Raw genomic sequence first — 288358 nt, 5'->3', positions numbered from 1 at the left:
AATTATATGACCAGCACCTGTATATATAAGGATGAGTATATCATAGATTCTTGGCACCAAAGAGCAGCACTAACAATGTGTTACCATTCGCTCAGGATTTCTTACAATTCACAACATTTTACCATCATGGTTGCATGGTTTTTGCCGTTTTAATATGGAAAAGCACATTAGACTGGAGCTATGATGGACAGCAATATATTCAGTAAATGACTACATGAATCACTTTATGGTGCTTTTTGGAGTTTTTTCTTTTTTGACTGGAGCTATGTGGATTACTTGTGATTATTACAATGTTTGACAGCACCCATTTGCTGCAGAGGATCCATTGGTGAGCAAATGATGTAATAAATTTCTCAAAAATCAGTCATGATGGAGGAAACTCATCTTCATCTTGAATGGCCCGACAGGACCTTTTTTTTTTTTTTTAAAGCAAATTATCAATTTTTGGCAAACTATTCCTTTAACAGCACCACCCACTCTGTCTTTGCTATCATATTTTTCTCTAAATCTGAATGATGACACAGACTTTGCTTAAAGTTTACGAACAAATGTTATTTATTTCAGATCAAAAACACAAGAGACAACATGTAGAAAACAGTATCCTGGCAAGTTTCTCAGGACTAATTTCTTTGAGGAAAAAAAAAAAAAAAAAACCCTGCAATACAAGCTTTCATTAAAATAAAAGATATAAAAAATAAAAAAAAGTGTACACATATGAATACATGCATGTATTCCGTTGAGGCAAAGTTTACTCTCGGCATCATATTGTTCCTGTGAGAGTCAATTAAAAGGCTGGAAAACTCCTCCTTCCTGAAAGCATCAGTGAAATCAGTCAACAAAACAGGAAAATGCAGGTAAAGCTTTCAAAATGTTATCATCATCCATCCAAAATATTCATAATGCTAAAAACAGAATCAGATAATCTTATGATAAGAAACAGGAGTCGTTTAAATATAATGTGTCCCGTTCATTCTGGTGAAGAACCCCTCTTCCTCATTTATGAACACTCCCATATTCAGACTGGCCATCAATTACCTGGAAAAAAAACAAGACACCATAGTAAGTCCCATCGTTCTGCAAGACTCTTACCGGCAGCTCTATATTTTCTGGAGCTGGGTTTGAAAGCCAGAGCCAGGTCCATTTTTAGCACACGTCAGTCATTCAGGAAGCCATATGCAGTACATTGTATGGTTGTACACTGAATATACACTTCATAATCAGTGATGGAAGAAGTTACACATTTTGTTGAGGTGTCATTAGATCGAGTCATTTCAAGAAGTAATTTTCAAAACACTCGTGCCATGACTGCTGGAATTAGTCAAAGTTTACGTCAAAAACTATAAAATGTACAATGCACACAAAAACATGCTTAGAGGAAGGAAGATGTCCATTAATTAAACAAGAGACTATTATGAGTGTCAGACATCATTTACATTACAAACTACACAAACATAACTCATCCCTGACCCAGACATACCTTGCCCTTGCGACAATGACTGGAAGACGCATATACGTTCTTTTCATCGTTACGTTTCCGGTCAGTCAACAAAAGATAAACTACATTACTGTCCCAAATGCTCACTGGCTGCCTTTATTTAATCAAAAATACAGTAAAAACACAAATATTGTGAAATACTGTATTACAATTTAAAATATCTTTTTTATTTTTTATTTACTTTGGCAATGCTGAATTTTCAGTCACATGATCCCTCAGAAATTATTCTAATATGCTGATTTGCTGCTCAAAAAACATTTATTATTATTATCAATGTTGAAAACATTTTGTGGAAACCAAAATTCTTTGTTGAATTGAAAGTTCAGCATAAATTTTGGAATAAAGTTTGGAATGGTAGTGTATGTTTCAGCCCAATAAGCTGTCAACAAGTTGGTTGACAATGCAAAGCAAGGGCTTTCAATGTAATTTGGCAATTACTCCCTGTAATTATTGAGAAACAAAAATGTTGACCCACTCATTAATATTAATATTTCAGTGAGGTCTATCAGTTTACTCACTGTGTGTGTTCATGGGCAGCTCTCGTCTCCTGGAGCAGTTGGGATCCAGACCTGGTTTGGAGCGCTTAGCTTTCTGAAATACAGCCAAGGCGAAAAGAGACACTGATGCAGGAGGGCAGGGGTCAAAGCTCGAATGAGATTTAGATAAAAAGGAGGTTCTTTGAGGTTCTGGATTAGAGCTGCAGATGTTTTCAGCACTAGAGACGTTTGGATCAGTTTGGGTAGAGTGGGATTTCGGTTTGGAGTAGTGAAGATAAGATGCATATTTGGGCTTTGAGTCTAAGTTTGCGTATTGGTCAAGGTCTTCATCATAAATCGGAATTTCCTGCTTACTCCAGTTTTCTTCGTCCTGTTTATTTTCACCATTATTGTCATCACAGTAGACAGGTGGTGGCGGTGATGGGAAGTCCATTTCTTGCATTGTTCTCTCTTCTTGATTGTTTGTAAATTCTCTTTGAATCCTTCCCCAAACATCAAATTTTTTCAAACCACCATTATCACCAACTAGAAACTTCCTTCTCCTCTCTTTGTATTCTTCTACCCAATCCTTCTCTTCTCCAGTTTCCACCAAAGCATGTTCTTCCATCTCCTCTTGCTCCACAGGACCTGACTTTGGATCGATTGTTGACCTGTCAGCAAGTTTATCAACTGGTTGTGAAGGATAAACCCAATTGCCTTTTAGTTCTAGATTATTCATCGTACTGCCTAAATGTTCTAGATTACCAAGGCCTCTCAGGGGTGATTCTGAACTCTCTAGCTCCATGTCTTCTGGATAAATATATTGGTCCTCTTCATTTTCAAGTTCCAAATTCTCACTCTCTACATCGGTCCAAATTTGATTCTCTTGCTCCACAGGCTGTAGACGTAGAACCTCTGGTAAGTGCTTGCTTTTATCTGATCCCTTGCACCCATTTATAAAAGGTTCAGTTGGAACTGCTTCCAAAAGCTCTGTGGTGGGGATCTCAAGTGCATCTGGGTCTCCAGGGCACAGCTCTTGGTCGGCTTTAGCAGTGTCGGGTGTCTGTAAGGTTAGTGGCACCTCAAAACATTGCCTGCTCTGCTGACATCTCTGGGGAACCACGGTGAAGGTGGTCAAACCTTCTCTCTCAGAGGGGTTTCTCAGCAGCTGACAGCCAGAAAGTGCCTTAAGCTCAGCCTCAGGGGTGTGATGCTCAGAAAACAAATCTGTAGAAGAATCTTCTGCTAGCTGATGCTGGGATATAGAAGAACTACAGAGAAAATGAGAAGAAGAAATCAGTTATCAGGTACTTCAAGAACAAAAGCAGTGAACAGTGAAAAACCACATATCTAAAAGGTAAATTTCTATATTTCTAAGGAAGTTCAAGTCAAGAAATGAATTCAGCAAAATGAACATACTTTGCAGAAGATAGCGTTCTCCGTTGTCGTGCCTGCAGAGATTCTGCAAGTTCACTCATAACTTTAGCGATTGCAGGGCAGTGGTCAGCAATTCGAGCTCTGTATTTGTCTGAACTCTTGTCATCCCCTTGAGCATCCTCAACTGAAGCGAAACACAGTGTTATGACAAAGATGCTGTAGTGTTTTTAAGAGTGTGTCTCGTGTATAAAACCCATCTCATCTGCAACCTCTCAGTAATATAGCACCTTGGCAAAACAAACAGCACAGTGTACAGTATGTATTTTCATTTAATTTATTCAAATATAAATCAACATTAGTAAACTTCATTTCAAAAGTTAATTTGGCAAAAAAAAAAAAGTTCAATTAATGAAATACATTAAATAACAATTAATGAAATTCTGTCTGAAGAAAAAGATCACAAAAGACAAGCACACAGAATGTTAATACAAATTTAAAATTGAAATGGTTCTAACTATAAGCAAAATTATAAAACTAAACAGGTTTAATTAAAAATGTTGGATGTGGCTGATTAATTCATTTGGAATTTCTGAAGTTTTAATAATTTTAGACAAATTCTTAAAAGCATCTCTTATGACTCTGACATATTATTAAAAAAAAGTCATTGACATTTAATAAAGCTGAACTGTAATTATGTAGACTGATTTCCACCATCTTTGGAGCTGTGGCTCATTAAGGCACAAATATTGTGATAAAGTGCTACAGATTTGCCTGACAAACACTTTACAATAAATAAAAAAACTAAAACATACAAACACTACAATGAAACCCATTTGTCTAAGGCATAAATTGACTCTGTTATTGACCTGAGTATGTTACTTCATCCTCTAGAATACTACATTATGTTTATACAAGGTGATTTAACAAGGTGAAAGTGACATCACGCTACAGTGTAAAGCAACAGTGACATTAAACAAGGAAGCCAATTAAATAACAGAACAAGACACAGAGTTCAGTGCAATGTGCATAAGACATGAAGGCTATGTAAAGACACAGAGGACAAATAGCCCGTCACCGATGAAAGCAGGAACAGAGAAGCATGCATGGAGGAGAAGAGGAGGAAAGGAGACTGCGCTGCCTGTTAGGCTCCCCCTCCTGGTAGTACAGTGTAAAACAAGAGCAAATAATTAATCCAACACAGACAGACAGTATTCATTCTCACATTCGTTCAAGCTTGATTCTATGCTGAATTTGCAAGTACTTGGCATCTAGGAAACCAGCATTAGCATGCAAACAAGTATTCACAAATGCTTAAACATAGAAAACTAAAAGAACACTTATGAACAAAAATAAATGCGTACCTTTGTTATCTGAATCGGACGGGGTATGGCCATCACACGGAGGGGGCGGAGCTCTCCGTTTAGTCCTTTTAAGGGAGGACTCGGTGGAAGAGATACGACTGAGCTGACCCTGAGCAAGGCACAAAGAGGTTATGTTTGGTATAAAATACTAACATACTGCTTAATGCATATTGCACAGTAAATACTTGAAGTGAAACAGTATGCATTATGCAATTTTAAACAATAATATGCTGTAGTTGTCGCATAACCTCATTACATCGCTTATTAAATTCAGCAAATTGTCATAGTTGTTTAATTTATCGTTAAGAAAATTAAATTCTGTTTGAAAATGTATTAACTTTTGGCAAATCAAATAATGAGTAAAATATAAGATGTTAAAAATTGCAGCTATTATTACAAGCTCATTCGTCACAGTGGACATCGAGGGTCAAACTGAGCGCATTCCACTGTGGAATACAGTAAATCATCCTGTTTTTTTCTTCTATACTATATTGTTTTGCAAATGAAGTAGGTATATATAGAATTCCAAGCACAAAATTTGAATATTATGGACAATATATATACACTGCAGAAAAATAGCATGCCATTCAAAACATGCCTCAGAACCGTACACGAAAAAATAAAATTAAAGCTAAATAGGAATATTTAAAAAAAAAAAAAATGGGAAATATAAAAGGCTAATTCAAAATATCAATAAATACTATAATGGTATACAAATAATACTAAAACAACACTGATGCATGCTAATATGAATATTGGATAGCCAAGGGTACAGGTGTGTTTGGACTGGTATGGAGATGTCCACAGCAATCCCACCTGTTTTCTAGCAGAGTCACGCTCTAATAGGTCATAAAAGTCTCTGGTGTGATGCCCACAGGCGACACTTAGGGACGCCATCATAGGAGGCCGTGGAGCTCGTCTCTTCTTTGGCATGTCGGCAGGGACCATGGGTAAGGTTGAGTGACCGTTAACACCATTCACCCTGTCCGCACATTGGCCGTTCCGTTCTGGAGAGTTTGGAGCACTGCCAATCACAGCCTGTAGAAGAAGAGGAAAAAAAAAATAAAAATCACTGAATATGTTTAAAGGAGTCAAACATTACAGAAAAGGACTATTTTTTCAATATGCAAACTGCATTAATGTGCATAAACATGAGGCAAGATAAACAGATGCAAAGGAAAGCCAAAAGATAAACAGATGCAGAGACAGATGGGTGGACCGGCACAAGTGTTTTACAATGTTACAGTTCGGTTATGATATTTCCCCTCATCATTTCCTAAATATGACAACCAGGAGGTTGCACAGATTGCAAAACCAGACAGACTGACAGGTGTACAAACCTGCTCAGGTGTTTTCTTGTTCTTCTTGAATAAACCAAAGAAACCTTTGTTTCCCTTCTCTCTGTGGTTTTTTTCTTTAACTGAGGATTTCCGTTCTTCCTCACCACCTGGTCAAACACAAAAGAGCCTCTTAGATCAAATATAAACTTTTGTGGACAAACCTTAGTGGTGCGGAAATTGCTGGTGCAGTACATATAAGAATTGTTTGTTACAAAATGTGGAGTTTGGTACCTTGGGTTAATACAGGATCAGCAGGATTGTTTGGTACCACTTAAAAAAAAAAAAAAAAAAAACAACTTCAAAAGATAAATATTACTCCATTTGATTAAATATAGGTCAGACAGATGCCTCGTTCAAAAATCAAACAGGTCTCATTCACTAACCGTGTGAATTGTTATGAATGTGTGTGTGAAATCTACATATGAACATTTTCATAAATCGATAACTTTTATACAGTTAATTACAATTAAAAATAAAACAACAACAAAATAGCAACTGCATGGTTTCTCTGCACAAAAACCTAAAAGTTTGTGTAGTAAGCAGAATATGGAGATGGTTTGGTTGTGTTTTATGCAAATGAGAATTGCAGTCACTCATTTATGATATTCCAAATTCATTAACATAATGAGGTTAAAAAATTCACATGCCTATGCACATGAAAATGTGCAAATTAGGTGTAAATTTATCACAGATTGTGAATTTATTGAATAATTCATGCAATTATTAGTGAATGAGACCTATATTGTGTACAAAACACATAGTATGCACTGCACATTGTATCCTGCTTTTAAATGAATTTGATACAACATGCAACATTGCTACAATGTCACTACAGTGACTTTATTTATTTATTTATTTAATATCCTAACCTTTAATTTCTTTGGCATAAAGCTCCCTGATTCCATAGTCGTTGAGTGTTTTGGTGAGATCCAGAGGTTCCTCTGATTGATATGTCCTTAGTAAGATAGTGGCATCAGGGTCGAACTCACACTTCTCACACACTGTGGGCATCAGCTCAGCCAGCGGCACTGTAGGATTGACCCGTGCTACTGCTTTATGAGACTTCTTGTAGTTTACCAGAAGACGAACTGTTGCCTGGGAAATTCAATTTTTAGAGTGTTCAATCTTTTAATGACAGATTTAAAGTGACTTTAGACAGACCTTGTGTCCAACACCTGGGTGACCTACTATAAAAGTATGACAATTCAGACTCAGCAATATACACTTGTTTTATGCACGAAAAGGATCCAAATCCCAAAATGAACTGCTTGATATTTGACAAAAATACATTTTTTTGTGGGTTTAAGTTGATATGGTAATCAAGGTAAAATTATAAGATATGGATATAATCAAGCTTTCAATTAGACTTACCACAGGAACATGAGGTTTTTTCTTGTTATCACATCCTTTAGTTTGCAGGACAACTCTTTCAAACTCAAGAGAGCCAATCATGGAGTTGGGTTTGAAATTGACGTGGTTTTGATTTGTGGAAATAAGCTTAATGGCATGATCCGATGGAATAAGATGGTGTTGAGCACACAGTGTAACCAAAACATCCATAACTGGTTTACTGCAAGTGCACAGACATAAGTCATTTAAAATATGACTGGACGGTCATTTCAGTGCAAAAATTAGTGAAAATGTGCAGTATCACTGTTATTTTTTCCCTCTCGCTCACCTGCCATGCACTGTGGCTGTGGCCTCCTGTCCTCCTGGGAGCAGTACAGTCAGAGTGATGTCCCTGTCTATGAGATCTTCTTGGGGATCCATAGGTGCCTGCTATAGGTAGTATGAAGGACAGATGAGACTGTAGATTTGGGCTATCCTATTGATGAAGCAGAAAAATAAATTGAGGGGTCATTCAAAGAACACCCTATATGTAATTCATCCAAGTAGGAATGATATGAGAACCCATCCAGATACAGTCACTCATGGATTTGCTTTTCTGGATGTACTGTAGCTCTTCGGAACAGAGGCAATTATGGCATCCACTGTTAAGCACTCATGGCAGAATGCTTCGTGATGAATCACATCACCAACCTGTGTGAAAATCCTCTCTGTGTCTCAGCTATGGCTGTGCAGGGGAAATTTCCAGATTATGTTCCATTGACTGAACTTTCTGCTCTGGGTCCTGTTAGACATGGAATCACATTTTACATTTGCTTTATTTTTTAAGTAGTAAAAAGCACAAATCCCATATTCTTTGGAGCAATAACTCTGTGATGTCTTGGCTTAGTATCAGCTTAAACAAACTTGGTTAGTGTAATGTTAATCTTCAACAAATCGATTGCCTCTAAGCTCCCCTCCAAACGACAGTTAATTGTAGAAATTAAAATAATTATTTTTGTTTTTGATTTTATTCAAATGCATTTAACTCTGTCCCACAATTTTCTCACAACTTCCAACAGAGCAGACAAGTAAATAATTCCTTATTTATACATTACCACTCAAACGTTTGGGGATTTTTCAGTAATCAATTTACTGAAATTAAAACTTTTATTTAGCAAGGATGCGTTAAATCAAACTGAAGTAATATTAAAGACTGGCCGCAAAAAAAAAATAATAATAATAAGCTTTTCCATCACAAGAAGTTACATTTTAAAAATATATTAAAATAGAAATCTTATTTTAAATTTTAATATTTCATAATTAATATTTTACATCAAATAAATGCAGCCTTAAAACATTAAAAATTGTGGTGTAATTGTAGTGTATATTTTCAAGTGTTTAACAAGAAAAGGGAACAATTATTATTTATTTTTTTTTCCCTACAAACCAATATTTGGTGCCAAACTAGCTTGCCCCGTTTGAAATGTGAAACCTTGTTATTAATCCTGGAGTTTTTTTTTTTAATCCAAATTTTATATTAATTTTACATTAATATTAGCCTAATATAGGTTTAATTGATGCTAAAAACGCAATTACACAAATCAAGGTTTTAAAGTGCATGCAGGCATGTTCTAAATTTTGATAACAGTGTTGATAAGGCCCTGTTTTACACTGTTCGTTGATACATACCCAAACAAAATCACGTCCAAAAACTTTGAACTCCAAATTTGAGTAAAACAAAATGACTGAAAATGGACTGCAAATAATAAAAAGCTATTCTGAAAGTGCCGAAAATTAAAAAATAAAGTTGGGGAGCCAACGCCTTTGGGTGTGTATGGCGCTCGTTTGCTGGAGCGTCACGTTTATCATATCTGTGCGTGAGCTTTACTTCACGCCTCCCCGCCGCTGATCATCGGTGCAAATCGGAGAAATACATATCAACCCACTCGTATTTCCCACGAGAATGAACTTGACAAACGCCTAATAAAACGCCAAACGCACGTGCACTTGGTGCGCATTTAGCGACCATGGCCATCCAATGCTCAGTAACACGGGCACTCAGAAATCCACATTTGGTTCTTATATACACAGACATTTAACCCACATGCTAGTTTAACTCTTCGCTCGTTCACAAATTGTAATTTTAAGACTTACAATACATTCACAACAACCTTAAAAGGTCTGTTACATCGCAGCAGGATTAACTTAAGTACTATCAGTAGCTCACCGGTGCGCACGTAAAGTTTTGGACACAATTACGCAATGTGTGGCACCTGTATCTTATTCAAATCCTTAGCTTACCTATCTTCAGTCCTCCATAAGGGGGTTCTTCCAACAACTGCAGTTTAAAAACAAAGGAAGGACTAAACGAGCAAAGAAACAAGTGGATGCAAAGACAAGCTTTGGTAATCCTCTAGTGTTGTCAGTAGCCTACCTTATGGACATGCCCAGTGCTGTGACATCGACAAATCTGTTTCCTGTGTGTGTGTTTGCGCGCGCGCGTGTGTGAGAAAATAAGCGAGACAGCTATATAACATTGTTTTAAGGCTAATGAGTTGACATGATTTAGATTTTACTCAAAACTACGTTTAAAAAATAATGATTTTTTTTGTTGAGGAGAAATATATGAAAGATACATTTTGTTTGTTAATAAGTGAATGCGGTTAGTGATGTTTGTCAGTAAATAATGTTTGAGGGAAGCTGTGTGAGAGAAAGATGGTGTGTGGGCATGAATGAATCAAGCTACTTGTGTTTAATACATTAGCAGTCTTCAAGAACTGGTGGCCAATCACATGACGGATGAGTAATCAGCTTATTGTGCTTGTCTGTTGTCTCAGAGTGTGAGAAAGCTGCGGTCGTTGATTCATTTCAACACATTTTGCTTGCTCAGTAGGGCCACACAGAAGTGCAGTAATTCATCACTTTCATACAAGTGGAAAACTTTTTGTTATTTCTGTAAGCACTAGAGAGGTTTCTATTCTCCACAGCCCTGAAGAACGCGGTCAAGGACTCATCACAGTAATTATGTAACATGTATGCTACAAAAATGCTTCAGTCATTTAAAGGACTGTGAGTTCATTGTATCAAAGGAGCACACACACACATACACAAAGAAAGATGCGCAAATATAGCCTTGTGTGTACATGTGTTTACATTTGAGGTTGATAACATGACCTCATTCCCCTCGCGGCGGGTCACAATGCCATCTCTCAGTAGACTGTTTATTTCACACATCCTCTGACCAGCGGCCAGCTCCACAAAGAAAAGCCAGACCTTGAATCTTTTCTCATGTGTTTGTTTGCGTTTCTGGTCATGTGCTTATTCTGGCATCTGAAGAGATATTCATGAACTTATGTGTGTTTAGTGTCAGTGGAAGAGTAGAGATATTCAGCAGAGCCATTCTAATGAAGGCATGTACTGCCACACTTTAGTGCTAATGTAACTGTGCTGTGTGTGCGCTTTAGGACTAGGCTATTTCTATTTTAGGGTATTTTATGTATTAGCAAATATAGCCCATTTTATTCTAATGAAAAAGTATGACGCTGTATTTTTCTTTGAAGAAAATACGAATTTGAAGAATCTCAAGTCAATTTGCACTTACAGCACTGCATTTTAGGTCATTTAAGGGGTGATTCTTTAACGTAGAGCAATTTTACATCCCAGTACTGTAAAAAAAAAAAGGTTAATTTACTGTAAAAACATGGCACCTGTGGTTGCCAGAAATTCACTATAAAAATACTGTGGCGAAATTCCCAGTATGCCTGTATATTTATCTTATATCTTATTATAACATTATCTTAAAATATACAGACAGCCACCATAATAAAGGCTAAATAGTAAGTCCCATTATAATTCAGTTCATTGTAATTGGACTGTCCATAAAATATGACCAATACTTGTGTACAGTGCACAGGACCACAGAGACAAAATGCTATCAGGGCAACACACATGACAATGATGAAATAGACATTAACTAAATAACAAAATGTAACACAAACACCCTAATGTACATTACAGATAACAAAAACAAGAAGAAAACTAAATTATTTATTAAAAATATGTCCTTTTACAGTTTTTACACTACAAAACATCTGGTAATTCATAGTTATTACTTGTAAAAACATTTTAAAATTACGTTTTAATGGGATGTTCAACCATTTACAGTTTTTCATGATATATGGTACGGTAGCTTACAGAGAAGGGTTGATGTTTATTAAATTAGATGTTTTTCTGTATGAAGGTGACATTACAGTGATATGATTTTTCATTTTCAAGAACATTACATATTGTACACAACTTTTTTGGGTTAAAAATGATCCAAAATCAATATTTGAGCAAGTACATAACCAGCCAATGTTCAAAACGATCGCCTTACTTTAGCCCGATTCACAACGGTTTGCTTATAATAATGTTTTCTAATTTGAGTGGAACAGGTAGGTTTTCGCGGGAAATTCGAGCATGGCACTGCGTCATTACGTCACGTCTGTAAACATAAAGAAGTTATCCTGGCTACTAGGTTTGGCATGTGAGGATCCTGCAGGTGGTGGATCGTTTATAGCCTTTTCTCACAGCAGCTAGAATAATTAAATGTAACATTTTGATGGCGGATTGTAATCCAGAAAGGATTATGTGTTTATGAAACACATGTGAATGAAATTAAATTATATTCCAGTTTTAAATGTGCTTCTGATTACAGATTGCACAGGATTTGTATTTTAAAGACAACCAGTTCGAAGGGAGCATAGTTTGCTTTTTGGGTTAAAAGAATTTCTTAATATGAAATTAGAATGGCTGTGAATTAGATGTGATATGAGCTAACTGATCGTTAGATTTAATTACCATTGGTAGCGCCATTTATTGTAATGCTTTCTTCCTCAGTTGGTCAGAACAAACGTGGCAGACCTGTCACTTACTTGTTCAGATGGCAATATACTGTGAAAATTCTTATTTGGGTCATAATTCCAAGATGTAGGCTAGAATCTGTGATTCCTACAGTCTCCACACCAGTGCAGTGACTTACAGACTGCCACACATACTCCTCAAAACATTAGATTCATCTGAGCTGGAGCCGTGCCGGAGCACAACCCCACGCACGGAAGATAATTCCGCACAGAGCTGCAATTCCAGGTTTTCAAACAGAGATGGCGACAAAGAGGCAAAACTTACGGACCGCAGCTTTAAATATTATAATACAAAATAATATATATCATATAATTAACATCAAAAGTGACTACAGTTCTAAATTACTGTATGTTTAAAACTATGATGATTTAAACAAAGGGTGAAAATAAGTTGCTTTGGAAAAAAAGTATCCCCTAAATGAATAAAAGTAAATGTAAAAACAAATTATTACAGTTCCTGAAGAGTTGTGTCCTTTCCATCCTGACCACAACAATTAATATGTTTTTTTCAAAGGCTAGTGTACTTGTTTACCAAGCCTGATTGGTAGAGCATACTTGAGAAGAAACAGGAAGCGCGTGGTGTGACACTGGAAAATACAAGGCAAATAGAGCCTATCACTAAAAATATAGGTCATTTCTAATTAAGCTAGTTGCTAATTTATGCAAATGTGTGAACATATTACCTACTTAACTATGTTTATTTTGAGTAAATAGCCTACTATATAGCCTATAGGCTAGGCCTACTACAAAATGTGCTGTATAAGCCCTAGTATTACAAAAAAAAAGAACCCCCCCCCCATCACATTATTTTTTTCAAACACATCACAATTTCAAATTTCTAAATGCGTTCATCGTTTGTCCAGGCGACAGTGTCTGAGGCACGCAGGACCCTTTCACTGAACGTCTTTATCGGGTTATTCATCCGTTCTGCAGGGTAAACACTTCTGTCATGGCCAGCTGCTCCATTGAGAGAGTTTACCCGTATTCTGTCCGCTCGGCGGGCTGGTGATCCTTCAGTACGCCCTATGCCTCGATGACAACCCGCGGGCGAGAGCGCTTAATGAGGGAAGCTCAGTGAATGTCAAAACCAGCGCGATGCGTCATGCATCACCACGAGCCCTGCGGAGGCGCGACGCGCTGGCACACTACAGCCGCTGTAACGCAGTAAATCACTGATCTTTTCTGAGTGTGTATTTTTAAGACTGAGACAAATTTACAAGTGCATTCATCCATTCTAAACATGTAATTAACAACCGAAGTGAACGTGCGAAGTTTCTTAGCAATTAACGAAGTCAGCTCTATGTGATAGTGAAGGTGTCGTGAGGAACGCCACCATCTCTCCTTGTCACCAGCAGAGGGCGCGCGCGCATTGTTTGGAGCAGCGCGCCTCTCCCATGCCTCAGGTGCAGTGTTAGCCAGCAGCCTCTCAAGCATGGATAAGGATTATTCATTTTGACCGTGTCTGGGTAATTTAGGGATTTGAGAACCTAACGGCCTCAATCCCTGTACAATATAGCACAATAGTATTTACTGAACCTGTACAGTAGATGTTTGAAAGTAAAATACAGTACTGGGTAGGCAAAGAAATCATTTTAATCTCACTTAGTCTTATTTGAAACTTTTTGTCCCCAGAGAGAACATAAATAGACTTTCCTTCTGTGGTCCATACAAATGTGGTACATTTTTAAATAGTATATTTAGGGTAATTTATTCTATAGTTTATTCTTCCCAGTTCTTCCCTTTATTAAAAATGCATGAAAACATTGGGCATGATATTATTCTGAGTGTGTAGGCCTACTTACGAAATAAAGTGTAAACAACTTTAGATATAGAAGGTAAATGTAAATGTTAAATAATCTATATCTGCATATAAAATTTACACTATTTATTAGTTATCATTGTGTTGGTTTCCAAAGGTATGTGTTATCAGCACGATTTTAATATCAACAACAGCATTTTAACTTAGCGATTCAAACAAAATGTCTAAAAAAATAACATCTGAAAATATTTAGATATTTTTAAAAAGAAGTACTGTAAATTAAAGTATATTGGACATTTCTGTTGACATTTCAATCAAAGAAACACAGGACAGACCAGAGCTAGTTATCACACTTTTAATGCAGAAAATACTTCCCAGGGAATACTTATCAATGTTTAAGTCAATTTTAAGTAAGTCCATTTTTGCATAGGCACATTAAAGGCTACAAAAACCTATTGAACATATCCACTCAACGCACCTTAATCCTTTGTGACAACATGCCCCACCTTGCAATTTAAATGCCCTATTATACCCTTTTAAAATGTAAATAGTAAAACAAATGTGAAACATAAAGTAATTCCTGGAGCAACGATAATGTCAATATGTAAAAATGCTATATACATTTTTAACGTTTAAAACATTTTCGTTGTGAGCAAAAACTATTTTCTAGAAAGTTTTGAACTTTTTAACATAAAATAATAATTGTCAGAGTAATAGCCTAATTCTTCTAATTAGAAATAATTTTTCTCAATAAAAAGTGTGAATTAACCATTGATGCCACAAATACTAGCCTACCTGTGAAATGCCTATGACGTAACCAATGATAAACAATAATAAAAGAAGCTTGACATAGCTAGACATTTCTTCTCTGTGCAACTGGCTCTGTGTTTTCGTAACGGTGGTCGGCTGGGGCCTCACGTGCGGGTCTGGAGTCGAGTCGTGAGGCTCGCGCACGCGTCACTCCCACCACCCAAGCCACCGATAACCGGAAGCGACTATCATCCGAGATATTTGGGGAGACGAACGACAGCTGAGAGCGCCTTTCAATGGATAAAAACATCGCCGCGTCCTCTCGATCTGTTTGACAACAGCAGCGTTTTAGAGGGAGAAAAACACAATAGACGGAAGTAACGGGAAAAACGAAGTTATTGGAAATCACCGTCATCCAGGTTCAAACCTGACAGGCATTGCTATGGTGAGTAAAAGATCAATTCAGAAACGTCTAGAAAGGCCTGGAAAAAGAAAATCATGTTTTGGCTTATAACCCATAGTATCCAATTACGACCGCAAAGATCGTGAAAATAATGCTGTAAAACTGATATAAATAGGCTTATATATTTATCTCAAAATAGATATTTGTTTTTCAATAGACAGTTGGATGATTAGGACTTAGTGTCCTTTAGGCAAATGAAGAATATGATGATGCATTCATTTAAAGGTCATTCTCTGACTGCTCAACATCTGACAGAATGGGATTATGATCAATTGACGTAAAACAAAATAATTAATCGTATCCATATAAAGATCACGGAGTCTGAGGCTTATGTTTGCGTAGTAATTCGGATCATCCAGCCATTTATAACGAGATTTGGATCGCTGGCATTATGGCTTTTAGCCGTACCAGGGATTTTACGAAGGATTTGTGAATGTAAAAAACTGGACAGATGTTTGGGTTTCTGTCCGCTGGTTGCCTATGGAGATGATGATGGTGGTGCTGAATTTGGCTGATCTATCAAAATTAGGGAGATGCTGTTTGAACGAAGGACTGCGGTCGACTGTTTTAAGCTTAATAGAACGACAACTCTTGTTTTGAGAACTTCCCAAGATTTCCACATAGCACGTTAATTATACTGATAATGATTGTCATTGAAAAGAGGAGCAATCGCGACCCCCTTCCTCACATTTCCACACCCACCCACCGTCGCACACTGGCGGTACACGAGAAGGGGCTGAAAAACACAATCCGAGGACGCCCAAAACGTGCCAATTTGCGGTGTTAATGCGAACCTTTATGCCTCTAAAACTCGTTGGAGACATTTTTGGTCAGTAGTGAAAAAAAGGCACGCCCAGAGACGTTTTCTCTGTCGCCTAGACACCGTTTAACCCTTTGGGTGGGTTTCTCGTTACGTGGAATTACATCAATCTCGGTTCTTTAGTCGGTGTCGTCAGGGGTGGAAATGCAGAGCTGTTATAGCCCCGGGGTGTGTTTTTTGACGTAAAGCTGTAGAAATGGCCGTGTAAATGGTGTCATGTACGGAGTTGGTTGCGGTTTGGGTGGACCTCGAGCCTGCGGAATGGAAATAACCGGAGACGTCAACATGGCGACAGCTGCTTCGCCCCTGCGCTCGAGATGAATCCTCATCTATAAAGGTAGGGCCTTCAAGCTCACCTTGGGCTTCTGTCGCCACTCAGTGCCTAAAATAACAATCGTGCTAAACATCATCCGTCGACTGGAACCTTGTATTTGTTGAATGTGGATCTTGAGAGGTCCCCAAACGTTTGACCTGTTGAAACAGTACTTATAAGAAAGCGCCAAAATGAACATTAGTCCATTTTCAACGTTGTCTTGGGCAGTTGTTTACAATTTGCACTCTTTAGAAAGGTTGTTGTTATTATAAATAATAATAATATAAATCAATAAGTGAAATCCTAAGGAACAACCTGTACCGACTTAAAACTCATTTTGTGAATTATGAATTTCTGTTTATATAGCCTTTTAAATTGCTGTTATTTAATTCGCTGAATCAGTCGTGCTAAACACGTCAGCGTCAGTGTGTGTGAATAACTGGCTTTGAGAATAACGCGCGAATGTGACGCGCTGAAGGAAGCGCGTGGCGGATGACCTGAGCTGAGCCCAGGCGCACCTGTGTTTCAGCACCATGGAGAGCAGCTGCTTGCGAATCCCTATTATCCACGACGGAGCAGAACGATTCTAACGCACAGTTGAGGAAAATGTGTAAATTCTTGATTAGAAAACAGCAACGGCTTTGTTAGGAAATGTCAAGTGATGAGTTTAGATGCTGTGTGAGTGTGAAGGGTCACTTCCTCCACATCTGTCAGAAATAATCTTTGAAATCAATATGTATGCATGACTGTTTGACATTTGACGGAAAGGTTTGATGGTAAATTCTGACACATTTCGGATGCCTAGAGTTGGCTTGGAATATTTTAATCCACCATACTGTCAGGATCTTTCAATATCTTAGTAACATGAAGTAGCATGCAGGATCCACTAAGGTGACATGTTTTATATTGACAGTCTATGCTAGTTTAGAATTTTTTTATCAAGTCTGAACGATACACTTTTTTTTTTCATGGTAATGGCAGTATAATCTGAATTTAACAAGTTTTATCATGGTACCGGAGGAGCTTGCAGAATTTATCAGTGTTTGTCTGATTTTTGACAGCTCATCAAAATGATGAGTAGTAGCACCCTTGATTTTACCCAGGAGTATCTACTGTATATTTAAATTGTGCCAATGCCCACACCTCCTCTCTGAGGTTTGGTTTGACCCTGGAGACAGGTGTGCATTAGGGCAGGGCTGGGAGTAATGACACCCTAGAGGGTTGGCTCATTTTTGGAGGGGGGTTGAATAAGTGGATCATTGGATGAATGCGTGGATGGGTGGATGCATGGATGAGGGAGTTGTTTTTTTACCTCTGTCCTCAGAGGGAACAGGCTGAACTGGCTGGGTGATGGCAGGGAGAGAGAGAGAGAGACAGCTCACAGTGCTCACTCACAGACCCACAGGCACACAAACAATTGCTTGCCGAATATTAGTCACAGTTGCACACTGAAATCTAGCCCAGAGCAGACCAGGGCACCCAGGAAGATTTTGTCTAGAAGACATTGTTAGCAGGAGTTCTGCATAGAAAAACTGCACTTTACAGTTTAATGCAACTCAAACCTGGTCATTGCACCCTGAGTCTTAAAGGAATACTGTAGTTCACCTGAAAACAAAAGTAAAAAAAAAAAAAATTGACTCACTCTCAGGCCATCTAAGGTTTATTTGAGTTTGTTTCTTCATCAGAATAAATTTGGATGAAACTTAGCATTGCATCACTTGTTCACCAGTGGATCCTCTGCAGTGAGTGGGTGCCGTCAGAATGAGAGTCCGAACAGCTGATAAAAACATAACAGTAGTAAACAAGTAAAATCCACATGACTCCAGACCATCAGTTTACTTCTTGTGACTTGAAAAGCTTTGAGTTTATAATAAAAAAAATCTATCATAGAGTCCTCAAGCCGTAATATTGCTTTCTTCAGTGAAAAAGTCATTATGTCTGAATCAGGAGAGAATCATCAAGCAGTAAAAACAGTTCTAAAGAAATATGTCAGTGATGTGAGAAGACAACAGGTGATGGAACTTTTTTTAACAAACACACAGATTTTCACTTTACAAGATGTTAATTGATGGACTGAAGTCATGGTGAGATTATTTGTGAATCATTGTGATGTTTTTATCTGTTGTTTGGACTCTCATTCTGACGGCACCCATTCACTGCAGATGATCTAATAGTAAATAAGTGATGCTAAATTTCTCCAAATCTGTTCTGATTAAGAAACAAATTCATCTATATCTCAGGCTGGACTGAGGTTAAGCACATTTTCAGCAAGCTTTTGAGTGAATAGCTCCTTTAAAATATCTTTCAAATTATTATATCAATATATCTTATAAATATAAAGTGCTGATTTATTTGAGGTATGATTCATACTTTGGGCATGTAATTTTCATTCAGATTTGTATAAGGATGTTAGTAAAACAAGCTTTCCAAAATCTGCAACAGTTTTTTCACCTCTGCTTTTCAGTGTGGTAATTATTTGTGGAAAAGGAAAGAGTGAATATCAGATTTTATTTTGTCACAGACTCAAAGTTTTGCAAATGTTTTCATCTTCATTCATTAAAGGCAGACATGATCTATGCAGGATCCAGTGAGTTGAAAGGATACTGCTGATTACAGTGAGTTAAAAAAGAGACTACTGATTTTTCAGTTTGCTTGGTGAAATGTTTATTGCAACTACTACTATGCCTTTCCAGTTGGATGAGGACTGAGGTTTTGCATCGTGGGTGGTTTGGAGCAGTGTCAACAAGAAATCCTAGTTCTAGAAAATTCTAGAAACATTTTTTTTTATTTTCACAGCTGTCAACCGTATTGATTCAGTTTGATTCAGGTCAATTTTATTTGAACTTTAAAAAAAGTATTATCTAAAAAGGTAGCATGGTGCCTGAGCATTTGGATTTGGAGAGGCGTAAGTTAGCTGGAGATGGGTTGTAATTATACCATCTTTAGCATGGTTTAGAAAACAAGAATGAGGGCTTTTTTTTCTTTTCTTTTTTTTGTCTTGAATCCACCAGTTTGAATTGCAAGATTGTTTTGTTTAAGATGTATGAATCTGCGTGTTTTGGGGGGATGGGGGGATTGAATTTCAAAATCCATTTTTAGACAGCCAGATGCATGCTCAGGTGCCACTTATGTATGTAATCATGAATGTAATCATCTACCAAACCTGGGTTTTGGATTCAAGTGTGAGTTCTGTGACACAGAGTGTGTGTTACACAGCAAATAAATAAATGGACATAAAATATTGATTTGACTTAAAATTATGTGAGAGAAAAAAACAAAGCAATGTAGGAAATTAGTCAGTTATACAGTTAGACTGAGGAATTCTGTGATTGACCAATCACAATTAAGTACTACAAATTGTCATGTAATAAAATACACTACTGGAGTGGTTTGGCGTTGGTGAGATTTTTTAACCTTAAAAGAGGCAACGTATCCTGGGGGATACAAACATTTGAGAAGCTGTGGGGAGAAGCAGTGAAAGTGTAGATCTTATTTCTTGGTTTCATTTTGAAAGGGTGTTTGTTGTGAATATTTAGATGGGGTATTTGTTCTTTCTACATTCTTTGTTTAGCTCACAGGAAGCATTTAAAACTGCACTGCCGCCTGTAGTGGGAAATCTACTCACCCTCCAATAAAAGCTGATCTAGTTCACATATTTACACATGTTGGAGGGGATTTACCCGTTTAAAAAGCTGTTATTCAGCGTTAGCTTATTAGGTTTACATTGATATTTTATGAATTAAATGCTTACATTTTTTGTAATCAGTCTCTAAATGTTTGTATCTCAGGGGATATTGTATCTCTTTTAGGGGTATAAATCAAGATATAAAAACATATGCATAGATTCTGTGATTTTGTGGCTTGTGTTTTAGAAGATCAGATCTTTTTGTAATCTTGACAAAACACATATCGTTGGAAAGAACTGACAGCCAAGGTTCCATATTTGGTAACTGTTTTGTATTGGAAGTGATATTGTGACAGAAAATGATTGTTTTGTGACAGAAAACTGCATCAAAACAATCAATAGAGTTTAGGTGTAACCCAGTGGTTATTTTTGGTATAGTGCCCAAACAAAATCTCACAGGAGCCACTATTGTTGTGATATCAAATTTGGAACACAACTTTATTAGACATATGCCTTTGAATTCATAGAAATTTTAGAGTTCAACATATTTTATAAATACTTATTTTTAGGGCTGGGCAAGTTAACGCGTTTTTATCGCGTTAACGCATTAATTAATTAACGCCGACAATTAGTTTATCGCGCGTTAACGTACTTTTTATTTTGAAAGTCTGTTGCTCACTGCGTTTGAATACACATAGATAGACTGTAATAATACAACCGAATACAACACAAACCATGGGTCACAGGAGGGGTGGGATGTTTATCAGTAGGCTACTGGCTGCTTGGGATGAGCGTCATCACGCGTCTCAACCAATGAAAGCATTTGTTGTGTGCCTAAGAGAGCTACAGCGCGAAACAGAAAATATCTGGTGCGGACAGAAAAATGGAAAAAGGTACCGAAATCTTAAATGGACATTTTTATTTTAAACCTCTTCCACACGGTGGAGTTGATAGAACTAAAGCTATTTGTAACCACTGCAAAGCTGAATTGTCTTATCATCGGAGTACTTCGAGTCTGAAGTATCACTTAAATGCAAAAAAAAATGTTAACTGCTACTAACTTTTAACTGCTGTAAAAAAGCACTTTATTTGTTTAAAGTTTTGACAAACCAAATGTTATTGCACTTTTGTTCATACAGCAGTACTTTGAAAGAATAAAATTATGCAATACACTTCTTTTGATTTCATTATTGAATTTTGCGCATGCTGCGATTAATTGCGATTAATCGCAGAAAAATCATGTGATTAATCGCAATTAAAATATTTAATCGTTGCCCAGCACTACTTATTTTATATAAAATAAAATAAAAATAGTATACTACATTGTCTTTATTGTAAACGTAAACTTCTATAACTTTTTTATACTTTTGTTTTTTGAAATGCTTTCACTTCAGCAATAATCTGCTATGTGTCTTCATTAAAAAGAGACCAACCTTAGGTCTGTATTCCAAAGTGTTCAGGAATTACAGCCATGCTGTAGCAAGCATTGATAATCAAGTGTTCTGTTTTCAGTGAATTTATTCCCCCAAAGGAGCGACGTATCCTAGGGGATACAAACGTTCAAATCAAAAATAAGAGTCAAGTTTTGAAAAAAATCATGAAATTGTATTATTTAAGTTTCAATAAAAAATTATTTTCTGATGTCTCTTTATGATTTTGCCCTTTTTAGGGTTAATATGTTTGAAAGTAAAAACAGTGATATTATGAAATATTATTACGATTTAAAATACTTTTTATTAATATATTCCTGTGATGGCAAAGCTGACTTTAAGCAGCCAATATTCCAGTCTTCAGTGTCACATGATCCTTCAGATATCAGTCTAATATGCAGATTTTGTGCCATATAACCTTATTATCAGCATTGAAAACAGTTGTGCTGCCCAATAAATTGATACATTTTTGAACAACATTTATTTGAATTGATTTTTTGTAACAGTTTCAAAGATATTACAGTAATTTTTACTGTCATACTTGCTGAATAAAATTAATTTCTTTAAAAAAAAAAGATATATATATATATATATATATATATATAGATAGATAGATAGATAGATAGATATAGATATAGATATGGACCCAAACTACAAAGTATGAGCATTTCAATATTCACACTCATCTCTTTCCCTCCCTCATGCTTTCTTCATCTCTATATCTCTTTCTTCTTTTCCCCTCATGTCTTATATATACATCTGTTCTTTAAGACTCTGAATTTTGAAGGAGATGGGGAGTTCATAGGGGTCATGGAGCCCCTGGGAATGTAACTGATTCGCTCTGAGTACACGCCCAGTTTGGTGCTCACAGCTCTGGCCACAGCACTCAGGGCAGCACGCCAGACTGGCTATTTATGCCTGGTGACCCGCAGGCATTGCTGCTCTACTGTAACATACAGAGCTGGTACAACCATCCGGTTCTGTAAACACACACACACACACATGTTTGTTTCTGTGAATTGTGGGGACTTTCCATAGACTTCTAGTACTTTTATACTGACCAAACAATATTTTCTATCCCCTAACCCAACCCTAACCCTAAACCTACCCCTTACAGAAAACCTGTTTGCATTCTTACACTTTCATATAGACATTATTTACTATTTTAAATATTTTTTCCCCCCTTGTGGGGCTCCCCACAATGCCAAAAATTTCAGGTTTTACTATCCTTGTGGAGACATTTGGTCCCCACAATGTAGCATAAACAAGTAAACACGCACACAAGCTGCATCTAATGGCACTGCATGAATATTAACATCCTCTTTATTGGTAATTTTCTCAGGAATCTTCTCCCAAGTCTCCAGTGTGATGCTGATCATCGTTTAAATAAATTGACAGTGGTTATTTCATGTTTTAAATTGCCACAGATTGACTCAATTCATAAAAATGGACAACTTCCACTTTAATGATCAATCTCCTCTTGCAGCCACTGTGCACTGAACGTGTGATTTCCTTCCTTCAGCTCCCAGAGTGACCGGAGATTAGCTGGTGCAGCTACCAGAGCAGGATGTCAATATGGCTGCTCAGCTGCTCGTTCCACCCGGACCTGACAGCTTCCGGCCCTTCTTGCCTGAGTCTCTCGCTGCTATCGAGTGCCGCATCGCAGAGGAGGCGGCCCAACGGCCCAAAGGCGAGAGACGGCCTGATGATGATGACGAAAATGGGCCCAAACCCAACAGCGATTTGGAGGCGGGAAAATCCCTGCCCTTTATCTACGGAGACCTTCCGCCCAAATTTGTGTCCGTCCCACTGGAGGACCTGGACACCTACTACAGCAACCAAAAAGTATGTGTGATAAGATTTTAAAATGGAAGCTTGTTATTTGCGTTTAGACGGCCAGCAGGACTTCAGTCTGGTGTTATAACGTGTTTCATTCTCTGTAGTTACATAACACCTTGTGAAACAGATTTGAAAAGAGACTGTCGCAGATTGTGTGCACTGTAACCACAATCGTTTTTTCTCTGCTTCAGACCTTTATAGTATTGAATCGTGGGAAGGCTATATTCCGCTTTAATGCTACGCCGGCTTTGTATATTTTGAGCCCCTTCAATCCATTGAGGAGAATCTCCATCAAGGTATTGGTGCATTCATATCCTTTTTCAGCTGAATGGATGTACAGTATGTAAGCATTTAAACAAGGTATACATTAGTCTCCAGACTTTTCACTTGCAGCATACATTCTTGTCTCATTTTGATAGAACACTTAGACAAGGAACCAACATCTGACAATCTGACCAACATACACACTGTATAACATTCAAAAGTTTGGACTTTGGAATGCTGATGAAAGACTGCATTTATGTGATCAAAAATACAGTGAAATAGTAGTATTGTAAAAAGCCATTATGATTTAAAATAACTGTTTCTGTTTTAGTTATGGAATTTATTCCTGTGATGGCAAAGCTGAATTTTCAGACGTCGTTACTCCAGTAACGTGACATAATCTTTCAGAAATCATTCTAATATGCTGATTTGGTGCTCGAGAAATATTTCTTCTTATTATTGATGTTGAATACAGTTGTGCTTCTTAATATTTTTTTTTCTGGATTCCTTAATGAATAGAAAGTTCAAAAGAACAGCATTTGTATGAACTGTCACTTTACTGTTACTTTGACCGATTCCGCTTCTGTAAGTTTAACTGTTTGCTACCAAGCGCCTCAAAAATAACTTTTAATATCTTTCAAATATTTGAAGCTACAAACCTGGGAAATGTTTGGCAAATCCATAAATTATTTCTTCCTCATAAGCATTGATAATATCAAGACAGTTACCCTAGGTGTGCTGTCTGAGGCTGCGCTTGACATTAGGTGCAGTTGGGTGAGTATACATGCAATATTTGTGTGTGTCTGTGTCTTCCTTGTGTATATTCCTTGACTGCTGATCACAATGTTCAGTTTTGTGATCATGTGCACAATCTTGACCAACTGCGCCTTCATGACCCTCAGCAATCCCCCGGACTGGGCCAAGAATGTGGAGTAAGTCACATCATTAACACAGTTCTGCATAGGAATTTTACAGTTCAATCTTTTGACAAAATTGTCAGTCTTTCTCTTCTGGGACAATGAACTAAACATACTGATGATATTGTAAATACTTGTATGGACATAATTTTGTCCAAAAAAGTCATCTGTACTGTGTCCTCTCCCACTTATTTCTATACTGTATTTATATAACAGCTGTTACTGTTTTTTTGGGACTTTTAAAATTTGAAAATTATAAATTATAAAATAATTCTAAAATAATTTATCCTAAAATGAAAATTCTTCCACTTTTTATTCTGTGGAACAAAAATGGATTGTTTTTATTTTATAGTGACCAATCATGTCTGTTCATTTCATAAAAAGCATCATAAATTTAGTTTATACTATACAGTTCATTCTTGTGCACTATATTCTATGTTTTTTAAAGCCATACAGTAATTTTGTGTGAGGAAATGCCTGAATTTATGTTATTATTCAATGATAACCTTCCCCTCTAGTGAGCTGTTAACTCAAGAACTGCTGTGAGTACATTGAGTCAGTGAGTTTACCTTGTTGAGCAAATTGGAATGATTCGTTCGTGAATCATTTGGTTCCTTTTAGTGAACTGGATCAATTGGATTGTCAAAAGAACATTTTTTCACTGATTTCATTTTTGAGTCATTCAAGTCTATTCTTGCACATACTGTAGTATCATGGTATAGAATACAAGTTGTATGGTGTTTTTTGTTTCGTTTTGTGCAGCTTAACATATATATCTTGTCTCCTCCTTTTTTGTTTCATAGAAATAAACTTTTGAGAATAAGTACATCCTTTTAAACTTCAGCCCATCAGCATTCCTTCCCCCGACTTTTTTTTTCCAATAGGAAGTTTGTCAGCATAGCAAAATAATAGCATCATTACATGGGGTCTTTAACACTCGATTGTTTCAATTTAATTCAACTTAATTGTTCTTAGTGAAGTTTTGTTTGTGTGCATTCAGGTACACGTTCACAGGGATCTACACCTTTGAGTCCCTGATTAAGATCCTGGCACGGGGCTTCTGCGTGGGGAAGTTCACTTTCCTGCGAGACCCCTGGAACTGGCTGGACTTCAGTGTCATTCTGATGGCGTGAGTATATCTGAAGACAGATGCTTCTCATGCTTATTACTCTGTATTAAAAACCTAAGACAAATGAGGCTTTACACTGTTTTTCCTGAACTGTTAATGAGAGTTTGCTCAGATAGTTTTGGACACATTGATGAAGGAAAGCTGGTGAATTCATGTCAGTTGCGGTTGTGTGCGTTTGAGCGAGTGTGTGCGTGCGCATGTGGTAACTCTCTATTTGATTCTACAGGTATGTAACTGAGTTTGTAAACCTAGGCAATGTGTCAGCTCTCCGCACTTTCAGAGTGCTCAGAGCTTTGAAAACTATCTCAGTCATCCCAGGTAAGGGATGTGTGTGCGCGCGTGTGTGTATAGACGTGCGCATGCGTGTGCGCGTAAACACAGGTGTCAGTCAGGTGTGTGTCTCTGTGTGACGTTTCCCTCTGCTACCCTGTCCTGTCCTAACATGCGTGCGTGTGTGTGTTTGTGTGTGTGTGTGTGTGTGTGTGTGTGTGTGTGTGACCCCTCCCCCCTCCCCCCTCCCTACAGATATGTAACAGAATTTGTGGATCTGGGCAATGTCTCAGCACTGAGAACCTTCAGGGTTTTACGAGCACTCAAAACTATATCAGTGATTCCAGGTGAGGGCTAGCTCACAGGCTGCCTCTCTCTCCATCTGAGCTCTCGCTCACTCCATCCCTTCCTCCGCTGGCCTTTCTCTCTCATTCTGTCGCTCCCAGCGGTCAGAGAAAGCAGGAATCCGCTCGGGCGTAAAAAACGGGATTCCAGGCTTTTAAAAACACATTCTGTAGTTTCCCTTCTGCCGGGCTCTGCTCTGTTATTTCCCAAAGACCATCACGCCTTGGGAAAGGTCTCCCATCATGCCTTGGGAAATAGACAACTGGGCATTTTTGAGTTGTGTTGTTTTTTTTGCATGAGACATTGCTGAAGCCTATAGCCTGAGATAGAGAACTTGAGACCCTCTACTCTTCTCTTCTCCTCTGTCTGCTGTTTGAGTTCTATGTGCATGCGCACCGTCGGCCGTACCCGTTGTATGCCTGCTGCGTGTGTGTGTGTCTGTGTGTGAAGCGCACACACACACACGCACACAGGCAACACTCGCACTCATTGTATTACACTGCATGCTTTAATGTTGTTTATACGCAATTTCACAAACATTTATTCAACTAACATGTGTACTAATATTTAAAACCATGTTTTAATCACCAGAAGCTTCTGATTGCTTTCTTTTTACTAATTTACTATATCTAAAGCAGAATGTTTTCTAAATTTGTAGTGTTATTCTAGATTAAAAAAAGAAAGAAAAAAGATTGAAGTAACTATATTGTTAAAATTATAATTAGGGTAATGTTGTCAGATTTTATGGAATATTTCAGCCAAAAATGAACATTCTGCCATTTTTTTTCCCCCTTATTCATCCTCATTATTCCAAACTAAACCTGTATGCTGTATTTCTAAGATAGCTTTGTGTAAAGAACAGATCAGAAATTGTGTCTTAATTTAAATATACACTACAGAAAATTTTCAAGGAGAAAATCCAAATCTAATTTCATTTTCTTTTTCTGTCATCACACAAAGCTGTCATCTGACCTCCGAAGGTTTGAAATGTAGCACACCAGTTGTATAGGACACTTTTATGGTGCTTTCAGGGTGTTTTTATTTATTTATTTATTTATTTTGGAGCTTGACAGCTGTGCTTGCTATGAACTGTCACTGTGTAGAATAGAGCTGTGTCAATTTCCTTTTTGTATTTAACAGAAACAAATAACAACATACAGGTTTGGAATGACATGAGGGTGAATAAATAATGAGTTTCTTGGTGAACCATTCCTGCAATTGAAAAAAATCATCAGGATGACAGAAAAAGTAACACTTTAATAATAAGGTGCAATTAGCTTACATTAGTGCATTAGGTATTATGAACTAACAATGAACAATAATTTACAGTATTTAGGATCTTGGTAATGTATAAATGCATTGTTGTTCAATGTTATTCATGTTTGTGATAATGTTATTTTACACAAAATATAACTTTATCAGTAAACTTACGAATTTATATTAACCTAAATGTTGTAAAAGTTAATATAGCTATCATTCCACGTAATGTTAACGTATTAGACCTTATTCTAAAGTGTTACTATAAAAGCCTGTCCATATCTATGTAGCTTTAATGGCCATTCTCACATTGTGTTTGAGTTGTTGTGTGTACCGGGAGTGTTTTTGACCACTGATGCATGTTCCTCAGGGCTGAAGACTATCGTTGGCGCTCTGATACAGTCGGTGAAGAAGTTGTCAGACGTGATGATCCTGACTGTGTTCTGTCTGAGTGTGTTTGCTCTGATCGGACTGCAGCTCTTTATGGGAAACCTGCGGCAGAAGTGTGTGAAGATGCCGGAGGTCAATGTCACTGAAAACCTGACCGCCACTCTGAATTATAACACCAGTTTAGAGCTGCACAGGTCCTTTAACTGGACAGAGTACATTAATGATGACCGTAAGTGAAGAATGTGTGTGCTTCTCTCTCTATGTGTGTGTGTGTGTTATTGAGATGCTCGTTGACACTACATGTCCTTGAGGATGTGAGGAATGCTCCACTGGCCCAAGAAAAATGAGTCATCTAGTGCTCAAAGCATACTTATGGTTGTGTGTGTTGATGTGTGTTGCCTCACAGTGAGTGTGGTTTAAAGGCTAGCGCTTTTTAGACCATTTAGACAAATGCACTTCCTTCAAGCTATAGGATTCAGGGCTAGAAACATATGCTGTACATCATTGTGTGTATATATTCAGCTTCTTATCTTTATATTGTTTATTGACATTTATCTTATGCCTTTCTCCTTTTTAGGCAATTATTATTTCCTCCCAGGCCGCAGAGATCCTTTGCTATGTGGAAATTCAAGCGATGCAGGGTGAATATGTTCTTTTAGATTTCACATGCTAGTGAACAGAATATAGAGAATATAGATAGATTAGATGTTGAGTACCACTGACATGATGTCCCTTGTTGGGCTAAATTGCTTAATTTTTTTCACTGAATATACTGAAAATATTTTTTCATATTCCTTGGAATAACAGGCAGTGTCCAGAGGGCTTCACGTGTATAAAAGCAGGTCGTAATCCTGACTACGGCTACACAAGCTTTGACACATTCAGCTGGGCCTTCCTCTCACTCTTCCGACTCATGACACAAGACTTCTGGGAGAACCTCTACCAGCAGGTACAGCCCTGACATCAGCTTACCATCCATCTGGTCTCAATATCCTCCTGTAGACATGAAAAGACACCCTATATCCTTCTACAATGTCTAGGCCATGGCTATTTCTTTCTTTTAAACATTATACCACACCATTGTTTCTTGAAGCTCCAACGCAATAGCAAAACAAATTTAATTTTGTCTGAGTTGTGAGCTAGTTGAATGCAATGAGATACCATCTGATGTTCATTCATGTTTATTTTGTGCAACAACTAGTTAAGAGGAAAAGATGATTGCTTCATATGACGCTTGAACTGAGGCGCTCTGTCATGACACATTAAAGAGCCACAAAATGTTATTTATTGTTAGAATTTCTTTAAAAATTAAAAAATTTATTCATACCAAAAATAACCTGCTCTTTTTTTGTCTGTCGATGTGTTGTCAGTGTCCTCTTTGCTCCGCAAGAACATGATGTGTAGCGTGAGAGCGCTATGGCCTGTCAGATGTAGCAACAGTACCTAAGCGGGCGGGTCTTTGCGAAGGGTCATTTGTGATGTTTGTTTTAATAAATTGTTCACAAAAACTTGCACATTTACGAGTTACGACAATTATTACTATTTATGATTACTTTCTCAGAATGAAGTAAGTTTGGTACACTTAATTCAGTTTCTTTACTGACTGGACCAACCAAAGCTGCATCTGATATCTCATACTGTCAGAGTAGGTACAATGTTTGATGAAGAACTTTTTGTGACCATGAAAAAGGAATGTTCTTTATGTAGTATGAAAAGTGTGTAGTTTGAATGAAATGTTGGCGGTGTCATTTGACCTGCAATGCAAGTTGCGTTGGTTCACAGCAATTCACAACTCCGTGGCCTTATGGGATATTAAAATGTCCAACTGACAGATCAAACGGGTACTTTGCACCTGTGGATTTATGAATACTATGAATTTGCATATACTCTTACCACATAATGTTTTCGCCTACTATATAGTTAACTAAGTGTATTCTGACACAGAGCAATTTTTAAAATGATAGGTGATATTTTAAAAATAAAGAAAACATGAATTTTAGCCCATTCTCCTGTATGCATTAGAAAACATCAGCATCTCTCCATTTACTAATCAATATCCTTTCACTTGTTTTTTCATTCTCTTTTTTCCAAAAAAGCATTTTTGTAACATTTTGTTTGTGTATGTGTGCTCTGTCTCTCACAGACCCTGCGTGCAGCTGGAAAGCCCTATATGGTCTTCTTTGTTCTTGTGATCTTCCTGGGCTCCTTCTATCTGGTGAATCTCATCCTGGCTGTGGTGGCCATGGCATATGATGAGCAGAACCAGGCCACCATAGAAGAGGCTCAACAGAAAGAGGAAGAGTTTCAAGCCATGCTAGAACAGCTAAAGAGACAGCAGGAAGAGGCACAGGTAGCAAACACACACACACACGCTCATAGCATGTCAGAATACACAAACAGAGCTGGGTAGTAACTGATTACATAAAATCTCGATTACGTAATCAGATTCCAAATATGAAGTACTTGTAATTAGTTTAAATTGCATTTAAACCACTTGTAATCAGGTTACAGTTACTTTTTTATTGATGATTACATGATAATATATTTTTCACACAATAGCAATAATTTATTCATATTTGTGACCTGTGTTAGCAAAATGAGTCGGAGTGCGCACAGGCTTATTTTGAGCTACATGCAAAAAAGTGAAAAATGTCGATTTTAGTCAAATTTGAGGTTTTCACAAAAATGAGTTCATTAAGTCCTCGTCTAGCAATCCCAATGCTCCAGATAGTAATTAAACATCTAAAATTATCTTTATTTGTATGTTATATGAGAGGAGTACTTTTTCCCTTTCTCGCTTCTCGTGCTGACTCTCATCCGAAGCGCACACACAGGGCCATCAGACAGGGGGTAATAGTGGAGCTGAGTAACAGGGGCCCTTGGCGAGGGAGTGGGGGCATAATGATTTACTGATTATTATTATTAATATGATTGATGAGGTGTTGTGTGACAAGGCCCACCCCCTTGGTTATGTGACCTAGGCCCAACATTTGGTGCTACGCCCCTGCTTCCGCCAGCACGCGATCCTGATAAATATACACATATACACAGAATTACAAGTATTCATGCAAACATAATCTGTTATGTCTTAAGTAAACGTTTGGGGAACTTTTGGGGAAAACATCTGATGTGTAACATAACAGTAGGTCTTAATATATAGGCCGTCTGTCTCATTAATGTTAATCTAGCAATAAAAGAAAAGAGGGAATCACTTGCTGCTCTTGATTGAACTGCTTTTGTAGTTTTAATAATCAATTTATTTCTAATGAACACACTAAAGGGATTTTTACATTTGATTATTTGTTTTTCTTACTTGAATGCTTTTGTTTAGATGTAAGATGTATGTTTTTGGCATCTGTTCTTATTCATAATAACAAAGATAAAATAAAAATAGCTATATTGTGATTACGCTCTCTCTCTTCCTTCGGCTTGCTCCCTTTTATCAGGGGTCGCCACAGCGGAGTGATGCACCTATATTGTGATTACTAATATAGTCATTTTTTACATTCAGAAAGTCTTCAGAAAGACATTCAAACAGAGATCAGTCATTAGTCAGATAGCTACACAGCATTTGACCACAAGATTATCCTATTTAAATCAATGTGATAAACGAGTTAGGGCAAAAGTAATCAAAAAGTCTAAAATATGTAATGGATTACATTACTAACTACAATTTTTGTAATGTAATTTGGAACCAGTAACAAACTACAATTTGTAAGTAATCTACACAGCTCTGTACACAAACTTACAGTATGTTCACTTGCACAGACAGTTTTTACTTTTTTTTTTACTTTGATTTACAGTTATGTGTTCTCATTATTTTTGTTTTGATCATTATATTGTTCTCGTTTCCTGATCTTTGATCTCTTCCTCTGCCTTCGTCATCCCTGAAGTTTCTCAGCTTTACACTTGCTGCGATAACACTGCCCTGTCGCCATGGAAACTGACAGATAATGAGAGCGAGTGAGGGAGTGTCCTTTCTCCTAGTAAACATGAAAAAGAGAGAAACAAGAGGAAGACAGAAAGCGAGAGAATCAGAGAAAAAGATGAAAAGAGCAAGATGTAGATTAACTCCAAGATGGCAACTATGCATTTTGAATGGTGGCAGATAGATAGATAGATAGATAGATAGATAGATAGATAGATAGATAGATAGATAGATAGATAGATAGATAGAGCTGTTTACTAGTAATTCGGCTTATTACATGTGATTCCAAAAGTTAGACAAAAAGACATTATGAGAAAAAAGAAAGTTATTAGTGAAATAAAGTTGCGAAGGTCAGCAATGCGATCAATACCTGTAATTTAGTCTGATCACATAAAGCGATTGTCCCTCCTTCGTTGCTCACTGTTTATCCGTCTCTTGTCTCTGCTTTCGGTATGCAAGCTTGAACTAAGTCTACCCCTGGTTGCCCCTGACAACGGAGCTTGTGGTGTGATTGGTTGGCAGGTTGCGGCAGCAGCAGCAACAGAGAGTGGGGAGTACAGCGGGAGGGGAGGCTTGTCAGAGGAAAGCTCCTCCGGGGGGTCCAGACTCAGCTCCAAGAGTGCTAAAGAGCGAAGGAACAGGAGGAAGAAAAGAAAACAAAGGGAAGAAGAAGAGAAAGCCGATCAGGAAAAGTTCCATAAGTCCGCCTCAGAGGACAGCATCAGACGGCCTGGATTTCGATTCTCCATCGATGCCAACCGACTCTCGTATGAAAAGAAGTGTTCCACTCCCAATCAGGTGACCACTTCCTTTTTGTGGAATTATGGGAAATGTAGTTTGATTAGCCTTTCTGTGTTCATCAGATAATTCTTAGCTTCTCAACTATATTGTTACTGAGGTTAGGTGGGCAGAGTGCTAATCGACTCAAGAAGTGTGATAAGGAGACAGAAAATATTAGCTCATTAAAATGTTCAGTTATGCACTTTTACACAGGAGGATTACAGTGCTAAAGGTGGCACAGATGCATTACACAGTTGCCTCAGATGTAATCCAAATATAAATGCGGTTGAGATGTGGTTTCATTTAATTCTAACAAATCTGAATTCACTATAAATATATTATGGCGTGTGGGTTACGGCATTAAGAGTTATGGCATGTGGATGCACATTAATCTCCAACAGCATTATTCACAATATAGACCCAATCGCATATGCAGAAATATGACAATATGAGCACATGACATAACAAACGTAAACTAGAGAAACAAAATGAATTCATTTTTACACATTTTTGCACCAGCATGCACAATTCAAAACTAAGGGCAGGCATTTTGATGTCATGACAAACACAAACAAATTTAGTTATTACAAATCTAATTAGTACAAAGATAGTAGTTCTTAGAGAAACTTAGAAGACCATGTGACATTTTTGTTCATGTGTTGTTGCATTTTAGAGTTTGGGGTTGGACGTATTGAAGGGCTTTTTAAATTGCTAATAGCCTTTATTTTATATCACAGCCATGAACCATAATTTGCTACTTGCTACTTTTACTAGCCAGAGGCAGTCTTTTTAGAAGGTTTTGGTCCACTTCAAATGATGACTAGTATATGTATATATGTATATATATATATATATATATATACAGTATATAAATGGGTAGTTCACAAATAGGCAGTAAAAAATGCTTTTTTTGTAAAATACCTTTTTTGAAAAAGAAATGCATATATTTATGTAGTGTGAAGTCTGATCTTTGAGAAAATATAAAGGGTCACTAACTTCGTCAAATCTTTCACTGCTTTTTTTAAACATTTTTACTGAACTGTACCATAAATTTGTCCTATGGTATGACAAATGCAAAAAGTAAAAAAAAACAAAAAAACATATATTTATATATATATATATATATATATACACACTGAACAAAATTATAAACGCAACACTTTTTTTTGCCTCCATTTTTCATGAGCTGAGCTCAAAGATCTAAGACGTTTTCTATGTACACAAAAGGCCTATTTCTCTCAAATATTGTTCACAAATCTGTCTAAATCTGTGTTAGTGAGCACTTCTCCTTTGCCGAGATAATCCATCCACCTCACAGGTGTGGCATATCAAGATGCTGATTAGACAACATGATTATTGCACAGGTGTGCCTTAGGCTGGCCACAGTAAAAGGCCACTCTAAAATGCGCAGTTTTATCACACAGCACAATGCCACAGATGTCGTAAGTTTTGAGGGAGCATGCAATTGGCTAGCTGACTGCAGGAATGTCCACCAGAGCTGTTGCCCGTGAATTTAATGTTCATTTCTCTACCATAAGCCGTCTCCAAAGGCATTTCAGAGAATTTGGCAGTATATCCGACCGGCCTCACAACCGCAGACCACGTGTAACCACACCAGACCAGGACCTCCACATCCAGCATCTTCACCTCCAAGATCGTATGAGACCAGCCACCTGGACAGCTGCTGCAACAATCGGTTTGCATAACCAAAGAATTTCTGCACAAACTGTCAGAAATTGTCTCAGGGAAGCTCATCTGCATGCTCGTCGTCTTCATCGGGGTCTTGACCTGACTGCAGTTCGTCGTCGTAACCAACTTGAGTGGGCAAATTCTCACATTCGATGGCGTCTGGCACTTTGGAGAGGTGTTCTCTTCACGGATGAATCCCGGTTTTCACTGTACAGGGCAGATGGCAGACAGCGTGTATGGCGTCGTGTGGGTGTGCGGTTTGCTGATGTCAACGTTGTGGATCGAGTGGCCCATGGTGGTGGTGGGGTTATGGTATGGGCAGGCGTATGTTACGGACAACGAACACAGGTGCATTTTATTGATGGCATTTTGAATGCACAGAGATAACGTGACGAGATCCTGAGGCCCATTGCTGTGCCATTCATCCACGACCATCACCTCATGTTGCAGCATGATAATGCACGGCCCCATGTTGTAAAGATCTGTACACAATTCCTGAAAGCTGAAAACATCCCAGTTCTTGCATGGCCAGCATACTCACCGGACATGTCACCCATTGAGCATGTTTGGGATGCTCTGGATCAGCGTATACGACAGCGTGTTCCAGTTCCTGCCAATATCCAGCAACTTCGCACAGCCATTGAAGAGGAGTGGACCAACATACCACAGGCCACAATCAACAACCTGATCAACTCTATGCGAAGGAGATGTGTTTGCACTGTGTGAGGCAAATGGTGGTCACAGCAGATACTGACTGGTTTTCAGACCCCCCCCAATGCACATTTTAGAGTGGCTTTTTATTGTGGCCAGCCTAATGCACACCTGTGCAATAATCATGCTGTCTAAACAGCATCTTGATATGCCACACCTGTGAGGTGTGTAGGAGCCTAAATGCAGTTAATAAATAATTTTAATTTATGCGTTAAATAGTAATTTACATGATTCATTTATGTGGAGGATATTGAAGGGAATATTTTCAGTATCTACAAGTTGATGCAGTTAATATTTACAGTTTTCAAGGAGTTAACTGTGTTATCTAAAATGTGTGTGGATAATTCAAAGTGCATTTATATTACATTTATGATAGTTTGGGATTATAGGACTGCTATCGCATTTTTACCTTTACTGCATGCACCTTTAATTGCGGGGATAGACACTCATGAGAGGGTGAGCGTGGGGAACAGTGAGGCAAGCATAGAGTGGAGCCACACAGTTTTTGACCTTTTTCTCTCTTCTTTTTGGTTTTGTCGTTAATTAATCGTTTTCATTTTTTCTGTAATATTCTTTGGATTGTGTTTGTTGCTGCCAACCTAGTAAACGAATACAGTTTTGCACAAGTGGTTCTGTGGATTTATTGATGTGGATTCAGACGAAAAGAGTGGACAAAGCATCAAACTAAGGCTTCATTCAGTGGAAATCTACAAGGTGGATGGAGTATCTCGGCAAAGGAGAAGTGCTCACTAACACAGATTTAGACAGATTTGTGAACAATACTTGAAAGAAATAGGCCTTTTGTGTACATAGAAAAGTCTTAGATCTATGAGTTCAGCTCATGAAAAATGGGGGCAAAAACAAAAGTGTTGCGTTTATAATTTTGTTCAGTGTATATACATACATACATTAGATTTAAATTAGATTCATATATGGCTATATAAATGTCCCTTGCATAGATTATTCAACTTTTCAGTGTAGTACTAATGCCGTAAAGCAAGTTATTCACCTTCAGAGTTTAATGATAAATGATTTAATTATTAATCCAGGAATATTAGGACCGGAATAACAAATACAAATTTGTCCTGTGTACTGGTTATCGGACACTTAAATAGTCAATCAGTATTGTACTTTACGTTTTCTCTTAGTTTTTTTGTTTTTATCTCTTTTTCAGTCTCTTCTCAGCATTCGTGGATCTCTCTTCTCCCCAAGGAGGAACAGTCGTGCGAGTCTGTTCAGTTTTCGCGGTAGAGCGCGAGACTTTGGCTCAGAGAATGATTTTGCGGACGATGAGCACAGCACGTTTGAGGATAGCGACAGTCGCCGCGGATCGCTCTTTGTACCTGGTTGTATTGAGAGACGAAGTTCCACTGTCAGTCACTGCAGCCTTGCTCCCAGAATTATGCTCCCAGCCAATGGGAAAATGCACTGCACAGTTGATTGCAATGGAGTGGTCTCCCTGGTGGGCGGGACATCTGTGCCAACATCACCAATCGGACGTTTGTTACCTGAGGTAGAGTAATTGAAATGCATTAGGAAATTACACCTTATTATGTTAACAATAATATGCTCAATCTTCAAGATGTGTTGTTTTTCTTTCTAGGGCACGACCACTGAGTCTGAGGCACGTAAAAAACGTTCAGGATCACACCAGCCTTCTGATTATCTGGATGAGACAGTAGCCAGAAAAAGAGCTCTCAGTGTGGCCAGCATTCTGACAAATACCATGGAAGGTCTGAAACACACTGACCTCACACATGTGTGTTAAAATCACATACAATAACACTTTTTGACAATTTTCCATAATGGTTTCATTCTGCTCTCTGTGACTTCTAAGAGACTAAAGAAAATAAAGTAATATTCTTTCATTTTTAGCCCCATTTGAATTTCATTTATAAATAAATGTTGCTTTCTCTGGCAAAGTTTCTGTTATTTACTGATAAAAGTAAATTATCAGTAATTTGTTCAACTGTGTCTTGAGTATTAAATCAGTTACATATATGTAAAAGGGTTTGTTTTAGATGCTGTCAGTATGTTCATATTATATATTCCATTGTAGATCTAATCATTCAAAAACGTACAATTTCCATATGATTAGCTATGAAAATGAAGATCACCCTGACACACACTTTCACACTCATCTACTGACCTTTAAACACTGACATTAAGTCACATAGTTGCTGACGCTACTGACATGCCAGTGCAATTAATTATTTCTAAATGCCTCACATGCACTCTCAACTTAATTTTCAGTCATGACAAACACACAATCTTCCATCAGAAAATACAGACATGTGGACTTTTTTGCAATTCAACCTTCATTTGAAAGCTATTTGAACATTTAATGGATCTAAACTGCAAATGTTTTCTGTTCACAGAACTTGAGGAATCGCGGCAGAAGTGTCCTCCATGTTGGTACAAGTTTGCCAACAGCTTCCTGATCTGGGACTGCTGTCCAGCCTGGCTGAAGGTGAAGGAGATTGTGAACATGGTGGTGATGGATCCATTTGTAGACCTGGCCATAACCATCTGCATTGTTCTCAACACCCTCTTCATGGCTATGGAGCACTACCCTATGACAGAAAGGTTCAACCATGTGCTGTTAGTTGGAAACCTGGTGAGCTTTCAATGCCAGATTCTCATTATTGTAATACAATATTTTTAGATTGATTTGATTCATTTAAATCAGCATAAAAACAGTACAACAAATACAAAATTGTTAGTTAGTAGTAGTAAGTATACTACTAAGTTCAAGCAAACTCTTATGATGCATTAAAATTCTTTGTTTAAACATTGAGAATGCAGGTTTGACACGTTTTAGTGCACCGTGTAATTTTCAGTTTTGTGTTGAGATTTTTAGTTCCGTTGGTAGTTGTAGGATTGTTTAGGTGCTGATTTGTTCCTGTTGCGCTCTGTGCAGGTATTCACAGGAATCTTCACAGCAGAGATGTGTCTGAAGGTAATTGCTCTAGACCCATATTACTACTTCCAAGAAGGCTGGAATATCTTTGACGGCATAATCGTGAGCCTGAGTCTCATGGAACTGGGCCTGGCCAATGTTGAGGGACTTTCTGTGTTGCGGTCTTTTAGATTGGTGAGCAAATCTCTTCTCTTGTACAGTGGGGTTCGAAGGTTTAAGACCACTAGTGAAAATTTTCATTATAAATTGTCATGAATATAACAAGTTGAGTAAAATACATGACAACAACACTTAAGCTTAATGTACTCTACATGCTTGTGCAAGTTTTGAACTGAATGGCTGATACAATTTCAGAAACCCAAATTTCCATACATCAAAGCATCTCTTTTCTAACATTTCCTGTCTCATTCTCTCTCTTAGTTAAGAGTCTTTAAGCTGGCAAAGTCTTGGCCCACCCTGAACATGCTGATAAAGATCATTGGTAACTCAGTTGGTGCTTTGGGAAATCTAACCCTCGTCCTTGCCATCATCGTCTTCATCTTCGCTGTGGTGGGAATGCAGTTGTTTGGAAGGAGCTACCGTGAGTGTGTCTGCAAGATCGCAGATGACTGTGAGTTGCCGCGGTGGCACATGGACGATTTCTTCCACTCCTTCCTGATTGTGTTCCGAGTGCTTTGCGGCGAATGGATCGAAACCATGTGGGACTGCATGGAAGTGGCGGGGCAGACAATGTGTCTCATCGTCTTCATGATGGTCATGGTCATTGGGAATCTGGTGGTAAGATCAATCATGCCACACGGAGACACCTGGAAGCTTTCTCTCTTTCCCGTTCTTCTTCCTGTTTTCTTTTTTATTCCTCTCATGTACATTTACTTTTGCAATTTTTTGCAATTTTGATGGGATTCTGCCAAGTAGGACGTGCTACTGGATTAACATCTTTGTTGGTCCTGCAACAACATTCATATACTGTGAACTGATCAGATTTTGAGTGTAAAGTAAGGGTAATGCTTTGAGTTCAGCAACGTCCTGTCCATCTGATTTTAGGTATGTAATGGTTAAGGTTTGGGGTTAGGACTATGTTTGTTTGACAGGATGTTGATCCAGGAACACTTTCCTACTTTGCAACTTCAGTCATTTGATATACTTGTTTAGAGAGTTTAGACACTTTAGATATTTCAGACAATTATGGAATAAATTAACCATTTTCACTAGTGAACATGTCAATGTGGTGTTCCACAGTGGCATCGGTAAGCAAAAATATTTGCTTTTGCATGATATTGCGTGCATGCTCTTCAGCATAAAGCCCAAAGCCACTATTGTAGCATGAATTAGAGTCAGAAAAGCAATTTTTAATTGTTCAGTCGAATCAAAACGGAACTGATTCACCCTGTTGTAAGAGTGAATCTCATAGACATTTCCTATTTTCTTCCAACAAAGAAAAATATTCTAAATTATAATTTGGATAAAGTAAATAAAGCCTATTTTAGAACCTAAAACTAAATTTTTAACAGCCTTTGCTCCAGTCTTCAGTGTCACATGATCCTTCAGAAATCATTCTAATATGCTGATTTGATGTGCAAGTGACATTTCTTATTATTATCAATGTTGAAAATAGTTAAAATAGCAGCATGTATTTGAAATATAATTTGTTTTTGTTACAATGTAAAAGTTTTTACTGTCGCTGTTGATCAATGTAATGCAAGCTGGTTAAATTAAAATATGTATTTCTTAAAAAAAAGTCTTCCTAAGCCAAAACCTTTGACCCAGACCCTTAACAGGTTTCAAGAGATTTACCCATGCACATCATGATCATTTCTGAGTCGAATCTGTTCGTCTTATTTCCATTTGATCTCGCTGATTCTGAAAGTGTGTGTCATTGTGTGGCAGGTATTGAACCTGTTCCTGGCCTTGCTGCTGAGCTCTTTCAGTGCCGATAACCTGGCCGCCACGGATGATGACAGCGAAATGAACAACCTGCAGATCGCCGTGGGCAGAATACAGAAAGGCATCGCTCTGGTCAAGTCCACTTTACGCCAGTTCCTCCAAAGCCTCTGCCTGGCCGGCTCCAAACCTCGCTCTCTTGACGAAGAGAAACCTCTTGACGACCTCCACAGCGACGGCAAGGAGAACTGCTTGTCCAATCACGCTCCGGTGGCTGTCGACCTCACTAAAGACTATCTGAAGGAGGGCTGCGTCTCCCCTGGTAATGGGGTGGAAGGTCACGTAAAGTATGGAATTGAGGAAGGCGACTACATGTCGTTCATACACAATCCCAGCCTCACTGTTACAGTACCGATTGCGGTGGGAGAGTCGGACTTTGAAAATCTGAACACGGAAGATTTCAGTAGTGACTCGTCTGACGTCGAGGGCAGTAAAGAGGTAAGCCGGATTTCTATGGCTAAACAGAAATTTCACTTTTAATATGCATGAAACACAGCTCTGAATTTTTGTGTTTCAGTGTCGGAGAGAGTTGCTATGTAACATAATGTAAAAAAAGTCATTTTTAATGCTTTCATTTATTGTTTTAGGTTTGTTTGTAATTCATCAGGAGTCAATGTCTCTTTCCCTGTAGGGGACAAACAGTTGTGTTGAGTCATATTACCATTGCATCATTCTCTGCTCAGAGCCGCAGTCCATTGTGTGTGTGTGTGTGTGTGGTTTTACTGTTCCATGGGCTTCAGGGCAGTTTGACCCTGTTCATCTGCAGCTAGTTAAGACAAACCTCTGGGCACTGTAGCAGGTAGACTTACTGAGTATACTCGTTTATATCAGTACAATATTCTCATAAACACGCACAGCCTTGCACACACACAACCTCTCACACACTCTAATGTGTATTATTTACGACCAACTGAGCAGGCATGGCATCATGCATCCCAGATTATGAATGAGGCTGTTGAGGAAATTGCTAAATTCAGCATCCTTGCCCAGGGTGAAATTGAGTATGCTTAACTGTGTGTGTGTGTGTGTGTGTGTGTTTGTATGTGTTTTTGTCTGGCTGTGCGTGCGTGCGTGTGTGTATTCCAGCACATTTCCATGCTTTTCCAGCAGTACTGTCACTGTGCTTAATCTTTTCTCTCTCCCCTCTTCTAACTATTTCTATATCTAATTTAAGTGGTTCAGTGTTGAAGTTGCAGACGTTATTATCCATGTTATGTGAAGTGTGTATCTCCTCTCTGTGTGTGACCTGTTATTGCAGCGTTATGACAGACGAACCCCAGGTTTTCTCTGAGAGAGCCCTGTAAGAGACTCACCTTCCTCCTCACCCACACTAACCATGGAGACTGCCTTTGTCATCTAAATCAGACCAAACTCTCGTCTCTCTCTCATTTTATCTCTCTTTTTGGATCGGATTGCCCTTTTGTTTTTCGTTTCTCAATGCCTGTGCCCTTCCCTCCCTCTTAAACAACCCTATTTTGCACCGAAGAGAGACAGCTGTCAGCCTTTTTGTTTTGGTTTGTTGTTTTCTACATGACTTTGTGTTTCTGTTGTAGCACTGGGCTTCTTTGCAGTACCTTCAGTCATATGGAATGAGCAAGATCATCATTTTACATCAATAGCCCATCGAACATCTTTCTGTTACATTAGCTTGTATGTTTCGTTTTTTTGTACGACCTATCAGTGAGCATTCAGAGCTAAATTACCTGAAAACAGGAAGCAGTTGAGTGTGCATGTGTGTGTGTGTGTGTATGTGTGTGAGGAGAGGTGAGCTTTGAAAAACAGGAAACATGAATTACTGCAGTCAATTTAGAATTAGTCCATCTCTAAATGGCCCAGAAAGTTAGTCGATTCAGCTACAAGCTTGGTATACATAGGGTTTTATGATAAACAACTGCTTTTGAGTTGCAAATCATTCTTTTTGAATATTCATATTTTTGCGTTTATAAATCTGCAAATATTCAGTCATACAGTATATTGCACTGTAAACTGCTGCAATAGTGGGAATCTGTCTTCATAGCAGTCGGCCATAAGAAGGCATTTCTCAATCTGCTGAGGTGTGTAATTGCATTTATGACACTTGTTTGTGCATATGCAATCAGGAGGCTCTGCTCTGGTTGGAACCGAGCCAACGGTTAATTTAAAAAGATGTTTCATGACTTTACAACTTCTGTGCCTCGTGCCACCTCATATTTCTCTGCCAATGAGATATGTTCCTAATCAGATTTGAAGATATGAACTGGAAGTTAGGGAGTACCAGATAGTAACAGGGGATTAGGAAGCAAATCAGAACGTTTTAATCTTTATAGACTTTAATCCATCCATTAGACTTGATTTGAATTCAACATCAAAAATTATTTCAGATTAATGAGAGGCTTATTTAAAGCTTAGAGACTCTCCAGTGAATCCATTCAGTCTGGGTCAGGGCAGCTTGTTCAGGTTTGCTCAGCCTCTTATATTCCTACTGTGATTAAAATGTTAGAGACATTGTGGAAGATTCTGAAATTGCACACAGCATGCTTACATCATTCCCCGTGCCGCATTAGCTGGGTGCCACGGCAACCAGCGCTCCAGCTCAGTTTTAGACAGCATCCTCCTCTTATGTATTTTTTAGCCTCTAACTGACCATTTTATCAATTCAGTGGCAGCAAACCCGTCAGAAGGGTCAGTAGCTTTAAGAAATACACTGTGGTCAGGAAATGAGTTCTTACCCAGTACTTTAGATCTACAATAACATCAGACAATATAATTAGAGTCCTGCATCAACAAATTTATTTCTGCGAGAAGCTTTTGTATGCTACAGTTCCACACAATAGTCTTTAACCACTGACGAACAAGCGTCCCAAGGGTTAATAACATTAGAAAATGATGCCATCCAATATAAAATCTCATAGACGAGTTTATATGTATTCCTAAGAGCTTGCTATTTGCGTTTTAAGATCCAGTCAAAGTCGTTTTCCCCCAATCAAAGCTAATGAAATGCTGTCTCAGACTTAGCGTGTGGCTCTGGTGTTAGTTAACGCTAATGCGGCTCCCCTCCTCTTCAAACTGACTGGCGGACCGAAGCTTGACCACTGCTTAACGGAATGGACTTCCAGCCTGTGTTTTCATGTCAATCAAGGGATTGCACTCAATGGGGTGGGGTCATGTGATAATCTGAATCATGCCAATCCAAATGTATTGGGATTATCCAATAGAAACCATTTGTTTTTGGAAGGGGCGGGGAAAGGTAAGGGGTTGACATTTGCACTGGACATGAAAATACTCAAAGCACTCAACATCTGATGACAAGATCACAAGCTTGGATGAGAAAAAATGCACCTTGAGAAACAAAAAAAACATGCATGAGGAAGGAATGAAGGCACATCAAATGTACCCACAGCTGACTGTGAGATTATATGGTGAAGCCAGAGACGCTTGTCTACACGCCTGGCTGCTAATTAGAAAATTAATTAAATGAATCAAATCAATCTCTAAATCCACGGGCTTGTAGGTACTTTTGAATGATCTGAAACTGCATGAGACTGAGAATAACTGCAAAAGTAATCTGGACGAGATGGTGTGCTTCAATCAAGCCTAATCTTGTGCCTGTATATGTGTGTGTCTGCTTTTTTGTGGCTGGCTGTGTGGCTGCATGGATGCCTGGGTAGAAGCTGCCTGTTGATGCGGTTCTCAGTTCCTCAGAAGGGAGCACAGTGGATATCCGACCCCCTGGAGAGGGGGCGGAGTCTGTGGAGCTGGAGCCGGAAGAGTCCCTGGACCCAGAGGCCTGCTTCACTGAAGGTGTGTGTGTGTGTGTGTTTACCTGGCATTCCCTATGCTATGGGGACCAAATGTCCCCACAAGGATAGTAATACCAGTAAATTTTGACCTCATGGGGACTTTTTTTTGATCCCCGTGAGGAAAACAGTTTATACATCATACATCTAAAAATACAGACAGTTTTGTGTGAGGGTTAGGGTTAGGGTAAAAAGATAGAAATACAGTTGGTACAGTATAAAAACCATTACATCTATGAACTCTCCCCATAAATCATGGAAACCAAGGTGTGTGTGCATTTGTGTACAAACAGGAAATCAAAATGTATCTTAGTTACCTTATTAATCCACATTCCTGGGTTTATTCACCAGTGCATGTTATTTCAAAAATGATAACTTGATCCGCCTTTGAAATAATTTTTCTCCAGCTGACAATGGGCTGTGCCAGATACTGGTTAATGTTAACCTACAACCAGTATTTGTTAATGTTAATCATTAGCCTAAAAGCTATTTAGGCTTTATTGTAGGCTATTGTTGTAGGTAATACAGTCTTTCTAAATTATTGCCCTTAGTTAACGCACCCATTCCATGCCAGTTAATGTTAATTAGAGAAAACAGCAATAATAGCAGTAGATTTGAGCATTACTGTTGTCATATGTCATGATGGTCTCGTGGGTGAATTGGGGTCAAGAGGGCACTAATGCTCCACAATCAGCTGAAAACTCTTCTCGACTCCATTATGATTATGGAATGGCCGTTTATTGGGATCAATTTCTAATTAGTCCCAGCTAATTTTTTTCTCTTTGAATATCCTGTTTCACCCTCAAATACAATATTACAGAAGCTAAATGAGTTGTGAATACTGCATTGAACTTTAAGGGGAGCACAGCTTGGGAAACCAGATTTATTTGATATTCTTCTGAAAAAGATTTAAATGTACTATGGTATGTAAAGTCTAATATACTCAAAAACTAATATACTTATTTGAAATAAGTTGACTACGTTTTAAATAAGAAATTAGATATTTTATTCATCAAAGATGCATTAAATTGATCAAAAGTGACAGTAAAGATGGTTAAATTGTTACAAAAATGTCTATTTCAAATAAATGCTGTTCTTTTGAACTTTATATTTATCAAAGAATCCCAATAATAAATAATGAAATAAAATATATATATTATGCAGCATGACTGTTAAATAAAAAATGTTTTTTTGGGGCACCAGATTTTGTGACAATCTGTTCATTTTGTGTAAAAATTACACTGTAAACATTATAAAAATGATATATTAAACAACAGAAAACAATATTCTAAAATGTAATAATATCTCTGTTTTTACTGTATATTTGATCAAATAAATGTAGCTTTAGTGAGCATAGGAAACAGTTTAAAAGAAACTGACCGGCCTTTTTAACAATAGACTAAGAAGACAATCAAGTTCACATATCGCCTTTTAGTATTCAACAAAATTAAAAGTCTTAAAGGGTACATAAAATACAGTAATAAAACAGCCTGTTTTGGAAAAAAAAAATGCTACAGCTAAAGCTAGTTTGACCCCTTTATGTCATATATAGTCCCAAAGCAAGACTTTTAGTATTGAATTTTTGGGACGTTTTAGGAGTGTTGACTTTTTCACTGAGCTCTGCTGTCTTGTTCTGCTGTCCACTCACATTGTTACTTTTCCCTGTGTCTTTTGCTCAGGCTGTGTGATGAGGTTTCAGTGCTGTCAGGTCGATGTGGAGAAGGGAAAAGGGAAGAATTGGTGGATTCTCAGGAAAACCTGCTTCATCATTGTAGAGCACAACTGGTTTGAGTCCTTTATCATCTTTATGATATTACTCAGCAGTGGAGCATTGGTGAGCACCCACACACAAACACAATGTACTCACCCACTCAATCATTTTTTATTAGACAAACATTCAACAAGTAAATTTGTTGATGTGTATGTGTGTTCAGGCTTTTGAGGACATTTACATCGAGCAACGCAAGACGATAAAGACAGTGTTGGAATTTGCCGATAAAGTCTTCACATACATCTTTATTTTGGAGATGCTTCTGAAGTGGGTTGCTTATGGCTTCGTCAAATACTTCACCAACGCCTGGTGTTGGCTTGACTTCCTGATTGTTGATGTATGTATGGACCTTATACACTGCTTTGCAACTACAGTGTGTGTGTGTAAGTGGATAGTGTGTATTCTCTGAGTCTAAACACAGTCCCTTCATGATTGGCTGCATGTTTTTATTTTACAGGTGTCATTAGTGAGTCTGGTAGCAAATGCTCTTGGTTACTCTGAACTAACCGCCATTAAGTCCCTGAGAACACTACGTGCTCTTAGACCTTTGAGAGCATTGTCACGCTTTGAGGGAATGAGGGTAAGACATACATACACACACACACACACACACACACACACGTGTGGCGTGATTTAACCAATTAGGACCTGTTTCCTGGATGCCTAACCTTATTTTTAACCAAACCTAAACATTACAGAGTAACGACTGGCTGGTAAGATTAGTGATGTAACAATTGACATTACAGTTATGCTTCAGTGGTTGCAAATCCATATGTGAATGGTAAAAAATGAAATTTTGTTAAGATTTACTCATTCTGGGGCCATCCAAGATGTAGATGTGTTTGTTTTTTCTTTGCAACCAAATTGGAGAAATGTAGCATTACATCACCTGCTCACCAGTGGATCCTCTGCAGTGAATGGGTGCCATCAGAATGAGAGTCTAAACAGCTGATTAAAACATCACAATAATCCACAAGTAATTCACATAGATACAGTCCATCAATTAAGTGTTATTAAGTGTCAGTCTTGTGAAGCAAAAAAGGTGCATGTTTGTAATAAACAAATTCATCAACACATTTTTAACTTCAAACCATTCCTTCCAGCTAAAATACTAGTCTTCTATCTATTATGCTTTTTTCAGTGAAAAAGTAATCTCTCATCTGAATCAAGAGAGGAATATGCACAGATCAAGCACCATTTACAAGCGAAAACAGTCCAAAACAGTTCTAAACAAATATTTCTGTGGATTTTGATGTAAGAGAACAACAGGGGATGAATTTTTTCATTGGAGGAAGCGTTATTATAGATTATCGTTACATTGAGCAAAAGCAAGGTTTAAGGTTTAAATGCCTTTTTGTTTATTACAAACATGCAGCTTTTTACTTCACAAGATGTTAATTGGTGGACTGGAGGTGTGTGGATTTCTTGTGGATTATTGTGATGTTTTTATCAGCTGTTTAGACTCTCATTCTGACGGCACCCATTCACTGCAGAGGATCCATTGATGAGCAAGTTATGTAATGCTAAATTTCTGATCTTATCTACTCATCTACATCTTGGATGGCCTGGGGGTGAATACATTTTAAGCTAATTTTTATTTTTGGGTGAACTATTTCTTTAACATCAGCCCTAACCCTAAAATCTGATCAGTTTATCCCCAGTGCTGTCTCGGAACCAAGGAAGATGATCCTAGGACATGTCCTACTTGAGAAAAACAGCACACTCTCACACAAAAATACTGTTTCATTTTTTAAATGTTGAGAAGCTGTAGTCCTCTTGCATGCTGTTGGTGAATATTAATGAGAACATCCTAATCACATGAATAAATGAATATTGTATGTAGACTGTTGTATTTTTAGACCTTTCTCTTTAGTGTGCATGCCTCTCTGCATGTGCTGTGGTGAGAGCTCTCTGATCTATTCTGATGATTCTGTGGTGGTTTTTGTGGTGTTTGTGACTTGACCTTACATTTCTTTCTCTGTTATGTGTCTCTTTTCATTTGCAGTAAACAAATGTTGTGACGTCATCGTGTCTCCACAAGGTTTTTTTCTGTTTTCATTTTTTGTTTTTTCCACATTTTGGTAGCTCAAAGATATGTGTGATATGTCCCTGCAAGATGTTTATATGTTAAAGTCCTATATTCTATGAACAAAATTGCAGTCGGTTAATAATTAAAGATATTTAGCTATTAATTATAGAGTAAATTAGGCAAATTGACACATTAGCCATGCTTCAAATAGGTCTACTCCTTTTTTAGCTAATCAGTCTTAATGAAGGATAAAATAGACTTAGCTTTGCTATTCTTAAAACCCTGTTAACCTTCTTAAAATCATCTTGTCTTAAATCTATGGAAAGGATTTAGTTTTTACCAGCAAGTAAGCCATCCACTGTAGAAGCTCAGGAAGTTCATTGCAGTTTCGCAGCTCTTGTGTCCATAGCAAGAGTGTGAAGTGAATATATATGAATGTATTTGTGTGTGACATGATGTATTTCTTTTCTTCTAGGTTGTAGTAAATGCTCTGCTGGGAGCCATACCTTCCATCATGAATGTGCTACTAGTGTGTTTGATCTTCTGGCTGATCTTCAGCATCATGGGGGTGAACCTTTTTGCGGGGAAATACTACCATTGTGTGAATATCACCAACGATGAGATGATTCCTATCAGTGTGGTCAATAACAAGTCTGATTGCTTTGCCTTGATTGCAAACAATGTCTCGGCGCGCTGGAAAAATGTGAAGATTAATTTCGACAATGTGGGAGCTGGATACTTGGCGCTACTGCAAGTGGTGAGAGAGCTGAACGCATAGCTCGACTATGATTTGTTTTGCTTAGTAAGAGGTTTTGTATTTGTAGCATATTCACACGATATATTTATTATTGAAATTGATTTTGTTCTTTTTCACAAGGCCACATTTAAAGGATGGATGGACATCATGTACGCAGCTGTGGATTCTCGTGATGTAAGTGTTTCTCTTCAGTGTAGTTAACAGATCTTTTTTTTTAACCATTCAGACTGCATTGTTACATTCAAACCACCTTTGACCCTTTTCCATAATTCTCTGTTACTGTCTGCTTAATATATTATTGTATTTTTTTTTTTATTTATGACTACACAATTTAATAATGGCATTTAAGGATTAGCATCATGAACTATTAGACTATCTACCTTTATTCGAGGAGATCCAGAAATGAAAAAATATTTAAACTAAGGATAATTTTATTTAGGTTATTTAGATTTACAGTATATTTGTTGTGGTTTACTCCAACTGAAAATACACCATACAAAGGGTATATCTGTTCATTGGGCATTTCAGTGTTTTTAATTTAGTTTTACTGTGACTGTTTACAAAACTATTATATAACTTTCACATTAGAATTGTTTAATAAATATATTAATTATATAATTTTATGCCATGGTCTGTCTGAATACTCGATTCTGATTGGCTGGCAGGTGTTGATTAAATTCGTTGAACTGCACAGGTAGTTGCAGGTCAGTTTAATCACGTTCTATATTAATGTGCTTCCTATAAACATTGGTAACCATAGTAACATACAGTTACAGTTAAATAGTAATACAGATGAAAATAACTGTCATTTTTATTATTCCGGTCAAATATTGCAGCGCAAATATTATTAACATCTTTAATATGTGAATGCCGGCAAATGACCATGGCATAATTTGCGGAGGCGAATGATTATCCCTTACATATAAATCAATACTATGCGTAATTATATGACTTAATGAACATTATAGTTGTATATTTTAAATCATTTACTAATAATTATAGATACACAAAAAGGACGTATTCTTCTTTTGAAGTAAACAAATTAATAATTAATCAATTTAATAATTGTGTTTTAATAATTGAATTTAAATGAAATGTAAATAATTGAATAATAACTGTGATTTAAATTAATCAAATGGCTAAAAATAACTTTGCGTTGAAAATCTCACATATCCTCTGGTATTGCTGCATACATGGACAATGTAATACATAGACAATTGTGAGCAGTTTTTTATGTTTAAGCAGGAGTGTGCTTATGATGAGTAAGTTGTGATGCACATTAGGAATGCAAATGTGTAATAACACACAACATTTTCTTGTACCACAGTTGGAGCAACAGCCTGACTATGAATCAAACCTTTACATGTACCTGTACTTCGTCATCTTCATTATCTTCGGCTCCTTCTTTACTCTTAACCTCTTCATTGGTGTCATCATTGATAACTTCAATCAGCAGAAGAAAAAGATAAGTATTTAAACTGAGGAAGGTGAATTTAGTGATAAGGAATATTGTGCATATTACAGTGTGCAGTCTCAATGTGTTTGTTCAGTTTACTTTCAAAGAGATGTAATGTGATATGTACACAGTCTGTGGCTTTGTTTAGTGAGCACACAATGGTAACTTATTGAACTGGTTTTGTTTGAAAAGCGCACACAGTGGTAATGTATTGAGAGATAAATAGGACCTGGTTTGGACTGGACTGTCTCTTTGACATTTCCTGAAGTTCAGAGGTGAAAAACAGAGGCCTGGTTGCATTATGTTTGTGTTGTGACATATAATGAAACCGTGGTTGTAACCAGCCTTCTGCATTTGCTCTTTACCTAGGAGGTCAGGATATCTTCATGACAGAAGAACAAAAGAAATATTACAATGCCATGAAGAAACTGGGATCTAAGAAGCCTCAGAAGCCAATTCCCAGGCCTTCGGTATGACACACAGCTCGCTCCCCCTAACCGCTAAGAAGTTCCATTATATTTAATACAACATGCCAAATGCCAATTTCTCTGTACTTCGCTCTAGAACAAGTTTCAAGGCCTCATCTTTGACTTTATCACCAAACAAGCCTTCGACATTGTGATTATGATCCTGATCTGCTTGAACATGGTGACTATGATGGTGGAAACCGACGACCAGACAAATGAGATGGATGATATTCTGTACTGGATAAACCTGGTTTTCATCATCCTCTTCACTGGAGAATGTGTGCTCAAGATGATCTCCCTGCGGCACTACTACTTCACCATTGGCTGGAATGTGTTTGACTTTGTAGTGGTGATTCTCTCAATTGTTGGTAAGAAAGTCTTGGAGGTTCTACAGACTATTACTATCATTAAACTACCGTATTGACTCAAATATAAGACGACTCTGATTATACGACGACCCCCCTTTTCAAGATGTACCTTTTGGAAAAAGGCTTTTTGAAAACCAAATCTTGTGTTTTTTCTTAAATTATTTTCATATTGCATATTTTTCCTATTTAAATTTTTGTTTTGAAAGTATGGTAAATATTGGTAAAATGTACCACCAATCACAGTTTTAAATATACACTTTTTGATAAACCATAAAAATAACAAGTAGCCCATCTGAATTATATAACAATTAGGCTATCCATCTCATAGTAGCCTAGCAAAATGTCATTAACAGAAGTGAAATCTTATTGTAGTCTTCAAATCTGCGTACTGTCTTACGTTTTAAAATCACTTACAGAGGAAGTTTGGTCCCATCAAGCTAACATGACAGTCACGATTCGTGCCATTATAAACTTTTCTTTTTCTTTTGTTTTCACTTGTGATGTTCTAACATTACAACACACATACAGTACATACGTATTTCTTGGCACACTCGTTTTACACGTATTTAGCGCCACCTATTGTTGTGGGTGTATTATTGACATGTCAAAGTCTAGACCCTGAATATAAGACGACCACGTTTTTTTCAGATGCATTTCCAAGAAAAAAACATTGTCTTATATTCTGGTCAATACGGTATAATAACATTTTGAAGATTTAGGCCAGAAACATACTTTATAAACATTCCGTACTTGTTCCTTCTTGACGGAAAAGGTGCGATCACATTTAATGTTGTTCTGTGAATCTTCACTGACAAAATCCAGTCATTTCTGTTGGAATCTATGCGATCTGGAATTGAAAGATTTCCCTATACAGGTTTCACAACGGAGTCAAGTTGGTCACACAGATTTGCCGTGTTAAACAACAGAAAGCTGCATGGTTTGAAAGTGACGTCTGTGTGAGCTGCACTTCAAACATTGCTACACTATTGGCAATAGACAATGGATTTTTTGTCCACAGAATTTCACCAATGTGACCGCACCTTAACTTGATCTGAAAGACAAAAGTGTCCAAAGAAGACAGTTTAGGCTAATGTCTGCTATAGTGATCCTTTGCTGTAATGCTGGGAATGCTATACTATATTTGAGTCGAGTATGCTTTGACCATAAATCACATTTAAAGGATAGTTCACCCAAAAATGAAAATTACCCAATGATTTACTCACCCTCAATCCATTCTAGATGAATATGACTTTCTTCTTTCAGACGAATACAATTGGAGTTATATAAAAAAATGTCCTGGCTCTTCCAAGCTTTATACTGGCAGTGAATGGTGGTCAAGATTTTGAAGCCCAAAAAACTGCATCCATACATTATAAAAAGTGCTCCACATGGCTCCGGGGGGTTAAATAAAGGCCTTCAGAATTGAGTCGATGCATTTGTGTAAGAAAAATATCCTTATTTAAAGCTTTCTATACTGTAATCTCTAGCTTCCGCTGTCGTACGCGGGTTCACGAGAGAGTGGCGTTCCAGCGGATGACATAGGCGTAGCGTAAGCTTTGGTGAGAATATGCTAGTCTAGCAAGTTTTGTTTACAGCAAAGGAAAACCAGTCTCCTCTTGGCTTTGATCGAAATCCTCCAACATTTGTCTTTACAAATCCTTGTCTTATACATCTAATTCATGATTATTCATTTTGTTTTGTTTTGCTCTCTCCACTGCAATTCCGCAATCGTCACTTCCACATTCGTCATCACGTTCGCCTACATCATCCGCTAAAACGCCACTCTCTCATGAACACACGTACAACAGTTAGCGGAAACTAGAGATTACCGTTTATAAAGTTTTAAATATGGATATTTTTTTAAATATAGATATTATTCTTACACAAACACATCACTTCATAAGGCCTTTATTAACCCCACGGGAGCAGTGTGGAGCACTTTTAATGATGAATAGATGCACTTTTTTGGGTTTCAAAATCTCGACTCCCATTCACTGCCATTATAAAGCTTGGAAGAACCAGGACATTTTTTTAAAATAACTATTTGTATTCATCTGAAAGAAGAAAGTCATATACATCTAGGGTGGCTTGAGAGTGAGTAAATTATGGGGTAATTTAGATTTTTGGGTGAACTATCCCTTTAAGCAAGAATAGTGTGGAAAATTCATGGATTTCTGAGATCACTTATTTGACTTGTGTTTTGTTTTTCATCAGGTATGTTCCTCTCTGAGATGATTGAGAAATATTTTGTATCGCCAACGTTATTTCGAGTCATCCGACTTGCCAGAATCGGCCGCATTCTTCGTCTCATCAAAGGAGCCAAAGGCATTCGTACACTCCTGTTTGCCTTGATGATGTCACTTCCTGCCTTGTTCAATATTGGCCTCCTCCTGTTCCTGGTCATGTTTATCTATGCCATCTTCGGAATGTCCAACTTTGCCTACGTGAAGCGGGAGGCGGGGATCGATGACATGTTTAACTTTGAGACATTCGGGAACTCGATGCTTTGCTTGTTCCAGATTACGACTTCAGCAGGATGGGACGGTCTCCTGGCACCCATCCTGAACAAACACGATCCAGATTGCGACAGCGAATTGGAGCACCCGGGCAGCATGTACCGCAGCGATTGCGGAAACCCCTCGGTTGGCATCTTCTTCTTCGTGAGCTACATCATCATCTGCTTCCTGATTGTGGTGAACATGTACATCGCCGTGATCTTGGAGAACTTCAGCGTAGCCACAGAGGAGAGCGCCGAACCGCTGAGCGAGGACGACTTTGAAATGTTCTATGAAGTCTGGGAGCGATTCGATCCCAACGCCACGCAGTTTGTGGAGTACGACAAGCTTTCTGACTTTGCGGATGCTCTGGACCCTCCATTACGCATCGCCAAGCCAAACAAGATCCAGCTCATAGCCATGGACCTGCCCATGGTCAGTGGCGACCGCATCCACTGCCTGGACATCCTGTTCGCCTTTACCCTGAGGGTACTGGGAGAGGAGGGCGAGATGGATGCCCTGAGGGGACAGATGGAGGATCGTTTCATGGCCTCCAATCCCTCCAAAGTCTCCTACGAGCCAATCACGACAACCCTCCGGAGGAAACAAGAGGAAATGTCGGCCGTCATCATCCAGAGGACCTTCCGACGGTACCGTATGAGGCAAACGGTAAAGAAGGCCTCCAAAGCCTACCGACAGCAGCTGCAAGACGGGAATGTGCGCATCCCGGAGAAAGAGGTGCTCGTCATTGGAAAGTTTCAAGAGAACTCTGCATCGGACAAAACGGATATGACTCCCTCCTCTGCATCTCCGCCGTCTTATAACAGCGTGGCCAAGTCAGAGAAAGACAAATACGAAAAGGAGAGGAGAGAAAAAGAGGACAAAGCAAAAGATGCAAGAGACAGAAAAAAATGAACGAGGGACTAAAACAGAGACTGTTCTTTTCAACTGCGACACTGTTTACAGAGCGGAGCGCGAGAACCGGGGTGCAATTCACCTCAAGCGGTTTTGGAACTAATGCCAAACTGAGTGTGTGTGAGGCGGAGTGTGTGTATGTGCGTGTGTCTAGACTATTGTGTGCGTGCGCACCAAGCTAGCCTTAGGGTGCATTTATGGTGTTGACGGAAAGCGTTGATTCGAGGACAGTGCCAGTGTCGACACGACGAACACACACGCACACACACACACACACGCTTGAGTATGACTGTTGAATCCCTAAGGACGCTGGTGTGAAACAAAATGGCAAGTATAGAGTGGTGTGTGAGTTTGTCCTTTAGTTTTCAGTGTTGTTACACAATCCCGAGGACTGAAAGAAACTGTTATAGTCATCAGTAGCTAGTGCTAACACTACCGCTGGTGTCTTTCTTATTGAATGGCGTATTATATACCTGCACATTTTTGTTAGCTCATTTTTTTATTCATGTTGAACTTTTCTACTCATGGGTTTGATTGTCTGAACTACTTCATTTAAGGGCACGTCTGTGGAAGGGGCTGGGGAATGTCGATCATATCCGGTAGTGAATTATCTGAACGGGACCTCATTTACTTTAGCGTTAGCGAATACCGAACAAACCACACACACACACACACACACACAGGTTCTAAGTGCTACAAAATCAATCGCTCAGTAAGCTGAGAGCAGAATGCTACTGTACTAATCAGGACTTTCACACATAGAATGTTTTTTATTATTTATGGATGAAGATGTAGACCATGTCTGCACTGCCTTACTGAACACAAACACGAAAATGGATTAATTGAACACACTCTTTCACAGTTGATAGCAGAATGAGCCAAACTCAGTCAGTGTACTTCGACTCAAACCCGTTGATGAATGTTTTGGGTTCAATCTATGGTCACCTCAATTGACAACATTTTTGTGATGCTATAAGGCACTTATAAAGGAAGTAAAAGAGGCCAAGCAATTAATCATTAAATGTAACACTGTTTACAGCCACGTGTATAGTAGAACCACAAAACTTTAACATTATATGATATATTATAGATTATACATGTGTTAACATGAGAATAGTGTGTTATAATCACTTGTCTAATCTTGTCTTTTATCTTTCAAATCTGTTGTCATGACAACGCCTGTTAAAGCCTGTAAACCCAATAACTTTCGCACAATATCTGCACAAAGACACCAAAAAGAGAGGTGATGCAATTTCCTTGGGCGTTGTACCACATGACTAGTGTATTTATTTATTTATATATTAAAGGAGCCACATCCTATATTTTGAGGGTTTTTTTCCTTCACGCTAGGTCTACGTCTAAAACTGATTGATTGTAGATAAATTTCTACTTATGATCATTATATTAACAGACATAAGTGGTCTAATCAGAAGTTAGAAGATGTCTATGTTTTTACCTGACACAAGGTGCATAACAACAGGGTTCTGGAATGGCAACAACCACAGGAATAATATCGAAAACATAGTGCAATTTCCTTTAACAGCAGATTAAATGTTTGTGTTTTATCAAAAAACATAAGCTATACATCTTGGCCTGTAAACCCTCCAAATGCCGGCACAGTTTACTTCGTTTGTAAGTGCCTCATTCGAACCTTGATTTTAGCTTATTTAAGGAGCAAATTGCAATTATTTCCAGTGGTAATCAATATTATGCAACAAAAGTTGTTCGTTGAACCCTAAACGTTCTACACCACATGAGGCACATACGCGACGAGACAGATGTCCACCCCTCCGTGAAACTACTGTAACATTAACAGACTTCGGGAAGCCTGAATGTACACTCACTGGTGAACGTGATAGGAAACGGCAATGTTACCCTACTGAATGTCTCTGTACCAGACAGCCACATGTCTCACCTCCTTGTTTTATTTTGAACAAAAGAAAGAAAGGAAAAAAAACATGCGTAAATATATATATATATATATATATATATATATATATATATATATATATATATATATATATATATATATATATATATATATCTTCCAAATCTAAACCATTCCGTGCATAGGTGCAGGTCAACCTGTCAGTGGATCTCTACTGAAAAACAATTTTCCGTTTTGAAGTTCAATGTCTGTCGCCGAGTAACGGCAACACCCTGAGTTCGGCTGAATAATGCGATTATGACATGAGCTCTTCTGTTGAACTAGTGGTGGTGATTTTGTATGTATATAATGGCACGCTGTATCTCACCTCTGTACTCAACTCTGTAGAGGAGCACTTTTACACGCCACTTAAACTGTCATTTGGATGCATGTGTGAGAGGTGCGGGTGTGAAAGAGAAAAAGAATATGAGAGCTTATTTATGTGTGAGAGATCTATATGTGTGTGTTTTGACTGTATGTACTGGGGCCACCATCGATGTGCTTTATTCTCATTATCTTTATTGTTTATATTGTAAATAGTAGTTTCAAGCTCATGTCATTGGTTTTGTTTTGTTTTTTTATTTTGAATTAACTTATTTTGTTTACATTTCTTTTTGCACAGTGCTACATGTGAAGGCCAGGTCCTGGTTTTAAATGTACATAAAAATTTATGAAGCAATCAGTGGTCGTCATATTTCATTCGTAGTGTGGTAGTAAACTGCATGCACTATATTAACCAACTACATGGTGACGTTATTTTAAAAGCCAAAAGAATAAAGATCATATTTTTTGTACCAAAGTTAAACTTATTATATTCGTTATAACACACATCGCAAATATAGTTTCGAGAGAGAATCGCAGCAGAGAAATGCATACTTTTTTTTTGTTTGGTTACTTGAAAATGTTTATGATTTGCAAACGTGTACTACCTTTTGTTTTGGATGTGCAATATGAATTGATTTCTTCTGAAGCAGAGCAGAGTTTGCAGACATCCACTGTAGTTTTCCAAAATAAGATTTTGGGAAGCCAGTAACTGAAAAGCCTAAGACATTTATTTTGGAAATGTTTTTTGTCAAATATGCAGCATTTGCCTTCAGTCTGTATTGGTATATCTGTGCCATTCAATAATTAATAAATAATACAAATATATAACAAATAGAGATCCGTCAATATAACCTTAATCTTCTGAACATTTACGCCTCTGGACATCACAAACAGATCTCTGCTTGAAAAAGGAGAAGAAAAGTGGAAGGAGGTGTAGAGAGGTAAGAACTGCCCAAACAGGAGAAGGCCTAAATTTAGTCTCTTCGGTGAGATTAAGTGCTGCAATCATCCTTCTAGTACTGCTGCTAGACTCTCCTTTCAACAGACCCAAGACTGTGTGTGTGTGTGTGTGTGTGTGTGCCTGAGAAGCACTGTAATCAGGAGTGACCCTGCTGGAGTGCTTTTCTTCCTGTTGCCTGGCAACCTGACATCACCATACACCCTTCAGTGATTGATCACACAGCATCTACCCATAGTGCTCTGGGGTTTTCAGCAGGCTTTCCCCAACCAACACCCCTCATTTTCTGCATCTCTCATCCCCTCTCTCCCACACTCATTCATTCATGCTTTCTGTTCAGTCATAGAGAGATACAGGCCCGCGTTTGTTCCTGTGGGATTCCCTTTTGAGAGGAGCTGTTTGTTTTACTGTCTTTTATGGCGAGGTCTGGTACTGGAGATAAATGTGCCTGTTTATGTATGAACTGATAAGGTTAAGAATAACGCGTCAACATCATTTTTGGCTAAATCAAATTATTCAGAAAAACAGCAAAATAAAAAATGATACCCTCACATATGCACAGATTAAAATCTCGACCAATTCAAACTGAGAAAACACAGGGTGGGGCTGGTGAGTGATGCTGGTACCAGAGCCATTTCAATAAATTCTAAATAGTTCAAGGCGCCCTCTTACGGTTGAAGGAGGAGTACACATGTGTTGTATGATGGACGTTCGCCCTTCACCAGCAGCGGGCGTTACACCACATGACCAGGAACAGAGATTTTAATTATTTCTTCTTAAAGGAACCGTAGCCTTCCCTTTTACCATTTTGTGTTTACTAAAGTAACTAATAGAATTCTGTTTCTTGTCTTTTCCAGCAAATGGTCAGTGAAAGAAGGTGTTGACCTCAGTCAACCTCTGATGAGTTACAGTATTTGAGTTTCACCATTCTATTATTTTTTTTTTGTTACAGGGGAAAACATGGGCTGCAAACTAAATATAGGACACTGCTAAGCATTATGTTTTAGGTAGTTCACTTTGTCACAAAGATGATTTTTTACTACATTGAATTGGATTTTTTATTGTTCAATACAGTATAAAAGGTTGAAAACTGTGGTGGGTCACATTCACATTTTTGTCAGGATTGATGTGTTTAAAACAAATATTCTTGCTATGTAATTATATGTTAGATAATGTCTAGTATCTTTAATATTAAATCTTTTGGCTTTAAATCTTTTGGGTTTGTTTTATTTTATTAAAATAAATGTATTTATTTTAACCAAAAGCTTTAAATAATTAACAAAGAAGCTATTGTATTCTACACACATTTCTAAATCTTAGCTTTTAAGTGCATTAACAGTTCAAATTAAGACTTTATTTATTAGAACTTCAGTCACTGTATATAATATAATATTACGTTCATGTTATGGTGTACATCACAAAATGGCAACATGACTGTTATGTAACATGATACTTTAGATTATGCAACATATTAACAGAATTTTCCCTCAATAAACTTGCTTATTGATAGTAAGGTAGTTGTTTATGTTTAGGTTTTGGGTAGGGTTAATGGATCTAGAATATGATCATGCACCATAAGGCATTAATATGTGCTCTATAAATCCTAATTAACAGCCACTATCCTAGTAATATGTATGTTAATAAGTAACTAGTTAATAGTGTTCCTTGTGTGTACGTGTGTTTGTGCACATGTGTTTCTGTGTGTGTGTGTGTGTGTGTGTGGTGCTTTAAATACTGTGAGTAACTGCTTCTGAATGTGACCAGCTCACTTTTTCCACTAAAGTAAAATGTGGGAAAATAAAAAGCATGATGATGTTAAAAAAAAAACAGTGGGAAAAACCATCTCACCATCTGCATTTGTGTTAAAAGGAAAGCACAGGCATTTTACCAAGCTCAACAAACTGCAACAGAGTGTAGAAATTTTCCTCTTTGTAACACATAGATAAATGTGCTCCTAAAAGTTCAAGCCCACTGTTTAGCAAGTCCCTTGAGAGAGAAAGAGAGAGAGAGAGAGAGAGAGAAATACACGTGTGGCATGGTATTGCATTAAAAGAACCATGCATTTAACACACACATTGCCAGAAGTACAGGCTAAGTAGGTCAAGTGAGGAGAGAGAGAGAAACGAGAGAGAGAAACAGAGAAAGACAACCTAATTCCACAAACACTGCTCTTTACCAGTGAGGAGCAATCTCATCTCGGCTCTGGAAATGCCTAGACTGTGAAGAACTGAGATGACATAGATTCAACGCATTGTTGAATATGCAATATTTTACACTACTATATTAATAAATAGGAACAATTACAGAGTCAGTATATTGCATGACAATGTCTGACACCAGTATATATTTTCATGAAATTGGAAATGGTTCCAAACACAAGAGTACAGTACAATTGAGTATGATTTAAAGAGTCTAAAGAATGCGCATTACAAGAACCAAGAACATATAAATTCTTTTTTTTAGAGGGTTGAGTTTTCCCCCATCGTAAACAAAAACTTCACAGGGCCTTCCAGGCCATGAGAAGACTACTTTGAGAATTTTATGCACATTCAGTCTCTTGTTAGTTGTCACGTGTTGATGATAATTCATCAAATTCATTAAACTGAATCATAATTTGTAATGGTAATTCATGGTGTACCTCAAGGATATGTGTAAGGCCCTCTGTTGTTTCATTTTTATTAGCTGCTAATTAGCTAATAAAATTAATTAGATTGCTAATAGTCATGGGGGCAGTCATGGCCTAATGGTTAAAGAGTGTCAAATTTGAAACCCAAGGGTCGCGGGTTCAAGTCTAGGCACCGACGGATTGTTGATGGGGGGAGTGAATGTATTGCGCTGTCTTTCACCTTCAGTATCTTACAATCTTAAACAGTTGGAAAAAATGTTATTATTTTTTTATTTTAATTACAGGGACTGTTGAATAACTCTATCATAATTTATTCACCCTCATGTCATTCTAAACTTTATTTATTCTGTGGCACTAAAAAGAAGACATTTTGAAGACTGTAAGGAGGATGTAAGGAGAATGTAAGGAGGTAACCAAGCTGATTTTTGACTTTCATTATATGGAACAATTATATGGAACACAGACATTTCTCAAAATATCTTCTTTTACTGTAGGTTCCACAGAAGAAAGAAAGTCATACAGGTTTGGAATGACATTAAGGTGAGTGAATGATTTTGGGTGAACTATAACTTTAAGTTTATGCATGTAAATGACTGCTTCACTGAGTATTGTAGACTACTTTCAGAGACAAAACACATTATGTGAGGTTTTCTCAAAAAAAAAAAAGATGTGTAGAATTTTAATGTCATCAGTTTGTGTGCCATTAAAGCATGAATGGGTAACCTTTAGCTGGATGTTTCTGTCTCTGTATTTTGGTGTGTGTGTAGTATGTAAGATGAGTGGACAGGCCTGTAAGTGAGCTGTGTTTCTGTGGGTTGAATAATGCATTTCTGTGACTTCTCATCCTCTCTCTCCTTACAGCTGCGTCTTAATTCTCTTCACATTAGTTTGCATTAATTTGACCCCATCATTCCCCCTCTTCCATTATCTCTCCAGTGACCTTCTGTCTTTTTGCTTCACTAACCTTTCCTACAGTCTTCTCTGTGAACTACAAGCATCCACTGTAGCAGAATGTAAGAGCGTGTGAATCTAGGTCATATGTTTTCACCTGTCTCTGATCCATGACTCAACCGTCTGAATGTGTCCTGCCTGGAATTCATTTACTTAAGTAATGCTGGTCACAGAATCCTCCGCCCAGTTTATATATATAACGGTTTCCTCCATTCACCCGTCCGTCTACGGCCATTTCCTGTTAGATTATTCAGTCATGCACAAATACAAATGAGTTTACAGTGCAGCAGCAGGCTATTTTGCTGCTTACAAGTTAAACTCTATCAGCAGCATCTATGGTATGCTGTTGATTGCCACAGGAAATTATTTCAACTGCTTGTAAAAACAAACTGAAATATGCATGACAGTAACAGGCGCAACATGATATAATGTCAAGAGATAAAAGCTCTCTCTTCCATGTAAAAACTCAGCTTTTGTTATATCTAGCTGTGACCATGACAGGACACTTTGACCTTTATCCATTTGTCCATGTATGTTATGTAGTGCTGCCCACTGTGAAGTCTAATTAGTTTAAAATCCAGCTTATCATTAATATAATTACAATTTAACTGTTTTCTTTTTAAATATATTTTAAATGCAATTTATTCCTGTGTTGGCAAAGCTGAATTTTCAGCAGCCATTACTCTTGTCTTCAGCATCACATGATCCTTCAGAAATCATTCTAATATGCAGTTTCTTAATAATAATAAAAAACTGTACTGAAAACAGTTGTGCAGCTTAATAGTTTTGTGGAAACAGATTTGTTTTTTTTTCAGAATTCTTTGATTCTTTGATCTATTTCAGTTATTTGAAATAGAAATATTTTCTAACATTATAAATGTCACATTTGATAAATTAATGTCCTTGTTAAATAAAAACACTAATTTCTTAAAAAAACGGACCCAAAGCCTTTTAATTGAAGTAACCATAGTATAAAAATTATTGTAGCTGAAAATTACAGTTTTTCTTTTCAACTGCTTACACACATTTTCAAAACTTTCAAAACCTCTTTTTTCCAAACTTTAGACACAAATCCAAGAATTGCACACGCAAAATGCAAAATGCCTCACATCTCTGCATTCAAAATATCACAAACACATCTCAAAAGCAAACATTTGCAAACACCTTTGCTATAATATTAATTCCTGTTAGATTTTTGTGTGTTACATAGAGCATTGTGTGTTTATGAAATTGAAAACTGAGTCAAAGGCCAAGAAGTGTCAGGTTTCAGAAATTGTGTGACGAGTAAAGATTTTGTATGTAAGCAGTTGAAAAAACCCTGTAAATTACAATCATAATGATAACTAACAGTGTCTATTAACAGTGTCTGTCCACAAATTGTTACAAAAATAAAATTTTATAAAAATTAAAATAAATAAATAAAATAATTGATGTCTAGAGGCAACCATTGTAGTGTGTTATGATCAATTATGACACAAGTTTCTCATCATATGCAAACAGGATACTGCAGAACTACACCTCAATTTTCTAAGCTGCTAAATGAGTTGCATAATAGAAAGTTTGAAGTAAATGTGTAATTTGGAGATATAAAGTTGTAATTCTAAGATAAAATCTGTTAATTATGGCTTTGTAAGTTGCAATTGTGAAATGTAATGTGTCAGTCACGATATACAATACTATCTTATTTTTTGGCAAAAAACATGTTTCCCCTAGATTCCCCGTGGCCTCATAGGACCTTAATCTGTGCTTGTTTAAGTATATGGCTTTTTTTGGAGGTATTTGGAAATTTATGGATACAGGATACAGTCTCAGGGTGAGTTTTCTTTTTGGGAAATGTGTTTGTTGAAAGGAAAGGGTGTTGGTGTCAAAGCCGTGAGGAGGGCTGTGGTCAAGCTTCCATGATTTGTTCAGGAGTGATGTTCATTTCCTGTTGGCAGGAGTGTGTGTGATTAGGTTTTACTCAACTGCAGCGCTTTTGAAACCCTTAACTTTGGCATTCGGAGTGTGCATGTGACGATTGTGTTTACTGGAAGGAAATTCATAGCATGAGTTCACAGAGACCTTTTTTTCTTTTCTTTCTTTTTCTCCTCCTTCAAGGCCGTCCTCGGTTTGTCCGTCTGGTTCGGCCTCCTAGACACCACAACTGTGCCACGCACTTCTTCCTCCACATCCCTCTCTCGCTCTCTTTTCCTCTCTCTCACCGTGTCTCTCTTCCTCTGTCCGGTCTCTCAGTAGTGGTCCTCTCTGCTCTCGTGGGGGAGGCTGGAATATCTGGTTTCCCGAACAATGGAAATTCAATCAGGAAATGGACCCGAGGTGTCTAAAGAAGGAGAGTACGCTTGTTCGTCTCCTCTCGCCCTGCGGCCTGCAGACGCTAAAGAGGACCTAGAGGTGAACAGGCGCATTGAGAAGTTTGACATCCCACTCAGCAGCCTGAAGCAAATGTTTGAGAAACCGCCGGCGCAACATGTGGTGAGTCTTAGAGCGAAAGATAAAGAATGAGAGAATGAGAATGGAAAATACAAATTGAGCTCTTGAGTCTGTTTGTTGATGCAGAGAGATAATGTGTGCATTAAGATGTCATTTTTCTAATATTTTGTTGGTGGCTGCAAAATGACTAAAGAAAGAGAGCAGATGGAGAAAGAGGAGAGAAAAGAAGAGAAAAAAACTATAAAAACAGCTGTTGCTGCATGTTTAAAAAGAGTCAGTCATCTATTCCCAAGACATATACATCTGATTTTCCAAGCATTCCAAATATAATTTGAAGATTCATATCACTGATATTTGTTGAGGGTCTGTTTGTTTCCCATTATCATTCTTTGGAATTTTAAATTCTGTTTTTATTTGTTTTTGTTTTTTTTGTTTTAAGTGCCCACATGCAGTAACAGATAGGCAGATGACTTATGGATGTTATACAATAAACTCAAGACTGTGAGTTCTTTGAAGCATCAGGTTAGAGAGCTACATTACTGTTAAAATATTTGGGGCCAGCAAGATTTATTTACACTTTTGAGAAAAAGTCTCTCTTTTTTCACTAAGGCTGCATTTATTTGATCACAAATAAAGTGAAAACAGTAATATTGTGAAATGTTATGTTTTAATATATTTAAAAAGTTGAATTTTCAGCACATTATTGCAGCCTCCAGTGTCACATGATCCTTCAGAAATCATTCTAATATGCTGATTTGGTGTTGAAATCAGATTTCTTTCTTACTAGCAATGTTAAAAACAATTGCACTTCTTATTATCTTTGTGGAAACTGTGATAACCTTCTCAAACTTTTAAACGGTAGTGTAATTCCATGAATTTCCAACAATCTGGCATCCTGTCCAGTCTGACAAATGTCTGCAGAAGAAATCTGGAGATCATATCAATGACTTTTGTGAGCTTCAGTTTGTTTCCCTCATCAGTCTTTGGTATATACAGTAACTGTACTATGCATTAATTTAAAGCATTGCTGCTTTCTAGTTTTCAGATATACAGTATATGTGAGGTCCTTTTTGAAAGTGAAGTGCTAACGTGCTAATATAAGAGATTATGAATAAAAAGGAAAAGTAAAGTGGCCCCGGATCCTGTTCTTTCTCTAACTTGGGTAGCTGGACAGGGTTTGGTTCAACTTGCAATAAACTTGGGATTTTGTTTTTCGAAGCATACTTACACATTAGTCAGCTATGTTATCAGAGCAGCATATCCAATTTCTCAAACCTGATCAGTGGCAGGGTAGCTTGCTCAGAAGACCAGCTTAAGCTTCCATGCTGGAGAAGATCAGTTTAAGTGATGTGTTTCATAGTTTTCATAGTAAAACTGCTCTGTGCTGGAAAGCTTTTGTTTTGCTGGCCTTTTACATAGGAACATTTAATCCATTAAATTAAATTGTTGTGAGCTCACAGAGAGAAAGAGACAGCGAGAAAGGTCACAATCTGGAAATGCAGTGAACGTGCATCAGCGCGGACACACACACACACACACGCGCACACACACACACACACATACACACACAACAAAGCTACAGACACCCACAACAGAAGCAGCTACTGGCAATAAACTTGTGGGAAGCAGAGCAACTGTGTGCTGACATGCTCACACACACACACACACACACACACACGCGCGTTTCACTATGTTATTTAAAACTTATTTTTGGGGTTCTTTCCGCAACACTGGCTTTTGTATAAATAACCCTATAATTTGCATGTGGGTAATGTGTGTGTGGGGGCAGAGAAAAGCCAACAGAAGAAAGTGAGAGAGATATAGAGATAGACATATAAAGAAAGAAGAGTGAACTAATTAGTTCAGCATGGTTTGGTTTTACTCATACTTGCAAGAACACACAGACACACACACATAAACAAACAAAAGCTTTGACTAAAAAAAAAGAGGGTGAATGTCACATTAAGTTGTGGTGATGATCATCTTATTCTTTGGAAACTATGTTTTGTTGCATTGTTGTAAAGTCTCACTGTGTATTATCTGTAATGAGCAGAGTCACATGGAATATGCAGTGGTAGAACTGCAATGCCTATCATTCACAAAGTTCTACTCTTCCCCTTGCCATTGCTTGTTTATTTATTACATATTTTGCCTATTTAAACATGCTAGTTTGATATCAGCTACCACTAGAAGTGTACTCCAAGTTTAGAGTTTAAACACATCCCACCCTGTGTAGTTCCATCCTGTTAAACATAAAGGTCCAAAAGAGGTTTTCAAGGTGATGCCACAGAGAAACCATTGATGAAGAACCTTTCAGTGAACAGTTCTTAAAAGAAACTTCGTTGAGTGAAAAACACTAATAATCCAACTATAAAGAAACTTCTGTGCATTGGAAAGCTTCCATTAGTGTTAAAGGATCTTCATGGAGCCATGGATGCCGATGAAGAATCTTTATTAAGAGTGCATTCTGCGAAATTCCATGGATTAATGCGTGTAGTCATTTGTAAGAAATTGTAAGAAAATGAAATGTGTTGATTAATCATTTACAGTATCTGCAGTATCTGTTTCCATTGTAACATGCATTTAGAAAATAGATAGGTTAGTTTTTGGAACACAGTGGGCTAATGTACGGTGGCCGTGAGAGCTGCAAATGAAAAAAACACATGCAAATTAAGAAATCATGAAACAAAGATGAAATGTCATGTAAGCTGGCTAACTTACTTTTACAACTTCCCCTACAAAAATTAACCATAGCCTATGGTTTTACTATCAAAATTAATTCATTGATAAATACATTTATTATATATAAATGGTTAAACTGATGGTTATAGTTAAACCGTGCACAAATTAACCATGCATTTACCACACTAACCATAGTTTGGTATTTGTACAGCTGTGGTTGCAAATGGTTAATATTGTATTTATTACAAATCAACAAATTTTGTTGGGGTAATTTTGTTGTGGTCTGTGCTGCTGCACATTTGATTGTGTTGTAAGTATTTGCAGCGTGTTTCTTTATTTGTTTGTGTTGTGAGCATTTGCAGTGCATGTGCTGTCAAACTGATGATGTTTTCTTAATTTGCTGGTGCTTTTTCTATATGCATGTGTTTTCTGAAGTTGCAGCGTTTTGATCTCTCTCAGCCACCATACTAATGAGCTACTGAGCAGCAGATCATGTTCAAAGCTTAAGCTAAGGTATATTGTCCAGCAGGACTGAAATATAAATACAAATTTACATACTTACTCTGTGCACTAAAGTATGTATTGTAGATGATGGCTTTGGGTTTTTGTTACATATTGTTTGCATTTGCAAATTCATAAAACCTTAAAAAATTCATAAAACCTTACTTTTTTTCAAATCACTGCAGTGGTTTGGTCTGGCATTTCAACTTTCAACAAGTCAAAAAGCAGTAGTCACCAGGGTTATTATCATTAACTAATTATTTATGATTAAAACTTTTCGTCATTAAAAGCTGAAATACAACTAAATAAAAATGACAATATAAACGTTCAACTTACAAAAAACATACATATAGTATATATTATTTTATACTATGAACATATTGGATAGATAGATAGATAGATAGATAGATAGATAGATAGATAGATAGATAGATAGATAGATAGATAGATAGATAGATAGATAGATAGATAGATAGATAGATAGATAGACATTACAGAAGTCATTTCTGGGAACCAATAACTACGGTATTTTGACGTTGTACATTTTGTGATAGTCCCTGCATGAAGCTTGTGCTTGACAGAAAACAGAAGTAATTTAGAATACTTGGTATGTGAGAAAGTTGTAGATTTCTTCATCTTGGTTGTGAAACACAGGCCTGGCCATCTGATCAGATGCTTGAGTCTTGATTCGGAGGGGGTTTTTTTGGACAAGAGCGGAATGAGTGACTGGTGTTCCTGATTGAGTGGCTAATTGTCGGCTAGATAAACACAGGAAGAGGAGAGAGATTGCTAGAGATCCATATCGTTTCTATCTGAAACATGACCTCTCCACCCCACGGGGGTTATTAATATTTCATGATCCCTTTGCAAAGACACTCACACACACACACACATACACATACACACTCTTTCTCTCTGTCTCTCTCATTCATTATTACTCATACAGAGAGACTGCCATGATTAAAGGCTGTCAGAAAGAGACTGAGAAACTTTCATTTCAGACATGAAATCCTCCTGCTGTTATTCATCAGCCACTTTAGAACAGAAAGAAATACAAATCCTCACATCCTGTTTAAAGTCTAGTTGGATTTTAATTTAGGTTCATCCAAGGTTTACATAACAAGCACTTTTAAACTCTTCAGCAGGCCGAGAACTGTTGTTGCGCATTCTGTCCAAGAGATGTCACTATAAGCAAATGCAAAAGAATATGTCTCTCATAATGAACTGATACCTAATCAATATTTTCCCACAGTCTAATTATTCTCTTAGAATTCCATTAATCTACCTAAAACCTCAGCGAGGCAAAGAATGCTTCTTGCACAACAGAGCAAAGAAAATCATTGTTTGACTAAGTTTGGATATATGGTCTCTGTATAAACAATTTTTTTTTTTTTTAACAATGTTTGAGATCTTATTTCACTGTTTGTTTCTTTCAAACAAATATGTTCAGTATCCAAGAAATAGTATGAAGCACTTCATACACTGTAAGAAGTGTTCTTACAAGGGCAGTCTGTGGCCATTTCACCAGGATAATGTCACAAGAAAACCCTTAAAAAGTGCACTTAATTGTATTGAACATGCACATGTAGTGTTCTTCAAACCTTAAAAGTATGTTAATGAATAAATAAATAACAACAACAAAAAACTGCTTTATCACTTACGTGTACTTAAAGAGAGTATACTTTCATGACTTTATTAAACACAATTAAACTTTTACTTTTTAAAGTGCATTAAAAGTTTTACTTTGAAGTACATTTTAAAGAATTGTTTCAAGAATTTTTGTCATACTTTAAAAAAGTACACTTATTTTGATGCACAGTACTCTATTGACTAACATACAGTGCATGACAATAATTTTAAGTGTTATTCAGTATCACATTTAAAGTTATTATTAATTTATATGTAATTACAAATATATTTAAATACATGTCATGACAAGTTTCAACAGAAATTAAATTATATTTTAGTTTTCTATTAATGCCAGTCAATACATTATGCAGTACATTTTAAACATGTCAAAATAGCAGTCTAAAGTTCAGCTAATTCCATTTATTATGAATTCAAACTAAAATACATGTTCATTTAATTGCAATTTACATGCAGTAAGTATATTATGTATGTATATGCTAAAGTGTACTTCCTTTTCACAAGGATATAGCCATTTCAACATTATAGATGCTAACATGATATTAATGTGATAAAACTGCTTACTGACCTTGTCTATGCAAAGTTATATCCAATTTGTCCTGTCATGGCCATTTAAAGATGGTACATGCAACTATCGCATGATACGTACACCATGTAGTGACTAAATAACAATAAGAAAAATCCTTCCACGGGAATTGGTTGGTAAAACGCAATTACACGTTCATTGGCCTAAAATAGCAGTCCCACCACTAAAAGAATGATTCATTACTTACTACTTTCCAATGTAAATTACTGCAGTTTTGTTTGTTTTTATAAACCAAGCTCTGAGTCAGAATGATTTTCTGTAGAAATCAACTGCATTGACAAACCTCAAAACAGCTTAACTTGTTTTGAACCCACAGAATTCATTCATTTAGTTTTAAATAGCGATGAACTCATGCTAAAGGCTAAAGCTAGCTGACAGTTAATCACTGCCCTGCTACTGCTAAATATACCCTACAAACACAGTAACTATACTGCTAAAAGTGTAGAAAGTATTAGGTGCTGTCATCTCACTCTTTTATAGTCATCCCTGTGCTATGTGTAGCGCTCAGGCTAAAAGCAGCTCCTTGTGACTGTTTCTGGCTGCATTTAGTGTTAAAAAAAAATAAAACAGAACTGTCGGTCAAGGCCTGGGGACAATAACTCAGATATTTAGATGTTTGGATGTTCACGCACTGTCACGGGATGTTCAGTATGTGTTTTTGTGTCATCTCATGTGTGCATGGTAATCATACCATGTCTTCACGTTATGTAGATTAACCTGCGGCCTTGTTCAAACTACAAAACCCTCCATCATCCTTTCTTTCCTCCTGTTTGTGCATAAAATTGTTGGTGGAAATACTGTTTATGTTAGCAAGAAGATGGCTATATATCTGTTTATTTATGTGTGTAAGAGAGCAGCCCCACTGGCTTGTTTTTCTAACTCCAGGTCAGTGACTCATGTTTAAATATGTCCACTTATCACAGAGACAGGAGAGTAATGGGAGACTCTCTGTGGTGCTTACAAAAACAGGAAATCCCCTTACGCACACAAACACACGAGGGTGAACAGATTTCTGAAATGAAAACCATGGACATTTCAGGTTTAGCGGTTCAGCACATTGAATTTTTATGTCGTACCGTCATGTTGTATGATGAGCTACAGTAGCTTGTCATACTACTAAAAATTACATTTAGTCACACTTAAAGACTGTTATCTGTTCATAGTAACTTACAACCATTTTATTTTAGTGTTATTTATACTATTATAGATTTTTAAAACCAAATTTTTATGAATTTTGTTATGTGCTAACTATGGTTAGAGTAAAAAAACTAAGGTTCATTTGTAGTTACCATGGTTTAACTATAGTAAACATGTTTTTTGGTTTTAATTGTAGTAAAACCATGGTTAATTTTCATAAGAGATGATAATAACCCTGTTTGTGACATCTTTGTTTCTCTCCAACTGAGGTTCATTGACTTCTGTTAAATAATTTTCTTACTGTATGTTCAATAAGCTTATTAGACATTATTTCACTTTGCAGGCCACCAAAAATGGTAACATCTAGTTACCCAAAAGCACACAAGTTAATACCATGATGTTGCCGTTTTGGACAATTTAGTATTATCAGGTTTTTTGAACACTACCAAGATGGTGGTACCATGGTATTCTCTAACGTGCTTTGAAATATCATGGTATGTGAATTTGGTATTGTTTAGGTTTGTACCATTATATATATATATACATATATATATATATATATATATATATATATCCAAATATCATGGTATGGTCATCTGGCACTTTTTGTAAGGACAAACATATAAACACAATATTTTCAAGATTTAATTTGTAAACCCCTTTGGTTTTTGTAAGCTTTGAATGATTGAGATGTTCCTCATGCTCCAGACTCATACTATTTTATGAAATAAATGGCTAGATCTTATCTCTTTATCTCTTCATTATCTGATGTTTGTTCAGGTGAATTAACTCACAGCTCTTTTAATCTTTATCCAGGTAAAATTTTAACAGCTTTAAAGATTTAACAGGATCAGCTTTTAATTAAAGTAAATTCTGCCAAAATATCAGTGCATTTGAAAGCATCAGCAGTGTTTGACAGCACTTTGACAGTAATGACAACATGAGAAACCAACACGGCTGTTTATTAGAATTCATTTACAGTAGTTAGCCTTTAATTTACTTGCAGTGTAACTGATAAAGTGAAACTCAGCCTTTCAGTGTGTGTAAATGAAACCACCTGTTCTCTCTGTCCAGGGTGAACTTTGACCTCCTGGCTCAGTGTTGCACAGGCTCTGCGTGTGTGTCTTACGCCAGATGAGCTGAATAGTGAAATATGACTCCACAGGACACAATCAATGTGCGTGTGTGTGTGTGTGTGTGTGTGTGTGTGTGCGCATTAGCATGTGTGGGATAGTGTTGATTTTCCCTTCCTGATGTTTTGAACTGTCTTTCACAGCTGCATGAGTACTTTATGGAACATCCGATAGGGGAAGATTTGATTTGCAAATTGTTTTGTGAAGCAAAACAGACAGAGGGGTTAAGAGGTAGAGAGTGCTTGAGGGTGAATATTGCATGTACTGATGTGTTCCTGCTCCCCATCCATTTGAATAAAAGCAGTATGAATAAAAGCAGCTCAGACATTCTGCTAAACTTCTCCTTTTGTGTTCATACAGGTTTGGAACAACATGAGGGTTAGTAAATAATTACAGAATTTTTATTCTATGGTGAACTAACCTTTTAAAATATTGCAGTCTTATTTCCTCAAAAAGTTAAAAAACTCGGATATCAAAACATTACCTGACATCACTCAACAAGTGAGCTCATCCTATCCAAAAAAATCCCTTTTTATTTTCTTGAAGTTCCAGGTTTATATCTCTATGTTTTCTTCTCTGATTTGCAAGTTTAAATTTCGCAGTTCGGTGACACAATTTCCTTTTTTATGAACCAGTTAGGACTCTTATTTATGTCAAAGTTGGACACCTTTACAATTTTTTTAAAATAATTATCTGTCATGATTTTTCAAAAGCATAGCCAATGATTATTAGACATGCTGAGCTCTTTTTGCATGCACAGACTATGCAAATTTAGCAGCTTTTAACTGTTAAGATACTTGCAACAAAAACAAAACATTCAAATAATGTATTCTTCCATTCTTTCAAGATTTTTTTCCACAGGTGTTTTACCCATTTGTTGAACTATGCATTGAATTGTGTTGTGTTTCAGGTTAACTTAAAGGTAAACTTACCAGAAAATGTACTGTTAATTTTCTGCCAGGACATTATCTGTTTATCTATGTATTTTTTTTTCTTACAGTGTAACTCTTCAAATCTTAAACATAATTAGAATCATATGCACTAATGTTGACTGTATTTATAACGCTCTGTGACTCAAACTCAGTTATTAGTTTACACCTGTGTTATGGCAGAATATATGTTTTCTTTCGTTACGTATCATGACAGTGCTATTCAAAGTACACACTGAAAATACATTTAAACAAATTTTATAAATACATTTCCTTTTGTTTATATGTAAATATGTTTCAAAGTTGGCGGTTTATTTTTTTCTGTTCTCAGCCTCCTTCCCCATTTATGTTCCTGTTTCAAGGGCATTACTATTGACTTGGTGACAGCTTTCAAGCTTCAGGTGAACTCTAGCTTATATAACACAAAACTGAGTCTTGTTGATATACTGTTAATAATAAATAGACAAAACAAACACACACGTGCTTCATGTAACACGGTTTCTCTGTTCCTAACTGTCTTCCGAAGGTCTTTGTCATTGTTGGAGGTCTCGTGGAACTGCCGAACGCAAATGAAACACGGACTAGAAAGTGTTTTCTAACCACACCTGCCTCTCTCTCTCTCTCTCTCTCTCTCTCTAGGAAGTGAGTGGTTCATATTCGTCTAGTGGGAGAGTAGCAGACAAATATAGTGGTGTAGGAGAAAAAATGTCGAATCAGGACTCAAACTTTGGTGGATGTGAGTACCTTTTGGCTTTTATAATACAGTAATTCAGTTTCTTTTAAATTGAACATTTGAATTTTTTAATTCACCCTAAAGATGTCTACATTTGGCTATTTAAAGGCTGATTCAGGAAATTTTTAACTGTACTATTTGCAGCCTCTACATTGTTTTATGTGATTTACATGTTTGTGGAAATTCAGTTTGTGTTTGTGTGTGTGTGTGAAGGCGACATGATTAAAGACTTCACACATTGCTGTCTAGCATGATGACAACTGTGATGACAGACTTCAGCTTTAGTGCTCATGCATGTATGTGTATGTACATATGTACATGTGTTTGGATTTCTGCTGCAATCTTGTTCTTAAGGCACTTATTTCGGTTACTTTGAGTTTTCATACAGTTTTAAAAGTACCCCATATCATACCCAAACTTTACTTTACAATGATTGAGTGTACATTTTTTAAGTATATGCAGTGACAATAGTATGCTAGTGGGAGGCCTGTGTAATTTAATAGGTTTGTTTGACAGGTGAGTTGATTTGTGTTTGGTCAGTGTCTGCATGTGTCTGTCTTTGGTTATCCCTCTTTCATTCTTTAAATCAGCTCGTCTTTTAATAAATAGACAGCATTGTTTACGACTGGTCCACACACGTACACAGACATTCACACATGCATATCCTCCTGCATATCCTGATGTATTGTCCATCACTCAAGTGTGCCGCATTCTCTTGAGTGTTGGTGTCTGACATCATGTGATGCATGGCTTTAATGCTGTCCAGGAGAATCAGCTGAAATTTTAATTTGTGTGATTGTATTTTTGTGATTTTGTATTCTCCGCAGTTTTTTAAGGGCCAAAGTTGGCTACCTAGATTTTTCAATTTTATGAGAGAATTTTTTTTTTTTCTCACACACATACAAAATGAATTTCCACCAAAAAAAAAAAAAAAAAAAAACTAACACTGGCTTCTCTAATCTTTTTGTATTCTATCTGTTTTCTTTTTCTTTTTTATATAATTTAAAAAAAAACTTGCTAATAATTGTTATAATATTTTTTCATATCATTGCTCTTTAGTTGATTTTGATTGCTTTCATTGTCCTCATTTGTAAGTCTCTTTGGATAAAAGCGTCTGCTAAATGACTAAATGTAAATGTAAAGGTTAATGTAACATAAAAAGCACACAGCATCCATAAATGTCCAATCAACACAATTTCTAAACAATTATGGCTGTTCACATTAAAGTGACATCAAATCAGGTTTATTATAGTTTACTAAAACTAAAAATTATACTATAAAAAATCTAATTATACAATAAAAAACAAATAAAAACAAAACGAAACGATAAACATGTTGTTGCTTATAATAATGTTAATTTTGTTACTTTAAAAAAATTTACATATAAATTTAATTAAATATAAAACATTTAGTTTAACTTGATGTACTAAATAACTAAAACTAATTAATAAAACTGCCATTTTCAGTGACCGAAGTCCTGACTTTATGCCAACACATACAAACAAATGTAAGACCTTTCTGGAAGTGCTTTATAATAATAATGCTTTGTAGTAGCTGTCATCTCCTCTTTAAATGGAGAAAGTTCTGTTGAAAATTGTGTTTATCCTTATTTATTCACCCTCACATTGTTCCAGTTTTGTATGTTGTTTTTTCCATGGAACACAAAAGGAAACATTTTTGAAGAATTTTCCAGACAAGTTTCCATGTCTGTTAAGTTCCAAAAACATAATAGGCACCACAGAGGTAGACCATATGACGTGTGCACTACAAGCCATACCATAGCTTTCTAAGGAACAGATTTATATTATTTATTTATAAATCATTATCAGTCAATATAGAGCTGTTCTTTACACAAAGCTCAGAAGGTTTGGAATATAGCTAACTTGTTGTATGGACTACACCAAACGTGTTTGGTAAACTATCCTTTTAATTGTTATATAAATTTAAAGATGTGAAATGGGCTGTTAGTGCATTTTATTAAAGCCAAGGATGAATGACCCTAAAATCTCTCAGACAGTAGGGTGCCTCTCCCCCTCAGTGTGTCTGTCTATCTGTCTCTCTGTGACTTCAGGTTAAGGGCATGTTGAGTAGCTTATCTAAAAAAAGGCCTAGCAGACTGGCAATCTTTTAAAGAGGAGGAGGGTAATGGTAGGGGCCTCTGAAATACAGCCAGCTGTCCCTGCGCTCCATCACTCTGAGGTGAACCGGACAGTAGACTGGAGCTGGTCTCCAACCATACACTCACACTTTCACACACGGACGCTGGGTGTCTATAGGGGTCTCCAGGTGGGATCTGGATTGTCCAGGTGACACTATTGTAACGTTGAGGAACATAGAGGCGACATCAGGTGAGTGTGATTCAACGGAAGTGATTGCTGATATCGATGTCTGAGAGGACTAGAGAGAAAGTTTCATTTGGAAGATGCATGATTTATAACTTAAACAATTTTTGATGAAATAATCAGTGCTAATGATTAATTCATAATATGACACTAATCTCATAAAAGTATTGATTTTGAGCCTTTTTTTAAATGAAAAAGGTAAAATTGGTTGAGTTGAAATTAATAAGTACATATTTCCAGGTTTAAAGCACATAAGGCCAATGGCGCACGCGCACGTGTTCGAGAGCGCTCATTAAGATTGCATGAAGAGGACACATGGCATATTGTTACATCATAATGGAGTTGAGCATTGAATTGATAAGTATTTTTTATATAAACATAAAGTAACAAAAGGGTTCTTTTGCTAACCAAAGACTTTCAGATCTCAGCAAGACAAGAACTTTAAGGTTTTAGCAATTCAAAACCCATTATGCTTTTCATTTAACAATAACAGTTCACTGAGTAGCGGCAGTTGGCTTCAAAAATTAAAAGTTATATGAACAATTATATGGACAATGTGAAGAAAAGTGTAAAATGAGATGAGTGATACATGTCTTTTTTCTAATGTGCATTGTAGCTGCTGTGTGGCAGTGAGTGTCAGTTATATATGTCACTTCACTCCATGAGTGTCTTAGAATAGAGTCCCAAAGACCGGGCTTTCTGAATTTAGCCCGTAAGCTACTGCTGCATTCCATAGACTAGAGTCTAGAATATTACAGGCCTGCTGATATACTGCTTACACAGTTTAATCACACATTTAGCAGATGTCAAATACTGCTAGTTCTGACACAAAAAAAAAAAAACGTGAACCAAAACCAGAGAAGTAATTTATCAAAATAACCAAAAAGCAATCATTCTACACTACTTCCTATTTCTGTTAATCATAAAAAGTCAGAACTGTGGCAGATAATCATGTTAGAGAAGTAGAAATATTAATGATAGACAAGTGACCGATATAAAGATTGCTATGGCTTTGCATTTTAGGAAGTTACTCTTCCTGGGCACCTCACAATCTCTCTCTCTCTCTCTCTCTCTGAAACATGAGACTAACGGGCCTTGGTTTAAAATAAGTCTTCTTTAATTGCTCTCGGTATTGTGGATACTTCACGTCATGGTAAAGCCGCCAACCCCTGCGGTTCTAGATACTTGGAGGTGTTCTGGAATGTTCATCGTACATCTTCTCCGCTGATGTATTTCTCTATCATGACAAACGTGTGTGTGATCCCTCTGTCTCCACATCCCCTCGTCTCTGTGTTTGAAAAGTGTCAGATACCCTCAGGTGTAGAGTTTCTGTTCAACAGCTACTAAAGCTTGCTTATTCTGGATCTGAATCATCTCTATCCCTCTGCTGGGCTAGTTTTACACTGGCATGCTCTGAATAACTGCTCTGCTAAAATTAACGGTTCAGGGAACATGTCTTGGTCACATGGTGATACGGTCATGCTTTACTGATGCAAGAAAAGCAGTGTGGGTGTATGACAGCACAAAGATCTGGCTTGAAATTGTCAGCGAATAGCATTGCAGGACATCCTCCATGGGCTCTTATCTTTAGCGGTGATGGATAGAATTCAAATATTCAATCAATGAAGAATTTAAAATGTGCAGCTATTCAAAAAGCTAGCATGCGACTGCCAATAATGTTTTGATATTTAATTCGTAAATCATCTTAAACTTAATCATACAGGTTTTCACAGTAATGTCTTATGTGCTTTATGTAACTTAAGATTATTTTTTAAAGCTATTTTACTAATTTTAATATGGTATATATTGTATGGAAGCTTGTTTTAAAAAAGAAGGTGAGCTTTCTCACGATCGACTTTTTCTCGCAATTGTGAGTTTATATCTCACAATATATCTCACAAACATTTACAGAGTTTACAATTCTGTTTTTGTTTCCGCCACTGAATGATAAATAGAAAAGGTAACTGTGACTTTTTTCTCACAGTTCTGACTTTTTTCTCGCAATTGCAAGTTTATATCTTTTTTCTCAGAAATGCAAATTTACGTCTCACAATTTTGAATTTATATCTTGTAATTCTGAATTGTGAGATAAACTCAGAACTGCTAAAAGTCAGAATTGTGAGAAAAAGATTAAAAAATGTAAATATTACCTTTTTGTTCCATGATGGAAATACATTTCCATACTATAGTATTACGATAGATAATTACTACAGTATTAAGGGTATTCAATGTTCATTATAAAGCAACCTTGTACATCAACCGCTACATTTCTGGCTAATACGGATAAGCCAATAATTATTTCCATGTCATGGCTGATAATCCACTAATGGCCAATAAGAGAATTCTATACCATGATGTTAAAAAAATTAAATGCTTCTTGTAAATATTTAAGTTTTAATTTCTGCTATAATTATATTTAACAATGTTATTATTAAATTCTTGGTATTATAAAAAAGTACTTTAAAAGAGTGCTAGTTGACAGATAAATTTATCATTATTGATAATACCAATACATTAAAAAAGAAACTCTTATATTGTTACTGACAGATATGGTAAAATTATATTGTGCATCCTCATAACCTGCCATGTTACCTCATATGTGTACAACTCTAACCAGAGCTGGTAGTGGTGATGGCTTTGGTGATCCACCTTTGAAATCTGTGATTGATGAGAACGACGTGCATGCTTTATGACATCATTTCTCATCTTGTCATTGGAGCCATCTATAGACTGGGAGACAGAGAGAGAGAGTCAGTATTAGCTGTCACAATACATCCCTGTTGTCAGTTTGACTTTGTCTGGCTAAATTTACTCTTGAAAATATGACTGATGATGTGATCTCTGAGTCAGGGTGAAGAAATGCATTTATTTATGTTCCAGGTTCAGGTTTAATAGCGAATGATGCACACACTGCAACCTGAGTGTGTCTCTGTGTGTATTTCAGCTGCGGGCAGCGCGGGTGTTTCACCATCAAGAGAGGGACACGCCGACGGTGAGGCTGATACTGTGCCTCTCAAGCAGAGACTGGCCTTATACCAAGCTGCTGCTACCAAGGAGGAGAGAAGCCCATCTGTGGTATTTACCAGCATGAACACACACACAAATACTCATGAACATATGCTGGCTCACACACTCATATCATATCACCTGTAGTGAAGGAAAATTAAGCACAGATTTCCTACTTCTTGTCTAAGGCCTTCCACTTCCTATTTAATATTTACAATTCAGAAAAAAAATCCTTTCGGCCCATTTAAGCATGCTGTACTTAATGGCTGTGTAATGCATAATAGATGCATAAAATACAGATTAAATGGATTTGCACTTTATTGATCCCATGTGGGAATTTGGGTTGCATTAAATAAAGTGAGATGCCAGTTACTGGATGAGGTGGAGTATTATTATACAGTGTCCTAAACAATTTGTGTTCGTATCCTAACCAGCTACAACCATGAACATATATTTTGTTGGTTGTTTGGTTTTTACAGAGCCTTTTCGTTGATATACTATTACAGATATATTATTGTTATTTTTATATTTTCTTTTTTAATTTTCATTTTAAAGTTTTAGAAATTTATTGTGTTTTTGTAATTATTATTATTTTTAAACGTCTTCTTTTTTATTAAGCTTGTTTTATTTAGCTTTAGTTATTTTAGTACTTCAGTATATTTGAAAAAAATATATATTTAAAAAATTAAAATATTGCCTTGGCAAGTGAAATAAAATAAGGTTTTTTTATATTTTATTTTATTTCAAGTAATGAAAATATTGTTTTATATTTTTGTTTATAGTTTATTAACTAATGATAATAATCCTTCTGAAAGTACAGAATTATTTTCTAATGGGTAATTTAACATTTAGAATACATTATGCTTAGAACTGTGTTTATTTCTGGTGTGCTGCCCATTGTGAAATCCCATTGGTTCAAAATCCTGATCGCCATTGCTTTATATTAAAAATCAAACATGTTCTGATTGTTTGTCATTTTGTTGCATTCTGCATAATTTTTACTGTCTGTGTGGAGAGAAAAAATTCTTGTCACTAGAATTCTGGTTAGCTCTGTTGGTAAACTAACTCTCTGTCTTTAAGATCTGTACAATAATAAATAGTTTAATATTAAAGCATTAACAACAACGAAAACTGATGCAACTTGTCAATGTATAAAGTAGTATGTTTGTATAATGTGTGTTTCCTTCTAAGTAAAAGAGGAAATTAAAAACTTTGTTTTCAACCTTGTAGCTCCCCCTAGAGGAGAATCATATGTCTCAAATCTATTCTATGTATATTCTGTATGTAAGCTCATACTGTATGTATTTATGAATGTGTCTTACCATTTTATTTTGTGTTTCAAGGTCATGGACAGCTCTGAGCCGTGCTCTCTGCCAGGCGGACTGGCCAGCGTCAAGAAACAGTTTGAAAGCCAAGAGTTCAGTTCCTCTTCTGCATCCCAAAGCACTGTTACACAATACCACTACCAAGAGAAACAGGTAATGCAGATAAATACACAAGGGATCCACAACACTAATTCAATTCCACCAAAAAAGACTAAAACAAGACTTGATGAAAAAGTACAGTTTGCATTGCAATGCTACTGAATCCCCTATTTGGCAGTTGTTCATGCAATAAACATGACTTATTTTCATATCACAAGGCATGAGCAGCACAACGCTGCTGATTATATCACACTAACAGCAGTGAGTTGCATATTGTGTATGTTTGTTTAACAACAGCCAGGTGTTCTCTGTCTTTTGATAGCAGGTGGTGAGCTCATCAGAGGTGACGGTACGAAGCAGTGTTAAAGAAAGCAGCACCTCAAATGCTCAGGTATGCCCACACAAGATGAAAATCCCATTTATATGATAGGAGCAATGCCTAATAAAAAAAATTCTGCTATGATTTACTCACTCTCATACTGTTCCAAACTCAATACAGTTTATTAGGAAACCTATATTTTGTTGCCAGACATTCTTTTTTTGAGGTATCATTTAGGTGCTCTGCTCACTGTTTTCATGTTAGGTTTCCCTGGACCAGAATGTTCATCAGAGTGTGGCTTCAACTTTTGGGGATCATTATGATGAGAAAGGTAGTGTTCAAATATAGTTTAATAACAAATTGTAAGTTACCTCATAACTTTTTTTAATTTCCTCTTTCTCATTTAATTTTTTAACCTGTTAAAGTGATGGTAATTGGAGGAGAGAATTTGCCAAAAATTTCTACTCAAGCCCTGAAACAGCAGCATGAAAAAAGTATTGAGGAGTCCACTCCACCCAAACATATCAAGGTAAAAATGACGTATACCGATAAAGACAGTAAATTATTGTACCTGCAGTGGTTAAAGAAATCATCACTTAAAATATATGGGTGTTTCTTTAAATGTAGGCACTTTTTTGTTCTAGGGTTGATTTCCCCATTTCTTTTATGTATGTCACACAACTGTCTTTTACATAGAGTACAGATCTTACTTGTTTATCTTTGTCAGAAATCCAGGAGCTTTGAAAATTAATATAAGAAATATAAATATGAATATATTTCATATCAATCATAATGTGGGAAATTAAGCTAAAATCATGTAAAAAAGAAAAAAAGAAAAAAGGAAGACATGAAATATGCTTTAGCAAAGCCATTTTTCCCAAAAATGTTTAAAATGTAATTTACAGAATTATGTTAAACACAATAAATAATTTGAGATGTGGTGGAATTGACAGTTTGGTGTAAAAAAATATATAAAAAATAACAGAATTCTTCTGTGATGCATATCTCCACAAATGAATAAAAAAACTAGTAAGAGTGTAAAATGTGTTTTAAGTCCACAGGGCCAAAAGTGCCCATATTTAAAGGAACACCCATATGTTTTTTGTACATAAATCAACATAAATCTACAATGACTATTCTATTCAAGCATATTTCTTTCTAGAGCCCTGCACGGGCCTTAAATTTAGGCCCTAGCCTGGCCCTGGCCCGAGACGTTCAGGCCCTAGCCCGGCCCGTGTCCAACAGCTTATCAGAAAACCGACCTCCTTCTCCCAAAACAGCTTATACTACTGTTTCAGCTATTAAAATAGTTCAGTTTTGTATGTAATGGCAAAGTAATTATATTTCGTTTAGTTTTTTTATTAAGTTAATTTAGAAAAACATTTGTTGTTCGTTATAAGTTTTTGTTTTTTAAAGTAACGACCAAGTGACCAGCCCCATTCAGTAAGCTGATCATAGTCTATGTTTGATAAATTTTTTAGCCTTCTCAAATCATCACGACTTGCCTAAAATAAAATCTATAGATATAAAACAGTACAAGCATATAACAATGTTTAAACATTAAAACCTAGATAAATCCAATAGTTTGTGCGGAGAGTGGAAGCTAAAGCACGCTTTGCAGGATAGGCACCAGCGCGATCACTTGCATTTTTTAAGTGGATACCCCGTAAATTTTGCTCATAAAGGTAAGAGTGATACATAATTCGGAACTGTAAAGGGTCTACTTTTATTTGTGTGCACTCACAATATCAATAAAACGTTGTGCTTTTGTCAAATAAAGAAAAGAAACAGTGCTTTCTGCCGTCTCGTCTTGAACAGGAGCGCTTCACAAAAATTAACCCAACTCAGCGAATACATGCCTCACAGACATGATAAATATATCTATAGAAAGCTTTAAATAACTACTTAACGAAATAAAATAAATCGAAAACAAAAATTCTTTCATTATAATCATAATCCATAAAGACTCTCTAAAGGTGCGTCTAATGAGGAGACAGCGAGTCAGGATCAGCAACTTCATCCTTGCGAAACGGACTCAGAAAACACTAGTTTATTGGTAAATAATTCAAATATCTTCTTACTATTTCCCCGGACACATTCATGGTAATTATTTTTGCTGGGGCTTCGCAGCAAGCTTTAGTCTATTGTGTACATTTGAACGCAGAAATCTTCAGCAGCGCTGACGACTTGCTGCTGCTGCTGCGGGACACTAAACACCGTCTAGCCGTCAGTCGCGGTAGCACGGTCTCGTGTTGTTTCCACCAGTGCGGCAATTAGTTTTTTCATCACTAACTGATGGATTTCTAAAATATAAAAATAAGGAGAAGCCTAAAACAGGCCCAAGGCCCAGCCCACGTCTGAACTATGATGTGAAAATTGGCCCGAAGCCCGGCCCTAGGGACGTAAAAAAGTCGGGGCCCGTTGGGCCCGGGCTGAAATGCAGGGCTCTATTTCTTTCTATTGCTCTTTTCTCTGCTTATGCATAAACATAAAAGTAGAATATATTTTATGGACAAGATTATGTATTTATAAAAGATTATGCTTGTCTTTTCCTTCTATACCAACAAAGATTGATCTTGATTACAACCAGTTTCCTTGGGCCCCAGTTAATGTTTCTTCAAAGACTACTGCCACAGGTAGCTATGAGACCATGTCTGTCACTAAAACAATGCAAGAGGCCTCTACCTCCTCTGTGGCGTCCTCACAATATGAGGCTGTGGAGCAGTTTTCACAACCAGTATCTGCCACACAACAGTTTCAAGTGACTTCCCAAGTCCCAGAACGTTGTCCTTCCCCTAAGCCAACAGATGCACCTACTTCAGCCAAATATGCTGTCAATAAAGAGCAGTACTCTAAGCAGAGGAACCTCTATGAACTTAAGCGCCTCTACAAGCACATTCACCCAGAAGTGCGTAAAAACCTGGAGCGTGACTTCTTCACTGAAGTGACAGACACAGAGCAAACCTATGTGGACAGTGATGAGGAGGTGAGCAGAGACATTCAACAAGCACGCTATGTTTTTGAAAACAGCGGAAGTACCAGTCCTGGCAAGTGCATAAGTCCAGAGAGAGAGTATTTGGAGTGGGATGAGATCCTGAAAGGTGAGGTGCAGTCAATGCGCTGGATGTTTGAGAACAAGCCCCTAGATTCCATTAAAGATGGCACACCAGATGAAGATGAGGGAAAGAACATAGCCCAACAAGAAATCATCGCTGGAAAAGATGTGAAGTTTACTACATGGATGTTTGAAACACAGCCCATCGATGCTCTAGGTATAGAAAAAACAGATTCAGCAGAGCACAGTGGAAAACTAGATCTAGCAAGGGGAGATGTTCAGACTGCAACATGGCTGTTTGAGACACAACCACTGGACTCACTCAACAGAATTTACCAAGAGGATGAGCAAGAGACACAAGTGATGTATACTAAAGACATTGCAGGGGGTGATGTGAAAACTGCTAGGTACTTGTTTGAAACACAGCACCTGGACACACTTGGACACACTGAGACTATTGATGAAAGTCACTTCCTGCAACTGAAATCAGAGCTTGAAGAAGTCAAGGGTGAAGTAAAGAAAACAACCAAGATGTTTGAGACACATCCCATGTGTGTCATCCGTGGTGACTCGGGTGAGATGCTGGAGATTACCAAGGTGCGACGTGAAGAAACCGAGAAAGGTGATGTCAGGACATCACGCTGGCTCTTTGAAACTCAGCCTCTGGATCTGATCAGCAAAGATCCGAGCAAAGTCAAATTAATCTGTGGGGTCTCCATAGAGGAAAATTATCAGGGTGGGGTAAACAGGGGAAGATGGCTGTTTGAGACACGGACACTGGATCAAATCAAAGATGAAGAATGGGAAAGCACAAAGATTCAGAAGGAGGAGATCTTAGGAGCAGATGTTAGGAGACACTGCATGACCTTTGAAACACAGCCGATGGATATACTTAAAGATAATACCAATGCAAGACCAATGGAGCCAGAAGACATTTTAGGTGGTGATGTTACTTCTGCTAGGCATTTGTTTGAAACAGTGCCAATGGAGAATCTTAAAGAGTTACTAGAAGTTGGCAAGCTACAAAAGGTGGTAGCTTCAGAAGAAGAGAAAGGCGATGTGAGACACCAGAGGTGGTTGTTTGAAAGCAAACCTCTTGAGCAGATCAGAGAGGAGAAGAAAGAGGTCACACGGACCATTAATCTAGAGGAGCTTGAAAAGGGTGATGTCACGAATTACAAGGAAATATTTGAGACCATGGACCTGAGCAAATGTACAGATGCACAAAAAATACAAGTGGAGGGTGTCACCAGCGGCTCAGTGAAATCAAATAAAGTATTATTTGAGTCAACACCAATGTATGCTGTACAGGACAGCTCAGGACACTACCATGAAGTTAAAACTGTGCGCAGAGAGGAAGTTGTAAAAGGAGATGTGAGAAGCTGCAAGTGGATGTTTGAAACTCGTCCCATTGATCAGTTTGATGAGAGCATCACTAAGTTCCAGATAATCAAAGGAATATCTAAAGAAGAAATCCAATCAGGTGATGTCAAAACTGCCAAATGGCTTTTCGAAACCCAGCCACTTGACGGCATTAAGTATTTCAACTTAGAGGAAGAGGACAACAGGAAAAATGAGAGCATTGAGATCCAAAGAGGTGATGTTAAAACATGCAGATGGTTGTTCGAAACCCAACCAATGGATGTCTTGTATGAGAAAGTAGAGACAAAGACTGAGGACACCACAGATGTCCAGAAAGGAGATGTTAAAACCTGTACATGGCTTTTTGAGACTCAGACTCTTGACAGCATCAAGGATGAGTCTGAGACAATCCTGAAAACTTGCACAGTAAAGCAAGATGATGTAAAAGGTAAGGATGTACGTCTAGTGCGTTTCCTATTTGAGACTGAAAACCTAGAAAACATCACTGACAACGAGGATCATAGTGGCTTTAAGCGAATCACTGAGATTGACATTCACTCTGGAGATGTCTCACGAATGAAATACATCTTTGAGAATCAGTCATCTGATATCATGACTTCTACATCTGAGGAGACCATGCAGAAACTCAAATGCCGTCAAGCAGAGGACATTCAGAAAGGAAATGTGGTGAACTGTACCTGGATGTTTGAAAACCAACCAATTGATTCCATCAGGGCAAATTCTGAAGAACTCAAGGAGTCACGCACAGTAACAGATATTCAGGGAGGTAATGTTGATAAAGGTCGCTTCATTTTTGAGACATACTCATTGGACAAGATTCAGGAGGAGGCATCTGATACTGAGATCAGCAAACTCCAAAGCATCATACACAAGGAGATAGAGAAAGGGGATGTAAAAAACTACACCATGATGTTTGAGACTCAACCACTGTATGCTATCAGGGACAAAGAAGGACACTATCATGAGGTTACTACAGTCACAAAAGAAGAGATTCTGCGAGGAGATGTGGTTGGGGCAAGATGGTTATTTGAGACAAAGCCCCTAGACTCAATTAGAGAAACAGATGAGGTTTATGTCATCAAAGCAGTTACTGAAGAAGACATCCAAAAGGGAGATGTCAGCACAGCCAGGTGGAGGTTTGAAACTCAGCCTCTAGATGAAATTGCAGAGGATATGAAAGTTGCTGTTAAAACAGTAGCAGACATCCAAGGGGGGGATGTGAAAACAAACAAACAGCGTTTTGAAATGGATGACCTTTCAAAGAAATATGTGAAAACTGTTAGTGTCAGTGAGATTCAGAGAGGTAATGTGAGAAGCTCCACATGGATGTTTGAAACACGTACTATCGACAAGATCCGGGGTGAAGGTTCGGAGTATGACGAGATGGAGAAGGTGACACATGAAGAAGTGGTAAAAGGTGATGTTAAGCAGTCTGTGTGGCTCTTTGAAAAGGAACCACTTGATCGCATCAAGGAAGTTGATGAAACAGACACTGTCATTTCTCGTGAAGAAATCCCAAAAGCTGATGTGAAAACAACAACATGGTTGTTTGAAACCACCCCCCTTACCGAGTTCAATGAGAGCAGTGTGGAGAGAAAAGAGATTGTTGGTAAGAGCATCAAGGCAACCCTAGAAGAGTTGTATACTCAGAAAATGGTTGAATCACAAGGTATTCTAATTGAGGCAGATGAGATTGGAGACGTCAGAATGGCTAAATACAAACTTCTAAGCCAGGACACTCCAGAGATCCAGAGAGAAGAGGTAATACATGGAGACCTGAACAATATTATGATGAACCTGCTCAACAGATGTGAGACAACAGAGAGGGCAATCACCATAGACAAGGAGGAAAGAGGAAATATCAATTCAACTGTCCAACAGCTCTTTAATCAGAATAAGAGTGATAATGTTGAGAAAGAGCAAATTATCAGAGGAGATATCCAAGAGGCAATTAATAACTTGCTCAAGCAAGAAGGATCTTCCAAACGTGGCATTCTGATTCAAGAAGATGAGAAAGGAGATGTGAAGATGACCATATACTCACTCCTCAATAAAGAAAGTGAGAGCATTCTTGAGAAAGAGGATATAGTTAGTGGAAATATTCGTGGAACATTGCATAGGCTGCTGGGCAGTGCTGATGCAAAGGACCCGTCCTCTAAGATAACTGTGGAAGAAGCAGAGAGAGGAAATGTCAGTTTTTATTCTACGTGTATTGAGTCTGGAGCACTGGACTACCTTAGGCAACTTCAGATGGGGACTGATGAAATTGTTGAGGAAAAAGTTAAAGAAAAGATTATTGGAGGTGATGTAGAGCAAACAAAACAGATTTTAAGAAAGAGCCAGCAAACAATAGGACGAACTGTTGCTGAAGATGATATTGTACCTGGTGATGTAATTAACACAGTACAGGTGTTTATGATGGAACCTGTAGTATCCCAGCATAACATGCAGAAAGTTGAGATAGTAAAGGGAGACTTGAGAGCAGCTCTTGATTCCCTCACACAAGTTGTAAACCAAAGTGTTGTAGTAGAAAAAGAAGAGATTGTCAAAGGAGATATCTGCACAACACTTAGGTCTCTTGAGGAGGCTCAAAACCAACTAAAAGAAATAGAAAAGCCTGAGATTGTCCCTGGTGACATCAGGGGTGCATTAGAATCTCTTGAAAAATCATCATCTGCAAAGACTGAGGTAATTATTGAAGATGTGGTCCCAGGCGATATTATTGGTACCTTGAAATCCCTGGAGGAGGCAAAGCAGGCGGTGAAAGAGGTTGAGAAGGAGGAGATTGTTAAAGGTGACATTCAGACTGCCCTCCTTAGTCTTCAAGAGGCTTCAACTGAAAAGAGGGTGTTCCAGCACCAAGTAAGTGAACAGGGTGATGTGAAAGGTACAATTCATCTCTTACTGGAGCCAACCTCATCCCCACATATGCAGAGGAGGCCAAGCACAGAGGGTGACATAAAATCTTCCATCAAATCACTTTATGAGCAGGAGCAAGTGCAAATTGAGAAAGAAGAGGTGATTAAGGGAGATGTCCAGGGCACCATTAAATCCCTGATGAAGAAGAAAGAGCAATCAGGCCACAAATCAAAAATGAATACTCACAAGAAAGCTAAAGTTCCCATTAAGAATCCAGTTCCCCCTCAACAAGCAGCCCGTGAATGCCCCACTGGACCTAAAACTGAGGAAAAGCCAACAAATCCACCTCCAGTGAGAAACATGCAGCAGAGCAGCACACAAAGGACATCTGAGATCAAATCTTCAGAAAATCAAACGACTTCTGAGGATTATCGTTCTACTACTAAACAGATGACAACAGCTGTTCATGCACAAGAGTCCTCTCAGAGCTCTCAAAAGGCAAACGTCAAGGAGCAACATATCAAACAAAAACAGAACACTCCTAGTCCAGTGATAATAAAGAAGAAGCATTTTGGAGGTAAGATGAGTGAGAAGAAATCTGAAATTGCAGCTGTGTCTTCAGCAATGAGTACATCAATGGAGGCATCACAAACTAATATTAGCATGAAGCAAACCGAGGAGACAAAGACAGTCACAAAGGTTCAGACAACTGTGACAACAGAACAAACCACTGTAAACCAGAAGCAGAACATCAAGAATTTAAAATCAGAAAAAAATGTTAAGAGCCTGAACCGCAATCTCAGTCCCAAAGGAATGATAAAAAAAGTGAAACCACAGCCAGAAATTCACTTTCCACCACCTCCGATTTCTCCTCCACCTCCCTCTGAATCAGAGCTCTCTTTGCCTCCTCCTCCCTCACCAGTGGCAGAAAGTGATGTCCAGCCAGCCCTCTTACCACGTCCTTCTCTAGTCATGAGACAGGACAGTGACCTTCCCCCTCCACCACCTCCACCCCCTGTAATGGAGTCAGACACCGAATTCTTTCCACCACCTCCTCCACCCCAAGACCTCCTCCCTCCTCCTCCATCTCAGCAGGAACTCAGTTCTGTTGCCCAACCTGAAAAGCCAAAAGGCCGAACTTTATTCAAGGTGCCAAAACCTGAGCCTCCCAAGCAACCACAGCCCAAAACATTTAAATGGCAGAAAAAACAACCTGCACCAACTCCACCACCTCCACCTCCACCTCCTCCATCAGTGGCAGAGCAGAGTGAAACAGTTGTATCAAACATAACCACAGTTACCGAAACAACAGAGAACATCACTAAGCAAAAGGAATTGGTTAAAACAATTGAACCTCCGGCTCCACATATTCCTAAAGTTTCATCAGCAATGCCAGTGCTACAACCAGCAGCTGAGGAACCACCACGCACTAAAAAGGTATTTGCACCAGTAAAACTCCCACCTCCCCCCGACCCTTCTGCTCAAAAAACAAGACCTGCAAGTAAATTCAAAACACCACTCATGCTTGCAGAGGAAAAATATCGCAAACAAAGAGAGGAGGCTGAAAAGGACAAGGGAGAAACTACTCCCACCTCACCCCCACCTACTAAACCATTTAATGTCAGCGAAATGAAGGCTGAAGCAGAGTCAAGCACACAGAAAGCTGAACAGCCTCAAATGACTCTTCGGACACAGCAAGAAACACCTAAAGAACCAGAGGCTAAACAGAAGCCAACCATGCTTCCCAAAGAAACAGCAGAAAAACTTGCCCCTCCAAAAAGTCCACAGACTCCACCAAAGCAAAAGCCACCTGCAAATTTTCAGATAAGCAAACCTTCATTTCCAAAAGTTGGTAAGAAAACAACCACAGAATCCTCTAGCACTGTATTAGATAAAAAGCAGGCATCTACCACTGCTGCCTTAGAAATTAAAAGCCATCCAGCCCCTGCAGTTCATGCACTCTCTGTTGCGGAACAAGTTGAGTGTACAAAAGCTGACTCTGTAAAACAAGAGAGCATCCAGGCCACAAAAAACATTCAAAGTCAGATCACTGCTTCTGCTCAAGCAGAAGAGATCAAGAGCATAGAGACTTGTGTGGCGCAAGAAGTCAAGAAGGTTCCTTCTCAGACCACAAAGATCCCAAAAGTGACCCCTAGCTTTAAGGTGAAAACATTTAAGGTGCCTAAGGTAGAGAAGCCAGAGAAACAAGAAGACAGAAAGGACACAGTTCAAACAATCAGCACAGAGCAAACAGTCACAGAAACAGGAAAAAATGAAGTCTCTCAAGTGTCCATGAGTCAGGAGGGCCTCCAAAAATCCACCAGTGCTGAAGTGAAAATTGAGAAAAAGGAGGAAATGAGACAAACCAAGCAAGACACCAAAATGGAGGTCCAGTTGAAGAAGCAAAGAAAAACATCAGTTAAGCAGCCACCACCTGTGGCACCAAGACCATCAGTTGAGATACATCAAATACAACCAGCAATATCAACAGAGGTACATCAAGGACAAGGGCAGACATCTGTCATTCAGTCACATCAAGCAGTGAGAGAGGAACACGTTCAGATTCACGAGGAGAGGACGGTCACTCAGACCACAGTTCAACAACAGAGCACTCAACAGAAAAGTAAATTCCAGATCAAGAAGCAGGTAAAGCCTCCACTGCGACCTTCAAGCAGAGAGGAGGTCATAAAACAGTCAATGCAGAAAGAGGAGCAAAACAAAACAGAGATTACAAAAACAGCAGAATCGGAAATGAGTGCATCAATGACATCCGAAAGTTCTTATGCACAAAAATGTGAAGAAATTCTGAAATTGTTGTGCTATATCAAAGAGTTTGAAGGAGCTCCTGCAAAACTGAACCCAAAGTCATTACAGACAATGCTGAGTATCATTCCTGATTGGCTAGTTGCTTCTGAAGAGAAGGCTGATTTAATCCGTACTCAGTACAACAAGCAAAAAATGAGAGAGGTCATAATCTATGTGCAGAACCTTGCCCTGGCTAAACTACATTTTTTAGAGGGAAATTTGTCCGTTTCAGAGATGGCCAAAAATGAGTCATCACAGGAAAAGAAAATAGTCGGTGGAGCCACACAGAAAATATCTAAGATTACTATTGGTTCAGCAAAAATAGAGACTCAGAAGAAAGTAGTGGAGGAGAAGAAGACAGAGAGCCAGATTGAATCAAAGATATCAGAGCTCAAAATGCCACCTGAGCTAAGAATGCGGACACCGTCACCTACGTTCATCTGTATTGAGTCCGCCAAGAGGACAGACTCTCCCTTGCAAGTGACTCCATCACCCCCTCTCTCTTACAGGTCGGGCACCACACCAACACCTCCACCTCGCTGGTCTGAAACACCAACACGTCTGAACCAACACACACCATCCCCTACAATGAGTCGCTCTGAGAAGCTAGCTAAACTAAGAGATACCACAGCCAAACTCTCGCAAGGCATGACTCCACCACCCATGCCTTTGCCAGAGTACGTAATAAAGGCCCAAACAGATTTGGAAGGGTCTCGCTCATCCAGCTGTTCAGAGATTACCTTTGAGACTCACATGATGGAATCATCCTTGACAGATGTCATAGATATCCATGGAGACTCCATGATGACTGTAAAAGACAAGCGTGAGTTCTTTGAAGAGGCTCAGAAAGCAGAGGTCTGTCGTGCATATGTACGCAAAGACCCTATTGACATCCCAGAGCGTCTTGGACCAGATACAGAAGATAATGAGCCAGAGATCCCAAAATCCATCGACGCCCATGAGAAAATATTAGAGGACTTGCCCAAGGTTGACCTGTCCAGGCTTGTTAACAAATTCGAGTCTCCCCAGCCTAAAGTTTATGTGCGGAAGGAGCCCATTGTGATTACTGAGAGACTTGGAAGTGACACAGAAGATGTTGAATCTGAGAAGAAGTCATCTTTGGTGGAGGACATACCAAGCTTTGATATTAAAGCCCTCAAGAATGTCTTTGAAATGGGTGAGCAAGCCCACCAGCACCTAAGGGAAGAGAGAAAGAATCTTGAGAAACAAGAGGAAGCACCTGAAGGATTCTGTAAAACTAAATCTGTAACTGAGCACTTCTCCACTGTAGATGAGTTTGGAAACACTGTAACAGGCTCAAAGATGGAAACAACCTCCCACTCTCAGAGTGTGACAACCCGTGGTGATCCACCGACTTACGCAGATGTAGTAAGAGGAAATGTTCCTGTCCTGGATGTTCCACCAGAGGCCTCTGCAGAAGAGTTACTAAAGAACTTCCAGCAGACTTGGGCAGAGAGTGAAAATGTCTTCAAAAACCTGGGCTTCACTGTGTCTGAGCAGCACAGATCTCAGACTGTTTCACACCAGCACCAGACTGTGGCCACCGGTAAATCTATGTGACAAGCATGGAAAGGTTAACAAGAGTGCAGAGTGATGACTAAAACAGTCCTGGTGTGTTTGCATTTGACAAATAGTGATGCTTTAGGCATTCCCGTCTGTACTTTTATTTTGATCTTTTAGTTTGTGTTCATAATAGAGTGCTGCTAAACTAGATAGTCAAAGTGAATATGATTATTATTCTGTTATTATTGATGGAATATTTGTGTATATGTGTAGTATTGCCTATTATATGTATCAAGACCGTGCTGAGGTCCTAATGTGATGTTTGCATTTGTATTGCACTACATGTAGTGTTTAAATGTTTTCATCCTAACTACTATACTAACAGCTTCTTGTTTCTTTTTCATATTTTCTTACTTACCAACCTCTGCTCGTAAAAGTATAATTAAACTGTCTGGTGTCTACCCATGTGAGTCTGTTTATGAATGTGTATGAATGTGTTCTAACAGATTTAAAAGCATTTTCTGATGCTAGTCTCTCTCTCTGACAGAAAATACGGGTGCCAGAGTCCGAACTGTGTCGGGTATGTCGGAAGAGGGTGTATCCCATGGAGTCTCTCATAGCAGACAAGCAAAACTTCCATAAAAGCTGTTTTAGATGTGCCCACTGCAGCAGCCAGCTAAGGTAGAGGCTTCTTTTTACATTAATCCTACATGTTTTCAACATTAATCCTACATGTTTTCAACATTTTAATTTGTTACAGTGTGGAATAAGATGGAAAAATTATGATGATATGCATCATAATTCCATGCAGGTTTATTTGATTTGATTGTTATGAGTATGTGAGCTGTTCTTGTTGTAATGACAGAATACACTATACCGCCATCTAGTTTATATCAGATTCAAATCTGATATTTGTGTATGGCTGATATCTCATATTTGTGCTTCTCTCAGTCTTGGAAATTATGCTTCTCTCCATGGACGAATGTACTGCAAGCCACACTACAAACAACTTTTCAAGTCTAAAGGGAACTATGATGAAGGGTTTGGAGAAAGGCCCCACAAAGAACTTTGGAGTACAAAGAATCAGAACAACTCATCAGAGACAAATAACATGAAAAACAACCCTCCTGTCAATTTTGATGTCAAAGTAACTCACAGCCCACAAGAAAATGACCCCAACACCACAGAGAGGATGACTCAAGAAAAGACGAATGATGACATTAAGAAGCCAGCAAATAAAATGGCAGTTGTGTGGCCACCCCTCAGTGATTCCCAAAAAAAGTCATTTAATTTGGAGGATGAAATAAAGGTAGTCAAACCTGTCTGGCCCCCTCAAGTTGAATCAGAACTCTCGGGTAAAGAGAATAATGAACCAGCAGTAAATAAGAAGCAAACTACAATTACTAGTGGAAACTCTGCAGAAAAAGTCCCTAAAGAAAATGGTGGAGGGCTTATGTCACCCATAAATATGCCAGAAAATTCATCTACAGATGCTAAAATAACACAAGAGACAGAGGAGCCAACACCAAAACCTGAAACTGCTGAGGGGGGAGAGGATGCCAGTGAAACAGGCAAAGCCATTGAGCCCTCCAACGAAAGCCAGCAGACCACAGAGCAGAGAAATAATGAGACAACTCAAGCCACTGAGACAAAAGAAGGAAGTGAGATGAATGGTCAAAAAGTTGAGGAGGAGTTGGAGAATGGAGTCACAGAAGGATATAAGAATGAAGAGGAAAGTGACAATGCAAATAACACAGATGAAAATGGTACTAAGGAAAGTGAAAAGAAAGTGCAAAGTGAAGTAAATGAGGGAGAAGAGGTAAAAGTGACAATGATAGATGGTGAAAAACCAACTGGCCAAACAGCCAATGGAAACAACAATAATAATAACAACAGCAACTTAATATTGGACAACAAGGCCGGTTTGGCAGGAATTGATGAAATTAAAGAAGGGCTGCTGGACTTCTCCTCAGGGCCCCTTCCTGCTCAGGAACCACTTAAAGAAGAGATCAGCAGTGAGATGAGGGCTTCTGACATATTCCAACAGCTTCAAGACGACAGCTCTGTCTCATCACGTGCCAAATACTCACATGACATAAAAGTGGCAGAACAAGAACAAGAACAGCCCAAAACCAAAACATTGGTTTGCGCTGAGACAGATGACAACCCAAAGTTTAGTCCCTCACGCTTCTTAGATGACATATTTGCAGGTTTTGATGACAGTTCTAGTTTGTTTACTGAATTTAAGGATGATATTTGTAGCAAGGATTCAGCTTCATTTCAGCTGGATGACCTTCTAGATTTTGGAATAGAATCAAAAGGGCAGACGGGCCAACACACTGAGGCAGAAATGAGGAAGAATCCGATCGATAAAAATGACACCAAAGATGCTGGGCTGTTGAGTGAAGCCAGCAGCCTCTGGCAGGATGAAAATGACTTCTTGTCCGTAGAGGATCAAATTAAACAGAACCGATATTATGATGATGACTGATGAAAAAGTAACAATTAACATTGTTTAATCTGCCATACACTCATTTATACATAATCAAAGCTTCTGTCAACATCCTTTAGAACAGTATCAAAGCTCTGTTCATGGAGAGATGAATGTTAGCATGCTCGTATTGAATTTTATACACTGCTCGCAGCAGACAGCACATTTAAACACAATCTAAACCTTTTAAAAAGCATTATTTAAAGCACCTGGTGTGCAAGATAAAATGGGGAAATATGATAATAGTGTTCTTTTTTGTTTTTGCTGTAAACATTTAATTCAGAATTCATGTATCTTTGCCTGTGTCTGTTTTCCATGCCTGCAAGTTTGCAGATACTCTTTTACTTTCTTTCTAGAACATTCATAAGGGGTTATTTCTGCTTTTGTTTGATAGAATTCTCGACAGACTGTCTGTCTTAAAGTGGTTAGAATGAATTGTTTCTATTATACTGCTACTGCATTGACAATGAATAAAAAACATGTTTCTGGAATAATCAGTGTTATCTTTTGTGTTTCATCAGCATCATGTTCTGTATTTTTCGTATGAAAAATATGATCCATGTATAGCCAAAAAAAAGAAGTTCATTTGTAAATGTGTTGAAAACCTACCCATAATTCAGTAGTCAATGGAATTAAATGCTGTTAAGATAACACTTTTTAATTAACCCTCATTAGTTAGACTACTGTTTTGCCAGCTTGGGTAACGCTTTACATTACAACCCACAACGTACTGAGTAAATAAACAGAATTTACAGTGTAACTTTTTTGTAATTATAGTGTACCTATTCAGTACCTCCGTGTAAGTATAAGGGAATAATATGTTAAGTTTGGGGAATAAAGGGGTAATAACCTGTAAAATTACAAATGATTTCTACTATTTTGAAACTAAGTGGTACCTATTCTAATATTACGTGGTAAATAGGCTATACAACAATCTTATATTTGCAAGCGATTTAGCAAAAACGTACACTGTGTAGGCCTACTTTTTAAATACACTGGGTTATTGTTTCAATCCAAATGCTCGGTTGAGACTGTTGCGTTAGGAAGCTGATTTGACCCAATTTGGATTGATATCAGTAATAAAAGTAACCCGACGGTCCTGGGTTAGGTTAGGAATGTGAAGATTCAAACGCGAATGGTTCTGTGTAAGACGAAATCTGTCTGCAGTGCTGAAGATGGAAACGTGTGGAAAATAGGAAAAAAATAATCGAAGCGCAGACGAGGGACAACTTTGAAACTGTGTTCGTTTAAAACTGGAGCAGTGAATGTGCTGATCGGGAACTGGAAACATCTTGAATGGTGCTTTAGACGAGTCTATCCGTGTTTGCGGTGCTCATGACAGGAATATGTGTCGAAAATACAAGAAAACTAATCAAAGTGAAGAGGAGAGAGATTTTTGAAACTGACTAGAATGTGTTCTTTTAAAACTGGAGAGTTTTGTCTGAGTATGTTCTCACAACATTGAGCAGTAAAGTAGTCAAAATGGTGCTTGAGGACGTGGATCACAACGGTAAAATCAAAGACGGTAAAATCCTGTCAGTTCGCTATAATACATAGTTTAATATTGACTTTCAGTGTTTATTACTCTGTGTTTGTTGACGTGATGGCCATAATAGTTTAACTTCATCGGTGGGTGAAAAAAATGAACAAATTGAACAAAATATCAAGCATTCTGCGTTAGTTCAGGCAGGCCTAGTAGTCAAGCTCTGCTATTAGCTGATGGGAGAAATCAAACCCGGCCCCTATCAGCTGATCCAACTCAAGCTCTCAATTGGCAAATCTCAAACAGGGCGCCTTACTGAAACACTGCTTCTGTCTGCTTGCTTTGCTGCTTCCTTCGTACGCTGCCTGCAACCCACCTCCTCCCCATCTCCTCCTTTAACTTATGTGTAACTTAAAACAATGTAATTCTGTTTTCATTGTTGCTTGCTCTGTTCTGGGGGGTTTTGTGCTACTCTCCCATTCTTAATATAGGAGGGTTGCCCCTGAAGCGGCTGCTGTTTCCCTGTCTTGGCTTTCATGGAGCTCATGAAAAGGACAAGGAACTTGGAACAGAGCCATACCGCCAAATGTAACTTAGTAAATATGCCAATAAAAAAGTTGACTTAAAGGCTCGTCTATGGTATTTCTTTTGACTTAAGAGGTCCTGACTGAACTTAATTTTGTTCTTAAACAAACATTTCAAAAGAATTTGGTTTAACTGTATAAGTATAGAGTTGCTTTGCTTTTTCTGAACTGATGTAATAAATTGTATCTTTTATTATCTGTTGCCTGTGTTGTTTCTGTTGTCATATTGTGTGTGATTTTCATTTAAAAACCAAAATTTCAAATAAAATTTTAATTAAATAAAACAGTCACCATGTTTATTGATATATTACCTGATATATAATGTATGACCTACTGTATAAACAATCGTTTTAGAGCAATTTGTTGTAGCTACTAATAAGGGGGTAAGAAGCACCACTTCAATTAACAGCCCGCAAATGTTGTATTTACCCTGTAACTACATGGAATAAGGGAGGAACAAGCACCACTTTAATTTACAGCCCACAAATATTTACAGCCCGCTACTGTTGTATTTACCCTGTAACTACTTGGAACAAGGAGGTAACAGAGCACCACTTTAATTTACAGCCCACAAATATTTACAGCCCGCAACTGTTGTATTTACCCTGTAACTACATGGAACAAGTAGGTAAACAGAGCACCACTTTAATTTACAGCCTGCAAATGTTGTATTTATCCTGTAACTTCATGGAACAAGGAGGTAACAGAGCACCACTTTAATTTACAGCCCACAAATTTTTACAGCCTGCAACTGTTGTATTTACCCTGTAACTACATGGAACAAGTAGGTAAACAGAGCACCACTTTAATTTACAGCCCGCAAATGTTATATTTACCCTGTAACAACATGGAACAAGGAGGTAACAGAGCACCACTTTAATTTACAGCCCTCAAATATTTACAGCCCAACTGTTGTATTTACCCTGTAAATACATGAAACAAGAAGGTAACAAAGCACCACTTTAATTTACAGCCCGCAAATGTTGTATTTACCCTGTAACTTCATGGAACAAGGAGGTAACAGAGCACCACTTTAATTTACAGCCCTCAAATATTTACAGCCCGCAAATATTTACAGCCATAACTGTTGTATTTGCCCTGTAACTACATGGAACAAGTAGGTAAACAGAGCACCACTTTAATTTACAGCCCAAATGTTGTATTTACTCTGTAACTACATGGAATAAGGGAGGAACAAGCACCACTTTAATTTACAGCCCACAAATTTTACAGCCTGCAACTGTTGTATTTGCCCTGTAACTACATGGAACAAGTAGGTAAACAGAGCACCACTTTAATTTACAGCCCACAAATATTTACAGCCCGCAAATGTTATATTTACCCTGTAACTACATGGAATAAGGGAGGAACAAGCACCACTTTAATTTACAGCCCGCAAATATTTACAGCCCGCAAATATTTACAGCCATAACTGTTGTATTTGCCCTGTAACTACATGGAACAAGTAGGTAAACAGAGCACCACTTTAATTTACAGCCCAAATGTTGTATTTACCCTGTAACTACATGGAATAAGGGAGGAACAAGCACCACTTTAATTTACAGCCCAAATGTTGTATTTACCCTGTAACTACATGGAATAAGGGAGGAACAAGCACCACTTTAATTTACAGCCCGCTACTGTTGTATTTACCCTGTAACTACTTGGAACAAGGAGGTAACAGAGCACCACTTTAATTTACAGCCCACAAATATTTACAACCGCAACTGTTGTATTTACCCTGTAACTACATGGAACAAGGAGGTAACAGAGCACCACTTTAATTTACAGCCCACAAATATTTACAGCCCGCAACTGTTGTATTTACCCTGTAACTACATGAAACAAGGAGGTAACAGAGCACCACTTTAATTTACAGCCCGCAAATGTTGTATTTACCCTGTAACTACATGGAACAAGGAGGTAACAGAGCACCACTTTAATTTACAGCCCACAAATATTTACAGCCATAACTGTTGTATTTGCCCTGTAACTACATGAAACAAGGAGGTAACAGAGCACCACTTTAATTTACAGCCGCAAATGTTGTATTTACCCTGTAACTACATGGAACAAGGAGGTAACAGAGCACCACTTTAATTTACAGCCCACAAATATTTACAGCCATAACTGTTCTATTTACCCTGTAACTACATGAAACAAGGAGGTAACAGAGCACCACTTTAATTTACAGCCAAATGTTGTATTTACCCTGTAACTACATGGAACAAGGAGGTAACAGAGCACCACTTTAATTTACAGCCCACAAATATTTACAGCCATAACTGTTGTATTTGCCCTGTAACTACATGAAACAAGGAGGTAACAGAGCACCACTTTAATTTACAGCCCAAATGTTGTATTTACTCTGTAACTACATGGAACAAGGAGGTAACAGAGCACCACTTTAATTTACAGCCCACAAATATTTACAGCCCGCATAACTGTTGTATTTACCCTGTAACTACATGAAACAAGGAGGTAACAGAGCACCACTTTAATTTACAGCCAACTGTTGTATTTGCCCTGTAACTACATGAAACAAGGAGGTAACAGAGCACCACTTTAATTTACAGCCCGCAAATGTTGTATTTACCCTGTAACTACATGAAACAAGGAGGTAACAGAGCACCACTTTAATTTACAGCCTGCAAATATTTACAGCCCACAAATATTTACAACCCGCAACTGTTGTATTTACCCTGTAACTACATGGAACAAGGAGGTAACAGAGCACCACTTTAATTTACAGCCATAAATATTTACAGCCATAAATGTTGTATTTACCCTGTAACTACATGGAACAAGGAGGTAACAGAGCACCACTTTAATTTACAGCCTGCAAATATTTACAGCCATAATGTTGTATTTACCCTGTAACTACATGGAACAAGGAGGTAACAGAGCACCACTTTAATTTACAGCCCACAAATATTTACAGCCCGCAAATGTTGTATTTACCCTGTAACTACATGGAACAAGGAGGTAACAGAGCACCACTTTAATTTACAGCCCGCAAATATTTACAGCCCGCAAATGTTGTATTTACCCTGTAACTACATGGAACAAGGAGGTAACAGAGCACCACTTTAATTTACAGCCCTCAAATATTTACAGCCGCAACTGTTGTATTTACCCTGTAACTACATGGAACAAGGAGGTAACAGAGCACCACTTTAATTTACAGCCTGCAAATATTTACAGCCCGCAAATGTTGTATTTACCTGTAACTACAATAAAGGGGGAACAAGCACCACTTTAATTTACAGCCCACAAATGTTGTATTTACACTGTAACTACATGGAATAAGGGAGGAACAAGTTGGGCTTAAACACAGAACAAGTGTATATTTGCACAGTAATTACAGAGAAAAATATTGCACTAGTTTTAATTTAATTGTTTAATTTTAATTGTATCCACCTTTTTCTTGACGTAAAAATGGACGCGGCCATTTGTAAATTTTATGGGTCTAGCTTCCGGTCTCATCCGTGTCCAGCTATTTTTAGTTGTACAAAACAGTTCGTTTTGCTGCTTTATATTGAAAATTAGTGTGTCTTATCACATTATTTTAATGTATTATCTTAATTATGAACACACTGGTTTGTAGTGCAAACAGTTTTACCGTTTACTGTACGTTGTTATTCTTCTCGTTATTTACCTATAGCGGCTAATGAACCGGAAGTCTCACCCATAGGCTTACTTCCGCGTTGAAGAAAAAGGTGGATACAGCCACTGAAATACAAATGTTGTATCATGCATTTTTTTCTGCGAACTACGGTGCCCGGGAGGGGCCGTCTTCGGTTCACTTAGTTTTGTCGTGGCCACGAGATATTAATTCGTGGGAATGTCGTTTAACTCATGGGAACTTGATATTATGTCGTGGCCTCGAGATGTTATGTTGAGGGAACCATAGACATATAAATACCTAGACGCCTCATTGGCCGCTTCGGTCCGTTGCTGCGATACGTCAACACGTCCGCCATGTTTGTTAGGGCAAGACTGCCTTAAAAACAAATGGAGGTAAACGGGGGAGCTGCGGTTTTTTCGGGATAAAAACACGATAACGTTTACATTTATCAACCAATTTCAGTGGTTTGTGATCTACATGGAGTTAAAAATAACTCTGCCTCCAGTTATTCAGTTAGGCTTGGAAAATTAATAATTTTCTTAAGAAATTGTAAAAGCTCACACTCACACTCGTGTTGATTTGGCTGCTTTTTTTCGGTTAACAATTCTAATATTGATGTAGTATAACTGTGACATATACATGTAATGTAATTTTAATGTACATTAAATGAAATTAAGTTGTTTCATTGCTTTCTCTGTCTTCAACCCCAACATTTGAGCTTTTCTTGTGCTTCAGGTCAAAACACAGCTCGTTCCCTTTGAAATACTGAGGGAAAAAAATCTAAATAATACATATTTAAGCACTAATAATTTACCATCATTGAGAAAATTGAATAAAACCCGCAAATACAAATCAAAAAGGGACACACTGGTAGTCTGCTTTTTATTTTCATAGCACACTATACAGATAAAAACTCCACAACAAACAATAACAAATGTAACTGATAATCCTTTATGGATCCAGTAAAACTTATAGTGGTAAACTAATATGCACTGATGCACAGCAAAAATATAGTAAATGTGATATGTAATATTAAAATGTATACGTAGTACAAGTGGTAGTAAAGTGAATAATATAAAAAGCGAGTATAACAGCACAATAACTGATATACCGTAATAGATTTATAATAGCACAAGTTATATGTGTAATACAATAATAAATAAATGAATAACAATAGATGAATAATAGCAAGTAGAATATGTAATATCAAGGGTGGAATAATACAGAATAGACAATAATGAAGAATAAATTAATAGTAAATTATAAAGTAAATTAAATAATCGTGAAAAGTACAGTTTTATAATGGTATTTGTGTAATAATTATTAAACAAAGTAAGACACAACTAATGACAAGAAAAAAAAATTGTGGTCATGAATTCCAAATTGTGTTTAATTAATGAGCTCCTTGAGTATTTTATTTATATTTCGTTGTGATGAAAAAACCTGACTAATAAAGACTAATTCTCCACTGCTTCCCTCAAGATTTTCCTATATTTTCTAATTAGGTTTTTCAATGAATGAGTAAAATAATGTAAACAACTTGACAAAGCTTGACATTTTGCTCTACAATGCAAATTACACACACCCATGCAGAAAACACACATTCTGAAACAGTCCTTTATTTTTCAATATGTTACTACATAGGAATGTTTGGGGTGTGAGTGTGTGCAGTTTACGTTGTACAACAAAATGTCAAAGTATAGTTATGTTTAACACAGACCCCCCCCCCCCCCCCAAAACCCTTCCTATAAATCAAAATTAATAATCATTATTACAACATAAAGAGCAATAATAAACAATGATTTTGTCATGATATTGCAGCTTCACTCACTAAGGAGTTCCTGTGTTTCTCATTTCTAGGCTATTTACATTATGCAGTTTTTGTGTAAATGCACATACAGTACATGATCAGCATTAAACAGCCTGTGTAAATAATTTTAAATGCAGTTTATAGTATTGTGATTGACTGAAAAAACTGGTTATTTTTAAATATATGACAAAAACGACAGAAACATTTAATAAGGTAATTATATTGTTATAAAAGTTACCCTTACAAAGGTTAAAAAATGTTTTTTTTTTTAATCTTTGTAATGCCATTTTTCTAACTTCATCAAATGTATGTCATCTTTTGTGCCAAAAAAAAAATAGATATATAAACTTTTATCAAAAAATTTAACTACACAATAAATTCAATTAAAATAATAAGATATAACAATAACAATCAGGAAGAATAAGTTTCCAGTCAAATGAAATCAGCATCAATAATTCATCTTTGCATGGCACAGAAGAGCACAAATGTGGCATTAAGGAATATTTAGAGAATTTAAGATACGTTTTAAATATATAAATTTCAATGAATTAAATGACTCATTTTCTACTTTAAAAATGAAACAGAAACCGCCAGTAGGTGGCATCAAGTCACTGTCTTTGTCACTGAATCATTCATTCAATCGATTCGTTCAAACGGCTGATTCATTTAGGAACGAAGCAAGTGACTCTCTTTATGAATGGGTCATTGAATCATTGACTCACTAGTTTTGTTCAAAAGCAAAGATTCATTCATAAAGGAAACAGCACTGTGTCAAAGACTTGCGCAGAGGCTCAGCTGTGACTTTGTTTTTTAACTATATTTTTGTTGACGAAATAGAGCAAAGACAGTGTTCCTAAAATGTAAGTCACTTAATATTAACATTTGTATAAAATCAAAAATGTATAAACTGTTGTATAAATTCAATTTCACATTTGCAAACTCTGTAATCATTAAAAAGCTGTTACCCTCCGTTCATCGCTATCTCACAAACCATTTTAATGAATGAAGCTACACTGCACACTTAATATATTATTTACATCGTCTCTACACTTTGTTCGTTACAATGAATGACAACAACTGCAGTCTGCCTTCACGGTCTGTGCTGTGAGGAGCAGGACGCGCGGCGGTAGAGAAGCATTCTATTGGCTGCAGTCTGCAGTTATTAAATAGCAAAAGACTGCATTGCGCAGCGAACCATAAACACAGCGGTACGTTTATATGCAGAACTGGGATCGCTTTCGTAGTATTTTGAATGGATAAAATATAGAAATCACTTTAATTTCCAAATAAACCTAACCAGATAGAAATGAAACGCCGTCCCCTCTCGAAATTCACTCCCCGGACTCCGTCCCCCCGCGTCCGCCCCACCCCCCCATTTCCAGCCCTGCCTATACCTATAATGCAGGTTGCATATCTGGTTGTTACCCCTTATTACCCAAACGTAACATATTGTTCCGTTCTTTATAGGTACACTGTAATTACAGAAACGTACACTGTAAATTCAGTATACTTACATAGTTCTTTATATCAGAACTGCCTCAACATTATCTGTTTTTAAGTCTACTCTTAAAACTTATCTCTTTTCCTTGGCATTTAATATTTTTTGACTTGCTGTGGAATGACTTTATTTTAGTGAATCTCATCCATTTTACATTTTTTGTGTTATAGTCTTGTTTTATTGCTTATAAACTTGTCGACTTGTTTTTGGTTGCATAATCTGTGAAGCACTTTGGTCGACTTCGGTTGTTTTAAATGTGCTATATAAATAAACATTGTATTGTATTGTATTGTATTCTTTGCGGGTTGTAATCTAAAGCGTTACCGCGGGTTGCATCAGTTGCTAACATAGAATTAGTCAGAATGGTTTTTAAAGAGGCCTTATGGATAATTACAAACAATATCACTGCAGCGAACTTTATGTAGATATAAAGACACTTTTGTATTTTTACAAATAAATGCATTTACATAAACTACAGTCCAATACTGTTAAACTTCTTACATAGGCTAATACATTTTCATACGATATATTTTTTTAATTGGATATTTGATATTTTTATGTGTTACGTATTTTACAGAGAAATGAATTCAGTTATCAACCTTGCCTTATCAAAAAGCAGTCGTAATCATGACCTGTGCTTTGTAGAGAGAGGTTGCAGTATTCAGTGGAGAATGTAGGTTGGTCAAGTGAGCAGTCGGGTAGGCTGGCCAAGTATAGGTCTCTGCAGCTATGTAATGGGAGTTACCAGATCGGGGCGTTTTATCACCATGTTACTTGATTGGCTGACGTCATAGTGACGGTAGGTTTAGAGGTGGGGTTAGGTCAGGGGGATCATTTTGATTGTATGATTTAGAAACACCCAGCAGTTTGAAAACGCCCAGCAATTCAGAAACACACACTTTTGTTCTGCAGAGACCTCAATCTCAGGCTAGCACTGATTCGCCTTCTGCGGGCGGGCTGCTGATTGGTCAGCGCTCCATAACCCGCCGCAGCGCACCGCCTCGCAACCATTCGACCGCTTGTTCAATACACCGTGCATTCGCATTGTGCTCTGAAGAAAACTGGCAGGATTTCACCAATGCAGAGAATCTGACCGAAAAGGTAGGTTCGCAATGAATTCCCTCGTTGAAGTTCACCTAGTGTGTCGAGCATCTGCGTTTGTAGAACGTCCTATTCTTTAAGGTGACAGGAGCAGCGCTACAAAGAGTCATGTGATGTTATGTTCGGGTTTTGGGGTAAAAGGAGCGATGCATAAAGCATTATTTGCGTACATTTTGGATCTATTACCAGGAGACCAGCATTTCATCTGTAAATATTGTTAAACGTTAACGCTGTGATATAATATAGGCCATAAATGTTATAATATAAAGTTCAACAATGGCAATTTTAACATTTGTTCTTTAAAAACGTAATTGTTATGTAAATCATTGGCATGCAGTTCAAGAGACTACTAGTAGCTATTCATTAGTTACAAGTACTAATTGTTTATATACTAGCTTAAATACTGTCCCTATAGCGAAAAGAGACATTCAATTGTCACTATTGTTGCCTTTGATATCAACTACACACTTCCTACTAGTAACTAATGCAGTTGTTGCTGCTACCTATTTAAGTTACTAGTAATTATTTATCTGTTAATATTTCTACTTGATCTTTAGTTAGACTGGTTCTTTTTTAACTTGTTAAATGGCAATGGTCACACCTTCTTATGAATAACATAGGTCTAGTGTTTAAATCCTGTGTATCACATATTTTTTCATGTTCTCTTACACTGTTTTTAAAAAAACAAAAATAGTCTAAAACAATCTCTAAATTTACCACTTCCTCCCTAAAATTTTTAAATAATGTGCATTATCATCATCTTCCATCATATTCCATCAACATGAACATATGGTTGAAAAATGTTGTTTTTTCATGACCCTTTAAATGGATTGTTCACCCAAGATCTGAAAGTCTGTCATCATTTACTCACCTTAATGTCATTCCAAATAGTAAGAATGTTTCAGCTGTTTTGACAACAAAATTAGACACCATTGGCAACAATTTATCAGTAGTACAAGCAATATTTTAAAGACAGTTCACACCCCTGATTGGTGGCCATTTTTATGCTGTGATTGCTGTTACATTTCAGAGTGTTTTGATTGACTTCATGTGGAGCTTTTTGATATGAGCACTGCTGTGCATCATGTTTTGCAGTTTGAAAAAAGGCTTTCCTGACCTCTGTCAGTCTGTTACTTTTTGTTTAGAGGAGAGAGATTATTTTTTATTTTGATTATTGATTATTTTTTTGTCAGCTATATTTTTTTGCCATGATTTGGATGGTTGACATGCTTTTGATTATGTTCTTTTGGGAATTAATTCTGCTGCGCTAGCAATCACACCCTCCTGCATAATCAGGAAACTTTTGAGGATACTTTAAAGTTGTACTGTAGCTATTTTAGGTATGTGAGAGCATGCTTTAATGTTGACTTTTCCATTAATAGTTATGACTCTTAATAGCACATGGCCCTCATCCTGAGGCCCTGATACTGTACATCTGTAGCAGCTCCTAAGATCTTGTATGATTGCACATCTATAGCACAGTGATGAGATGCATGCATTTTTTAGATCATTACTTCAAAATTAGGCTTTCTCCTTGTTGACCGCAACACATCTGCTTATTGACTTATATGTACAGTATAGATAGTTCATCAGTGTGTTTTTTGTTCTCGTATAGTGATATTTCATAGTTACTGTGAAGTGAGAGGTATACATTCTAATTCATATTACTTTACCCTGACTTTTTCATTCTGAGAAATGATTTTACTGCAGCGCTGGTAATATAATGTCATTGTATTAGTGTGTGTGTGATTTCTGTGTAAGCAGAGCAGCTTCTTTCAGAGCTGAGGGAGAACAAACCCACTTGCATACCAATCACATTTTCTTGTTTAAGCATCTCTTATCCACATAAATATTTAAATAGTGGAGAGTGTCTTATTTCTGAAGTGCAGTTGAAACAGTTGTGTTTTATATCAAAGCAGTTATTAGACAGAACCCAACAGGCTACCACAAATTTAAAACACATGAGTCAGTATTGAGATAGAATGAAACAGTTTCTGACCATGAAAGGTTTGTCTGTTTCTGTTTCATCGCTTATCACTGATTTAAATCTTTAAACTTTAAACTTTGGGGAAATGTAAGTGTGAATGTGGGATTTAAACTAAACTGACTGCTAATGTGTTGTTTCCATTTTTTTTTTCTCTGACATCATAGCATATTAACCAGAAGTGTGCACCATTCATATAACTATAACATTTAATGAATTGAGGATACTTTTTAAATTTCAGTTAATTTCCATGAATTTAAGTTGAATTTGAAATGATGTGAAAAACGGAATTGTAATTCAATTTTTAAGGAAGTGAAATTAAAAATGTAAAAGAATTCATGTATCTTCTGTAAGTGTAGTTACTACAATTCATTTTTCATTATGAATTATCCAAAAATATATTGTCATACAGATGTAATTATTTCCAGACAAACATTAAATGATATTAATAATCAAATTTGCTTGCAATACCACATATAAATTTGATATTTGGTATTTGATTTATGCACACAATTCATTACACTTATAATTTTGCTTTCAAATGGAGGCGCACAATTTAAAGGAGACTTAAAAGTTTATGACGCTTATGAAGCAGTCCTTATGTAGCAGTTTATTAGCTGCATCTAAGTTCACTTTTTAGGGAGGACTGTGTGTAATTTATGTTGTAGAACAAAAAGTCTCATATGGTAACCACACGCTTGATTTAATTTGTACTGTAAATGGACAACAGCCATTCTAAAATCCCAATGGAAATTCCTGTGGGAATCTATGGCAAATTAGCCTTCCAGGTTTGGCCTACAAATTGATGGCATGACTGTACAGCTCTGTTACAATTAAATATCCTGTGGCACGTGGCCAAATCAATTCAAATTCCAACTCATCAACAGAAATGAATAATCCTGGAAAGAACATCTTGTCGATTTGAAACAGCAGCATATTTTAAAAGGGTTTATAGTTTTAGGGTATCATTTCTATAACTATGCAATATATATATTTGCTGTTTGTTTATTTTGAGCGAACAATATGAGTCAATGTAAAAAATAAAAAAAACCATGGCAGTCATTGCAGATGAAGCCAGTGCTAGGAAAGATCATACATACACACACTGCCTCAAGATTTATTGTTAGTGAGAGAAGCAGTGCCAGCCATCTGTTTATTGATCAGTAAATCACAGAAAGCCTTACGTTAGCAAACACAATTATACACATGACAAATATGCAGTCATTGAACCGAGAAATATGGTTTAGACTCTGGCAGACGTTATTTACTTTTATTCATTACAGATTGAGTCAGTCAAAAACAGAGAAGACAGCTAGACAACATTGACCATGATTGCATTGTTTTAATGTTCATTTTTTTCCACTCAAATAGCACATTTTCATTTCCTTTTTATATCATTAAAAAAACAATAAAATAACTTTTGAAGTAAGACAAATAAACGTATATGAAAACAATTCATAATATGCGATTTTGCTTCTCAATTATTTTTTTTAGATCATAATATGATTAGATATATAGTATATTTACTGGAAAACAAAACAGAAATACTGATGAAAGATTTTTTGCAGTGCGTTTACTACAACTAAATTAAGTTTCAGTGGCAGTAATGGTCAGTGAAAGTGCCATGATAGTATTTCCACACACCATATTTCTCTCTCTGACTGACTGAATGTGTTGTGAATCAAATTATATTACATCTGTCAGAGCCTAAAACATAATTCCCATCCATCAGTATTCAGCTGCCTGTCCTGTTATTTGCCAATAACACGAAGTATCTGAATGCCAATGTTCAGTTAGTATAGTTAGTATTAGATAGTTATATGAAGGTGCATCTACCAACCCAGAAAACTGACTGTTTTTGTAACTCGTGTGTGTTTTTAACATAGGGTAAACGTACCAATTAAGCTCACCAAAATCTACAATGAGACATTTTTAGTGCACAAGATATTGGTTTCGGTACAAAATAAAATATTAATCTCTCACACAAAAATATGTAATTTTATTTTAAATGACAAAAACATTTCAATTAAGATATACTGTACATCATTAAATTCAAAAAGTCTGGCTGTGCTTAATGGGTACATTTTGGTACCCTTTAAGCACACCCCTGTTCCCTTTAAGCTCACCTTAAAATAATATGATATCTTTAAACATTACAGCACTTTAAAATGACAGACCAGTAATAAACTGTCAATTCATAAAATTATGGATGTAAAAGTGCAAGCCAGTAATGCATGTGAAGTATTATGTTAGCGTAGCACACAATCTTATACAGCTAGTCAGCTAACTGTGTTCTGAAGCATCTGCGCTGTGTTGCTAAAACTATCTTTTGGATCTAATGTAATTATTTCCCACATCCAAGTTCCAGGTTATAATATGCAAATGTCTGAACATTAATCTCTTAATTTTACAATAAGTAGTGAAACATACCCAAAATAAAGGCTTAAACATCCAAAAAGTGCACATTTAAGGGACTCCTCTTTTGGTGAAAGTTTTTAGACAGCTTTCAAAATGGCCACCAGACGGTGTGCACACATGGATACTCATATCTCAGTGTGCAATGATCTGACTGACTTGAAATTACAGGAGGTATATAGTAACAAATATTTCAATTGGTTAAGACATCAAGTAGGATAATAAATTATTGTTTCTTTTTATAAACTGATCTCAAAATGGAAGTGTGCTCAATGGGTACGTGAGCTTAATAGGTACGTTTACCCTAAATCTGTTTGTATTTGACAGTTAAGCGCAATAAGACGTGAAAGAGAACTAGTTTAGTACTCACATGCCATGTTACAGCTGCTTTCTGTGTGCATGCTTCGGATGTGTGCCTATATCAGAAGTTTAAACTAATATACACGTATAATATAATAAACGTACAAGATGACGCGTTCGGTGTGCGAGAGAGTCAACAGTTTCCTGCAGCCTCCCCTGGGTCGTAATGCCCGTCATGTAAGGCATTTTATTTACTTAGGGTTAAAATGAAAGTAAAATACACAAATATCATTAAGATACTTGTGTTTCTGAATAAATAAAGCAGTATAGCAGTATTTACATGTATAAAAATTACAAACATAACTTGTAAATTAAATAACTTAATATATACAGATTTATTCAGTAATATGTAATATATTTTTCAAATGGATTATGAAAACTTAAATATAAGGTGCTCTAAAAAAAAATTGGATTTTTACAGCTCTTTTGCTTTACACCATCTAATAATGTTAAATCCACAAATAAAATGTTATGGTTTCAACTGCATCTGTCTGAGAAAAAAACACAGCAGAGATTGATTTTATTAAAGTTATTTTCAAGGCTTTCAATGTACTCTCATTAAAGAAGTTTTTGTTCAAAACAAACCAAAATTAAAAATAATTTGTTTATATTTTCCACACAGGAGAGACTTGGTGTTGTTTCAAAACAAAGGGAAAAATATATCGGTATCGGCATCGGCTATTGACCAAAATGATTTGAAAAATATCGGATGTCAGCAAAAATCTAATATCGTGCATCCCTAGTCTCCTTTAATAAAACAAATTGGGAAAAAAAATTGACAAAAAAGTACCATAAAAGTAGACAATTTATTTATATACTAATTCATAAAAAAATAGAAAAGGTATTTGAAGAAGCCGTTAAAAGAAATACTGATTAAGTGAAGTCATTAACAAACTGAGCAGCAAGGCAGCCAGAAAGTCATGCTGTATGGGTTTGGGATGACATTAGAGTGAGTAAATGATGACAGAATTTAAATTTTTGGCTGAACTATCCCTTTAAGAATAAAGGAGAGAGAAATGAACAGTAAATAAGGATATATTGTGGTCTTAGAAGCCATAAAACAATCCTGGATAGATATTTTTAGGTTAATGACCCAGAAATAAATTCATGCATATGTAAATTTACTGCAAGAGAGAGAGAGAGAGAGAGAGACACAGATTCATAAAATTGATGCTCCACTTCGTTGTGTCCAAGTACAATGCTGAAGGTTAATCACTGCACTCAGAACTGTTTGACTGGATGCCCCATGGCAACAGCAGAGTATCCCACAGCAACCGAAGACTGATGCTGTATTCCAAAAAGCAAAATGGTGCCATCACATGGATACATAATTACCAAATGAAAGACTGAGCAACAAGATGGTGGTTACATATGGCTGTGAAAACACACCACACTATTATTCCAGAAAAAAAAGTACAGGCTAGCTAAATCAACGTGTGTGACTGCAGAGGTTGTTCTTTAGCTTCCATACTGTGGCATTTGCAGTATTTGCATGTATCTGACCTTTCGAAAAGGAAAGGGAGGCTGGTGTCTGAAGCAAAGAAGGGGAAATCAAGATAAAGAATAGATTATGTTTGTATAGTGGAGACTCTTGCTTACCCATCTTGTTTTTAGGACCAAAAACCCATCATTTTCAGCAGCCAGTCAATTTTCTCCGGTCTTCAGTGTCACATGATCCTTCAGAAATCATTCTAATATGCTGATTTATTATCAGTGTTGGAAACAGTGAAACGTGATACTTTTTTCAAATTTCTTTGGTAGGAAAAAGGTTAGAAAGAACAGCATAATTAAAAAGTACAAATCTTTTGTAACAATATACAGCGTGGGGTCAGTATGATTTTTTTTCTTTTTCCTTGAAAGACGTTATCCTTTTATTCGGCAAAGGTATGTTAAATTTATAAAAAAAAGTGATAGTAAAGACTTATGTTGTGACAAAAGATTTCTGTTTTGAATAAATGCTGTTGTTATACAGTACAAATGCTGCAACAGTACCAAGGCTGCATGTATTTGAAAAAAACATTTTTAATTTGTTAATTTTAAAAATATTTGAAATATTATTACAATTTAAAATCACTTTTCTGTTTTAATATATATTAATATACTGTGCCATTGCTTAGGAAGTAATTTTCACATTAAAGGGGGAAAAAGGTCTGATATGATTTATATATATAACATTTTCATTACTTGAAATATAATAAACATCATCTTAAATAAGTAAATAAATAAATTCATACTTACTTATTTCAGCTAGTTGCCAAGGTACAGTAGCATTTCTCATTTTCGTTTAGTTTATGATGAAGTCCTAAAATAACTAAAGCTTAACAAAAACTAAATATACATATTTTAAATGGCTAAAGTTTGAACTAAAATTTAAATAAACCCAGAAAATATATAATAGTATAAAAATTATATGAAAATAACAGTGGTGTGGTAAATTATGCCTGGTCTGTTATGTGTTGAATATGCTTTATACTGACTTAGACAGAAAACACAGCAGTGCCCCAGTCACTCTTGGATCTAATCAAGGTTAATAGAGGTTCATAGAAACAATAGAAACAGGCCAGAAAAAAGGGATGAGTCACTTTTCTCTCCCAAGTGAGGTTCTGAGGGAGCTGAGGGGCCCACAAATCGCCTCCGGCTCTGCTGTTGGAATCCTTCCCAGACGATTGCTGCTGATGTTGTTTGTTTGTCGTCTTTTGTGTCTTCAGGTGCAAAAATTCTGCTGAAGTGCTATTTTATAATAGAGACAGATAGATCTTTTTACCAGGTCTGCCTTTAGTTTACAGTCCCATCTTTAATACTACCACCTTCTGTTTATGTGTATTTTCGATTTGTGGGGGATTTCAGTATTCTATAGTAGTATTCTTAATTTTTAATTCTTAATTTATAAATAAGTAATATTAATATATGATACTTGAAAAACTACAGTAGCCTACTGTTAAAAGTTTTAAGCACTTGTGTAAAAATGCTGTAAAATGAGGATGCTGTAAATAGATTTTCTTTATCAATTAACTTCTATTAATTAAATGAAATCAGCATTTGGTGTGACCATCCTTTGCGTTTAAAGCAGCTTTTGCCCTAGGTGAACTTGCACATAGTTTTTCAGGTAGGCTTCTTGAAGCATCTTGGAGATGTTGCCACAGTTCTTCTGGATTTAGTCTGCCTCAGTTTGTTGTGTTTCATCATGTCATTTCATGTCATTCTAGACAGACTGGATGATGATCAGATCAGATCTCTGTGTGGAGCTCTGGCTGTTGTCAGACTCCTTGTGCAAACAAAAATCTCACTGGATTATTACAATTAATGGCAAAATGAATGTTTGTAAATGTAAACTGATATTTCCTACTGACACACTACAGCAAAAGATAGAAATAACTGACTCAAAACCATTTTTTATCTGGTGAAAACACTAGTGTTCTAATAATTTTGGCCACCACTGTGTATGTATTATCTGTCTAATAATTCAGATGCAATATGGTAACTGGAGAACCCAACATGCTGTGACTGTGAGGGCTAAATATAGAATGATGATCATGTGATATCAGTAGAGCATATGTGTGTGTTACAATACATACAACATTTAGATATGCTTACTTCTATATTTTTCTGTTTTAGGTTCACGTACAGCCTAAAAGTGGGATCTGGAAAGAAAACAAACACCCTCGTATGCAAAGAACATATCTCGGCTTTCTGTGACCTACAGACAGAGAGACGTCCTGCAGCACCTGAACTGAGAAGCATCTCTGTCCACTCCACCCTATATGCTTTATTAATGAAGTCAGAACAGACGCAATGCAGTGATGACCCACAGCGACAGAAGGTCAATCATTGGAAAATGGATGCAAATCTCAGCACAATTGGAAGAGTATAGAAACTTCTAGTAACTGAACAGTGGTTCTCAATTGTTTTGACTCAAAAGCTTCTCATTGTCCAACACAGTTTTCATTGCCTAAGGTAGGATATTTCTGCTTTAATTATGCTTGTTTTTAATCTTTTCATAAACATAAATTGGGAAACAAGCAGAAATAGTAAATGAGGGGGAAAAAGAAATATGATTTCTTCACTTTATGTATTTTAAGCATTTTATAAAAGTTTTAATTTACTAATAATAGTATTAACATCAGTTGAATAAAATAATCATATATTCAACTGAATAATTTTAAGTCATCCTGTGGCCCCCTTTGAAGTTTTCTGAGGGCCCTTGTGGCTCTCAGCCCCGGTTGAGAACCACTGATCTAGAATGTGAATATGAGTAGATGAAAGATTATTGATAACCTTTTAAATAACAAAAGATGATTGGTGGCAATTGGTCGTTAGGGAAAATATTAAGTATTGTCTGTGTTTCTAGAAAGAATGCTTCTGAACTAAACTAAACCAGCACTGACATCAAGAGATGGATGGTTTGTGCTCAGCTGAACGATGCTTTTCAAATAACTACACGTGATTGGCCCCGTGGGCTGAGCGCGTGTGATTGACAGGTGATCCAGCCACTGACGAGATGCCATCAAAGGTGTCATGCCTGTATTTGCTGACTGTGGTCTGCTGGGCCAGTGCGCTGTGGTATCTCAGTGGCTCTCGGCCCTCAACCACCTACGTGGGTCAGATGACCTTCACCCCTCGCAAACCGCTGCCGAGGCTCTCGAAGAATGACACGTTCAGCAATATCCGAACGCGTGCTCTAAACCCGCACAATTTCAAGTTCCTCATCAACGAGCCCAACAAATGTGAAAGCACAACGCCCTTCCTTGTTCTCCTCATAAGCACCAACCACAAGGAGTTTGACGCCCGCCAGGCGATCCGGGAGACGTGGGGAGATGAGAACACGTTCGGCGACATTCGCATTTTGACACTGTTCCTTCTTGGGTACAGCACTGAGCCTGTCCTCAACCAGATGGTGGAACAAGAGAGCCAGATCTTCCATGACATCCTAGTCGAGGACTTTGTGGATTCCTACCACAATTTGACCCTGAAGACTCTCATGGGCATGCGATGGGTGTCCTTGTTCTGCCCTAACGCCCAGTACATCATGAAAACAGACAGTGATATATTTGTTAACATGGACAATTTAGTGTTTAACCTTCTGAGACCCAACTCCAAACCAAGGCGACGCTTTTTCACAGGTCATGTGATAAACGGAGGACCCATACGTGATGTCCACAGCAAGTGGTTCATGCCCAGAGAGCTGTACCCTGATAGCAGGTACCCGCCCTTTTGCTCTGGCACTGGATACATCTTCTCTGGAGACGTTGCAGAGCTGGTTTATAAGACCTCCCTTCATACAAGACTCCTACATCTAGAGGATGTGTATGTGGGACTGTGCCTGCGGAAACTGGGCATTCAGCCTTTCCAGAACAGTGGATTCAATCACTGGAAAATGACCTACAGTCTCTGCCGCTACCGAAAAGTCTTGACTGTACATCAGATCTCACCAGAGGAGATACTGAGAATATGGAACGATATGTCCAACAAGAAACATCTCAAATGCTAGCGTTTTTGCTGATATGTGATAATGAAAATATGGTTATGTATTGGTATTAACAGGACTGTTTGTGACCCTCCTGGTCTGATACAGCAGTACAGTATGTATATTTACAAAGGCCACACTCATGAAACTGATGTCAGTCTGTAGAGCAATATGTGCAGGGTCAAATTGGATTCACAAGGTATTTGCGATGGTTATTGGTTTTAAACTAGTGTTTTTGGCCTTACATACTTACAAACATTATTCATATACCAGGCCGCTGTGAAATGCTTTATATTAATAATACCAACTTTCAAATGAACACAGTATTGTGAGAAGTAGCAGTGCAGTATTTACTATCCCAAATGTCTGCCATAAACTACATTTATTCTGTATATCACTTAAAATGAATGATAACTAGAATAATGCATATTTATGTGTAGTTCAAGCCTTTGCAAAGCAGTAGAGCTCAGTTTTGTAACTGGGGGTAGGAAAATTATTTTGCTTTTTTTTAGGTTACAATTAAATAATGGATGCAAAAATAGATGGCGTACACACTTTCATTTTGCATGCAGTAGTCACTTTTTTTGTAAAGGGGTTGTATCATTATTATTTAAATTGTATATTTTATTATATAATTTTTTTTTTATAATCAATTCTGTAAATATTTACTTCATTTACTTTATTTTCCGTAGAGGTTTTGCACCAAAGTTTAATTTGTGACTATTTTCCAATCTCTCTTTTATCCTTAATTAAATAGTTCTGAAAGTTACAGTACATTTCCATAGTAAGAATAACATTATTTAAAAAATAATGAATATTTAATTGCTCATGATGACCTCTTTAACATAAGGAGCTATGCAAAATACTCCAAGCAATCTGGCTAAATTTAAATCGCCCAAGCATACTGTAACCCCATAATATCACTGCAACATAAATATTAACTTTTCACTTTTACAAATAGTAGGTACTTTGTATTTTTGATGACCATCTTGAGTGATTGTGTGCTGCATTACTGTATATTTAGCCATTTGATTGTACTGCTGATGGATGAATGAAACAGGATGGGATTACATTGGTCCTATATTGTAATGATGTAACACAAATTACATATAGCACATGACAAGGCCATGCTGTGACCATGCACTTTATTTTGTATCTGAAAACTCATGGACAGGCTCGTTTTACACTGCTAACTGTATATTTAATAAACATATCCACTTTTTCTAAAATAAAAGTGTCATTGTCAAGGTGCCTCTACATTTATTCTGACACGTCTTTTATTTTTAAACGTAATCTGGAAGCAAACTGTCAGATAATTGTATGAATCCACTATGAATCTACTGTTGGATCAAAGTCAAATCAATTATTATCTACAAATCCTACTTATCAAACTTTAACCAGTGGCATTCCATACAATCCAGCCATTTCCTTTCCATCTGTAAACTGTTTAACATTACTGCCACCTGTTGGCCAAGAAATGCCAAATCAACCTTGTACTGTACAAAGAGATCCATCCATCCATTCATTCTCCAAACCACAAGAGACCAATGTCAAATAACCTGATCCAGTAATACTATTCTATTATCTATCAATAATTAAGGGCTTACTACATTAATTATTGGACACTGACTCTTCTTAAGGTTCTCTTAAAGAAAACAAGCAATAAGTCATGATGCTTTTAGTACCAAATTAAACTGGTTTTACATGCATGATTATCATGTACATTGCCATCTTCCAATGCAATAAACAAAGAATGTTGATGTTGCTAAACACTTATTAAAATACAGCAGACAACTTTTAAAGGGTAAAATTGGTGTTAGCAAAAATCACAGTGAATCAACACGAACCTCCTTCTTCAATCTGTGTCAGGAAATCTTTCACCATCATGCAAAATTCTTGATAAAATCTATCGCTGTAAAATTATATAAAAATTGAACACTTATAAAACTGTCGTCGTTCCATGATCAAATATTTCCAGTCAACTGTCATCAAGTCTGCTCATGGGTGGTTGCTTACACAATGTTCCTTCCTGAGGTGCTGTATGGTTGTGTTGTGGAGGGGTGGGAGGAGTTTGATTTCAGGGAGGAGGAGCCTGAGTGGCTCCACCTGTGTCGGTCCAAGCTCCGGCGGAATGAGAGAGGGCTACAGCGACGGTTTTCCAGCCCTACATGGGTGCTGACCTGAGACGGACTCAGACTGAGCCTATGATTCTGAGCTGTGGACTCGTACTCTTCTGCTGACTTCTTTTTGTAGCTAAGAGAGAGATGGAGATATTTACAGAGTGTCTAAGCATCATGGAAAGGTGAATAAGAAAAATGAAGAGCTCTGTTTCAAAACCCACTGAGTGGAACATGGGCAACTGTCCTCCAAGACAGTATCTTTGTGTCATGATTTACAATATTTGAATGTGTTCGTCATGTGAAGTGCAGTTTCCAGTCCACTTATTTTTTCAATGCACCTATTTCCTGTGAATGTGCGAAACTTCTGATTCATTAATCACTTTTACTTAAATAACTAGAAGAATTAAGTGAAGTAAATGGTAAAACTGTTTCCACTACAACCCAGTCCATTCATGACTACAATGCTAAATTTAAATATGATAATGAATACCAGTTTGCAAAATCAACCAGCATAACAGACTGATCTTGTGCAGCTAAAACAACTAAGTGGCTGACACTGGACGTTTAGCACACTTAGGTTGAAAATGGCCACACACTCACTTTTACATTAAAATAAGGTGGAACAAAGTCTGGTGTTAGCTTGTTGCTAAGCTACCAATTCATGTAATCCATATTGAGTGTTTGTGTGCTGCATTACTGTACTTTTAACTACTGGAATGTGTGCTGCAGATGGACAAGGATGAAAACTGTCTTTTATTATAATCATTTAACATTCAAGTTCAAAATATCTGTGCTCACTTTTGTGGTAAAAATAAGGTGTAAAATAGGCTGGTGTTAGCATGCTGTTATGCTAACAACTGATACAAAAAACGTTCAGATGTTACTACATTATGCACATTTTAGGTTACCTAACAAAACATATTATTCAGTGCAGCTTATATGGCAGTATCATTTCCTGCCTGCTGTTTAAGACAGCCATTGTGTCAGGACTCCTATGATGCCTAAATGGGCAATACGCTTGGCTTTGGAACAGGGCTATAAAGTGTTCAGTGATGTGTGCAGGTAGAACGTGAAGACTTCATCACAGTGTAGTGTGTGTGCACTCACAGTCGCAGCAGTAGAGAGGAGAGCACAACTGAGACAGATGAAGCTGCCATCGCAGCAGAGCCCATCCATGGCTGCAGAACCAGCCCAACCGGCATGAACACACCTGAAAATCAGACTCAAACCAGTAAACCACATCCATATATTACAGAATGCACACAGTACTCGCTCATGCCAGAAAACACTGGTAACAATTATGGTTGGTTATGTTTACCTGCTGCAATAGGGATGCCAAGCAAGTTGTAAATGAGAGCAAACACAAAGTTCATCCGGATTCTCTGCACTGTCTTTTTAGACAACTCAATACTGGCCACCACATCCAGCAAATCATTCTGCATCAACAAAAATGCATAATGAAGGGCTGGACTTTTTAATTGTTTTTATTTATAGAATCTCACCTTTGTTTCCTGATAAATAAACTGACTTACCCGTATAAGGACAATATCTGCTGCTTCAATGGCTACATCTGTACCAGTTCCTATGGCAATGCCCAGATCAGCATGGGCAAGAGCAGGCGAATCATTGACCCCATCGCCCACCATTGCAACTTTCAGACCTCGTTCCTGCAATTCCTGGACTTTAGCCACTTTATGGGAGGGCAAGACTTCCGCAAACACCTTCCTGATGCCAACCTGTATGAAGAAACAGTGTGCCCAGAAGAAATGTGGCTTTTCCAAACCATGCATCTTTCTCTTGGTCAGTGCAGCAAATCAACAACCTTTTGTAAAATATCCGTGAGAGAAAGTTCTGAAATGTTAAAATAATTGGATTTCGTCTGTGAAAATGTGCCAAAAAATATTAAATGTGTGGTCACATCAGTGTACTTTTAAGGTTTATGAATCACTGCTCATAGAGTAGATAGTTATATATCTAAATGTATTCTGCACTCTGCTGCTTATGTGCGAACAACTTAAGTTTAAATCCAGCTTGTGATATTTTATGTATATGTATGTACATGCACCTGTGTAGCGATGGCCCGGGCTGTGCGTCTGTTGTCTCCAGTGATCATGAAGACCTCTATTCCCATACTGCTCAGGGTGTGAACAGCTAGAGCCGACTCTGCCTTCACTGTGTCTGCCACAGCTAACATAGCACACAGCACACCTGAGAAACAGAGACAGAAAGACAGAGAACTGGGGGGATAAAGAGTGATCTTGATCGTTTGAAATAAAAACATAATTTTGACATAATTCATAGTTAATAATAACTAATAGACTAATTGATAGACTAATAAAAACAAAACTAAAATATGACATTAGACTAACATTATACTGTATGTGGACGTCAAGGGAAAACTGTATGATACTACCTTTTTAAAATTAGAAACACTGGCAAATTCTTTTGATATATATATTAAAAAAAACCTTTTTATTTGCCCTTTAGACAAAACATAACATACCATCGATGGCCACAAGTATGGCCGTCTGTCCTTTAGTCTCATGGCTGCTCATGGCATCATCCACATCAGCTGTGACCTCCAGACCGTTCCTCATCATCCACTGTCTGTTCCCGATCAAAACAGAGTATGAAGGTCTCTCTGGAAAAACACATAGGCCTATACATAAATCTGTACTGTATCTCTGTCTTCATACATTAAGAGTTTAATTCATTCAAGTAAATCTGAGCCACAATAACTTAAATAAATTAATTAATTAATTAATAAATGAGAAAAGGGGACATATCATGGAAAACACCATTTCCTTGCTCCTTTGAAATAAAATAAAAAATTAATGAAAATAATGGGTAAGTAGACGTTCTCTAACATAGACAACATAAAACGTTTATGCTTTAAAAATACATAAACTATGGCTAAATGAATAATATTACATTACCAGTCAAATGTTTTGAATAATTATGATTTTTTTTAATGTTTGAAAAAAGTATTGTATGATTACCAAAGCTGCATTTTAAAAATACAGTATAAATTGTCATTTTTAAAGATATTATTAGAATTTAAAATAGCTGTTTTCTATTTTAATATATTTTAAAATATGATTTATTCCTGTGATGGCAAAGCTGAATTTTCAGCAGTGTCACTAGTGTCACATGATCCTTCAGAGATCATTCTAATATGCTAATCTGGTATTCAATTATTAATGACGGTTATTATCAATGGTGAAAACATTTTGCTGCTTAATATGTTTTGTGCAATGCTTCTTAATTCTTCTTGCTCTGTAGGATCGTGTAACACTGAAAACTGGAGTAATAGCTGCTGAAAATTAATCTTTGCAATCACAGAAATAAATTACAATTTAAAATATATTAAAATAGAAATCAGTTCTTGTAAACTGTAATAATATTTAACAATATAACTGTTTTTACTGTATTGTTCATCAAATAAATACAGTCTTGGTAGTGTACAAAGCACTATTAAGTAATTGAATTATTAATTTAATATAAAATAATACTATATGTGGAAAAAATTAAATGCTTCAAAAGATTAGAATAGGCCCTTTTAAAGGAAAAAAGCTCTGATAATACACAGAGTAATACACAAAACTCACACTAGGAGGCAATAAAAACACACGTTTGCCTTACCTGACCCTGAATGTGTGTCTGTGTCTGCCACCAGGTTGCTCTCATCTGTGGTGGCTCCTTGGAGAGTGACACGAAGTGGTGTTTGCTTTGCATGGTATGTGTTAGTTTTTTGTGTCTTTGGGCTGTTCTGCAGCAGATCCTCAATGTTGGAGACTTTACAGCTGATTCCACAGCCAGGAACAGCCTGGAAGTCATGGCAGTAGCCTAGAGTTTCTGTTCCCAACTCCTACAGAGAGACAGATTTAGAAGCAGACAAACCCATTTAGAAACCTCCTTTAACACCTAAAAGCAGTTTTATTTATTTAATCAGAATTGGACTGAAACAGGCTTTCCTGAATTTCAGAAAGTTTTGTATGTATAGCACATGATGCCCAGAGGCTGCATCATATGAAATTGTACTGAAGTTTCAAAGTTTGTTGTGTCTGCTGGTTTTTCCAAACCTCTTTGCAATGCTTGGCCACAGCCATGCCCAGCGGGTGTTCACTGCTGGCCTCAGCGGTGCCTACCACAGCCAGAATCTTCCGAAGAGGAAGCCTTGCTCGGTCCCACAGGACCAGTACTCTGGTCACCTGCGGCACACCATTAGTGATGGTGCCAGTCTTATCAAACATAACAGCCCCAACCTGCAGGAACAGCAGGGAAGAGAGTCAAATTACAACAGACTATCCAGTAAATCCTGAAAGAATCTGAACATTTTTGTCTGAGCTATATTCATAACGGCATCCTATCACGCTGTATATGAATACAGACACATTGGAAGTAAAATAGAATATAGAATTTTGTAAAATAATAGATATATATTAATTATTAAAAACTATATTATAAATATGTATTTTTGATTCTATGCTTGGTTTTTATACACCAGGGTTATTCGTTAGTTAACTAAAACTATAAAAAACATTTTCATTACTTAAAATAAAATAAACGTTCACTGAAATAAAATATGATGTACTAAAATAACTAAAACTGAAATGAAAATGAATAAAAGATATATGAAACTAATAAAAATGACAAAAACATGCAACATAATTACTAAAAATTGAAATGAAAACAAAATATAAAAACTGATTCAAAATATGAATAAAACTAATTAAAAAAATTGTATCTGTGTAATGATGATAACACTGGACACTACCGTTTTAAATTTTGTTGTCAGTAGGATTTTTAATGTTAATGTCTATGAAAAACAAAAATTTGTAAATACATTTTTTGAAAGAAGAAAATAAGTTGTATCTTATGCTCACCAATGCTGCATTTATATGACCAAAACAATGAAATATTTGAAATATGACATTGAAATTACTCTTTTCTATTTTAATATATTTTAAAATATAATTTATTTCTGTGATGGCAAAGCTGAATTCTCAACAGAATTTCTCTAGCCTTCAATGTCACATGATCCTTCAGAAATCATTTTAATGCTGATGTGAAAGAAAAACTTAATTCTTTATGGAATCTATGATATAATTTTTTTTTCCAAAGATTTTTTGATGAATAGAAGGTTCAAAAGCACTTTATTTGTTTATCTAGCTAGTTAGTTCGTTAGTAACAATGTAAAAATGTTTACTGCGATCAATTTAATGCATATCTGTTGAATACAATCAATTTCTTTAAAAAAAAAAACTTACTGACCCCAATCTTTTGAACAGTAGTGTATATGCAGTAGATACATTGTACATAAATATCCAGAAACATTTCTACAGATACCACTACAGCTGGGATGTCAGCCTAATAAATACAGACTTAAAAGAAGGACTTATGGTTAAGCATTGCCTTGTGGGCCATCTCCAGAGGTTCTCCTCCCTTTATGAGAATGCCATTCTGAGCGCCCACCCCTGTTCCCACCATAACAGCAGTGGGGGTCGCCAGACCCAGAGAGCAGGGGCACGCGATGGACAGAACCGTGATGGAGGCCTGGAACGCAAAGCGAACGATCACCTCTGTTCGGGGGATGTTTTGGTTGTAACCCTGTGAAGATCATACTTAGTTTAAAGATGTTTCCTGTTTTTTTACACAGATCTGTCTGTAATAAAGGTTGCGTTTACACATAGTTCATGAATTACTGTAGCTTACAGGGAAATACTTTGCCACAACTTCAAAGTCCAGAAAGCCAATGATGAGCCATGCGACCACTGTCAGCACGGAGATCACCACTATGAACGGAACGAAATAGCCACTCAGTTTGTCAGCTAACTGTTGAATCGGTGCCTGCAAAGAGAAGAGGACAGTTACATCACAATTCTAGCACTGCATAATACTAGCTTTTAATCAGAAAGTAGAGGAGAAACATGAATATGTACTGTCGAATTTAACATGTGACTGGATGTTATTAATTAAATGATTTATTCCCTTCTGTTCTCACAAATTTCTGAGACAAATAATTATACAAAAGCCTTTTATTTGTTATTCTTGGAATTTAGTGCATTGACTACAAAAGCATGTTTAGATGAATTATGAATAAATATTTTAATAGATTATCAACCATAGTAAAAAATGAAACTGAAAAGTAAAAGTAAATGTGAAAGTAAACTTGCTTTTGTATGCATGTGCATGCATATTAAAAAAAAAAAAATTGCTGAGAAAATGAGAGTTCAAATAGCTGATAGAAAAACATCACAATAATCCTCAAGTAATCCACATGACTGTTTATTACAAACTGAAGCTTTTCTGCTTTATAAGATGGATGGGTGGATTACTTGTGGTTTATGATGTTTCTATCAGCTGTTTGGCCTCTCATTCTGACGGCACCCATTCACTGCAGAGGGTCCACAGGCAAACAAGTGCTGTAACGCAAAATTTCTCCAAATCTGTTTTCCGAAAAATAAACAAACTCACCTATATCTTGGATGTTCATAAATGTTCATTTTTCTAAGTGAACTGTTTCTTTAAGGGTGTTCACACTTAGCAAACTCTAAACGTTACAATACAAATATTTATCTACTAAATTCATCACTTTCAAACCCTCAAAATTTTAACATATAAAATCTTTGTCTACAATAGATGCTCTTCAATCTAAAACACCCAACTGACTATATACTTCTTTAATTAAATCTCAGCCTTTTATATGATAAGAAGCCCTTTTTTAATGTTACGTTCGATTTAATTGTTAGCTTTCCATCAACTCATGAACCCCCTGCAGTTCCCGCACAACCCCTGCTCTAAAAGGTATGTTTGTGCACATGAGTTACCTTTGACGTCTGGGCCTCTTCCACTAGTTTGACTATCTGGCTGAGCGTGGTCTCTGCTCCTACATGTGTGGCTTCCACTAGCAGAGCTCCATGAGCGTTAATAGAGCCTGCAATCACACAACTGCCTGGTTTCTTAATGACCGGCATCGGCTCCCCTGGAATGACAAATAGACTTTCAGTTAGGATTTCAGATTCGTATCCATCTGGCAGCTTCGGACCTCTGGGCCAATATAATGCCAGTGTAACTAATGAACATGATAGATCACTAGGAAAAAGCAGAACAAGGTAAAGAGGAGGTGAAGCCAGAAACCAAAAATCATACTTTGAAATGAAGCAGGCACAACACTCACTCTATATGAAAAATGTACTTTTCAACAAAGATGATTTATGTCATTTTTACACCTTTCCTATCCAAGCTTAATATGCACACTGTGCCTTTAAATGACAACCAACATGATGTTTTGCAGCTTCTCCCTTTCAAAGTAAAATACTGGGAAAACCCAAAGTATGTACTATGACACTGTTTACAAATGTAGACAGATTTAACATCCTAAACCACACAAACCCCCACTGACTGAGTCAAAGTCTTACCAGTGATAAGGGACTCATCTGCCATAGACGTGCCTTCAGTGACCTTCCCGTCAACAGGGAACCTTCCCCCTGGTGCCACCTTTACAATGTCGCCTCTCTGCACCAGCTCCACAGAAACCTGCTCTTCTCTGACACATGACAGCAAATTGACAGTTAAGTCTTATAAGCCTTGAGCATTACAGCACACACATCAATCAACACCATTCAGAATTCTGAGGTTCTACTAGATCTAATGAAATTCATTTATGCCAAGGGTGCTCAATCCTGCTCCTTTGAGAGCCGAACTCTATAGCAGAGGTCAACAACTGAAGAACCATCCATTCGTTCTGATAGCTATTCAATTGAACCACTGTCTTACTCGCACTCACAGCAGAGCTGGTTCACTAATGCAGTTTATTCTGTGTTCTTGTTGCTCTTTGCACTCTTAACAATTATTTGTACATGAGGAAGGAAGGAAATTTAATAAATATATATTCTATTATATTGCATATTCTGAAGTCAGTTTTATTTGTGGATGTTTTAAAGCAGCTTTACAAAATATACTGCAGTAAATATGTCTCAAATTGCCTGTAAATTCTCTAATTTATTACAATTAATAATATCAATAAAATATTTGGATTCAGTAAGATTTTTTGAATGATTATCATTAAATTGATCAAAAGTGACAGTAAAGAACATTGGTAGTAATTCATTAAAATTATTTCATTATTTAGTAATTAAATAATTATTGAAGTTATTGAAATTGGTTGTAATATTTCACAATATTAATGTTTTCACTGTATTTTTATCAAATAAATATGAAAATTTCTTAACTTTGTGTAAAAATAGTTTAAATAATCATTTTTGCTTGTGTTCATTTTATTTATAAAAAATGTAAATGTTTATATTACAAATAAAATACATTTTGAATCTCTTTTAAGGGATTTTTTTTTTTTTTTTTTTGAAATATTGCACAATGTCCCTAATACCTGGCAGATGTCATTGAAATAAGTGTCCTGGGAAATCATGGCTGTCTCTGTGACAGCCCTCTGTAAACAGAAAAAAAAGAGTCGGAGAAACAGTGCTTATTTTTGTCAGAAATGCTCTCCCTGTCAATTATTTTGTGCGTTCGGGTTTGCTGGCATGTCCTTGGAGGATGTGGTTTTGGAGAGAGAAACTTATCACAGGAGTTAATGTGTTCATTTCGATAAGACTACATGTGATACATATATATAAGAAGGCTGATATCAAAATATCATGAAATTAAAAAATGGAACATCATGTCAAGAAGCATCTAATTATTAGTTCACTAATGAGCTTATTGAGCACCCCTGAAAAATGGCTGGTTTCTAACTAAAAGCTCATATAAAGACTTCTGTATAGAGTGAAGAGAACCTGATGATGGTGTTGTCTCTGCCCAGGGACACTATAGTGGCATCTGTGGCCTGAAGTGACATCAGTTTAGCCAGAGCCTCAGATGTTTTACTCTGCAAGGACAAAATAAAAGCAAAAAATCAGGTTTTTCTCATCCAGGCAAGACATGCTCAAATGGCAAGCCCACAGACACAGTCCGGGCTTATGACCACCTGTTTTTTGTTCACTGAGACTGCTGCATCTTTAATTAAATTAATTGTTTGTTGCCGGTTTGTTGTACAGTACAGTAATGGTATAATCTATTTTCAAATAAACACCCACCTTAATGGCATACAGAATATATTCTGCTGTATTAAATAAGCATTTTCCGGTATAATGATGCATGCTGTGATATACTGTATTGCCTTATCAGCTTGCTAATAAATTAGACTGTATGGGAAATATCAAGATAAGTGGATATTGAAATATGTAAATGTTTCATTCTTATGGGAACATCTAAATTAACTGTCTTTTTTTCAAGTAAAAGCTGCACCTGTTAATATTTCAAAATGCATATTTACTGTACCATTAACATATTAAACTGATACACCATGATGTTTCCTACTTTTATGTAAACTAATGTTAAAAAATTCAACTTGACAAGATGTGCTTCCTCTAAGTTATTATAATGCATTAACTATTGTCAAAAACATCGTTTTGTCACTGTCTCGATAAGCTAATAATAGAGAGACTGATCATTTGACTGCCCTCTGAGCCATAAGTACTGTATATTTGAGTGTTTTTTGATGTTCTTTTACCTTAGCAACGTGCTCCAGCCAGCGTCCTAGAGCGATGAACACAAAAAGCATCGGAGGAGTGTCAAAAAACGTCAGGGGACTCTGTTTGGCTCCTTCAATCATGGCTACGATCAGCACTATGAATGAATACACGTATGCAATGGTGGTCGCCAAGACTATGAGCACATCCATGTTGGCTACACCATGTCTTAGCGAACGGTATGCTTGTATGTAGAAGTAACGGCCACCTATAAACTGAATGAGAATAAAGGAGAACCAGAAAAAAGAGAGAAATACTATATTATCGGTTATTGAAACTATTATGTATGACCTTAAAGTGATCATTATTACACAGTAAAACATTACTAATATAAAATAGCACCAGTAATGGACACTAAATCTAAATCACTGAATATCTAATCAATTGCAGATTCATTCTGGAATGAAACTAATGAGTCATTAAATCATTTACTAAACCAATTTGTTCCAAAGCTTTGTGTGGAATCATTTTCGCTAGCAAACTGCTATATTAAAGCACATTTATAATTACAATTTAATTAAATGCTATTCTTTTGAACTTCCTATTCATCAAAGCTTCCTGAATAAAAGTATCATGGTTTCCAAAAATATATGTTGCTTGAGCAGCAAATCGGCATATTAGAATGATTTCTGAAGGATCATGTAACACTTCAAAAAATTCAGCTTTGCCATCACAGGAATAAATTACATATTAAATTCTTATATATTTATATTCTTTTTAATCGGTATTTTTTTTTTTTTAGAAATTACACAACTACTATAAGCAATACTACACTAAATCCTACTTTAGAGTAACATAAACTACCTGCATAAAACACATGAAAAAACACATAATAATGCACACTGTATAGTCTGTAGAATTCTGTTGAAATTTTGCATGAGAACCTTCTATGTCCACATAAAATAGGCAATTATTAATGAATGAGACTCAACGTTCTTCTATAACCTGCAGTGGAAATACCTGAACAGGTGTGCAGAGCAGGAAGAAGGCCAAGTTAATGATGGAGAGACCAGGTAGGATGTTCTGGTCCACAGGCATGGAACCACCATGTTCCTTGTGTTGACTGTCCATCACCATCATGTAGATCATCAGACCCATCACTGGGATCCCAAACACCAGGCTGAACAGAAACGAATGCTTCCATCTGTAGGTATAGACAAGTTTACACTATAACTTATAGCAATGCAAAAACTTACTCGCTTTCTGACACACACACACACACACACAGAAGTGAGTACAGTTAAATTTGAAAAAGATACTTGCTGCCGAATTTCCTCTTGGTGGTCCAGTGTGTTGTTTAATCCTTCATTTTTTATTAAAGACACACCAAAACCCAAACCCTAGAGAACAGAAAAAGAACAGACAAATCAAATGAACGAATAAGAAAATAACAATGAAAAAGCATTATAATTAACACCTAATTAAACCTCATCCTTTTTAAACATATAAATATAATTTTACCTCAATAATTCGGACAATATCTCTAGAGCCAATCAAATCAGGGTCAAACTTCACATGAGCTTTGTTTGTCGCCAAAGCAACAGAGGCTTCCAATATTCCTTTTGTCCTCATAAGTTTGCTTTCGATGTTATGGACACAGGAAGCACATGTCATACCGGTGACCTGATGAAATATCTGTGTCAAGACTGAAATCCACAAGACTGAAACAAGCTCATCAAACCATTCTTTTGTTGAATTCTACATTAGATCTTCATAAGGATTTCCATTTCATCTCTCTTCCCACTGGGGAAGAGGGCAGACAAAGAGAACAAAGTAACGTTTTTCTTTTTTACTTGGGTTTTCATTCCAATATATAAAAATGCATTGCCTTATGTAGAGATCATGTATCCTCTAAATACGAGCAGTTTTCAATCCAAGCAGTGAATTTTTGTTTTGTTTTTTTTACTTCTTAAAAATAGCAAATTGTTGAACACAAGTACTGGGGAAAGAGAATCAGTCATATATAAAAGGGAGAACAAACCCATAGACTTCCACATACTTTAGGTATCATTTTTGTATTATTGTTTAATTATATTATTATGAATGTTGTTAACATGTTATGATGATATTATTTATTGTCTAAATTTATATCATTATCGCAGCATCATTACTGACACAAAGTATCATTGCAACCACAATGTCAAAAAAAAAAGATATTGTGTGTATAAAAAGTGTATAAAAAGATATTTTATGGGAAATCTCTTCCTTCAGGTAATAAAAAAAATATATTTAAAAATAAATACTATACATATAATAAATTACTAATAATGTGGTGCTAAAGACATTTTTGAGAAAACATTAAACAAATTATTAATTACAAAAAAATGACCAATGTCAGTCACAGATACCAAAAAAAAAAAAAAAAAAAGAACATATCACCCAAATAAAATGCCTAAAGAGAAGCGGAACATATTATTTTTTATTTGTAGTTACAGAAACACCCACACATGCACCCAGACACTCACAGAAAGATCTAAGACACCGTCCTGGATTGCATTCTCTTCCATCACTGAGGCTCCGAACCCCAAGCGAGAGATGAGCTGGACGATCTGTGCTGGGTCCAAAAGTCCTGGATCATACTTCACCTCTGCCTTACCCGCCATCAGAGCGACGAATACTGATTTAATACCTAGACATACATCAACACATAAAAATCAAACCACTGCTCTGCTTACATATATATTACACTTGATTAAAAATGCTTGATGGCTACTTAAAAAAGCACTTAATCCTGAATGCCATTTTACCTTTGTGTTTCAACAGATTTTTCTCAATGTTGGCCACACAGGATGCACAGGTCATCCCTGTCACATGAACGAAACATTTGCGTCTCTCTCTGTCCTCTGAGTCACAGGGGTTGTCTTTGGTGATTTCGATAGCTGAAGATTTGGATGTGTGGCTTTGTTTCAGATCACTTGACATTTGACTGCTTGATGAAACATCATAAACTCCAGAATCTTTGAATGAGAGAAAAAATGCGTAGGTATTTAGTGCTTATACTGAACATAACTGATGAATGTACAGTTATTTTAAATACATGATTATTCTTATACCTTGCTATAATACTTTTACTATTTCTACAGTATATGTATTTTTGGCTTCATGTTTAGTTAGCATCACAGTTAAGAATTTATCAACATTTCGAAGAGAGAAAGAGAGCAGTCTGCCTAAAGCCTCTTTAATCCGATTAACTCTCCCACTTTCCCTTTTAATGGTTGCCATGTCTGGGTTTTGAGTCATTCAAGAACACTTCATGTTATTCTAGAATGGCAACCTGTGTGGTAACCAAGGAAACCATTGTTCTGGATAGATTTTGCTGGCAGAGGAGGAGCCCCTGTCTCGACAAGATAAAGATTTTGCCAGTTTTGTGATATCTACTTGGTTTTACAGTCAGAAAAAGATTAAAGCCCTAGTTTTAAAGTAGAACATCTCTACACATTACACATTTAGTAAAATAAAAATACATATAAGCCAATGTTTCAAAAAGCTTCAATATAGCTAGTTGCTATTTGGTAAACAGTAAGCTTTATGTGTTCACTTATCAGGTACATATATAGAGTATCAGCTTCATGTGGTCTCTGCGAGAAAGATGATCTTAACTTTGTGAGGTATGTATTCTGATATGTATTCACAACCTTGATCCAGCCACGCTTCAAATCCCATGTCCTCAATTGCCGCCCGCAGTTCCTCTGGACTAGTCAAGTTGGAGTCAAATGTTACAATTCCCTTCTTTTCCTGTAAGTTAACCTTTATGGCACATACTCCGGCTCTCTGGGACACCATTTCCTCTATGGCTTGAACACACGAGTTGCATGTCATTCCTTCTATTCCGATGGTGACAGTCTGTGGTGGAATACTGGCGGAATTCAATGTAGAATTCCAACCAGGAATGGAAACCATAAAATTCCCTGGTGGAATCTCCTCTAAGAGTCCTTTAACTGTCTCCAGGGTAAGCAGCGATGGGTCGAATCTAAGGTCCACACTTCCTTTTTCCAATGAAACGAATACGGAGTTGACACCTACCATTCCCGACAAGGTTTCTGTTATGTTCTTCACACATGACCCGCAATGCATCCCTTCTACGCCTAACGTTACGTCAGACCAGTCAGCCACCGAAGTATGCAGTTGACTCTGTAAGGCCAGAAGTGAAGCATTAAACCCCATATCCTCGATATGTTTTCTCAAAACCTCTGGTGTTACCATTACAGGGTTAAATTTCAAAGAGGCTTCTTTATCACTCAGAGACACCTGGACGCCAACAACACCTTCAAGACTTCCAATCCGCTCTTCAATAGATCGGACACATGATTGACAGGTCATTCCCTGCACCCGGATCTTCACCTCGCTTTCCTTGACTGCTAATTGGTGGCCCAAATTGCGCTTCAGTCCATTGTGACCATCTGGTTCATAGGCAAGATTATCAAAAGCCTGTTTTTCAGAGTGGACTTCCGGTGGACTTCCATTTTCCTAAACAAATAGCAAAAAATCAGCATAAACTGATGAGCATACCAGTTGTGAAATATAATGTAGCTTAACATATGCTACTACCTCCAATGCATTTTAAACATTTATTGTTACATGCACTCAAGGGAACCCAATAAATTTGCTCTGAATCTGAGGCACTACAAAGCATTTGCTAATCACACACAGAAGTATTAGCACAAAATTTTTCCATTACACAGCATCAAAGAGCAGATTAGTAAAGGTTGTCCCACTGAACAATCACAAGACTTGGAATTTACTCCTGCTATTTTACTACTATGACTTTTGCACTATTAAGTGTTGATTACTTTGATTACTCTGAAGAGACATTTTTATTTGTACATAACTTTACATTAGTGTTTAGACCACTTACTATCTCGTATCTTTAATCAAAAGAGTTTCACTGTGGCTAGAATGTCACAAAGTTTTACAGTGGCAATCATTGTTGTCATTCATTTTTACTTGCATAAAATGTCATTTTTACAATGTCATTGAATTTTACATTTAACCTTCTAAAAGATAGAGATTTAAAAGTCAGTAAGTTAATGCTCATTCAAATAGGTAGAGATGGATGTATATATAACCAAGAATATTCAAACCCTGGCATTACATATAAAGAAAAAAAATGGCATATATTTATACATTGCTGTTCAAAAATTTGAGATCAGTAGGAATTTTAATGTTTTCAAAGAAGTCGCTGCATTTATTTGATCAAAAATACAGAATATTGTGAAATATTATTACAATTTTAAATAAAGGTTTTCTATTTTAATATAATTTTAATAAAACAATTTATTCCTGTGATGCAAAGCTGAATTTTTATCAGACATTATTCCAGCCTTCAGTGTCACATGATCCTTCAGAAATCATTCTAATATGCTGATTTATTAGCAATATTGGAAACAGTTATACTGCTTAATATTTTTTGGAACCTGTCATACTTTTTTCAGGATTGTTTGAACAGCATTTATTCAAAATGTAAATATTTTCTAACAATGAGTCTTTACAATCACTTTTTATCATTTTTATCACATTGTCGGTAATTAAAAGTATGATTTTTTTGCCTAAAAAAAAAGAAAAGAAAAAAAAGAAAGAAGGAAGGAAAGAATGTACTGATGGCAAACCTTTGAACGGTAGTGTGTATTGTTACGATTTCTATTATGAATTACATTCTATTGTTCATACAACCACAAAACTAGATCAACTAATGGCAAAAAAAAGCACAAGAAGTTACTTCTGAGAAAAGGCCTACCACTTCTGACATTTTTTATCTAATGAAATTCATGAAATGTGTTGCTTAAGTGTCCAAATTTCCAGATTATTATTTGTAGAAAAGCAACACAAACACAACAATTAGCCTAAAAAACAATGTTTACACTTTTAAAATATCTTATTGTGAACACAATTTCTTTCTTAACGAAACTTGTCCTGTGTCCTTGTTCACATTGTTATGAATGAAACTAACCTTATGTTCCTTGGTTCCATCTTTATTATTTGGCGAGAACGGACAAACGCACGAGCCCGACCCGCAGCGGCACAGAGGTCTGCAGTCTTCCATGCAGAGCTGCTCCCCGCTGACTGGCCCATTATCAGGCGACTTTGAGATAAACTTGGCAAGATTACTGAAAGGACTGATCTTACTCATTGTGCCCACTAGACCCAACTCTGGAGTTTAGATGACCCTTCCTTAACCAACAATCGAAAACCAAAAATCTCTAGTTCGTGGCATATCGCTGGCGGTGAGTGAAAGGACTGTCCCGTAGCGTGACGGTCCGCGCGCATTTATATCTCCTCAGGTTTTGCGCTCCGCGTGTCATCGCTCATGTGCCGCTGTGGATTTTGCACTCATCACCACCGGGCAAACTTTTTAGCGTCACATTTTCTGTCAATGATTAAACTGAATGATGTTACCGAGCGCAAAACTTAAACAAATAAAGGTTATAAATCAGTTCCGAGCAAAGAACACGGATATATGACTCTTCTCTGAGTTTCCAGTGTTAATTAATCTCAGTCAGGCTTCGAAAAAAACAAAAAAAACAACAGCATGTACTTTAGGGACCTCCCAGTGGGCCAAACGAGGACAAGCACTTGAAACTAAATAGACCGATTAAAATCTAAAAATTCTGTATAGGGGTAGGATCAGATTTAGGCCTACCTTATTATAAAAACAACACGAAAAGTCTACTTTCTTTCTTTCTTTCCCAACAAATCCCCTGGGGAACAACCTAGATAGTATAGTGATATATTGTAGATAAAGGGGTAATAGTGATAATCTGTATCAGTATGAAAATAGGCTACTTTTGAAATATTATATAGGCTTTGAGTAACGTTCAAATGAATACTAAATTACCTTAATTCATTTATTCAAGTCATTTTGGATCTGCAAACAGTAGCCTACAGACACATTTCACAAATTAATCTGTATTGTGATTGAATCAGTTATTGTGTTATACATGTTAGTATCATTCCCAACAAATCTATTCCCTACAAATCATAGGAATAAATTAGATGGACATGTATTTTGGAGGTTTTTCATTTGCCAGCCTAACAGTGTTTTGGGCCTTAGTCTTGGTTTTCTAACAACAAAAGGTGCTTTACCCTAAATACTATCCATTCACTATAGTGAATTATAAGTGTCACTCATAACAGTTAATGGTAACGAAACTGAGAATCATAATCTTTTTGAGTCAAAATAAATGTACTAATAGGCCTATCTGAGGGATTCTCATTTGTGACACAAATTTCATTCCCATTAAATCCATTAAAACCATTACATTTTCTATTGTGTTTTGGGCAGGGTTCTATTGTTTTTTTCAGCAGGGTGCATACATCCTAAATTTGTTAAAGGTTAGATAAAATCACCTCAGAATTATCCTTTAGACATAATGCATTCTGTAGAGACAAAGGCCGCATTTACACTGCATGGTTCAAGTGACCCAATTCCGATTTTTTCCTCCCATGTGGCATAGATCGAATATGGCCCACGACCGTGTAAGCAGGAAAAAATCGCATGGATTCCGATATGCTCCGATCGGTTTCAGGCCTCATTCATATGTGGAAATAAATCAGATATGAATCAGATACGTGCATTTGCGCCTGCCGTGTAAGCGGTCAGATCGGATATTCCCCTGTAAATGCGACCCCTACGTCATTGAAAAGTGAGTTTTTTAAAACATTTCAGGGTACAGACATACCTGTAACAAATGAAACATCTCTGGTTGAGTAGCAGAGTATTCATTTCGTTTGTTTGTGTTAAATAAAAGGTGATCTGACGCTGAATGTATTGCTTTTGAAATCATGCAGAGTGCTCGTTGCTGCTGTTATCAGTGCTCAGACGAGCGCTTCAGTCCCGTTCGTTCCATTGAAACCACAAAATAAATGCACACAAACATGTCCCTGCCTTTGATATACAATCACTGATGAACGCATTTGGTTTTAATTACTAAAAAACACAGTCGATGTGACATGTTTAACATTATCTACCACCTGAGTATTATTCCACTCGCAAGCTTTCAGCGGAGCTGCGTACATCACTGTCCTGAAGAATTTGTTCTATATAATTATTTTGATGTATAGATGTAACTATTGCATTAAAAACGTTTCTATATGAATTCCATGTCAATAAACTAAACTCAATGTACTATTCAAATTGATTTGTGATGTCATATGCTATTTTTGGCTTGTTTCACCAAGTGCAGTGTAAAATGCACACATCGGATACGGGCCACTTTTAAAAGAAATGTAAGCACGTCGTCCAAAAAATCGGATATAGTCACAAAATCGGAATTGGTCATAAAGACTTGCAGTGTAAATGCAGCCAAAATGGTGTTTTAAAAGTGCTTTAGTGTTTTAAGAGAAAACAAAATCAAGCTGTAATGCTGCTGGCAGCGAATTAATAGCGAGCAGTGCAACACTGTGATATTGAGTAGAATAACAAAGCGCCAACCAGCGGCGAACAAATAAAAAACAATTTAGAAATGGTGCAGATGTAGTATTTTTGTTTTCCACTAGGGCGCATGCGTGCAAAGCTTTAACTACCCACCGAAGAGTTGGACTTGATTATTTACAGCATTAATAAGCTAAATAAAAGTCTGTTCGTAATTCGTAAAAGTTTTTTTTTTTTAGTACTAGGCTATGTAAAGCAGACATGCCATATGGTAGGCTATGTGAATATTTATGGTAATCTACAGTGTTGTAGGCTTTTAAGGACCATGGCATTATAATCTGATACCATGGTGATAAACATAACACCACTGTACTTTTTGTAAGTGTTCTCAGAGTGTCTGTTATGGTTAAATAAGAATTTAACAGTAACTCTGACACAAAGAAACACATTTGTGAAGCCTACAGTATTTTCAGTCTTAAGGTATAGATGTTGTCCTTTTTAAATCTAGAGATTCAATATTTTGACTACTCTGTCAGATCTTACCTTACCCATGCTGTACACCAGGAGGGTCTTCATATATTGCCTTCAGAGAAGCACACGTTCATGATGTTGCTTTGTTTCAATAAACAGCAGATAGTCTGACCTCTCACATCACCGTCATATGACTGTCATGAACTTTCAATTGTCTTTAATTACCAATGGCATCAGCATCCTCAGAAAACACTTACAAAAATGCAACCTACAAATCCAGCTGGTGCACAAGCACTGGTTTTTACCCATCTATGGAAAGGAATAAAATGATGCAGTCATTAAAAAACATTTTGGCCTGACATACTGAATTTAAGCATCCAAGGTTAATGACACAAGTCACCCCTAGAACCGCCTTGCTATGTCCTAGAAAATCTGCTAAGAACAAAATGTTTTGCATATCTGGCAGGACTAAAAGTCAAATAGTGTTTAGACACTTTCATTTAACACTCCTCAGTGTCCCAAGTTGGTCTGTTAATGGCCACCCATGTCTGCATTTGTTTTTCATTCAGATGGCATGTAATGATTCAGAGTGAATTGTTTGCGAGTTCATTTGCCAAGTCCCATCCATTTGAACAGACCATGAATCCGTCTAAGCAAGCAACAAAATCTTCCTTTTAAGGTTTATTTCATCTACCCACATATTATACACAGGTATTCACAATACAATCTATAATATTAATAAATTAATGAACATGAAACTATTTCTCTCCAGATGTAAGATAAATTGCAAAAAAAAAAAAAAAAAAGTTAATTTAAATATTTTGGCATCTTCAAAAGGATAATCTTCTGTCATCATTTAGTCACCATACATCATAGCATTCCAGATGTATGACTTTCTTTAGTCAGATGAACTCAAACAGAGATTTTTAGCAAAAAAACAAACAAACATCTCTGTGAGACCATATGCAAGTGGACAGGACCCTCAGCGGTAATCAGTGGATGAATGATGAGTGGTGTGTCTGAGAAAAATGCTAATATGTTAAACTTCTTAAACTATAAACCATCGCTTCTGGCAAATATGTGTTCACACCTTATGTAAGCATTATGTGAGTGAGTTGCGAAACTCACACAAAAAGTGATGTGGAAGCACTGAGGACTGTCACTTCTGTGTGAGTCTCACAACGTGCTAATGTTCACAGCATGCCGACAACTGTTTAAAATTTAAAAAGATTCATCAACTGAGTTTGTATGAATTAACCATTGTGTTTGTTTTTTTTTGCGTGATTTTTGAAGCGTCAACTTTGAGGGACCTATTCACTTGCATTATATGAACTCAGAATTTATTTTTCTAAAAATCTCTGTTTGTGTTCCACAGAAGAAAGAAAGTCGTATACATTTGGGATGGCACAAGGGTAAGGAAATGATGAGAGTATCCCTCTAATTCATAAAGTGGTTCTTCCTATTTTTCATGAGATATTAGTGTAAAGTAATCATCTACAGCATGTATTGTACAAAATAAACATAAAGTTGTGATTTGAGTCCCACAAAGAGAGTTGTAAAACCTTATTGCTGTTCGCCCAATTTAAAGCATCTGTCTCCTCTTTTGGCTGTGAGCCGTAGGTAGTATGATCTGCTGACTGTGCTGTGCTGCACAGGTGGACACATATTAAAATAAAAGACTTCATTTTTCAAGTTTTTTCATCTACAAAGAGACAGTCTCTAAGGTCTGTTGATGTGAACCATAATTAAAAACCCTCTGGAGTCTCACAAATGGCTTACTACCTCTTCCCTTTCGTGCTTGTTTTGTGTTTTTCCAGAGTTTGACCTGTCTGTGTTGGAGAAGCTCCCAGACCGGCTGCCCTCTGCCCTCCTCTTTAATGAGTTCTCCACCTTCAGGGGAAGCCCAGAGGAGCTGTACGCCAGAGGAGGGATGGTGTTGACCAGTATCAGCTGCAGAGGCCTCCTCTCCTCGCGGTAGCGGCAACGCATGTACCGGGCGAAAGCAGCACGGTAAGTCTTATTGAAGAGCGTGTAGATAAAAGGGTTGACTGCTGATGATAAATAACCCACCCAAACAAATACATTCATCAGTCCCCCCACCAAATCTTCGTCACACGCCGAACCGCACACCACCGCCATCACATTAGTCACGAAAAATGGACACCACATGATCACAAAGAGAAGGAAGACCACGCCGAGCACTTTAGACGCCTTCTGCTCGTTGCTGATGGACTGCATGGAGCGCCGGCCCGATCCTCTGGAAGCCCCGTCGCGGCAGAGAGATGAACGCGAGAAGAGACGCTCGGAGGACACCGAACCTCGTGGGAGGAGTCCAATAGTGGACGACCATTTTGGCCGCACGATGAGTTGGTCCAGGCACAAAGTCGCTTCGCTTTGAAGAGCACTGATGGTGAGAATGTAGGTTACGACCATGATGATGAGTGGGATGAAGAACGCCACAAAAGAGCCAATCAGAACGAAATTGTTGTCCGTCAGTTGGCAGCTTTCATTCCGGAAGACTTTGGTGTGATCGTGCAGGCCAAGGACTGGGACAGGCATGGAGATAACTTGAGACAGATGGAGACAAAATGAGAGTGAGAAGATAGCTTGGAGCTATGGTTTGGCATACCAGTGCTAATAGATGCAGTCTCAGTTGTTTAGCATTTCAGAATTGAGCTGGAAAGAATTTCCTCTTGCATCTAGAACTTACCCACAGAGATGGTCCAGGCTGCTATAATTTTGACACGGGCTCTGGTTAGAGAGTTCGAGCGGCTGTGATGGATGGGATTACGGATGGCGATGTATCGGTCCAGAGAGATGGCACACAGGTGCATGATGGAGGCGGTGGAGAAGAGAACATCCAGGTAGATCCAGATCGGACATAGGGCCCAGGGAAGGGGCCAGGTGTAACCTAACATATCAAAGACACAAAAAAATTCACTTTCTGGACAAGCATGTACTTGTGTGTTGTTGGTTACAGTCAGAGAATGTATTAAATATTTATATTTATATATAAATATAAGCTACATTTTAAATACAGTTCTATAATATTAAATATTTCTGGGGAATCCATGGAGCAATGTAAGCAAGAAAATGGCATTCACACTGTCAACATATATATATATATATAAAAAAACAGTAATTTTGTGACATATTTTTACAATTTGAAATAACTGTTTTATATAAGTTAATACAGTATATTTTAAAATGTAATTTATTCCTCTGATGGCAAAGCTGAATTTTCAAGAGCCTTTACTCCAGTTTTCCGTGTGCTTCAGAAATTATTCCAATATGTTGATTTGGTTCTCAAGAAATATCTCCTATTTTTATCAGTTCTGAAAACATCCATGGAACCTTTCCATTGCACAAAAGGTTCTTCAGATTATTAAAATGTTTTTCAGACCTCCAAAAAAAAAAGGTTCTTTTAGGAGCTGTTTACTGATTGGTTCTTTGAGGAACCCAAAATTGTTTTATATGGCCATTAATCTCTTTTTGGAGTGTAATACATAATTGTTAATCTGAACTTTCAAATCTTTTCCGCTTCTTTAGATTTCATTATCATCAATAATAATTATCTTGAATAAAGTGGGTACCAGTAGTCACTGGAAAAACTTCAGCCTTTTATTTTGCTGACTCACAAAGAACAGATATGTTTTCGAAGGCGCTATGTCTCAGTATTTGATTCCTTTGGGTCTGAACCCAAAGGAATGTGAGATGAGAGAGTAGAAGACTCTCGGGTGCAGATACAGACAGTGGTAATCATCAGTAGCACCTTCACACACATTGGTGTGCTTCGAACTGTAAAGTCATAGAGTCTCCCAGAATTCTCACAACAGGTTCAGCTAAAATAGAGACCTGTTTCTTATAGTGCCTGGAGCGTTCTAGAGCACAACCCTGTTTCACTTGGCTATATAAATTACTCTTACTCGGTTATATAATAACATTACATCACATCATAGATGTGGGAATAACACGGTTCAGGGAGCAAAAGGTGATACCAGCTGTGGATTAGTTGTGGTCACTCAAAATGTGTTCTGTGTTGCGTGTTTGCATGTTTGATTTAAAAACAATGTGTTGTGCTTTAGGCGGACTTTGTTTTGTCTAGGTTTTCATGGACAGTTCTGATCTCTAAATGACAAACTCCACCAGTAAAAGAAGAAGAAAGAAGGAGAATAAATAATTTAGTTCTGCCTTATCGTAAATCTGTCTGTACATCATTTAGTGAAGGCCAGCTGTCATAACACCAACACCACATACATCTGATAGAACTAGGAAGTGACATGTTTTATTCTCCTTGGTCAAACTATTCAGGACATCAAATAGGAAGCATAACAATTTTTGCTGCACAAACACACCAAAGCACAGCATCGTTACTGCATAATTAATTCCTCATCAAAGCGCTGGAAGGAGTAGGAAGAGGGATTTCTCTCCCCATGCGTGAATACAAGCAGGCTAATTTAGGACACACCAGACGGCCCAACACACACTCATTATGCGCTGAAATAAATCACCTTCCAGCAAAATGTATGGAGGCCTAATTATTGTTCTAAAGAGAAATGCATCATTTTCCAGAGATACAAATGTTACAACACAAGAAAGTTTGCAGTTTACACCTTTGACCGGGAAGAAATTCACTGGAGGCGTCTGATGAGTGCTGATTCAGTAAAAGAGCTCAAATAAAAATCCTGTGCATGACCCCAGACACAAATTTAAAGGAATGTTCTGGCTTCTGAAAAATGTAATGTCTATAAACAGCATCTGTGGCACATTGTTAACAACCACAGACAATAACACAAGAATTATTATCTGGAGTAGTAAGTGACAGGTTCTGATTATGGCAGAAAATAATTATGACTTGTCCCTCAGTTTGTAAAAAACAAAGAAAAATTGTATTTACAGTAAAACACTTACAATGGAAGGCAGTGGCTCAAGGCAAATGTGCAGGTTTAATTTTCTGTACCAAAAAAAAAAAAAAAATTGTACTATTTTAAATAAAGTTATTGAAATCAGGGGTTCTAAAATTTTTGATGCCAAGAACCACAAATAAAATTTGTGTCAAATATAAAAATATAAAGGCAGTTGTAGCTATTTTAATATATAAAGACTCATTTACAACATGCGAGAAGAACAGTGTGATGTTCTAAAGAAAAAATTGTGTTTGGAAAATTAAATAAAAATGTTCTTTGACTGCATCTTTTTTTTATCGCTATTATTATTTATTCATTAAACTATATGGTTTTTATTTGGTTCAAATAGTCCTGATTAATGTAAAAGCAAAATAGGGGTTAGAATATCAAAACAATATTGTGTTAAATATTTAACTAAAAAAGGTTACACAGAACTTTGACAGCCCTAAAAAATTTTACCCCTTAGCACCCCAGTTTCCTGTTGATGGTTCTCATTGTAAACAGTCCTGGTATCCTTGTTCATATCATGCATACAGTACGTTACATGTTTTACTGGCTTAACATGGCATGATGGAAGTTGAACTATATATATAGTATATATAGACTATATATATACTTTATATAGTATCACTATATAAAGACTGCATGTTAGTATCACTATAGAGGCTTTCGCATTTCGTAGTTCTAGTAACTCAATTCTAGGAACTAGCCATTAGGGTCATTCCTCCAAAGGATACGGCCAGAAACTAACAATTAATTCAATTTTCTACCTAATTAGATTGTGTTTTATTAATGTCTACACCTATCCCAACCCTAAATCTACCCCTTACAATAATGCAAAAAACAGTAATTATTGTCATACAGTGTGACAAAAATGACACTATATTAATGTGTGCATGCCCAGTAGGCGCATATCCTTTCTAGCCTTAACCCTGACAGTGGCGTGGGTTATATTCACAGCATTAACAAACCTCAATGAATGGAGGTGAATTTAGTATGCCGTGTTCTGAGCTGTTTTTGTTGTGTGTCATGGGTTTCGTGATAACGGAGATGGAATGTAACCGCACAATTTACGCGATTAAAAGAGCATGAAAATCTGACTAAATCTCCTATGACAACTTGTAGAATTATCAAGGCTGAGAAAAGTACACAACGCAGCAGACAACAGGAAAATGTTCCATTTTCGTGGAGAAAATAATTTGACATGGCTTTTTAAAAATGGTGGGTAGCCGGTGTTTCTAATGCATTTGGCCAATCAGCACACACTTACGTCACAGATAGTTCCTATAGAACTGTTTTAGACCCTACTCTGAAGTAGGAGCTAATTTAGTTCCCCCAAATGGAGTTCCTAGAACTAAAACCGTTCCTAGTTCCTGCAATGCGAACACAGCAAAAAGTGGGAACTTCTGCCAATAGTTCTAGGAACTATGAAAAAGTTCCTTCGGTGCGAAAGTCCCTATTAGCATCTATAATGTTCGTGTCTTGAGGCTATACATTCAAAACTATGTATTTTAACAGCTATTTTGGTGAAATGCCTCACCCCATAGACTTCCATTGTGTATTACTGTAAATTTAATGCTTGTATGATGAATACATATGTAAACGTAAAGAAACTCACCATAGAGGATTGTCACCATGGCTACTGGCATTACAAGGATACCCAAAAGCATGTCTGTAATTGCTAAAGACCTCAAGAAGTAATTAGTGGCATTCTGTAACTTCCTCTCCAAGCTCACCGCCATGATGACCAGGATGTTACCCGTCACCGTGATGATTATGACCAGAGAAATCAAAAGTGCCACCCAGTTCTTCTGGACATGCTCAGAGGTCAAAGGGTCTGACCTGTTTCTGTCTTCACTACCATTGCAATCCATAGAGTTATTCAGAACTGCATTAACTAAAGACACCTTCTGCTCCATGAGTCAGTGTTTGCTGCTTTTGTCTTTTGAAATCTCAGCTGATATCCCGGAGGACCTGAGATCAGCAGTCGTCCCATTCAGGGTCATTAACAGACAGTTTTTTTCAAGCGCAACATCAATTAATTTGTGGAACCCATAGTCCATATGAAGCATAGCACTCCAACTCTGCACAACCCAAAACGTTCCAGTTTGAGATCGACAACATGTTCACAGTCACCTTCAAGAGCTTCCTGTTTTCCCCGACCCAGTTGACGGTTGTTGTACACGGATGTTTAGAGCTCCTTGAGCAGATGGATTGTGATTCAGAATAGAAGAGGCAACTTTACAGCTGCATTTCCAATGAGAGAGAAAGAAAGAGTGAGCACATATGAGAGACTGGAACGCACTGATGTTTCATCCTTGCATGCTCACAGCTGTCCTAGTTTAAACAAAACATCACATAAACACAAAAAACATGCAATCTTATGCATTGCTTCATTCCCCTATCAATGCATATTGCATGCAACTGAAATTTTAAGTCTAGTGGCTTCAACAGCAAGACTCATTCAACAGTGTAGAACATCAGACTCTGTTTATGTTGTGTTTATATACATTACCGGTTAATCTGGAAGAGTTTTCCTGTTTCCAGTCACTCCGAACACCAGAGCTGGAGAATAAGCCACTGATGATGCATGCCTCTCACATCAACCCAACATGTGGTCCTGTTCCATTCATCCTTTCTCTTCTCCTTTCAGCACTTCAGTCTCTTATCTCCGTCCCTCCCTCCCTCGCTCCCTCTCGCTCCCTCTCTCCTTCTCTCTCTCTCTTTGCAGATAGTTCTCTCCAGCTGTAACTGAAGCCAGACTGGTTGAGCTCACTCCAGAAAGACTTGCCTCTGAGTGGTCCCTTTGGTGCTTGTCAGCTGCAACAAAGACATGCACCTTTTTATTCCCACACACATTTACACAGATATTCAAATAAGCACTTCAGGCAGAAAACTGAAGGGGGATCTGATGGAATGTCTCATTTAACCTTTTAAACTTTTATTGTAATTCCAGGAAAAACAGGAAATATTACAAAATGTAGAAGAATATTTCGAATAAATCAGGTGTTTATGGTTGTGCTAGCCAGGTGGTGTTTTCCACAAGGGGCTATTGAAACAACAGATACAAGTGTTTTACAACCATGCAGATGGCAAGTAGACCGTCAAAGGGGTAGTTCACACAAAAATGGAAATTCTGTTATCATTTACATTATTTACCCTCATGTTGTGCAAGACTTGTATTTCATTCATAGGTAGGGAAAAAATATGAAAAAGGTCTCTATTTTTTGAAAGTCCATGTTGTTTGGACCTCTAACTTCTAAAAATACATCAATTAATATAATATAGCACCAATTTACACATATGACGTAATATTCATGAACCAAAAAAAAAGTATTTCAGTCAGACAAAGGTGCTGGAGTAGATTAGCAACTAGTAACAGGATTTGCGTTGGATTAAAACTGCACTGATAAAATTGATTTAGCCCTGTTGATTATAATTTAAATAGGTCTAATATTTCAATTTTATTAATAATATCAATATTATATTTTAGTAGATGTTTTACCACTGCCCATTGTTTTTAGAAGGTTCTTAAAGAACTTTTATATTTTTATTTGCTGCCTTTCACGTCACACATATTTGGGACTGTGCGATGTTGTGGTGCTGTCAGCCAATCAGCACAGTTATGATGATATTTTCCTACAGATGCTCATTTACATGTCATTATGGCTTCGGTGATTGGCTCTAAACTGTGGCTCCTGTGATTAAAGATGGCAGATATTAAATTGTGTACTTCCAGTAAAGTTGCTCCAGTCAACAAACTGCCATTGAGAAAGTTCTGAATATTAAATATATTAAAGACCTCCTTGTGGGATGAATTTAAGAATAAACTATAATGTGAGACCCTTGAAATAGAGCATTGCACAAATTGTCATTCCTTTTCTTTACTGTTACATTTTACTCTTGCACTTGCAATTGCAGTTAGTTAGGCTAAAATTTGCAAAACAAAACATTAAAATCTCTTTTTTTTTTGTCCCATTTACCCCTTTTAACTTTAACAAGATGTCATCAATTACGCAAATATTTATAAAAAGAACACAGTGTATGTCATCCTGTAAAAGGTGTTCCACTGATCCTCCTTCCTTCAGGATATAACCTAAAATAATCCAGGTAAATTGATAAATTTCCACAGAAGACCTCTGCCATCACAGGATATTAATAATGCATTATTAATACACATCATGAATTAATATTTAATATTTTCCAAGAATACGTCCTCACTTTTATTAAAAATGGGAAAAAAATGATATGCCTCTTCCTCTAGGCAAAATTGGGAGAGATAGATAGAGGTAAAAATTGGAGAGAGGGTAGAAATAGATACAGAAAGTGAGAAAGAAAAGTAACAAAGAGAGACAAACTGAGAGGGAAAAGAGGGAAAGCAGAAAATCCAGACAACATCGGTCCTGCTAATTCTCCAAGGTTTGTGATGAAAAGAGGCAAAGTGAAGGACGGGCCAGAGAGGGTGGCAGGGAGAGTAAACAGATGTACAGTAGCAGAAGGGAAGAGCTCAAACTGTAGAGGACAGAACTCCACCTCGCCTGTCTCCATCCATATAGATGATGGATCGCTCGGCTGGCAGACAGACTGATAGAGCATTCTCTTTCACTCACTCCTCGGTAATGGAAGGAGTGTGTGTGAGCATGAGAAGAAGCTGGATCAAGAATGTGTGTGTGTCAAGAGGCTCCCGGCTGTCCTGTAATTGCTCACCTGGGAGCAGTAGGGGACAAGGAGAGCGAGATGCGGTTCAGTTGTCAGACTCTGTTCTGCACACACTGCTGGAATTATGAACCTCATCAGCGTTCCAAAACTCACCAGGCCTGGAGAACATGATACGTTTAACTGTGGGAGGTATGGAAGAAGCACAAAAGCAAAGCTGTACTGTACTGTTCAGTGCCCAAATGAAAAAGTAACAAATTCACAAAAAAAAAACGATTTCATCCTGAATGTGATCCGTTTGAAGCAGAATCATAGACGTGCAAAGCTAGTGCTTATGTGACTATGGCAAATAAAGGACAAAGTATGTATCTGGTAACACTTTACAATAAGGTTTATTAACAGTAGTTAATAAGTCTGCATATTAAATAATAGTCCAAAAAAATCGAATTGTTGCCTGGCTTATGAAATAACTATCTAATTGTTTGAAATAGAACAGTTTATTAAATCTTTTTTAAAATGTTCAAAAAGTTTGCATATTGTATGTATTTTTTATGTATCATAACTGATACATCAGGCTTCAATGGCTCATGTAGTTTATGATATTGTGATAATTTGGAGCTCAATAAATCATAAACACCTAAATTTTCAGTTTATTAAATCTTTTTTATGTAGGCTTATTATAATTGACACATCAGGATTTTATGGCTCATACATGATATTGTGAGAATATGGACCTCAATACCTCATAAACACCTCAATGGTTTTCAGAGACCCAAACTGAGCAAAAAAAAGAAAAAGGCAATTTAGTGCAGTTGCTTAGTTACATGGCCAAAAAGTAAGATTCTGATAGCTTTTCATAGTTTTTAACAGTATAACAGACTACGTACATAAAATGCACATACATATAAGTTGTCACTTTATATTTTCCAATAATGTCTTTGTAAGATTCCTAAATTCCTCAGAAGTCTGATGTATCATATTTGATATTTACATTTTAACATGATTTTTCTAAATAATTATGTTCAGATAATCAAGTAAACCTAAGGTACTTCAGTCCAGTCAATGTTCATCTTGAAACATTACTAACAATATAAAACATATTCATATATTTTCTTTACAGAAATTTTTAGAACTACTACTTGATAAAAAAAAAAGCTATTGATCAGATGACAAAATGCATGTAGTATTGGTCATTAGAAATCTGCATATGAAATATGATACCTTAGGCTTTATGAATAAATAACTTTTTTTTTACTTACTGACCATTAAAAATGTAAAAGGTCATTAGATAAGAAAAGGGTGGGAAAAACTAGAATGTCCTTTTTTGAAAACCACAATATGATCACAACATTACTTTACAGCAGTGAGGACTGTGGCTTTACATACCTATTAATACACACATATTCTGCAGGTGTAACAACATTAAGCATGTTCTAATTCCAAACATTGCTACTACTCATGAATCTCTGCTAACTCCTTTAGTTCCCACAAACACCAGTGTGATCTAACAAACACACATTTCTCAGGCGATCCCACAGTCGACAAGCCTGCACCAGCTGGGGAGACTGTTGGCTCTCATTTATCTGATAAATACTTCATGGCAACAATTAGCACATCCCATGTGTACTCAGAAACAAGCCCTCAATCACATTAAAATCTGTTTGAATTATATTAGCGGCTTGCGCAATTATAAGGAAGATGTTTTGTATTACATGTGGTAATGGTACACTTCAAAAGGGAATCACAAATATACACATACACAAACAAAATTATGGCAATGGTAATTATGTCAAAACATTTATGCATTTAGCAGATGCTATTATCCAAAGCAACTTTAGAAAGAACACTGCAGGAACACAGCAATTTGTCAAAGAGCCAATAATATTGGTAATATACAATGCCAGGTTTGTAAGACTAAAATCTAAATCTAAAAATGTAAAATGCTGAAAGTTTTCTGTTGGGGTAGGTTTAAAAATAGTATACATTTTTATATTATAAAAACCATTATGCCTATGGAATGTCCCCTAAACAATGGAAACCCACCATGTGTGTGTGTGAGTGCATTGGTTTAGAGTTGTGGAGTGGTTAAGTGAGCGTATACTTGTAGAAATGACTTGAGGTAGGGAGGTGCAGTTCCAGTAGCAGTCCTGCAAATCCAGTATCACAACCTTAAATTTGATTCTGGTCTTAACTGGGAGCCAGTGGAGTGAGATCAGGATGAGTGTGACGTGGGTTCTCTTTGGCTGATTGAAGACCAGATGTGCTGCTGCATTCTGGATCATCTGCTGAGTCTTAGTGGCATTGGCTAGAAGGCCTGTCAGCAGAATATTGCAATACTCCAGTCTGGAAATGACAAAAGCTTGGACAAGGAGCTGCACCGCATACTCTAACAGAAAGAGTCTGATTTTCCTGATGTTGTAAAGTGCAAACCTACACAACCGGGTCATTGAAATGTGGAAATGCTCAGTTGGTCGTCAAACATTACACCCAGGTTCCTTGCTGTCCTGGTTGTCTCTGTCTGCAAAGTTGAGCTGTAGATGATGCTTCTTCATAAACCAGTGCATCCCAACCCTTTTCCTATGAGGCACACCAATACTACAGATTTTCAAACTCTTCCTAATCAAACACACGAGATTAAACTAATCTGTGGTGTGTTTCCCAAAAGCATCGTTAGCCAACTGTGGTCAGCTGAACTCTGTTGGTAATGACAGAACTTGTGACTAGTTGCTTTTGGGAAACGCATTCCAGCTTGTTAGTAGAGACTCTAAAACCTGAAATAGATGGGTCACGTAAGGTAGACATCCAAAATGTGTACTGTTGAAGTGACTACAGGAACAGGGCTGGGAAACATTGATCTAAGCATAGATGTTTGAAAGGCTGGCAGAGATAAGAGTTCATACAGTGGCCCCTGTTGAAAAAACAGCATCTGCTGGTTAGGTATGTTTTGAAGCATGGCAGCTGGTTTGAGCTGGTTTAAGCTGGTCCTCAGCTGGTTTAAACTGGTCATGTGCTGGTCCTAAGCAACTAGCTCCTGCTCAGGACCAGCTCATAACCAGCTTAAACCAACTCAAACCAGCTGCCATGCTTAAAAACATACCTAACCAGCATTTTTTTTTTTTTTTTTTCAAACAGGGTCATCATCAGATTGAGATGAAAGAGCTGCATATCATCTGCACAGCAGTAGTAGGAGAAGCCATGTGCCTTTGATTGTGCCCGGTGAAGTTGTTTAAGTGAAGAACAGTAGAGGACTGAGCACTGAACCTTGTGGCACTTCACCTTGGAGCACAGCACAAGAGCCTGTCTGCAATACCTGGTGACTCCTACCAACTTTCTAAAGTTATTATATGAGCTGAAAAGATTTGGATTTCACATATTAAAATACAATAAAAAAATTCAGAATCATACCTAAAAGGGAAATCCTTATTACTTAAACAGGACTTATATGTATGGAATATTATCATCAAAAAAGTATAACTTGAAGGCTGTGTCTGTAATGCCTTTTATCACATTTACTCACTCTCATGACATTTAACATTTCATTTTCAGATAAAAGGGTTCTTTAGGGTTCTCTATTGTATTATGAATCAAACAGTTATTTAAAAATGCTTCTTTATTATACTGTATTGTTTAACTTTTTGCATATATGGAGAGATATAAACATCATATACAGTATGTTGTATCACAATGTGTGAAAGATGGGCTGCCCTTTTTAAAATGCACCATATGGCGAATCAGATGGAGTTATTAGGAAAGTCAAAAGAGGAGAGGACGAAATACAGATAAAAATAATTGACACCCCTGGTTGAATAATGTGTGAGAGTGTTGGGTTGGAAAGGGGGCTGAAATCTACAGTTACCAAGGCAACAGAGTGTCAGTTCTGTTGCCACAAACTGATGAACAAGTTTGTTGAAGACTCACATCACCCTGTCTGTTTCTTTTACACCCATATCAGTAGCATCTCTCTATCTCAACCTCGGAAAACTGATAATTGAGCACTGCCTTTAAGGCACAATGTACAACCAGCTGTCAACTGATTGTATAACAAAAGAAGACATTTTTAAACAACAACATTCCCTTCAAATGACTCCACCCCTGTGTGTTTTCAAAGATGGGACTTTCACAAGACAGTCTTTTAGCATCAAATCCCTCAGGCAACAGCGGCTCCATGTTAACAGTTACACATTGTATCTTTAATAGCGTGAAAGCAGCATGACTGATGTGGCACGTCTCATTCAGCAACTGACAAACTCAGAGCACAGAGAGAAAAACACACGGAACATGTGTTTTGGATGAGTCTCCAGGGACCACCTGACACATCGCTCCATAACAGCAGGTGAGGTGGGAGGGGTGCGGATACATCCTCAACTTCACCTCTCTCACCTCTCTCAGCAAAAGATTTATGAACCCCTGTCAGAGCCACACAACTAATGAGAGAGAAGATGGGCGAGAGAGGGAGGGAGGGAGGGAGGGAGAGAGGGATGAATGGATTGAGAAAGGCTATAGGGAAAATGATGAGAATAACTAATAAAGGGATATGGCTTCGGAGAGAGGTTGACTCTAAAGGCTCAATTTGAGGCTTTTGGTCAGGGTGGTTTTTAAGTATCGGGGTGCAAGTGAGGTGAGATATCTGCATTAATCTGTTCTTCCAAATATTGCTTTTTCAGTATCCGTTTTTAAACCAGTCGATACCCTGTTTTAGTTTTTCCCAAAATCCATTTTATATTTTGCCAGCTTCTTTGTTAACATTTTTTTCTGAATTTGGTTTTAATGGTTTAACTACATTTTTATCAAATTAATTCATAAAAAATTCAAGATTTGTATTTGTCACATACAGAGTTATATATACAGAATACAACCTGCAGTGAAATGTAAATATGGTTCACTCTATATAAAATGCATAAAATATATGGATGACAAACATAATAATGAAAAAGTAAACCTGAGATTGTCCAAAGATTGTATGACTGCATACAACATAGCGGATACAACAATAATAGTTCAAGTTCAAGTTCAATTCAAGTTTAATAATAACTAGTCAAATGAACAGGTAATGTGCAAAATGAAGAAAATAAATAAATAACAGTAATAATGTTATTAGTAATAGTGTTAATTTTTCTGGATCCTGTTTTCTGTTTTAATATAATTTTAATATAAAAATAGTCAATCAAATGAATGCATAAAAGTTTCATTAATCTTTTAAAATGTAATCAAACGAAATTTGAACAATTGCTTTTATATTTTTTTTTTTCGTAAACAAAAAGTGCTGTTTAAATTAAAGCATTGACAAACAATTGCGATATTCCGTAAAATAATATTTTTAGTTATTACTTTGAAACCAAACTTTTATTTTGGCGTGTGAAGACTTTTGAGTTTGTGTGTGAATTTTAACAATAGTTCCTTTTATCAAATGAAATGGTGATGTGCTGGTGAAGTGAGTCTCATAGCAGCTATTTCACAAAGAAATACACGTGGAATATGCAGACTTCATATTCCAAGCAGTCTAATATGTCCATATCACAGTTTGATTAAGTGAATAACCGTACTTGTAATTAATTTATCCAAATTTTGCCCAATTTCGTTAGACAGTAAATTCCATTTTAATTCATCCGCAATTCAGTCTGTGTTTTCCATATCATGTAATCATAGGGCCCTATTTTTATCACTGAAATCCATAGGGCAATGGAGTGAATGATACATTCTGATATTATAAGAATTGTTTAAATCCATAAATTGCTTTCTGAAAAGTTCTCACAGACAAATGCAAATCTCCAATATAAAATGTTCCAGGATGTCATTTCAACTTAGTTCCAGTGAGTTCACAGGCAAAGCCCTGAAGAAGTTCTCCTCCAAAAACTGAGGATATAATTTCAGCCTCAGGGGCGCATCAACCTCAGCGCTGTGAGAAAAAATTCAGAGGCCCCACTCCACCAAAAATAAACAGGTAAATATGAACAAGCCTGCGGCATGGTGGGAAATTATGCAAATTTAATTTCCACTGAGGTGAATCTTGACTTGAGCTTTACCAGTCGTGGAAGTAAAAATATCACAGTAGCGACTGGCTGTCAACAGAGATATATATCTCCAAACAGCTGAGAAGTGTATAACATTGCAACAGAAATGTAAAATTTGGTGATGGAAATGGTTTGGAGCTATAACTGGTGAGGAGCTGCACACTTTTGGCAACCATTTGCTGCTTTGCTGCAAATTTGCCACAAAACAACCACACGTTTGCAACAAATGAACAGTCATATTTGACATATTTTGCATGTTTGAAGTGAGCTCCTAAAGTATTTTCAAAAAGAGCAGCTGTGTATGCTGAAACATCCCTGATTAAATCGTTTTCTTAACAACTGCTGAATGTGTTCACAATTGTGCCACCACTGTGTGAAACAGTCAGATGACCAGACATTGTTTTGTTGATCCTAGATATTCTTGAAACATCTCAAATTTAAATTGTAATTGTAAGATATATATATTTGTCCAAAAGAATCAACTTTAAAATAGTATAATTTTAGTCTAATAAAGGTGAATGTCAGTAGAAATATCTTTAAAATCCTTAAACAAGACATTAAGACTTATATTCAGAGAATATATCTTGTTTGTTTTAAATATTTATTTGACAGTGGAATATGTAAAAAACAAACAAACTTCTATGCTATGCTCACAGAAGGGACCATATCAACATGAGTTTGCCTGATCCCATCTTTAAAATTGAATATATTCCCATAAACATTTAAACACATTCCATATAGCCCTTTAGGGATTATGATAGAACATCTCTAAGATTGCATGAAATTAAAACTTGTTCATATGAAACACTTTTTTTAATAGGTTGGTGTACAAAGAAATGTATTGTTTTAATTTATTTAAAGCATGACGCATGTGAAAAAGGCAGCCCGAAGCCAAACTCATCCCCACTCAAGCGCTTGTCTGAACAGTGCATTTTAAAGACATTTCAACAGTTTTCATATCAACACTAATAACAGAAGTGGATTCATCAGTCAGTTAATATTTGCTATATTTACCTGAGCTAGCACAACAGATGTTTGGCTGGTTAGCATGATCCTTTTAGGATGCTGGAAAATGCTGTATCTAAACCGTCTGGCTACAGAACATATCCTTCTCCACTGATGGCCTTTCAGAAGTAACTGTACTGTTGAAATAAATTGTTTTGAAAGCAACGAATAAATTGTATCAATTTGATCCCACTTAAAATATTTAGGTTTAAATTTGAGTTTATGTATTTAAATGTAAACGTTCCACCCATTTGGATTACATAAATTAATAAACTTAATGTGATGCATATAAGAAACAGGCAAGACCTCTGCACTCAAAATAAATAAATAAATTTAAAAACAAATATTTGCACTTTTTAATATTAACTATTTGCATCTATTTGATTTTAATCATATTTTCAAAATGCATTTAAATTGTTTAGAATCATCTTAAATCTGTTATAAAAGCAATTACATTTGGTGAAAAAGTATTAACATTAAAATATGGCTAGCTGTAATGTATAATATTTATTTAAATCGTTATTGTGTATTTAAAGCAGTCAATTTATTATTACAATTACAGAAAAATTTAATTTATGTAAGACTGAAAAATATAAATTACATCAAGTGTTTTAGTTATGTTAAAATGGCATAATCCAAATGGATGGAAATATTATATTTAATTCAAATGCATAAATCTTATATTAAAATGATGAGTGTATCGCAGATGTTTTGCAAGTAATTAATATTTTTAGGACTCTTAAAGGAATAGTTCAAGCTCAGTTGGTGACTGACTAAAAATAAACAAATATGGCGTAAGCTATTTCGCCCCATAAGCAATTTAGTCTTTAATATTTTTTAAAAACTGTGTTAACTTAGTTCATTTAGAAATTTCATCTGGTCTGAAGAAACATATAGCTCAGTATCATCAGCATAACAGTGGAAACTAATCCAATGTTTTCTCATAGTATTTCCAAGAGGCAGTATATATATGAAAACAACAGAGCGCCCAACACAGATCCTTGCAGCACTTCATATTTTACCACTGTAAGGTTAGATGCTTCCTCATTTACAGAGACAAAATAGTAAGTGTTGGACAGGTAAACAACCCAATTCCTGGAGGGCCAAGCCCTGCAGAGTTTAGTTCCAACTCTGCTCCATAACATGTAATTTGAAAACAGGCCTAAAGGACTTCATTAGTTGACACTAAACTCTGCAGGGCTGTAGCCCACCAGGAAATGTGTTTTGTACCCCTGATCTAAACCATCTTAATGCCCGTTCCTGAATACCAATGTAATTCTGTAATCTATCTAACGGTATGTCATAATCTATGATGTCAAACACTGCACTAAAATCGACCTAAGCACTGAAATGCAGCCTTAGTCAGGTTCTCGAAGCAAGTCATTTGTAAGTTTACCACGTGCAGTTTTGGAAATTTTAGACACAAATCTAATATTTGAAACATAAATCATATATCACATACTTTCAGGAGGTCCTGCACCAGCTGGGCATCTGCCATTGAGATGAACAGGAATGCTACTAGATGGTTGAGGTATTACAGACCTCAAACTGTGAGCTGCCACATTCAGAACACTTTCCTTTATAGTAAGTTGAATTCTCACTACAAGACTCACTCTAACATGAAAGACGATTCAAGGGACTTACTTTGCCAAAGAAGTACATGTTCTACATTTCAAAAATAGACAGTGACAGAGCCTTTGAGTGGAATCAAACCTCATCCTCTGAGACGCTTCAGTATTTTTATTGTTTTCTGCAGCCACTGCACCGGTGGATCCACGTCAGACTGAGAGAACACCAATTACACACATATTCCCTGTGAGTGCTTGTGCGTTTACTTAAAAGGGAAATGGTGCATTTCTCTTCAGGAGAACAGAAAAGACATCCTACAGCGACACTCCCACCAGAAAACAGAAGGAAGGGAGGGAGGGATGAAGAAAGAGGGGGTGGGATTTTCTTTTAATGATACTGTGTGTGTGTGTATATATATATATATATATGTGGCAAAAGATAGGACTAGTGTGTCCGAGATATTCTTTATCCAAAGAGTCGGATCTCCAAGTACATTTCAACAGTATAAATACAGTCCCACATAAATACATCCTCCACTTAAGAAATCAAACAAACAATAACATTGACGAAACAAACAACAGTAGGCAGTAACACTGGCCCGATCTAAACCAATGGAACCAAAAAACCCAACATTATGTCAGTGGATTGGTTTGATGGGCTCTGCACTGGGTGAGGTTGATTTGCATGAAATGAAAGTTGCACCATGCAGATACACATGTGCTTTTACAATATGAAAGCACTGATGAGACAGAAGGAATGGGGAACAACAGAGAGACACAAACGAGAGATGACAGAAGCTTGACCAGGATATGGGGTTGTGGAGAACTCTACTGGAGGTCTGAGACTAGACAAGCTCAAGTGGCTTAGTTTTAGTTCATATAAGATGGTGTGAATAGTGATGCGACTTGTAGGTTTGCTCTGTTAGATGGGCAGCTGGAACTTGACATCAACCTGGGCCTCTTTGGCCAGCGATACAATTTCAGAGAGCTTTACAACCTAGAGAAAAAGATCGAGAAAGGTATGGTAAATATTTCAGAGTTGACCTTAAATTATGATCATCTTAATTATAACACAAGTGTCCTAAATTTTAATAGTAAAATGCAAAAAAAGTGATGATTGTTGATTGTTAAAAAAAAGCTCTACATAACGGTACATAAAAAAAAAAAATTGAGTATGTTCTGCTTGGCTGTCGTGATCATATAGTGGTTCTGCATTCAGTGTGGAAAGACGAATAGCTTGTAGCTAGAAATCTGGTTTGTATAGTCATTGTATAATAATGAGATTTGCTTTGATTCTATTTGACGGCAACATTTGCTTTCATTTTTCCTTTTGTACACGTTCCCCTTTTTAAATAACACAAGGTGCAATATGTTACCATTAGTTATTGGATTAGGTAGCATGAATTAACAATGAACAGCATTTTTTTTTTTACACAGCATTTATTAATCTAGATGAATTTATTTGTTTGATTTGTTTATTCATAATACATTAACGCCATTTATAATTTATACTTGAAAGATGTATTATGTATTTTTTATTTATTTATAACTTGAAATATTAATATGTAGAAATTAATATTATCCAATATTAATAAAAGTTGTAAAAGTATGGTTCATTGTTAGTTAATGAAACCTAATGAATTAACTACTATTAATGAACTGAACCTTGTCCTGAAGTGCTGTAAAACCATTTTTTTCTTCATTATTAAACATTAATGGCAGGTAAAGTTATGGGAAGATTTGTCCTGTCTCTCAAGAAAGTGATGGGACAACTGAGGGGTGACTAAACGATGACAGATTTTTCATTTTTGGGTAAACAACTCCTTTAAAACCTCATATTTCTTTGGACTATCAATTTGATTCCTGAACCATGATGGGCAGATTCATCTCTCCATTTCCACCCCATGTCAGTTTCAATTTGCCCATATGCATGCATAAATAAGAGAAACGCACCATTTTGGCTGCCTCGTCCAGATCATCACAGGCCAGGATCTTCAGAGGGCTGGCAGCGATCAGAGCCTTGGCATCGTCCACTCTTGTTCCTGGAGATCAGACAAGCATGATGAGAGTGAGATGAAGGACAGAAAACATGAGCCACCTGCACAAATATCCCTTTCCCTTTTTTATTTCTGTCACCCTTCTGTCAATGTTTCCTCTCTCCGTTTCAGATGTTCCAAGTCTTCTTGGGGGATTTGTGCTACCTTTTATTGATATAGATAGTACAGTGTTTTTGACTAATGAATTTCCAGGACCTTTCCATGACCTTTCTAGTCGTCTGCACTTACTGGATAAGGGTTTTCAATAATTCATCAAATTCTGTCTTCTTCTCTAAAGAATTCTAAGAAGCTTTCTGACCGATCTGTGAAACGGTTAATAAAAAAAAAAAAAAACTTGCTAGTTGCAAGTAAGTTGTACTTCATACAATAGCAACATCTAACCGGTGACATGATTTTAAAATAGGGTGTAACTAGTAAAATCTATATTTATTATAGTAATTGTATTTAATGAATGACCTCTGATAAGCCTTTGTGTCCTGTTCATGTGATTTTCGAAGGAAACCTGAAGTGCTTGTTCTTTTGGGTATAACTGATAATATGATTAAATTTTTCAGATCAGCACCCTTTTAAATAAAGTATGGGAACTGAAAATATTTTTAATGGGTTTCAAACCATCCCTTCACCTCTCCATTAATCAAAGTCACCCGCACCATCAATCATAATCATAGTATTAAGTTCGGTCTCTCTCACCTTGTAACCGCACTACAATGGGGATTTTCAGCTCCAAGTCAGTGACAGCCATGATAATGCCCTGTGCAATGACATCACACCGCATGATGCCACCAAAGATGTTCACCAAAATAGCTTGGACCTGTTACAGAGAACACAGAAAAACATTGAACACTTTCTGGCATAAGAGGTGCGATAAAAGCGCGGCAATAAGAACAGAAGCCGTATGTAATTCCCTTGATCATATTACCTTTTTATCAGAGGTGATGAGCTTGAAGGCCTCCGTCACCTGCTGTGCAGTGGCTCCGCCTCCAACATCCAGGAAGTTAGCAGGTGTTCCACCATGTAGTTTAATGATGTCCATGGTGGCCATAGCGAGACCAGCACCATTGACTAAACACAGGTGACATATGTATAAATTTACACATACACATATTCAAACTAGTCAAAATGGTACAAATTGCATAAACACAGAAAGTTTACAGAAAGTGCGTAATATATAAAGATCTTTAGTTCCAATTCTTTATTTAGAAATGTTAAAATCTAAAAAATGCTGATATGTGGGTTTATTTTTGAATTGTCCACTCAATGCTGTGATAATGTTTCTCTAATGGATGGTTGTAGGTTTTTGTACTGACCCAGACAGCCAATAGTGCCATCTAGGCCGATGTAGTTGAGATCTGCTGTGGCTGCCTGTCTGTCTCTGGCATCCTCCTGGGTCCAGTCTCGCATGTCGAACACTTTCTTCTGCCTATAGGCAGCGTTTGAGTCAAAGTTGATCTTAGCGTCCATACACATCACTGCAAAGCACAGAAGAAAACATCTATGAATGCATGAAACTATGGGACTGCTATGGAGTAGTATAGTGATGGGTAGGGCTGCACAGCATTTGAAAGACTGACACTGCATTGTTTTTCTGCAATATACACTCCTGAACAAAATCTTAAGACCAGGGGAAACATTACAAGTATTCGTATTTTACGCTGGTGGATCATAACCAGGTTGTAAGTACTGCTTCAAAATGCCAAAATAAGAAACCAGAGCAAGAGACAAAAAATTGAGATTAGGCAATTCATTGAAAACTGCATTTAAACTCAAACAGGCTGTTCATCAGCTGATCAAAAGTTGAAGACCATAGCCTTAAAAAGTTCAAATCTGTGCAAAAATATGGCTTTCATGTCATTGTCCTTCAGGCAGTTACACTGTCATGACCTCCTGATGGCAAAGGCAAAAAGGCTTTCTGTCTTTGAACGTGGTAGGATTGTTGAGCAGCACAAGCTGCTGAGGTTGGACGCAGTAAGACAGTCATTTTACATTTCTTAAAAAATCCTGAGAGTTATAGCACAAAAAAAGTCAAGTGGTAGACCCAAAAAAGATCAGAGGAACATGCAGGATGGTCCAAAAGAGCGACGTAATTCTCCTGGAAGAAGTCCTTCGTCAGGCGGGCATTGTGAACTGCAGCGTTGTCCTGTTGAAAGACCCAGTCATTACCGCACAGACGAGGGCCCTAAGTCAAGAGGGATGCCCGCTGCAACATGTCCACATAGCCAGCCGCCGTTTGACACCCCTGCGCAACCTAAAGATCCATTATCCCATTGAAGGAAAAAGCACCCCAGATCATGAAGGAGCCTCCTCCACTGTACTGCATAGAAAACATCTCCAGTGGGATCTCCTTGTCATGCCGGTAACGTTGGAAGCCATCAGGACCGTCCAGGTTGAATTTTTCTCGTCAGAGAATAAAACTTTCTTCCACCTTTCAATGTCCCATGTTTGGTGCTCCTTTGCAAATTCCAAACGGGCAAGTTTGTGGCGTGGGAGGAGACGTGTCCTTTGAAGACGTTTTTTGTTCTTTAAGCCCTTGTCTCTCAGATGCCTTCTGATGGTTATTGGGCTGCAGTGAGCATCAGTAAGGGCCTTAATTTTGGTCGAGGATTGGCCTGTGTCGGATCCTCCGGTGCAGTGCAGGTGATTTTTTTGGGGTCTACCACTTGACTTTTTTGTGCAATAAATCTCAGGATCTTTTAAGAAATGTAAAATGACTGTCTTACTGCGTCCAATCTCAGCAGCGATGGTGCGTTGAGCGTGCACTTGCTTGTGCGGCTCAACAATCCTGAGACGTTCAAAGACAGAAAGCCTTTTTGCCTTTGCCATCAGGAGGTCATGACAGTGTGACTGCCTGAAAAACAGATTTTTGCGCAGATTTGAACGTTTTAAGGCTATGGTCTTAAACTTTTGATCAGCTGATGAACAGCCTGTATGAGTTTAAATGCAGTTTTCAATAAACTGCCTACTCTCTATTTTTTGTCTCTTGCTCTGGTTTCTTCTTTTGGCATTTTGAAGTAATACTTACAACCTGGTTACGATCCACCAGTGCAAAATGCGAATACTTGTAATGTTTCCCCTGGTCTTAAGATTTTGTTCAGGAATGTATATTGCAATATGAAAAAAATTCAGGAATTTCCACCAGATGCCTTGAACAGGTCTATTTGTAGCTAATAATCATTCCAGAATGATTGGGGAGATTCTGTAGGGGAGGGCAAATTATAAGAATAATTAAAAAAAAAAAAATAAAAGCTGAAAATGACTTTACTTAGTGTGAACCATCAATTTGGGGAAAATATTGAAAAATCTGGATGTTCATACTTGGGTTTACTCGCTACAAGAACTCAAACTTCTTTCATTAACCATGAAGTGAACAGGTTATTTATTTATTCTTTTTTTTTTAATTTTTTTTTTTTTATCTCTTTCCTCAAGATTTCATAGGCCACATTCCCACAGTTTTTGACCCCATTCAACATGAAATAATAATTCATTTTTATTAAATAAAAATATCCAACAAATTACTGTTGTACTGTATTGTAAAATAATAATATCAAGTACTTAAAGAAATAATATTCTTATTATACACCTAATACAACTGTAAAATTACTAACATTACTAATAATAATTTTGATTTCTTGCTTTTCAAGCTTGTCAAGCTTTTAATTTGGCAGGTTAATTAATAATTAATAGACTATGTATGTCAGAGCAAAGACTGGCACTGTGTTCATTTACACTTGCGCAGCTCATAGTCTCAGCCTCAGATGTCACGCCCACGGACCGTTGGCTAAACGTCTGATGCATATGGTACACTTATCTGGAAACACTTCAGGAGTGTTGAAGTCGTCGTCAGATTGGTTAAATTATACAGGATTTCCAGGAGACGTGTGTGTCGCGTTCTTTAACATTCCTCCTGGAAACAAAAATGCCGTGATGCAGAAACGCCCTCATGAAAGAAGAAAGCCGTCGTGCTTACAACTGTGACGACAAGCGTTTATCAGGATCAAATAAACGCTGGATTTTCAAAAGTATGTGAAATATTTAAAGTTCGCAGCATAGAATCTTTAAAATACATCCGAGTTTCACACACCGGTCTGTTATTGTGGTGACATTTCCACTCCCCGAAACGTGACGCTGAACGAAACGAACTGTGATTGTTTGTTTGACATGTCAGTCAAACGGCATCATGGGTGGGCCTTGGCCAATGAAAGCTGCCATCTATTCCAGACCTTCAGCTGTCAGTCTGAAGGTCTGGCTACATGAGACTACGCAGCTCATAACACTGTTAAAGCATCTCAGAGCAGCTCAATCCACATTAAACGAACTAACACACTCTGATATGCTGAAACAAACACCTGATCATGAGCTGCACAAAAGTAAATGAACACAGTGCCACATTTAACTCTAAAACCTACAGCACAAATAATTATTTGATTTAACTGCCTAATCCAAAAAGCCATATTGCGATATTGATCGGGCAGCTCTAGGACAGGAGTTGTTTAATATGCACATAATGTATATAAAGTGTAAGGTGTCTGCTTTAGGGTACCAATGCCAGAAGAATCCTCCACCATTGGGTTGATCTCCAACATAGATGCATCATACTTGATGAACACATCATAAAGTTTCAACATGTTTTCTGCAGCTTCATTGATCAATGCAGGGGGGAAACCCATCTTCTCTGCCACCTGAAAAAAATAAAAAAATAAAAACATTATTCATGCAGGGGTCAGTGTGGGAACTGTCTATATAATACTCTGCACCTCACCTTAATAGCCTGATCCATCTTTATTCCCTGCATGATATCAATAGGCTCTTTCACAATAGCATCAGGATTCTCTGCAGCCACATCCTCAATGTTCACGCCCCCCTGAGAACTGCCAATCAACACAGGGCCCTGTAGGGGGTGGAGTAGAACCCATGTCATTTTAAGGGCAGGTGAAACCAAGTAAAGTGCTGACATTTCAGGTCACGACAAAGTAAAAGTTGCCCTCTACTGGCCATTCTGCTTATTGCAGCACATAAAGTGGTGATGTCATTTTTGAACGCTTGTAAAAAAGACTTTGTACTTGAATGCACACATATGCAAAGCAGTTTCACAGATAAACCATGCGGTAACGGCCTAGTCCGTGACCTCTCACCTGGAAGGACCTCTCCATGGTGATGGCAAAATAATACTCTCTGCGTGGGTATCTGCGCTCGCAGATAAACACCTGGTTACAGATCCGGCCTGCCTCTCCTGTCTGCTTAGTGAACAGCTTCTTGCCAATCATCTTAGAGGAGATATCTCTCGCTTCCTCTGGCCTGCAGACACAAAGCGCGTCAGAAGACAAAGAGGAAATTGGAAAAGTAATAAAGTGATGAACAATAAAGTAGGCACAAACACTCACGAGTAAACGATTCTAACACCGCCTTTCAATCCTCCCTCAAAAGTGCCTTTGCCTCGACCACCCGCCAACACTTGGGCTTTCACCACCAGGTCTTTAGAGCCTGAAAAAAGAGAAAGAATAAACAAGAAAGAGAAAAACCTTGAATAATGCCAACCAAACAGACACAGCAGTACACAAAACACATGGCCTTGCTCAAACAAACAAATACCGCTTAAATTGACAGAGATCTTCAACCAGTGAGTCACACTGTAATTAGCTACGGTCTCTAAAACTGCACAGACCTGCTGTACAGACACACAGAACAGGCTTACGAAAGGCTGGACCTGATTGTTATGATAAATGTAATGCCACATAACAGACCAGGAAGTATTAAATAGTTTTGATTCACTTGGATTTAAACTGCATAACCAGTTGAAAACAACAGATGTATGACGCCAACAAGAATGATTTAGGAAGGCACGGCATCATAAACTCAATTCCGCCTGTTCAGTAAAAACAATAAAGTGAAGTTTTATACCATTTCGACTGGGAGTTGTAACTTTACAAGCTAACTTTTCAATAAACAGACAGAACTACACTTTTTTTTTTTTTTAATTTAAAATGGTATTAATTTAGAATTCTCATTATTTACTCACCCTCATTTTGTTCCAAACCCATAAGACCCATTCTAACAAGAAGATACTAAGCAAAACAATCATGCTGCCTTTGTCCTGCCTAATGGCTTGAATTTGACTGTTCTTCACCACACTACTGTTCAAGTTTGAGGCACAAACAAATTAATATTCTGCATGAATGCATTACATTTATCAAACGTGACTGCAAAGACATAATGTTACGAAAGATTTCTATGTGAAAAAAAAAATACTGTTCTATTGAACTTTCTATTCATCAACAATTCCTAAAAATGTAACACAGTTGCCACAAAAATATTAAACAGCACATCTGTTTTAAACATCGGCAATAATAAGAAAATAACATCTGTCAAAGGAAGTTTAGGCATCAAGAGGGTGAGAGTTTTCAGCTTTGGGCGACTAATCCTTTTAAAGTTGTATCAAGTTGGAGCACTGAAAAAAGGAAGTGCCCCACAGAACGCCATTAAAACGTTGACTTGACATTGTGAAACTATAGAAACTATAGTTGTCCATGTTGCAATTTTGCAAATAAAGCACTCCCACTTTTTGCATTTACCAGAAATGAAATGCACAGTAAATGAAAGGCTTTTCATTTGGAAACAGAAAGTTAAGGAGTAAAATCCAATTTTATTCAGATCTGAGACACACCAAGATTCAAACTAATGGGTCACTTAAACCCATTCTCTATTGTGCATGTTTCTCAGTCTAAAGCTAGTCCCTGCATGCTTGAGACACCCTAACCTCCTTTATTCCAGCTAACAGCACTGCCTGTCCATCACAGGTCTGTGCAGGTGCTGCCTATATGCTGACAGTTAGATTAAAGTGTAGGCCAGCCACATTCTCCAGAGGTGGCGCAAATCTATGTTTAGACTGCAATGTGTGTGAGAACAGCACAACAGCTGCAACACAGTAAATTCAAGACCCTAAAATAGGGTAATCTGGCAGTCCTGTTCAAAACACTGTAATCTGACCTGCATAAAAGCATTGCCAATGGCATTCCCTAAATGTATATATCCTGTGTTGAACTACTACTCAAGATCATTCCAATGTGAAAAATATGTTAAACAGTGGAAAATACAAATGAGTCAGTGTGCATATGATATGGAACAGTTACGCAGACTGCATCCCTTTGAGAATAAATATTGTTGACTTTCCTCAATTAGTTCCCAGCATATGTTCATGTGTTCTTACCAATCTGCTTGGCAACAGCATAAGCCTCATCAGGCGAGCTGGCCACCAAACCCGCAGGCACAGAGATGCCCGCTTCCTTCAGCAGCCCGATGCTCATGTATTCATGCAGGGAGAGGTTCCTCTGCTGCTGCACTGACAGCATTGGAGACGGCTGGTTGCCATGACTACCAAATAGACCCGATGTCCCACCAAGCACCTGGTAATTGAAAGTTAAGAGAGAAAATACTGATTAAATCCAACACAACTAAATTAAGCCAATAAGCCATGGTCATATTTACATTGCAATCACTAACTTTTGTAGATTGCTAAATGGAATCCACAAGCGGAAACAAGAACAAGCAAAGTCTCAGTTTTACAAGGAAAAGGATTTTCCCTTTCTCTTGCTCAATAGATTAATACTTAACTGACTTTAGTACAGTCTTTCAATAATATGTGGGACATCAGAATATGTGGAATCATAATATCCATTGAAGCAGACTATCTGCACCAGCAATATTAAGATGATTAACTGATGAATTAATGAATTTTGCTGTAATCCAAAGTGACATACAGTACACTCGATATAGGAATAGCCCTTTATGAAGCAACTTGGGTGTCTTGCTCAAGGTTACAACCTTCTAATGGCCAAACATAAGACATTTATGATATGAAATTTATGACTCAGGAAGGTTTACAGTAAAGGACACTATCATTTTGTTAATTAAAACAGGCATATTTGCAGTTCTGAGTGGTTTAAGAGTTAACCTTATTAACCAGCTGGCACCAGAGTTTAACAGAAACACTGAAGTGAAACAAAACAGACTGGCCCTCTGTCCATGTAGGTCAAAGTTAACTCGGAAACCCAGATGACATATACAATGTGTATGACAACCATATAAACAAACAAACACGTTAAACTCCCAGATATAATTGAACTTAAATCTGCCTAACTCCAAAAGAGCATCCGCTCAGTAGAAAATGAATAGGTTTGCTAATCTAAGCATTAGTAATAATGACAGGCAGCTAGCCTGAAGGCTAATGTCAAAGGAGAATCGCCCACTTGGTGTCACTAAAAGTGATCAAAAAAGCAAGCCACTTCACAAATGACAGTCGGATATAGTTATCTGGTGTGTGTACGCAAAACTGACCTTAGCTGCCGAGTTTAAAGTCGTCCTGGAGCCGGAATTCCTCAGTCCAGCGGACAACCGGCCACAGATCAGGGACGTCGCCATGTTGCTCTGTGCACAAGCAGCGCAGCACAAAAACAAATGACTGCACGCGCCTGCGTCAGGACGTACGTCAACTGCGCAGCTCCACTTTGAGAATCGCAGCTGGCTATTTCCTTCCCCATGAACCAAAGCTTACTATTCAAATCAATTCACGTGTTTACTGTGACAAAGATTTTGGGAATTAAGATGATTTAATGATTTAATTTGTTCATCTCATAGTGCACAAGCTTCAACCAGATCGTGAAAGGTATGCTTTCTGTCAGGAGATTCATCTACCAAGTAAGATATAGGTAAGTTTAGACTATGATGTGATTTACAGTAAAGCAGTGTTGCTTAATTATGCCCCAGCATTGCACATGTCCTTCTCTCTCACTAGTGGAGGGGGTTGTGATTCATTCCAGTGATTCGAATCTTTTCAAACCGCTCACCAAAAAGACTCTTTACATCCTTACGCCAGTAGATGGCAGCAAGTGAGCGTCTTTTTGTGCGTTGTGACAAGTTATTGAATCATGTACCTATCATTCAAAAATGGATTCATTCAAAAAGCTATAACAAAAAAGACAATAATAGCGGAAATAATTGTCTCCAGTCATTTTTATACAATAATGATTCTTCCACCTTTTCTCAAGTTATCTCAATGACTACATTTAAAATAAAAATACACCATCTTCCTCTGTGAAATACAAAAAAAAAAAAGAGTGATTTTGTTTATTATTCCTATTTTTTATTTAAAGTTTAGAACTTGGTTTAAGTTCTCCTAAGAACTCCAAGTAGATAATTTAGGTCATAGGGATTCAGCAGACATAAAATTTGGACTACAGCTAAATATAACTGTTTGTCTCTTTTAACACAGTTTAAATACAATGTCTGAGGCTGTTCAAAATGGAAAACCCATCCTCAAACGTCCTGGAGTGGGACTTGGGGTTCTTGTGACAGACTCCTCCAATCCAGGATGTGTCCTGTTAGGAAAAAGAACAACCAGAGTTGGGAAAGGCACCTACCAGTTACCAGGAGGTCACATTGAATTCGGGTGAGTTTACTGTCACAAAAATGCATCAGTGTGGTCTTTTACTAATGTATCAGATTCTTTATAATTCCTGCTTATTCATTTTAACTTTTCTTATGCGCTGGTGCATTAATACACATGGGTTGCAAGTAAATTAATTTCAATTATCAGAGAAACTTGGGAGGAATGTGCCCAGAGAGAGGTGATGGAGGAAGCTGGTGTCCGACTGAAGAACATTCGCTTTGCATCCGTCGTAAACTCCATCAGACTGGAGGAAAACTACCATTATGTAACAATCTTCATGCAGGGAGAACTGGACAGATCTTTCACTGCTGAACCAGTTAATTTGGAGCCAGAGAAGAATGAAGGTAAACCATTTATTTGAATGTGTTATTGCCTGTGTAGTCTCAGGCCCAGATGGCCCACCCACAGATCATTCATGATAGTGATAAAAATCTGTCATGTGAGACTATTGCCTTTCTCACGCCAACTTGGCAGTCACCATTACAACAGGTTTTAGCAGTTTTGAGCAAATATTAAAATGTTTTTTTGAATACAGTATAAGATAATGATGACATGGCTTTTTATAAAGCACTAAAAGTTTAAATCCCATGGTTTATTTGATGTTCAAATTAATAGATATGCTAGACAAACTATTGATTAAGATGACATTAAAATAGAAATTAAAGTAGACCTACACACAAGTAATCTCTATCCCAAATCTTGACCTTCTTAATTATATCCATCAGTTATAATCATACAATTTTACCTAATCAGTTGGAGTGATATTCAATTATTTGTAATAAGAATTGGTCACTTTATATTTTGTTTAGGCACACTTTTAATATCTAACTGAGTGCTTTTTGGCCAGAATGTGAGCCAGACTATACAGTGGCATGCGAAAGTTTGGGAACCCCTTGCAGAATCTGTGAAAATGTGAATAATTTTAACAAAACAAGAGAGGTCATACAAAATGCATGTTATTTTTTATTTAGTACTATCCAGAGTAAGATATCTTACATAAAAGATGTTTACATATAGTCCCAAGACAAAAAGATAGCTGAAATGATTCAAATAACCCCATTCAAAAGTTTGGGAATCCTTGGTTCTTAATACTGTGTGGTTACCTGGATGATCCACAACTGTTTTTTTTGTTTTGTGATGGTTGTTCATGAGTCCCTTGTTTGTTCTGAACAGTTAAACGGAGCACTGTTCTTCAGAAAAATCCTCCATGCCTTGCAGATTCTTCAGTTTTCCAGCATCTTTTGCATATTTGAACCCTTTCCAGCAGTGACTGTATGATTTTGAGATCCATCTTTTCACACTGAGGACAATTGAGGGACTCAAACACAACTATTAAAAAAAGGTTCAAACATTCACTGATGCTCCAGAAGGAAACACGATGCATTAAGAGCCGGGGGGTGAAAACTTTTGAACAGGTCCTCAGTGTGAAAAGATGGATCTCGGAACCATACAGTCACTGCTGGAAAGGGTTCAAATATGTAAAAGATGCTGGAAAACTGAAGAATCTGCAGAGCATGGAGGATTTTTCTGAAGAACAGTGCTCAGTTTAATTTTTTAATTTTAATTTTTTTTGTCTTGTGGACTATATGTAAACATCTTTTATGTAAAATGTCATACTCAGGACAGTACTAAATAAAAAATAACATGCATTTTGTATGATCTCTCTTATTTTGTTAAAATTATTCACATTTTTCACAGATTCTGCAAGGGGTTCCCAAACTTTCGCATGCCACTGTATGTCGATAGTCAAAACAACGTATGACAGCAAAAGTATCTGTAGATTTACTTGATATTTACATAGTCATGCACTGTATAAAACCAAATCATATGCTTTGGATTTCTGTTGTATGTATGATTTCTATGAGTAACTATTGACCAAGTATAAATTAGTTGATTTAGCATTAGACATCAATTTATTATGTGAGTGTAGCTAATACTGAAAAATTAGTGATTCATTTTTAATTATTTGACTGTATCTGCCCAAATGCCAAGCAGCAGCAGTATTACTGCAGTATTTCTCTGAAAGCTTCAGATTCATTAGTTATTTCTTTCTCAGGTTGGTCATGGAGGCGGTGGGAGGATTTTCCCCCTGAAGAGCAGCTATTCTTGCCATTAGCCAACCTGAGACAGCAGGACTTCCAACCATTCAAAAAGAGTTAAAGGGATTTTCTATAATTAAGAAATCAACCTTATCACTCCCTGACTTAACCTTATTCAGGATCAGGTGAACTGAACTTACCTTAGGCCTTTTCTCACTCATTTTGAAGAGAGCTTTGACCTGTCGAAAGGACACACACGCCCAGACCTTAAATTGTGAGATCAACATACTGTACTTTCAGATTGACTGTCATGGATAATTAATTACTGAATGTTATTCCAGCTTCTCAATAGCCAAATGATTTTACTGAACACACATGTGTATTAAATTTTATCTAAGGGTATTAAGCTATTAGGGCTTATCAGTCATATATTTTTTTGTACATGCCGGTATATTAAGTATACAGCATGTTATGTGTGATATTTTGTTAAAATATTTAGGTAACAGTTTACAATAAGGTCTTGTTAACATTACTGAATGCATTAGGTATACCAAAAGCAATACTTTTACAGCATTTAATTTTGCCCAATGCTAATTTCAAGTAAAAAACTAGCATTAACCTGTATTAATAATGAAATATTTTATTGTAAAGTGTTACCAATATTTCATCATAACTTCCTCATGCAAACTTACTCTAACTGTTCCCACCAGACAACACCCTTTGCATTTGTAATACTACTGCAAGGATTTCATAACACATTATTTTTCCACATAAACCTTACCTGCACTCAAATAAACTTCACCTGGTAGGTTGGACAGTCTCATTTTTTTTAGAAACCACGCCCCTATCAGTGAACTGATTATATTATATTATATTATATTATATTATATTATATTATATTATATTATATTATATTATATTATATTATATTATATTATATTATATTATATTATACGTTGTGTGTTCATGTAATTTATTAATGACATTGAAATATAACTTTATTAAAAACAAACGATGTTATTTATATTTGGTGGAAACAGCGCCCCCTTCCCGTTCATTGATGAACATACAGTCTGAATCCGGTCGGCTCGAGCTAAATGCGCCACAGCAAGTTGAGAAGCAGCACAGCGTACAAAGAGGTCGTCTGATTCGCCAAGCTTTCGCTGTAGTTCGGTGGGAACAAAAAACAGTGACAAAACAAATTTCAGTTGCACAACATGGTGAAACTCGCTTTCAACTCCGCTCTCGGACAGAAGGATTTAAAAAAGGAGGAGAAGGATGAAGCTTTGATCCCTCAGGATGTGGTGAGTTTCGTTTAGCACAAACGCTAACCGGCTAACGTTAGTGAAATTAAAAACAACGTTAATAACAGCATTGCTTTTAGCCATTCGATTCTTTATAACGTGTTTATTTATTGTAACAGTGTTCGGTCAGAGTGTTTAAAAAAAACATACGACAGTATTAAATGGATACATAAATGAAGGATTTTTACAAAAATAAACATTCAGAGTAAATAAAAACATAGTTGATGTTTGACTGCAATATAGACGTTATTTATACCAGTGTGACTGAAACACTTAGTCGATATTTGATCGGGCTTGGTGAGGATTATAATTTTATTTTTTGTCTGGTAGTTTTGTTTTTGTGTGTGTAGAGGGAAGCCATCTCCTGCCTTGTTTCAGAGTGTGTATGTGTGTGTGTGAGTGAGTGTCAGACAGCTTTGAGCTTACAGGAAAATGGCCGACAATCCAACACAAACACCAGGATATATACACAAAAATCTTTTTGCATTGCACTTTTGAGATGTTTTCCATCAAGATTCCTAATGCAGGCACATGCAATGTTTAGATAAATAAAAAAATATTGCATTATTGCAAGAAATGCATGTACAAAGGTGTGTGTGTGTGTGTGTGTATATCATATATCATGAATTGCAGTTTTAAATGCTTGTTCTAGTAGCCTGATGCATGTCTGTGCAGTCATTGCAATATTTTAATTTAAACGGTTCATTTCATATGGGATTTGCATTTAAAGGAATGTGGATGTATAAATTTGTCCCTTGCACTTCCTGAATAGGTTGCAGTAGTAAACATAGTAAAATCAGGAAGAGGAAATACATGTTTAGCCAGCTTATCGTGGGAGACTTTCATAAGTGTGAGACCAGCTCCCACTCAGATGCATGCACCGTCTGGCTGCTTCTGTTTCTCAAATACGATCATCATCTGCCACTGAGGATGAGTCAGCGCCTAGTGTGCGAACTGGGTTGATGATCAAGAAGAGGAGGTCGTGAATCATTCATAAGGCACTGTTGTGTCTGCTGAAACACTGCCACTTCGATCAGACCAACGGTGCAGCCTGATCTCACTGCCACTATTTCAGCAAGTTGCGTTTCGGCAGGCATATGTCTTATGAAAGAAGAAGAAATGGATTCAGAAGGTTCCATGCATGGAGCGGTGCTCCTTACCTTTAGACATTTCTGGCAATCAGAGACTCTAATACTTATCTAAATCGGTTAAAAGGTGTCAATTCTTCATGAGATAAGCTGTAAAGATCGTGCTGTGTGGTCTGCAATCCTCTGTCACACAGGTGATCAAAGCCTCACTGAACTTGCGGCTGGAGCCGACTACCAAAAACAGCCATCTTTGTTCCTTGGAAAAACTCCTAAAGGCACTGGTTATTTAAACAAAGACGGTCTCTGTTAGCTAAGCCGTAATCTGCGGTGTGTGTCTGTGTGTGCAAGGGCAAAGCTGTGTGTATTTGAAACAGGTGTGTTTGTGTGTAAATGTGTGACTGAATCTTTGAAGCTTTTTGTTTTAGGCTCGTTTTTTTACAAACTCCACAACAGAAAGTGCATTCATGCAACTATAACGTCGCATGACCATAAGATATCGATGCACGTGTGCTGCATAGATTAAAAGAAATGAAATCTAAAATGTAAACAGATTAAGCCGAGCATTGCATTAGGGTGATTTTGAATGTATTTCATGTTGTGCAGATGCTGTGCCTTCACAGATAATTAAAACATGGATTGGTGTCCTAGATTATAGCTTCAAAAGTCTAGTATAACTTCAAAGTCTACCAGTAATAATTCAGTAGAAGAGCACTTAAATATACAGCTTCAAATATTTGCCTAATCAGGATTTATAGTCAGTGTGTGTTTATTTTTGTATGTAATTTTTTTTTTTTTTTTTGATGGGTGCAAATATTTGTTACTAACTGCTTATTTTGATAATTGAGTGATCATATAAAGGCATTTTTCTGTATTTTATTGAAAAAAAATATATAAACAGTTAATTTCATATTACACTTTGTTTTAAGGTGTCATTATTTCAGTGTACTTAGTAATATTAATTATAACATTAAAATCTTTATATTACTTACAATAAGGTTTAGGGTTAGTTGCTTGTAATTATAGTAAATACATGTAACATGTATAACAAGGACGTTACAAAATAAATTGTTCCAAAAAATCATATATACTATATATATTTTATGTATAACAACAAATGCTGTAAGGAACAGAATATTTTATTATTTTAATAATAAAAAATAAAACTAGCCATTTTTATTTGATTTAATTGAAGAAATAATCATTATAATACATTATTAAAATAACTGTTAGTTTTTTTTAAATGAGAAAATTCAAGCAGACACAATATGAAATGTCTCTGCAAGATCATAAGGTTGGTGTTTACTGAACTAGAGGAGAGATAATGATGACTAGACTCATTTAAATTGCAGCATTGTCATGGGAAATTTAGTACAGACTGCATCCCTCAGACACCCCTGTAAACAAACCTTTATGTATATTATAGATGTTTCTACCTGAAATGGAAATGTTTTTGTTGCTCATAATTTCCCTGGAGTCTGCAACATGATGGCTGTTGTAAACACAGGAAAGCTAAGCTACTTTATCTTCTTTTGCTCTCATTATGTTGTATATGAAAAATATGACAAACAAATGAGGACCAAAAAGATTTGGTGCCAAATTGTCACCATTTTCAGTCTGATTTGTTTTCACTTTCGTCCTTGTTCATCAGTTACTGTGTCAGCTGATGTTTTGTTCATTTGCATCATGCAGTGTGTTTGTTCCTGTTGGTCTCTGGAGGGAGGTTGGAAATTTCCCAGTATCTGTTGCACACAATGCAATTGTTTTCTACAAAGCCACACCCAGACTAAATACGCTTGCACATTAAATCGATGAAAACTCTCTCCTTTAACATAAATAAACACATGCAGGTGAACTAGTGAGTGCGATCTGTGGGGATTTCAGTGAGAAAAATGTGAACATTTGGAAACAAAAACACAGTTCCCAACAGTAGTTCCCATACACATGGCGTCATGAAGTGAGACCATATATTACATAAAAATTTAGATATGTCTATATCAAAGCTATCTAAAGAGTAAAAGTGGCATGTATTGTTGAAGTCATCAACTGCTTAAAAAAAAAACAAATTTTTACTAGAAGCATTATAATTCTGTTTTTCTTCGTGTGTGTGTGTGTGTGTGTGTGTGCATACAGGACTTGGAGGATGGTCTGCGTATCAGGCAGCAGTCCAGGGCCTGGTGCTGGTGCATGTGTTTGGGTCTGGCCCTCATTCTGTCTGGAGTGGTTGTGGGCGGAGCTTACCTGTACAGGTATTACTTCATAGAGGTGAGAGAACCGTTTCTATCAGCTGCACCACATGAAAACTCGGAATAAGAATGTGAATCTGTTGGATCCTTAAAGTATTAAAATGTTTTAAGGTTCACTTCAAAATTGAAGGACAATTAAAAAAAGTCCAAACATAGATTAAGTGATTTCTTTGTCAGTGCGATTAAAAATTAGTTAACAACAACAAAACATTTTTTTTATATATATTATTATTATTTTTTTTCTTAATAAAAATTTATATTTCAACCAAAAACATTTTTCAGACAGCTTTGTATTGTTACAATGTTAGCATTATGGGTGTTGAAGTTTTTAGCTAATGGAAATACCACAGCCCTATTTCTGTTTTCTCTAGTCATGTTGTAGCAACAAATGTTTTTTTTTTTCCATTTTAAATCTTGTCAGCGGTGAATTACCAAATTCCATTTTTTCCATTTAAATATTTCTGGATTTGGCAAATTCTATGACATTCTGCATAAATTCCGTTTATATGACTGAATCCCGCCAATTCTTCCGTGTTTTCCACATCGTGGAAATCCAGGGTTTCCGCAGGGTCTTAAAGTCTTAAATTGTACAAAGTCTTAATTATGATTCCAAGAGGTCTTAAATTTGGAGACAGAAAGACCAGAATTACGATATGGCTGAATGTGACGATTAAACTTCAAAAGGCTATGATTTCATTAAATAAACATGAGCGCTATAAGTTCAAAGTCCGGTGCTGCACTGCTTTGTGTACTGCCTTTAAAACCGTTATATTTGTGCCAAACGCGACACCTGCTGGCAGAGAATGAATAAGTTATGAGTGAGTAATGAGTAACATAGGTTAAACTAGTGCGTGTATGAGTGCCTTCTTTCACTGCACGATTCAGTCTATTAAAATGCATTTAGAATGATCACATAATTTAAGATATTAGGGCTGAAAATGTATAGCCTATATTTATATCATTTCATATAGTTAATATCTCACGAAGAGTGTTTTTTTTTTTTTTTCAAAAGTCAGCATGATTACAAATGTGATATTGATTTTATGCAACAGTTCAATAAACAAGAAGTTAATATTAAGAGACTTACGTTTTAGACACCATATTTCCTGCTTTTGCTCTATTTCTCCAACAAAATCATTCCAAACACAGCACTGTTTTGTGTCTCTGAACAACCTGACGGTTTAAATGAATCGGTTCAATTGCAATGACTCCCTTATTGACAGTGACTTGCTGCCACCTACTGGCAGATTTAATTTCACATTTAAAGTGTCTTAATTTTTTAAAATAATTTCAAACAACAGTTTTCAACGTTTTATGTTTCAAATATTAAAACATTATTTATGCATTTGTAACTGCAGGTTAGCATTCTATATCCCTCTGAGCTGCATTAAACCGTGTGTAAATGCATCTAAATGCCACTTCAGATGCATTGCAAAGATGCATTTTGTTGATACTGATTTCATTTGCTTGGTAACAGCCCAAATGCAAGAATTTGACTCAGATGATGCACACTTTTAGAAAAAATGGCTTAACGGTAAAAATGCCCATAAAACTTCTTGGAAAAGATTAATTTCTATCACTGCTGTGAACTGACCACACAGAATGTGAAGAATATAAAAAAAATTCAGGAGTCAGCTGTCCATGGTTATCTTTAAGATACCAGCACAATAACACACTCAGCAAAATATCGTCTAATTATCGTTATCAATAAAATCCCAGAAAATATCAAGGTATCATTTTTTTGTCAATATCGCACACCCCTAATTCATGTTATTTAATCTGTATAATAATTTATTGATGATAACTGTTTAAATCAATATAATAATTAATACTTTTGACTTAACCATTTTCTTAAAAATGGTTTAAAGGCTGAAATATAAAATGATAAATTTACAAGACTTTGTTTTTGTGAAAACTTGTATCTGAATTGTAAATTATGCTTTTTACAGTTTAATATGGTACTATAGACGTTGTCCTACCCTGCTCATGTGGTATTAATTTTATTTGTGCAAGTCTTAAAAAGTCTTAAATTTGAGCTTAAAAATCCTGCAGAAACCCTGAAATCATAGGCCCCTATAAATGTTACTAATCTACATTATTACCCAAATTACAGTTACTCTACAAAAGCATGTTGAATCTCAGCATGTTGACTTGCATCAAAATGAAAAAAATAAATAAATAATTATAATTGAACTAGGTGATGTGGTGTAAAAACCTTACTATTTAATAAAATGTATGATTTATTTTTTTTAAATCTTTGGTTACAAAATCGGTGCAAACTTAAATCACTGATATCTTAAATTCCATTTCCTTAAGCATACTGAAACATCTAACAGAATGATGTGTGTCTAGTTGAGCATGGTGAATGAATGTGTCTATTCATAACGATGGTCTTCAGGAGGAGAGGATGTATTTCTGCGGGGTGAACTACCGTGAGGAAAATTACAAGATGCAGGACAGCCAGGAGGAAACCGACATGGATTTGCCAGCCGCATCCAGGAGGATTGAGGAGAGAGTGAGGGTTCTGGAGGACGAGGGGGTGGAGCTCATTAACATCCCAGTGCCCAAGTTCAGCGACAGCGACCCTGCTGACATCGTTCATGACTTCAACAGGGTGAGAGCCGAAGTTTATTTTCCTCATTCACACACAATTTTATCAGGTTCCCAAAAATAAACTACATGTACCAAAATAGTAACATGTTGGTTTTTCTTCTCTGCTTTTAGAGACTGACAGCCTATCTGGATCTGCGTCTGAACAAATGCTACGTCATTCCTCTCAACACCTCTGTTGTGATGCCACCCAAAGACTTCCTGGAGCTTCTTGTCAACATCAAGGTAACTGCAGCAACACTGTTGTCTTATATTTGAGCTTCTTCAAAATCCTTTAGTCTGCCTCAAAACCTCCTGAACTGCCTACTTAAGACATTTGAACAGTGACCAGAAATGAAGTCCAAGTTGTCAACTGGCAAGGCTTTGCAACACAGTTCTAGTCTGGTGTTCAAGCATGTGAACTTTGGTTGTGTTTGCAGGCTGGAACATACCTGCCGCAGTCCTACCTGGTGCGTGAACAGATGATAGTGACCGGAAAGTTGGAGCATGTGGATCAGCTGGGTTACTTCATCTATGGCCTCTGCAGAGGGAGAGACACTTACAAACTGGAGCGCAGAGAGGCCGTTTTTGGTAAAAACATGCATCCATCTATACTTTTGGCGAGCGTCCCATTGTTCTTAGGTTAATTACACACTAACCTCTACAAACAGTATTTGCTAGTTAAGACTTTTTGTCCCATTTATGAGTCTTTACTAGGGTCTTACATATTTTATATATTATTTAAAAAAAAATTATAATAATTTAATGGCTTTGGTTTGAACGGCAAAACAAAAAGACATTCCAAACCATCTAAACCACTGAAACAAAATAATTAATAGAATAAAAATAAATAAATGGACATTTTCATACATCAGTTCATAGATTTCCAATTTATTTTGCCATTTACAGATTTGAATAACTTTTAAAGAATATTGAAATAAAAAGTATCATAAGTTCAACAAAAATATTAAGCATCATTACTCTTTTCAACATTGATAATAAGAAACACTTTTTTAATGTTTTTTAAATTTTATAAATTTTTGTCATTTTCTATTCCTTTTTTAAAATATCTCTGTAGTTTAATTTTTATTTCAGTTTTAGTACATCAAGGTAAACTAAATTAAAATGAGATGTTGCCTCTGCTTCTAGCAGAAATGAATATCATGATATATGGTTTCTGCATAAATATTAAGCAGCACAACTGTTAACTTGGCAGAAATGTTTCTTTAGCAGCAAATGAGCATATTAGAATGATTTCTGAAAATGTAAAAATTTAGCTTTGTCATCACAGGAATAAATTGTAATATTTGAGAGAATTTTTTTTTTTTTTTTTTTACTATATGTATGTATATATTTTGGAGTATATAGATATATTAGAGTACATGTTGACATGATGTGACGCATAATTTGGCCACTTACATTCACCACACCATTTTACTCTTTTACACAGGTATCCAGAAGCGAGAGGCTCTCAACTGCCACAAGATTCTTCACTTTGAGAACAAGTTTGTGGTGGAGACGCTTATCTGTGAGCCGTAGGGGGGTGAAGACAGCTGGGTAACAAGATAAAACCACTTTTGACAAATTCCACTCTGACCCTTCCTCTCCTTCCATTAAACCTCTTCCTGTTTCCCCTGTTAGTGTGTGCGTGTGTGTGTGTGCGTGGGAGTGTGTGCTGCTCTCAGATTTGTTTCTCTGTATAGCAACAATCAATATTGCAGAGAGACTGAACACCAAGAGCAATATAATGCGTAGAAACATTTGTGTGTAGGCGAACATTTGGACCAGTTTCTCTCTCTTAGTAAACCTTTTTCTGTGTCTGGGTTTCTGTTAAGCGGGGAGCTCAAAGTCTCCAACAACAGGGTGTGTGGGATGTAACGTATGAAAATAACTAGTACCAAGTTGACCATGGGAGAGGGAAGGACTCGCAGAGGATAAATGTATAATGAAATCTATAAAAGATGCACTAAATGTTTAGTGTTCGTTTAAAACTGTGAACCGTCACAGATACCAGATTATACACTGGAAATATATTTGACTAGAGATTTGTGACATATGGCCAATAATAAAGAAATGCTCATAGAATTGATTTTTGTACTAGTTGCACTTTAGTCTAGGTTTTTGTTATAAATGACAGAATTTGCTCTGCTGTAAGTTAATACACTGCTAAAACATCCTATAGTAGAGAAGTCAAATCTAGAGGATGCAAAACATTTTTTAAATCTTAAAAAAAAAAGAAAATTTCCAAAAGTTAAATCAAATGTCAAAGTGCAGACTAATAAAATGTGTAACTTATGTCATTTAGGGGCTGCCGAGGTATTGGGTTTAGACTGATGGATGAATTCTGTAAAGATTGTTGAGATTTACTAAAATGTCTACCAGTTCAACATGAGTTGAAATGATTTATACTTTGCACATAACCCAAAAGGTTTTAATGTTAAACATATTAATACTAATAAAAATTTGACCACTCAGTTTGCTTGTCTTTATATCAGCTTTTTCTTAAGAAAATCTTTTTTTATTACCACTGAGATACTATTGTAGTTTTTATTAATATTTTGAATTAGTTTTTCAGATTAATTTTATTTTAGGTTGCGTCGAGCTCATTTCGAGTTCGTAATTTTTTTTCCTTTTCTTTTTTTAATGTTTATATAGTTTATTTTTTATTTCAGTTTTAGTTATTTTAGTACATTTAAGGTAAACTAAATTAAAATGAGAAATGTTGCCTTGGTGACAAGCAGAAATTAATATCTTGGTTTCTGCAATAAATATTAAGTATCACAACTGTCTTCATGGATAATAAATGTTTCTTGAGCAGAAAATCAGCATATTAAAGTGATTTGTGAATGATCATGCGACACTGAAGACTGGAGTAATGCTGAAAATTCAGCTTTGCATCACAGGAATACATTTTTTTTTTTTTTTATATTACAAAACATTTAAACTGTAATGCCATTTATTAATAATTATAATGCCACAATGTTACTGTTTTTACTATATTTTTGAGCGCATAAATGCAGACTTTGAGCATAACAGACTTCATTAAAAACAGTAATTTACGTATGTGCATGTACACAGAAGTGATTGTTTCCTACATACTTTTCTTCAATAAAAGTGGTTCAATATTTAATATTCTGAATATTAAACTGACTGATTTATGGAAATGAGGTGCAGAAAAGTTAGACCTTGGAATGGCATTGTGCATTAGTAATAAAAAAAAATTCTCAATTATGTTTAGATTTTTATTTAAAGTGTAATTTTTAAAGACTTTTTTTAAATATATATATCACTTTTAATTTCACTTAATATAAAACCCTAAAACAGATGTTAGGGTAAAACCGTTTAATTTCTCTTTATTTAAGAGGACTTCAGCAGATCTCTGGATTACAAATCTAACCACAAATCCAATTCCTCACACAACAGCATCTGATTCTTATCCGCTCCAGCAGAAAACCTTCTACGACCCTTGAACTTGGAGGAAGCACGAGCAAGTACACCAGATATATCCAGTTTATTCTCCATCAGCAGGAAAATCACAGAAATGATCAACATGCAAGACTCAATTCACACACCCTCGCCACAGACCGTTCATTGAAAATAAAGATTTGCACACAGACAAGCAAGTCAGTCACCAATGATCCAGAAACGGTGAAATCGATCGGTTTCACGCTCACATACGCACTCACACACACTTACATATAGACATCAAAGTACTCGATAGAAAAAGTCTCTGTGCATTAGTACAGTTTGTTCCACATTATCTGCATGTGGGTACGAAGAGGTTTTAAAACTTGGGCTGGTTTCTGTTTTTTAGTATCTCTTCATCCAAAAATCAGTTCTTCACATTTTATAAGATCTCCCTAAGATCACGTGCATCTCTTGTGCTTTAAAAATCTCTGTAGCTCGTCGACTGAGGACTGTCTAACTGTGCCTTTGTTATTGCAGATAAATGGGGTTCTCTTGTCTCTACACCACTCATACACCAACACAATAGTATTTCTATAATATAAATCAATATATAACGTACATATAGAATAGTCTTGTATCTTTAAGTCCACAGTTGGTCAAAGGGATGAATCGGAGGTTTAAAGATCACAATACACATGTTCTTCCTGAAGAACACCACATCCGGTGCCGAGATTCAAGAAACAACCTCTCAGATCCGAAAATATGACCATCTACGAACATTTCTTTATGGCACAAACTTCCTGAACAATTTAATAGTGTTTTTTTTTTTGTTTTTGTTTTTTTACTTTTTATCATACATACAAAGAATACACATACTTGCAAATATTTCAAGCAATAAAATCTCGTCGGAAAGAAATGAATGTAAAGGAATGGTGAAAAAGAAGTATTTTAAGGTTGTAGTCGGTCCTGTTCGTGATCCCAAACGCCACTGAAATCCTTTGGTATATCCTCCTGCTAAACATATCAAACTGAACTGCACTCAGAATGTAACGGTTTAAAAGAAACTCAACTCCCAACGCAATGAAAAACTGAAGAAAAGAAGCCCACCTGAATACTTGCGTCTCTCTCTCTCTATTACCTGGCACCACAATATGCATAAAATCCCTGTTCTGTCATTCTTGGCAAAAGCTTTTTCTGTCAGTTGCTGGTCAGTGGACAGCACACAGTTAAGAGGTGATGTAAAAGGAACATGCACATCCGAGATGGCCGTACAACTGTCCTTCTGCTAGTCAAACCCATTCCTCCAGAGTAGAGACGGATAGGAGCGAAAGCAAAGCGATCACTATCAACACAAGTCAAGCAAACCAACACTTTTCTGATACATGTTTCTAAGAGACTGAAATTAAGAGAGGAATAAATGTTCCTAATGTAGTTATCTTACACATCTGAACAGTTTTTTTCCACCGCAGTTTCTTCACCGCAAGTTCTCAGTCTGTTTGTCCGCAACAAGCTTGTGCATGACGTAGTGTAGCTGAATTCATTTGTGTTTGTGTGTATGTGCGCACTCAAAACAATGAGGAAGATGATGGACAGAGGAGCAGTGGCACCACCCGCTGGCTCAGTCAGCGTAATGCATGATGGACTCCACGTAGTTCCCAGGGAAGAGGCCCGTGGTGCCGCTCATCACACCCTCGAACCAGCCGTCGTCGTTCTTCTTGATGACGTAAATGATCGCCCCCTCCTGGAAGGACAGCTCGTCTTCTTTGTCACGCGTGTAGTCGTAAATAGCCACCACTGATGGAAATGGCGTGATAAAAAGAAGAAAAACACAATGTCTGCTCATGTATTTATTGTAATTAAGTGTTACAGCACAGCAGGGATTTTTTTCATTTAGCTTCATAGTGAATTTGCAATTATGTATGCCACTGATAAATTTAGTATCATTAGAGCTTTTCACACTGCACTTAACCCCGGGTTATCGTCATTCTAAACACTGCTTTCAAACCCGGGTAAAGCACTGTTCACACAAGTCATTCAGAATCGGGGTTAGCAGGGTCATGAGCAGCATTAGCATCGCTTTTTTTAATATTTTGGAACATTTTTGTGTGCTCCGTTTTCATTTTAATTTCAGTTACAGTTTTAGTCATTTTGATGAGTGTTTTTATTTTAGTAGTATTTGTTTTTTATAATGTCTATATAGTTTGTATTGATTTTTATTTCAGTTTTACTTATTTTAGTACATCAAGTTAAACTAAATTAAGAAATTTTGCCTTGACAGCTAGCTTAAGTTTATTTCAAGAAATGTTGCTTTTTTAAAGGTTTTTAGTTTCAGTTTTAGTCAACTATAATAACCCTAATGTATAAATCAAATTTTAAAATTTAAAAACACTAATAATGTAATAACAGTCTGCATTTTTCATACTGCACAATCTAATGTTGTGATGCCTAAATTTACTTTTAATATTTAAATCAATTGATATTTGTCGTATTTTTATGTAGTTTTTATTATTTTATACATATTTATTATTTACTTGTACGATACGATACTCAGAGTGACTGATTATCATTTTTAGTGTTTTGTATTATAATTATATTATATTTATGTAATATTTATCTGTTATTATTGACCATAATACAAAAATAATGATCAGCATTGGCCAGATTTTCAATATCCTAGAAATTAAATTCAAATTTAAAACCCTATAAATTTCTACAGAAGCCCATTTCCACTAAATAAAAAAAAGAATCATAATTATGACACAAAAAGTTATGAGATACTACTATTGGGATATGACATTTTGTCATAATTTCGACTTTTTATCATCAGATCAAAATCATCAGATAAAAAGTTATTATTATAACAAATCTTTGTAACAAATTGTCATCAAGTTTTTATTTTACAATCTCACAAATTTTGACTGTCAATTTCAACTTTCATTCAAAGCTTGATTTTCTTTTCCTTATGTAGCAAAAATGGGCTTATATAGATTTTCAGTCAAATGTATGAACTGTAAAAAATCTGCATGATTATAAATAGTTTTTGTCATTTGAGCTGAATAAGCATCATTTATGATAACATTGCTATTATTAATCAATAATTATGTTTAATCATTGCTGATTTGTTATACACTATTGAAATGCAATCATGACCAACAGTGTTGGAGATATGGATCTTTCTCCATTCAAATCAGTAGGCGCTATGCTTACATGCCTCATTACCTACAATGAAAATAGCTGCTTTCCGAGATACCCGAGCAAGTGTTTGCTGTGCACTGGGAGAAACAGCTAGAAATAAATGCTAAAAACAGAAACATACCTTTCTCCAGGTAACTGCGAGGGGCCCATGGCGGGTCTTCTTCAGCGTAGGGGTCACTGTACTCCACCACCGCTGACTCTTCCTCATCATCACCATCCTCATCCTCATAGTCCTCTGGAGGCGGCGGGGGCGGGGTTGCTTCCTCAAACTCCACCTCTTCTGCAGGAGGCGGCGGTGGAGGAGCGTCTGAGACTAAAGGGATGAACAAACAATCTCAGATATAAGCTATTTCTGGGGGAATTGGGTAACTTCTGTTTGCTGATGTGAGACAAATGACTCATGCTGGATGGGGAAGTTAAGGAGGAAAATGTGTTAGTACAGAAATTAGGGGTATTCAATTTAGAGAGGGTGACCTCAAAACAGCAGTATTAAGCAATTTTTTTTTGAAAAGGGAACTTCACTAAGGCCATGTACACACTTCAGAGAAATATGGTCAAAGCTAGTGTTTTCTCCACCACTACATCTAATAAATTATACTTTTAACTCTTTTGGCCTGAATTAAATGTTAAATTAAATTAAATGAAACAAACGATTAGTCTGACACTTATGTGCAAGTTCTATAGAATTACTCAAAACGTTATCAGTAAGTGAAACTTAAGTCAGTACTTTGAGTCATGTCTGACTTTAAATGAACCAAGAAGTGGTTCATATACAGAACATAGGCTGTTTAACAGCAACAGCTAAACAAAACAATGGCTCTTGTCACATTTTGTGAAAAATTATCCAGCATGTATGTGGCCTAACGCTGGCCTAACCAGATGCGACATGACCCCACACCTCACAAAAAGGTACCTTTTCCATATTAATCAGAGTTGTTGTCCTGACCAGCTGTGACAGGGGATTCTATTTTTGTAACGGGTTTCTATATCTGCAACGCCATGGCTGGGAACAAGGACATACAAACTATATGTCCAATGACAATCACAGTTACTGATTATATGCTTTGTATAATCTTAAAAGGCTTTAATTTGATTTTTAATATAAACGCGTGTGACTTAACCATAATGAAAGCAACAATGGATAATTGAGTTCAAATCTTGGGAAACAAGACCGTTCTAACCGTACCCTCTGTGTGAACAAGTAAGTAAGACAAAGTCACTGAGTATGTATAGTGAATAAAGTTAAAATTGCAAGTACAAGCCTGCCCACGCACTCTTCTGATTGGCTGTGATTTGTGATTGATTTTGTAGCATCTTGTAACCATCATTTGTTGTAAAAATCATTTGTTTATTCATTTGGAGTGAATAAACAAATGACTTTTGGCTGGAGTCTTATCTCATTGCATCTGGTTAGGACACACTGTTGGAAACTCCCTGCATGCCTTAACACTATGTTTTAGCAGATTATTGATGGATCAATTCAGATGTGAAATAACATGCAACAAGTCTGTGAAATACATTGAGACATTTTAATATATAAACACAAACATGCATGTTTAAATAGCATGCAAAACCTGTTAAACATTAAAAACATTCATTAATCTACCACAGACACATTTGCATGGATGCCCGTTTCTGTCATGAAAAAGAACTTTCACAATTCAGCGTTTTTTCTTGTAATTCCACATTTACATCTCACAATTATGAGTTTACATTTCACAATTTGTTTCAAGCATGAAATGAATAAAAAAAGGTAATTGCGACTTTTCATATCACAATTCATAATTTTCTTGCAGTTGTGAATTTATATATCACCATTTGGGATTTTTTTTATACTTAGAATTGCAATAGAAAAAGTTTTGTAACTTGTGAGATAAAAATTCACAATTGCCTTTTTTATTTTTTCATCCCATGGTTGAAACAAGCTGTAAACTTGTTGAATTAAGGAAAAAAGGCCCAAATTGTAAGACACAAACTCATAATTGTGAGAAAGTCAGATTTGTGAATTAAAAATCCTTTATTTATCTTTTTATTCCGCAGCAGAAATGGGCTTCCATACATTCGAGATTATTTTCCCAAACCAATAACTTACTGGTCTCCTGAACCCGAGCCACAAAGCCCATGAGCGGTAGCTGGGGGGTGATCTGGAGAATAGAGGGGGGTGGAGGGGCCATAGGGGCTACCCACCCCAACAACAGCGGCAATTCAGTTCAGAGAGGAAAAAAGAAAGGGAAGTGAGGAAACAAAAATACATTGAGTGTGGGTGAAACAAAAGGAATAAAAACAGAGGAAGTTGAGAAGAAAACAGAAGGAGATGGCAAGTTAAAAGCAATCAGATCAAGTCAATAAGACTGAACCCACTTAGTGTTGTCAAATGGCTCATTTCCACCGAGCGGTACGTTTCAGTACAGTAAGGTACGGTACGCGATTATGTCCGTTTCCATTGTCAGAAGTTGTGAATGTACCAAAATAGCCAACCGTAGGTACCAAAAGGGTGGAGCTAAACTCACTGCAGAACGTTGATTGGTTGACTAGAATCGTCACTTTTGCGTGATACAAGGGGATAAAGCTTCTCCTTCACTCGTTCCGCTCTGCTGTCCATGAGTGTTGGGCTTATTTACATCAGAGTGCGCAAACACAAAAAAAAAAAATAGAGTGTATTTTATCATTTTAGATTTTCACACAGACAATAGTGGTTTCTCAATATGCGTTCTTTTCTATTCTTGTGGACTTGTGAAACGTCATTGCCCAAAAACCCACGTAATTTTCAAATTATTACTGTTATTGTGTCATGAAATGTAGTTTTAAGAGTTTTTCAGGCGAGAATGTAATTGTTTAAAACTCAAATCTGCGGTTTATTTATAAAGACAGCGCCTATTTGAAAATTTGCTATGCTGATTTCGGAGCTCCAGGCGATCACCGGGCGCTCAGTTCTCATGTATCCGCCTAGAGCAGCCTTAGCTCGGCTAGTCCTTCTGACATTTGCCGCTGGCTCTGATGTCTCTGTAGTGAATAAACATGAGATACAATTCGTTTTGGGTATATTTAACAGGCATTTATGGTCTCATGAATCAATTATTTGTTCCTGGTCATATCGTTTTGGCTGAGCACAAAGTTATGTTTAACTTATATTTATTTTGAACTTTACCGTAGTACAACGCTCACTTTGTAGCATACGTTTGACTGAATTGTTTGCTTTTATCTTTATTTCCTCTTATATAAGCCTCTTATACTTTGTACTTACACTTTTATAATGGCTATTATTGTTCATTAAAACTGACATTTAACAAAAAGAGGCAGAGTTGTGCTTATTGTCGCGCTTTATCGTTGATCGCTACTTTCCGGCATACACCACGCCTATCAAGTAAGCGTACTGTTGGCGTTGGAAACGCAAGCTGGATCAGGGTGTTCGGTTCCGGTACTGTACTGACCCGTACCGCTCGGTGGAAACGAGCCAAAAAGTACCGACTTGGGTATCAGTCGGTACTGAAATTTTAAAAATGTTTAAATTTTTTAAAAATGTGCTTCTGTGTGAGTGCTCGGAGAAGAGTGTGAGGTGATGATCATTGTAGCCAATCACAGTCATATCCGTTGAGCACCCGAACACAATGGCCAATCTGCTCTTCAGTGCTCAAGTGCTAGTGGGAAATGGTCATTTTTTAAATTTCAGTACCGACTGGTACCCAAGTCAGTACTTTTGACAACACTAGACTGATTTAAATGATAAACAAGCTCCTCATTTAGTTGTTGTATTTATTTTCTACCATTATATGGACACTTGAGCATGTCTACGGTGTCTACCTTGGTTTTGGTTGTAGTGTGGCCCTCCATTGAGCTGGTTTTGGATCATGTTTGGATTTGTGTTCTGAGGCATGTTGTTGGGCTGTCCAGTAACTGATGACGGCCGGCGATAGGGCAGGGAACCTCCCACTGAGGGCGTGGGGTGCCGCGTCATTGGTCGGTTCATACTGTAAAAGTGAGGACCATTGCCTGGGAGACAAAGAGAAAATGAATTAATAAAACTAATTCTGTTGGTTCTTCCCTGAATCACAGTACAGGATACACAATAGGCAGACCACAATACATTCAACGATATATGAAATGAACTGAAGACACAAGCTCTGACCAAACCCTAGTGAGCCACCTCACTCTCTGCTACCTTCCCAGGCAGCATCCTAACTGAAATTAAACCTCATGATTAACTGATGTGGATCACACCACACAGACAGCAGGTCTGCAAAAGTAGCACTCATGATAAATAGACAAGAGACACATCTAATGCTCACAGTTAAAGGGATAGTTCACCAAAAAAATGAAAATTCTGTCATTAATTACTCGCCCTCCTGTTGTTCCAAACCTCCAAATATCTCACAAATTAAGATATTTTGGACAAAATCAGAGAGCTTTCTGACCCTCCATAGACGGCAAAGCAACTGACATGTTCAAGGCCCAGAAAGGTATTAAGGACATCGTTAAAATAGTCCATGTGATATCAGTGGTTCAACTGTAATTTTATGAAGCTATAAGAATACTTTTGTGCACAAAGAAAACAATGATGTAGAACGATGCAGAACGTTGATTTCTCTTAGTTATCGTATGTATATTTGGGTTCAAATAAGTAAGGTTGGGCAAAAATTGCAAGTCATCCCCTCTGTCAAAATCTTCAGACATGTTCACGAAGACTGTTATGTACAGTGTGCCTCTTCCTCCAAGGCACAGTACATCCCGGTTCTTCTCGTAGCTTCATAAAATTAAAGGGGTCATATGATGCTTTTTTAAAATATCATTATTTTGTGTATTTGGTGTAACAGAACATGCTTTAATGTTCAAAAAACACATAATTTTTTCAAACACTGTACATTATTGTAGGTCCTCTATGCCCCGCCTCTCTCAAACACTTCGTTTTCTACAAAGTCCCTCCTTCAGACAAGCGCAGTCTGCTCTGATTGGCCAACTGGCACAGTGCATTGTGATTGGCCGAACACCACAAGCACTCGTCGGAAATGTAACGACCATTTCCATAATCGCGAGCTTCAGCTTTCAAAATAAAAGTAAAAGACAGTTAATAATGTCCGTAGTTTTACCATCAGTTCAAGCCCGAGAGGGGAACAGAGTCACGTGACAGACAGTGATGATCTCCTATGTATTTGCACACAAGTCTGTGACCCTGTCTCTCTCTCTCTCTCTCTCTCTCTCCTTCACACACGTGCACACGCGCACACACACACACACGACGCGCAAAACTCCACATTTGAACAGTCAATAGCAAATACTTAAACTAATAACAAAACATACTTACAGTCGTTGATTCATAAGCGCCAGATCGTCATAGCAAAGTCAGAATTACCTCCTCTCCTAGGTTCAAGAAACAGTCGTCCATAAAATGCGTTGCTGTTCTGTTGCAAGTAATCTTAATGATTCCTAAATGCATCTACTTCCGGAAGGCCAAATAAAGTGCTTTTGCTTTCACATAGAAACACACAGCGTCTCCCTGACATGGCTGCATCAACACTACTGCAGTTACTGAAACCACGCCTTCTTTCTTTGCGTGAACATTTGGGCGGCATTACGCAAATATTTCCACATCGTGACGTAGACATGTGGGGGCGTGTTTGAACGAGCCGTTTTAGGGGGGCGTGGCAGAGTCTTAAATTTGATAAAGAATATCTCTTCAGTTTTGAGACTTTAGTCTTTGCAACTTCAGGGATCTTATCTATGCAAAATCAGCTTGTAACACTCCAAAGAGAAAGGAAAACTTGAAATCGCATCATATGACCCCTTTAAGGTTGAACCACTGATGTCACATGGACTATTTTAACAATGTCCTTATACTACCTTTCTGGGCCTTGAACGTGGTTGCTACCTTAGAAGGCAACATAAACCCTGTCTTAAAAATTATGCTTTAAAATACTATCTATCTAGGTAAGCAGCTCACTAGTTATGGAACAGAGCTATAGAGAAAAACATGACCCTCGAACCAATCAGTCCATGTAAATGTGTTGGCCCATAATAAATTCCTCACTTAAATTTGTTATGAAACATCTCATCATAAAAAGAAAGACCCCTAAGAACCACAAACAGAAAGTAGAGATGGACCAAATGATGAGATGGAGACAAATGCCACTGGGAATGTAATCCAACCAAGAACTGGAGCACGGATGCACAGCGAGCCAAGACAAACCAAGCCCATGCAGGTGAAGCCTGGGTGAGGTGGAGGAGGGATGAATCCTGGGTAATGTCGAGTCAATCATGTATGATCACGTGCAGGTTGTCACTCAAAGATGGACGAGTGTGGAGATGGATTTGAGGAGGGGGTGAGGGGACTCACCTTGAGCGGGGGTGCTAGTTGCAGCGGCAGGGTTGGTGTTGGTGCTAACGGGGAGGTTGGGGGGCAGCTGTGGGGGTGGTGGTATTTCGGGAGGGCCCTCTGCTGGCAGAGCAGGGGTCGGGGCAGGGGCAGGGGGCACTGGCTCCGGGGTGGGAGGTGGCGGAGGTACTGGAGGGGCAGGGATAGTAACGCTCGGAGGGGGTTTGGGAGGGTTGGGAGGGGCAGGTGCTGTACCTGCAGCCCCGCGCGCCACACAGAGACAGGGAGCCCAGGGGAGAAGAGAACAAGAGTGACAGAACAGTGGGAAGAAAGGTCGAAAGGAGAAACAGGGCCACAGGGAGGAGGTATAGGTGCAGCGAGTAAAAAGAGAAGAAATAAAGAGGCAGTGAACAGAAAGAGAAGTTATCATCTCTAATAATGGGACAAGAGATAGCCTTCTATACATTAACAACAAAGCTTCTTTCAGAACCTTGGACAGTTCTCAGATTCATTTACTAAAGCTGTGTTCACGCCATATCGTAATTACCGAAATTTCCAAGATGACAACACGTGACATTCTACTCATAGCTGAATTATGTGTTCCTATTGCAACACTATCAACTCCAAACCCCTCACGTGCTCCAGAACTCGTAATTACAACTTGTAAACTCAGAATATTCTTAGAGCTACGACTTGGACCAGTGACAGCTGTACCACCTGACCACTGCCGGTTCATTTAGACGTTAACTCAGAGTGCGAGGACATGGAAAGCTTTGAGTAAAATGTCACGTGTTGTCATCTCAGAATAATTACGACATGGCGTGAACACAGCATAATAATTAATTACAGGAATCTCACCAGGAAAGGCGGTGGGCGGGGCAGGGGTTGGCACGGCGATGGGCACGCCCACGCTTCCACTCCCACTGTTCTCTCTGCTGCTACTGCGACTGCTGGGATGACTGCCGCCGCTGCTGCCACTGCTGACACACACAAAACACATCATGCAAGTTAAGGTCAATCGGCATTTGCCGGTTTTACTTCCATAACCTGATGCATTTCCGAGTCGAACAGGATAGGGAACTAGGGAGAAAAAAAATGTAGTGTGGGACTTCATTTTTGTCCTCAAAAGCGAATGTACCAGAATGAAGCCAGACTGAATATAAGGGCTAAAAAACAGTTTGGTTTACATTATTCAATAGACCGTCAACAGAAAAGAAGTGTCATTTTAAAGGAAGCATGTTATTACATTTTGTTTAAAGAATTAATAATTCACAATAGAGTGTGCATTAACAAGGTAATTAGCTGTAAAAGAACCTCAAATTCAGCCTTGCACAATTCAATTTGTCCCTTAACCAAAAAAAAAATCATTTTAGCACATTGTCAAAATTTCATTGACCAGGCCACTTAATGAATCAACATTTTGCTATTTTCAGATTATCAGATGACAACTACTGATGAAATAATTTAATCAGCCTGGCTGATATTTGGCCATATCCAGATTACCAAGAGATGACCAAAGGTAATAAAGACAATACTTGGTCATTTCCAGATTAACTGGTGGTGGAATGATGAAATGGCCATGAAGAATAACCTCACATTGGACCATTTTCAGATCAGTTAATAATAAAGGCAGACTGATTTAAAAGCCTGGTCAATATTGTGACAATATTTGGCCATTGTCAGATTATCAGCAAATATCAAGCATAAGAAGTACTTCCAGATTAGATTAGAACAGAAATATTTCCTTCTTTTGTCAGTTATAAATCTAACAGCCTTGCCAATACATAATGCACATTCTGTATTTAAAGCTTTTTAAGAGAATTTAATTTCAACAATTTTGCTTGGTTAACCATTAGTCAAACTACTGAGTTTTCTAAATGTCCCAATCACTCCCACTTTATGATCAATTTCAGTCCAATTTCTGATTAATTGGAATAAACTTACACTACTTTTCAAAAGTTTAGGGTAGAAAACAGCCAAAAACTGATCTGCTGCTTAATATTGCATTGGAATTTGTGAATTTTTTTCAGTGTTCTTTGATAAACACAAAGTTCAAAAGTTGAAACTAAAATCTTTTGTAACATGACAATGTCTTTGAACAGTAGTGTATTAATGTGAATAGTTCAGATGCAAACGTCTCAAAGTGCCGTGAAATTTTCTTCTAAAATTAGCATTTTTCTCAGGCTCCTATGTTTATGTTTAGTTATTTCTCTTTAATGGCAATGAAAAGAACCTGTTTCATTGCTATTAAAGTGAAATTACTGAATTACTGCTCAATTTAAAAGAAACTTTCAGATGGCACTTAAGAGGCTTTTGCATCTGAACTCTTCATGTATAGAATCAACAAAGAAATATCTCTTCATACACATTTCGCATGGTCATGAACTGAACTGAGAAGAGAAAGAGGAGGAAGCGTTCTGTAAGAATGTGATTATGTGCTCTGTTTGTCCCCTGAGACTCTCAAAATCAGAGCGCTGAGAATGCAAACAGCAAAGAGATGAAGAGATACGGGTAAGAAAGACTGAAATAGAAAAAGACGGTGAGTGAAAGAGCAGGAAAGAGCTCTTCTTTAAGTAGGCTATGGCTGTCTGAACCCAAAAAAAGATCCAAGCAAGAGAGATAGAAAGCAAAGGAGAAGAAAAGAGAAAGTTAGTGAGTGACTGTTACTTTGACCGAGAGTCACACTGCGACAGACACCAAACAAAGACAGCTTAAAAACAGAACAGCGACAGGAAGGACAGACGGGAAAGGAAAAGAGGATGCGGAAAAAGAGGGTAAGAAAATGTGAGGGACCTTTTTTGTCCTTTTCAAAGTTTATTATTTTAAGCTTGTCCAGGGGATAATGCTTTATGTGTGGAGTAACCGTGTGTGTGTGTGCGTGTGTGAGTACCTGTACGTGCGGGTCCTCTGATTAACGGATGCAGTTCTAGCCGGGCTCTGCAGGGGTGGTGCGGTGTTTCGTGTTGGACTCTGCACATAGTCGTTAGGGACGACAGGTGGACGCACAGGCTCGAGCGTCCGGTAAGGGGAGTGCCGCCTGCCGAGGGGGGCGGGGTTAAAATATTTTAATATCCACTAAGGGGTGGAGTCAAACATCATTGATGGCAGACCCCAATAATTACATACTGGGAGATCTTGTGTAAAAATCCATTTAGAACATCACAACAATACCGTAAAGCAAACCCTCACAAGTCATATCTAATTTATAGTTATTTGTAAATCTGCTAAGCAATTAGAGTGGGCGGTATGACCAAAACAGATCAAAGTATTTTTTGTCTGGATCTACAAATAATATCAATATTTTAACCGAGTGTATGACAATACAGCTATGTTTTACTTTAAATTAAAAAAAATAGTAATAGGTTTAAATAATAAATAGTCACCTGACAATGCCTTAAGATAATCTAGTAAATTTACAAATTAAAAATACTTAATTAGAAGTAGACCAAAAATTGGTTTGACCAATACTTTTTACACTTTTCTACTTTTCAGTTAATAGATGTCACACCACTGTGCATTCAACAGGAAATGACAGTGTTTGTTCATTCTCAAGTGAGAAATGTGTAGCATTTCATCTAAACAGTAACACACAAAGAAAAAATTTAATCATTTTAATTTAACATTGTTATTTGTTATTAATAATTTCTAAATGCAAATGTTCTATTGTTTAGTTAATAAACATGCATTATTATTATTATTAAGTTTATATAAAATTACTGTATACATTACATATAAAAAGCAGAAATTAATAAGATACTTGATAAATCAGATACTTAAACACAAAAACAATCTGTATTGTATTGGTCATATAAAAAGCAATACTGGTTAATCTTTAGCTTCATATAATTTGATTTGATCTTTTTTATTTAGATGGATACAAACCAAAAGATATGATCATAAATGTCAGTTTGATCAAAAGTCCGTTTTTTTGTACAAAAAATAAGAAATAGTAAAAAAAATTATAAAACAAATTCTAAATTTTGGTGAGTTGAGCCACATTCACATTTTTGTTAAATGACTGATAAACATACACCTGTGTAAGCACACAACAGTGTACAATAATGGTGTGCTGTAGCTCAGTCTATAATAGTAATAGAGTTTAGCAAATGTAAACAACTGTTAACTGTACTTAGTTACTGTCTTAACTTGTTTGGAACACATCCCACTCAATGGCATTTTTACATTACTGTATGTTTCTTCATTGCTCTCATAAGTAAATAATGTAACTATATGTAGTAAATTTACCACAGTACAGTAACACTCTACCAGCGATACATTCTTACTGTCGCATAGTATATATTGTCATACCGCCCTTGCCTAGCAGGAATCTGTCATACGTCGGGTAGATATTTAAAGGAGCCTGTTGTGTTGTATTACAGAAGGTTGTCTGAACTGCTTGTGGTTGGTCGTTGTGTTTCCATGGTGACAGTGAGGGGTTGGGGCCGTAGACATGGGTATGAGCGGGAAGAACACAGTTGAGGTTTAACAATAACAAACATCAGCTGTAAAAACTCAATGACATAAAATAAAAATAACACATCACAAACACAACATGACAGTTTGTTCTCCACGGTGACCTGCAGTGGCAGAAAAAGGCACAAAGACTGAAACACAGATCCAGAACGCTTAAGTGTGTCAGTCCCTGAACAGAGAACAAGCCAAAACTGTTAACTACAATACACACAGTCGTAGATGTGTGCGAGCGTGGCTGTCAGGAATAGAGATTAGATAAGAGATGGAGAGAAGCGACAGAGAGAATTTCCTTTTCAACCACCAGATCAACACGTGCACAATAATATCTCACAATTTAAAGGGGTCATTTCATGCATTTTTATTGTATTATTTCACTCCTGGATGTCCATTTATAATGCAAGTTAAGCTTTTTGAATTGAAATATGATGCAAAAACAATTCAGATCAGGCTGAAATGTTCTGAGACCTGGAGCCTAAAATGCAAAACTGCATCAAATTGTTTTGTTGGCAAGTGCTTGTGACTCTTTGACTCCGCCCACGGCATGCCTCCAGGAACTTGGCTGTTTTCAGAGAGGATCGTAAAGCGGTATCTTTTTTTTTTTTACATGTATGATAAAACTAATGACTCTTTGAAAATATGCATGGATGCAATACTATTCTATAGGTACTCAAGACATGAGACTGAGTGAAACTGTGTGTGTTATGTCCCCTTTAAAGGGGTCATCGGATGCCCATTTTCCACAAGTTGATATGATTGTTTAGGGTCTTAATGAAAAGTCTATAACATACTTTGGTTAAAATTTCTCAATGGTAGTGTAAAAAACACCTTCTTTAACCTGTCAAAATCAGCTCTGTTTTCATCAAGCCGTTTTTTAGTCCATGTTGCTTTAAATGCTAATGAGCTCTGCTGATCCCGCCTCTCTCTTCTGTGGGGTGATGAGCAGTACTGTTTACTTTAGCCGCGAAACTGGCTAACTAGCATGTTATTAGGTAAGGCGATTTGCAAAGATTCATAAAAAAAAACTTTATACTCACTTCTTCTGAAGTGATTCGCGCGAACATAGACGCATTTAGGCAGATCGGGGATCGGCGAATTCACTTCAAAGCGAAAGTAACGTTAATCCTCTGTGTCTTCAGTGGCTCAGATGTCTGAAGTAAATGACGACTGCTATCTTCATTATTACATCCAACAACGAAACACCTCAATCGCTCAATTGGAGACACCTTGTCTTCCCCTGCACCGGAGTCGACACAATGGCGAACAGCTCTCAGCTCACTCAAGGCGGGTCTAAGGTAAGACGGCCTTGTCAATCAACTATCGTGGGAGCGGCCTGTACAGAACTACGTCATTCTGACAGGGCTCTCAGAACAGCCTGATTTGAGAAAGGGGATTTTAAAATAGGGATTTTACAAAAACCACTGGGTGGATTTATATCATTATAGGATGGATGTGTACACACACTTTCAACAGACATTTATGTTCAAACAACTTGAAAGTGAATTTGTTTTAAAAACGACTCGTTTCAATGATTCAGAGTCGACTCTTTCTTTTGAGCGACAATAACTTCATATATACTTCAATAATTTCGTATTCGTTTTACAGGTGTTTAGGAACAACAATTTCCATTGTCAGTGAAATCATATTGCATCACATCTGGTTAGGACAGTGTGTTCGTTTGAACAAGTGATCTTTGTGGAATGCGTCATAAGTTTTGAGTTCTGAAAGTTACAGAATGTTTTCATAGTACAATGAGCTCTATTAATCTAGGAAAGATCAAGGAAAGTTTTATTCACCATGATATGACCCCTTTTAAGGACTGCCTCTGTTCTTTCAATAGAAATCAAGACCTCCCAAACATTTCTGTACAGAAAAACAGTTTGACAAACATAAGCTTTTTTATTTAATATTAATGTACCGCAGCGAGTTTTACCTTCAGTCCAGATGGCAGTCTGACAGAATATTTCAATTAAACTACATATCTGTACACATCTATAAAGTTTAGGTCTCGAAAAAATATATTACTGGCATTTCCTAACAAATTATAACTTTCAGTTTATAAATGTCATCAAGACAAAAGTTAAAAAACCAGAGCCCTTACCCCAGGGTTCCTTTGCCCGGGCCGGGAGGGCTGGGTGGTTTCTGGGTCGGGGCGGCTGTGCGTGGAGTTGTACCCGCTTTCATATTCTGGGCATTGACCTGAAGGGTGAAGGTGAAATCTCATTATTCTGAGTCAGAACAAATGTAAAGACACTGACATTGCACTACATACACAAAACACACATCAACAAAAGCCCGACTGAATCCTTACCTTAAACCTTAGTAACCACTACACTCAGAAATGAAGGCAATAAGAAAGGTGAGGGGAGAAAAGATGCAAACCGTTAGTGTGAAGAGTAAAGAGAAACTCACGCACACGCAAACACACAAAGAGCAGCTAGTTAGGTAGCACAGTCCATATGATCCAAAGCAAAATACATTCATATTAACTTGTTGTAATGCATAGTATTTGGCAATATTACCATTATTAAAAGGTGCACAGTGCTTTTTGTTTATGTTGTGCAGACTGAAATAGCAGCGATGTTAAAACAGACTTTTTAAGTCTGTTAAAACAGCACAAAAGCTATTCACAGTCAGCCATGATTAATTTAACGAGGCAAAGTGTACAATAACTGAAATAAAGTGAGTAGCATTTAACTGGTCATGTGATCTTAACATGGCTGCTCCCAAATCAGAAAGAAAAAATAACATATTTTATATGAATTTACTTAATTTTGGATTTTACAAACACATATTTTTTAATCAATAATAATTGCTTTACCTAACATAAAATTATAGCTCTTGCCAATATTTGAAGCAGATAATATCAGGACTTTGTATGTTATTTATTAGAAGTTTTTCTGTACACCAAACTAGTTTAGTATACCTCTCCCCAACAAAACAAATACAGCAAATCGGTATTACAAATACGCAAGCCTCTAAAAGTGTGGTTAAACCTACTGTTTTCTGGTGAATTTTCATGGTAAAAAAAAACATTTGGGAATTTGAAGTGATGGTGAAAAACTTTCTCATGCAGGTTTAGTACTGGTTGATCACACAACCAATGAAAGTGACTTCTGTGTGAGCTCTACTTTTTTGTCCATGAAATGTTGCTAACACGATCACACCTTAACTTGAACTTAAGTAATACTATTGACCTTGAACTTGAACTTAAGTATTACTATTTTAATACCAATTACTAATTCCACCCTATTCAGTGTTCTTACAAATGTAAATGTGTACTTTTGGGAAGTAAACTACACAAACACACGCATACATTTGTTTTTGTGAAAAGTGGGAACATCCCATAGGCGTAATGGTTTTTATACTCTACAAACTTTATGTGCCATTGCCCTACACCAACCCTACACCTAACCCTACCCCTTACAGGAAAATTTCTGCTATTTCAGACTTTCAATACACTTTCAATGCATTTTGAAAAGTGGGGACATGGGGTAATGTCCTGAAAAGTCACCTTCTCCTTGTAATACCTATGTCATACCCTTGTCATTATACAAATTTATGTCCTTATTTGTCACCAAAACACACGCGCACACACACACACACACACACACACACACACAGAGACTGGCTTCATCCCTACCTTTACGCCATGGCCTACGTCATCCAGCAGACTGTAGTCAATGGGCTTGCGGATGTAGCGCACAGGCCTCTCAGGATTGGCTGGTGCAATGATCTTGTGTGTGCGGGAAGTGTTCTTATTGGTGGTGAGGATGCCAATTTCTCGCCTGGCCACCTTCTCTTTATGGATGTCCACCGTCTGTGGAGGAATGATGAAATGTGATTCGATGTATGCAGAAATGTAGACAGAAACACATCAAAATACAGGTTTGAGTAAGAAACCAAAACCATGTTAAAATCAATAAGAGCCTAAAAGTAGGACATGAATCATGACCATAAAATATCAAATCTAATTTGATTAATATAAAAGTAGTGCTATGTGCCAAAGTTTAATACTTAAGGTTATTGATTTGAGTAAACCTCTTACTTTAAGTATGAACTATAAAAATTTATAGTGATGCTTGCCTTAGAAATTTAAGTGAAAGTAAGCAAAATTGCAATGTACAATGTGTCCACACAACTAGATGTTTGTTATAGCAGTAAAAAGCACCTGTGAGATGTGGTTGATGGACGACTCCATGCGGCGTAGCTGAGACGCCTGTATATCCAGCATCTGGAGCACATTATTGGCGAGAGTGTTGATCAGATATGCTACGCTGGCCAAAGACTGAGTGGTGTAGCTTTTAGTTTCTTCTAGAGCTCTGTGCTTATCTGGAGACTAGATAGAGAGAGAAGGAAGAGGAGAGAGTGTTAATCTCAGCACAGAAGGATGAATAGAGGTGACAGAGAACATGATATTGACTCGTGGCCTAATTTCTGTTCCCTCATTTACACTCCCCTTTAGGAGTGTGCGATATGTATCATCTACTATACTATAATTGTTTTAACATTGTGCGAGCTGACATTAGTGAGTGTCTTGAGAATGCATGCTTGCATTTTGTTATGTAACCTATTAGAACGCCCCCAAAATTCAAGATATGGAGGGAAAAAATGCCCAGCTTCTGTTTTTATTTATTTCATATGATATAGTTAAGCAACATCACATGCAAGAGTGCTGTTTTCCTCAATATCAGCATCATTGCAAAAAACAGCTGAATAAACAAGTTAAAGGAATAGTTCACCCAAAAATTTACTCACTCTGATGTTGAGCCAAACCTATATGAATTTTATTATTATGTTGAACATAAAAGAAGATATTTTTAAGAATGCTGGTAATCAAACAGTTGATGGTCCCAATCGACTTCCATAGTATTTATTTCCCTACTATGGAAGTCAATGGGGACCAACAACAATTCTTCAAAACATTTTTTTGATTTCAACATAAGAAAGAGACTTATACAGGTTTGGAAGGACATGAGAGTGAGTAAATGATGACAAAAAATTTTTTGGGGGGTGAAATATGTGTTTAATATTAGGTGATATACATTTTAGACAATATTGCCAATATTGTCTTTCATCAATGAAAACAGTTTAAAACTAAGCCACAGAAGAACTGTTGCATGTCTCCGAACGAATCTGTGTTTTTGAATGAATCGAGTGAGTCAATGATTCAATGACCAATTCATAAATGCAGTCACTTAATTTTGTTCCTGAATGAATGAATCAGTCATTTGAACAAATCTGTTCAATAAACGACTCAATGACTCGCTTAAGACAGTGACTTGCCATCACATACTTCTGGTTTTAGTTTCATGTTTAAAGAACTATTTCATACAAAGAATAAATAAATAAAATATTCACTGAAAAAACAGCCAAGGCACCAACACAAAAATACACTTAAAATATCTATAAATAAATAAAAATGCCAGAAAATGTTGATATCTCTTTTTTGTCAATATCACACAACCATACTCCCTTTCATGATTAATTTCAATATATGAACGAGCAAAACAGTCACTGCGGTTACCAATCAGAGCAAAGCACTGGAACGGAAAAAAACGCCTTGAGTCACGGGCTGCCTCATTGGCTGCCTACAACCATCATTCATTCCCTTCCGGTGTATCCATGGTGATGCTGTCAAATATATGGGAAGGCCCAGTGATGAACGGTACGGTGAGTGAGGATAGTGGGGGAGGAGGGTAGTGTGTGAGAGAAACACGCCTGATAGCATTCAAAATAAATGAAAATTCATATAAAAACCAACTAAAACATCAGCTGTCTGAGTTAACATACTCTTGTGCCTGAGCTGACCATTAGTTATTAGTTCACCCATAGTTCAACCCCATGTTGCTCCAATGTGTATTATTTTGTTTCTTCGGTGATATATAAAAGGAGACGTCTGAATGTCTGAGCTGCTCTTTTCCATTTAACAACAGTGGATGATGATTTATTCTGCCAGTGCCAAGCTTCAAAAAAGCATCTTAAATGTATTCCACTTGGTTTGTACACTATATTTCAAGTCTTCTTTGTAATGTGACAGATTACAATGCAAAACACGCAAGAACCAATAAGATGGAGTCAATAATAATGTCATATCTGTGATGAAAGGTAATTCAACAAGCAAAAGAGATTTGTGAGCTCCAGCTCAGATTTTCAGGGAATAAGAACGTTTACTTTTTTTTTTCTTTGTGCAAAACTGCCATACGGTTTTCGAAGACTTGGAACGCTCACAAGTCCTAGTTCTACATTCATGATAGTTTTATCTACTCCATTTTCAATATATAGATATTATTTAGCCATTTGGTGTTCTACTGAAGAGAGACAATCGTATAGGGTTTGAATGTCATGATGAGCTGATAAACTATAGGTGAACAGTCACTGCACCGTCAGCTCGAGATAAAAACCTTATTTTGTCATTAACGCTTTGAGGAAAAAATCAGACCCTGTTTCATTCAATAAAACACTAGAAATCCAAAACACACAAACTTTTCTATCTATGACCATGACACATGCAAAATAATGCAACAATTAGGCTATTAACATGTCCCTTCCCAAAACAAACAAGAAATGTGATCAGGCGTATTTATTCAAAAAACATCATGACAGGAATGAAAATCTCTCTGAATTCACTAACATATCTGTATGCAATATGCATGAATTGAGGAAGTGGGAAATATTGGGAATATTGGGTTACATGCTAAACTAAAATCAGACCACAGACCACATGCAAGCAAGACTCATATCAGCCCGAGCTACAAGCTGCCATGGAAAGAAATCCAAGCTCGGACACATGAAGCTATTTATGGTATTTCTGAACCTGCTGTGACAAAGCTATGAAGTGAGAAAAATACCATGATTGCTCACAACCAGCAGACTTTATTTACAGATAACATAACAAAACGCATTCACAGAGCATCTCTGTGTTCTCTGCATGATTCCTGAGGGCCTGAATCAGGTACAATATGAACTAAGACCCCCCTGAGTCAAATCACAAAGCAAACCCTGTTTAATATCTTTACAACTGTGAGCTCTAAACTCTTAAACTCTAACCCTATGGTTTTGCGCATTAACAGGCCAGCAAATGCTAGTCAAGTATGCAATATTTATCAGGAACACATCACGACTCAAAAGTACTGGAATCAGCATCCACAGAGAACAAACTCATATCCAGTGACATCCAGTCACTGATCTGCCGGGGTCCATGTGACATGCTCTGTATTTTTGGAGCAATAAATGTCAAGAGTTTGATTTCTGATGCTCTATTTCTGAGGGATGACAAACACTAAACAGAAGTGCAGATCCTTACACACCCACTTCTGTGGATCCCCCAGGAATGCTGAAAATAACATGAATTTAGTCATTCATTTTTTCTTTCCAGAAGCACTTCACAGATTCCAGAGTGAATCATCAAACTCATGCTAGCAGGGGGAAAAATTGCATTTACCACAGTTCTTGTATAGTAGCTATGGCATTTGTGTAGTATCATAGTAAGCAAGCACTGCTTTACCATTAGACCAACATAACTAACAAACAAACGGTATTTGCAGACAACTACCATATTTGACAAAAATAAGCAGATACCACAGGTAATAATTTAAACCATAGTAAAATCGCAAATGATTAAACGCGATAGTACCAAAATACTAAAACAGAAAACTATCACTTATGCACTTATTCCCTCTAGACCATAAACTAACACAAACAACATCCTAATAATTTCAAACTAGTAGAAACATTAACACTAATAGATAACTACACTAAAAAGCAAATTTATCAAATAAAAACAGTCCATAAGCCTCCAGCATTTAGCAGCAGAGCTAACTTCAAAAACACTGCGCTGCTTTGATTAAAAGATCTTCACAAACGCTATTACTCATTAATACACCACTTTAAATCATATCACTCTGTTTTAATTAAGCATATAAAACTAATAAATTCATACTAAATTTAAAAAATGAAAAAAATAAACAGTCTTTTGATGTGATAATATTGAGGTTTACACATTGGTTTCGCTTCGGCTAGCGCGTTAGCCTACTGTTAGCTCAGCGTTTGAGGCCCCATTTATGTACAAAACCACTGAAAATAGGCAACAGAACGCCTATAAAGTGTGTTAAGTGTTGAATTAGTGCAATACAAACTAGTATGAATTACAAGCAATAATAACATGCCTTGAATTCAGTCCGCTCGACTGCATTGTCACTCGACAACACAAGCAGTCGGATCATTTATCTCTCGTTTCATTTCTCACAATGTATCTGGCTGTGTCTCGGATATTTTTTGGTTTTGTAATGTCACCTGTATGTAGTTGCTCTCGCAGTACTCGGCGACTCTCTCTAGGTTGGCGTAGCTGTCCAGCAGAGCTCCTCGACCAGCAGGAATCTCCTCTTCCAACAGCATCTGCAGCTCCGCCATCTTCACATCTTACTGATGCATGCAGGAGGAAAACACCACCATCACACTCCCCTCTCCCTCACTGATGCACGCAGGAGGAAAACACCATCACATTACCCCCCTCTCTCTCTTTCACATTCACAATTCTCTTCCTCCTCCCCTATATGTTTCTATTTGTCACTCTTTCTGTCCTCTTTTCAGTATCCCTATAATGCTCTATACAACAGAATGGTTTCATTATTTGGCCAAGATGGATGGATGGATAGATAGATAGATAGATGCACACTTCTTCATCACACTCTTTTATTAGTATAATAAGATTGCAGTTAAAAGATTGCGATTCAACATTAATTATTGTTTATGGAATGTCTGTGATATTCAAAGGGAATGAAGGTCTAAAAACAATGACATATAGTTTTAATAACCTGAAGCATTTCTAAATGACATTTCTTTTATCTTATCAATTGCTGCCCCACACAATATTGAGCCAATGACCATGCTTAATTTCCCAAGAGGCTAATTCAGGGACATGAGCTATGAGTGCTTCAGTTCCTCTTGCTGACTGTGATCCAGGTGTCATCTTTGGGTGTGGTCACCAGCTCATACCTGGCCTCAACCACCTGCCCTTCCACTTTGTGCAGTCTCAACCTGCGCACCAGCGTGCTGAGCAGCACTGCGGCCACAGTATATGCAAATCTAAAGAGAGGAAGAGAAGGATGGAGCGAGAAGATTTGTGAAATTATGTGACATTAAATGTTTCTTAAAAGAATAGTTTACCCAATAATGAAAACTCTAGTCATTATTTACTATATAAAATCTTTTTATTTGACAAAACAGTAATAGTAAAAAAGGTATTCCTATATGTTTATAGTAGTGGTTCTCAACCAGGGGCCACAGTCCACTAGGGGGCCTCAGCATACTTCAAAGGGGCTGTATGGCGGCAAACAATGATTTCAATTAAGACAAACACAATCTGTAAAATAAGCAATAACAGAGATAGGAAATAAAGCTAATATTTCTTATTTTAATTCATTCCCTTATCAACTATCCTTTTTAGGTTTCCATGGTCTTGGAAAACCTGGATAATGTAAAGTGAAAATTAAAATAAATCTTAAATTATTGAAATTTCTATACTGATTATACATTTATGTATAATAATTGATTAAAAGTAATTAAACTTTTCATAATCACAAACGATTGAAAAAGTCATGTAAATTAATTGCTCATTAAGAGTGTGAACCTTAGAAAACATTGAGTTTTTCAACATCTAGAATCATGGAATTTAATCATTTTAATTGTAATTATTTAGAATTATTTCATTATTTTAATATATAGGCAATACTAGTTTGTGTAAATTATGAGTTTGAAAACAAGCAGCTTTCTCATTACACCAGAAATATCTTCACCTACACAAGGGTCTATAAATATCGACAAAGTCCCTAACAATGAAAAGAAAGGTCACTCGGCAGACATATTTGCAACACCTCCAGCCAGTTATTTTGGGCATCGAAGGCCAACTCCCATCTACTTAAACGGAGAAAAATCTGACATTAACTGTCCCATAAATGTTGCATCTTTCTAAGGTTAGCGGTTTCTATCATTATTTACAAAGCAAGACTTATTTTGCCATAATGCATGTTACACTTTCTCTCAAAAAGCCCCATAAAAGTAGTTCATATGCTCAACCTTTTTTTTAATTCCACGACCCTCATCGTCCACGATAATATTAAAAGCTAAGGTGGTTCACTCAAATTTTGGAGCCTGACGGACCCCGTTCCCATTCACTTTTGCTGTATGAAGTAAAGCAGCATGAACATTCTGCTAAACATCTCCTTTTGTGTTCCACAGAAAAAAAGAAATTCATACAGGCTTGGAAGGACACGAGAATGAGTACATGATAAACTTTGTTATGGTTATTTATTAAAGATAATATCTGAATTTCTATCCTTGTACCTTAGCTCAGGGCAGGCCTGGCTCCCTGAAAACCCAAGCAGAGAGAAGCTCTTCATTACTGACTCATCAGCAAATCTGTCAGGATTAAATCTGTCAAAGAAGACAAACCAATCAGAATACCAGCAAACCATGAACCTTACACAACCTTTACATAACATTTACATAAAATGAACATGCACAAACACACCTGTATGGAAGCGACCAAGTATCTGCATCTTGAAGGACGACACCCAGGGCATAGATAACCAATGTCTACAAACATATAACCAGTATTATTTTTAACATTATAGGCAAGTCACAGCACTCTCCATACTGACTAGACTAGATATAATTAGAAGTATATGAAAGCATAATTTGCAAAAAAAAAAAACATGCAAGTGGCTAAGGATATTGTAGATGTCTGTGAATGACTGAATGAAACCTTCAAAGCTTTTTAAGTCTTTGTGTGGGCCTAGTAATGAAAAAGATTAGTTCTTACTTCTTTGGGAATGACATGTTGGTCCACCTTCCCCTCCACCTCCTGTAATCTGGCAGCCATGGGCGTCAGTTTGGCTGTGCGGACAGTTTCATTCAGCACCTGCTGACAGTATCTGGGGGAAAACGTGAACAGGAATGATGATTTCCAGACAAAGTGATGGCCATGTGGAATAAAGTTTAACTCAAGGTATTATATTGAAATCACAGAATTGCCACACATATGCCCTCTGGTGGCCAGAATATACAGAGAAAAGAAAAACCCAGGAGCATATACAAATAAAAAACGACCATATTGTAAATACCATATCTCTGGATAAAAACAGCTCTTTTTTGTTACACAGCTTTAAAATGTTACTACTATACTAGAAGTACTATTCATTTCTTCATGGTTAAACCTTTTTCACATAGGGGTCGCTTGATTTAGCATCTTGTAAATCAATAAATGTGAATACCATATGGATAATATTATCAGAATCATATCAGAAGCTATGACTGTTGCTCACCTAAGTTGTGGAATCTTCTCCAAGGTAACAGGCTCCTCTCCAAGCACTTCAACAAGCTCATGATAGAGCCGTTCCTGCACTGCTTCTGAGACTGATAGGAAGTGAACTGCCCAGATGCACACTGGGAAATAATACAGACGAGAACAGGCATAAATTTTATGTATAAGAATAACAGAAATACAGACATGAAGGTAAAACAAAAGCTACACAGTGTTATTATCATTAGCTAAAACTATTAAAACATTTTTTTTTGTTAATTGAATCTTAAATAAAATCAAATATAAATATTATATTAAATACATAAATTAAATTAAATTTAGAAAAGTTTAGAAAAGTTGAAGCTCTAAAGTTAATAACTGAAAAAACATTAATAAATAAATTACACCTAAATAGTAATAAACAAAACAGACTTGGGCACTAATCGAAACATATTTGCTTGGTCTTTGAAATGTTGTCAGGGGCCTTAAATATTTAAATATTTATTTTGCCATTGCTTGTTACATTCTGTATGGTTACCTAACCATTACTTATTTATTTACTTATTCTTTTTTTTATTTATATATTTATATTTATATATTGTTTCAAGCAAATTCTGTGTGTATATTGTTATATCTATAACAAGTTTAATAAAAACAGTTAAAAAAATAAATAGTAATAAACAAAACTAATAAAAATAACAAAAACACATAAATTACTAAATATTATACTAAAACTAAATTATAAATATAAAAATAAAATGTAAATGTTAAAATGTCAATAAAAACTATACTACTATACAATACTAAAATAACACTGAAGCAACACCAATCAACTAAAAAAGGAGAAAGTGAAACTTACAGTTAGCAGTGATCACACAGCCAGCTAGAGTAAAAACCATACCATCTTCCATCACCTGAGGACAAAAAAAGCAGCATTTAGTATTTAATAATTGTTTGTTTATAACTTATGCATACATTTTAGTCAGTATCTCAATTTGAAAATGAATCCTTCTGTGTTGAGATGATGTTACCTGTCGCTCTGTCAGATTGGCCTGTAGTAAATAGTTAACGAAAGATGACTGACTGGATCCTTGTCCACTCCTCTGCTTTGCCACAGACTTCAGCACTGACTCCATCTCAGCCAGAGCTGAAAATAACAAAAGCATATGATCAATTGACATTGAACAATGAGGTCAAAACTTTCAAACGCTGCTCAGCTGCCTTCTTACCGCTCTCATAATGGGTCTTTCTGCTGGAACTCTTCTCCAGGGATCCATCCAGATAACCTTTACCGATCTCCGACCAGATCTATTCAAATCCAGGTATATATGCATTTACATATAAATAATAATTTTCATAAGCATGACACTAAATATACCTAGTTAGGAATGCTCACCGCTTCATGGTTCTTACGGAACCGGATGACCTCAGCTTCATCCTGAAAGCGACTCCCCATGGCGAGCTGAGTGACAGCCTTCATAGCCAATCCAAGCAGATGAGCACAAAGAGGCGTGTGCTGTGATTTAGGATAAGATGCCCACTTATCAACCAGCTCCTCCACCAGCTAAAAAAAAGGGAGAGTAGTAAGGGAGGGATAACATGTTTAAAAATAGGGACTGTTCATTATATTCAGTATTGTTTATTATACAAACAAAAACAAATCACCTATGGTTTAATATCAAAAAGAATACAAGAACTTTAGTTTAAGGCAGATATCAATGGGTCATGCAATTTTATGCAATGAAGAGAACAACTGTTGTCGGTCCAAATGGTGAAATCCTGAACGAGGGATATATATATAAACACTCGTGAACAGACCTGAAGCAATAGAGGGAAGTTGTTCTCCAGGGTTTTATTGATAGCTCCCTCATACACTTTTTTTCTTATCATGGACTCCGTCACTCCCACTCCTGAACCTGACTGATAACCTAGCAACGACTTGAGCATTGTCTCAAAGGAATCCGCTGAGGAAAGAGTACAAATATACTTGTTAGAAAAAGCATGCATAATAGTTTTTAGCAATTTTCAGTCAAGGTAATGACGTTTATAATGTTAATTTGAATTTCTGTCTCCACAAAAACATTAAACAGCACTTAACAACTGTCTTTAACATTGAAATCTTAAGAAATGTTCTTGAGCACCAAATAAACATATTACAATGACTTCTGAAGGATCATTTTGTGACAAAATATTAACATTTAGTTTATTAAGAGGAGCTTTTTCAAAACACTTGGTGCAGGCCACTCACTCGTCCAGTTGGGGTTGATGTGTTGTCGTAGTTGGTCCACAGCACCAAGGCTGACCACTGGTCTCCGACCGAACCAGAAAGATGCCACAGACCCAAACTCATCATGAAGACCCACCAGGAACTCATGCAGGCTTCCTTTGTTCACTATATCTGGCAGATTGCCATCTCTGGAAAAGTAAAGAAAGACATTTGTTGGAGAAACTGACTAAAGGTCGAAAGGAAATAAAGAGAGGACAGTAGCTCAAACTCTTAACTTACTTCTCTTCTGTGGGGTTTAGTCCAGGCACACCAGAGGCACTTCTAGATGACTGACATTAAAATAAGAAAACGTCAGGTTAAAATACACATACTTTAAATATTAAAGTCCCTTGACAGCAAATTATAGCAGTTTTAATGGCTGACTTCTTTTACATATATCCAACATTCTATCAAGACAAAAATAAGTAAACTCAAGAGCAGTCCAGTGATGACCTTCTAAACGCAGCAGGTCAGAATTTAAACCAAACATATTTAATAGCGATTCAAACATATATTTCATATAAAACATGATCACAACAACTACAAAAAAGTGAAGATAATATTTATATTTTTCACCGGGTACAAATACAGGACGGCACCGATCAGGATAATGACAAATGTCACTGCAAATATAGCAAAATCCAGCATATTTGCTTTTCAGAAATGTTTGAGGATCGTCATAAATGTAATTAAACTGTTCACTGAACTAGTAGCTAACAATCCACGTCTACAGTGACCATCAGAGACCTGCGCCCCTGTAGATCGGTTCTCAACTACACATCCTGTAAACGAGGCTAAACCAATCAATCGCAGATAACTGTTGTTTAGGGATATTTATTTGAAGTCCAGCCTGGATATTTTTTTAAACCAACACATCTTCCATGATTGATGTGTTTTTGTTTTTGTTTTTGTTTTTTTGTTTTTTTGTTTTTTTGTATGTGTTTTTTTTTTCTTTTGTACCCACATATACCTAAAGGTTAATATAAGTATAAATCATTATTGTCCGTCATTATTAAATATATTTTTTGTGTTTATTTTAATTATAAATAGTCGTTTTGTAAAATTGTAAATGTGTGACTAAGCTTTAGTATTAACTCGTTTTTTACCATATTATGAGATTATGAGTTTGTTTATAATCAAGGGGGCGGGGCTAAAGATAATTAGGCTCGTTATGAACTCTTTAAATGTGACACACAGGAATAGCAATTTAGCGAAAGTAAACCGCAAAAATGTTAGTAATTGCAGCATTAATTGCGTTTTCGCTTAGTGTATATTTGAGCAACGCTCAGGACCCGCAGTTTCCCTGGCAGATGCCCCAATATCAGGCCGGTGGTTCACCAATCTCACCGGTTCTGGAGGAGTTTCCTCAGCAGTTTTCGCCGGAGCCGAGTCAGATGAGCTCGTCTTTCTCCGGCTCTCAGCGCTGTGTGGTGCAGCAGGATGAGCGCATCAAGTGTGGAGAGCCTGACATCTCTTCAGATGAATGTGAGGTTATCGGCTGCTGTTATGATGCGCAGGGCTGTTACTATGCCAAGGCAGGTGAGTGTGAAAAATAAATCATATTTAGTATTTTAATCTCTCCCAATAGGTATGAAAACTTTTTCTTCTTCTCTAAAAAAAAAAAAAAAAAAAAAAGTAATAGGCTACTGCAGAAATATTATTACAATATAAACTAAATTTGTTATTTTAATATATTTTGAAAATATATTTCATTTCTGTGATGGCAAAGCTGGTGGGTTTTTGTTGTTGTTGTTGTTGTTTGGTTACTTTAGCAGCCAGTCTTCAGTATGACATGATCCTTCAGAAATCATTCTAATATGCTGATTTGGTGCTCAATTAACATTTCTTGTTATTATCAATGTTGAAAACGGTTGCTGCTTAATATTTTGTGGGAACTGTGATGTACTACTATTCAAGCTTGGAGTAAGTATATTTGTATATAAAGAAAAGAATGCATCGTGGTTTCCACAAAAATTATTTTCAATATTAATAATAAGAACCGTTATTAATTGACCACCAATAATATTTGATTATAATTGCACCAAATCAGTATATTAGAATGATTTCTGAAGGATCATGTGACGCTGAAGACTGTTTTACTGTTTTATTGCATTTTTGATCAAATAAATGCAGCACTGATGTGCATCTTTCAGAAGATTTCTTTCAAAAACTTTTAGGAATCCCAGTTATTCCAAACTAGTGTATTTCCACCATCTACATTGATTTAATCATGGTTATGAGTTGTCATCCATGGATTTTCTGCTGATTACTATAGGTTTACTCCCAAGTACCACAGTAAAACATTATTTACTGTGCAGTAAATAAATAAAAACATTTAAGCACTTCAACTTTATAATGCTTCCATTATTGTGTGCAAAACATAACATTACATTGAAGTAGGTTTTTTTTCGCCTGTTTGTTCCAGTCACTCTGCAGTGCACGAGAGATGGGCAGTTTGTATTGGTGGTTGCTCGAGATGCCACCATGCCACACCTCAGTTTAGACTCCATCCACATGCTGGAGAATGACCCCAGTGACCACTGCGCTCCGGTCGGCAGCACTGCCAGCTTTGCCATCTATCAGTTTACTGTCAGCTCCTGTGGCACCAGAATGAAGGTGGGTATGAAAGGTGAATGTTATTAATCATGGGGGAGAAAGCACATGAAATTGTTGCCACGCTGTTTTAGTTTACCCTATGTTCACTATTTGTCCTCCATTATATCCTTCAGGAAGAAAACGGTTTTGTTATTTATGAGAACATGATGTCATCTGCATATGAAGTGGGCCTTGGACCTCGAGGATCAATTATGAGAGACAGTTCTTATGAGTGAGGAGGCTCGTCTGTTTTTATGTTGTCGTTTTTGGTAACAATCAGTGGAAGGGGGCCCAGTATTTCCTGTCTGTGTCTTGAAGGCTGAAGTTCCAGTGCATGTATTCGGGATCAGCCGTTGAGGCTCTGGTGGTGGAGGTGAATACGGTTCCTCCTCCTCCCCCTGTCTCGCAGCACGGCCCGCTCAGAGTGGAGCTCCGGCTCGCCAATGGACAGTGCAGCACTAAAGGATGCTCTGATGGTGAGCAGAATTCAGAAATTAAATTTCACAGCATAACCAATAAGAGTCATGTTGTTGTTTTTAAATGTGGCTTACCTTGTAAACTGGGTGAGTGTTATTTCATTTAAGCACATGTTTTGCCAAGTCATCCTGAAATGTTCCTGGTCAAACAAGTACAAGTTCCAAAAAAAATCTAGAAATATTAGATTTCTGAGTGTTCTTCAGGACACAAAACGTTACAGATATTTGTTCAAGAAATTAGAGCAATCCGTACAGTGCACTAATTTGTGTGTGATTGCAATCCACACACCACACACACACCCCCACACAACAGTAGTAGCAAAACAAACAGTCAGATATTGCACGGTGAGCAGAAATTGCTGCATGATATTGCACACTGTAAAAGCGAGGTAAGTGCAGCAGAATATACGCACAACACAAGCTGAATAATATACGATGTAAACTTCTACTAATAGACGCACCCAGAGGTATACAGAGGGTGTTGTTAATCTATGTCGGTTGAGATATAAAATGCCCCATCAGATTGGTGCATTTCTCATTTATTGTGTGTGTGTATGCTGACGGTGTTCAGCTCCCGTATAGCACTGGGGTAAAAGCTGGGGCTTGTACCATGATGGTAGATGAACAAATTCAGATTTACAGGATTAGTTTCGAGTTGACAAAACCAAACCACTCCATTCCGACTTTGTTGGTACCATGATCATCAACTTTGTCAACTCAGGCCTTGATCCTGAGTTTGTGGAGCACGTGCACATGAATGTGACATCACTGGTGAACAGCCAGTAACGAGCCTAGGTTAAAGGTTTTGCTAAAGGTTAAGAGCTTGAAGAATATGATGAATTTAAATGCATTTACAATGAAAAAAGTACTTGTTCATGAAAGAGGACAAATAAAAGTTATCTTGCTTTATCAGTGCAGTCACAAGTGAAACTTGTTAAATTAGTTTATATAGTTGGAAATATACAGCGATAGAGACTCAAACATTTAAGGTCATGTAGTCATTTTTAAAGCATTATCTATTCTTTAATTCTACAACTTATTTATATTACATACGATCTGTATATACAGTATTAACATTAATTTAAAATAAATGATTTGATAACTGTTAAACTAAAATTGCCTTTTTTTTTTTTAAAAAAAATATAAATCATATAATTAAATGAATCTCATAAAAACTTAGTAAGTATCATTAAAACCAGTCCAATTTTTTTTTTTTTTTTTAGTTCTAGTGACCTTTAATTTGGAGCCAGATAAACTGAGGGAGTGACTTTTTGTGTGTATGTCAGATATTTGTCACTTTGCTCACATCTGATTGGTCCAATTTCAGTTTGAGATCTCTAACTCCGAACATAACCTGCCCCGGAGCAGGTTAGCTGTGGAGTGTATGTTACTATGGCAATGAACGCAGCTAAAAGCCAAGCCACTTACATGGTACTTATAACCCAGGATTGGTATAAACTAAACTGAAACTTACCTGGCTAGCCAGCTAATCCGGCTTCATGGTACAGGCCCCAGTCTGTTGGTTCTTGATTTAATGGACCTAAACGTTTACCAGAGGGCAGCAATTCAAACAAATGTCCAGGATGGAAGGGGTCCTTTAAAATATAAAGACACTGTATAAAAGTAACAGTAATGTCTAAATACACTATCATTCAAAAGTATGAGGTTGGTAAGATTTGTTTTTGAAAGAAGTCTTTTATGCACACCTAGGCTGCGTTCATTTAATTAAAAAAATGCAGTAGAAACCGTAATATTACAATTTAAAATAACTTATTTCTGTTTTAATGTATTAAAATATAATTTATTCCTGTGACGTCAAAGCTACAATTTCAGTCTTCATTGTCACATGGTCCTTTTGAAATCATGTTGCTCAGGAAACATTTATTATTATTAATGTTGAAATATGAGTACTGTAAACTACCTTGAATACCATTTAATATGGAATTTGTTCATTACCAGCTCAAAGACTATCACTGTACAATGTGATTCAGTTAATTCATTCAATATTCTTTTTGTGTATTTAAGAGGATATGTACAACTCGTACTACTCTGAGGCGGACTACCCTGTTACTAAAGTGTTGAGAGAACCTGTGTATGTGGAGGTGCGGATTCTGGAGAGGACTGATCCGAACCTTGTCCTGGTCCTGGACCACTGCTGGGCTACTTCAAATCCTGAATCCCTGAGCCTGCATCAATGGGACCTTGTGATAAATGGGTAAACCTGAATTCTTTCATTCCTGCTCCACTTCGCTAATTTATCTAAGGAAACATGGGCATAACTTGACGCCAAAACCGCTGCAAATGCCTCAATTATACACTGATTTACATGTTCCATTGTCTTACTACTCTTCATAGCTGTCCATATAAAGCTGACCATCACCTGACCACAGTGCTTCCTGTTGGACAGTCAGGTCTGCAGTACACATCTCATTACAAACGCTTCGTTGTGAAGATGTTCACCTTTGTAGATCAGTCCTCGCTTGCACCTCAGCAGGAAAGGGTATGTACTGTCTTGCCCACCACATGTTCTCCTTGGCTCTCATTATCTTATTGTCCTCTGCCATGTCTTTAACAGATTTTCATTCACTGCACTACGTCTGTTTGCCACCCCTCCACCACTGAGTCGTGTGAGCCCAGCTGTGGTAACAGGACAAGTGAGTGCACCTACATAGAAGATTCTAGATGTTGTGGATGATGATGATGATAATATTAATGATAGAAAATTTACTATTACAGTATTAATAAATATATTGGTTGACGTGTTAATATTTAGTTATTTTAATAAAAACGCATAGATTTTCAGTCATTTATAATAATGTCATATTTAAGAATAAATTAAATTTCTTAATATTAATAACTGCTAAATTATTAAACATAATTATTTTAAATACTTGTCATAATGACGTTGTTCTTATTAAGAATTGTATTTGTTTATTTGGATCCCCAATTGTGCATTCTCATATTAAACCATCTATTACAGTTCAGAATTAGTCGTGCAGCTCTTTTCTGGACTAACTGTAAGTCTTTACTTGATGCACTCGACCATACCACTGGACAGTGTCTAAATAAGTAAGAACCATTATTTGCACAATTTGAGAGATGCAATACTGTGGTAAAAATCTCTTAACTGATAGACCAATTCCCATAACTATTACCATATTTTCTATCTGTTTTGACCACTTCAGCCTACTGTCTAGAATGACTCTAAGAAGTCTAATTTCCTCTACCTGTTCAATAGGCACACTCTTTACAAATTTAATTGTAGTTTAAGTTTAGAATTTGATCCAAACACAATACTTTTGGTTTTTGTCAAATTTAGAACCATCTTATTCCGTACCCACTTTACCACTAGTTGCAACTCCTCATCTAAATCAGCAGATCATTTTTCAATTGATGTTGCTGGTAGATATAATGTTGTATCATCTGCATACATAACTGCCCTTGCACGCTTTAAGACCAAAGGAAGATCATTGGTAAAAATAGAAAATAACAATGGTCCTAGACAACTTCCTTGAGGCACACCGCATTGCAACCCTTTCACTTCCGAATAACTTCCATTATAAAATACACATTGCCTCCTATTAGACAGATAACGTTTAAACCAATGCAGTTTGATAAGTAAATTTATAACATTTAAATTTTTCCAGCAATAATTTATGATCCAGTACATCAAAAGCAGAGCCAAAATCCAACAATGCTGCTCCTACTAAATTATCATCAATCTGTACTAAACAATCATCTGTTATCTGTGTTAATGCTGTTCCTGTTGAATGTCCTACTCTATATGCATGCTGAAAATCAGAGAACAAACTATTCTCCTTAAAGAAGAATTGAATTTGTTCACAAACTATCGTTTCAAACACTTTAAGAACTGGCAATAAACTTATTGGTCGACTATTGGCACCACTAAAACTCAGTGCTGCATTTTTCTGTAGAGGAATAACCTTTGCTTCTTTCCAAGCTAAAGGGAAAAATCCCTTTTTTAATACTGACATTTAAAGATGTGGCAAAGTGGTTCCACCAAACAGCTGGCTGCTAATTTTACAAGGTGACCATCCAAGTTATCCATTCCCGATGGTTTATCTATATTTATCATTGCTCATTTTTGTTCCACTTGTTGTACATTTTACTTTATTCAATTCAAAGCATTGGGCTGGCTTATCACTTGTTGTTTATTTTTTTCAATTTGCCTTTCACTTGATGTAACATTTATCAGTTAACATTTCTTCTCTAAGTTTATGAACTTTATTTATAAAAAGTCATTAAAATAATCGGCAATTTCATCTGATTTAGTTAATGAATCCCCTGTCTCAATAATAATAATGAAATAATGGGTAGGAAATCAAGTCAAACTCTTTTTTTATTATTATTAAGAATATTCCACATGTTGTTTGCCATTACTTTTTTTTTTTTCTATTAATTTGAGTTACTTGATTACACAGTTTGCAATAAACTTCCCAATCCTGCTTATTCCCAGTTCTGTTTGCTATACTCTTTGCCACATCTTTCTACCATAATGTTCTTCAATTCATTTTTTTTTTTTCATAGGTGCATGTTTATCCACCAAAGAATAAAATAATCTTTCAAAAGCTGCTAATTCATCATCAGGATTCCTTATTAAAAAAAAAATTCCTTATCCATCCTTATAAATATCAGCCCAACATATATAATATATAACATATATATATCTTTACAGAATAACTTCTGACAATTTCCTATATGATCTTTTATAAATTACTTTTTTGGTCTTCCTTTAGGTACCTTTGTTTTTCTAGTAATCACTATTATATTATGATCACTACACCCAATAGGAACAGATGCACATTTCCACAGCATTTGTATAAATATGGTCTATACAAGTAAATGTTCTCTCACCAAGACGATTTACATGAATTCTTGTTGGTTGATTAATAACTTGTTAAATTACATGCATTACATTCACCACTTTAGTCTTTAGGGGACAAACCTGAGACATCCAATTAATATTTAAATCACCCATCAAGTAAATTTCATTTTGTTACATAGTAACTTGATTGATACTGACATCATTTATAAAAATAATTCTTAATTTCATCCAATTTCCTCAAGCTAGCTTAAGGAAGCCAGAGGCCTGCTTTGATTTTTCCCATCGCTATCATTTTTGACTTTTGACAATGGATATGTGATTAATTTATCATAACGAAGATAGGCTCTCTCTCCCCTCTCTCTTGCAGCTCTCAATTCTGGCATAAGCTCTTTCCTCCTTAAACGCACATGTTCTGGGAAATCTTCATTCAAGTATATGTTTGTGCCTTTGAGGTATTTTATACCTCAATAAAATAATTTTTAACCAGTAATAAAAATGATGAGGATGATAATAATAATATTACTAAATGTAGGCTAGTTGTTGTTGTAGTTGTAAAATTATTATTATAAATATTTATTACACTGGTTGTTGTCTAAATATTTTTATTATGATTATTTAAATAAACACAAATGTAGTAGTAGTAACTTCACATTTAATAATAAATATGAATAATTAATAATAAAAAAGTTCAATTATTAATTGTAAATTGTTTATTTAAAACCATCATCGTCATAAAGAAGAAAAATAATGTGTGTGTGTCCCCATTGTTTAGGAAGGGCCATTTCAGAAGACTTGAAAGATTCTGAGGAAAACGTTGTAGTTTCAAGTGGGGAGGTCATATTTGCATCCCATTTGCCAGTTTCTGAAAATCTAGCAGATGAAGAAGGTATGAAAGCAAGGTTTTGTTTTTTTTTCCCTCAAATATTCAACCCATGCAAAATAGTCTCAACCTGGATATGTATGCTCTTCTAGTCCCACAGATATTGGATTATGGATTATGGGCAGCAGGAGCTCTCACTGTGTTTGGTGTCTGTGGGCTTTTGGTGGCTGTTTTAATTCAGCGGTCCAAACCTCGCCCTCAGCCTGCTCCAGTGTGACATTAATAAAATGGTAAAAGAATGTGGGCTCTTGTGAAATCCCTTTTATATCAATCAGACAAAAAATGGCTTATTTAAAAATTTTATTGCTGAGACCTTACAATAGGCAAATGTTTGACATTTCTAATATATACAATGAAAAATCAACCATGTATCAAAATATAGTAGAAAAAATGCCTTCAGGTGCCTTATGCAGTGATGTTTCCCTTCTCTTCTGCTTTTGGACATTCCATTTCCATTGACATTAAAAACTCTACAGAAGGGAAAAAACATGCATGTAATATATAATATTCATGCAAGTTTAATTTCTAACTTTAAAATTTCAGTTTTAAACACCAGGATATGTTCAGAATGAATACTGTATGTACCTACAAATTTTTTTTTTTTTTTTTTATTATTTTACAAAATGTGCAATCTATTCAGTATACTAGCATTCAAACCACTGGGTGAGATGTTGGTACATAAGAACATCCAGTAGCGTTTACCTTCTGTGTGGTCGACATGTGGACTTATTGACATCAGAACCCAAGCCAGCCCGACCAGCAAAGTGACCACCAGGTTTACTATGATCCAGGGGTAAAGGATGCTGCGCTCTGAGCCCGACTGCCTGAGAGGAGACACAACAACCGCTCCGCTCTTATTACTGTACAGCATTTACCCAGCATGCTGTAATGAGAGGGTCTTACCAGAGTGTCACATTATAGCTGGAGTACTGATTATAGAGATTGATACGATCACTCGTCATCTGCTGGCTTAATGATAAAACAAGCGCAGAAAAGTACACTGAAAAAGAAAAGGTGTACATTGCTGTTTTCATATATAGCTTCTGTATGAGCACATAAATCAATTTTTTTGACAGAAATGTGAAACTCACAGAAGGAAGCAAGCGCCACAGGACTGAGGGTCAGTAAACTCTTCATCGCCGTAGCTGTTTTGGCAAGATTCAACCTGTTTGGAGAGAGATCAAAGTAGTTAGTTTAATCTCAATGCCTCAGGCATCTACAAATTTTTATGGCAACAGTGTACTGGACTTTTGTTTGTGTAAGTTCATGTGAAATGGCATTCTGGTTTGGTGATTCACCTGTCGAAGGCAGAGACGGTGCTGAGGGCCAGCAGCAGGTAGAGCAGGGACTGTGCGGGGTAGGCCAGGGTATTATACTGCTGGAGTAGGTTGGAAAGAGTGCTCATCTGTTCCCCAGCCAAGACATAGACCACAATGATATTCCACACAGCATAACCAGCCAGGAAGCCATGAGAAAACAGGCCAATCACCCTGTGCAGCATCAACAATCAAGGTTTAGAAAACAGTCTTTAATCTTTGTGTTTATTGGTATTTAATAGGTTGGGAAATACTAACCGCTGACTATTAAATATCAACTTCTTCAGCTATCACATTATGAGGTAAATAAGGAAAATTTTACAAGCTTTAACACTCCTCTTGATTTATGTGGTTTTTTTTAAGTCCTTTTATTTTCCACCAAAAACTAAAACATGTGACATGAGTCTCGAATAGAGATAGAATCAGCCTTTGAACAAGCACAACATCACAAATCTAAAGTTTAGCCTTTAAATTTTGTTTAAAGCCTTTTAGGTTCAGCTTCTTTAGACTACAATAGGTTAGAATATATACAACAGTGCTGGATATGTCATTAAAATGCACGTGTATACTAACAAATAGGGCTGGGCGAGTTGGCAAAAAATTTAAATCTTTTTTTTTTTTTTTCAGAACGTTTGACCGATTCTTGATTTTTTTTTTTTACGATTTTTAACTAGTCAGGTTGAAAATGTAATGACAACATGATTCAGTCAAGTAACTTTTTCTTTATTAACCCTCTAGTTAAAGAAAATTCTATTCCAAGTGCAGCGCACATTTACTGTAGTTGTCAACATGATGTAAATGTTAAACAAATCACTTGTTAAATATCTTTGCAGAAAAGATGCTATATATTGTACATACTTGTCTTATACATGTGTTCAGAAATAATACGAGGAAAATGCTTTTAAAAAATCTTAAAAGTCAAGGTAATTCAAATTCAAAATGACTGAAGGTATAACACTAGTGGACTATTATTAACTATAAATGTTCTGTAAAAACAACAGCAACTTTCAGGCTGTCACCATGATGCAAACATGAAATATCAGACATTCAATAGTAGTTCTTTACAGGTTTTTTTATTCGATTGCGCTGCTTTTCCATTGTTTTTCCTGTGTCAACATGGATGCGTTTGACTGTTGCGCTCACAACTCATGAAACGCCATTCTAAAAACACTGCGCTCAAGTTAAAAGTTCACTCCCATCTTCTTGCATGTTTTACCTATTCCACTGCCATAGTCACATCTTTGTCAACACAAAAGCACATTCTGTGTGAATGGCGCTTAGCGCTATATTTATGGTAATCAATACCATAATATATATTTATACCATGCGGTTGGATCGTTCTTTTCTCTTTACTCTTATCACCGGCATATTGTCAAAGTGTCTAATTCTAACATTTGGTAATATTTCTATTCAAAATCGCAATTCCTCGTTTCTAAAAAAATAAAATCGTGGCAAAACATTAAATTCGAATAAATCGATAAAATCGGGAAAATCGCCCAACCCTACTAACAAAATAACGTAATTAAGTTTTAAAGAATCTTTAATATTGCTTCCACCCCATGCCACATTCCATTATCATTGTTCTCATACATACTCAATAAAAAATCTGATCTAATCTTTTTCAGTCAAAAAGGTAAATTGTGCATAAAATTTAATCAAATGCATTTTAAAGGGGTCATGGACTGTGAAATCAAAATACCCTTCTTCTTTTGACATATAAGAGGTCATTGTACTATTGAGGAATGTGCCACTTTATGATGTAATAGTGTGAATAAGCACCGCCTCTGCAGAAGAAGATCAACACCTGCTTCTACAGCGCTGCCTGTTTAGCCCCGCCCACCGATTCATGCATGTAGTGTTTACGAGAGAGGCAAACCCAGGTCTACGCAAAAAACAAATAATAAAGATGCTCCGAATACAACAAGATGCTTTGCAGTGCCAAGGTGGGAAAAAACAGTCTTTGCATTACCTTTCTTCTGATCCCAACTTTAGGAAAGAGTGAATGATCTTTATTTTTAATGAAATTCCAGATCGCGTTAGTAAGAACTTGGTCCTTTGTTCACTTCATTTTACCACAGATTCATTTACCAACAAAGCACAATTCGACGCAGGATTTTCAGAAAGAATGAAACAAAAAGACAACGCTGTGCCGACTATACTGGATCCGACAGTAATGTTGCAACACACAAGAGTGAGAAACTGTTTTCATTATGTGATCACTATATTGCTTTGAATTTTATTACAGATCATTTGATATGTACTGAGTATTTATGTGTTTTTGACCTAAATGACAGCAGCGTCCATCTGTGAAGGATGTAGGCTGTCAAATATACACAACTGTTAGCCAATCATAGCAGTGGGCATTTACTTCCGAGTCTACAATCCGCCACGCTTATTCAAACAGAGCGTTCTGATGAGGGGGCTCAAAAAACAGGACAGAAAATAGCCTACTACTTCTAAATTATGATGCTTTTTGATGTAAAAAGCTTGATAACATTACAAGTGGACCTCAGAGAACAGTACAAAATAATAAAAAAAAGTCAGTTCATGACCCCTTTAAGTTGAAGTCTAAAGCAACCGCACAGATCTGAACAAATTGGAAAATAAAGTGTCAGTTAAAACCAGATGTTGAAACCTGAAGCCGCTGTGCAGTCTCAAGGAGACATCTCTAGTGGTCCACACTGAGCGGCTGTCCATAAAGCTCTGCTCCATCTGGCCACTGGCCTTCCACTGGTCCACTCGCTCAGCTGCTTGAAAACGGCCTGCCACCAAAGATACATGGTCACTCAACCTTCATTTCATGATGTAAAGAGTACCTTGCATACAAACAACTTCACCTTAGAAATACTGAAATGTTTAGATGTCAAAATTTGCAATGTATGAACAAGCAAACAGTCTTAAGCAAACACCTGCACACCATATACACATTATTCTGCTTGAAACTTACGGCTCCTCTCCACAAAAACCTTCCCCACAGACTGGCTCTGCCCTTGGGGAGCGGAGAACAAGGAATGCTGGGGGACAGGCACCTGGGGGTCTGTGATGATATCATCATCCTCTATGTCCAATTCGTTGTTGGACTGTGTTTCTGTTACTTTAGGTTTCACTCTGGAGAAAGAAAGAAATAGAAAGTGTTAGCTAAATGACAAATTAAATACAATAGAGCTTTCATAGAAACAACACATCAGTGGTGCATTAAAAATACCTGGAACCTTTCAATAACCTGTTTAAGGTAAAAAACAAAAAAGAGACTTACTTCCTCTTTTTTGGTTTGCGCGTCACCTCTTCTTCTACATTCTGATCCACCATATCTCCATTTGACACCAGGTCTGTCTGATCTCCCTCCACATCTGACCAGTAAGAGCAAATCAGCATTATTTCTGGGGTGTCTATGTTAATAAAATGCCACCTCTACAGGTATCAGATGAGTTGTAGTGAACAGGACATGGTTTTGAACAGTGTTTCTACCAATTGCTTGTGCTTTCTTCTTCTTTTTCCTCCTTTGTGGCAGATTGTCCACAGGTTCTGGGGTCAAAGGTTCCTGACACTCAGACTGTCTGCGACTAGTAAGCCCTCCCATTTCCATTCCACCATCTACAAAGATCAAGGGTGAAAAAAACTCATCACATGCACACCATGCTTCTACAGGTGATACCAAGCAGTTAACTTTGTCTGGTTGCAAGGTCTAGTAACCAGACTCTGCTGGAAGATGTTGTCACTAGTGCTGTCAAACAATTAATCATGATTAATCACATAAATTATATAAATATACACATGTAAATATTTTCAAAATATATACTGTATGTATGTGTATTTATATATACATAATAAATATACACAGTACACACATATATTACACAAAATCTTTTATTTTGGATGTGATTAATCACGATTAATCGTTCGACAGCACTATTAAAGACCCAATAGCTTAGAAGCACTTTTGCACCAACATGCCAAAATGGGAACCTGCCAATGAATAGCAGTTTAAAGATAAAATATAATATTTTTAATAATTATGAAGCACAAATCAATGAAATAGTAAAAATCTAAAAGACTAAATACAAAAATATCAAACCATTTGCCTTCAAACCATATTATATTTGTTCATAAACAAATGTATTATCTGTTTCGCAACAGTTATAGCACAATTTACAAAAAATATGGTTTGAAGGATATGACAAAAACATCCTAATTTATGATAGTTTTAAAATGGTGTTTGAAAAATATAGTTGACTAAAACCATAAAAAGTAGTTTAATTTGAAGTATTGAAATAATAAAATAAAATGAACTCAAATTTTTAACTAAAAAGTCATATAAAAACTAATTAAAATGACAAAAACAAACAAAAAGTTCCCCAGTAAAATTATTACAATTGTAAGTAAAATTATTATTTAAATAAAATCTAATTCAAAATATTAACAAAAACTATAATGATATATCAATGAAACTAAAATAACACTGGTTTAAAACAAGTCATTGGACTTTTGACCTTATAGTTTCTGAGATTTAGCCCTTATGACAACTAGCCCCACTCTCTCCTATCATGTGTGTTGCTTATATGTGACCCTGGAGCACAAAACCAGTCTTAAGTCGCTGGGGTATATTTATAGCAGTAGCCAAAAATACATTGTATGGGCCAAAATGATTGATTTTTCTTTTATGCCAAAAGTCATTAGGACGTTAAGTAAAGATCATGTTCCATGAAGATATTTTGTAAATTTCCTACTGTAAATATATCCAAACTTAATTTCTGATTACTAATATGCATTGCAAAGAACTTCATGTGGACAACTTTATAGGCAATTTTCTCAGTATTTAGATTTTTTTGCACCCTCAAATTCCAGATATTCAAATAGTTGTATCTTGGCCAAATATTGTCCTAACATAACAAACCATGCATCAATGGAAAGCTGATAAATCTCAATTTTCTTATGACTAGTTTTGTGGTCCAGGGTCACATATCTCCTAAACTCACCATCAGGTTCATCCACACTCTCCACATCCCTCTTGGCCTTCTTTTTCCTACTCTTTGGAGCAGGAATCTCCTCTTTGAAGGACAACAGAAGAGCTTCATTATATAATCTAATGTTAACTGACCAATATTGTTATATTGAAATCAATATAACAGACACATCTTAAAATTTTAAACATTATTACCTACTCAAATACATAATAAGACTGGACCAAGAGATCTCAAATGTGAAAAAAAATTTAAAAGAGAAAACACTCACCTGCTATGTCCTGACTGTGTGTTTGAAGGTATAATGAAGAAAGAGGAAGGATAAGAAGAGCATATGATTTCCCTGTATAAAACAATTACAATTTAAACAACATCTGATCTGCTAGGTGATCTTACCTTGGCATAGATGGCAGTGCTCGTAGTCCCCGCTAAAATGTCAAATAGTAATATAAGATTAGCAATAAACAGTTCCAATGAAACTCAAACATTATATGCTGAACCTGTTGAGGGCTCTACATTTGGATATTGTGTCTAACAAAGCTTACCGTTGGCTTTTTCGCCATTCCACTCAAGAGTACAGGGGGAACACAAGGGACATGTACAAACAAACATCTCTGAGCACTTAAAGCAAGGATTAATGCGAGTCTAAATCTGAGACGAGCATCTGCCAAGCAGCAGGATTATGTAAAGGAGGAGCTACTCAGAAGTCACCATCAAATACTGTTACTCAACCTTCTGACATAAACACACCACCACCACCACTTACTTCCTTATGTATTTATTTATTTGAACAGTATTTTGAACAAATAAATGCAGCCTTGGTGAGTATTCAGTTCAGGATTCTTTGATGAATAGAAAGTTGAAAAGGACAGCATTTATTTGAAATAGAAACATTTTTGTAAAAAACAATTTATAATGCTTTTACTGTCACTTTTGATCGACTTGAAGCATCGCATTTATGAAAATTTAAATGAGAATTATGCTTAAATGTAATGAAAATAATGTAAGAATACCTTAAAAAACAAAAACAAATTTAGTAGCCCCCAAATTAGGATTAATTTCCTTATGATTTAGGGATCAAATATGATCTAGGCAATTCTCAACCATTGTTGTGAGATGTACCCTTTTACCGATAAATAAAGTAGATTTATCTTCTGAGATTTATTCTAATGTGTATCTAAATGTACATGTTCACCCTAGTACTGACTGTATTTATGATTGCATTAATATGGCATTGCTTCAATCCAGACTATATATATTCTATAGTCTTTGGTTTAAAGCATAATGTAAGAGGGTTAAACAGATTGCAATGGATAAACCCAGAAAGCCTAGCCCTCAACATTTACAAACCTACAGGGGGAGCAAAAGCATCTCACTCTCAGAGAGTTGTTTACCTTTATGACTACTGTTGTGCGTGTCAAAGTGTAGCTTGTACTCAGTAAAATTAAAAAGAAATGAAAAGGCTTATCAACAACAGCTCAAAGGCATAACAAGAAGAAACAAACACACAGGATATGTCATGAATATCCCAGACTTACCCTCTGTCCCTGAGGAATGGGAGGGAGATCTCTTCTCCTCGTGCTGGGAACCTACGTACAATCGTATAATATAATAATAATAATTAAACAACAGCTCTGAACATGCACACTAAAGGATGAAGTAGATTAATTCGCGGCTGTCAGTAACTGCTTGCCAACAAACAAACTGTACACAACACGATGCTTCTCATTTAAGCACGTAACAAACCTTTCCTTCCGTATCCATTCTTTGGAGTTGAATAATAAAAGCTTTGTCGAGTTAATTACTGAGTTAATACATTTTTATCTTTGTATTTTCATGTCGTTTGTGGTCTGAGATTTTGTTTTGCACGTTGTCTATTGTTGATGTTGGAGACGGGTGGGCGTGTCTAACTTCCTTGACGTACTGTACGTACTAGAGGCGCGCAGGAATTCAGAACGTAATTATACGTACAAAAGGGCAAGTCAGATGGCTGGAAATCATACTACAATGTGTGCACAAAAGACAGATTACACCTACGTTTTAAAATAATTGTTTTTCTAGAAAGACTATATGATCCTATTCTTTTTATGTACAATTATTTTTGGAGAAAGTCTCAAGATTAGGAAAATATGCATGTCGAATACACAAATTTAAAAAAATAAATAAAAAGACGTTTGCTAAATATTTATTACTGAATTTATGACTGAAATGAGTAAAACGTTCAGTTATTTAAAAAAAAAAACCATATAATGTACATTTAAAAAAAAAACAGTCATTAATTTTAATGCTAGTGGTGTTACCTTAATATAGAAGCACCTGTTTTTATGAATAGACTTTAATGGAAAACCTTAAAAGGGCATGTGCATAACATTAGGTGTGAAACGTTTCATTTCTTCAATTTCAGATGGAAATGCCACTGTTCCATAAACACGTCAACTCAAGTGACGTTAGTTCTGTTATTCTGATTAACGCCTCGTCAATCCAGACCTGAAAATCCTCACAATCAAATACAGTTTAAAATGGATTAAGAGTGCTCAAAAACACCAAATCTCTTTTGGAGAGCTTAATAAATGTTTAGGTTTTATTTATTTTTTTTCACAAGGGCGAACAAAAGATTGACATCTGAAAAAAATGTAAACATATTTTGCATTCAGACTAACATTTTACAGACAAAACACACATTATTCTCACCAAAAGGTGAAAAGAAAGTTTATTTGCATATTCATGCCCATCCGCTCTCCTGTAGTATCCCTGAGCTCTTCATATTAAGACTGGTCAGCTGGTCTGATCCATGCAGCCGGTACCCACTGCGGTTCATCCTGAGCTCTCCTCACTGCGGTCAGCAGCTGCACACATGCAGACTGCAGGCCGTCGTTTACTATCACATGATCAAAGAACTGACAGTAATGCTGCTCCATATTGCGTCCTGCATCTTCTATCTCCTGAAAATCTTCATCCTGTCTCAAGAGAGAGAAAATACACAGATTAATGGAAGTACTGTACTTTTAAGACAGTAATCATAAATTGAAAGGTAAAAAATAAACTGAGTGGACATAGTGAAAGATGCTAGCTCACCTTAAAAGGTCGGCTGGAGTAGTAATTTGTGATGATATGCGAATTCATTCGTGTGCGTTTCATCTGCTCAACAGTAGGAGGCTTTATAAAGATAACATACGCCCTCAGCTCCGCAGTCCTCACTGACTCTAATGCCTGGAGATCAAGGACATAGAAAGCAAAGTAAAGCATCAGAACAAGTCGGGTCTAATCCAGAAGAGATGACAATTATTCTTATTAAACCATTATTGTTTATTATTGTTTTATAATAGCATAATAATTGCACAATTCTCTTCCAAGGTTATTATTGTTTACTAAAATTAAAATAAAGCTGAAATAAAATATAAAATATAATATATTTATATATTACTAACTGGAAATAAAAACTAAAACTGAAATAAAAATGAATTAAACCAAAATAGTAATATTTAAATATGTAATATAATGATAAGAAGATTACTGAAATGTTATTAGAATTAAAACTGAAAATATAAAAGCTGATTCAAAATACTGATAATGTTAACAAAAACTAGGATAATAGTATATTTGACTATACTATTACTATTTAGGTTTAATTTTTTTAATTTTTTTATTTAGGTTTTATTATTTATATTTTTACTAATTAGGTTACATTTTTCAGCTTTTTTTTTTTTTTAATTTTAGTGTTTTAACTTATTTCAGTAAGTTGCCATGGCAGGATTTCTCATTTTTGTTCAGTTTACATTTTTCATCTACTATTTTACATTTTATTTCAGTTTTATTATAAGTAACAAAAATGTTTTTAATAGTTTTAGTTTTTACTTAACAATAACAACCCTGATAGTATATTAATAATACTAAAATAACACTGTTCTCTTCAACAGATCTGAACATGAGTTAAGGGGTTATTCCTAATCCAAAATATTAGCAATACACCTTATCATACAGTCACTAATAACAACAGATGAATATATTTCCAAAAGAAACTCACATATGGCTCAATGTCAATCACACAGATCTTCCCACTCGCCAAAACATCTTTAACTGCATCCACGCTAGTGCCATAGAGATGACCTCTCAACTCCCCAAACTCAATAAACCTGGGGAAGAAAGAAAGAAAAGGGTCACAGACCTACTTAAGATTACAAAACAATAGAAAGATTATACAATCCCCCCAAAAAACCTGTAAACATTATCTGTTATAAACATAGTAAACCTGTAAACATTATCTGTTTATGCACAGCCGAGTATATTTAGACCACCTGTGATTGCAGACCATGGTGTCAAACTGCTCTCGGCTGATAAAGTGATATTCTCTGCCAGATTCCTCATGGCATTTAGGTGGCCTTGTGGTATCTAAGTGGAAATGAAAGTCAACTTCAAAATCAGCACACATGTACACTTTTACATATGTACAGTTCACACAAAGCCATATTTGTAGAATGAAACTCACAGGGAACAGCTCCTTGGTAGACCTTGGGATTGATCTCAATTAGCCTTCTGCGTAACTCATTTACCCCGACCCCAGACGGACCTGACGGCAGAATACCGTTTCAGAACATACAAGACACTGTGCAAGCAGGGACACAGCTACAGTAAGTTGTACAAGATCTTCAAGGTAATATGTGTATTTTTCTGGCTGATTTTACCCCCGTGAGAGACACTCACCCAGCAGAGCTATGAGGCGGTGTGGGTGCTCTGGATGGTGCTGGTAGCGCACCACCTCCTCATACGGGTTGGCCAGTGAACTGTAACAGCTCGTGGGACAGCGTAGGGTGCAGAACTGGGACGTTCCAAATGCCTGACCTCTCCATCGGCGACAGAGACGCAGACTTCGTCGAAAACCAGCTGACATGCACACAGAATAAAAGCACAATCATAAATGCAAAGAATCATATGATGCTGCAGAATCAGGAACAGAAAGTTAATAAGTGGAAAATGTTGTATTTATTATTTAAATGTAATATAATCAATGCATGTAATAATGATTTTACAATCAAACTAACATTAAAAAAAATGACAGCTTTTTTTTTTATTATCTTCTACCAGACTGGTCAATATTCATTCATTTAAATCATTCATATGTGCAAAATTTAGGTCGTAGCTAAACCAAAACCAACCAAAGTTGCCTTCATCTAGTCAATATTTGGGATGCTGTGAACCATTTAAATTTCATGGAATCCCATTTCTGCCATTGGATAAAAAAAAAAAAGATAATTGCAAATTTTATCTTACAGTTGACTTGCATATTTGAGATATAAACTGGCAATTACGAGAAAAGTCCAAATTTTGAAATATAAACTCAGAATTCAGAGGGAAAAAAAGTCAGAATTGTGACATATAGGTGCAGAATTACGCGTTATGAACTATGAATTGCAATAATTTTTCTTAAAATTGTGGGGGTAAAAAAAGTCTAAATTGTGAGATAAAAAGATGTAATTAGCTTTTACCATTTTTTATGGTCCGTGGCAGAAATGGGCTTCCGTAAATCTGCTTTAGTAAATATAAACCAGTAAATTCTGTAATATCAGAGTCACTCACTCAGGTAAATCCCTTCAACATTGGTGCTGAATTCACTCTCCTCTGAAACACAACACCAGACACAGTTAATGCATCAATTAACAAACACAGAATAATTAGCAATGATAGCAAAAATCAAATCAGCACCAGCAATTAATATTAAACTTCATGATTTCTTCAGTAATGAGTTATATATACACACGCACCATCCTTTAGCTCTTCTGATGAATCATCATGAAGGAAACAAGAACAAACGTTATCAGAGGCAATTCATTTACAGTATTTACTGCTGCACACTTCTGTGACATACTTCATCTTTAATACCATAATATTTTTTAAATCTAGTTGTTTCTATAGTTCAGGTCAGGGGCAGTTCTGTTAATGATGGAAATTTAAGCCTAAATCGGAATTCAGTACATGTTTCTCCTGATATCTTCAGGACTTACCTACCAGATTCAAACGCCTCCTCATCTGCGCATGAGGAAACAAAAACACACATGTATAAGTATAACAAGCGTTATATAGCTAAGGTTTTAATACTCGTTTAAATCAGGCAAGAAAATATACCTGCTTCTACACATTTTTCATCTATGGCAATCATGTCATCCTCTGTAAAAAAATAAACAAATAAATAAAGAGGGAGAAAAAAAGAAAGATATCAGAGACAGAGTCTGTTTCACACTGCATGCACAAGCAGTGTTTGCACAAAAATATTAAGCAGCACTACTTTTTTAACATTGATAATAAGAAATGTTTATTGAGCAGCAAATCAGGATATTAAAATGATTTCTGAAGGATCATGTTACACTGAAGACTGGAATATTGATGCTGAACATTTGTCAGCGAATCACAAATACAATAAAAAAGCACTTATTTTAAAATTGTAATAATATTTGACAATATATCTGTTTTTACTGTATTTTCAGCAAATAAATGCAGCCTCGTAAGCATAACAGACATTTTTCAAATACATTACTTCTTCAAAATCAAATCTTGCCAGTGTATTTCTAGACTCAACTAAATGCTCACCTTCATCCACTGTGCTCACTGCAGGTTGGCATGGAAACAAAAGATAGCCAATACAAAACAGCTGAATTAAAAACATATTGACTAAACGCACATATAAAACAATAACTGCAAATACTGTTTACTCACAGGTTTTGACACAAGTGTGAGGATGATAAGGCTGGGCCCACCATAACTCTTTTTGCTTCCTACAAATGCACACACAGTCACATTTGGGGTTTAAAATTGGGGCCGGCAGTGATTATCAGCATAATCTCACATCACATTCAAATCAGTTGCCAAATCTCATCACATTGTCACACAGCTCATGCAGATGTGTAATTATTCTGTCACCGACCTTTAACCCCCGACTACTTAGAACTGACCTATTCAGCAAGCTGGTGGACGGAATGAGGCCAGCGCAGGCAGAGATACTGGGTAGTTTTACAGCCTGCCACCAGAGAGTGTCTGATTGATCCACAATTTCCAGGATATCTCCCTTCCTGAACGCCATGCCGGCATCTGCGCAGGGAATAGAAGGGTCCACGTGGGGATTGTAGTCCACCATGGCACGCACATACAGCTTGTGAAGAGAGAACAAAGCCATTAAAGACATCATGCACATTCACAGCAGATAGACATAAACACATCTAAACCTTACACTGAATATTACACTTCTATAAAAAATGAAACCGTCAGCAACATTAATAAACATGTCAACCAGCAGTAGGCCAGTGTGTTGTCACATGACCTCTCTACATGCATAATAATTCTGTAAGTGGAATCTAATAATGTTCTTGAAGAAGTTATTTTGTATTTTTTATTCCTAGTTTGAATAAAATGTTTTTATTCTCTTTCGTCTATTCAAATTAATATTAAAAATGATAAGCTGATTTTACTTCCAGAACATTCGTCATACTGCAAATTGAAGGTCAAGGCAAATGCAGTGCATTTTGGAATTTTGTGTGTTGCACATTTTGGGAAAATTAAGCAGTGTATGTCATTGTTTCACTAGTTGCTGTGATACATGTGGTTGAATAAAATGGTAATATATATTAGTGACAACAGGACGATCCAATTTGGTTCTTCTGCTCTTTTTTTTAAATTCCCAGTGAGCCAAATATACTGTTTAAGGTCACACTTTATTTTAAGGTCCAATTCTCACCATTAGCAAACCATTAACTATGACTTTTGCGTCAATAAACTCCTAATTTGATGCTTATTAATAGATAAATATCCAATATATTAATATTAAGCATGCTAATTAGCAACTAGTTAATAGTGAGAATTGGTCCCTATACTACTGTTACCCTGTTTAATCCAGGGAACTGGATGCACAATTCCTGCCTTTTTATTTTTAAAATAGAACAAGTAGCTAATTTCCATGCTATTATTTCTGTATGCTGGTTATGATCTAGTGAAAGATCTAGACTAGTATTGATTATAAAGTAGTATAGATGTAGTGTTGACGTTTGATAACTCACCATGGTCTGGTTGTTGACTGGCCTGTCAGTGATAGGAACCACCTTGAACATTATGGTTCCATGGGAGCGGGCCTATGGTGGGAAATTAAGACACAAAACTGAATATTGTTGATTTAATATAAATTACTTCACAGAAAATTGTATCACAGATTTTCCATTAAAATGTATCACAGGTGTCCTATTAAATGAAATGGGAATAGGTGTTGTTTGGTACAGCAGGTTTGGGATACTTTGTTGTAAAAAAAAAAAAAAAAAAAATGATGGCACTATTGTTTTCTGTAGAGCTACTTTACAGCTGAATCGCATATTGCAACACAGACATTGGTATTGAACTGAATTGAGTCGACACTGAACTGGGTAATGACATTGCTGCCTTTTGTAGAACTTCTTATAGCTGAATTTAACTATTTGTTTCAAATTGACAAATTTCACACACTACTATTTATCTGAACTGAACCAGCACTGAACTGACATGAGCTAAATAATGACACTGTTGTCCTTTAGAGCTGCTTTACAGCAGAATCTGAATACAGCAATCTCCATAGTTGAGTTTGTTGCTGCTATGTTTATCTTTGTGAAACCACTTTGACACAATTAATACAGATCAATCTAAAGATATAAAGGTTACTTGACTTAACACTGGTGCCGTGACCCGGATGGGAATGAGGAACTACCAAGCTGTGGACCAACATATAATTCGAGAGTATGTGTGTACTAACCAGAATTTGTATAATCTGTTCTGGTTCCAGTCCAAACACGGGATGACCGTTTACCTCCACCAGCCTGTCTCCAGCATGCAAGAGACCTGAAACAAGAAGCACATAGACAAGAAACAGGACTCTATGAGAAGTAATACTGACACAAAGGGTATAAAATTTGTGTGCATGACATATCAGAGACACAATTAGAAAGGAGGGATTTATAAAAAAAAGTACAGCCAGGAAACCCTCACCACTGCGGTCAGCCAGTCCTCCATGTATAACTCGAGCAATGTATATCTCCCCTGTCACATCATCTCTCCTGATTGTTGCTCCCTGTATGTTAGAAGAAAGCAGGTGTCAATCCAAATATCTACAAGGCTTAATTTTATATGAATCAAGCATAAAACATGCATCCATCAAACATCTGATGGAAGTAGCATGCCAGGAACAATATTCAATGACAAACTGAACTGCAATGTTACATGAGGATAAAGAATATCTATTAAAATCAAATAATGAAGAAGAGAAATGATGATATGAGAACATGGAGATGTTAAACCAATGGAGAATGACCGAAAAACACACAAGCATTAATGTGACAATGGTAACATCAAGGACCGATGGTGGCATAGCACATGAATACACACATATTAAAGATTTGAAAGACCTGCATGCTTGAGACAGCAAGAATATGAAAGGATGTTCATAACCGTGGAAACGTGGAAGTGGCCTTATTCCTTTTTCTTTTTCTTCTGGCTAAAGAAACATCTAAATGCACTGCTGTTCACTTTGCGGTTTTGGGCAGGGCTGGATGTCAAGGAGCCATTGGTCATCCGGTGCTGTACATCAACCTGTCTCTTCTGAGAAGATGGTGATAGATTTGTTTTGGCATTAAAGGATTTCCCCTTTGATAGAACTGGCTGTTCCAGCAAAGTGATGGCAGATGAAGAAGAAGAGGAGGAAGAGGTGCCAGAAGGACAATGAGAAAAGCGAGAGGATGAGGGAATAGCTGGACTGTTGGGAACACTGAGCGATCTGCTACCCATCCGGTTAACCACTCTCCTTGCAGTCTCTGTGCCATGTGGTAATTTTGAAGTTGTGTTGCTTGTGGAAACTAGCTCTTGGAGCTTCTCCACTACATGCGTTAGCATCGCCAAAGCCTGAGAATTCTCCTGCATACTCTCAGATACACGTTCGGTAGCTGCGGCCATCTTCTCGCCAAGCAGGTGGACGTTTTCAGAACTGCGCTCCATGCAGCTGGTGGCCTGCTGCAATGTATTCTGCAATTCATTCAGACCTTCCTCCTTTGCCGGCCTTGTATGGGAGCATGTGATGGTCTCCCTTACCCGATGACAGTGCATTGGGCTTGCGGGAGCGGTTCGGGTGTGAGGGGTGGTTCTAGAAAGTTTTGGAGAAGTATTTGAAGCATTAAAGCAGCAAGATGATGAGGAAATCCATGGGGACGGTTGGGAAAATGTATGTAGCATAGAACTGCGATCACTCTCGTCCCCACTGTCTAAATTGTCAATCAAATTGTCTTCAGAGAAAGAATGAGAAATGAATGGTGAAATGGATGAAGACAAGAAGACAAAGAACACTAATTAGATAATGCTTTCAGCAGAGGCATACAAGTCACAAATCTTGATGAATGTAATAATGGGAACCTCCAAATACAGGGTTTTGGTCCTTACCAATCACTACAGAGCTACAGACACAAGGGGTGGAGGAACTGAGGCTCTGTTTCCGTAATGTTTTGTTCTGGTGGCAACTGCCCAAAGTGTTGCAGTGGTGTACAGTGGTGGGAGCAACAACGCTTGGGGATGCAGGAGTCGTGGTGGATGTGGAACCATCCAACATGGCATCTAAGCCTCCAGCCAGACGTCTCCCAGCTGAGAAGAGTCCACAGTGGGTTGCATGCCTTAATGTGTCCCAGTGGCTTTGAAATTCTCTACCAGCTCCGGTCTATCCATGACAACACACAGCTCAAAGTTACCAGAAACACTTTTACTAGAACACTTGACAAGGTCAGCTATTAGTGAGTTAAAAAAATTAATAATCTAAAACATAAGAAATATAGGAGGAAAAAACTCATTTCTAAAACTCTTCCAAAGCAACAAGGTTTTTAACCATTCTTTATCACTGAACTTTGTTGCTATGCTGATCTGAAAGACAGGCTGCAGTAACGTACATTGAAAGAGTCAAAATAAATCACAGGTTAGTAAAAGCAAGCTTTAGATTTGCTTGCCACTCCTTTTACTGGTCATGCTCACCAGAGTTTGATTGTTTTTAACCAAGCAAACAATCCTCATGGCTTCCTCGTCTTCAGGCAGGTCTTTAGGCAGCGGTGGCAGATCTGGCTCATAGTCCCTCAAACTTACTGTGTCATGAGCCGAGAGAAGAGCCTGAAAAATACAAGCAGTTTCTGTTATTTCTGTGGTTGACAACACATTCCAAACAACTAATTAAATACTGGAAGTGGTTTCTAATTAAAAGGCACAACAACAGTGTCTATCAGCATTTACTGGCCAATAAAGTCTGCCCTGAAACACTACAAAAATACCTGGCCTTACACTTAAGAAAGGTTCTTTAATGAAGAGGGTGATGGCTAAGAAAATGACTTTGCCCCTCAAAACACCATGCTGTTTAAAAACATGTATATATTGAAAGAATGCTCACCTGTAGGTGGGGATGACTGAGGAGGGCATATAGTTCTCGAGCTTCATTTGAGGGGTTTTGGACTGCTAGCAAATCAGACAGAATCTAGAGTGCACAAAACATGAATCATAACTTATTAGGAAATGAAAATGCATTGGTATAAAAATTAAGACCAAGTAAAGACCAAGACCTCTAACAGACCCTTTAAGACAGGGGTGGACAACTCTTCCCCTTGAATTGTCCTGCAGTTTAGCTCCAACCCTAATCAATCAATCACACCTGCCTCTAACTTTCAAGTCATCCTAAGACTTTGGTTAGATTAGACTGATAGTGGATCTTGAGGGTCAAAGTTGCCCACCCCTGTCCTAAGACCTAGATCCAAACCAGACCGAGACCAAGGCCAACACTAGACCTCATAAGCCCCAGATTCAGGCCAAAACCTAACCCCAAAGTCACAGAGAAAGAACGTCATGTTCACATGGTGTCGAGAGGTCTTAAGTCCAATGCTCTGATTGGTATAATCTGCTATGTTTGCAAGTCCTCAGGCACACGAAGAGATCAATTCAATTCATTTCAGTTCGAGTTTATTTGTATAGCGCTTTTCACAATACAAATTGTTGCAAAGGAGCTTTACAGAAAATTAAATATTAAACAAAGATCGAGCTTTAGAGGTCATATTTTGAACGCCAACAAGGAGATATGAACTGATACTACAAGGTATGAGTGGCACAAACTATGGCAAAAATTAAGGACAGTGAGAATGAAGCTGACCTGTAGAGAGAGTCCAGACGAATAGGAAAGATATGGCCTAGCTGGACCCTTTAGGTGCCTCTGTAGACATTCATACACCTGCAGAGAAAAAAGGCGAAGATGAACCCTTACTGGAGGAGATGAACCCTGACTGTAAGTAGGTGTATGTGGGATGGACTCTACCTTTAGTAGGGAGTGCAACCAGGGGGCGTTGAGGAGACTATACAACAGTTCAGCTCCATTTATATCTTTATTGACAGAGCCCCTCACTTCAGCTATCACATGAGCCAAGATCTGTGTCAGGTCTGAAACATGTAATGCAAGCACCTTCAGAACTCCTGTTGGTTATATGTGATGCTCATTGACTTCTTCAGCAGCTACAATCGTGCTAATATAAGCATGCTGTTAAATATCAGAGCTAAACTAAAATTAAGCTGACAGCTTCCAAAATGAAATAGCTACATGCAGCATCATACCTTTGTCTCCCATCTCCAGTGGAGCTGACCCAGGATCAGTCTCCACGTCTGGTCTCATTGTCAATCCTGGAGTGTTTTGGGGTTCAGGGAATGAAAATATAATGCACTGACCCTCCTCATATACAGCTGCAGAAATGAGCATATGAATTCAATAATTGCTGATCAGTTGTTGCCTGCTATATTCATATGTTTATGCTGTTACATCCTCTTCACTGGTGTATGTGTATAAGACGTTCTAACCAGAGCTGCGTTTCACAAAAGCACCATAAGCCTAAGTACCGTTGAACCATTGGCACTGATGATCTCTATGATCTACTTAGCCTTACGATGCTTTTGGGAAATGCATTCTAGAACTTTTTGTAGTTGTAAATACGATTCATGTTTCCAGGCTTACCTTACTTTAATGGTTAATAAATATATGAGACATTATGATTTGGATATGCACTTAAAACCTTTACAGACAAGTAACACTGGTAGAGATCAAGGCTAGTAACCAAAAGCTTGTAGGTCAAAACTCTAAAGATCATTGGTCCACAGGGACTGTCATTGTTTTTAGTGTATAATACGTTATTTTGGATAAATGTGTGAATAAAGAAAATTAATTTGTTAAAGAGTAAGGGCTGATAACCCAGAGGTCTTAAATCCAGAAAGCCCCAATGGAGGTGGTCCATGAATGCCCTTGTCACAGTTTTGACCTTGAGCAAAACACTTAAGTACAGGTTACTCTAAGGGTCCCGTCCTGGTAATAACTGCACCCTAAGTGGCTTTGGATTTTAAAAATGCTACTTAAATAACAATAACAGATGAAAGAGCATGATTCTTAACACGATTTGTTATGATTACTGCAGGTGACACTGGATATTAGTTTGCATATCTTTTGAACAAGACAGGTGCACCTAATGTCAGACTTTATGACTAAATGGGTGTGATATAAAATTCTTCACGTCATATTTTCAAATATCCTTTCTGAGAGTTACTGTCCTTTTAAAAATGGTTTTACCTCAGTGTTTCTGCATTTGAGTACATTTGCATAGCCAAATCTGATTGTTGACTGCAGGATATGTCTAGAATTTACACGTAACAATGCTGAATCCAACTGGAGAATCCCAGGAACTCACACAAGCAAGGGTTAATAATTACTGTAAATAAACAGCATACTACATTTGTAGCACAGGGAGCCCCCTTGTAGATAAGCCTGGGAAGCAAGAACCACAAACCCACATCCAGGCAGAGACTTAAATAGCAAATCCTGTTCACTCACCTCCCTCTTCCCTCACGTTCAGATTGTCCACTCCGTTTAGATCCCAGCTTAGAATTTAACACACTGAAGAGCTTCTAAAGAGGGTTTGCATGATGACGGTCAGTTTTAACTCACTCAGATATGATGGTATAAACAGAGGAATAACGTGAATGGTATTCCATAGCAGAGCACGGAAAAGTCCTCTTGGAAAAAAGAAGCGTAATCCCTCTCTATCCTGCTTAATCCCTTGCAAGCAAATGAGTCAGCCGGGGAGACAGTGTGTGTAGGAACGTGAAAGAGGAAATTAGGAAGGGAGGGATTGGAGAGCGAGTCAGGATGTGTCTGTGAGTAAATGTCCTTTCACATTCTTTCAAACGTCATTCTATCACAAAACTCCTTTAGGCTTTCAGTTATTCTCACTGATCACACTCACTCTGAGATTGTGAGATTGTGAGATCACTCTAAGGTGACTGATGAAAGCTAAAGGGATGACCCTTTCAGCCATTGCAAGAGAAGCTGGTCGTTCCAAATTTCTGATTTCTTGAATATTGCAGGTTTACAATGACTCCAATTCATTCAAGACCCCCAAAAAGGCTGGTCATCCAAGTAAGACGAATGCATGAGTGGACAGGATAATGTGGAGACTCTCAATGGGGAATCGGTTCAGCACTGCAGCTGGAATTGCTTGCCAGTTCAGCGCTGAGCAGGGTAAGGATCTGTCTCGGCCTGAAGTCGGAGTGAAATCGAACTTTACAGTGACCAAGCCACTCATCAGCAGAAAGAATCAAAAGGCTAAGCTCACCTTTGCCAAGAAGCATGTTGTGTGGAGAGAGGAGAACTATTCCAAAGTTCACTTTAGTGATGAGAGCAAGTTTAATTTGAGTCTGATGGGAAACATTTTATTCGGCGACAAAGTTATGGCTAAGAAACCTACTGTGCTTTCCACAAAATAAAGTTCTTGTTGAAATGCCTTGTATATTTTGTCAAACATGTTAGTAGAAAAGCAGTATATACAGCTAATATTCCATTTAAATTTTGTGTGATGAAGATTAACAATATTTATCAAGTATTTATAGATTGTTCTCTAATTTTGATCTCCACTGTACTTTTGACTCTACCTTTTATTACTACAGAGCGGTTTGAAACACTTCATACTGTTTAAAGTCCAAATAAAACGAAATTCTGTTTAACACAACATGATCCAGAGCATTTTTATTTGGATGCCCCATGAGCTCTTTGTGTGAAAGAGGCCTTTTAAATATATTGAAACATGAACCTTAAAAAAAATGTATACAGGCATTAGCCGATTTGAATTTTTTTTTCCAATTTTCATTTGATACTTAATCTCATCGCTCTCTCTACTATCCAAAAACCAGTTTAACATAAAAAGTACAAAGAGATATTGATACTAACTCTTTAAGGCCAAAGCAGTCATTCAAAAATGTCCCAGATTTGTCCATTCTGACAAGCCTGCAAATAATAAACGCAAATATTAAAATGCTACAAACCATTTAATCAGGCATAGGATGGCAAATAAATAGGTTTATGAACTTTTATAAGAAAGAAGAAACACTTGCTATTTCTTGTTGACATCAATGGTCAAGCGTCCAATCAAAATATGTGCTAGTTTGTAACAAGAAGCTATTTTCAGATATGCAAATGCAGCATGACTGGAATTATTTTTGCAAAAACAAATGTCAATGGAAGGGTTCAACAGTCGCTGGTGAACATGTTTTGCCACCTTGACAGTGGAAATAGACCAATATAAATGCGATCTGCAACCCATTGACCGAGCAAACTTTTTGACAAAGTTTTGGAAATCAGTTTTTTTTTTGTTGTGTTGTTGTTGTTGAAATAAAGGCCTAGTAAAATACTGAAGATGTCAATCTCAATTCCCAATCATTGTTTTATTGCCATCCATCTGAATTATGAGTCGGTGAACAATTGGAACAAACAGTATTCTTCAAAAACGACACAGAAACTTCATACATACTTGCACACACATACATTCATACACAGGTTAATACGCACACCTTGGCTCAGCATAGAAAAACTGATGTGGAAGTACAAACCTTACCTTCCTGAACCCAAAGTACAACATGAACCATGGAATTCATGCAACATCTCAAGTGTTAATGGTTGTAAACATCAACAGTCTTTCGTCATTACAGTTTTCACGATTACGTTTAGTAACATACAATCACACGCAAGCATCAAAATCCTGATCTCTGATCCTTGGAGATGGGTTTTGTGACCATTTATTCAAACCCACCGTCCTTCTGGTGCTCTGAACGTGAAATACCCTGCAGATTATCTACATCGCTCAGATTATCTGTGCTGTAGCCAGATCTAACCATCAGATAAATAAAACAATGTCAATAAAAGAAATCATGTATTCGTCTGTTTAGCTTTAAAACGTGAGACTCAACTCGAAGCTATTGCTGGGTACAGAGATGTAATGACACAAGTTCATAACACTGTCAGAGGCACTTTTCAGAATACTTCACAAAAAATAACTGATTTTAACATTGAATACTACAGTGCTTGCGTATGTCAAGTGACCTTTCTGCAATAACTGCTTAATTTAACAACAGCAAAATGCAGAAAATACATCTCAAGACCGAATGAGCTCAGCATGCAAATCTTGAGTGTTGTGGTCCATCAAAGAGCAAGATCTTCAACGTCTTCTTCCAGTGTGCCAGTGACATTCACTAAAAAAACATTGCCGACGGATACTCAGATATGCAGAGGAAAGCTGAAACTATTCCAACCGTTTTCTGAAATAAAGACCTGAAGATTTTCAGAAAACTGACCACAAAAATACTTCCCAAAAAGAAGAGTGCATCAAAACAAAACTGCTGTGCGAGTGCATAGAGAAAGAACAAAAAATGTGTCAACCATTTCAATACTAAGTTCAATTTGGCTGTACAAAGAGCTTGTAAACGAAGATTTGTACATAAAGAAGCAGGTCACCGCCCCTGCGCAGTTGGTTATGAAAGCTCCAAATGGATCAGAAGTCAGCATTAAAATTAAAGTCTGCATTTTGTGTTTTTCTCTTGGACATTCATTAATAAGGCGCACATCTTTTTTGGATTTATGTGAACAGATTCATGATTTAGGTCCAAGGCAGTTTGCTGTTTGCACTGAATGATATAATAAGATCAGGAAAATTAATGTAGTAGTTTACTTCAAAGACAGAGGTAGATGACCATTATTTCAGATGTCTTACAGTACACTTATGAACTTCATACGTCATCAATGGACAGTTGACACTGGATCGACCAGTGTGTGCTAGGAGGGAGAGGTGTTCATGCCATGCTTGTTCTTGAATGTCATTCATTCTGAGCCAACAAACCATGGGCTCTTTAATAAAAGAACACTGAGCTGGTGCACATAAATATCTTTAACATGATGAAATGGCCGCAGTTAAAAAGCCTCAATAATGGCTTTGAGTGAGGAAGACAAAAAATGTAAAGAATAAATGTTAATAAATGCAAAACCAAAGACGGACTTGCACATAAACTGGACTGTTTGAGCGTGAGAGCTCAGATTCCAATGGAATCACCCTCCTCGGCCATGTGATCCAGGCATGGAACATGACTGGCTCCTCCCACTTTGTGTCTTGAACACTTTGATTGGCTGGTCTGTTTGTCAGTCATTCCACTGCCTTACCAGATGGGTTTGGAGAGATGTGTTCATTACGTGATCTTCTCATGCTGGATTTGATAGTAGCATGCCTGAGTGAGGAAGGAGGAGGAAATCAGAACAGCAACTGGTACACACACATTTCACACTGTATATTTGTAAACCTTGAGATAACATGCTTATTTGCATATTTATGAGGATAATTACTTTAAATGGCCGAGTAGATGACAACACAATATGTTAGTAGCATTTTTATCATGTAAATCTTAATCACTCCAATTAAGACATTATTTATTGTTTCTCTCAGTGGTAAACACATCACATAAAAGTTGCTGCAACTGTTTGAAGCAACTGAATACTTAATGTTTAATAGTGATATTTAATGCACTTCAACTGCAGTTTATGATTGGTTGTCTGTTACTAAACTTTTACATTCTGAAGTGTGGTCACATTTACCAATGTTTAACAAATTTTTGTATTTTTATAGGGATCCATGTAATCTGGATTTTTCAAATTGGCCACATAGATTTTACTGTGTTGACCAACAGAAAGCTTCTTAGTTTGAAAATATCTTCTGTGTGGGCTGTGCTTCATACTTCACTGCACTATTGGCAATAGACAATAGATCTTTTTTGCCAACAGAATTTTGCAGAAATTTCACGGTAACACTTTATTTTAAGGTGTCCTTGTTACACGTTATATGTACGTACTATTGTAATAACAACAAATTAGGCATAATTACATGTGCGTAACCCTAATCCTAACCCTAACCATATAGTAAGTACATGTAGTCAATTAATATTACTCGGCACTTAAATGAAATAAAGTGCAACCAATTTCGCTAATATGTCCGCACTTTAACACACTATATAACTTTTCTGCAGCAAGTTTAAAAAAATAGTGCTGTCAAACGATTAATCGCGATTAATCACATCCAAAATACAAGTTTTTGTGGTAACACTTTATTTTATGGTTACATGTTACATGCACTTATTATTATAATAACAATAAATTATGCATAATTACATGCAAGTAACCCTAATCCTAACCATATAGTAAGTATAATGCATTCTTGTCTTAGGACAACTTTGATATACTTTTTTGATCCACTTCAAATGTTGGCTACTAATATATATATATATATATATATATATATATATATATATATATATATATATATATATATATATATATATATATATATATGTATATATATATATATATATATATATATATATATATATATATATATATATATATTCTTCTTTTGGTAACACTTTACAATAAGGTGTCATTTGTTAACATTAGTTAATGTATTAACTAACATGAACAAACAATGAACAATGCATTTATTACACTATTTATTCATCTTTATTAATCTTTGTTAATGTTAGTTAATAAAAATACAATTGTTCATTGTTTATTCATGTTAGTTCACAGTGAATTAACTAATGTTAACAAACACAACTTGTGATTTTAATAATGCATTAGTAAATGCTGAAATTAACATTAACTAAGATTAATAAATGCTGTAGAATATTGTTAATTCTTAGTTGATGTTTACTAATGTTGTTAACTAATGAACTTTATAGTAAAGTGTTACCATTCTTTTTTTCTTTTTTTTTTTTTTAAATACACGCATGTGTGTATTTATATAAACTATAATATACACATATAAAATATACACAGTGCAGACACATATACCATGTAAACAAAAACCTTTATTTTGGACGCGATTAAACACGATTAATCGTTTGACAGCACTAAAAAACCTTGTGAAAAACCCATATACACTATACCTTGAGTGTGGTGAACATGATGCCATGCTCTCCATGTTGTACACACGGATCCATTAGATCCTCGATGAGGCTGACCTCTGACCCCAGATTCCTTATCCTGTAGAGAACAACAGCTATGTCAACTAAAGCATGCCTTTTTTAAAATAATGTTATTTTCTGTGCTAAAGCATATGCAGATAAAAAGAAACTTATGTCTAAATGGACCACATCCTCTCTTCTCTCTGAGACCACATTTATGCCTGGTATGTGAACTGATCATAATTAGTCAGCCAAGACACATCTTCTACTATGGTTTCTACAAAAATATTAAGTACAAGTATTAAAGGGGTGGTTGACTGTTTTTTTTTTTTTTGTAGGCTTGACTGTTTATGGGGTGCAGTCTAACCTGTTAATGCTTCATTTTTAAAAAACGCATTATTTTTCACATAATTTACCTTTATTCTACACCGCTCTGTCCCTTCTCCTAAAATGCGCTGATGATTTCCTGTTTTTATGAAACCCCTCCCTCAGAAATATGCGATGGGCTCAGATTGGTTAGCTGGCCCAGTGTGTTGTGATTTGCTAAACTGCCTAGAGCATGTCTAAACATTACGCCCCTCACCTCAGTGCATTAATGCCTTTTTTTGTAGGCATTAATCTGCCATAATTTTAATAGATGATATCTTCGTTCTCATTGAACTTTCAGCGTCGTAACTTTGCAGATATTGTTTATGCTAAAACAGCAACAATACATTTTTTTTAAATATATTCAAATGAAAAACAGTAAGTTTAAATTGTAATAATGTGAAATTTTATTGCAGTTTTTACTATATTTTTGATCAAATAAATGCAGGTACTGAACTGAAAGATAGTGTACGTCGTACATACATACAAATAACAGGGCCTTAGAAACCTTGTGATCTCATCCTTACCGTGCACGCAGAACAACAAAGAGGAAGACAGGAAACAGGTCATCCATAGACCATAAGAAATCCTGTTTCAGAAGTGCAAGTACTTCCTGGGTTATCTCCTCAAAGGTCAGTTGGATGACCTGAAGCTTGTCTGAGGGGGTGAAAGTTGTGCTGTCGAAATAAAAAGAGAACAACCTTAAAACTATTTACCAGAGAAAAATGACAAACGTTATTAGCCAGACATTGTGGTAAATCTCCAACCTTATTTGCTGTAAAGTCTCAACTGCTGAGGCAAAACAAGCGTCCTTAGTGCTCGAAAGAACCTACACACCAACAAAATACCTCCATAAATATTGCTTCATGTTCAAAAGTCTTAATTCAGGTAATATAATCTGCATATTGCCTTGAATAAGAGATTCATGAGACTTTTTAAAAGAAACTTTTAGAGTCTCTCTTATAAAAGGACATATTTAACTACCTGTTGTTTTTCTCCATGTACTGTAACAGTCACAGGCCAGAATTTCCTATGAAAACAGGTATTAGTGGCAGTAAGATCGATCACTAGAGGACAATCAAATCTGCTGAATGTATTTCTCAGTGTAGCTGGGTGTCAAGACTCACTGTTGCACCCCGAGGAAGGCCAGCAGCGCCAGGTCTGGCTGTTTGTTGAGTCGGAGCACACACTCCCAGTACACATCATCCTCCTTCTCTTTCTCAAGAGCATAGAGAGTGAAGAGAGGAGGATAGAGCCGGGGCAACAGCACTGGCAGGAGGAGAGCAGAGCTGCTGACCACACACCTGCCATACACACACACACGCAAGACAATACATCAGGTAATTGCTAAAAATTAGACATTAAAGACAATGGCTGATAAAAACACAGACAAATCAGTCTGAATTTATGAGGAAAAAATTCTGAGATAAAAAGACAATGACAAAGAGATGAAATTATTAGAAACAATTTACATTTTGTCATAATTTGGACGTTAAATTTTTTGTCAATTCAAACGTTTTATCTCATAATTATGATTTAGTATGTCATAATTTCAATTTATCTCATAATTACTGCTTAATCTCATAATTTTGTTTGTCAATTTAAAGTTATATCATAAATGTCAAATTACTTCATTACGATTTAGTATCTCATAATTTTGTAAATTTGAACCTGATCTCAAAATTATGCTTCGTCATAATATCAATTTATCTCATAATTAAGACTTAATGTCAGAATTTTGTCAATTCAAAACTTTTATCTCATAATTTTGCTTTTTTATGTCTTAATTATGATTTACCAAAACATGAAAGATCAGTTTTTTATTATGTGGTGGAAATTGGCTTCCATAGGTTCCGATTAAAAAGAGAAAATAATCAAATCAGTAAAGTACTTTTAACTTATAAATTCAATAGATTATCAAAAATAGGTATTATCTTGTGGTGTTTTAATATATAAACAATTTTTGTTTAATTTCACTCTAACTGTGATATAATCCATAGATAGCAATTGTATAAAATAAAATTACTCATACAGTAATATCAAGTTTTGGTCAAACCACACAACCCTGCTATGTATTATTTTTCTCACAAGTGAGACATCTTACGTACCCAGGTTTAGGAGACTCCAGCTGCTTCCCAGCAGGGTCTGAACCACCTTTCTCTTTTGGGGGGTCGGCCAGTGAACCTCCTTCCTCTGGCAGATCAGGAAAGAGGAATCTAAACACAAACACATACATAAATATTCATGGAAACAACATTTAAAATAGACTTTGTTGTCAGTCTGACACACTCACCTGACAAGCTGGAAGATGCGGCCGAGATAGGACTTGATCTCATTGACAGCCTGGGGCAGTAATCTGCGGTTGGCCCCAACTCCAACATACGTCATACGGTACACCGAAACCAATGTCTCCACCAGCCGACCCAAAGGATGCAGTGGGGTATCACATGCCTAGGGTCAAACATCAGGGGTCAGTGACATATAGGGACAAAATACACTGGAATGACTGAGAGACAATATGTGACCCTGGACCACAAAACCAGTCTTAAGTCACTGAGGTATATTTTTAGCAATAGCCAAAAATACATTGTATGGGTCAAAATTATCCATTTTTATTTTATTCCAAAAATCATTAGGATATTAAGTAAAGATCATGTTCCATGAAGATATTTAGTGAATTTTCTACCGTAAATATATCAAAACTTCATTTTTGATCAGTAATATGCATAGCTAAGAACTTCATTTAGACAACTTTAAAGGTGATTTTCTCAATATTTCGATTTTTTTGCTCCCTCAGATTCCAGATTTTCAAATAGTTGTATCGTGGCCAAATATTGTCCTATCCTAACAAACCATACATCAATGGAAAGCTTATTTATTCAGATGACGTAGAAATCTCAAATTTTGAAATATTGACACTTATGACTGGTTTTGTGGTCCAGGGTCACATATGTTTGTAAATGAGGTTGGCAGTGTTAGTTCATTGATGACCTAGAGCAATGCATACCTTGACAAGGTACCGACGGATTGTGTGATACACCTCTAACGTCACAGGACCAACATGCTGAGGAATGAACTCGAGACTCTCCAGCGTTTTGTGATGAGAGCGACTCAGTAACTCTGGACTGAAATTACACACATTCAGCTTTAGATTCAGCTATACATTTTAACATTACACATTTAATATTCATGTTCCAAAACTTTGGGAGATTCCTAGATAAAAAGTTAAGCACATCTAAGTAAGTAGATCAAGGGTAAAACTGCAGATACTTCACAGAAAAGACAATCTAAATTGCACTCCGACAAGGTTTTCATCCAAGATGGTAAAGATGAGGAATAAAATTGGTTTGTTTGTGTGGAACCTTTTTGTGCCACAATTTTGACTCATCTCATAATTATAATTTAGGATCTCATAATTTTGACTGTGTCATAATTCGTTTAAAGAATTTTCTTATGTGGCAGAAATGGGTTTCCATATGTCTGCACCCATCAAGTTCCAAAAAAATAAAAATCAGATGAAGTACTCTTCATTATCAATTCATTATAGTTTATCAAAAACAGGCATTACCTTATTGTGATTAATTATATAAATTATTTTTTGTTTTGTGATAGGAACCATTACAGTTGTATAACCTTACTTTTACTGTAATTTCAGAATTTGGTCAAACCACCCACCCCATGATGGTGTGTGTATTATTTTTCTGCTTATTAGAGTAGCAATTTGTTAGCTTAGCATCATGTTAACATCAGACTGCTGTAATACTCTGTGAGTGTCAGGGGAGTTTCTCATGTAGACATTGAGGCAATGAGCAATGAGGCACAGTAAGGTTTTGGAATTGGTCTAATCCAATGTGTGTGTGTTTAAGTGTACCTGTCTCTCTGCTGTCTCCTGTTAGCAGTGAGCGCTATTGCGATGTTGTCCCACGCTGTAGTGGTTTGTCCCTGTCCGGGAGAATCACAACCTAGCCTGTTCCAGCACTCCAAAAACACAGCCTTCCACTTTTCTTCGGAGTGAACTGCTAACCTGCCCAGTTTACTGTAATCGCACAAACACATCGGTTCCCCATCAACACTGATAATGTCGCTTAAAATTGAATTGTGCTACAGAGATCAACACACACTCTTACAGTGCATGAGCCTTCTCCTTGTCTGAGTCGTAGAGGCTGGGTTTGTAGTAGGAACCTGACATCTTTAGTCCAGTTCCCCAAACCCCACTAAAAGAGCCTTCAATGTAGTCTCCATTCGGCATGGTCAACACGCCCTGCAGAAAGAGATGATAACAGGCTTGTTTGAGTGAACATAAAAAATACGATTTTTAATGTCATTTGTAATATTAGACTTTTGCCATATTATTATATTAATATAATAATATTATTATCATCATCATCACATTTTTAATATTACAGTTTAAAATTGTTTTCTATTGTAAAACATTTTAAAAAGTCATTTATTTTGTGATGGTAAAGCTGAATTTTCAGCAGTCATTGCTCTAGTCTTTAGTGTCACATGATGCTTCAGAAATCATTGCAATATACTGAAAATATAACAAATATAATTTCTTATTGTCAAAGTTGGCAACAGTTGTGCCGAGTAATATTTTTGAGGAAACCATGATATTTATTTTCAGAATTCAGCTTTAGACATTTAAAGCATTATTCCAAATAGAAATCATTCGTAACATTTTAAATGTCTTTACTGTCACTATTAATCAATTTAATGTGCCCTTGATGAAAAAATATTAACTTATTTTAAAAAATTATAATAATAATTTAAAAAAACTTATTGAGCCCAAAGTTTTGAACACTAGTGTAGATGTTTGTGCATGCTAAAGTGTTTGTTTGTGAACAGTAGCACCTTTCCATTTAGGGTCCAGTCTTCTGAAAACTCCCCTTCAAATGTAGTGTCATCTTCAGAAAGTAACACCCCCGTTCCCTTGGAGAGAAACAAATAACAATTAAAATAACTCATCTGAAGTTTTTCTTTCTTCATACTTTAAAAGCAAAAAAGACTGAGTGTGTGTATCAGGTTTTATCATTTTTGTAGCATCAAAAGCACCTCAAAGACAATAAAACCTAACTTGAGGAGACTATAGGGAATAAAAAAGGAGCTAAATTTTCTTTAGTTCAGTTTGCAAAAAAATGTGTATGTAGTAAATGTTTTATAATAGCAATAAGGCACAAGAGGCCATGAGATATTGTGAATATAGTCATAATACAGCATGGTGTCACATACTTATACTGCTAAATAAAACCAAATGTGTGTATGTCAATCTCACCATCATTTTGTTGTTGTTGAAAGCACCTTCATAGTACAGGCCAAACTGCGTAACAACAACTCCGTTCCCCTGACGCTGATCATCCAGCCACATGCCCATGTACTTCTCCCCTCTGACACAAAACACAGTTAGTACAGTGCACATTTGCACACGCACTTACATTTCAACATTTCAAGGCAAAGAAGACGTGCTGCAATCATTTTGTGAATTCACTTGTCTATTTACATACCTGGTGATGTCATCAAAAACTCCATAGCCAGATTTTTTGTCATACTGCCACTGGCCGATGAAGACACTGGGGGAAGTGGAGTTCAGCTTCCCACTACGCAGCATCCCGTGACCATGACGCATGTTATCTTGAAAAGAGCCCTCGTATATTTCACCAGAGGCATATCTGAACACACACACAGTCAGTTAATGACAACAACTCACACAGATTTTTGGGTCAGTAAGAATTTTCTTTTTTCTTTCTTTAAATAAATACTTTTATTGAGCAATGATGCATCAAAAATGACAGTAAAGACATTTCTAATGTTGCAAAAGATATCCATTGATCCAAAATGTATCATGGTTTGCATAAAACAACTTTTTTCAACTGTAATAATAAGAATTGTTACATCAATACTAAATAAAGACATTAGAATGATTTCTCAAGGATCTTGTGACACTGAAGACTGAAGTACTGAAAATTGCAGAATTCAGATTTGCATCACAAGAATAAATGATGTTTTAAAAATTATTAAAATGGAAAACAGTTATTTTAAATTGTACCAATATTTCACATTATTACTGTTTTTACTTGAGCAAATAAATGCAACCTTGGTGAGCATAAGACATCCTAACATTTTCTAAAACATTAAAAAATTTTTGAATGGTATTGCACATACAGAAATACATATACCCATTACAGAAAAATAATATACAAAAATAAACACACAACCACAAACCTGAATGTTCCAAAGCCATGCATCTTGCCATCCTTCCACTGCCCTTGGTAATGATCACAGCTGTCCAGGTTTTTGTTAGGAACAACGTAATCTCCAAAACTGCAAAGAAAACAGTAGTTAAAATATTTCCAGAAATAGAAAGTAGGAGACGTCAGCAGCATAATAATAAAAAATAAATAAAAAAATAAAATTGCCACTAACCCATCTTCAAGGCCGTTCTTGAATGTCCCTGTATACATTCGTCCATCAGGCCATTTGACCACACCCCTAGAACACAGACATAGCCAATCATCACCTTCCACGTTTTAAGAAGACTTTCACACCCACAATTCTCTTTCCAATGGCCTACCGTCCATGAGGTTTCCCTGAGACCCATCGGCCCTCATACGTGGCCTCCTTGAGGCGACTGTCTTTGTAGAATGTGTATGATGCTGTCCTTGAAATGGGCGGATCTGCTCTCTGCGTTACTCCTGTAGAAGGAGGTATCCCATCATGCCCCAGTCCACTAAGTGCCTGCTCCACTGCTTGGTTTATAGAACGCAGCCACTTTGCCTAGGAATCAGGACATCGCTGTTTAACTATCTATACAGGTTTCTGTAAATCATCATTTTGAGTCCAGTCAGGTATACCTTCTCAGCTGGGGACGAAGCCAGCAGAGTGAAACTCTCTTCAGGTGAAGTCACTTTTAAACCATATCTGCAGAGAACCATGCAAACTTCATAACTCTTCATAACGCTTCATAATTATATAAAGCTAATAAACATGACTGGCACACTCACAGGCCTGTGTTCTCCTCAGAAATAGGCTCCACCCACAATGTAGCCAATGGGAAGACGTGATGAGTGGAAAACTAGGAGGGGTTAAAAAAGAAATGCAACTAATGCAAGAAAAGCATACAGAAAATAAATCCACTAGGATTGTACACAATTCTGTCCACTCTTGATTACTGATGCACAATATATAAGTACCATCAGTTATCAGCAGATAGGAGATCTATTTATATATACTGTATATATTTTAAATATGCATGCATTTTCTTGTTTCATTTCATTTCGATTACCTTTACCTCACTTAAATCTTTAAAAAAAAAGAAAAAAAAAAAAGTCTTTAAAAACACAAATAACACTGCTAAAATATAACCTATGGCAAAAGTAAAACACATCATTACAGTGCTTACAGCAAAAAATGTAATTATTACAATTATTACTTTTCTATTTTAATACATTTTAAAATGTAATTTATTGTTCCTTCAAAATACATTTTTATATGTTGATTTAGTGCTCAAGAAACATTTACTATTATCACAGTTGAACATGGGTGTGCTGCTTAATATTTTTGTGAAATTGCTAAATTTTTTATGAGTAGAAAGTTTCAAAATGACATTTATTTGAAAAAAATAAAATAAATAAAAAATAACACACACACATACATATTTATATATATATATATATATATATATATATATATAACGTAAACGTATTTACTGCCACTTTTGATTGATTTAATGCATTTTTAATTGTAATTAAAATAAATAAAAATTAAATAAAAATTCTTACATTTGAATCATTCTTAAAAAAAAAAAAAAAAAAAAAATCTCCCAAAGACTGCATGGCCGTGTACGCTATATAATGCCTAAATTCACTCAAAGCATTTAAAGTAGTCCATAGAATTAATAATAATGATGGTGAAAAGTTTGTTGCTATACAATATTTGTCAAAAACTTAACATAAGTATGTCACAAGCATAAACCAACTGTCAATTGGTTTACAGTGTTTGTAGGTTGTCGACTACTATTTTAAAATATAAAATGTTGAAGATATGGTTCTTTTTCCTAAGCACATTTTTGCTCTTTTCGAATGGAAAGCGATAATGCTGATTAAACGAAAAACAGACAAATACACGCACTGTAAAAGGTATGAAGGAAAAACAACAGGGAGGAAAATAATGGATTATCATCTCAAATACTCACTGGCACATTCACTAAGACGAGAGCATTAAACAGAATCACTACTGTTCAACATAAAACCATCCAGCACAACATGCCCCTTACTACAATCAGGTACATATCTTTTACAAAGGGTTTGCAAGCAGGAAGCCTTGGAATGTACCCAACCAGATGTACTGTCATCTTTCTATGCTTTTATACCACACAGGAACAAGACATTTTTGGACAAGGCAGAGTCTAAATGAAACCTTACAGGAATTTCTGTCAAAAACTAGAGGTTTAAACTGAGCTATTACAGAGACTATGTAATTTTAATTGATTAGATTCTTTAAAGGAATATTCAGAGTTAAATACAACTTAAATTCTTCTGATAGCATCTGTAGCCACAGAAAAATAATTTTGACACATCCATCAGTTTGTCTAGTTATGGAGAGTTTGCACAGCACAACAAAAAGATTAAAATATGAAACAGTCACACCGATGCAAAAGTTTAATAACATGATGTAACTGACTAACTAACTATGAGTAAAGTACTTTTTAGTGGAGAATATCTTCACCCAGAAGAATTAAGTAAGTAACATACAATCAAAAATTCATCCACCTTGAAATGTAGTCTCATGTCAAAGTGACTTGCAACAGGGTTATTACAGTTAACTAAAGCTAAAACCATTTGAACCTTTAAAAAGAACTAGTTTAACTTGATGTAGTAAAATAGCTAAAACTGAAATAAAAATTAATCAAGTAATGTAGGCATATTAAAAAATAAAAATGATAACTCAAAAACAATGTTACTAAACCTTTATCTAAAATTAAAATTAAAACAGAAAAGTAAAAAACTAATTCAAAATATTAATAAAAACTACTAAAATGTCACATACACATTTATTTTTGCTTTCTATTGTAAGATGTGTCAAAATTATTTTCTGAATTAATCAGATACCCCAAGCTTTAAATAAAAGTTTAATTTACTGCTGTCAAACGATTAATCGGGATTAATCGCATACAAAATTAAAATATTTGTTTTGTTTGCATAATATATATGTGTGTTCTGTGTATATTTATTATGTATATATAAATACACACACAGTATATATTTTGAAAGTCGTACATGTATTTACATGTCTATATTTATATTCATATAATTTATATTATAAATAAATATATTTAATATATAAACAAAATTTTTCTGAAATATATACATGCATGTGTGTGTATTTATATATACACAGTACACATACATATATTATGTAAACAAAAACTTTTATTTTGGATGCTATTAATCGCAATCAATTATTTGACAGCACTAGTTTTATTTAATCTCAGAATATTCCTTTAACTGCAGCACTGGACAAACACTACAGCTGTAGGGTGCATCCTTTGGCACTAGGGGACAGTATGCTATGGAGGAAACTCTTCATTCGTACAGCCCATACTTACAAGACTCTTATAGGGGACCATGCCCTACCAAAACAAAAATAAACATCACTAAAACATCAGTCATTGGAAACAGATTGTTAGTTTGGACCTGTAAGCGAATAAAAAAACTGATGTGAAAGCAGAGATAAAGCAGAAATGATACTGAAATGGCGGTGAAACTAAAGTATAAAAAGAAGGGCAAACCTGTGCATGAACAAGGGCATCGTTGAAAAGGATGAACCAGTTGACAGAAAAACGTCCTGCGTTCTGAAGAGTCAAAGCCTTATTACTGCTCTCACAGAACAGCCGCCGAGACGGTTTACGAAGAGAGTCCTGAAAGAAGAGAAGAACTCTTGATTACCAGTCCAACTTCATCCACGTTCTAGCTCTCCTCCACAAATGCACTGAAATAAAACAATTTGCTCAGCAGGAAGAGCACCTGGCTGTCTGGTGCGCATTAAACTGACTGGCATTTGACAGGTAAAGTGCTTCTAAGGGCCTGACAGCAGCAGGGTGACTCACGGTCATCTTTCCAGGAAAGCTCTTCCAGAAGTGGAGCGTGTACTCTGCTTCCTTCCTCCTCCTCTTCAGATGAAGAGCCATGGATTCATATTTTGAGCAGGCATCTTGCAGCTTCTGATAATCCACAGAACTCTGTCATATATACAGCAGTGAGATTTTATGTAATGATGGTGTATTGAGTAAAAAAGTCAGCCAGACCTGTTATTATAGAATACAATTACACTTTTTATTAAACACACAAACACACAAAAAAGATAATAACCCAAAATAAGCAATAAATAACTATATAAATAATTTAGAAAATAAATAAAATAAGCAATAAGTAAGCAATATACAAAAAAGCAAAAAATAAATATAGAAATATAGAAAAAAAGCAAGCAATAAATATATAAGCAATTATCAATATGTGTATGAATACACACACATATAGGCAAAAAATACAAAAAAATATATTATATATATATATATATATATATATATATATATATATATATATATATATATATATATATATAATAAATACATTTTAAAAAGTATTTTTAATTTAGTCGGGTTAAACATTTTGTATGTACAAACAATTTTTATATGTGTGAATAATAACCAAACAAACCTGAATAAGCAAAAAATACATAAACATCGAAAAAAATAAATAATTCCTTAAAACAATAATATAAAAAAATGGTAACACTTTAGTATAGGGACCAGTTCTCACTATTAACTAGTTGCTTATAAGCATGCCTATCATTAACATATTGACTGTTTATTGGTACTTATATAGCATAACCATATTCTACATTCCTAATCCTATCCAATACTTAAATTTAGTTTATTGAGGCAAAAGTCATAGTTAATGGTTTGTTAATGAAGAGAATTGGACCTTAAAATAAAGTGTGACCAAAAAAATAGATATTTTAAAAGGTACTTTCTGTGTTATGAAAAATCATTAAGTGTTACTAGTGAGGACTCACCACCTCGTAGCAGGTAGCCAGTTTGAGCAGCAGTCGTCCATATTCATGCAGGTGTTTTATGGGCAGGTAAAAGAGATGCGCCAGAACATCTGCTAAGGGCAAACCCTCTTCAGAACACTCAGACAACTTCTGAACAACCTCGGCCCCTTTGCCAAAGACATCGCTTCAAACAGAGTCAGACAGAGAGTCTTAATTTATATGGTAATATAATTCAGTCTGTAATTATGTAAATATGAACACTGGATCAGCAATAGCAAATAATTCCCTAGCAATACTTTCATATATGTTATTACTCTAGAGTTGGAATCTGGAATCCTAGGACAGCAGGGGCTTAGAAAAGCACTTGGGACAGGGTCTAACACACACATATACTACTTACTGACAAGGTTTGACAAGTGCTTGAAATCCTCCCATGACTAAGAGATCACCAACTGCTGAACAGTACCTGTATGACACAATTAGAAAAATAAGGACATTATTACAACTAGGAAAATGAGCTGACTTGAGAAGGAGGGTACAACATTTTTGAGTAATAAATTCCCATGACTTTTACAATAATTCTTTATTATTGAAACAATTTATACATATAAATGATGACTGTATAGAGATTGCAGCCACGAAGAGAAATTTCTGGTTAATGAAACGAATGTATCGACAACACAGATTTCCATGAATTTTAAGCTTCTCATTTTAATTACTCAAAAAAAAAAATCTGAAGAAAACTGCCTGAAAGATATCAGATTCTGAATCAAAGTCTCTGACTTTTAAAAATGAGGACAACGCCTTAAAAGAAATCTCAAGGCTATGGTTGAACGTACGATTATTTTGAACAACTTACAGAACCAACCGAAGTTCTGTTTGATTAAATTCATTTGAAGATTTTCAGTTATACATCACATTAGAAGTATAAAATCTATTTGATGCCTGAATATATTACTTTTAAATTAGAAGTTAATTCAGTCCAGCTCTGTAGAGAATATAACTTGCTAAAAACATCTTTAAATTCAGGAATACAGCAAGTTACAATAATCAGATTTTAACTGTGGTCATCTAGTTGGTTTTAACTAGCTCTCTGGCTGAACACTTAATAAACATTTGTATTCAAACATGGCTGATTATTAAATGTGCTAATGTCTCTGACATCACAACCATGACTTCTAAATGACTAATTTTTGCAGCCATGTTGATGTTCCAATAAACGGCCCAGATGGGCTAGGACACTGTACACTTAAAAGAGAATTTAAATTCTGTTTTGCATGACATGTTCTCTTTAATCAGCATGGAGTAAGAAACAACAACCAACATCTCTTATTCCATATGCTGAGGTCATCACCAAAGTAGCCACTTCATGCCTTCAGTTTCTTTAATTGTGTGTGTGGCATGCTGAATGCTTACTCTGAATATGTGTCCAAGAACAGATGTGCATCATCAAGAATAACAAGACCTCGGATATCACGCGAACGCCGCAGGAAGGAGGTTAGAGAGGCTGAGTTTTGACCCGTGAGCTGAGACAGCCGGCCCAATCGTCCAATCAAATTCTGCAGAAGCCCTGCAGAGGACTGACCGAGGGCGGAGCATAGGGAATCTAAGAGTAAAAAAAAAAAACAATAAGGTGAGAACTAAAAATCCCAAATAATTAATTAGACAGACACACAATCATTTCTTGTTTTGAGCCTTATTTCTGTATAACAGGAAAAACTTTCTCATAATTCTAAACACAAAAATACTTAAGCATAATTATATTATATTATATTATATTACATATACTATTGCTTACCAGTGTTAGTTTAGTATCACATTTATATTATTATAGTTGTTGATATTTTGAATTAGATTTTATTTTTATACTTACACTTTAATTTTATTTCAAATATTTAGTCATTTTGTTGTGGTTTTGTCATTTTTATATTTCTATATAGTATTAATTAATTTTATTTAGTTATTTTAGATAATTATTTTATTTATTTAAAAAAAATAACATAAGTTTAAGTTTTTTTATTTTAACATTTATTTTATTTCAAATAATTTTTAAAAATTTTTTTTTACAGTTTTAGTTTACAAGAATAACCCTGTTGCATACATTAGGAACTCTAAATGATTCAGCTGTTTCACTTTCACTAGTCTTGCCACTGTATTACACTATACTTATATAAATATGCTAATGACAGTCTAAATCAGAGTACAAAACAAGTTATCATCACACACTGTCATACCCAGTTTGAGCAGTGGCTGGAGCAGAAGACTATTGATATTGCTGAGTTTACAGTAATATTTCCTCTCTGCGGCCGCCAGCTCATGCAGACTGGCAATAAAACCCATTACATTGCGATCCGTCAGCGCCGCACATGTCCGTCCTCCTGCGCACACACTGCTTACATAGCCCAACTACCACAAACACATACACACGCACGCACACAAAATGAAAAGTGTCATTACAAGTCATATAAATAATACAGCATCAATGTACAGGATTCAGAGCACGGTAGTATTCAACATTATCTAGTAATGACTGAGTAATGTTTATTTATACAACAGAAATTTGAAATAATAATGAGGATGATGATTATGATGCAAAAGTCTTGCTCACATTCATACAAAAGGGCAGCAGCACCGGTTGCTGTGTGTACTCTCCTGTCTGCTCCTCATCCTCAGTTTGCTCCATCACTTCTTTCACCTGCTGCCCACTGTAGTACAGGATTGGTTGGATACAATCTCCATCAGCCAATAAGAGAGTGTGTTGTTGCCCCGCCCCAATATCCCACACACGAATCCCATCTGACAGCTGCGCAAAGACAAAAGAGACAAACAAAGCCAGTCGTGAATCAGTATGTTGTCAACACAAATTTGGGCAATGGCAAGGGCCTTAAAGGGATAGTTCACCCAAAAATGAATCACCTTCATGTCGTTTCAAACCGTATGACATTAGTTCATCTTCAGAACACAAATTAAGATATTTTTGATAAATTCCAAGAGCTTTCTGACCCTCCATAGACAGCAAGGGTACTACCACGATCAAGACACAGAAACACACTGTAATAAGGACATTGACAAAATGGCCGTGTGACATCAGTGGTTCAACTGTAATTTTATGGTGCGAGAAGAATTTTTTGTGCGCAAAAAATGTTTTTTTTTAAATAACGACTTTTATTAAACAATTCTTCTCCCATGAGTTATTGTCTTCCACCATTTTGGAGAGTATCATGACGTACTTTGCACATAAACAAGGCACAGCGCATGCGTGTTCTGCGTCAGCAGCACCACACGCATGCGTTGTGATACTCTCCATAATGGCACTAGGGTGACGCGGAGGAAAAGAATTGTTGAATAAAGTCATTATTTTTCTTTGCGCACAAAAAGTATTCTCATAGCTTCATAAAATTATGGTTGAACCACATGGAGTATTTAATTGATGTCCTTACTACGTTTCTGTGCCTTGAACGTGGTAGTACCGTTGCTATCTATGCAGGGACAGAAAGCTCTCAGATTTCATCAAAAATATCTTAATTTGTGTTCCAAAGATGAACAAAGGTCTTACCTCTTACGGGTTTGGAACAACATTAGGGGGGAGTAATTAATGACAGAATTTTCATTTTTGGGTGAACTATCCCTTTAATCCACTAAACAGTGGAACACTGATGACTTGATTTACTATAACATGATTGAAATATGTACTTGTCCTCCATTTTTAACAGCTTAAGAAACTGAAGAAAACATGACAACATGAGCTGATGCTCACAGGTTTTTAGTGTGCATTGTAGGGTGTTTTGTCTAGTGAATTAGAGAGCTGATCAAGACACAGCCAAACAAACTGGAGCACGTGTACACTTAATGTCTGAAGACTCACATTGCTGCTGGGTGTGCACAAGTGTCACAGTTTCTAACCTTGTCATTTCTGAAGCATTTTTAAAACCTGGAAAAAAAACCTCAACCTTAAAGGGAAAATAAATGTATAAATAGTATTTTGTTCTTAATTCTAAAAATGCAATTATGCAAAATGTAAAAGTGTTAACCTGTTATAGAATTAAAATGGGCTTTAGTTAAAAACAACTGAAAAACTTAATTATATACATTCATGTAAGAAAAAATATGTTGTTATATATAGAATGTTATAGAAATATTACAAATGTATAGACAAATTGAATGAATAAACTATGCAAAAATTTGTTATATAAATAAAAACGTATTAATATTAACTACACTACTGCTCAAAGGTTTGGGTTTGGTAAGATTAACGTTCACATTTATTTGCTCAAAAATACAGTAAAAACTGTAATAATGTGAAATATTATTCTAAATGAAAAGAACTGATTTCTATTTTAATATATTTAATTTATCCATGTGATGACAAAGCTGCATTTTCATCAGCCATTACTCCAGTATTCAGTGTCATATAATATCACATGCAATCATAAATGCGGTTTCATATTTTTGTAAACCATGATACATATTTTTCAGGATTGCTTGATGAATGAAAAAAGTTCAAAAATACAACATTTTATCTAAAATATAAATCTTTTGTAAAATTCTAAATATCTTTTTCACTTTTGATATATTTAATGCAACAATGCTAATACAAATGTAATAGTTTCTTTCAAACACTTTGGTATGGTAGTGTAAAAAGATATATTTATACACAAAAATATATATTTATAATTATACATAGAAAAAACTATATAATTTAATTTAAATATTATTATTAAAATAATTTTAAAACATTATTTTTTTTCTTTTCGAGAGCATTTCCAACCCTTTTAAAGAGGGTATTTTATTCTTGTGATATTTTTCTGCTTTATGTGCATATACTGTACCTTGGTTAAGTGAGGAAGGGTGGTGGGGGATTCCATGTGTCCCAGCTGTCCAGAAGTGTTGCAGCCCCAGGAGAACACCTGCCATACAAACACACACATTACAGGAGGATTACACTAATACAGACTCACCGCTCAAGAGAACAGCCACGGATATGCAGGTGAAGTGTGTCACCTGTGATTGGGCGGTCAGGGCGAGAGAGTGATGAGCACCTGCAGCTACTCGCAACACCTCTTTACCATTCAGACTCTTTACACAGGCGGGCTGCGGTCTGAAAAGAACGAGAAAGAAATCACCACATTATGTTCCTCTGTAATGCATCTAATGAGTCTGTCCTCATTTTAGCAGAGCACATTATAATTTAAAGCCCTGGAATCTTATGTAACTCATGAGTGGTTAGGGAAAAGAGTCAGGACTGGGCCGCTCTGTTAATGGGAGGAGTCTGACCTGGAAAGGAGGTCTCCATGTCCAAGTTGCCCTTCCTGGCCACGTCCCCAGCTCCACACTTCTGTCTGCAAAGAAGGCAGGTGGGCATCGGCCTCAGGAATGCCTCCTGGAGCGAGCGGGATGGCCCGTGCACGGGGGCGACTCGTTCGCCGCAAAAGACGTGGAGAAACTGAGAGAACGGGAACAAGAAAATAAACAACACAAAAAAAACACATTCAAAGAAATTTGGAACATCAATAACTAGAGGCAGAACACAGTCCACATCTAAAGTAAGACACAAAATGACAGATCATAAGAAACTGCAACTCAAGGCAGTTTGTTCCTCATTGAATATGCATTAGTTCAGTTCTACCATATAAACACAAACAAACAGCATAGGGAAAATTCACATGAATCATTTAACAGCACAGACGCAGACCCACAAATTTGGCCAACTCCAATTCAACTCGCTGCAAAACACACACACACACACACACACACACATATATACACATGGTATGGCCAGGTGCACACACAAACAAAACACACACACACACAGACTGCTGCCGTGCTGAGTTATGTTCCAGCCCCACTGGGGTCCATCTGTCACATAGGTGGGGGTGAGGAGATGAGAAAAGGTGTGTGTGTTGCAGGTAGCTGGCCACCATTGTCTTCTCTAGCCTGTGCATCAAGCTTCAGATGATTTATGAACTCAGCCAAACACACCAGGCTGAGGTATCCTGGAGTCTCATAAGCAGAGAGACCGAAAATATCCTCGCATCACAATCTCTAACTCAGAAAACTAAATGCAAATCACTAGAGCAGAAAGTTTCTGACACACTAGAGACTTGAACTTGTTTTGATTACGTATATTAAAAGAGGGAAATATGATCATGTATCAACAACCTGTTTGTCAACTAAAACCCAGAAGGACTACTTTTCACTAGTTGAATCACACAGTGTTTTAACACATGACTTGTATTCATTTTTCTCCCCAAACATAAGCAAAAAACTAACAAACTGTATTTTAATTTAATAAAATGATGCAAGATTTTTTTGTAGATTTTTCATTGACATTATTTCTTGACATTTATGCACATTTTCACCCAAATTTGAATTATTACTGTCATGTGGGGGAAAAAAAAGAAATTCTCAAAAAAAGGAAAATTAAAGTTCAATTTTAATAAATTGTTTTTAAATTGCCTTGACACATTTACACTACCATTCAAAATTTGGGTTAGTAAGATTTTATGTTTTTGTCTATCATGCTCACTAATTTTGCATGTACTTGTTCAGAAATACAGTAAAACAATAACATTGTGAAATATTATTATAATTTACAACAACTTTTGTATTTTAATATATTTTAAAATGTAATTTATTACTGTGAAGGCAAAGCCATTATTCCAGTGTTCAGTGTCACATGATCCTTAAGAAATCATTCTAATATGCTGATTTGGTGCTCAAGAAACATTTCTTAAAAATATCAATATTAAAAACAGTTGTGCAATTTAATATTTTTGTGGAAACCTGTGGCACGCTTACAGGATTTTTTGATGAATAGAAAGTTAAAAAAAACACAATTAATTCAAAATAGAAATAACAAATTTGTAACTTTTTTGTAACATTAAACATTTCCGTTACACCTTATTTTAAGATGTTACAGTGTAATTATACAGTTAGGTAGTGAGCAATATTGATTAACAACATGTACTTTAGCGTTTGTTTTAGCATTAGTTGCATGCTATTAAGCATAATTTACTGATATTACCATGAAGTACATGTAACATGTAACAAGGACACTGTAAAAGTGTTACCAAAATTTCTGTTCTTACTGACCAAATACTTTTGAATGGAAGTGTAAATTGCAAATATTCAAATAAATTTCAAGAAATCATTATACTTCCTTTCATTTATTCTAAATTAAATTAAAACACATTTTGTATTACTGATTTACAGTATTACTATGTTTATAATATAGATAATCACCACTGACAATGAGAATTACAAAAACAACTGTAAAATAAAAAACCTAAAGTGATGCAAAGTACCGTTTGAGCTGAAATTAAGACATGTGTCTGTGAGATTCACCTATAAAATCTACCTCTAAATCTAAAACTTTTTACAACTGCAACTACACAAAAATACCTTCAGTTGTTGTGCTGGATGCCGACTCCTTCACCTCAAACTCTGCAATGTCTGTAACCATGGCAACAGCAATATATGGGAAACCTGTCCACAAGTGCCATCGGCAGAAATTTGAAGAGCCATGGCAATACAACCATTACCATTAACAAACACATTACAGTAAGCAAAAATCAGCTAGGCAACGATCTGCAGGGTTTTTACTTTGAACTGAATGCACTAAGTCTTAACACACTGCACAGGATTATGATTAAACTGCACATATTCAGCTAATAAAAGAATGGATTTATAGCAATCATTCCTCTGGTTCTTGTGCGTCTAAACGGCAGTACAGACTCTCTACACTCAGATGATTAGAAAAGCAGACCATTTTCTTTAAATATTTATGAAATTTGTCACAAAAAGGAATGGAGTTGTTAGTTATTCATAGCCTCTGCAGCAGAAACACCATGCGTGCAATAAGCTGATGGATGAGAGAGGCAAAACTTTGCAAGATGCTCATCAACTAGTCCATGCTAATGAAAACTCAAGCTTAGACACACATGCCCATGCGGACTTACGGAGACGGTAAATTGGGTGTAAGAGAAGGAGAGCGTGTATACCCTGAGAGAGCAGGCCAGGCAGGGACAGGCGACGGCTGAGCTCCGCCTCCTCCTCTCGGATGTCCCCCAGGCTGGAGCTTTTCTTTCCCTGCATGGGCTCCTCCTGACGGAGTCTCTCCTCTACTCGCTCACGGCCCTCTCCTGGAACCTGAAGCACAAAAAATTTGGTCAAACACATCACAGCTGGATCATTGCTTTTCAGTTTCTTCCCAATAAAAGGGCTAAGAGTGAAAATGACAAGTATATAGAAAATGTATTGGTTTGATGTTTAAGCAGATGTAACAAACATGTAAACATACTGTTAAAGAACTTACAAATACACTTACCCAGTAACCAATCACTTTTCTCAGAGAGAGAGCTTCATATGTGGACACGACACGTTCCCCCACTGCAGAGGCACAGGACACCACCAAGTTGTTCAACGCGGAGCCCATTGGAGTCACAGACTGGGCGACCGGGATCAAGGGGTCAGAGGTGAAACAATCAGCACGGTCACTGGAGAGCTATGATACGAAAGATATGAGAACTAGAATTGTGCATTTAGAAGCAATTGAACATTTTGATTTATGATGGCTTGGAATTGTTGGATAGTGATGGCAGGATAGGGATTTTAACTAAATAAACAAAAATCTAGATTTTTTAACTATAATATTTGTTGCAGGTGAAGTTGTCAACTTCTCAAACAGGGTTTTAGCATGTTAATGTGCTAACAGTTAACTGTTTATATTAAATTTGGATATATATATACAAATATATACACTACTGTTCAAAAGTGTGGGGTCAGTAAGCTTTTCATTAATTATACCTTTATTCTGCAAAGATGCATTAAATATTTAATCTAAATAAATAAAAATACTAGAAAAAAACTAAATTCAGTCCTGTAAATGCTACGAGTGAATTTAGGCATCATAGCATACACTGCTGTTCCATGTTTGGGGTCAGTAAGATTTTTATTTTTTAGGCAAAAATGCATTAAATTGATTCAAAATAAGAGTAAATGTGTTTATAATGTTACAAAACCTGTAGTTTTCATCTTTCTATTCATCAAGGAATCCTGAAAAAATGTATAATTGTTTTCACAAAAATATTAAGCAGCTGTTTTAAACTGGGATAAGAAGAAGAAGAAGAAGAAATGTTTTTTTCAGAACCAAATCAGCATATTAAAATGATGTCTGAAGGATCATGACTAATGACTGCTGAAAATTCAGCTTTGGAATAAATCACAAATACATTACAATAAATTACAAAATATAAAAATGTAGATATAGATAAATACATGTAGTTGTGCATATGTAGTGTTTAGTTTCATTTTTATATTTACATTACAATCTTTACAAACACTAATAATTTATTTTAAAGTAATCTTCAACAAATCTTAAAATTAATATACGTTTTTTTTCATTTTCTGCATTATTATGTTGTTATGCCCCAATTCACTTATTGATTTTGCACTTGTTGATTTTAATACTGGTCATTTATCAGTTATTGGCCATAACATCAAATTAATTTTCAGCTCATAGGTATCAGACAGAATTTGAATAATGTTATGGATTTAATACCAAATTCATTTTTTCCACATAATAATCACACTATTTTATATAGAAAAGTTACAATTCATGTATATAAATCTAACAAATCTGGTGTTCATATATCAGCTAAATGCTTGCTGGACACGTGTTTAAGACTAACCTGAGCAGAATGAAGCGTGCTGGGAGACTTGGTGGTGTGCTCTGCCAGGGCATGATCAGAAAGTCTCTTAAGGTAGGCCTTCACTGCCTGCTCATCGGGGTATGGGGAGGACTTTCCCCCTGTGGCTCTACAGCCGTCCGGCTCAAGGGTGCTGGTTTCTGAAGCTTCGACACAAACCTCTCCATTTGTGGCTGGAGCTTCAGGCTCTGCTGAGTCTTCTATGGCTGGTTCTACAGATCCTAGGCTAGATGCAGGAACCTGATTTTGGGCTTCAGAGGCAGGTGTGCTTTCAATTTCAGGGTTGGTGCTGGAGGCGGGTAATTTTGGGATCTGAGCTGGCATGGATGGGCCAGGTTCTGTAGGAGAGCTCTTGCCTTGCTTACCCCTTGAGCTCTGATCTGGGCTGCCCTCTAATGCAGACTTGGCCTCAGCGCTGTCCAGGTCAACACCTAGTAGACAGTGATGGCCGTCAGAGATAATAACGTGGTCCTCTTTGTCTGTCATAATGTACAGCAGCTGATTGCACTGACCACACTTGTCTTGTTTCCGAGGCTCTTGTGGATGGGGAAGACAGCGCACCAGAACCAGGCTGTGAGCAGCTCCACAGGCCACCTGCAACACATGCCTTCCAGCAAGGTGCTCTACCTTCTGGGGCTTCCAGACAGGAAACGTTGAAGTGTTCAGGCCCAGCTGGCACCCGCTTCCCCAAGCCCAGACTTCATGCTTGGCTGAAAGAGCCAGAGTGTGCTGATCCCCACATGCCACCTCCAGGATCTTCACCGTCTGAGGGGGTGTGGCCTCTGAGTCAAGCACACCCACAGGGGTGGGGTTAGGGATAACAGAGAGTCCTGATAGGCCACACTGGCCGTGAGCATTTTCTCCCCACATGTGCACTCCTCCATCTTCTGTCACGACTGCACTGTGGGCGGAGCCAGCAGCCACAAAAACAACACGTTGTTCGCTAAGAACCGCCTCCAAAATGGGCTCAGTCACTACTGATGGTGTTTGGTTCTGTTTCCACAGCAGCTCGCCAAAGCTGTAGACTTGTCCCCCTAAACAGAGTATATAAATTGTAACATTTCTGGAATGCAATAATAATGAAAAATGTATGCGATACAATAGTCTTTTCACAACCTTCTGTTTAAAGAAATGGTTTTCCACCAAGGACCCGGTGCCAGCTAGAGGACCTTAGTAAACTTCCAAGTGGGCCATGGGTTGACTTAATTATTTCAATTAATTATATTACAATAATATAATTTAATTGACACAAAATCAAGAGGTATATTGAAATCATATTTCTTTTGATTGTTTTCATTCAAGAATTAACAATTCTTGCAATTCTGGAATCACAAAAATAATTCTACTAATTAAATTAAATATTTCTAAACTCCCAGTTTCTGTTCATAAAAGAAAGTTTAAAAACAAGCTTCTTTGTCATACTTGCAGCAGAAATACCTTGAAGGGATAGTTCACCCAAAGATGAAAATTCTGTCATTAATTACTCACCCTCATGTCATTCCAAACCCCTAAGACCTTTATTCATCTTTGGAACACAAATTAAGATATTTTTGATAAAATCCGAGAGCTTTCTAACCCGGCATAGACAGCAACGCAACTGACACGTTCAAGGCCCAGAAAGGTAGTAAGGACATCGTTAAAATAGTCCATGTGACATCAGTGGTTCAACCGTTATGTTATGAAGCTACTTTTTGTGTGCAAAAACTTTATTCAACAATTTCTTCTTGGAACAACATTTCTGCAGATGAAATCATATCATTTCAATAGTAATCCAACACTGGGTTTAAGTTGGTCACATAGATTTGTTTATTACAAGCATACGCTGCAGTTTTGTCATCTATTATACCATCTTAAATGCGTGTTTTAAAGTCAGGTGGATTCTGATTGGCTGTCAATATTTTTATCAAAAAGTTTGAAAATCACTGTGAACATGAACATGAACAATTTTCAGCAGTTTTCTTGTGAAACAAATATCCAACAACACAAAAGGAAAACTAGTGTCGCTAGTGGGGGGAAAAGGGTGACAGAGTGCATAGGGCCCAGAGGTCTGGGGGGCCCGCGATCGCCTACTGGCCATCGGGAGCACCGGGACATTCCATTCGAGTAGTGGGCCGATCGCCGAAAAACAAGGGAGACGTCCTCGATATTAGGCGCTGTTTTTAAATTACAGTGCATGCGAAACCGCATAAAGCAAATACTCCAAAAGTGTGAAACTGAGCTACCCGATGCATCCGCCAGCCGCGTGTCAAAGCAGAGCGGGATCAGTCACCCGTACAGCGCTGATGAACATGTGCCATGCTTCTGCCACGATTTATAAGAGATAAACAGTGCAAGTCGCTTGATCCATTCAGATGTGACACAGAATTATTGTTATACAGTCGTGTGATATGAGGACATATCACACGTTCTGTAGTGATGCTGGCTGAAAACAGCCACGACAATGAGGTATACTGGAAAACGCCAACAGGCTTGTTAATTCAACACCATAGTAATTTAACTTGAAGTTATTAAGACTGTACAAATATCCAATGAGTTGGCAGAAATGTATTTATTAGGGGCCAAGCACCGAAGGTGCGGAGGCACCTATTGAAACCGTTAGATTTATTCTTCTTCTTCTTCTTCTTCTTCTTCTTCTTCTTCTTCTTCTTCTTCCGCCACGAAGTCAATGGCAGCCCATAGAACCGATTGCGGGAAAGTTGTATAAGTTGGCACACTGATAGAGGACAGTCTCAATAGTATCCTCAGCAATTTTGGAGTCTCTAACTCAAACTCTCTAGCGCCACCACTTGTCCAAAGTTTCACTTTTGAAATGCGAATAACTTTTGAACCATAAGCCACAATATGAAAATTCCGAATGAATGAAGTCCAAAATTCAAAAATCGTAAGGTTTAGTTTTTTCGCTATATTCAATTGTTCGTAAAACCTACTTTGTCGAACTCGTCCTAGACGATTAGTCCGATTCTCACCAAATTTGGCTCAGATCATCTACAGACCATGGAGGCAAAAAGTTATGGAATTCAAGTCGATTCGTCCAAGCGTTTTCGAAAAACATGCTAACGAATTTGCCGAAAACCACGCAAAAATGGATCTGAGGCTATATCTCCGCAACAGTTTGGCATATTGAGACGAAACTTGGTGGGTGTTATAACAAGCATGACCTGAGGCTACCTGCAGTGTTTCGGCACTGTGCCCCCTAGTGGTCAGGAGATATGAAAAATGCATATTTTTGCTTATAACTTGTGAACGGTTAGGCTAAAAATCACAAAACTGGTCTCTTTATATTCGGTGCATCATGCCGAGTCCAACCATATAAAATTTTCCCATGTCAGCCATTTTGGCCGTCGGCCATGTTGAATTTCGTCGTAAAATGCTATATTTTACGAACGCATTAACTTATCGTTATGAAACTCAGTGTGGTTCTTCGGCCCCATGCCCTGATGGTACTTTAAAAGTTTGGGGGCAGCGCCACCTTTTGGTCAAACGTTATAATGCTAATAACTTTTGCTTACATTAGCCTATTGTAATCAAACTGATGTTGATAGATTCCTTGGGTCATGCCGAGATCATCGATACCAATTTTGCAATAATTGGCTAAACTTCCTGTCCGCCATTTTGATTCATGTTGAAAACCTACTTTTTCGAACTCCTCCTAGACCGTAAGTCCGATTTTCACGAAATTTGACTCGGATCATCTTCAGACCATGCTGGCAAAAAGTTATGGATTTTGTGTCGATATATTTCACGGTTTTCGTTTGGCGCATCAACGAATTGGCTGGAAAGATGCTACACTGCATCTGAGGCTGTATCTCAGCGAAACTTTGACATATTCGCACCAAATTTTGTACGTGACATTGTGACCTCACACTGACCACGCTACATAAGTTTGGTAACGGTGCCACCTATTGGTCAAGAGTAATAAACCATTAATTAATCATTAATAATGAAATTTCCAAACATGCTAATAACTTTTGACTGCATTAGCCGATTGTAATGAAACTGTTCTCCAATTATTCCTTGGGTCATGCCGACAACATACATACCAATTATGTCATAATAAGCCGAACTTTCTTTCCGCCATTTTGATTTATGTGGAAAACATACTTTTTCGAACTCCTCCTAAACCGTTTGTCCGATTTTCACCAAATTTGAATCATATCATCTTCAGACCATGCTGACCAAAAGTTATGGATTTCGTGTCGATACACAAAACCGTTTTCGCATACCACAGCAACGAATTTGAGGCATGATACCAAAATCACAGTTGAGACTGTATCTCTGCAATGCTTTGGCATATTGACACCAAACTTTGTGTGTACCATTGTCACCTCACACAGAACACACCACATCGATTTGAAAATGGTGACACCTATTGGTCAAAATTGATAAGCCAATAACTCATATTGCTATAGCTTTATATGTGACTTTTCAGCCGTTTTGACAAAAAACATCCTAAAATGGCTTCAATTACTCATTTCTGCATACAACAGCAACGAATTTGTGGCATGACGCCATTATGACACTTGAGGCTGTATCTCTGAAATGCTTTGGAATACTGACACAAAACTTTGTGTGTGCCATAATCACTTCACACAGAACACACCACATCGATTTGAAAATGGTGCCACCTGTTGGTCAAATGTGATAAGCCAAGAAATCATATTGTTATAGCTTTATATATGATTTTTCAGCCGTTTTGACTAAAAACATCCTAAAATGGCTTCAATTACTAATTTCTGCAGTTGGTCTGTTGCTTGCTTCTGTAGTGCTTGGCCCCGTGATTGCTGCTTGCAGCTATATTTATAAATGTTACTGTTATTACATATCGGGGAATATTTTAAATTTAGAAGGTGTTTTGTAGTTTCTTCATGTTTAGATTTTTTTTTAACTACAAATTTTATAGTTTATTATTACTTATTTTAAAAACCATATAACTATGGTAATGAGGACCATGGTTTTACTTCTTGTGACCACCATCCTACTAATACTAGCAGCTAAACTCTGGATTCTAAGCAAGAACTTCTTTCTTTTTAGATGTTTAGTTCTAATGAATATTAATTGAAGTAAAATGTTAATTCAATAAGGGCCCGATTAAAGATAAATATCAGTGTCTTATAAAAAAAAAAAAAAAAAGTAGGTGTTTATTCTTTACAAATAATAAAGTTCTTAAAAGGAGATTCACCCAAAAATGAAAATTTTCATCATTTACTCAACATGTCATTCCAAACCTGTATGAATTTCTTTCTTCTGTGGAACATAATTTGAGAAATTCAAGAAATTGTTGTCCATACAGTAGAAATCAAGGGTAACCAAAATGGTTTGGTAACATTCTACAAAATCTTGTTTTGTGCTCAACAGAAGAAAGTCGTTATTATCAGTAACTTTCCAGCAGTCTAGCTCAAAATCAATGCTTTACTGTCAAGTGATTTTCTATGTGACAAAAAAAAAAAAAATGCATTATTAAGTTTGTTGCATTTGTCGTGAATTCAGTAATATCTATCAGTATTTGTTTCTGTCCTGTTTTATTTATTCATTTATTTACTCCAATTGAAGGCCCTATGACCCATCAAAACATACAAGGTGGAATTTGTGAGCCAGATGGACTCAATTTGTCCAGGTCCAAATTGTAACCCCAGTCCAGCCCCCCCCAAAAAAAAAAAAACCTTATTTTGAATGACATGGTTTTGGAATGACATGAGAGTGAGTAATCGATGAGTATTTATTTATGCAGGTGATCTATCCTCTTAATTCGCTGTTACTTTTCTAAGACTTGTCACAGCTGATGATGTCAGCTTGGCAGGGCATTTCAAAGGCAGATCATGTTATTACATTTTGATCAAAAATCACAAAGAAAAACATTTTTTTCTTTGCAACCAATAACTTTTGCACAATAAGACCATGAAAATAGCATCCACTTTGATATTGACCTTAAACCTGTTAAAAAAGGGCTCATCGAATACTATTTTTTTGTTGCTTCTACAGGGTTGCCCAGCTAAATTTGCATGTGTGAATAATAAATACATTACCCTCTACTAGTAGAACGCCATGTGTAGCTCCCAGGGCAGCCTGGAGCACAGGCCGGGAGAGCAGCACCCTCTCTGGTGTGGTGCTGTAAGAATATCCCCTCCATGTGTGGAGAAGTCCTCTCTCTCCAGAACCGTCCTCCTCACCACAACTACAAACACAGTGACCAATACACTCTTAGAAAAGTCACGAGACAAAAAAAACTAAGAAGTGTACAAATGATGCATTGTTCAGCATTGCTGGCAGTCTGTCTTTGAACACACTCACCTTATCTGCTTCTCCATCTCTAAACGTTCCCCATATCACAGCTGTTGCGTTTCTCACTTCGAATGATTGCCCTGTGAGGGAACAGGTGATGAATGATTTCAGATTCTGAATGACAATAACGGGTTCGACAGTGACTTATATGTTTAAGCTAATTTTCCTGAGACATCATTCTGAGCATTTCTATACCTAGGCTACATTTCTTTTTAGTTGTAAAATAAGTCAATGAAATGTTTACGAGTCCAGAATTTGTGTCAAGCAAAGGGTCCTGACAAAGACTGCCAGTGTAAACACACATGTACACACACTTATCAGGGCCAAAGGTGACTCACAGCTGTGATGAAATCATCAGCTGAACTGATAAACAACAGATCTGGAATACGGTCTAATTCATTTCCAAAATGAATATTAACAACTCCTATCCTGAGTTGTTAGTTAAAGCACAAGCTGTCTTAGCAGGTTTAGCTGGTCATAAATAAATGAACACATTATGATTGGCGTATCAGATACAATATTCTGATTGATTACATTATCGATTTAATAATGTCTAATATGAAACTACACGTCTGATGAGATTAAAGCACAACAAATTTAGATTTACATCCACGTCGACAGGTGGGGATCATGATAAATAACTGCTGAATGAAAAATACCACTGAAAAGCCACAATACAGTCGCTAGAAGACAGAAATATTTCTAATTTTCATTCTATTCGCTGCTTTAATATCACTCAAGCTAATAAACATGGTGCTTCGTTCATTCTTACCTCGATATGGCAGATTCTCAGATAGACAGAAGGCGGATGACTCTTGGCCTAATATATCTTGTCAGCTTTTGAAACACCTGATCAGAAATGTAAAATAAGCCGGTGAGGAGAGTAGATATACAGCAAAGCGAAGCTCATGATCATTATGACGATGATAATCGGGTGTGTTGTTATGGTGCTGCTGTGAGCGCTTCAACGGACTGAGAAGCAGGAGGGACAAACACGAAAGGGTATTTACGCTTTCGCTTTTTCTACTACGGCAGGTAGAACAGGAGAGATGAGTTGGTCGGTAGAAACCGGTAGAACCGTTGAGCTGGTAAGCTAAATATATTAGTTTACTAGTCCATATAAGCTGTTAGCTAAATTACAAGTAAAATTATTAAAAATCAGCATTTCATCCTGTCGGGATTTAATCTGCGATCATGATTATTCCCTTAATATCCTAAAAGTTAATTAGGATTTATATGTATAACATAATTTTACAATTAAAGTATACAGTAGTACGAATCATTTTTATGTTGACCCTATCAAATCACGCAGCCGAGATTTGCTTTATATGCGAATAAAGTAAAATGTATTCAACTAATACATTTCAACTTTAAAAAAAAAAAAAAAAATTCACCTTTAAATATATCACTGGGCGACTATATAGTAGCCTATATTTGTGTATTTGTTTTGGGTTACACTTTATTTTTGGTGTCCTTGTTACAGTGTAATTATATATTTAAGTAGCCTACTGAGTAATATCAATTAACTACATGTAGGCCTACTTACTGTATGGTTAGGGTTAGGATTAGGGTTTGGCTTAAAGTTACTTGCATGTAATTACGCATAATTAGGCTAATTGTTATTATAATGGTAAGTACAGGTATAATGTGTAACAAGGACACCTTAAAACAAAGTGTTACCTTGTTTTGCTATGTCCCATAAATGTCCCATCAGCCAGAAACCGATTTATTAATTTATTTATTCCTTTTTTTTTTGGAGAGGAGTGGAATTTTAAGCTACCATTTGTTTCAAAAATATCTTTATCTCTACTGTTTCTTCTCAGCTCTCTTTCTCACATACTGAGAGACACACACTTACACCCTCTGGGTGTTTTAGATGCACCAAGCTTTCAAAACAAACCAGCATTTCCTTGCCTCTATATTTTTCAGCCAATTGGATGGTGGTTTGCAGAAGAATTCTGATTGGCCTGTGACCACACAAGCGGCAGTGGCAGCTGCAGGAGGCAGGAGAGCAACAGAAAGAGAGAGAGTGGTACAGAGAGACAGGAGAAGAGCTCAGAGTAATCGTAGGAGGACAGAGAAGGGAACTTGTGTCAGCGTGGGTGCTGTAGCAGGAGAATGACATGCTGGATAAAGGGGCAGCGATGATGTCCAGTACCACATTCAAAATGTCCAGGTCACAGTGAGAGCCTCCTGTCATAACAACACTAGTTCCATCAAGATCCATCAGAAGAAGCAGACAGCATGCAGAACCTCCGGCATGCAGCTTCTGAGGCTTTCCAGCGTCTCGGTAAGTGCATTTCAGCTTTATCTAAAAATATACAAGCAGTATCAAAATCTGTCCTTAATAACGTGTGTTAATGTCTCATCACGTGGGAAGTAGAAACAGTGCATAATTAAAGAGACAAAACAACAATCTTCTTCATCCTTAGCATCTCTCAAACTATAAATAACTTGATTCATGCATGCACTCTGAGCTGCATATAATGGCTACATTTGCATTCTCATTTGTGCCTAAAATAGCATAATTAGCTCATTTCAAATAATATTCTTTGTATTTGCGCAGATTTGCATTTCTTGGATCAGCTGTATGCAATTGAACATACACTGTTGCTTATAGTAAATTTAATGTGAGAAGGTACCAGCCTATAAACCTACCCTTCTTGAATTTGTTGGTTTGATTGTCCTTGAAACAGTCTATTTAAATTTCTAAAGAGACCATACCCTCCTGAGCTCAGACCACCCAGTCTAAGGTGGTCTGAGCTGGTTTAAGCTAGTTTATATGGTCTCCCAGGCTGTTGACAAATGTCTGGTTGAAAACAGTTATTATCGTTAACTAAAACTATTAAAAGCCTTTTTGGTAATTGAAATAAAGCTGAAATAAAATGCAATGTAAATATTAGATAACAAACTAGGTAACTAACTGAAATAAGTTAATAACTAAATACTAAAGAAATAACTAAAACTTAACATAAATAAACAGTAATATATAAAAAAAAATGTCAGAAGCACATAACAAAAATAAATTATGAACAAAAATAAAATATGAAAATAAAAGCTATTAAATTATTTAAAAAATAAATAATATTAAAATAACACTGGTAGAACAACCAAAACAGACCATCTTATCAAATAGTAATATTTAAAAATGTCAAAAGCTCATAACAAAAATTAAATCTGAAAATAAAAGCTAATTAAAATTATTACAAAAACCACTATAAGAATATAAATAATATTAAAATAACACTGGTAGATGAACCAAAACAGACCATCTTATCCTCCTAAGGCTGCATTGAGATGTTTTTTCAGCAGGGTATGTAACTAAACCATAGCAGATGAAACCAACAGATTGTTTTGTCCAAGCACATGTCATTGTCAGTGTGCACTGGAAGACAAATAGCCCGTGTATCCTTGTAACAGAACAGAGAGGATTCTGCTTGACCTGTGGATGCAAAACACAGCAAAGATTTTATCCCTGGTTTACTGCATGGCAGAAGTGAGATTTTGTTGTGATGGAGGAGGGAAGGACAGGTTCCTGTAGGTGAGAGGAAAACAGCTTGCAACCGCATCTGTGTCCATCTCTTGAGAGGCAGGAGGCCTGAGAGCGAAGAAAACTGTGTGTTATGTGTGAAAAAAGCAGGCACTAGTGAAAGTCATTGACTTTAAGTATATCGCACTAGTGGTAAATCTGTCACTGGCTATTTCTGGACATGTGTTTAAGCACATTTCCTCACCATCTATGAAAGTAGCCCATTACTGTCTTGTAAGCAGTCAGCAAGGAATGCATTTTTCTTAGAACCGAATGCAAAAAAAATGCATTTGGTTGCTATGTATAATATACAGTATATAATTATCGGATGATATTGGATGTTTAATTGTGCATGCTAATTTATTACATTTTTGATGTTTAGATTATTTTTGGCATCATCTAACTCTTAAGTTAATCTTTAAAAACACTTTTCTGCAATTTTATTTGCATGTCTTGGTGTGAAATCAGCAATTATTTTCCTTAATTTTATGGGCCAGTTTCTTCTCTTGGTGTGTTTTTTTATTTTTTAATCTGAACTCATAATCATGGTCTGGCTTTAAGACCCTATGAAATGGCTTGATAAAGTCCTATGTTGACATATTTCCTGTTGAAACAGGAAGTTGGGGTGGCTTATATCAAAGGATTTGTCACTTATTTCATATTTTAAATTTATGATTTGCTTTTTGCTTTGGCTGATCAGAGGCAGGAGGGTAATTCTCAATTTCAATATAGAGAACATTTTTGGACAGAAATTTGTATATATTTGTATGTTCCTCTGCAAAAAAAGATTATCAATATTTTTGGTCTGTTTTCCCAGTAGAGAAAGCCTTTGTTTTTAAATTCACATTTCTGAATACCCTAGCTTATGGATGGTCTCAAAGCTGACAGACATTTATTGTGGTCTTTAACTTGACTCGTTTACCTGAGCTGATTTATCTGAGTTTCTTGGCCTTCATCCAACCAATCACTGCACTTGTCTGTTTTGTGAGTGATGGGTGGCTGGCAACATACTAAATGGCACTTACTGCTGTACACACTGCTCACAGAATACTGATCAGCAACGAGAGAGAGAGAGAAGGAGGGAAAACATGGAGAGTTGGCAACAGAATGCAGAACAGTAAGAAAGAATGCCAAGTGGTGATGAAGGAGGGAATGATCTTGATGGAATAAGGAAAGATACTCGTGCAGAGACAGAAAGAGTGGAGTGTAGAGATGGATGAGAGGATGAAAACAGAGAGCGGGAAGCCGTGATGCATCTGAGCATGAGTTATGAGCTCTCTTAGCCCTCCCTTACCCTGACTCATAAATATCTGTGCAGACAGACAGAGAGAAGAGAAAAAATGCTCGGGGGGAAGCAGAAACACACAGAGACAGCAGAGATCATTGGTCGACACACAAGGACAAACAAAAATATACTCTTCACCGTGTAACCTGTGTGATTGACATTTTATAATATGAGGCGTACTTTTCTATAACACTTGTGCATAAGAAATGCATATACATTTTCACCAAAAAATTCAAATTTGCTAAATATTTACTCACCATCAGGCCATCCAAGATGTAAATGTGTTTTTTCTTCATCAGAACAGGTTTCTAGTAACGTACCAATACATCACATGCTCACCAGTGGATCCTCTGCAGTGAATGGGTGCCGTCAGAGTGAGAGTCCAAACACCTGATAAAAACATCACAATACTCCACAAGAAATCCACATGACTCCAGTGAAGCTGTGTGTTTGTAATAAGCAAATCTATTATTAACACATATTTAACTTCAAACCATTGATTCCAGCCAAAATATGAGTCCTCTATGCATAATATTGCTTTCTCCAGTGAAAAAGCCATTTCATCTGAATCAGCAGAGAAATGTGCACAGATCAAGCAAACAAAAGCAGTCCAAAATAGCTCAATATGTTGGTGGATTTTGAACTCAGAGGACAACTGGGTATGGACTTTTTCACTGGAGGAAGTGTTATTATAGATTATGAACTATTTCCAGAAGCAGTGGTTTAAAGTTTAAATGCCTAAATGATGGTTTTGTTTCTCGCCAAACAAGCAGCTTTTACTTCACAAGATGTTAACTGATGGACTGGAGTGGTATGGATTACTTGTGGATTATTGTTATGTTTTTATCAGCTGTTTGGACTCTCATTCTGACGGCACCCATTCACTGCAGAGGATCCATTGATGAGCAAGTGGTGTAATGTTAAATTTCTCTTTTCTGATGAAGAAGCAAACTCATCTACATTTTGGGTGGCTTGAGGGTGAGTAGATTTTAAGCCATTTTCATTTTTGGGAGAACTATTCCTTTAATTATTAGTAATAATGCTTCCCTTGGCATGTATGCAAATGCATTTTTGATTTGATGCTTAATGTGAAATGGACTCCCTACAACCTCCTAGTATCATGGCAGGTTTTGGTTATGGTGACTGGTGATCTGGATGATGACCTTTCTTCGCTGTCAAGGACGACACTAATCTGATGGCAGCAGAGCTCCTCAGAGTGACACTTGCAGCAATGTCAAAAAGAGATTTTAGTAAATTAGATCTGGAACGATCCAACAGAGACATACAGTCTTCTGGGTCAACTTACAGGGCTTTGTAATTCAATCATCTAATGGGATATAGGTATATCAACATTAATGCAATCAACCATAACGAAAGCCTTTAATGAAATCCTTTGTATATCACAATCATAATAACTACTTTGGTATTATTCTTTCAGAAAACCGCAGCCGTCTCTGCAGTGGGATTTATATCACGCTAGTGTTAAAGAAAAGTTCTTTTAAAAAACTTTCTTCTTAACAGAGAGGTTCTGTATAGTACTTGACATGGTAAAAGGTACTGGACAGTTTTAGGGCAGAACTGTCTTCCTGGAGTCACACTGAGCATTAAAACTTACGAAGATGGGCTTATTTTTATATTCCCTGTATCTTTTACCTAAACAGAGTTCATTTCATTGTGACTGACTGTCAGAACATATCTAATCACGCATTACATAGCAGATGCGCTCCGTCTCGTAGAGACACTTTTCAAATATACATCACCTAAATGGATGTTTTAATAGCTTAGCGCTGTTTTACAGAGCATCCATCAGCTGAACTGTGATCGTGGGGTCTTTTTCTTCCTCTCTTTGTCCGTTCCTCTCTCTCTGATTCCGTTTAGTGTTGTATTTGCTGCTAAAATTTAAATGAAGGTGAAGGGTAAATCTCAGACCCCCTGTACATAACCACCTGCTCCTGTTCGCCTCTCCCGTCAGGAGCTTAAACACTGAGTGTGACTCACCTTGTACCTGCTGTATCAAACCACACACACACACACACACACACACACAATTACATACTGAGAATTCTGGAGTATTATGTGTTCTTCCATCTTGGTCTATAAAATAAAAACTTTTTCATTTATTAAATAGAAAGTGTTTATTCAATATAATTATTATCTTGATTATTAGATATTATATCTATATTGTACTTAATTTAAATATTTGGTATAGACCAGTTTTTAACTACTATGTATGTACTAACATTAATCATTTAATATAGTCCACGTGTGTACATGCATGTTTTGACATTTTTATATTTAGATATATTTGCATTTTTCCTTATTTATACTTTTTGAAAAATCCTACATGTAATTACATCTATAATTATACTACTGACTTTGTATGATATATGACTTGATAAGCACTCTCTCTCTCTCTCTCTCTCATTCATCTGACATTATAGTAGTAGGACTGCTTTCATTTTTCACTGTATCCAAGTGCTGTTCCTATAAAAAGTTCTTATTAATATCATTATAAAACCATTACAAACACACGAAAGCCATTTATCACACATTTTATTAATCAGATGTATTAAATGAGGATAATGTATGTAAATGTATTCAATATAATTAAATATATAATATTATTATAATTTTTGTTTAATTTATATTTAGGTTATATATTTATGTATCTAATGCATAAATTCAATTTGTTTAATTTATATATTTATGTTATATGTTTTATTTCATTATATTCATTCAGATTCAGATTATATTTAGATTGTATGTAATAATAATAATATATATATATATATATATATATATATATATACATATACATATACATATAGCTATTAAATATATCAAATGTTATAAAATATTTGATAAATACATAAGTTCATTTTTTCAGTGTGTCCAGGCCATTTCCTTTGTAAAGTTGTTTAAATATCTTTATGAAACCATTACTCACACATGAGTACTGCAGCAAACCCTGTGTATCTGGACATTTAAAGTGTTGTGGTCCATCTAACTGCTCTTTTATGTTTTACAGGGTTAAAACAAAGACATCTGGGCTATGAGGAGGTAAGAACATTTGACATGACATTACACAACATATTATAAGCACAAACAAACATCCCTCCACCCACAGGACAGGACAGATGACAGCTGGAGGCGGAACAGAGAAATACAGCACTACCCCCTAAAGGGGTTGAAAAAGAGAGAGATAAGAAAGGCAAAAGAACAAGTTGAGGAAAAAGAATGCAGCACTGCCCTCTACTGGGGAAAAGAAAGATAAGCTGTGTTTGGAGAATGATATACTGTTCTTACTTGCTCCACTATGTATAGTATGAAGAACACAAAGTGAATAGTTTCTTTAGGCACAGAATACACAGGTAACCCACTATCTTTGCTAAAATATGCAGTATACAACAGAGCCAATAGACCTATTAGACCTAATAGACAATTTTTATTTTAATGAACGTGAAAACAATATGTTGTTTTACATATAATTTTGCAGTATACAGTATATAGGGCACAGAATTCAGTAAATAGTAAGCTAGTATTTTCTTACAGAGAGGCAGCACAGCAGCGCACAACATTCGTTCCTCCTGTCAGTAATTGGTGTCTTATTCCAGGCTCAATCGAGCATGTCCCATCTGGACACAGAGTCCAGATAGCCAGAGACAATAAAGAATAGAGGAAACATCCATCATGCTAGTTCTCTCTCTACAATTACATTCCAGCAACCCCAGTAGCCTACAAGCATTGACCAGACTCGCCAGAGCATATGAAAACATACATGCTGACACACATCTATCTGTCATACTGTATATATAAGACATATAGTCTCGATTTGTTTTTTACTGTATATTTTTGATCAAACAAATGCAGCCTTGTTGAACCTAACACTTCTGTTCTCTTACTTACTGATCCAAAACATTTGAATGGTAGTTTATGTAATATAACTTATTAAGAATATGGGTGCGAAATAAGATTTTAGCCAGTCAAGAACAGCCCATCTTAGACAGAGATGAGCCATATTGTGTGAACAGAGTAATTCACCAATTCACCTCAGTCTGATGAGAAACGTCTTTATTAAGTCTGAAAACTGCCATATAGCTGCAAGTATTATGAGTTCTCTCTCACACTTACATTCTTTTATTCTCTCTTGTTTACTTATTTCTCTCTCACAATCACTATTTCTCATTGTTCGTCCCATCGTGCTTTTCTCTCCTGCAGTTGAATGGATGCATTTGTTCCCCTTAGCAAATATAACATGGCTGTTTGTGTTTGGCTCTCATGGATGGGAGATGGAGTCATAAGACCAGGCCTGCAGACACACGCACGCACACACACACACACACACACACACACACACACACACACTTTCCCATGCAAGTCATATGAGTTAAACGGCTTAATCAGAGATAGTGAGAGTGAGAGAGAGAGGAGAAGATTTGGAGATGGAGGATTTCCTGTGGAGAATGCGCGTCTGGGCGTCTTTGAGTTTGAGGAGATGTTGTTGGTGTTGCGGAGATAAAAGAAATGAAGTCAGAAGGGAAGAAAAAGAGGAAATGTTTGAGATGAGAGTGGAAGAGAAAAAAGAATCAATGAAAACGGAAGAAAAACCATCAAAAACTTGGAGTGTGTCCTCCCTCCCAGTCGCTGAGGTCAGATGGGTGTGCTTGTGTGTGTGTGTGTGTGTGTGTGTGTGTGAGAGAGTGTTTGACATCAAACAGCGCTATATGATGATGTCTTATGTGCTGAATTACAATAACAATGACATTTGTAACGTTATAGAAGAATGTCTCATAAAAATGCCACTAACTTTGTAATGTCATTGAGAAATAGGTCTGGTTTTGAATACTGTATCATCATAAGAGTCTCTAATTTACTGTAGTGTTAAAGGGTTAAACTTTTTTAGCATTTCTAACTATTTTAGTGTTTTTGTGTCACTTCCAAGACAATATTGAGAGCTGAATATAATGCATTTGATTGAAGGGAAGCCGTTTTAGTTCCAGATGATCTGAAGATATAATTATCTGGTTACAATACACTCTGTACGACTCCGAAGTCCATTCTGAGAGTGTCAGCTGTCCCTGTGTGCGATGAAATCACTCAAATGAACAGAATTTAGGCAAGGAGACAGAAATAGGGAATATTAGAGCTAAAAGAGACTTCTGTGTCAGGACATTCTGACATCATCTGCTGTACAACTTCGTGTGCTGTTGTAACTATGGTTCCTGCCAAAATACCATTTCAGTTAATTAATTGAAACAAAATGGCAGACATTTTGAAAGGTTTTTTACAGAGTTTGACATTAATTTATCGTTTGATTGTAGAATAATTAGCTGTAGCCATTAGCTGTAGCTTGTATCTTTCTTTCTTGTTAACACATAATTTGCTTTTATAGAAGCTACAGCACCACACAAAATTGAATGTTATGATTTTGAAAGACTATGTGTACCACAGAAAAGATGCAAAAAAAGAAAAGCAAGTAAGAAAAAGTCTCTCATGCTCAGCAAAGCTGCATTTTTTGATCAAAAATGTAGTAAAAACAGTAATATTGTTATTATTAAAATTTAAAAAGAAAAAAAGTATATTTTCATTTATTCCAGTGATTGCCAAGGTGAATTTTCAGCAGCCATTACTCACATGATCCTTGAGAAATTATTAAAATATGCTGATTTGGTGCTCAAGAAACATTGCTTATTGTTATTAAATAAATAAAAAAATTTCTGCTTCTTAAAATTTTTGTGGAAACTGTGATACATTTTTTTCTTTACTGATTTACTGATGAATAAAAAGTTACAATAACAGCTTAATAACTTTATAAATATTTTACTCATTTTTGATTAGTTTAATGCATTTCAATGCATTTCATTTCTTTAAACAGTAGCGAGTGTGCATGTGTGAGTATATATATATATATATATATATACAGTATATATGTGTGTGTGTGTATAATCATTTAATTGCATCATTTAATCAGCATGTAAAGCACTTTAGGATTCAGAGCTTCAGAGCTGGTACAAATTAAAACCCTGAAGCCACATATGCATGAAAATGAGGACACGGTTCACACTCGTACACACACAGCAAGGTGTGATGGATACAGTAGGATGGCTCTATCAGTGAAACAAGGTGTAATAACATCGCACACTGTATCTGACACAGATCAAACCCGGTGTGTTTCTCTGTCTTTGTCTCTGCTTTCAGCTGGGTGAGCTGGATGGGGTGGAGAAACCACAGCCGCACTGGTTTCACACGCTGCAGGTGCGACGGCTCAGAGTTCAGAGGGGCCGCAGTAACAGCGATCCTATGGGAGGAAAGAGCTTCCAGCAAGAGTTCCAGTGGGTGAGGAACACAGATACAACTCAGACGCACAACAAGAGGTTCAATCACAGATACACAGAGATAAACAAACAATGCACAATGTCTTGAGGAAAGTTACTTTTAACAGTACACGCTAAAATACATGACTTATTATAAACTGTAAATTTGTCACTTTTTTTTTTTTTTACATAAAGTAATGTTAACCCTATATGCCTTATTAATAGTTTGTACTTTTATAGCAAATAAAAGGCCTTTTAGTATAATTTTAAAATGTCCATCTTCAGGTCTTCAGGTATTTATGTTTTCAAGACAAACATTTACTGGACTGAAGCAACTTAGGTTTACTTAGGTATGTATTATGATACAACAGATTTTGAAGGATGTTTACTCATACATTTATTTTTTTTTGGTCTGAATGTACAATAAAATGTTCCTTTAAAAAATAGATTTTTCTGACTTTTCAGGCTTTACAGGGTTAAATACTTTTGTGCTATATTTTCTTAGCTGTCTCACTTTGTAAGTGGAAGCACCATGTTTGGCTTGCAGATTTTTTTTTTTTTACTTTGCAATTGTTATTTTTTGCAATTTTTTATAGTTTGCATATAATGATAAAGGCTACAACATGAAAAGGTGACTTTACCAAATTTGTAATGTAGCAGAAGTGTATTTATTCAAGAATCATAGAGGGTTTTTTTAACTAATTTATTGGTTTCATTGCTTTCAGATTAGAATGTATGGTGGCTACACCAAAGAGGTCTATAATAGCTACCTTTTGTTAATTTTAATGGCAGTTGCTTGGTTGGTGAAATAACAGCGTGTGCATTTCATTCACAGAAAACTGGCCTGCAGTTTGGGAATGCAACATCTTATCTAAATCTTGAAAAACTTGGAGAGGGCACATATGCTACAGTGTACAAAGGAATTAGTAGGTTAGTATTCATATGCCGATACCCATAGACACACTCAAAACAGTGTCATTCATAGAACTCACTTAGATGTTGCCAATAGGGAGACATTTATACAGAGGCAAGATGAATGTTTTATGGCAGTATTCAGTTAGCAAGCACATTATTCAGATACACCACCCTGGGGCTTTGTTCTTCTGTATAATAGACAGCAAATGATTCTTTTCATTGCCTCCCTGTGGGCATTCTTTGAGTTCTTCTATGGCAGCTTGTTTTACATGGATTCATTTTATAAGGTCATCCTGCAACATATGGATACCTGCCTGAGGCTTACACTGAGAGGCAGTTTGATGTTGTTGTACAACAACCAATGCTTTGTAATAAGAAACAGCTCCCATACATCTCTGTGCAGCTGTCTAAGGATAGAAAGCTTTACATTAAGTAACATTTTTGCTTATTTATGTGGTTAAAGGAACAATGTTACCCCACTTAAACTTAGTTTAGTTTCCATAAATGGTATCATAAATTTAACCACTACTAAACACCACCAGATGATTCAAATGATAGGCTTTCCAAGACTCATAAAACTGCAAATTTCTTTTTTGTTGCATTATTTCCTATTGAAACAGGAAGCGGGGGTGTGTGGGACACATCAAAGGGCTTGCCTCTTAGTTTTAAATAGCACAATAGGCTTTAATTTACAGACATGAATTATGATTTGCTATGTGCTATTGCTAGTCCCAGGCAGGTGTCATTTGATCAAGGGCACATTTTCTTCACATTTCAAAAAAATAGAAGAGAAAGACTTTACATTTTAAATGTTTATTTTCTACAGGTTTAATTTGTAAGGAATATACTAGCATATAAATAACCTTATAGCCAATAGTCAAAACTCCAAATTTGATTGCATAATATCTTTGAAAGGGAGAGCTTGTGATGGTGTTTATTCTCCAGAAAGCAGAGGTCAGGTAAACTGGATTATGCTTAAGTTTTTCTGTGTTTGTGACAGGATAAACGGTCATCTTGTGGCTTTAAAGGTGATTCACATGAAAACTGAGGAAGGAATTCCATTCACAGCTATTAGAGAAGGTACTGCAACATCACAACACACACAGCCAAGAATCAAAGTGCTTATACACACACAAAGGGTTGTGGGGTATTCTAGATATTGTTGGGCAATCTAGAATAGAAGTATATATTCAAGAAGTGTCCATCACATATGGACTGTATGTCATTAAAATATGAATAGTGAATAGAGTTGTGCATTAATAAATTGTTTTTACATATGTTCATATTTTTATTTTTTAGATGTTATATTTCTGTGTTCTGACATACTACCGCTCAAAAGTTTGGGGATTTTCAGTTTGTTTTTTGTTTTTTCTTTTTCAAATTAATACATTTATTCAGCATGGACACATTTAATTTACAAAAAATAACAGCAAAGACATTTCTAATTGTACAAAAGATTTATATTTCAAATAAATTCTGTTATTTTGAACCTTGAAAAACCACTATATTTAGTCTTGATAATATTAAGTAATGTTTCTTGAGCACCAAATCAGCATATTAGAATGATTTCTGAAGAATCATGTGACATTGAAGAATGGAGTAATGGCTGCTAAAAAAAGTTGCATTTTAAAATATATTACTATAGAAAACAGAAAATTAGAAATTGTAATAATGTTTCACAATGTGAAACATTGTAAAAATTTATGTATTTTGTAAAATGTTAAAATTTATGTATTTTTAATGGAAAAAAATCTGCCTTGGTGAGCAAGGCTAGATATGTGATTGTACTGCACTTGTTAAATCCGTATGCCGGTTTTATTTGTGATTACTCCCAGCCTCCTTGTTAAAGGGCCTTAAACATGCCAACATCGTCTTGCTTCACGACATCATCCACACGCGAGAATCTCTCACCTTTGTCTTTGAGTATGTGGTGAGTCCAAGACTCTGGCAGTCACCTTCCAAGATTATTTTGTTTATTTTGTCGATATGTCAGTCATATTTTACATCTCTTTCCCTCTCAGCAAACAGATTTGGCTCAATACATGATTCAGCATCCTGGCGGACTTCACTCGTACAACATCAGGGTAAACAAACACATGAATGCGTAAAAAATACACAAGGTCAGAAACAATGAGCCAGCTTTCTCACGCCAAGTCTGTTTCTTCAGCTCTTCATGTTTCAGTTGCTGCGAGGACTGTCTTACATTCACAGCAGAAGAATTCTGCATCGAGACCTCAAACCTCAGAATTTGCTCATCAGTTATTTGGGGGAGCTCAAATTAGCCGATTTTGGTAGTTTCACTTATGCAAACACTAACATGTTTACTAATATGCTCTATCATGCATTCTAAACCATGATGGGCCTCTTATACCTTCAGGTCTGGCCCGATCTAAGTCCATACCGTGCCAAACATACTCAGCCGAGGTCGTGACTTTATGGTACCGCCCACCAGATGTTCTCATGGGCTCCACTGATTACTCCACAGCCCTTGACATCTGGTGAGTCCTTGTACACACACACACGCAAACATGTTCATTCTTCTTAGAAAGATTCATAATAGTAAGAGCAACAGGCGCAATTCTTGTGCGCAATTCTCCCCCTTCGACTTAATGCTTTTTGCCAGTTTGCCAGTCTTGTCAGTTTAAGCATTCAAATGATTTTAAACTTTTCAAGCGCAAGATGATGAGAAAGAGAAGTCAGTCTGCATATTGTATATAGTTAAAAAATAGTTTGTAAATAGTTAAAAATAGTTTAATTTGGTCTTAAAGTGACAGCCACTTAATATACCTACTGCTGTCTGTGTAATTAATGTTAATTAAAGAACAAAATAAAAAATAATAGTGCTGCCAAATCGATTAATCACGATTACTTACATGCATCCAAAATAAACGTTTGTGTTTACATAATGTGTGTTTATATGTATATATAAATACACACACATACATGTATATATTTAAGAAGTATAATTAATGTATATTTGTATATTTGTATAATGTATATTTGTCTTACTAATTTTACTTATTAGTGCTATTGCTAGTAATTTGTTAATTTGTTCTTATTTTATTACTGTTTACTCATCTTTATCTAACGTTATTTATTATAAAACTAGGTTACATGGGTCAAACTAAATGAAAACAATAATAGAGAATAGCAGTTTTTTTGGTGAAAATTTTGAACCAAATTGGGAAAATCTGAATGAGTAGAAAAATCCTTAGTGTTCATCCTGTATAGGTTTGTGTATTGTAATTTATTGACACATGATAAACATTTACATATTTATCTACAGAACTTTTGGATTTATATATTTTCCCACTTAAGAAACATTTATATAATGTCCAGAAAAATGATGTTCTTTGTGTTTAATTTTGATAATCTATTGCATATTAAAATGGTATGTTGTAACTGAAATGAAAATCAACTCAGTTTTGGTCTCCCACCTTTCAGCTGCAGCCCTGGTCTGACAGATATGTGTGTATGTTGATGTTTAGGGGAGCCGGCTGCATTTTTATCGAGATGCTACAGGGGTCACCAGCGTTTCCTGGAGTAGCTGACGTCTTTGAGCAGCTGCTGAAGATTTGGGCTGTGAGTCTGTTTGTGAGAATCTACTAGAATTGTGTGAGATTTCTCTTCTATCCATGTATTTATCCTCCTCTCCTCGATATTCATCTCTCCTCTTCTTTCCTTCTGAGGTCCTCGGGGTCCCGACCGAGGAGAGCTGGCCAGGTGTCGGTGATCTGCCAAACCATAAACCAGGTGTGTGCAGAATCCTTCTTTCATCTGTCTCTGTACTGTAATCTCACAGATGTGTCCGCTATGAGAGGTGATTTCCTGCCTCAGCACAGATTTGTCTCAGTCGTTAAATGCATGCGTCTGTGTTAGTTACATAAAAATGGACTTAATGTGTGAACATCTAAATTAACTGGTTGAAGGAATAAGTTCATTTAAATTGAATAAACCTGACAAAATTATGTTATTGCAATTAAAGAAATTTTAGGGGTTAGATCAAAAAGAAATATGTTCTTAAAACGTTAGTCCCCCTAAAAATGGAATTCTGCCATCATTTACTCTCATGTTGTTCCAAACCTGTATGACTTACTTCCTTTTGTGGGACACAAAATATGTTTTGGATTATGATGTTATTCATTGATAATCTTCCCCTAAATCATAGCTCTCAAATCTCATTCACACATGCACGTATTTAGACTTGCCAAATGCAGATGCATCATGCAATTCATCAAAGCCATTCATTCTTGCATGCCTCATCTCATATGGTCTCTAAAGATTTTAAATATAGCCGCAAATCATACGGCAGTTTTTATGGTTCCTTTTAGGGCAGTGGTTCTCAAACATTTGGACTCCCAAGACTTCTCAATGACAACAACAACATTCAAAGGCCCCATGACCTTTCCAGTTGTTCAAGATTTACTGGATAAGGATTTTTAAAAAAGTTTTTACTCAATTTCTATCTGATAGAAAAGGTTAGATCTTGAAACTAGAAAAATGTAAATTAATTATAAAAATGCCAATGGAGTTATAAGATTTTATTCAATTTTTAATTTGAAGGGTCCAGAAATTACACTTTTAAAATAAGGCTACCTCATGTATTCAGGTTTTCCAACCCTGTTTAAAACGGGGAAATAAGTAATTGGGAATTAAGGTAAAGAATATCTTGTTTTTTCTTGTTTAGCATATTTTAATGCTTGTTTTATCTTATTTTAAATTATTTTAAAATCATCTTGGGCCTCCTTGAAGTTTGCTAAGGCCCCGTTTGAGAACCAGAGTTTTGAGGAATAAAAACTATATCGTGGTACCATATTGGTACCATATTGGTAGATATTATAGATATTGGATAACAGACAATTATTAGTGCATGCCCATTTCCTCATTTTTTTCTTTTCTTTATTTATACTACATTTGCCACTAACGCTCACATAAAGTTAATCTTTAAAATTCACTTGTATAATTTAAAATGATGGGTTTTAATTTTTTTTTTCTTTAATTATAATATATTTGGACAGAATGTATAGATTTTTAATATCAGCCATATATATGTTATCAGAGTTTTAAGGAATAAAAATTATATCTTGGTATTGGTAGATATGTTTTATTTATAGATACTGGATATATAACAGACAATTTACTTGTGCATGCACATTTTCTCAAATTATTATTATTATTTTTTTTAGATTGCATTTGCCACTACGCTCACATAAAGATTAAAAATAATAATAATAATAATGTTTTAATTCAATTGTATTTTGTAGATTTTTTGATATTGGCCATTTATATGTTATCAGCTATAACATATACAATGCAATAATATGCTATTCACCTGTTATTTATTTTTAAAAAGACTAAAACAGTTCAAAAGACTTCCATTAGTATACTGAATGTGCAAGACTTACAGTGTCAGGTGAATCCAATTATTTTAGCTGTACAAAAGCAGTTCTTTTATACTGTTTGATGTTGCAAACTGGTATTTGTTATCATATAATTTAATTTATTATCGTATAAACAATATACTGCGCTTTGTTATTTGTCAAGTTATTTACCTATAGGAGCTGATAAATCATAAATTGCTTACTTTTGTGTTGTAAAAGATAAGAAAAGGTGTATTATGCTCCAAAATATCAGGTTTCTTCCATGTAAATTAAAAATTTTGTGTTGCGTGAAAGTAAGTAAATAATGAATTGGAGTAAACTTTTCCTGCACATGATGACTTTTTACAGTTTTGCAGATTTCTGTTATTTTTAAACATCCAGTAAATATCAATGTACCCATAAATTTAGAATTAGAACGACACATAGACACCGTCATCTGTATGCACTGTGTGTGTGCTTGGCAATGTGAGGGTGTAAACTTGTTGCCAAGGGCATGTCGTTTTAATAACATGCAGTCATACAAACAGAAAATGGCTAGAGCAAATTCACAGAGTTGTGCTGAAGCTGTGTTTCCAGTATAAATCATTTTGTGTGTATAGGTGTTCTGTTAGCGGTTGTGTTGGCCATGAGTTGACTTGACACCTTTGAGTCAGACACAAACACACACCTTCACACACTCATGCAGGAAGGGGGTTGATGTCTTTCCATTGCAGCTCTGGAAATAAAGTGCAGACTCATTACACAGGTGCACAAATGAGCAATGTGAGGTGGCTTTGGGAAATATGCCTCATTTAGAGTGTGTGGGTACTGACGGAGATGGTGTGTGTGGTAGGTAAACTGCTGGCAGGCCTTGCCTGCTGTGTTTCTCCATGAATCTGGGTTTACCCAAGCCCCAGGCTGCTCTGTGTGTGTGTGTGTGTGTGTGTGTGTGTGTGTGTTTATGTGTACTGTGTGTTGGAGAGAAGGTACCTGAACCCGCTGTGGTCTCTCAGGTATATCCAGGTGTGCTGAAGCGTAAGTGTGGCCTCAGGTTTCAGCCAAGAATGACCGGGTGGCCCGTGACCACAGACACTGACAGAAGGACACCCATAATAAAGCTTCTTCAAACTGTCTTTATAGCATTTTTACTTTTATAGGCTTCTTTATAGTGGTTAGAATTTTTCTTTGGATGTTAAAAAAAATTAGTAGTTTACCCAAAAATGGAAATTCTATCCCACTGTCTCAAACAAAAAGCAGTTATTATAGTATTATTTATATACAGTTATATAGGGGTGGGTAGTATGACATTTCACAACATGAGTAATTTTATTTCATGATGATATATATATATATATATATATATGACAATATTGTTATTTTTATTTTTTACACTATCTTTGTTATTAAAAATAAGAACAAAGATGCAAATTATAAACAATAGGTCAAAGACAATATAAGAAACACTTTATATCATATGTGACACTGGTGCACAAGTTGCACGGGTATATTTGTAGCAATAGCCAACAATACATTGTATGGCTCAAAATTATTGATTTTTCTTTTAAAGATCATGTTCCATGAAGACATTTAGTAAATTCTCTACCGTAAATATATCAAAATATTTATATTATATTTTGATATATTTAAGAACTTCATTTGGACAACTTTAAAGGCGATTTTCTCAATATTTAGATTGTTTTTTTTCACCCTCAGATTCCAGATTTTCAAATAGTTATATCTCGGCCAAATATTGTCCTATCCTAACAAACCATAAATCAATGGAAAGTGTATTTATTCAGCTTTCAGATTCTGTATAAATCTCAATTCTTTAAAAAAAAATTGACCCTTATGACTGGTTTTGTGGTCCATGGTCACATATATCATCACCACAATATATATAGTGATACTGCCCAGCCCACTATTATTACTATATACTAGTATTTATTAACATTTTAAACTTTTTTTTGTTATATTGTCATTTTTTCATTTTAGTTTTAGTAAATTTAGTACTTCAACTTATTTTATTTCAGTTAGTTGCCAAGGCAACATTTGATTATTTTTATTATATTTTATTTCAATTAACTAAATTTGACTATTTTTACATTTTAGTTAATAATAACAACGCTGTACAAAAGAAGTAATTCATCAGAATGTTCATGCTGCTGTTTTCCATTTATCAAAAAGCATACACTGACCATGGGCTGTCATCTCCAAAAAATGACAAAAACGCTTTTAAAGTGGCCTTCACAGCCCTTAAAATGTAAGAGAGCAGCGTGAACATTCTGCCAAATATCTCTTTTCATGCTCCACAGATAATACAAGTTTGGAACAACACAAGGAATAGTAAATGATAAAGGCTTTCATAGATTGTCTCGTGGCTCATTGTCTTAACGTGCTCTGAGTGAAGATACCTGATCAGAGCTGGATGTTCTGGTGGTCTGTTAACTAAAAGAGGTCTCTTTGTGTTCCTGTAGAGTGGTTCCTGCCTTGCAAGCCCCAGCAATTTCGAGATGTCTGGAAAAGGTAAGACCAGTTCATGCGTGCATGCTCGTGTGCATATGTGTGTGCGTTTTGGCTCCGAGTGGGAACAGAAGGGTTTTTGTATAGCGGTCCTCATCTCCCTTCCTCCACCCCCACCTCTAATGGATGTCTGACCCATAGCTCTCTCTGTGTGTGTGTGTATATGTGTGTGTACATTGGCTTAGACTCGCTCAGTTACCCTATAAGACGGAGGATCTGGCCCAGCAGATGCTGATGATGAATCCAAAGGACAGGATTGCAGCCCAGGATGCATTGCTACACCCATATTTCAACACTCTTCCACCTCCGTTAATGCATCTAAGGGACAGTAAGTGCTGGAGAATTTCACTATATGAGCGGAATGCACGCAATTCCAGCTTCAAAGGTTAATCCGGTCCCGTTACAAACAAGATCAAAGTTAAATCCCTCTTAGTTACTGTCAAAACTGGCAACCTTTTCAACGCCGACTCAAGATGAAAAGAGATTGTGCAATTTTAGAAACGTCTTTTTCCTCCTGTCTCTCTAACTTTCTCTCTTTCTCCGTCAGCTGTGTCCATCTTTAAGGTGCCGGGTGTGAGGTTAGAGACGGAAGCGAGGGATATCTTCAGCCCCAGCAGACGAATGAAATCGCCTCTTGCTCCGCTGGCCAAGTGCTGGTGAAAGTCTTGCCTTTGTAAATAGTTGGTGTGCTTGTAAAACCAAAAACACACCAGCATGAGTAAATGTGACCCTGTTGCAGCATGACGTTCAGTTTGTATGTTGTTTATTCAGATCTTAATCAGCTTAATCAAATGTATTTCTGAAAGAATATCAGATTCTCTTTCATAAGATTCGTGTTTTTACAATTTGGACCAGTGTTACCTAAAAAAAGTTTTATGGTTGATCATGATGATCCAAGTCAAAGCTGATTTCACCACTGTATTTCATATACATTCTATATTTTGAGATCCATATCCACCTTATTTTTTAACGTAGGAGTGGGTGCATCCATTCGTAACGTGAATGTGTGAGGCTTCCAGTGTCATTTTAGCTGTACAAAAATAGTCCTTTATGCTGCTTGATGTTGCAAACTGGTATTTGTTATCATGTTATTTTAATTTATTATCATAATCATAAACACACCAGTTTGTTGCACAAATAGTTGACCATTTACTGCTTTTTCTTATTCATCTAGTTGGAGCAGCTAATGAATCGGAAGTCTCACATATTCACAGAAAGTAGCTTCTACATTGCAAAATAATTTTAATAGCATCTTATTCATTGAGAGAGGATCACATACATCTGCTTTCCTGCCTCTCTGCAAACTGATGTCCAGAGACTGTTTACAGCACACTTTCATTGTGAATAAGTTGAAATTAAATGCACTTATTAATTTTATATGTAATTTAGTTTTTGTATATTTTGCACAGAAAAGAGAAGAAGAGTGTGCGAGAGAGATGATTTGGGAATATGATATGAAAATATGTGGAAGAATATACCTACTAATATTTCAAAGCTCTATTGTGTAGTATGCAGGTGAAAGAAATGACTTGTATGCATTCATAAAACACACCTGGAGAGAGTCTCACCCGAAATTACCTGTTTTTGTACAGCACATACTCATATTTCTCCTGTACGCTGATGGCCACTGTGTCGAAACATGTTCACAACTGTTTTTAGCTGTGTTTGTATCAAGTTCATAATTAATAGTTTCTGTATCTTTACATTTTTTTACATATTAGCAATGTCTGTACATGATGTTGAGATTCAAAACGTGCTGCTTCTCAGTCGGTGTTCTAAAGGAGAGATGTACAGCAATATTGGTCACCAACATTAAAAAAAATAATAATTTCAAAGAACAGAAACAATCACAATGCCAGTCACTCGATGCTGATGTCATAAATGGATGTGCCTGAGTACTTCCACACACTTCAACATAATGCAATACTGTGAAATCTGGGTATGTGTTCATACAATTGTATACAATCCCACTGTGTCTTGACTTCTGAATAAATATTGTAAAAATGACACCAGTAAATAATTGTCTGTCTTTAGATTCAGTGGGTAGTGAAATAGTAAATAAATAAAAATAAGAATTTTATATTATTATTGTTTCATTCTGCTTTCTAAAGACTGCTTGGAAATAATAAGAATATACTTTTCATCTTTAAAAAAATTTTTATTATTATTTTTACAGTTTAAATGGGTCTGATCCAATTGGCATGCGGCTCATAAATCTATACTTACATGGACATTTCCGTCTCAATCAACCTAGAGTCTCAGCCAAACATTTTGGC

The 288358-nt window shown here is 36.6% G+C and overlaps 16 protein-coding genes across 58 annotated transcripts; 7 read left to right on the top strand and 9 right to left on the bottom strand.

Moving 5' to 3' along the window:
• Nucleotides 1-629: 629 nt before the first annotated feature.
• cobll1a (cordon-bleu WH2 repeat protein-like 1a) lies at nt 630-10071 on the bottom strand. Of its 8 annotated transcripts, none has more exons than XM_058777770.1 (13): nt 9813-10071; nt 9680-9716; nt 8090-8180; nt 7728-7874; nt 7421-7619; nt 6919-7144; nt 6281-6319; nt 6050-6156; nt 5526-5747; nt 4710-4818; nt 3391-3532; nt 2014-3242; nt 630-1035 (listed from the first exon to the last, which is right to left on the bottom strand). In XM_058777770.1, exons 4-13 carry the CDS (start codon nt 7817-7819, stop codon nt 1028-1030), a joined length of 2373 nt encoding a protein of 790 aa, XP_058633753.1. In that variant the 5' UTR covers nt 7820-7874; nt 8090-8180; nt 9680-9716; nt 9813-10071; the 3' UTR covers nt 630-1027. The 8 variants fall into 8 exon arrangements, with proteins under 8 accessions (XP_058633753.1, XP_058633759.1, XP_058633756.1 ...); XM_058777776.1 differs by having other exon boundaries at nt 7728-7828; XM_058777773.1 differs by lacking the exon at nt 9680-9716.
• Nucleotides 10072-15007: 4936 nt separating this feature from the next.
• Nucleotides 15008-55804, top strand: scn1lab (sodium channel, voltage-gated, type I like, alpha b). Of its 2 annotated transcripts, XM_058778340.1 has the most exons (27): nt 15008-15233; nt 22962-23284; nt 23470-23588; nt 24385-24474; nt 25460-25588; nt 25815-25906; nt 27831-28079; nt 28428-28491; nt 28658-28799; nt 29994-30200; nt 32301-32576; nt 36133-36471; nt 36562-36691; nt 37337-37575; nt 37879-38052; nt 38299-38655; nt 39766-40257; nt 43467-43599; nt 45275-45429; nt 45530-45703; nt 45824-45946; nt 47871-48152; nt 48273-48326; nt 49480-49617; nt 49974-50078; nt 50173-50443; nt 52658-55804. In XM_058778340.1, the coding sequence occupies exons 2-27, from the start codon at nt 23015-23017 to the stop codon at nt 53851-53853; spliced, it is 6000 nt and encodes a 1999-aa protein (XP_058634323.1). In that variant the 5' UTR covers nt 15008-15233; nt 22962-23014; the 3' UTR covers nt 53854-55804. The 2 variants fall into 2 exon arrangements, with proteins under 2 accessions (XP_058634323.1, XP_058634322.1); XM_058778339.1 differs by lacking the exons at nt 15008-15233; nt 22962-23284; nt 23470-23588; nt 25815-25906 and adding an exon at nt 26114-26205 and having other exon boundaries at nt 24389-24474; nt 32238-32576.
• A 6904-nt stretch (nt 55805-62708) lies between these two features.
• xirp2a (xin actin binding repeat containing 2a) lies at nt 62709-92224 on the top strand. Of its 4 annotated transcripts, none has more exons than XM_058778858.1 (10): nt 62709-63111; nt 72324-72420; nt 77704-77834; nt 79109-79243; nt 79515-79580; nt 79773-79839; nt 79934-80037; nt 82078-91177; nt 91682-91815; nt 92086-92224. In XM_058778858.1, exons 1-9 carry the CDS (start codon nt 62926-62928, stop codon nt 91774-91776), a joined length of 9981 nt encoding a protein of 3326 aa, XP_058634841.1. In that variant the 5' UTR covers nt 62709-62925; the 3' UTR covers nt 91777-91815; nt 92086-92224. The 4 variants fall into 4 exon arrangements, with proteins under 4 accessions (XP_058634841.1, XP_058634840.1, XP_058634844.1 ...); XM_058778857.1 differs by having other exon boundaries at nt 62710-63111; nt 79512-79580; XM_058778861.1 differs by lacking the exons at nt 62709-63111; nt 72324-72420 and adding an exon at nt 72429-74765 and having other exon boundaries at nt 79512-79580.
• An 11349-nt stretch (nt 92225-103573) lies between these two features.
• b3galt1a (UDP-Gal:betaGlcNAc beta 1,3-galactosyltransferase, polypeptide 1a) lies at nt 103574-113987 on the top strand. 2 transcript variants are annotated; one of them, XM_058779501.1, is made up of 3 exons: nt 103574-103729; nt 112104-112308; nt 112837-113987. In XM_058779501.1, the coding sequence occupies exon 3, from the start codon at nt 112987-112989 to the stop codon at nt 113974-113976; it is 990 nt and encodes a 329-aa protein (XP_058635484.1). In that variant the 5' UTR covers nt 103574-103729; nt 112104-112308; nt 112837-112986; the 3' UTR covers nt 113977-113987. The 2 variants fall into 2 exon arrangements, with proteins under 2 accessions (XP_058635484.1, XP_058635483.1); XM_058779500.1 differs by having other exon boundaries at nt 112104-112442.
• Nucleotides 113988-114051: 64 nt separating this feature from the next.
• atp7b (ATPase copper transporting beta) lies at nt 114052-131995 on the bottom strand. 5 transcript variants are annotated; one of them, XM_058779496.1, is made up of 22 exons: nt 131610-131991; nt 130004-130129; nt 129298-129793; nt 128410-128619; nt 128128-128291; nt 127124-127285; nt 126926-127002; nt 126623-126806; nt 125644-125877; nt 124868-124959; nt 123494-123621; nt 122903-123057; nt 121788-121922; nt 121488-121682; nt 120155-120337; nt 119715-119940; nt 118576-118713; nt 118138-118280; nt 117605-117808; nt 117391-117508; nt 117180-117282; nt 114052-116205 (listed from the first exon to the last, which is right to left on the bottom strand). In XM_058779496.1, the coding sequence occupies exons 1-22, from the start codon at nt 131787-131789 to the stop codon at nt 115965-115967; spliced, it is 3894 nt and encodes a 1297-aa protein (XP_058635479.1). In that variant the 5' UTR covers nt 131790-131991; the 3' UTR covers nt 114052-115964. The 5 variants fall into 5 exon arrangements, 4 of the variants coding, with proteins under 4 accessions (XP_058635479.1, XP_058635478.1, XP_058635480.1 ...); XM_058779495.1 differs by having other exon boundaries at nt 129298-130129; XM_058779497.1 differs by lacking the exon at nt 131610-131991 and having other exon boundaries at nt 114054-116205; nt 129928-130043.
• Nucleotides 131996-135344: 3349 nt separating this feature from the next.
• htr2ab (5-hydroxytryptamine (serotonin) receptor 2A, genome duplicate b) lies at nt 135345-141414 on the bottom strand. The gene is given in 3 exon segments (XM_058779579.1): nt 135345-137068; nt 137212-137412; nt 141027-141414. Coding segments are annotated over 3 exon segments (1392 nt in total). The 3' UTR covers nt 135345-136265.
• An 11388-nt stretch (nt 141415-152802) lies between these two features.
• sucla2 (succinate-CoA ligase ADP-forming subunit beta) lies at nt 152803-163191 on the bottom strand. The gene is made up of 11 exons (XM_058778771.1): nt 163034-163191; nt 161907-162102; nt 160084-160183; nt 159835-159997; nt 159462-159590; nt 159243-159381; nt 156013-156174; nt 155625-155767; nt 155396-155516; nt 154602-154690; nt 152803-153645 (listed from the first exon to the last, which is right to left on the bottom strand). The coding sequence occupies exons 1-11, from the start codon at nt 163115-163117 to the stop codon at nt 153571-153573; spliced, it is 1401 nt and encodes a 466-aa protein (XP_058634754.1). The 5' UTR covers nt 163118-163191; the 3' UTR covers nt 152803-153570.
• Nucleotides 163192-163213: 22 nt separating this feature from the next.
• On the top strand, nt 163214-166986 carry nudt15 (nudix (nucleoside diphosphate linked moiety X)-type motif 15). 3 transcript variants are annotated; one of them, XM_058778776.1, is made up of 4 exons: nt 163214-163404; nt 163968-164144; nt 164292-164488; nt 166201-166986. In XM_058778776.1, the coding sequence occupies exons 1-4, from the start codon at nt 163364-163366 to the stop codon at nt 166302-166304; spliced, it is 519 nt and encodes a 172-aa protein (XP_058634759.1). In that variant the 5' UTR covers nt 163214-163363; the 3' UTR covers nt 166305-166986. The 3 variants fall into 3 exon arrangements, with proteins under 3 accessions (XP_058634759.1, XP_058634761.1, XP_058634760.1); XM_058778778.1 differs by having other exon boundaries at nt 163271-163361; XM_058778777.1 differs by having other exon boundaries at nt 163341-163393.
• Nucleotides 166987-167263: 277 nt separating this feature from the next.
• Nucleotides 167264-175881, top strand: itm2ba (integral membrane protein 2Ba). Its single transcript, XM_058778775.1, has 6 exons — nt 167264-167487; nt 170706-170837; nt 173217-173432; nt 173543-173653; nt 173848-173998; nt 174858-175881. The coding sequence occupies exons 1-6, from the start codon at nt 167401-167403 to the stop codon at nt 174944-174946; spliced, it is 786 nt and encodes a 261-aa protein (XP_058634758.1). The 5' UTR covers nt 167264-167400; the 3' UTR covers nt 174947-175881.
• On the bottom strand, nt 174857-199330 carry abi2b (abl-interactor 2b). 12 transcript variants are annotated; one of them, XM_058778768.1, is made up of 12 exons: nt 199083-199330; nt 194959-195126; nt 194431-194607; nt 193099-193116; nt 192889-192986; nt 189208-189354; nt 187176-187297; nt 186339-186572; nt 183812-184000; nt 182103-182189; nt 180132-180323; nt 174857-178609 (listed from the first exon to the last, which is right to left on the bottom strand). In XM_058778768.1, exons 1-12 carry the CDS (start codon nt 199197-199199, stop codon nt 178434-178436), a joined length of 1725 nt encoding a protein of 574 aa, XP_058634751.1. In that variant the 5' UTR covers nt 199200-199330; the 3' UTR covers nt 174857-178433. The 12 variants fall into 12 exon arrangements, with proteins under 12 accessions (XP_058634751.1, XP_058634739.1, XP_058634740.1 ...); XM_058778756.1 differs by lacking the exon at nt 186339-186572; XM_058778757.1 differs by lacking the exon at nt 186339-186572 and having other exon boundaries at nt 187176-187294.
• Nucleotides 199331-199527: 197 nt separating this feature from the next.
• On the bottom strand, nt 199528-205175 carry LOC131542263 (cytochrome P450 20A1). Its single transcript, XM_058778773.1, has 13 exons — nt 204932-205175; nt 204596-204645; nt 204338-204504; nt 203908-204053; nt 203486-203653; nt 203319-203397; nt 203121-203236; nt 202949-203003; nt 202112-202232; nt 201610-201721; nt 201319-201383; nt 201132-201221; nt 199528-199874 (listed from the first exon to the last, which is right to left on the bottom strand). The coding sequence occupies exons 1-13, from the start codon at nt 205001-205003 to the stop codon at nt 199724-199726; spliced, it is 1392 nt and encodes a 463-aa protein (XP_058634756.1). The 5' UTR covers nt 205004-205175; the 3' UTR covers nt 199528-199723.
• A 372-nt stretch (nt 205176-205547) lies between these two features.
• On the top strand, nt 205548-213391 carry zp2l2 (zona pellucida glycoprotein 2, like 2). The gene is made up of 9 exons (XM_058778770.1): nt 205548-205894; nt 206781-206971; nt 207085-207182; nt 207269-207426; nt 209452-209641; nt 209782-209926; nt 210002-210080; nt 213045-213158; nt 213245-213391. Exons 1-9 carry the CDS (start codon nt 205585-205587, stop codon nt 213367-213369), a joined length of 1410 nt encoding a protein of 469 aa, XP_058634753.1. The 5' UTR covers nt 205548-205584; the 3' UTR covers nt 213370-213391.
• Nucleotides 213392-213435: 44 nt separating this feature from the next.
• On the bottom strand, nt 213436-221338 carry tmem237b (transmembrane protein 237b). The gene is made up of 14 exons (XM_058778774.1): nt 221176-221338; nt 220968-221018; nt 219826-219857; nt 219701-219714; nt 219445-219516; nt 217937-218062; nt 217725-217818; nt 217416-217576; nt 217104-217230; nt 214451-214642; nt 214244-214317; nt 214056-214152; nt 213855-213976; nt 213436-213622 (listed from the first exon to the last, which is right to left on the bottom strand). The coding sequence occupies exons 1-14, from the start codon at nt 221191-221193 to the stop codon at nt 213558-213560; spliced, it is 1245 nt and encodes a 414-aa protein (XP_058634757.1). The 5' UTR covers nt 221194-221338; the 3' UTR covers nt 213436-213557.
• Nucleotides 221339-222000: 662 nt separating this feature from the next.
• On the bottom strand, nt 222001-235061 carry mpp4b (MAGUK p55 scaffold protein 4b). Of its 5 annotated transcripts, none has more exons than XM_058778032.1 (22): nt 233315-235061; nt 232054-232179; nt 231761-231882; nt 231599-231676; nt 230849-230932; nt 230443-230574; nt 228424-228505; nt 228191-228276; nt 227472-227543; nt 226374-226570; nt 226138-226196; nt 226012-226029; nt 225550-225591; nt 225433-225453; nt 225189-225203; nt 225004-225045; nt 224131-224310; nt 223916-223996; nt 223725-223818; nt 223454-223562; nt 222505-222639; nt 222001-222386 (listed from the first exon to the last, which is right to left on the bottom strand). In XM_058778032.1, the coding sequence occupies exons 2-22, from the start codon at nt 232109-232111 to the stop codon at nt 222195-222197; spliced, it is 1899 nt and encodes a 632-aa protein (XP_058634015.1). In that variant the 5' UTR covers nt 232112-232179; nt 233315-235061; the 3' UTR covers nt 222001-222194. The 5 variants fall into 5 exon arrangements, 2 of the variants coding, with proteins under 2 accessions (XP_058634015.1, XP_058634014.1); XM_058778031.1 differs by having other exon boundaries at nt 234707-235061; XR_009271627.1 differs by lacking the exons at nt 222001-222386; nt 222505-222639; nt 223454-223562; ... (9 more) ...; nt 226374-226570; nt 227472-227543 and adding exons at nt 228883-229709; nt 229864-230134 and having other exon boundaries at nt 228230-228276; nt 234707-235061.
• A 120-nt stretch (nt 235062-235181) lies between these two features.
• als2b (alsin Rho guanine nucleotide exchange factor ALS2 b) lies at nt 235182-267070 on the bottom strand. 9 transcript variants are annotated; one of them, XM_058778028.1, is made up of 38 exons: nt 266932-267070; nt 266169-266239; nt 265904-266052; nt 260393-260914; nt 259863-260311; nt 258500-258676; nt 258174-258321; nt 257575-257658; nt 255448-255616; nt 255175-255271; nt 255003-255080; nt 252782-252976; nt 252408-252579; nt 251590-251779; nt 250574-250639; nt 250195-250357; nt 249227-249358; nt 248909-249037; nt 248726-248749; nt 246123-246193; nt 245973-246039; nt 245693-245895; nt 245545-245610; nt 245344-245442; nt 244626-244790; nt 244397-244508; nt 243976-244053; nt 243249-243382; nt 242993-243157; nt 242129-242246; nt 241415-241572; nt 241230-241337; nt 240249-240425; nt 240106-240151; nt 239889-239950; nt 239649-239798; nt 238738-238834; nt 235182-237030 (listed from the first exon to the last, which is right to left on the bottom strand). In XM_058778028.1, the coding sequence occupies exons 2-38, from the start codon at nt 266183-266185 to the stop codon at nt 236992-236994; spliced, it is 5076 nt and encodes a 1691-aa protein (XP_058634011.1). In that variant the 5' UTR covers nt 266186-266239; nt 266932-267070; the 3' UTR covers nt 235182-236991. The 9 variants fall into 9 exon arrangements, with proteins under 9 accessions (XP_058634011.1, XP_058634003.1, XP_058634007.1 ...); XM_058778020.1 differs by having other exon boundaries at nt 259863-260914; XM_058778024.1 differs by having other exon boundaries at nt 249227-249340; nt 259863-260914.
• On the top strand, nt 267030-288126 carry cdk15 (cyclin-dependent kinase 15). Of its 2 annotated transcripts, none has more exons than XM_058778033.1 (15): nt 267030-267161; nt 268089-268449; nt 274002-274033; nt 277172-277309; nt 278123-278217; nt 279203-279282; nt 280038-280132; nt 280224-280286; nt 280370-280493; nt 280580-280700; nt 281691-281784; nt 281892-281955; nt 286037-286085; nt 286268-286410; nt 286630-288126. In XM_058778033.1, exons 2-15 carry the CDS (start codon nt 268404-268406, stop codon nt 286740-286742), a joined length of 1257 nt encoding a protein of 418 aa, XP_058634016.1. In that variant the 5' UTR covers nt 267030-267161; nt 268089-268403; the 3' UTR covers nt 286743-288126. The 2 variants fall into 2 exon arrangements, with proteins under 2 accessions (XP_058634016.1, XP_058634017.1); XM_058778034.1 differs by having other exon boundaries at nt 267154-267247.
• The last annotated feature ends 232 nt before the right edge of the window (nt 288127-288358 follow it).

Source organism: Onychostoma macrolepis, chromosome 06, assembly GCF_012432095.1.
Source record: "Onychostoma macrolepis isolate SWU-2019 chromosome 06, ASM1243209v1, whole genome shotgun sequence".
NCBI lineage: Eukaryota > Metazoa > Chordata > Actinopteri > Cypriniformes > Cyprinidae > Onychostoma > Onychostoma macrolepis.
The sequence above is the reverse complement of the archived record's forward strand: the minus strand, read 5'-3'. Positions and strand labels throughout refer to the sequence as shown.

Excerpts from the sequence above, each read along its gene's own strand:
- b3galt1a (XM_058779501.1), top strand. The coding sequence starts at position 112,987 with ATGCCATCAAAGGTGTCATGCCTGTATTTGCTGACTGTGGTCTGCTGG.
- cobll1a (XM_058777770.1), bottom strand. The coding sequence starts at position 7,819 with ATGGATCCCCAAGAAGATCTCATAGACAGGGACATCACTCTGACTGTA. Across the intron at positions 6,320-6,918 it reads TTATGCCAAAGAAATTAAAG|TGGTACCAAACAATCCTGCT; the intron begins GTTAGGATATTA and ends TTTTTTTTTAAG. Across the intron at positions 3,533-4,709 it reads GTCCGATTCAGATAACAAAG|TTGAGGATGCTCAAGGGGAT; the intron begins GTACGCATTTAT and ends GTTTCGCTTCAG.
- tmem237b (XM_058778774.1), bottom strand. Across the intron at positions 219,858-220,967 it reads CCATTCCTCAGGGACAGAGG|CGGGGACTACGAGCACTGCC; the intron begins GTAAGTCTGGGA and ends TTGACATTTTAG. Across the intron at positions 214,643-217,103 it reads AGACTGCACAGCGGCTTCAG|GGTGATTGGCCTGTTTTCTC; the intron begins GTTTCAACATCT and ends GATGCTGCACAG.
- atp7b (XM_058779495.1), bottom strand. The coding sequence starts at position 131,789 with ATGAGTAAGATCAGTCCTTTCAGTAATCTTGCCAAGTTTATCTCAAAG. Across the intron at positions 128,292-128,409 it reads AAATCTGTTGAAACACAAAG|GTATTAAATCAGTATTCGTC; the intron begins GTAAAATGGCAT and ends ATGTATGTCTAG. Across the intron at positions 123,622-124,867 it reads AGAGACAACACCATCATCAG|AGAAGAGCAGGTTTCTGTGG; the intron begins GTTCTCTTCACT and ends GTCATGTGTCAG.
- itm2ba (XM_058778775.1), top strand. The coding sequence starts at position 167,401 with ATGGTGAAACTCGCTTTCAACTCCGCTCTCGGACAGAAGGATTTAAAA. Across the intron at positions 170,838-173,216 it reads ACAGGTATTACTTCATAGAG|GAGGAGAGGATGTATTTCTG; the intron begins GTGAGAGAACCG and ends GATGGTCTTCAG. Across the intron at positions 173,999-174,857 it reads GCGCAGAGAGGCCGTTTTTG|GTATCCAGAAGCGAGAGGCT; the intron begins GTAAAAACATGC and ends TCTTTTACACAG.
- mpp4b (XM_058778031.1), bottom strand. The coding sequence starts at position 234,728 with ATGACTGCTTTGGCCTTAAAGA. Across the intron at positions 226,571-227,471 it reads CAGTCAACAACCAGACCATG|CTGTATGTGCGTGCCATGGT; the intron begins GTGAGTTATCAA and ends TCTCTTCACAAG. Across the intron at positions 226,197-226,373 it reads TCCACCAGCTTGCTGAATAG|GAAGCAAAAAGAGTTATGGT; the intron begins GTCAGTTCTAAG and ends GTGCATTTGTAG.
- als2b (XM_058778020.1), bottom strand. Across the intron at positions 249,038-249,226 it reads GCTTTCCTGGAAAGATGACC|GACTCTCTTCGTAAACCGTC; the intron begins GTGAGTCACCCT and ends CTCTTCTTTCAG. Across the intron at positions 240,152-240,248 it reads GCCTTCCTCGGGGTGCAACA|GAAATTCTGGCCTGTGACTG; the intron begins GTGAGTCTTGAC and ends CTGTTTTCATAG.
- cdk15 (XM_058778033.1), top strand. The coding sequence starts at position 268,404 with ATGCAGAACCTCCGGCATGCAGCTTCTGAGGCTTTCCAGCGTCTCG. Across the intron at positions 280,494-280,579 it reads GCTCAAATTAGCCGATTTTG|GTCTGGCCCGATCTAAGTCC; the intron begins GTAGTTTCACTT and ends TTATACCTTCAG. Across the intron at positions 286,086-286,267 it reads TTTCGAGATGTCTGGAAAAG|ACTCGCTCAGTTACCCTATA; the intron begins GTAAGACCAGTT and ends ACATTGGCTTAG.
- nudt15 (XM_058778776.1), top strand. The coding sequence starts at position 163,364 with ATGCTTTCTGTCAGGAGATTCATCTACCAAGTAAGATATAG. Across the intron at positions 163,405-163,967 it reads ATCTACCAAGTAAGATATAG|TTTAAATACAATGTCTGAGG; the intron begins GTAAGTTTAGAC and ends CTTTTAACACAG. Across the intron at positions 164,145-164,291 it reads GGAGGTCACATTGAATTCGG|AGAAACTTGGGAGGAATGTG; the intron begins GTGAGTTTACTG and ends TTCAATTATCAG.
- xirp2a (XM_058778857.1), top strand. The coding sequence starts at position 62,926 with ATGGAAATTCAATCAGGAAATGGACCCGAGGTGTCTAAAGAAGGAGAG. Across the intron at positions 77,835-79,108 it reads AGGAGAGAAGCCCATCTGTG|GTCATGGACAGCTCTGAGCC; the intron begins GTATTTACCAGC and ends TTGTGTTTCAAG. Across the intron at positions 80,038-82,077 it reads CTCCACCCAAACATATCAAG|ATTGATCTTGATTACAACCA; the intron begins GTAAAAATGACG and ends ATACCAACAAAG.
- LOC131542263 (XM_058778773.1), bottom strand. The coding sequence starts at position 205,003 with ATGCTGGATTTTGCTATATTTGCAGTGACATTTGTCATTATCCTGATC. Across the intron at positions 204,054-204,337 it reads CATCAACCCCAACTGGACGA|CGGATTCCTTTGAGACAATG; the intron begins GTGAGTGGCCTG and ends CTCTTTCCTCAG. Across the intron at positions 203,654-203,907 it reads ACTTCCCTCTATTGCTTCAG|CTGGTGGAGGAGCTGGTTGA; the intron begins GTCTGTTCACGA and ends CCTTTTTTTTAG.
- zp2l2 (XM_058778770.1), top strand. The coding sequence starts at position 205,585 with ATGTTAGTAATTGCAGCATTAATTGCGTTTTCGCTTAGTGTATATTTG. Across the intron at positions 206,972-207,084 it reads CCTGTGGCACCAGAATGAAG|GAAGAAAACGGTTTTGTTAT; the intron begins GTGGGTATGAAA and ends TATATCCTTCAG. Across the intron at positions 209,642-209,781 it reads TGGGACCTTGTGATAAATGG|CTGTCCATATAAAGCTGACC; the intron begins GTAAACCTGAAT and ends TACTCTTCATAG.
- abi2b (XM_058778768.1), bottom strand. The coding sequence starts at position 199,199 with ATGGCGGAGCTGCAGATGCTGTTGGAAGAGGAGATTCCTGCTGGTCGA. Across the intron at positions 182,190-183,811 it reads ACACTACAACCAAAACCAAG|CCCCTATGGCCCCTCCACCC; the intron begins GTAGACACCGTA and ends TGGGGTGGGTAG. Across the intron at positions 180,324-182,102 it reads GGCTCGGGTTCAGGAGACCA|TCTCAGACGCTCCTCCACCG; the intron begins GTAAGTTATTGG and ends TCATCCCTTTAG.
- sucla2 (XM_058778771.1), bottom strand. The coding sequence starts at position 163,117 with ATGGCGACGTCCCTGATCTGTGGCCGGTTGTCCGCTGGACTGAGGAAT. Across the intron at positions 160,184-161,906 it reads TGCTGTTGCCAAGCAGATTG|GCTCTAAAGACCTGGTGGTG; the intron begins GTAAGAACACAT and ends CTCTTTTTTCAG. Across the intron at positions 159,382-159,461 it reads AGATGGATCAGGCTATTAAG|GTGGCAGAGAAGATGGGTTT; the intron begins GTGAGGTGCAGA and ends TATTTTTTTCAG.
- scn1lab (XM_058778340.1), top strand. The coding sequence starts at position 23,015 with ATGGCTGCTCAGCTGCTCGTTCCACCCGGACCTGACAGCTTCCGGCCC. Across the intron at positions 36,692-37,336 it reads TCTGACAAATACCATGGAAG|AACTTGAGGAATCGCGGCAG; the intron begins GTCTGAAACACA and ends TTCTGTTCACAG. Across the intron at positions 38,053-38,298 it reads TGTTGCGGTCTTTTAGATTG|TTAAGAGTCTTTAAGCTGGC; the intron begins GTGAGCAAATCT and ends TCTCTCTCTTAG.